The sequence below is a fragment of the Cnephaeus nilssonii genome (genome assembly GCF_951640355.1).
Source record: "Cnephaeus nilssonii genome assembly, chromosome: 14".
Taxonomy (NCBI): domain Eukaryota; kingdom Metazoa; phylum Chordata; class Mammalia; order Chiroptera; family Vespertilionidae; genus Cnephaeus; species Cnephaeus nilssonii.
In genome coordinates, this window is record NC_137085.1 from 9,666,248 (window position 1) to 9,913,181 (window position 246,934).

General features: G+C 49.8%; 3 protein-coding genes across 18 annotated transcripts; 1 reads left to right on the top strand and 2 right to left on the bottom strand.

Annotated features, from left to right (window-relative positions):
* Nucleotides 1–32,020: 32,020 nt before the first annotated feature.
* On the top strand, nucleotides 32,021–183,142 carry ZNF618 (zinc finger protein 618). 15 transcript variants are annotated; one of them, XM_079790142.1, is made up of 16 exons: nucleotides 32,022–32,226; nucleotides 120,048–120,091; nucleotides 136,165–136,424; nucleotides 144,642–144,719; nucleotides 145,327–145,365; nucleotides 148,140–148,229; nucleotides 149,241–149,276; nucleotides 149,369–149,446; nucleotides 156,522–156,581; nucleotides 157,115–157,204; nucleotides 163,582–163,821; nucleotides 167,839–167,922; nucleotides 169,977–170,021; nucleotides 170,993–171,070; nucleotides 174,759–174,860; nucleotides 175,493–183,142. In XM_079790142.1, exons 1-16 carry the CDS (start codon nucleotides 32,194–32,196, stop codon nucleotides 177,007–177,009), a joined length of 2,874 nt encoding a protein of 957 aa, XP_079646268.1. In that variant the 5' UTR covers nucleotides 32,022–32,193; the 3' UTR covers nucleotides 177,010–183,142. The 15 variants fall into 15 exon arrangements, with proteins under 15 accessions (XP_079646276.1, XP_079646280.1, XP_079646268.1 ...); XM_079790149.1 differs by having other exon boundaries at nucleotides 167,842–167,922; XM_079790150.1 differs by lacking the exon at nucleotides 149,241–149,276 and having other exon boundaries at nucleotides 32,021–32,226.
* A 2,843-nt stretch (nucleotides 183,143–185,985) lies between these two features.
* Nucleotides 185,986–197,800, bottom strand: AMBP (alpha-1-microglobulin/bikunin precursor). The gene is made up of 11 exons (XM_079791479.1): nucleotides 197,592–197,800; nucleotides 196,347–196,489; nucleotides 194,720–194,796; nucleotides 193,760–193,876; nucleotides 193,183–193,284; nucleotides 192,341–192,387; nucleotides 190,513–190,572; nucleotides 188,663–188,744; nucleotides 187,507–187,674; nucleotides 187,005–187,178; nucleotides 185,986–186,181 (listed from the first exon to the last, which is right to left on the bottom strand). The coding sequence occupies exons 1-11, from the start codon at nucleotides 197,700–197,702 to the stop codon at nucleotides 186,150–186,152; spliced, it is 1,113 nt and encodes a 370-aa protein (XP_079647605.1). The 5' UTR covers nucleotides 197,703–197,800; the 3' UTR covers nucleotides 185,986–186,149.
* Nucleotides 197,801–207,708: 9,908 nt separating this feature from the next.
* KIF12 (kinesin family member 12) lies at nucleotides 207,709–215,101 on the bottom strand. 2 transcript variants are annotated; one of them, XM_079789567.1, is made up of 19 exons: nucleotides 215,003–215,101; nucleotides 214,867–214,932; nucleotides 214,699–214,777; nucleotides 214,407–214,534; nucleotides 214,217–214,292; nucleotides 213,521–213,655; nucleotides 213,217–213,352; nucleotides 212,119–212,210; nucleotides 211,852–212,008; nucleotides 211,201–211,319; nucleotides 211,014–211,118; nucleotides 210,362–210,464; nucleotides 210,191–210,281; nucleotides 209,911–209,997; nucleotides 209,448–209,538; nucleotides 209,273–209,377; nucleotides 208,655–208,755; nucleotides 208,441–208,559; nucleotides 207,709–208,115 (listed from the first exon to the last, which is right to left on the bottom strand). In XM_079789567.1, exons 1-19 carry the CDS (start codon nucleotides 215,026–215,028, stop codon nucleotides 207,976–207,978), a joined length of 1,956 nt encoding a protein of 651 aa, XP_079645693.1. In that variant the 5' UTR covers nucleotides 215,029–215,101; the 3' UTR covers nucleotides 207,709–207,975. The 2 variants fall into 2 exon arrangements, with proteins under 2 accessions (XP_079645693.1, XP_079645692.1); XM_079789566.1 differs by having other exon boundaries at nucleotides 207,713–208,115; nucleotides 214,407–214,932; nucleotides 215,003–215,084.
* Between the last annotated feature and the right edge of the window lie 31,833 nt (nucleotides 215,102–246,934).

Sequence of the window (246,934 nt, forward strand, 5' to 3'; positions counted from 1 at the left end):
ATTCAATGGGTTATAGACTCAATCTAAGACCTAAAACCACAAAACTCTTAGAAGAAAACATCGGTGTCTATCATATGACCTTGGAATAAGCAATAATTCTTAGATAAGGTGCCCAAAATGTGGGACAACAGGAAAATAAATTAGCCTTAAAAATTAAAAACTCTGTGCTTCAAAGGACCATATCCAGAAAGTTACAGAGAGAACAGAGACAATATTTGTGCAAGTCATATATCTGATAAGGGAATTGTATACAGACTACACAAAGAAATCTTACAATTCAATAATAAAAAAGATAAATAACCCAAAAGATATGAATATACGTTTCTCAAATGTGTATCTTCAATAAGCACATAAGAAGATACTCAACAGTCCTGGCTGGTTTGGCTCAGTGGATAGAGCGTCAGCCTGCAGACTAAAGGGTCTCAGGTTCAATTCTGGTCCAGGGAACATGCTCAAGTTGTGGGCTCAATCCCCAGTAGGGGGCATGCAGGAGGCAGCCAATCAATAATTCTCTCTCATCATTTCAATCCCTCTCTCCATTCCTCTCTGAAATCGATAAAAACATTTTTTTTAAAAAAAAGATGCTCAATAGCATTAGTCATTAGGGAAGTGCAAGTCAAAACCACTGAAAGATACCATTTTACATCCACTAGGATGGCCATAAACAAAAAGATGGGCAATAAGAAACACTGTCAAAGACGTGAAGAAATGGGAACTTTATTGTTTTTTTAAAATATATATATTTTTATTGATTGCAGAGAGGAAGGGAGGGAGAAAGAGATAGAAACATCAATGATGAGAGAAAATCATTGATCGGCTGCCTCCTGCACACCCCCTCCTGGGGATTGAGCCTGCAACCTAGGCATGTGCTCTTGACCGGAATGGGACCTGGGACCCTTTAGTCTGCAGGCCAACGCTCTATCCACTGAGCCAAACCAGCTAGGGTGGGAACCTTCCTGTGTTACTGGTAGGAAAAATGGTGCAACTGCCTCAGGAAACAGCGTGGCAGTTCTTCAGAACATTAAACGTAGAGTTGCCATATGACACAGCAATTCCACTCTCAGCAATTCTACTCCCAATTTCAAGAGAACCAAAAACATATGTCTACACAAAAATGTGTGTGCGAATGTTCACAATGTTCATTATTCATAACAAGCAAAAAATGGAAACTGCCCAATGTACATCGACTGAACATTGGGTAAACAAGATGTGCTATATCCATACAATGGAGTATTATTCAGCCATAAAAAGGCATGAACTACTGATACGTGCTACAACATGGAGGAACTTGGAAAACATACAAAGTCAAAGAAATCAGTCACTCAAGGCCACACATTCTATGACTCCATTTATGTGAAATGCCTAGATTTGACCAATCCATACAGATAGCAAGTAGATTAGTAGCGTTCAGGGGCTGGGGGGAGGGGGTAAAGGGGAGTGAGTGTTAATGGGTGTGGGGTTTCTTTGTGGAGAGATGAAATGTTCTGAGATTAGATAATGGTATGGTGGCACGACTTGGTAAATATTCTAAAGCCACTGACCTGTATACTTTTAAAAAGTGACTTGATGGCGTAATGGTTAATTTTATGTGCCAACTTGACCGGGACATGAGATATTTGGTTTCACACTATGTGGGTGTATCTGTGAGGGTGTCCCAGGGGAGATGAGCATTTGTGTTGGTGGCAGATTGCCCTCCACAATGGGGATGGGCCTTGTGCAACCCACTGAGGACCCGAATTCTCTCTCTCTGCCTGACTGCGTGAGCTGACCCATCCATCTCCTCCTGCCCTGGAACCGGGGCTCACACCATGGGTAAGGTTCTCGGCCTCTGGGCTCAGACAGGGACTCCCCCACTGGCTTTCCTGGGCCTCCAGCTTACAAATGGCAGATTGTGGGGCTTCTTAGCCTCCATGGTCATGGGAACCAATTCCTGATAATAACTCTCTTTTTAAAAATATTTTTCTTAGAAATATACATATATTTACATATATGTTATATCATATCTATATCTATATCTATATCTATATCTATATCTATATCTATATCATCTATATCTATATCTATATCTATATCTATATCTATATCTATATCTATATCTATATCCTATTGGTTCTATTTATCTGGAGAATTCTGACTAATACAGATGGCATGTGATTTATCCTATCTAATAAAAGAGTAATATGCAAATTGACTGTACCGCCACTGCACCCACAAGCCATGCCCACCAGCCAATCAGGAGTGAGTATGCAAAGTAACCCAACCAAGATGGCTGCGGCCACGGAGAGAGCAGGAGGCTTGGGTTTCCCTGGCAATGGAGGAAGCCAAGCTTCCTGCACACACTGGCCGGCCCAGGCCTTCACTCAAAGCTACACAGTTTCACTTATAGAAGATAAATAAATCCCAACAGAAATGGCTGTGGCCACGGAGTGAGCAGGAGGCTTGGGTTTCCCCGGTGATGGAGGAAGCCAAGTTCCTGGCTTGTCCTGGCCTCTGCTCAAGGCTACAAAGTTTCAGTTATAGAAGATAAATAAATCCCAGATACCAGGGCCTCCACTTGGTCGCCAGGGGGCGTGGCCGGCCTGCAAACCACCACAGGACCCTCGCCCAGGCTGCCCCACACCCCAAGGGAACCCACACCCTGATCCAGGACACCCTTCAGGGCAAACCAGCTGGCCCCCACCCATGCACCAGGCCTCTATCCTATCTAATAAAAGAGTAATATGCAAATTGACCATCACTCCAACACACAAGATGGCTGCCCCCATGTGGTCAAAGATGGCTGCCCTCATGTGGACACAAGATGGCCAGCAGGGGAGGGCAGTTCGGGGTGACCAGGCTGGCAGAGGAGGGAAGTTAGGGGTGACCAGGCCTGTAGAGGAGGGCAGTTAGGGGTGACCAGGCCTGCAGGGGAGGGCAGTTAGGGGCAATCAGGCTGGCAGGGGAGTGGTTAGTGGGTGATCAGGCTGGCAGGCAGAAGCGGTTAGGGGCAATCAGGCAGGCAGGCGAGCAGTTGGGAACCAGTAGTCCTGGATTGTGAGAGGGATGTCCGACTGCCCATTTAGGCCTGATCCTACTGGGATCCCTCGAGGGGTCCCAGATTGGAGAGGGTGCAGGCTGGGCTGAGGTATACCTCCCCCCCCCGTGCACGAATTTCATGCACCAGGCCTCTAGTATCTCAATAAAGCTGTTATTTTAGAAGCTGTTATCAAACATTCACCATACAGGGTAATAGTGGAGCAGAAACGAATTGTTGAACCTAAAGCTCCTAGCAGAGTGCTAGGCACACAGTAAGTGCTAAGCGTCAGTTTTCTTTCCTTTCCAAATAAATACTTCCCCACCCCCACCCCTCTTTAAGCCATTCCTCCTAGTTTATAAGGTAGAACCTTGAGGCATTCCACAAAGAAGGCTATGTTACGCTCGGCTACTCACAGAGCGGCCTGGGTCATGATTAAGATGGCTGGGCTGGTCTCCCTGATGTTACTGAATAAGATATTCATTTCGCTAAGAATGCATCCACCTCTCTAGCAATCCTGCGAACATAGGGGGAGACAGATGCAGCTCTATTAATCCGAACAGGCTTCACATCCACTTTGATTCAAAGGTCTCATTCCGGTCTCTTTCCATGAGGAGGATGGTTTATTAGTTGGCGATGACAGGCTAAGTGAACTCAGGTACTGGGTGTTTGGCTAAGGATGACGACGAGGCTATTTTTAAGTCACTGGAGTTCAAGGGTATCTGCCTCAGCGCTTTTGTTTAAATTGATTTGTAGTCCTGCTCACTTGACCTTGCTGCATAAAATAGTTCCAAGGGGGAAAAATAAAACAGCTCGATTCTAGCCAAGGGAGCAGATGTGTCCCAGCCCGCCTGCCCCTCCCTCACACCAGCAGTTGACCTTGAGTGTGGGCTTCAACTGTGACGCGGTCACCACTCAGCGGTCATGGGAGTTTGGGGAAAGGTCCAGCGAGGTGATCCCTAGAAAGGAAGAGAATTGCCCAAGGTCACAAAATGAGTCGGTGACAAAGTTAGAATTTTAATCCAGGTCGGTGAAGCTCAAATTCCTTTCAACTCTTATAAAACTACTAGAGGCCCGACGCACGAAAATTCGTGTAAGAGTAGGCCTTCCTTCCCTCCGCTGCCCTTGGGCTGCCCGCAGGCACCCAGGACCTGGGCTGGCTTCCCTCCGGCCCTGGGCTTCGTCAGGAAGGACATCTGGAATGACGTCCGGAAGATGTCTGGTCTAATTAGCATATTACCCTTTATTATTATAGATGCAATAAGTGTCTACCACATTCCAGGCGCTCTCTGATGCTTTAAATACACAAGCCCCCTTAAATCATATAACAGCCAATGAGAACATGTGCTATTGGTAACCCCATGTTATAGGTGAAAAAACTGAGAATGCTTATTTTATATGGAATTTGAGTAATTTACCCAAAGGAGGCAGAGATGGAATTTGAACTCAGGGAGTATGACACTAGAACCAGCCTCTCAGCCATTACACCAAGCACGTCAAACTCGCATCCCACAGGCCATGTTCATCTACAACAAGCATGTCAAACTCAGAGGCTAACACGGGCCAAACAAACGAGGCATGTGGCCTGCGGGCCTCGAGTTTGACATGCTTGCATTACACTATGCCACCTCTACTTGCTTATTGCATTGTGAATGAAAACGAAATAAGATTCTGGCAGGGTCTAAGGTGGACAGTTCGGCTGCTGCACGAACCAAATTACCCTGGTAATTGTTGCATCTCCAAACCACCTCCTGCAGAATGGAGCCGGTGGCGTCTCTCTTTGGATTGACCCCTCTCTCTAGGTTTCTGGAGTGCCCAAAGCAGGACTGGCTAATCGTATGAAATGTGCTGCTCCTGACAGTGTCTTCTGGAGCTGCCCCGATAAGCTGCTCCTTCCCCTCCTCCCTCTGAGCAGTCAGAGACCTGCACCCTGCACCTCTCTTTCTGCCTTTCGATAACCAGCCTGCAGGGGGTTGTTATGTGGTATAGGCAGGAGGCGCACTGGATTGGGAGTCAGGGCATTCCTGTGAAAATCCTGAGTCACTTACCCTCTCTGGCCCACAAATTCCTCATGTGTGAGATGGGCATAAGGATATCTGCCTTCCTCACAGGACTGTTCTGAGGATTCAGAGAACTTGCATGACATGGGTGCGTTTCGAACCGTGGAAAGGACCCAGCACTGAAGGAGTTGTTATCACCAAGAGAGAGCCACCTGCAAGTGATGGAGTGTAATGAGAGGGAGTGACCAGTAGGTGGCAGTGCTCCAAAGCAGCCAGTGGGATACCTGAAGGAACTTGCTATTAATCCTGCCTCTTCAGGTATATTGCCTGCAACCTCCCATTGCCTGTACTTGCTGGGATCAGTACTTCCCTAGCCTAAGCTGGACCCCAGACGGGAAGAGGTGCTGGATTAGAGGCCAGGAGATCTGTTCTAGCCCCAGTGTCACCTCCAGCTTGCTGTATAACCTTGGCCAAAGCCTTCATTAATAGGTCATGAAATCAGTTTAGTGGGTGTTTAATTGTAGAAGAATTTTTAAAATACTCGTGCATATCTGCTATAGTACAGCTAAACATTTTAAAAAATTGTTCCACTTTTATATAGGCATGCATGAAAATTCCGTGTGTCCATGGTGTGTGTGTGTATGTGTGTGTGTGTGTGTGGGTGTGTGTAATGGGTCCTGGTATAAAAGGCAGTTCATCTTGTGCATCAGTCTCCCAGTTCTGAGAATCCCACCTGAGGGCCGTTCTAACTTTGTTCTTCAATCCAATGTCTTCTGCCTTTCACTGTCTTCACATCTCCAAGATGACCCTCGGCCTGCCTCGTACCTGGTACATTTCTACTTTCATCCTCAGCAGAGGAAAGGTCTAGTAAGCTCATATCATCCATATTTAATACACTGATAGTGGGCACAATACCATTCTATCCTCATTGCAATCAGTCCCATGTGGGAGATAGTCCCATCTACAGATGAAAGAGCTGATGCTTAGAGAGGTAATGTGACTTGCCCAAGGCCTCACAGCTAGCAAGTGCTGGAGGCAGGACTTGAACCAGGGTCAGCCTCACCCCCAGAGATTTCGACTCCACTGCCTTACACACAGAGGGGCCTAGGGGCGCCTTCTCCTAGGGAAAGCAGCAACCTCTCTTACCAGCACTCCCATTTCTCTTATTCCATGTCACTTTTATTTTCTCTCTCTCTCTCAAGTTTGATTGGATTTACACTTAATGAATCCAACTTTGTCATTTAGGGGATGTTGGAGCAATAACACTTGACAAGGCCTGAGTGATGATGCAATCAGCTGCGCTGGGAGCGCTGGCAGGCAGCAGCCCAGAGCCTGGAGCCATCCCTGCTCCCTCCCTGGAGTCCTGGGGCACAGCTCAGGCTCTGGGGGAGCAGCCTGACTCCCTGCACGGAGCACAGCTGGGTGTGGGGCCCACGCACTTTATTTGGGCCAGGTCAGAACAGGCCGTTTAGGTTAGAATGGGTAAACAGGGATGCGGGAGGGGGTGGTCGGCGAGATGGGAGAGTGAGTGCCAGTACTGCCACTGACCTGCTTGCTCCATGCTCTTGGGAAAGTCACAGCAATTCTCTGGTCCTCACTTCCTCCATCTGTAAAATGGGGCAATGGTCTAAATTTGCTGCTGCTTTGTAAGTGGCAGGAGGGAGGCTCAGGGTCCTGCTGGCATTTTAAAGGTGGTTGTTTGACGGCACATTAAACTGCCATTTGCTGATAATAAAGGGCAGCTCCACTGTTCAAGCCCCGCCCTCCCCCCTCTCCCCAAAGCCCCGCTTGTGCAAGGCTGGTGGGAGGGCCCATACTAGATCACTGGGTATTTTTGGAAAAGATTTCTCCTTTTACAAATACATGAACACACGCAAAGATTCAGACACCTGTGGAGCCCAAGGTGGTGGACCGGGGGGGGGGGGGGGGGGTAGGCAGGGTAGGACAGGGACAGGAAAAGTCTTGTGGCATAAAAGACCCCCTGCAATTAAATGTTTGGGTCAGATACCTCCCCCCACCCCCCATGGCCTCTCTGACACAACAGCCCACAAGTTCATACCACATTATGCACTGGACCACGGAACTATGGATCTAAAACAGGGCATTTTAAGACCACAAGAAGCAACTCAGTACACAGAGGTAAATTCTGTTTTAGGTGCTTTATAAATTAAGACACACACACACACACACACACACACACACGCACACGCACACGCACACTGAAAACCAATGACCTTGCTGCTTTAGTCTCAGATAACAAATTTCCCTTCCCCACCCCCACCACACACACACACACCCTAAGAAAAATAGTAGGCAGGAAAGAAAGAAAGATAATAACAGGAATAAACAAATTAGGAAGCACAAAAACATTGAAATCGATAAATAAAACCAAGAGCTGATTCTTTGAGAGAGCTAATAAAAAAGACCAACCTCTAACAAATATAATCAAGAAAAAAGGCCCAAATGAAATCAGAAATGAGGAAGTGATTACAATGATGCATCAAAAAGATTAAAAATATTGAGGGGGACATTGCACATAATTCTTTAGCAAATTTGTTTGAAATTATCAATTAAACAGACTATAGTCTACAAAACTATAAAATAATCTAATTCATATAATAAGCAGTGTAGGTTAGATCAGCAAATGAGAAAGACTCTGAGGGAATGAGAAATTTATTAAAGAACGGTCCTCCCCACCCCCCCTGGAAAGGCGGTCTGTGCCCACTTGAGTCTCTGGAGAAATCTATCCAAATGTTACAGAACAATGCATTTCCATGTTACATAAATTATGCTTTAACATAGGAAAAATGTTTTTTTAAAAAAACAACAACTGCTCATTCATTTTGCAAGGCAAATGCAGTCCTGAGTTTAAGCCTTGATAACAGAATTGTTTAAAGGAAACAGGATGCAATAGCATTTGAGAGTCCAGTCCCAGCAAACAGTGCCTGGCAGCACGTTAAGAGACGATAACACCATGGCCACAAAGGCCTCTCCAGCGATGCCAGGAGAGTTCAGCGCATGCAACACACCAGATCAACAGATTAAATAATGGGAACCATACGATCATCCTCATGGATGCCAAAGCGTGCCTTTCAATAGATGTCAAACCATTTAAAGAAAATAAGAATTGAACAGTATTTTCTTAACATAAAAAAGATCTATTCAAAACCAAGCGAGCATCCTTTTTAATGGGGAAACCTTAGGGATTTTCCTATTGGAAAAGGGAACATAATATGTAAGCTCTCTGTCACCATTATTAGTTAATATTATATTGATATATCTTGCTGATGGAATAAGACATGAAAAGGAAACCATAGGAATATTTATTAGAAAGATAGGAAACTTCATTAGCAGATGACATGATTATATCCTTTAAAAATCTTATGCTCTCAGTTAAGCCACCATTAGCAGCAATACAAAAAGTTCAATAACTGGCTAGATATGGATACATAATAAATATTTTTTAAAAAATCAATCACTTCCTGGCCCCGGGTCCGGGTGAGGCCGTGGGCCCCTGGATCCGGGTGAGCCTGGGTCCTGGGTCCGGGTGAGGCCGTGGGCCCCTGGATCCGGGTGAGCCTGGCCCCGGGTCCGGGTGAGGCCGTGGGCCCCTGGATCCGGGTGAGCCTGGGTCCCGGGTCCGGGTGAGGCCGTGGGCCCCTGGATCCGGGTGAGCCTGGGTCCCGGGTCCGGGTGAGGCCGTGGGCCCCTGGATCCGGGTGAGCCTGGGTCCCGGGTCCGGGTGAGGCCGTGGGCCCCTGGATCCGGGTGAGCCTGGGTCCCGGATCCGGGTGAGGCCGTGGGCCCCTGGATCCGGGTGAGGCCACGCGACCCTGGGTCTGGGAGAGGCCGCGCGCCCCTGGGTCCGGGTGAGGCCACGTGCCCCTGGGTCCGGGGGAAGCTGGAGCCCAGGTCCGGGCGAGGCCGTGTGCCCCTGGATCCGGGTGAGGCTGGATCTCGGGCCTGGGAGAGGCCACGCGCCCCTGGGTCCGGGTGAGGCCATGCGCCCCTGGGTCCGGGTGAAGCTGAATCCTGGGTCTGGGCGAGGCCGTGTGCCCCTGGATCCGGGTGAGGCTGGGTCCCGGGTCCGGGTGAGGCCGTGGGCCCCTGGATCCGGGTGAAGCCGTGCCCCTGGGTCCGGCCGAGACCAAACCAGAGGGAGTCGGACCTGCATTACCACCATTTGTCCACCATCTAGAGCTGAGGGGTCAGTGCCGACATGTACTCATAAGGAACTGGTGGACATTGATATTGGGTCTCAAAAGAACTGTTGGTCCAGAAAGAAACTCACTACAGACTGATTCATTTGCCTGTCAGCATAACTATTATTGCTCGTCGCACATTCAATTCTTATAAGTATATCTCTAGTGACACATGATTTCGCTCATCTAGGGGAAATGATGAACAACATAGACTGATGAACAAGAACAGAACCAGAAACAAGGAGGCACCGATCGGACTATCGGGCCTCAGAGGGAGGATAGGAGAGGGTGGGGGGAGGGGGGAGAGATCAACCAAAGGTCTTGTGTGCATGCATATGAGCCTAACCAATGCTTAAGTTCAACAGAGGGTTGGGGCATCCATGGGGAGGGGTGTGGGATGGGAATGGGGGGATGAGGACAAATATGTGACACCTTAATCAATAAAGAAATTAAAAAAAAAATCAATCACTTCCTTAAGTCAATGCAATAACAAGACAGGAAACAAATATTAAAATGGAATCAAGTTCATTATCAAATATAATTAATTATATGTTAAGACATTACCATGGGATACCAAAAAATTTCAAATTTTATTAGAAGATGTAAAAGAAAATTTGAGTACTAGAAAAACATAAGTCTAAATACTTTAATTTTCTGATTTCATGATTCAATGTAATCTCAAAATAATACAAAAGAATTTCTTATGGAATTTGACAACATGCATCTTTGAAAAGACAGACAAAACAGCAAAGAACATCCTAAAAAAAAGAGCAGTGATAATAGACAATATTTAAATATGTCATTAAAGAACAATAACTGAAATGGTGTGGTGGATTTGAAGTGGAGCAAATTAGGTCAATAGTTCGATGAAATCAAAGGTCCCCAAACAGGCATGATGATATAAGAGAATTTAACACCTATAAAAAGGGTGTCACTAAATGATAGGGAAAAGAAACACCATGTTGGTAGGTAGGCAGAGAAATGAGTTTAGGACTACACATAAAAATAAATTTCTGATTTAAAAAGGATGATTTTTTTAATTATAGGAAAATAAAATGTTGTATTTATCCCACCTAAGAAATAATTATAATAGGCCAAGGGTAGAAGAAATTACAAAGAGGAAAAAGACACAGAGTAAGCTATATTAAACTGCTAAATGTATGCATACACTAACTAAAAGAAAAATAATACACTAGGGAAAAGATTTGTATCACATGGGTTCTTAACTATTTTTTAAAATTGGACATTTTTGAGAATCTAAAGCAAGTTAGGACTCTTTCATCTATACACACAGACATTCATACATACACAGACACAGGAACACACGTACATTCACATTGACATATGCATACATATATACACACATAAATGGTAGGTACACTTGTATAGGGCTGGTGGACTCCCTAAGCCTCTGCCTGGTCCCAAGGTTAAGAGCACCACAGCTCAACAGAACAGAATATATTAAAATACGTAAGAACACCCCAAAGCCAAACAGATAAATGAGCAAAAGGTATGACCAAACAATTTACTGAAAAGGAAATAGAAATAGTAAACGCAAAGACAAATGATCAATAGGCATGAAATATGCTGCAAATTTTGTCTACTGAATTATCAAGTCGGTATGAAACTGATTTTAAAAAGCAAACTAATGCTGATGAGGTTTCAGGAAAAATGCCACATTGCTGGTCCCTTTTGAAAAGCAACTTAAAATACTTAGCAAGAGCCCCAGAACATCAATACTTTTTGACCTAATTGTCCTTTTTCTGGGAATTCATTCTCATGAAATAAATCCGAGGAACAAACCTCCTCAAAGGCCTTCATCACACCATTTATGAATTGTGTTAGTGCAAAGTAGAACCCTCTAAATATCAAAAGAAAGGTCAGGGGGACAGCCAAACAGTTTTGGGAATCAGCATAATGGAATGATGTGCTGCCATTAAAATGAAAGTGGTGAAAATAAAATGATACGATGTGCTAAATAAAAAGTAAAATAGAATTGTATAGTTTATATTATAAAATGGTGGTGAGTGATACATTTATTGTATAATTGCCCTTAATGTGAATGAGCAAAAAACTTAAAAAGTTATATTCTAAGTTAAGCATGGAGAGGACACCATATGATCATACCTGAGAACCTGAGAAAAGGGAGGATCTTTGAGAGCTTGTGGGGCTGTGACTCAAATCCAAGACTCTGACTTAACCTAATTGTGCACAGGAGCTATTTGAGATAAGGAGAGCCCTGGGAACTTCTGCGATGCCCTTGGAGTTCCCTTTCCTTCCTTTCTGTCTCGTTTTCTTTTTATTTCTTTGGAGGGGTAGGTGATTCTTACACTTCCTGATCATTATTCAAGATTACTGCCTCCCCCAACCCCATCAAACTCATCAAGCATTCAAAATAGCCGTGTCAGTGTTGGGCTACAGGGATCTTTTAAAGAGATGTGGGATAGCCCTGGCTGGTTTGGCTCAGTGGATAGAGTGTCGGCTTGGGGACTGAAGGGTCCCGGGTTTGATTCTGGTGAAGGGCACATGCCTGGGTTACGGGCTCAGTCCCAGTGGTCTCATCATTGATGTTTCAATCTTTCTCTTCCTCTTCCTTCCTCTATTAAATCAATAAAAATGCATTTAAAAAAATAAAGTGATGTGATATAAACAAGCTCAGAATAAGGGAGATAACAGTCCTCACACCTTGTAATGCAACCCTCCTCTAGAATACAAGCTCTACTTCTGTCTTCTTCCATCATTGAATCTCTGGCATCCAGAACAATACTTGGCACATAGTAACTGCTTAATAAATATCAGATGGATGGATGGATGGATGGATGGATGGATGGATGGATGGGACAAAGGACCCACCTAAGAAGCAAAGAGAAGCAAACCTTAAAACCCTAAAACTCTGGGCAGATCATGGCTATAAAGGTCGATATGGTGGGCAAATCAAAAGATATTAGAACGCGCGACACTCAGACATTGGGGACGGCCCCACACTCAGAGCACGTGGCAGCAGCATGTGCCCCATCTTTGTCTGAGGTGCACTGTAAGATGGTGCACCACGTTGAGATGGATAGCCAGACTAGTTAGAGAAGAGGCATGTGTCCCCTGCTCACTCAAATAACAAAAGCAAAATATGCCTGATTGAACCCTGAATGTCGCTGATCTGGCAGGCTTTTTGCAATTCCCACTGGCATCTGGACTGTAAACCTCATCCAGATGCCTAGAGTCAGGGGCTAGCATTAAAAGTGAGCCAAGAGGCAATAAGAAGTGAGCTAATCTCAAGCCCACAAACGACTCGGAGAACTGCCTGTCATGCTTACACTGGGCGGGGGTGAAAGGCCATATTCTATAAAGAAGTGAGCTTCTATGCTAAATGATTGCCTTACCAGTAGTTATAAACTACACCACAAGAATAAACTGAGCGCCCTTCCTAGACAACCATAGCTGGTTTGGCTCAGTGGATAGAGCGTGGGCCAGCGGATCAAAGGGTCCCAGGTTCAATTCCAGTCAAGGACATGTACCTTGGTTGCAGGCTCCACCCTGGCCTGGGCCATGGTTGGGGCTCGTGCAGGAGGCAACCAGTTGATGTGTTTCTCTCACATTGATGTTTCTCTCTCTTTCCCTCTCTTTTCCACTCTCCCTAAAAATCAGTGGAAAAATATCCTCGGGTGAGGATTAACAAAACAAAAAACAAAACAAAAATTTCTTCTTTTCCACATCTGAGATTAAAAGAACTGAACTTGTTTCTCCTCTGACAGACTTCATTTCCAAATCCAGACCTGCCTCTAAAGAGTAGGTAAAACAAGAACAATCATCGAATTGTTATGTTAGCCAATACAAAAGAAGGAATTAATTCAGATATATAATCTGAACAAATGTTCCCTAATGACATAGCCTTACTTCCAGAAACAGAAAGAAAAATTTTAATATCAAATTTATATTTTCCATGAGATTAGAGAATATATTGCATTTATGAAAAGATAATTATCTGAGGTAAGATGATATTACTTTAAGATGAAAACCATGATTACAGAATTTTTAAATGTAGTAGGGGCAGTGAAGGGCATATTAAACATTGAAGAAAACTGCATTAATAATTTAAATTGTCTGTTGAAAAAAAAATCTCCTAGAATTCAGAGAGAAGCATAGTGAGATGAAAGAAGATGAGCAAAAACATCAGAGTAAATCTAAAAGCAGCAATAACAGTTTGAGAGAAAAGCGCGCACCAAAAGCAGGTAAAATTAATTAAAAGAATCCACATCTAGACACATCCTGATGAAATTTCCAAATGTCAAACATATAGGAAAGGAGTCAAGAATTAATAGGGTTTGAATAATTTTAAAAATAGGATCAACCAAAATAAAAATAAGAGAGTACACATAACTTCTGAAAAAATGGGAGGGGAGGGGGGAAGAAAGTAAAAAATGTGAAAAATAGAACCAATGACGGGAAAGAAAACAAGAAACAGCATAAAATACAGTGACAGAATTTAGAAAAAAAGATATCAGTCATCACAATAAATATAAACAGATCAAAGACAAAGATGATCATATTGACTCTAAAAGCAACCTCCACTTAAGCCAAAATAATAACGTTTAAACTAAAGGAATGGGTCACACAAAAAAATCCATAAGGCAATTGTTAGTCTGCAAGAGGAATACAGGAACAATATTAACATAAAAAAGTTGAATTCAAACCAAAATTTTAAATGGGATCGGGCTAAATTATTTGATCAAAGTAAAATCCTTATTTATGATGTCATGAACTTTAGGCACTAAATAACATGGCATTACAACACACAAAGCAAACAATCATGCTGAGAGGTTTTACAAACACTACTCTATCCACACTTTCAGTTCTGATGGAGTAACTGGAATCAAACTGGCCCTCCTGTCGCCAACATCTAGAAAATTGAACAGAATGTATGAAACAACCAACAGTGAGAAAAATCAATAGGCAATAAACAGTGTTAACAAAAATATAGAGACATCGAAACTTTCACATACTGCTGAAAGTAATGTGTAATTGTACAGCTATTATGAAAAATAGTCTGGCAGTTCCTCGAAAGGTTAAACATAGAGTTACCATATGGCCCATCAACTCCACATCTACTTGTACATGAATGTCCAGCATTATTCACAAAAACCAGAAAGTGAAACAGCCAAATGCCCATCGAGGGTGACTGGATAGGAAAGAGGGTTATAGCCACATACTGGAATATTATTTGGTCATGAAAAGGAATGAAATACCGATATATTCTAAAATGCAGGTGAATCTTGAAAATATTATGCTAAACGAAAAAAGATAGTCACAAAGGCCACATATTATATGATCCCATTTGTATGAAATGCCCCGGATAGGCAAATCCATAGAGACAGAAAGTTTATTAGTGGCTGCCAGGGATTGCTGGGGATGAAGGGAGCAATGGGAAGTTACAGCTTAATTGATGCCAGACTTCTTTTTGGAGTGATAAAAATGTTCTGGAATTAGATAGTAGTTATGGTTGTAAAACTTCTGAATATATTAAAAACAAGTGAATGATGCACTTTAAAAGGGTGAGTTTGATGGTATTTGAATTATCTCTCAATAAGAACATCTATACTATTGGGAATAATTAAGCACTTTTAACCAAAGCTAGAGAAAAAAAATGTTATTTTTAAGTGCATATTACACAGAAATTACAAAATACAATGTTCCAAATATTGAAAATTTGAATGAACTAGATTATTTTGTAAGAATATACCTCCCCAAAATAAACTCAAGAAGAAATCTAAAACCTGCATAGACAAAAACCCTTGCTGAATTTGAGATGGTTGTCAAAGAGTTGTACCAAGAAGGTACTAAATCAATATTGTTTCATCAGTAGACATTTCAAACTCAAGTTTGATAATACACACTTACACAAAAAAGAAAACTAATAACCAGTCATGGTTTGGGTTATGGATATAAAATCTCTTTTAAAAAATAAAAGAATGATTGAATCCAGATGTACATCAAAAAAATAATACACTACCACCAAAAAGGGCTCATTATGAGAATAGAAGGTCAATTCAATATTTAAAATCCATGATTATAACTAATCATATGAATATGTCAAAGATGGGAAACCATATTAAACTCTTTATGTACTTACTAGAGGTCCAGTGCACAAAATATGTGCACGGGGTGGGGGTGTCCCTCAGCCTAGCCTGCACCCTCTCCAATCTGGGACCCCTCGAGGGATGTCTGGGGGATGTCCTTAGGGATCGGGCCTAAACCGGCAGTCGGACATCCCTCTCACAATCTGGGACTGCTGGCTCCTAACCACTCGCCTGCCTGCCTGCCTGATTGCCCCTAACCACTCTGCCTGCCAGCCTGATAGCCCCCTAACTGCTCCCCTGCTGGCCCGATCACCTCCAACTGCCTTCCCCTGAGGGGCTGAGGGGACTGGGGGACTCTGGCTGAATGATGCACGCAGCGCCTGCCACCCCCGGGCGGGCTGAGCAGACTGGGGGACTGAGGCTGGATGAGGCAAGGCTGAGGGGACTGGGCACCACCATCTTGTGGCTGTGGGTGCTGCCATCTTTATGAGGGTGTGACAGTCAATTAGCATATTCCCACTTTATTGGCTGTGGGTGCCACCATCTTGTGAGGGCATGATAGTCAATTAGCATATTCCCTCTTTATTAGATAGGATGGGATAATACTTATGCAATTTGTTTTTTTAACTTATATCAAATCAAATGTCAGCTTTATGTTTAATGACAAAGCTCTAGAAACACTGTAATTAAAATCAGAAAGACAACAAGGCCCTCAATTATCATTATTACTTAACTTCATTATGTAAGTGCCCACTGAGGCAATTAGATGATAAAGTGTAACAAAAGCATGGGTAATATTAAAATATTTAACAATAAGTTTGTTAATATAAACTAATGTGTTCATAAAAATGTTAAAATTTAGTCCCTTTTACTCTCTAAAGAAACTGAACTCTAAATATCATAAAATTTCCTGCCAATTAATAGCAAGTATAGTTTTTTCATCAAATCATTCTAATAATTTCCAAACCATTTGTTGATTTTTAGAAATTGTTGGTGCAATTTTTTAAACTACATCCAACACTAATTAAATGATGCATTCTCTGAGCTATAATCTGACACACAAGCCACACCAAATTCTTTCAAGAACTTAGCCATTAATTGGTAGTCAGTGAGTGACCGGGTAAATGAATATCTGTTAAGGTGCAAACTATTGCTCATAATTTGAATTCGTCTCTCAGTTTCTGCTGAACTTACAGCAATTGATCTAGAATTTTTCTAGCCTTTAAAATATGTGGCTTTCTATATATTTCATTTCTATTATCAAATAAATCACAAAATTGGCCCTAGCCGGTTTGGCTTAGTGGGTAGAAAGTCGACCTGTGGACTGAAGGGTCCCGGGTTTGATTCAGGTCAAGGGCACATGCCCTGGTTGCGGGCTCGATCCCCCTGTAGGGGGGGTGCAGGAGGCAGCCGATCAATGATTCTTTCTTATCATTGATGTTTCTGTCTCTCTCTCTCTTTCCCTTCCTCTCTGAAATCGATAAAAATATATTAATTTTAAAAAGTCACAAAATTGTTTACTCTAATACTGTATGTAATTAAAAAATCATTTATCAATCTTCATTTACTTTTAACTCATAGATAGAGCTTCATAAACATTATTTGGCAAAAAAAAAAAAATAGCCAAAGCAACATTAGTAATTAATAAATTAAGGAATACAATTTATTGAAGAAAAATAAGTTGAAAGAAAATGAAAAATTATTATTTTAACTTTTGTCATTAAATGACAATGCACTTTTGATAATTTATCAATTTAATATATTTTCTTTTTGAATTAGAACTTTATCTTATTTAAAAGGGTATATTTCTTTACTTCTATAAAATCTCCATTTTCCCTTAGTTTTATGCATTCAAACATTTTTTTTTTAATTTGGGGGCATTAACCTGTCCACTATAATCAAGAAAATTTTCTATAAAAATAAAGATATTTTTGATATTTTATTTAATAAATTAGCTTAAAGTGAAATCTCTTTTTTAAAAGGGGCACTTTTCCAATTGTTTTTTTCCTATTAAACAGTTTTTGTTCAATTGATAAACTTGATATAATTCTCACCCTGCTTTTGTAATTCCAGCATCATGGCCCAAGCATTATAATTTTCATTATCTCAATTCCCAAATCTTCAGATATAAATTTTTCCTGACATTATATGATGATAAGTTAAGAAAACATTTATAATTACTTATTCGCTTTATGCATTTAATTGCATCATCCAGGATAATTAAATTCAGTGACTTGGACAGTGCCAAATTAAAACACCCAAAAAATTTCCTAAATTTTGGCTGAAAATGTAGGCTCTCTTCCTAGCTATTCACAGGCACTGTTAATATAAAACCCAATAAGGTTTTCCTGGGAATATTTCTCAGAGACCATTTTTCTCATGTGTCAACAATAAATTTTGATAAATTATATCAGATGTTGCTCTTTCCTGCTTCATGAGATTAACAAAAACCATTAAATTATCTTCAAAGTCTTGAATTTCACATTTTAAATAAATTATTAAAACTATTTTATATGAAACAGTTGAGACTTCATCAATAATGACTGAAATTTTACTGCCTTGATTTATACATTTTCCCAAAAGTTATTTTCTCATATCAGTAGATAAATATTTTGCAATAAGCAAGTCCATAAATTTAGATTGCTATAAGTCTATATTGATATCGCTCTTTTTTGAAGGTCTATTAAATATTTTATGTTTGACAATGTTCAATTATTTTTAACCATACAGATGGTATTTTCTAGAAGTTTTTCATTTGCTTTACCAATACTTTGATAATGTTTTCAGAAATTTTTATTATTACCTATTTTTTATATGTGAAACTTATTTTAATATTTTTAGAACTTTCCTTATCTATGAGAGAATTTTTAAAATTTAAACCATGAGTTTTATCAGAACATGTTACCTTTCTGGGGAAAAGTGGAATGATAGCACTTTCAACTTTCAATTCTACAACTTTTAAGCACTCTTTGATCAGCTGAGCCACAGGTATACACTAACAATATAAAGTCACCCATACTGTTTGTATTAAAATAACCAAGTTGTCTTTATTCCACTTATACAAATTATTTTGCATTCTTTTGTACACAACATTAAAATATATCCCGGGTTCTGTTTTCCACATAAAATCAGAAGCTATTCTTGGTGTGGTTCATTGTTAATATCATTTCTTCTTTGTTCTTCCACAGTCAGAAGATTCATATTTATAACATTTAAAAAGAACATTAGGAAACTTATCCAAACTCCTCAGTATCTTCACTCTGGGTTTTATTTTTACTATTTAATTATAAAGCCTTAAATTTAGAAACATCAGAACACTGCACAATTACTACTTACGCAATGAAATGAGAGCACACTGAAAAGAACACGCAAGTCAAAACTCAACTGTTTAGAAGCAGGGGCAATGGCAACATTTGGGCATGATAATAGCTTGGGAGTTCTTCTGAAGCAGTGGTTCTCAAACTTTTTGGTCTCAGAACCCTTTTACAGTGTTAAAAGTTATTTAGGACAGCCTTCGATCTTTGTTTATGTGAGTTACAGGCATTGATGTGATATTAGAAATTCAGACTGGGAACTTTCCATTTTTTTTTGTATTTATTCCGTTAAATATCTATAATAATAAAAGCATAATATGCTCATTAGACCAGATGTCCTTCTGGATGTCCTTCTAGACGACCTTCCGGACAAAGCCAGGACTGCTGGGGCCCCGGGTGCCAGAGGGAAGCCGGTGCCGGCAGCTGGGGGAAGGAAGGCCTATTCTTGCATGAATTTCGTGCATCGGGCCTCTAGTAACAATAATAAACCTATAAGCTAATAGAAATAACATTTTTATGAAAATGACTATATTTTCCAAAATTAAAAAAAAAGTGGAAAAGGTATCATTGTTTTACATTTTTGCAGACCTCTTTAATGTGGGGCCTACTAGAATTCAGCTGGATTCTGAGATCTGCTTCTGCATTCAGTCCGCATACATCACGTAGCCTCTGAAGAAGGCTTAACTCATATGCGAATGAGAGTGAAAAAGGCAGATGATGCCTTAGTAGTAGTATTATTAAACGTTTTGTCCTCATAGACTCCTGACAGGGGCTCGGAGACCCCCAGAGACCACCTACCCACAGGTTGAGAGCCACTGTCCTAAAGCGTAGAGTACTTCCTAAACTGTGTGCCACGAAGCCATTCTGCATCCTATAAAGTGGGCCAAACTGGCAGGGAATGCTTCGTAAATTGCTCAGATGTCACTTTGATGAGAGTCCCATGTATTGGCAGTTGTCACATGTTACAGCCACTATCTTGAACTAATGGATTTACATTAGAATCTATATCATGAACTGCTTTTGCCATACCTTGCTGTTACTGCTACTCTATTTGCCAAAATTTAAAGACTAGTAAGCCATACTGGTAAGTACCACAGAATATCGGAGTTATAAATTGTTAAATAGAAAGTCATTCTTTGTCGGTGATGTATTGACATATGAAAAGCCAAGATTTTAAAAAATTCAAAGGGCATCTAATAAGAAAATCTATTGCAAAGTGAAAATGCTTATGTATGTTTGTGTGTGTATCAACAACTATATCTATTATATCCATATCTAGCTTTCTTATATAGCAAGGACAATTCAAACTTAATAAAAATATGGAGAATATTGATGAAGAATAGAACCTGATTGGACACATAAAAGAAGATATATTATTATCCTAAATGAGATGGTTCAATATTATAACTCTCCCCAAGTTAATCTATATATTCAACACTATCAAAATAATGCTATTATTTTTAACTTGGTAAAATTATTTTTAAAGTTTTTATTTAGGATTAATTTGATAAAAATAAAGATGTGAGAATAGCAAAACAAAGTCTGGACAAAAAGAATGAGGTGGGAAGTATTGGGCCTATTATATTAAATGTTAATATTTATTAAAAATTTGCAGTATGAAAGTAATGTAGCTTTGAGACCAGAATAAATAGGCACTTTAATGAAACAGAACAGGAAGTCTCTAAAAGACCCAAGGTATATGCCAATTTAGACATAAGAAGGGGAGCATCTCAAATTCAAAGGAAAAAGAATTATTCAATAAATGGTGGCACAACTGATTAGTCATTTTGAAAGGAAAAAAAAAAAGTTAGATGCCTGGCTCACATCATACACCAAAATAAATCTTAGTGGCCATTAAAGATTTAAATATCAGTGAGATATTTAGAGCAATTAGACAAAAATCTAGAGAAATATTTATGTAATCTTGAAATAGAATAGGCTCCTCTAAGCATACAAAAAATGTTGGCCACATAATTTTAAAATTACATAAAAATAATGAATAAAGTAAAAGTGAAGGACAAAAATCGTAAGAAAAAGTTGATCATTCCAGCAGAAAAGTGGATAGCCGCATATTTGTGTATATACATGTGATCAGTAAGCATAAGAAAAGATGCTTAACTCAGTTGTAGGTTAAGAATAAACACAAAATGCCAGCTTTCACCTATCACGCTATGAAATAATGTATGGGAAGTTCATGGGCTCGGGCTCAGTAAGTGCAGCTGTAGTTGTTGCTATTATTTTCCTGGTGGTTATATTTATCCGATGAGTCAGCTCTGAGACTGAAGCTGCCGGAGACCCACCACTTACTGCCATTCCCATGGGCGTGGCTCATGGAGAGACCTGAGAGCTCCCATGAGCTAGGCAAGGCCACTGAGACCCAGATTTTGACTTGCCCAAATCACCCAGGGAGCTTGCTGTGGCCATCCAGACAGATCTTCTGCCTCTTAGGCTAGTACCTTCCACCAAGCCACGTGTTCTCTCTGAGGAAGAGTTGAGCCTCCCCACCCCCGCCTTTTTAAAAAATTTAAGTCCCAGAGGAGTGGGATTCCCCATTCTCTTGCATCCAGTTGCGTTTTCCTGGCACAGCTGCCTTTGGGCGGTGGTGAAGCCGGGCTGGTGCTCAAAGCATACACTTGTTGTGGTCCCTCGCACATGTGATATGCATCTGCCACTCAAAATTTGGTTTGGGTGTTGACTCTGATGATGCCACACATGCACCCATGAGGGCAGGAAAAGGTTTATTGCTCACATAACGAAGCATTCTGGAGAGACAGGGAAGCTTCCCACCTGGTCTGTAAAATTACTTGAGAGAACAAGGAAAGGAGACTAATTTGGGGTTTATGATCGTCTGGAGGTGGGCTCGGGTAAGCATTCCCAAATGCACAGGTTGGGTTTTGTGTGGTATTGAATTCTCCAACTATTCTTGAATTGCCTGTTTTCCTTTCAATTCTATCATTTTTTTCATATATTTTCAGGTTGTGTTACAGATATGTGTATACAAGTGCTGTATTTTCCTGATGTATTTATCCTTATATTATTATGAAAAGTCTCTCTTGGTCTCCACTAATTATCTTATCTTAAAGTTACCTTTAAATCTAAGGTGTGTCTTTTATAGAGAGAGCATGTAGTTGGATTATGCTTTTTTTAATCCAGTCGGACAATCTCTTCCTTTTAATTGAGTGATTAGATCATTTACATTTTGATAGGTTGGATTTACATTTGCCATTTTTAAAAACAATATATATTTTTATTGATTTCAGAGAGGAAGGGAGAGATAGAAACATCAATGATGAGAGAGAATCATGGACCTGCTGCCTCCTGCACACCCTCTACTGGGAATTGAGCCCGCAACCGGAACATGTGCCCTTGAATGGAATAGAACCCAGGACCTTCCAGTCCACAGTCCAATGCTCTACCCACTGAGCCAAACCAGGTAAGGCTACATTTGCCATTTTTAAATTTGCTTTCTATAGATCTCTTATCACTTTCTGTTTCTCTGATCTTCTGTACTTATTTTACATTAAATAACGGTTTTTGGCCCTGGCTGGTGTTGCTCAGTGTTAGAGCATCGACCCCAGCAGCAAAGCATCATGGGTTCGATTCCTGGTCAAGGGCATGTACCTGGGTTACAATACTGTACCATGTGGCCTCCTTTATTTTGGGGTAGCACCTGACAATTTTTGTTTCACAAGTATTAACTTTATTTGGTGCCCAGGACAATCCTGTAAAAAGTTTTTATTATTCTAGTTTTTTTGTGTGTTTTTTTAAATTGATTTCAGAGAGGAAGGAGAGGGAGAGAGATATTAAAACATAAATGATAAGAGAGAATCATTGATCAGTTGCCTCTTGCACATTCCCTACTGGGGATCGAGCCCGCAACCCGGGCATGTGCCCCTGACCGGAATCGAACCTGAGACCCTTCAGTCCATAGGCTGACGCTCAATCCACTGAGCCAAACCAGCTTGGGTATTATTCTAGTTTTAAAACTAAGGCAAGTGAGGTGTAAGAGATACTAAAGATGAATATTTACAAGTGAGAAAATTTGGATTTAGAGAGAAGGATGTTCATTGGCCAAGGATATACAATGAGTCAATGACCGCCAGCACTAGAACCAGGCTCTCCCATTTCCCAGCTGGGTGAGGATGGGGGTTAAGAGTACCTGTCTTCATCCCCCTACCCTTCTTCCCCATCCAACCTCTCCCCTATCCTGGACTTACTTGTGTGAAGAAAAGTCACAGGTCAAAGGGCATTAGGTGATTGGAACTTCCTGCCCCTAGAGGGCGCTGCTCATTCTGGATCAAGAGTACAGGTTGCCTAGAAAGATGGCTTGAACGTTAAAGCATTTTGGATTATGGCAATTGCATGCATTCTTTAGATCTAATTATAGCAGGATTAATATGCCTTTAATAGGTGGCTATTAATAATTTACATTGTTATCTTTACTAATATAATTCTGCATAAAGCGTCCACTTTTATCACTTTTCTCAGGGACTTTCCCTCAACTCGTGGGTTTTATAGTTGGAGTTGGTAGCAGTTTATGAAAGCATTCATGAGTGGGAATTTAACAAGGCAATTTTTAGAGAAATAAAGATCTATTTCCAATGAAAGGAGATGCAAAAAAACCCCCCAAAAAACCCTATAGTGTTAAAACAAATAGATATCATCCTGGCCGGTGTTGCTCAGTAGTTGGAGTGTCGGCCTGCACACCAAAGGGCTGTGGGTTCGATTTCTGGTGAAGAGCACATACCTGGGTTTTAGGTTTGATCCCTGACCCCAGTCAGGACGCATGTAGGAGGCAGCCAGTTGATCGATGCGTCTCTCTCACATTGGTGTTTCTCTCTCTCTCTCTCTCTCTCTCTCTCTCTCTCTCTCTCTCTCTCTCTCTCTCTCTCTCTCTCTCTCTCTCTCTTTCTCCCTTCCACTCTTTCTAAAAATCAATGGAAAAAGTATCCTCAGGTGAGGATTAACAAAACAAAACAAAACAAAACAAAAGCCAAGCAGATATCTGTGTATCATGATTAAAAATGAAAAATAAAAAGCCTCTAACTGTCTCTGAAATTCCTCCTACCTCATAAACGTAGGCTTTGAGGTTCTTCTGGGGATAGATCTCTTCATTGTGCTGTGGCTTACCTTGACTAAGAAGCCTACTCTTTTGTTTAAATAACAATTTCAAGTTCAAAATGGAAAGCATGCGGAACATTTTCTGGTTGGCTGTCAAGATCTACTCTCTCCCCTTTTCTACTTTGCCCGGTGCCCAGGAGGCTGACCCCTAAGGACTAGATTAACTAGCTCCCTCGCCCTCTGCCCTCTGGCTTCTAGTGGATTCCACCAATGGGAAGAACCAGCAGGAAGAGTGAGAGGTGGTATTTATTGCCCCAGCTCGCTCCCTGCTACTGAGGTTTGGCGGTGATCATGTTCCTCTCCTTAAGACCTGGTCTTCCTGTTGGTGGCCTTCTCTATAGCTGCAGGGCTCACGGGCCCAGGTGAGGGCTCTTTCTCTTGCCCTTGGCCCAGGGGAGGAAATGGCTTTGCTAGTCTCTGGTACTTTGCCAGCCCCTGCTGCTTTGCCTTAACCCTGCCCTCACCTCTGTAAATAGACACGTAATTGACTTCCCTGCCTTTCATTCCTTTTGAGTGCTGAGTCCTGCTGGGACTCTGACTGATACAGAAACCCAGCGTGGATAAGGAAAAGAAGGTCAGTTGTTCTTGGTCCTACCTCAGGGACGATGACAGGTGATGGTGGGTAAACTCTTTTTACTTTGTGATTTGCAAATGCTTCATCTGTAAAAAGACCAGTTGGACAAAACCAGAGGACTTTCCAATTATTTATTTATTTATGTATTTACTTTTTGCTCATGTGCCTGCAAAAGAATTCTCAAAAAACACATAGTCACATACTTTAAAAATTTGCCATCATGGTTTTAAGTAGTTGTAAAGGTTGTGATGTCCTGCATACTGTAAATATTAGTGTTTAAAAATAAAACTGTTACATCACCTTTTAAAATACATCCAATGGAATTTTTAAAAAATATATTTTTATTGATTTCAGATAGGAAGGGAGAGGGAGAGAGAGATAGAAACATCAATGATGAGAATCATTGATCAGCTGCCTCCTGCACGCCCCCTGCTGGGGTTCGAGACCACAACCAGGCATGTGCCCTTAACTGGAATCGAACCTGGGACCCTTCAGTCCGCAGGCCAGCGCTCTATCCACTGAGCCAAACCGGCTAGGGCTCCAATGGAATTTAAATATCATACTGATTTTATACCTACTGGCATCCATTTTGAAAAAAGATACACGAACCAACTCTTAACAGCTAGAAATTTTATAATGTTCCTCTTTCTCCTTTAAATCATTTTTTCCATTTCACTTCCCCCACAGAATTTTATAGGAATGTAATATATTTTTCTGCTTGTAAGTTTCATATGGATCATTTTGGCATAGTCTCTAAATCAAAAATGCTCCTAGACGGAAATTTTAAAATGTTTATATTTCCTGTGATCATAACGCTCTAAGGGTTAAGCATTTTTCTGAATTGAGTCATCAACACAATTAATTTAAGGCAAATTGACCAAAATGTTGATAATTGTTAAGCATAAAAAGTAAAATTAAAGGAAAAGTTGTCTTTCCATGGGATGGACAGAAGAGGCATTGTGGTGTCTTGGTCAAAGGAGTCTGCTCACCAGTATTTGGAATGAGGCCTAGGTTTGGTGCCCGAACCCCCTCCCCCTACTCCTGACCCAGGCTTTTCCACTTTGGGCAATGCCCCCCAAAGACTCGGATGGGTAAGGGATACACCTTTATTTTGTCAAGTGGGAGAAGGGCCGCTGAGAGAGGGAAGGGGGAGAGGAGAACCAGGTCCATGTGTTCACGTCGAAGTTCCCAGGCCGGTCAGTTGCAGGAAATCATCCATATGGCAGCTGAGAATCTAGAAACGGATTCCTTAAAACTCTCTGTGTCCACTCCTCCTTGGAAATTGTATCTCCAGAAGATGTGCCTCTGAATCCGAAGGCCGCTGGGCATGGTGGTGTCTGCAGGGCGCCCCTGATGGGAGCTTTCCTAGAGTCCTCCCTAAGGGGGCCCGAGCTGCAGTCAGATTGCCTCACCACGAATGCGCTGTGCACCCGGACAGCTCCCTTCGCTGCAGCTTCCTGTGTCCATTTCAGTCTGCAAACTGGGGATGCCTACACTCTATCCCATGGGGAATCTTTTAGCCTTACTCAGCATGATGTGTGTCCAGCACCCAGTATTGGCAAACAGTATGGCCAGAAAGTATCATAGGATTGTGGAGGTGTCTCCCAGTTCTGACATACCTGCTGAGCTTCTTTTGGGGGGTAAGTTTTACTGTTTATAGAGCCTTTTCAATATTTAAAAAAAAATGTCAGTCACTATCCACAGATGGTGACCTTTGCCCCCTCTCATGGTAGAAGCAGGGGGCCATGGAGCTATAGGTTGGAGACCCTTATGGCTGTCTTCGTTGAGCTCCCCGCTTTGTCAGAGTAAAAGAATTATACTCAGGCTATGTGCAGGGTGCATGCGACTGACAATTCCTGCTTTCCAGGAACGGGAATAAAGTGTTTATTCACTGATACCCTCCTGGAAAAACTGGGGTTGCCTCGGGGTCACTTTTGAATCAGGCAAGCCAATATTTGCGCTTTCTGCCTGAGAAGCAAAATGAAGCATTGATATGCTAAGAAGTTGCCAACAGTCAGTTTTGCTGCTGGCCGGCTCTGATGTGACTTTTGTGCTGACGTTACTGCTCAGACACCAGGCCGAACAATGCCTGCCCCGCTGACCGCCACTTGGCCATCAGAAGGAGGGCCTCCCCGGCACGTCAGCAGGCTGAGTTCTGCATTCTGAATTTTCAGTTTCATTTCCGATTGATGCAGAGGAGTGCCCCTCCTTTCCTTTATAAAGAAACCCGTTGTGCATCTTGCCCCAGGTTTGGTTTCAACCTCTTTCCCATCCCTCAGCGCGCAACGTTAATTGATGAAATCCTGGGCAGCTTTATCTAAATGATGTTTCACTTTGAAATTTAATTTTCCTTCTGACATTTTTTTTTTTTTTTTGAGAAGGAAGAAGTTGGTGATACATGTGGTAGATGGATTATATCATGGCCCCAGTTCTTTATCCCTCCCGGTACCAGGCCCTGAGCCGTGTAACTGTGCAGGATTCTGACTCTGGGCCCAGCTGTAGGACTTCTTTGGGTCAATGGGATGCTCATAAATATGACTTAAACAGGGGCTTGAAAAGTGCACACACAGTTGGGCTTGTCTGTCTGCTTTTCTCTTCTGCCATTGCCAAGTGAAAGTGCTCGGGCTAGCCCGCTGGGGAAGGAGAAATGTGTGGACTAGACCCACATGGCCCTAGTTGATCCAGCCACAACCACCATAGATCAGCTAAGAGCCAGCCAACTCCAGGGCATGTGAACTAACCCAGCCAAGACCAGAGGATCCTTGCAACACCAGCAGACTTGTGAACTAAATGCATGCTTATTATTTGAAGCCACCGAGTCTTCTGTGTATTTGTTAGGTAGCACTGGAGTGGTCATACAGACCAAGCAGAGTGGCAGACTTGCCCTCCAGGAGCAGGATCCCAGGGAACACTGAGCCCATGTGCAACTCCTCCCAAGGACTCTGCAAACGGTGATAGAGGAAGGAAGGCCGAAGTGCTTCCACCGTGCAGGTGAGAGATCCATGTCTGAGATTCAGGAGAGCAAAGTAAACATGAGTTCAGACCCTGTAGTCAGACTCCCGGGTCCAAAACCCGGATGTGCTTAGGAATTCTGTGTTCTTGGGCAAGTTTATTTGACCTCTTTGTGCCTCGGTTTCCTTACTTGTAAAACAGGGGGGATATTAAATAGTACCTACCTCATCAAGTGTTTACAAAAGGTAATGTTTCCCCCGCCTTCCCAATATATTTTTTAATGATTTCAGAGAGGAAAGGAAAGGGAGAGAGATATAGAAACATCAATGATGAGAGAGAATCATTGATTGGCTGCCACCTGCATGCCCCTTACTGGGGATTGAGCCCACAACCTGGGCATGTGCCCTTGACCAGAATCGAACCCGGGACCCTTCAGTCCATAGGCTGATGCTCTATCCACTGAGCCAAACCAGTGAGGGCAAAAGTAATGGTTTTAATGCACTTAGAATAGCTCATTGTAGCCCTAGGAAGATATTTGCTAAAGAAATAAACAAAATATGACTCATTTATACCCACAGGCTAGTAAGGCCTGGGGAACTTCTGGATTACCTTTGTCTATTGCTAGGAGAGATAAGGCCTGGGTCCTGGAAAGACTGTTTCTCATTTCATAGAGTCAAATATTGACTTCTGAAGAATCGAATACATACTCAAGACCTCTCAAACATCTGGAAAAAAGTTTTCCTTTGGAAAATTCACTCTATTGTGCGGAAGTCCTGGGCTCAGTTCATTCACCTGACCAGGTTCGTGGCAGAGCTCCACAGGAGAATTCAAGAAGAGCACCCGGAATGATGTTATCCATTGTTTAGGAGGCTGGGAAGGATTTCCACTTCAGATTATTGTGATAAAAATTTTGGTGCACCGAGAGGTAATCCTCAACTACTTGAAAGACTCAACTGAGAATGTTTCTTTCCCTGAAGACTCTTCAAAGTCATAACTTTATTGCGTTATTATTATTATTACTAGAGGCCTGGCCTGCAGCGATCAGGCCAAAACCAGCTCCTGACATCCCCCAAGGGGTCCCAGATTGTGAGAGGGTGGTTCTTGGGTGATGCACCCCGGAATCAGGCTCCCTCCTCTCTGGTTCCAGGTGTGTCACCCAAGAACCGTAGCTGCCAAGTCACCGCAGCTCGGCAGCTCCTGCATGGAGCATCTGCCCCCTGGTGGTCATTGTGTGTAATAGCTACCAGTTAGATAGATGGTTAAACGGTTGCTTAGGCTTTTATATATATAGATTTTGCAAAGAGTCATCAACTTTTAATGTTGCCATATTGGTAACATTGGTGTCATCAACTCTCATTTTGTGAAAGGACTTATTAACAGCAAAAAAAAAAAAGTAACATATCTCAGGTAGTCTCAGAGGAAAGGAAACAGCTGGCAACTGTATAGCCACACACAGGTTAGAGAATGAAACTGTCTTGGTTACTTATTGCTTGCTTTGATGAAAGTCCTTTAAGGTTGGCTGACCCCGGCCTCAGGGCCTTTGCACTGACCAATTCCTATTCATGGAACCCTTTCTCCTCAGATCTTTGCAGAGCTGGCTCCTTCTTGTTCAAGGCTCAGCTACAATGTCATCTGCTCAAAAACACCTTCCCTGGTCCCCAATTTAGGTTCCCAGTGGGTGGTAGAGAAGCAGCAAGGGCTTGCTGTGATTCCAGAAAGAGGCGGCCGAGAAGGACCCATAGGACTTTCCAGGCCAGAGGACCCTGGAAGCAGGCTGCAGGCCATTCCAGGTTGGTGTAACTGACCTTTTGGAGAAAATGGTGAAAGCCAGAGATTTTTCACCCCCCAAAATGTCCACACACACATAAGTTTGCTTACCACATAATATTGCTTAGTTCATGGGTCCCCACACCTATCCGAGGTCTCTATGGGAGAATCCGGACCCAGAGAGCCCCTGCCATCTGATGAGGATTAAGATCCCGAGAGGACGGGTGCTTCTCGCCAGCCTTCTGGCAGGATGTTGGGATCTTCGCTGACCCCAGAGGCTGAGTGGGGCTCTTCCTCTTTCTCCCGCACCCGTCCATTGCACTGTATTGCCATAGTCTCTAAAAAATGTGGCGCTTAGACCAGCAGCTTTAGCATCACCCGGGAACTTGTTAGACGTGCAAATTCTGGGTGGGGCCCAACAAACAGTCTTTGCACAGGCCCTCCCCGTGATTCTGAGGATTGCTCAAGTGTGAGAGGGGCCGCTGCAAGCAATCCTCTGCTCTGTGCCATGCCTGCCCGACTACACATAAAGCGCTGGGCACATAGTAAGTGCTCAATGAATATTAGTTGCATCATGTTCCCCTGATTCCCAGAGCAGGCTTCCCTGCCTTGGTACCCTATAGCCCCGAGTCTGGTGACCGCGGTGCAATGTTATTTGGGCCCAGTTTCTTTCTATTCCAGGACTTACGGTCGGGCTTAGTTAGCTCCGCTAGGCAGAGGAGAGGGCTTGGCCTTGAGGAAGGTGCCCCGAAACCACCACACAGGGATGGAACCAGAGTCATCGAAGCTGGCAACATCTGTCCAGGCTACAAGGCCTCAGCCACCCAGTGGATGAGGGGAAGGCAGGCAGGCAGGCAGGGGGCTGACCGGCCAGCAAGTGTGCCCAGGGCTCATGGGAGCCCAACTCTGCCAAACTCTGCAGGCTGCCCTGATCCCGTTGGTGCCTGCCTTACACCAGCTTTGGCAAAGTCCGCTGAACCTGTGCCAGGGTGGCAGGCTGGCAGGGAGGGGAAATGGACACTTTATTTTTAATGACTCTTCAACTTTTGGGGGAATGGTTAGAAGATCCCTCTTCTTAACTCTGTGTGTGTGTGTGTGCGTGTGTATGTGTGCGCGTGCGTGTGTGTGTGTGTGTGTGTGTGTGTGTGTGGTCCCTGGTAAGAGTGTGTCTCTTAATTCTATGCCTCCTATGGAGAGCTACATTCCCACATTTCATTCTTCAGGGGGAGGATGTGTCTTCTATACTGTCCCTCAGTTTCCTGACATTTATTTTTTAAACTATATTTTTATTGATTTCAGAGAGAAAGGGAGAGGGAGAGAGAGAGAGAGAAACATCAATGATGAGAGAGAATCATTGATCGGCCGCCTCCTGCACGCCCCCTACTGGGGATCGAGCCCGCAACGGCAGCCCTGACCGGGAATCAAACCCGACATCCGTCTGGGTTCATAGGTTGATGCTCAACCACTTAGCCACGCCAGCAGGCAGTTTCCTGGCATTTAAAAAATATTAACTTTTTGAGGAGTGCACAGAAAAAAAAATCTGTAATTCTTTTTGTTTCATATCGATCCAGCTCTTAACATTTTTTTGTGATATTTTTTAAAGGTGGGGGCAGTGCAAAGATTCCTGTTTATCCTTAATTCCTAATGGTTTTATTTTTTAAAAGTAACCTCCTAGTTTTCTCTTGGGGAAGGGCAAAGCAAGATTTCCCTCATCTCATATATAAGCAGTTCTTTACGTTTTTATTCTAAAAATCAATCAATTGTGGGAGATGTAGGATGGACACAGTAATTCCTCTGTCTCTTTAGGGAGCAGGTCCTTCACACTTCATTTTTTTAAAGAATTGATTCTTGGGACAGGTGAGGAGGAGAACAGGAAAAAAAAATCCCCTTTAAAATTTCCCAAATTACAAGAAGGCAGTTCCTCAAAAAAAAAAAAAAAAAAAAAGGTGATTATTTAGGATGTTGGATAGAAATATTCTTGTTCACCATTTATTTCACATAGAAACAGTTTCTCAAGTTTTTCTTTTGAAAATGAACCCGATTGGGGGATAAGGGAGGGGGCTAACCCCCTTTAACCTTTATTAACCCTCTTGTCTTACATAGGGCCATTTCTTCAAACTTATTAAAATAAACGTTCTTTAAACATTTCTTTTTGACTAGGGTAAATAGACATACTCTGTTCACCCCACATTTCATATAATTATAAAGCAGCTCCTCAAATATTTATTTTAAAAATCAATCTGATTGGGGGGCTAGAAAACCCCCCCTAACTGCTCTTGTCAGACACAGGGCCAGCTCTGCAAACTTACCTGACGTGGGAATTTTTGGAGGGTGGCAGGGGCCAGAGGGACATCTTCACTGAGCCTTCCATAAGGCCAGCTCTTCAAACTTTATTTTAAAAAATCAATCTGATTGGGGGGCTAGAAAAACCCCCCTAACTGCTCTTGTCAGACACAGGGCCAGCTCTGCAAACTTTTACCTGACGTGGGAATTTTTGGAGGGTGGCAGGGCCAGAGGGACATCTTCACTGAGCCTGCCATAGGCCAGCTCTTCAAACTTTATTTTAAAAAAATCAATCTGATTTTTTTTGGGGGTGGAGGGGGAGCAGAAGAGTTCCCATTAACCCCTTGTGTCCCGCGGAGAGGCAGCTCCCCAAACTTTTTTTCCAACGTGAACATGACCTTTCGGAGGGGCTGGGGAGCGGGGGGCGGGCAGGAGGGCGCCGGGGGCGGGCGCGGGGGCGCGGGGAGGGCTGGGCCCGGCGCGGGAAAGTTTGGGGGGCGGGTGCGCCGCGGCCCCGGGGCTGGCGGGCGGGCGGGAGCGGCGCGCCCGGGGCCCGGCCGGCTTTGTGTGCGGCGCGGAGGCCGGCGGCGCGGAGGCCGAGGCCGAGGCCCGGAGCTCGCGGGCCGCGCGGCGAGGCCGGGGGGGCGGGCAGGGCGGCGGGGGGCGGCGGCGGCCCCGCGAGGGGCGGCTCGGCGGCGGCGGCGGCCGGTGCGGGCTGGAGGTGGGGGCGAGGGCCGGGAGCCCCCCCCGCGCGCCCCCAGCGCCCCCGCCCCCCCGGCCTGAGCGGGGCGGGCGGAGGAGGGAGCGGCAGCGGCGGCGGCGGCATTGTGCGCGCACCAGCAGCCCGGCCCGGGAGGAGCAGGACGCGCCGGGGCCGCCTCCTCCCGCACGGACCCATGAACCAGCCGGGCGGCGCGGCGGCTCCGCAGGTACGAGGGGGCCGGGGGCCAGCACTGCGCGGGGGACCCGGGGGGCCGCGGCCCGGGGCGCTGCGCCACTTCAGTGCGAGATTTTGCAAAATGCAAAGTGCCTGGGCACGTTTGCGGGCTTTTTGTGGGCGCAAACGGGAGGGTCGGGGTCTGGATCGCCCCCCCACCGGGCGCCGCGGGGTGCGAGGAGGGTGGGAGACGCGGTGGGGTCTTCCCGGACCCCCACTCGGCGCCCTCTCCGGCCCCGGGCTCGGACCGGAGCCCAGAAAACAAAGCGGTGAGAGAACAGAGCAGCCATTTCAGTTTGGACAATTCACATTTTGCAAAAATGCAACCCCTTCCAGCTCTCCCCCCTCCCCTCCAAATTTGCAATTTCCCCCTGACCCTCTCCGCGCTCCCGGCTCCTGATGACCCCCGGGAGGTCTTTCCTCCCTGGCCCCCCATCTTTGCAACAATCTTTTTTTTTTTTTTTAGGCCATATTTCCCTTTCTCATTTTTTTTTTTCTAATTTTTCTTCAAACGGTAGTTTTTTCCCATTAAAACGACGCCACCTAGAGGATACTATTCTGTAAATAAAAAAAGAAATTAAAATTGAAAAGAAATAATTTTTATTTCTTATTTTTTCAAAAGTTTGCACTATAAATCAGTGGAGGGGAAAGGGATTTTTCTTTTTTCTTTTTGGGGTGAAAATTTTCTCTTTGATCTTTCCAGCAGCGTGAAGACAGTTTTTATTTCTGAAGCCAAATCCAGATAATATGTAAATGAAAATTAAGCTGGAATTTGAATGAATTCAGTTTTTGAAGGGATGAAAGCAAAAAGCCTCCTAAAACCAGTCACTTTGGCTGCCCAACTCATTTTAGTTTGAGAAAAAAACTAATTGGAATGAGGAAAAAAGGGAAATTGTTGAGTTTGGAGAAAACTGGGAGAAATTGGCTTTATGAAGCAATTAGAAATTGTACTTCATTGTAATTTGGAACTTGTTTAGCTCCGCGGGCAAAAAGGACTAATTTCACAATTTGGCAATCTTTAAGTTCTATTTCCAAGAAGGAAGGATTTAAAAGAGAAAACAGACCCTAAAATGTTGGCTTTGGACACACCCAGAAATTGTAGGTTTTTTTTTTTTTTTCAATTTTGCATTTACATTTTACTGCATTTAAATCCCAAGGTTCTAAAGAAAAACAGAAACTGGAAAAGTTAGAGTGAAATCCTCTCCATTTTCCCCTGCGTTTGCTGGGTTTTGTGTTATTCTGTTTTGTTTTGATGGAATAATTAAGATTGTTTTCTGATTTTGTTTTCTGAAAGGTCTAGGCATTTCTTTTTTGTTGTTGTTTTAATCAGAAAATGTCAGAAACCTTTTTTCAGCAATATTCAGTGGAAGAAATGTAAATTCATTACATTATACAAATTGAGTAGCCCACAGATTTGTAGGAGAGACCGCCATTAAAATAAGATATGCATAATTAACATTATTATGAAAAAACTAACAGTGGATTCATAGAAGCTCATTTTCTATGACATGCAATTGAATCAGTTGATAAAGACAAGGGTTGAAGAATTCTTGGAAGAAGAACATTTTCCCTTCTCTATGCTTGCTCACTCTTCCAATTTGAAAAAATTTATTATTTAAAAAAAATCCAGATCTCCAGATCTGAGGCCTCTTTGATTGTGATGTGGGCTTGGTAGTTTATTAACATTCGGTATTTTTTTTTTTTCTCACAAATTTGATTATTTTCAAAGGGGAAGAAAAATCCATTAGCCTTCATCATTTTGGGATGTTTGTGATTTTTTTTTTTTAAGCACAAATTTTACTGACATAACAAGAAGGAAAGATAAAAAGGGAAGGACAGAGAAGATGAAAATTCCGATTCTCACCCACTTCTATAGTGGAATACTTACTTTGCTGAAAAAATGGGGTAAAACACCAATTCAGCTGATTCTAGTATCAAATTTTAATTTAATTTTTGAAGGAAAAAAATCAAAATACAAACAAAAGCCAAACCCAAAGCTACTTGATGAAAGCATATGTGCTAACAGCATTTGATATTTTTTTTACTTTGAAATGAATCAAATGAAGGTGAAACAAAAAAAAAAAAAATTTTTTTTTAGAAGACAAATATTGACCGAATTAAAATTTAACAGATGAAAATAAGGTACCCACCCAAAGTTGAAGGGTTATTTGTAATGAATTACCATCTGATTGAAGTTGCTGGGGATTTTGAACCAAAAACAAAAACCAGAATGTTCTAATTTTTCTGTCCCAAAGGGGGGAATATTGTCAGCATTTGCAGGGTGGGATCTTGTGGGAGGGGGCTGGGGGGGGGGGACTGATGGTGGGTCACACAGGCCTAGGACAGGAATCCCTGTGCCCTTTTCACCAGCCACCAGCTGATCTTGGTAGAAATGGTAGCCCCGGTCCATGGATTCCCAACCCTGTTTTGTAGAAATTCAGATTTCTAAGGGGATTTGAATTCTGTGAAATATATTTGACAGTGGTCGAGGTTTGACATTTCCCATCATGGCCATTGCATTTGGGAGATTTTATTTTTTTAGTAACAAAATCCTTCAGGGCTGACTGGCCACATTCTGACATATTTAGAATGAGCTTTTTTTTTTTTTTTTTTTAAGTAGCATAATTAAAATTTTTTTTTTTCTGTTGAATTATTTAGGCCGATGTCTAGGACGGTCAAAGAATTTACAATTTCTAAGGGCTCTGGTGGCCTCATGAGACAGTAGACCTGGGTTTAGCAAGAGATAGAGGAGACCTGTGCCCTGGGCAGGGAAGGGGCAGGTGGGCGTCCCTACCAGGCATCGGAGAAAACGTCAGGGTTGTAGATAACAGGTTATTTCTGGTGCAAGGAATAAAAATAATTGCAGCATGCCCCTTGGTGTGTCCTGGCCCTCCTGACACACCACTCGGATTCCTTCATTCCATTCTGCTGAAATTTGGTTGTGTTGTCTACATTTTAAAGGGAACTCCTGGCTAGAAATGGAAAATCATGTCTGTTTTGTAGACCTGTTTTTCTCTTAAAAAAAAAAAAAATTGTTGATTCTGATCATGTTTGTTGTAGAGGAAATCGAGGTGCATGATGGTACTGTTGGAGGCGGGGCCAGTTTTCTTTTGTTTCTATTGGCGTCTCTCAGGATTGAGATCTGACCTGGGCCTTGCCTTTCTCACCTCCTATTTTAGGTGGAAGTGTGACCCGAAATGGACATGCGAGCTGATTTTTATTAGCCCATGTCCGCTTACCACACTCCCTTATAACATGGGGCAAAAAATCTGGCAAATTGGACTTGAGGGGTGGTAATTTGCTGATGGGCTGCGTTATTTTGGTGAAAGATCATTTATACTCTCTTTCACAGTGGAGACTCTTATTACTTCATGTTTTGCTTTTCAGCCTAAGGAGTTTTTTTTTTTTTTTTTTCTAATAAGGTTTGAAATTTCAAGGGCCTGCTTTATAGCTTGACTTTGGACCAAGCAAGGAAACAGGGTTTGCTTATACTTGAGCCCTGCACAGTGGTGAACGTGAACAAGGCCTCTTGCTTTTGCTGAAGGAAAGCCACAAAGATGGCTGGTCAGTGGAAGGCTGACCTCTTCCCTGGTCCTAGAAAATAAACAGCCCGTGGTTTGTTTCATTTGAGAAACAGAGTTTAAAAACTCCTCCATTGTCAGATACAACCCCCCCCCCCCCCCCGCCCCCACTGCTTCCCCTGACTTCAGAACCCTCAAGTCTTCTTGGTGGGGAGATAAGAACTTCCTTGCTGTGTTCTGCTGGCTGTAGAACTGACTTCCCATGGTCACGATGAAATTTGAATTTCTCCACGTCCTCATAATGTGTTGTGCCCGCTGTGTCTCCTACCTGCTGATGCAAAGTGGAGTAGATTTGTGGGTTCTCAGGAGTTCCAGCTTTCCCACAGTCTTGCCGTATGACCTCGGACAGGTCCCTTTTTCCTTCTGAACCCCAGTGTTTGCATTTGTCAAATGAGAGCTTGGGATCCGAACAACAATAACAAATAAGTTTCATCTCTAATTCTGACTCCAAGTGATTGGCTGTAGTTGCCCTAGGCCAGTGGTCGGCAAACTCATTCGTCAACAGCGCCAGATATCAACAGGACAACGATTGAAATTTCTTTTGAGAGCCAAGTTTTTTAAATTTAAACTTCTTCTAACGCCACTTCTTCAAAGCAGACTCGCCCAGGCCGTGGTAGTTTGTGGAAGAGCCACACTCCAGGGGCCAAAGAGCCGCAGGTGGCTCGCGAGCCGCGGTTTGCCGACCCCTGGCCTAGACCACTGTGTTGAGAAGGATTCCGAGCTCACGTCCATATTCTGGAGGGAGGGGTGCAGTGTCTCTCACCGAGTGGGGCGTGCACCTCTGAGTTGCCATGCCCAGCCCCGGCTGTGCCACACGACCCATGGGTGGATTGTCAAGTCAGTTTAGCGGATCACAGTCCGCATTAAAAAATAGAATATAATACAGGGGAACAACAACAACAACAAAAATAGCAGAGGCATAGCACAGGACTGAAGGCAAGTGTGGTCTCATGAGGCGTTCGTTTCATTTATGTTTGCCGATGCCTGCTGCACGATAAGAAATGGAATTGCTCCTGTGAGTCACGGTCAAACAGAGTTTGAAAGGTGCTGGACTATGATCCCCCACGATGCGCTGCCGGGACACGTGACTGCTCAGACTTCACTTTCTCACCCGTTATCCTGGCTGAGTTGTACGTGCACCCTGAGGGGTAGGTGTCCCGGGCCACAGGTGTGTCCCCTGGTGGAGCCTGCTGTACGGGCCACCTGGGAAGCAGGCCCAGCTGCCTGGAGCTCAGGCTCGCACCCCAGGTTGTTGGCCTTGGATGAGACCTGGAGGACAGGTGCTGGAGCGAAGGCCGCGCCTTGGCCGGGTTTTCTTGCTGGAAAGGAGGTTTTGAGTCATTTGGAATCCCTCTCTCGGTGGGAGGGGGAGCTGTCACCATGACTTTTATCCCTCACTTTTACTCCAGATTGCCAGAGGAATTTTTCTGGAGCGAGAGAGCTCATGGTTGTGTCGTATTTAAATTTTAATCAGACTCTGTGTGTGTGTGTGTGTGTGTGTGTGTGTGTGTGTGTGTGGGCATGAACTTCATAAACACTCCAGAATGCCTGTGGTGGTCCCCTCATCTTTTAAATGTGTCAGACCAGTGCTGTCCAATAGAAATGTGATTCGAGCCACAAATGTGAGCCAGTGTGTAATTTAAAATTTTCTAGTGATCCTTTGGAAAGGGAAAAAAGGAACGTGAAGTTAATTTTAATTATATAGTTTATTTAGCCCAGTATATCCACAACACTATTTCAATAGGCCAGTAACATAAAATGATCAATGCAATGTTTTACATTCTTTTCTTTGGGGTGTGCTAAATCTTTTCTTATTAGCCCCATTTCATGTGTGGCTAGTAACTTCTGTATTGGACAGCACATGGTCAGACCAGTGTTCCACTTACTTGCTCTTGGTGGCCTCAGAAAGTTAGTGACCCATCTTTCAAAACTCTTGGTTTTATTGATGGGACTTCCTTGCTGAGCCCTGCCTGCTCAGGGGCATTTCAGCTGGTAGTGGTGATGATTCCGTCTGTTTAGCCTCTTTTGGCTTAGGTGGTTCACATCTCCCTTTTATTCGTCCCAAAGCAGTCTTCTGCCAGGGGTACGCCAGAATGCTGTACTTAGAAATGACAAATGATGGCTAGAAACTCCGGCATGTGTGCCATCGAAGTTGAAAAGTGCAGGAGACAGTTGTGGGAGGTGGGTTTTATTTTATTTTATTTTATTTTATTTATTTTTTTAAAAAAAAATATATTTTATTGATTTTCTACAGAGAGGAAGAGAGAGGGATAGAGAGTTAGGAACATCGATGAGAGAGAAACATCGATCAGCTGCCCCCTGCACACCCCCCACTGGGGATGTGCCCGCAACCAAGGCACATGCCCTTGACCGGAATCGAACCCGGGACCCTTGAGTCCCCAGGCCGACGCTCTATCCACTGAGCCAAACCGGTTTTGGCGGGAGGTGGGTTTTAAATAAAGTGTGGCCCGAAAGGATGAAGGTGGAAGAAGACAGCAGGTGAGTCCGGCCAGAGTTGGGGTTTGAGGGGAGGAGGGAGATGGAGCAAAGATGACCTGTCGGTGAAATTCATTTCTGAACTGAGTGTGGAACCACCAGGAAATTCCCCCAGGACAGCCCTTAGGTCAGAAGCTCAGAAATTTTTCTGACCTTCATCCAGTGGGTGAAATGGAAAGCTGCATTCGAGGCCACCCAGGCTAGAGTTTGAAATCCAGCCTTATCGCACAGTGAGCTTTGTGTTGCTTTGGGAAAGTCACTTCTGGTTTTGGAACCACAGCTTCTGCATCTGGAAGAAGGCGGGGGGTGGGGTGGGGGTAATAATCTTGACCTTGAATGGTTGTTTTACAGTTCAATGAAGCAGCACTTACCGGAAACACCCAGCTAATCCTTAGAAACTGGTCTTCGGAAGGCGGTCAACACTTGTTATCTCTTGATCCAGTGGCCAGTGGATCTCCATTTGGGGAGCTCGAGTCCCAATAACAAGTCCCCAAAATAAAACACGGTGGCTTATCTTCAAGGGGCGAAGTTAGGTAATAGTTGAAAAGGTCCACGTTTTTGGTGGTCGTTTTTAGACAGACCAAGAGGAGACATCTCCTGGGCCTTCTCCATCTCTCTTGTCCAAGGTGTTCTCAATACTGTAATTCTAGGGAGGCTCCAGCTCCTCCGAATAGATCCGGATTTGCTTCCAAGCCTGTGGCACGGTGTTTAAAAGCCATACATCTCAGTCTTGGTGAACTGTGTACTTTGAGCTTCTGCTCACACCGAGCCTCCTGTCTCTCGTGCCCTTCCCCTCATTCATCTCGGCTCCGTGAGGAACCAGACCCCCTCGAGACCACCTGCGTGTGCTCTTCTGTGGAGCGCTCCCCGGCCTCCCCAGACAGGGTTCCTCTCGCCCCACTCCGAGGCCCTTCCCACGTGCTCTGGACCCACCGATGAGGACTGGTTGGTTACATTTCTGTTTCTCCCGCCAGCTTGTGAGTTCCGTGAGGGCAGAGATCATGGGTGATTCATTTTAGGGCCTGGCACAGAGCAGCAGCTCAATACATATTTGATGGCTTCATCGGATTTTTGGAAACAGCTCAGATCAGTAGGATTTGAGTCCGTGAAGAGTAGGGGACCACTTTGGGTTTGGCCGGTTGGTCAACGCCAGTGTTTGATTAAAGGAGCCGTAGCTCCTTTCCTTAGAGCTGGCTCTCAAGCCATAGGCCCCTTGGAATGAGGAAGCAGAGGAGGCTTGTTGGGTGGGAATAATGCTGCCTTGACTTTACATGTCCTGGGGAATTTTTTTAAAAGTTCTCACCCCCTTCCCTCGGTTGTGTTAAACCGTTTCTTTAAAATGGCTTGGGGGCCTTCTAGGCTCATCCTCCGGATGGCGGGTTTGCAGGTGTGATGAATGGGACTCGGCAGTGTCTAAGGATGTGGAAAAGGGGAAGCCTTGAGGTGGAAGGGGCTCAGCAGTACCAGGGTTTGCTCTAGGAGCCGGTCTTCTTGGCCACGGGCCCAGGAACTGGACATTAGGGGGTGCTTGCAGACCCCCCCCCCCCGACACACAGCCCCTTAAATGTAAAGTAGTTGTGTCATTTGATGTTCAACCAGACCCCATCTTTGGTTGGTTTCTGGTTTGCAGATGCCAAAGATTCAGGAAAATTTATGGGAGAAAACTTGAGAACATTCTGTTTATTTGCTTACTCATTGTTCAGTAAGTTTCGTAAACCACTGCTGTTTTTTAACACTGTTTGTATGGGTCAGCTGAGCCTGTGAGCACAGGATGCAGGTTTGAGGTAGGCCATGTTTCCTCAAGGGCCATCTTCCCATAGTTTCCCATTTCTGAAATTGGGATGGGTGTCACGATTCAAGTCTTCTGTGAGCACACCGTTTCTCCCTCTTATTATTATTACTAGAGGCCCAGTGCATGAAAATTCATGCACTGGGGGTGGGGGCTGGGAGGGGGGAAGAGTCCCTCAGCCTGGCCTGCCCCCCTCACAGTCTGGGAGCCCTCAGGGGTGGGAGGCGACCCGGTGATCAGGGGAAGGCGATGCCCCCATCATACCTCTGCTGCTGCCACTGCTGGCAGCGCAAGCCTCGGCCGGTCCTGGTTACCTGAGCCTTGGGCAGCCCTGGGCAGCTGGGCAGCCGCCATCCAAGGCTTGCCTGCGCCTTGGGCCCAATCTGGGCGGCTGGGGGCTGAGGGCAGGTCTGGCCGCACTGTGTGCCTGCCTCCCCCCCAGCTGAGCTGAAAGGACTGTGGGACTCTGGTGGGGCTGAGGGGACTGGGGGCCACCATCTTTGTGAAGGTGTGACAATTTGCATATTCCCTCTTTATTAGATAGGATTTTTTAAATTCTCAAAACATGCTTACAAAGTCAATGGTGTATCTAACCATCCCCAGCACCTTTGGAACTCAGGGACTAGAGTGCCTTGTTCCTGGTGGGGTGCACTGTGACATTAGGGGTTCCCCGTCAGGCACTTTGACTTTACTTGAACCTCACTTATCTCTGGGCTTGGCTTTTCCACTGGTACAGGGAGGCAGGACTTCACCCCGGGAAGAAGCTTCTGGAACTCTGAGCGGGCACCCCTTTCCTTTCATAACTTTGCTTCTCTTAAAGGTGTTAAGTAGCCACGGGCGGGGAGTGGTGATGCCTTGAAAGCAGTGGCCCTTCTGAACCGCCACAGTTGTGAGGGATGTGAGCTGGCCTGCCCGTGGCGGGACGCCAGGCTGACACTTCCAGGGGTGGAGTGCACAGATCGAAGTTCCAGGGACAGGGCTTGGCTCCCCTCTCTGCTCCACCACCTATACTGTTGTCATCTTTGCCAGCGTCCTTCCTTTCCCGGCACTTCGTTCTCCTTGTGTGTAAAGTGGGGACAATGACGACGATGATGGGGACGGGGATGGCGCAGGATTCTTGTAACAAGTTGTGAGGGATGTGAGAAAGAAGCTTTGCAAAGGGGAAGGTGCTGTTCCCTTACAGTACGCTACTTGTACATCATCTCATCCAGGAATGGTCAATAAGTAAGTAACATTCATACCACCGCTCCCCAGTTCCAAGCCTGCGGCAGGCATTGCTAATCGAGCGTAGGTCTGTTCCATTGAGTCTGGCCTGTGGCCTCAGAGTCCTCCTTAGTCTGATGCAACCAGTCATGATGGTTTAGCGTGGGGCATAAAGCCAATTTGTCTTTTTTTATCTACGCACACACACACACACACACACACACACACACACACACACACAGGAAAGTGAGGTGGAGTTACTAAATCTCAGTGAATAGGCAGAGGTGGAACTTCAAGCCTCAGGTTTCTTCGCTCCTCAACCAGTGCTTTTCCTACTGTTGGCACATACATCCGTCAGAAGGAATTAAAGTTAATTTGGTCTTGAGAAATAGAGGCTCTGGACTGTTATAATTAGATACCCTCGGGGTTGTCACCGAAGCAGGGCTGGGTGACCTGCTTCTGCCTGCTCCTGGAGTGATCAGGTTTCGAGGGGAGATTCTGGTGGCTAGGCCACTGGATGGGAGGCATCCCTTGCTCCCTCCTGTAGTTCAGATGCCATGGCAGAGGGGCAAGGCAGGCCCTGGGGTTCCCGGATGGTGACCTGGATTTGCCACAAGTTTGCAGGTTACACACTGGAAGACCACAGATGAGTTCCTCAGTCTCAGAATCTTAATTTCTACATCTGGGAAATGGGGTGGAATAATCCTTCACAAGAATGAAATAACATATTTGAAAATGCTTTTTAAACCAAAGCCCTCCATAGGTACGCTTTTTTAAAATTGCTTTTAAAAAATCCTTAACCGAGGGTTTGTTTTTATTGATTTTAGAAAGAGAGGAAGGGGGAAGAGAAAAGGGGAGCGAGGGAGAGAGAGAGAGAGAGAACACATCCATCTATTGGTTGCCTCCTGTAGGCACTCCGACAGGGGATTGAACCCGTGACCTGGGTATGTGCCCTGACTGGGAGTGGAACCTGAGATCTCTCAGTGTACAGGATGACACTCCAACCAACGGAGCCACACCAGCCAGGGCCCTGTGTGTTACTTTTTAACACGTGTTCATTTTCGTAACTAGCACTAATTATTAGTGCCCTGCTAGGTACATTGATTAAACCCAGAGTCCCAGACGGGTGCTCACCAGGTGAAATGGTCCCTTATCTTGTTGTACTTTATTTTATTTGCCAGTCTCAGGTTTAAAAAGTTGGGAATTTTTAAACCTTTGACAGGGTACGTGTTCTCCTGTTCGATCAATTTCTGCCCCCATTTCATTCATGTATGTGACCTGCCTGGTCCCGGGAGGCCCTGGGCCTGGGCCCCCTCACACAGCCTCTGTGAGTTCGTCTGTTCGGTGGGCGAACAGGCCGCTCACACCCCTCACAGGCCTCCTGCAGGCAGCACGCAGCGGACTCCCAAGTGCTTGCTCCACAGCGGAGGGCTGGAGAAGCATGCTGGCGACAACTCCTTTCTTTTCTTTACCGGGAAAGGAGGGAGGCTGAGGTGAGGATGGTATTGAGTTGACAGGAAAATGATATAAATATTTTGGCTGACAAAGCAGAAGGAGGCTTCCTATATAGGCTAAGGAGAATGAATGGAGTCAGGTGGTGCGCGGCGCCCCTGTCTGCCACGGAACATGGAAAGCCTGCTTTCTAGTGAAGTGAGCTTTGTGTCAGGGGTGGGATCTCTGATTCCCAGGGGCCAGCCCTGGTCCTGGGGGTGGGGTGCGGTGGGGGGTCGGGGGTGGCGCCCAGGGAGAGAGACATTGGATATCTTTTCCACGGGTGGAAATGATGCCTGCAAAGCGAAGGAGACCTTCGTATCCCCGAGGCCCCAGTGTCCCTCCGGCAAGCCCCTGGCTTGCTGGCAACATTCAAAGTCAGTAGCTGTTTGGCCAGCTTACTGGCTGTGTTATTGTCCAAGACAGCATGCCTGAGGGCTGAGCCATTTCTACCCCTCAGCTTTGAGCCTCCCCCAGACAAGTCCCATCGGTCCCAACACTCCTGGAGGGAATGACGGATGGGAATTTTCATAGGCTGAGATTTTGCAGAGAATTGGTGTTTTGTTTTATGTTGGGCTCAGTGTTTTGCTAGCCAAGTGGACATAGCCAGGGCACTTGAAATACCCACGGAGAATAGGTGGAGACATGTTTGGATGCTGGAGAAAAAAAATTTTCCCCCCCCGTAATTTTATCAACTGGGAAAAATAACTATAAAAATGGAAGGGTGTTTCTTATACTTTATGCTGGAAAAGTAGAAAGTGAAACTGATGTGAAATAAAACCGAAACTGGCCTGAAATGAAACCTCAGGGAAGAGAAACTTCCCTGGGGTGCTACTGGCTTGAGGTGGAATTTGGGGTGTGTGTGTGTGTGTGTATGTGTATGTGAGTGTGTCTAGTCTTCTTTTTGGATCAGAGAAGTCTCGGGCTAAAAAGATAAGTAAGGGATGATCTAAACTTGTGCCAGCCAGTATGCATTGGTAACCACCAGCCACATGTGGCTATTGGGCAGTCGAACTGTGGCTAGCCTGAATTGGGGTGTGCTCTAAGGGTCAGATCCACACCATTTTTTATAGACTTAGTGGGATACAAAGACTGTAAAAGATCAGATCTCAGTAATGCTTTTAAAAATATCGATTACAGGTTGAAATAACATTTTATATATTGGGTTTAAATAAGATACATTATTAAAATTAATTTCACTATTTAGCCTTATTTTTCCTTAAACAATGCGGCTGCTAGAATATTTGAAATTTCCTATGTGATTGTATTCTATTTCTCCTAGAGGCCCGGTGCACGGATTCATGCACTGGTGGGGTCCCTCGGCCTGGACTGCGCACTCGTGCAATCTGGGACCCCTCAGGGGTGTCGGAGAGCTGGTTTGGGTCTGATTCCCACAGGCCAGGCCAAGGGACCCCACTGGTGCACGAATCCATGCACTGAGCTGGTTTCAGCCCAATCCCTGCACACCAGGCCGAGGGACCCCACTGGCACCAGGCCTCTAGTATGCGTATAAGATCTTTGGTTAATCTCTTCCATCCCCCCCCCCCCCGTCCCCCTCCCCTCTGAGATTCAGCAGTCTGTTCCATGTTTCCAGGCCTGTGGTTTTCCGCTCCTGCGTTGAGCGTCTGCCCCCTGGTGGTCAGTGCGAGTCATAGCTACCGGCTGGTTGGCTAGTCAGCTGGTTGCTTAGGCTTTTATATATATAGATAGGACAATGCTGATCTAAGCTAACCTGTTCCCCTCAGAGAGGGGTAGTGACTTGCTCAGAAACACACAGCGGCTCCATCAGGAACTGGACAGACTGTAAGACTCAGTTTGGGACTGAGAAGGAAGGATGATGTAGTGGTTTAGGCATCAGCATAAGTAGGTGGTTAAAATGAAGGGGTGATGGGAATTTATGAGAGTGAGACACACAGATAGAGACAGAGGGGGAGAGAGAAAGGAAAGAGAGGTGGAGGGTGGGAGAGAGAGAGATATATTGATTTTGAGAGATTGAGATTAGTAATTTAGGGGGAAAATGAAGCTGTTTTCCACTTGGCTTATCCATTCCCCTAAACGTTAATTAAACACTTAGGAAGAAAGTAAATGTAACAACGCAGGCAAAAATAAATCTACAAGATTACCCCCAACAACTTCTCTGCTTGCCAAAAAATTCCAGTCTTTTTTTTTTTTTTTTAGTCTTTTGGTTTTAAATGGGGTTTTTCTGAAAACGAGTACAGTGCAGGGCATAGAAACCCAGGTCACATTAGGGGCTGTGCATTTTGGGTCCTGGAAGCTATTCTTTTGCGAAGTCGCGTGTGTTCTCTGTATAGATTTGGGAAGCTTCTAGAAGACCCAGAGGGCATACTGCCATAGTGGACAGAGCCGGTAGGGTGGGCATGCCATGTAGCAGCCCTGACCTCCAGCCTGGCTCAGAGACTGGAGCAGGGCCACCAGCCCCGGGGGGAGCAGTAAAGCTGACTTGAACCCACGTCTCTAACTTTACAGCCCATTTCTCCTGTTCTTAGTGTTTTGAAAGGAGTTTGAACTGTGTGTTGGAAATTCCACCTTATACATTTTCTTTTCTTCTTTTCTTTAATATTTTTTATTGATTTCAGAGAGGAAGGGAACGGTAGAGAGAGAGAGAGAGAGAAATATCAGTGATGAGAGAGAATCACTGATCGGCTGCTTCCTGCACACTCCACCCTGGGGATTGGGTGGGCAACCCCGGCATGTGCCCCGACTGGGAATCGAACCATGACCTTCTGGTTCATAGGTCGATGCTCAACCACTGAGCCACAACGGCCGGACAGATTTTTTGTTTTTTGTTTTTTATCAGAAATGCTTTCTGTCAAAAGATTGAAGTTTAGAATTCTTATTTATTTCACTTGATTTTTTTTTGCAAAATAGAATTTTTCTGCCTTGCACTCTAGTTATTAGCCATTTGCGAGTGCTTATTATACGCCGGGCCCTGGGCTAAGCATTTAACATCTATTGTCTCATTTAATACACTCAACCTGGAGAGTAGGCTTTTGTTGTTTGTTTGTTTTCAATAGGAGGGCATTGAGATCCAGAGGTGAAAGGAATTGCCCAGGCTTACACAGCTGATATCAGTGGCCTTTGGATTCAAGTTCAGATGGTCACCGGAAGCCAGGCTCACAATATCCCTTGGGGTCTTCGAGCCCCGGCACTAAGCCTGAGAGTAGAGAAGTCTTTAAGATGACCATCCCCGTTTTATAGTTGAGGAAGGTGAAGGAACTTGCCCCTGGTGTGGAGTTGGTGATTGTGCTGGGACTTGAGCCCAGGGCCTTTAGGTGCTCTGCTCGCGCCCTCGTGGGGGTTGTCCTGAACCATGGTGTCTTGGGAAGTTCCCCCCCCCCCCCCCTCTGTGGGGCCTGGGTCTGGGCTCCCCGGCTCCTCTTCCCCAGCTCCCAGCGGCGTCTCTGCAGACCAGCGGGTTGTGTGTTTCCTGCACACAGAGCCTTTAACACCGAGTTTGAAAACAGTTGCAGAAGGTTTGCTGTAATTAATTACATTTGACATACTTGGAATCGGGGCCCCCTGGATTCAGAATGCAAATTTATGCCCAGACACATGTAAGGTATGCTTGGAGCCAAGAGCTCTGGCACGTCCCTGCCAGGGCCTGTGGCATCGCGCTCTGCCCTGATGGGACTACCGTCAGAGGCAGTGAGCGGTGGAGGCAAGACTCAAACTCGGGATTCGCGGAGCCCACAGGCTGCTGGAGGAGAATAACCCAGGTAACTCAGGTCTCTAGTCTGAGACCTGCTCCAAACTCAACCATGGTCTGGGGTAGTTTCTTTTCCCTTTGTGGGCCTCACTTTCCCCTACTATACAGTAAGGGCTTGGATCTCAGAAATCATGTGTTCAGGGGCAGGAGGGCAACTAATCAGAATTGGAACTTGGAGGGTGGGTTTTAGAAGTACTGTGGACAGCCCGCTGAGGTGACAAAGGCTTGGAATAGGAAGGTGAGCAGGCAGCTATGGGAACAGACAAGACAGGTATACAAGGCCTCAGGTTAGCACAAGATGTTGCTGATTTCCAGGGCTCCTCATAGAGAATTCATCCATTCAGCACAGGCCAGGATTAGATGGTATTAGATAGTTACTGCCGTGTACCAAAGCACCCCCAAACTTAGTGGCTTACAACAACAGTAATGGTTTATTGTCTCTCATGGGTTCTGTGGGTCAGGAATTTGGGAGGAGCTCAGGTGCTTGGTCTGGTTTAGGGTCTCTCTGTGGTCATATGATGGCTCTGGTGGGTCATCTCAAAGTCTTCTCTATTCTCATATTTGGTGCTAGGGCTTGGAAGTCTTGAATAGCTGAAGCTCCTTGGGCTCCCTCCCTCCCTTTCCACCCATCCATATCCATGCGGTCTCTCCAGCATGGATGCTTCATACATGGCCTGACTTCTATATGGCGCATTGAGTTTCCAAAGACTCAATGAGTCCTGCATGTCCTAAGAGAGATAGCAACAAGCAGGACTTAGCCTTAGAAATCATGCAGCAACACTTCCACCTCAATCTTATCGGTTGAGGCCATTACAAAGATGTGCTTCAAGTTCAAGGGAGAGATAGGAACCCCAGCTCTCAAAGAGGTTGTGTCGATATCACATTGAACATGTGAGATGGGATATATATCCATATGGTCATCTTTGGAAAATACAGGCTGCAGTACCATTTGTCCGCCCATCATATAGTCCCCCAATTCATTGCCCTGTCGGATTGTGGTTATTTCTAATCTTCTTACCCATGATGTTTGTCACTTGTATGGCAGTTTCCTTAGCATCATTCGCTAGAAGGTTGAGTGCTGAATCATACGATAGTCCCCTTCCACAGGTGGTATAGATTGCCTTTCTGCTCAGAGATGGCCAGTGCTCATTGGACACATTGTGGCTCCCACCTTGTATTGCCAGCATTTTTAATCTTTGATGTCTCAATGGGCAAACTAATGAGGCCAAACATCTGCTGGTATGTTTTCATTTAGCCACTTGCATTTCTTCTCTTGTGTATTGCCCATTTCAGCATTTTCCCCTTTGTTTCCTCTTAGGGGGTTTATCTTTTCCTTTATGTTTTTTTAAAGCTCTTTGACTTTTATAGTTATTGACTCTTTGTTATTTAGGTTCCAAGTATTTTTCACAAGAGTTAATTTTTTTTTTAAACTTTGTTAATGTTACTTACTGGTGGTGGTGGTTAAGTAAAATGTTTACATTTTTGTGTTTTGGAATCTGTCCATATTTTTTTGGTGTTTGGCTTAAAACGACTTTCTCACATTAAGAATTTATAGTGAAAAGGCTGCCTACAGATTGGGAGAAAATATATGCAAGTCATATACCTGATAGTTTTCAGAATATATAAAGAACTACAACCCAACAACAACAAAGTAACCCTGTTTTTTTAAAAAAATGGGCAAAGAACTTGAATAGATACTTACCTAAAGGAGGTATACGGATGGCCAACAGCATGTGAAAATATGCTCAACATTACTAATTAGAGAGATACAATTTAAAACCACAATGAGATATTATCTCAGTCATTAGGATGCCACTATTAAAAAAAAAAGTAAGTATTGGTGAGGATGTGGATAAATTAGAGCCGTTGTGTACTGTTTGGTGTAGCTGCTATGGAAAACGTTCCTCAAAAAATAAAAAAAATAGAATTACCATATGATCTGGCACTCCTGCTTCTGAGTATATATCCAAAAGAATTCTAAGCATTATTTCAAAGAGATATTTGTATACTCGTATTCATTGCAGCATTATTCACAATAGCCAAGAAGTAGAAGTAACTCATGTGCCCATTAATGAGTGCATGGAACGAGTAAACAAAATGTGACATGTACATATAGTGGAATATTATTCAGCCTTCAAAAAGAAGGAAAGCCTCACCTTGAGGACATTGTGCTAAGTGAAATAAGCCAGTCACAAAAAGGCAAATAATGTCTGATTCCATTCATCTGAGGTATCTAAAGCAGTTTAACTGATAGAAACAGACAGTAGAATGATGGTTGACAGGGGAACAGGGAAATGGTGAGGTGTTGTTCAATGGGTATAAAGTTTCAGTATTATAAGATAAAGAAGTTCCAGAGATCAGTTGCACAATACTGTGACCGTACTTAGCACTACCGAGCTGTACACTTAAAATGGGTAAGATGATTTAAAAAAATGTTAAACCTTTATGCAACCTAACAAATCAACAATTTGTCTTCTAGGATCACATAGTAGTTGTCCTTTATCTGCAGCGGTTACATTCTAAGACCCCAGAGGATGCCTGAGACCATGGATAGTCCTGAGCCCTACGTACACTTTTTTTTTCCTATACATACCTACCTTTTCACATAAAGGAAGCACTTTATGGCTTCTCTTTGGCATATCCGAATTGCCAGCATTGCTACTCTTGCACTTTGGGACTAATATTAAGTAAAATAATGGTAACTTGAACACAAGCACTGTGATGCCGCGACAATTGACCTGTTAACCAAGACGGCTACTAAGTGACTAACGAGCGGGTAGTATAGACAGCCTACAGCAGCGATGGGCAACCTTTTGAGCTTGGTGTGTCAAACTTCGCCAAAAAACTGAGCATAACTCGGGTAGTGTGTCACTTTGAGGAAAAAACATTATTTTACGATATTTATAGTTTAAATAACATAAATGTATAATTGTTATATATAATTGTATTTAATAAACCTCAGTGGCTGCGTGTCATCAGAAATGGCTACGCGTGTCAGTGCTGACACGCGTGTCATAGGTTCGCCATCACTGGCCTACAGTATGGAGGTACTCGCGTCCTGGGCAAGATGGAGCAGGTCCTCAAGATTCCATCACACTATTCTGATGGTGCACAATTTAAAACTTATGAGTTGTGCATGTCTAGAATTTTACATTTAATGTCTTCGGCTGTGGTTGACTGCGGGTAACGGAATCTGTGGAAAGTGAAACCGCAGGTTAGGGGGACTACTGTACGGTGTACCAGGTGAGGAGCGTATTATGAGTGCTCATAATAGAATTGTTTATAACGTTCAGTGCCCGGGAACAAAATAAAGAATTTATAGAAATATTCAGCCTTATTTCTTCTGTGATTTTTGTATAGGTTTTGTTTTCTTACATTTAAATCGTTTGTCTGTCAGGAATGTATTTGCTTTAGAGGAGGGACATAGGGATCAGGCACTGTTTTTTTTCCAGATGGTGAGCTACTTGCTGTGGTTGAATGATCAACCATCTTTAACTCCTTGAAATGCCATCTTCATCTTATTTCCATATTCTTAGGTCTATTTCTGGATTCTGTTACATTCTCTGGGTGTACAGGTGTAACACTTTTTAATTTGATCACTGTAGAAGAAACTTGAACACTAAAATCCTGTATTAACAGCATGCTTATCACATCCTATATAATAAAGAGCTAATATGCTAATTAGACTGAACAGCAGGACAACCGTCTGGACGACCTTCCGGACGAAGCTGGGGCTGCGAGGGCTGGCCGAGGCAGTGAGGGGCTGCGAGGTCGAGCCCCTTGCACGAATTTCGTGCATCGGGCCTCTAGTAGCATATAAATGGCCAGTGTGGTGCTTACCAGGTTGGGGCAGTTTTCTGGTGGGCTCCTCCCCTGGACAGACTCCTTGTTACCCAGAGTGGCCTCAGGGCCATTATACAGATGGAAACTGAGGTTCAGTGAGGTTAGGGCCGTGGTTGGCAAACTGCGGCTCTTTGGCCCCTTGAGTGTGGCTCTTCCACAGAATACCACGGCCTGGGTGAGTCTATTTTGAAGAAGTGGCGTTAGAAGGAGTTTAAGTTTAAAAAATTTGGCTCTCAAAAGAAATTTCAATCGTCGTACTGTTGATATTTGGCTCTGTTGACTAATGAGTTTGCCGACCACTGGGGGAGGGTAACTCGCCCTCGGTAGCCAATTGCTGCTCTCATTGACCACATCTGGGAAGTGGCAGATTGGAGTTTGTCAAACCTCAAAGCCTACGGACTTCCTTCAGCAATATCCTCTGTCTCCTAGACGCATGGATGTCTTTCCTTAGGGACCATACCCACCTCTGCCTCCACTGTGCTTGGCACAAAGTGGCGCTCGTATGTGCTTGTTGAGTTGGATGGGAAGCAAGAGTCAAGCCTTATTCAAAACAGAATTTATTAAATGGATTATTCCCTGGCTGTAGTTGGATGTATGCTAACATTTGTTTTAATAAATTAATTTTTAAATAATTAAAGTAACCGAATGGTATTACAGAGAAATCAGAAAATAAGGAAGTAAAAAGATCATGATAAATCAATTCTGGCCCCCTAACTTCACTATTAAAATTTGGTGCATTTCCTTCTAGTTAGTTTATAAGCCTATTTTTATTATTTGAATTGTAATGTACTAGAGTTTTGCCTCCTGCCTTTTCCTTTGCACTGTCTTGTCCTTGCTTTCCAGTCATCTTTTTTCAAAACTGCATAATATTTACAGAAGGAAATGGACATAATTTATTTAACATTTAGGTTGGCTCTGATTTTTCTGTTATAAAATTACACTGTAAAGAAGATCTTCATATATAAAATATGATTTGGAAAATAAATATGGTAAATTCTTTAAAAAATGTTTCATTGACTTTATGATTGCGAATGACATTCATGTTCAGTGAGAAAACCTAGACTATATACAGAAAAAACAAACTCCATAATCTTACACTTCTCCAAGATGATCTCTGTTAATTTCATATTTGCCCTTGTATTAGTTATTTATACAAATATTAAATTTTCAGTAAATTATTTTAAATCTGACATTAGAATTCTCTAACTCATTTTTCTGCATTTACGCAGATAATCCATTTTTGGATGATAATCCTTCCTTTTTTGAGGTTCTAAACACCTTCTGAATTTATCCATCCATTAAATATTGTCCCAACTGTGGGGCGCAGGTGCTGCATCAGTATGAATCCCGTTTACAGCCGTCTACAAAGTGCCGGAGAAGGTGTTCAGTGCTCTAAGACAGGTTGCCAGGGGTGCTGGGTGGAGGGAAAGATGAAGGTGAAGGGAACCCAGGGAGGAAACTTCTGGAAGGAAATGGCATTTGAGCTTGGCTTTGAAGGACAGATAAGACTTGAGGGTCTAGAGATGGGTCTGTGGGAGGAAAGGGGTGGAGCAGAGCATTCTGGGCCAATGAAATACATAGCGTGAATCATCAAAGAAAGATGAACTTGTCTTTAGTGAATTTTTAGTGTTGAGTACTCTATTGTATTGTAAATCTAGGTCTTGGAAAACTGATGGATCACAAAATTCTGCCCAAATGTGATTATCCTTTATGTGGGCCCACAGGAATGTTTAATTAATCTGAACTCTGGTCTCTGAGGGAGTGGGGATAGGTGAGAGGGTCAGTGTGTGTGTGTGTGTGTGTGTGTGTGTGTGTGTGTGTGTGTGTGTTGTGTGTGTGTTGTGTGTGTGTGGTGTGTGTTTGTGTGTGTGGTGTGTGTGTGTGTGTGTGATGTGGGTGTGTGGTGTGTGTGTGGTGTGTGTGTGTGATGTGTGTGTGTGGTTGTGTGTGTGTGTGTGAGTGTGTGTGTGTGTGTGTGTGTGTGTGTGTGTGTTGGGGGACGATAGGAGGTGGGGGAAGTCAGAGGAAGAATTAGTCTTTGGTAACCTGGCCTCAGTTCAGAACAGTGTTTTAACTTTGTGGAGCGATTTTGCAAATGTGGTCTCTGCTCCCTCCTGGTGCCCTGACGTAACTGACCTGTGCAAGGCCTGTGCCTTGTTGGAAGCCTCAGAGCAAGGCAGTGACCACCAGACGTTTGTGACTGACCCGCAGGAAGAAGTACATTCTGTGTCGCCGTCTGATGCACACATGTGTACTCTTACAAGTGAAAGCAAAAGCAGCCTAAGTGTTTATATTTAACCACTGGTGAAGCATTCTGATAGTTTTTTGTGCTCTTCTATTTTATTTATTTTTCATACTGGCTGAGATTCGTTTAAATTGATTTTAAGATCCAACAACGGGTCATGACCTGCTATTTGAAAACCGGTAGCTGGAGGCCCCTGGAGGAAGCCGGGCCTCGGATTCTCCTGCTGGGACCTCCCAGCTGTGAGCAGGTGGGATCCAGAGCGCCTTTCCCGCTCCTGTCCAACCGATAAGGAATAGATCAGGTGTGCGCTGCTTGCCTGGCTCCCCCATCCTCATGATGAATAGTGATTTTTGTGACTTCCCCTTTAAGATGTGAGTACATGCAGCAGGAAGCTGTGGAGCTTCCGAGTTGGTGAACTGAACTGGACCAGTTTCCTAGAAATTACTAGAAAGCTCAGGTTCCAATGAGCCCCGGGCAACAAAATCATTAATGGAGGAGATTATCTTGGAGAGGTATAGGATTATGGGTCTTTCCCCCCACCCCTGTTTTGCATATAGAGTCTAAATTTTCTTTATTGAACATGAACCTCTTTCAGAATAATAAAATAAGTCAACAAAACATTTTTTTGGAGGGATTTGCTATATTTCTTTTCAAATAAAGAGAATCCCAAAGCTGAGTACCAATAAATGCCTATGTAGGGAATGTCAAAAACTGTGTGTGTCTGTGTGTATTGTGCGATAAACTAGTATCTACCCTTGACCCAGTAATTCTTCTTTGGGCATATTTCCAAAGGAATTAAAAGTATCAAAACATTTTATATACGAAGATGTTCATTGCAGTGTAATTTTACAAAGGCTCCATGTGAAGTCTGGCAGGAGTGTGCAGAGTGGGACTAAGTGCCGTGGCACATGGTGCTGCCCTGGCCCCAGGAAACATTCCTAGGTTACTGCTCAGGTAAGGGGTACAGCAAAGTGGCTAAGGATGTGCACTGGAGAGCCAGATGACTGGGTGCAAAACCCGGATCTGCCCCTTCAGACCACGTGACTTTGGGCAAACCTCCCTTGGTGTCAGTCTCTTCATCTGTAAAATGGGTAGGTTGAGAATTAGATGGGTAAAGATGAAGAGCACCAGAACAGTGCTTGACACATGATAAATCCTACATAAGGAGTAGCTGGCTAATTCCATCTGAATTTTTTTTTTTTTCTTACACAGAAGATGGAAACTGTGTAGGCCCAATAGTCATGTATCTGAGTCCATTCGGGATATAGGACATAGAGCGTGGAAGGACTGTTAGACCTGATGCAAGAGACCTACTAGTGTTGAGGGCCCTGTCCCTTATTAGGCCTCTGCTGAATTTGAGGTGTTACTTTCCCACTTGGAAACATTGTGGTCTAGAATAGGAGGTATGCGCGTTTTCTGCTCTGCCTTGCAAGATTGTCAAGAGAAAACCACATTCATCCACAAAATGAAGAAGGAATTGGACTTTAGAGATGTCCCAGGCCTTTCATTATGAATTCCTGCTGTGGTTGGTTGGCATCGGCTCTGTGGGTAGGCCATAGCTGGAGAGAGAAGCTGAGATTGATTAGTGATGTCTGCCACTGGGAAGGCGGTATGGCAGGGGCAGAGCTCACGTTTTTCTCCTGGGTTGGATGGTTTCATAGGCCCCACTTCATCCATGGTTGGATGGTTCTGAGGGTTACAAAAGGACTGAGGAATTGGCTTTGTACTACTGTGACCAAAGATGGGTGGATTTGAGGCCATCTTTTCCAAATGTATATATTAAAATATCTCAAAGCTACAATAACTAACAGGGTGGAACTGGCATAGGCAGGGATACATGATGCATGAAATAGATTACAGTCCAGAAACAGACCCAACAGACCCGGTGGTAGCCTTAGTTCTGTACCCTGTTTTTGTTAATATTGGTTTTAAATATTTTAGTGTTTGCTAAAAATCTCTCCCAGTTATTTTTTTCTTCTAATTTTTCATTAGTCTCACTGAACTTTAGAATCATTTTTTTCCAAGGTAAAAATTGCCTGTGATTGTAATTGTATTAAGTTTATGCATTGAATTGAGCAGGAAGGATATTCTCACAGTATTATGTTTTTCTGCCCAGTAACATGGTCTGTCTCTTTACTCATTCATGTTCCCTTATATGACCCGTAGTAAAGTTTTTTAGTTTTGTCACATTAATTTTGCACATTTATTTGGTATTTTTGACTGCATTTGCAATGGGATACTTTTCCTCAATGTATATTTTGCCTAATTAATGCAAGAACATAGAAAAGCTACCAGTTTTAATGTTGTTGCTTTGTTAGTGTAACTTACAATACTGTCTTTTAAGTTCTAATGGTGTCTTGTGGTTTCTAGGTAAATGATAATTTCATATGCAAACAATGCTCATTTCCCTTCTTGTTTTACATTATTGCCTTTTTTTCTTATATGAGTTGACTAGACCTTCTAGAACAATTTGAATAACACCAGGGATAACAAGTATTCATTTATTGTCTTATTTCTTTTTGTGAGAAGGATTGTAACATTTTGTAATCAAGTATGAAGGTTTATTTTGGTTTCCGATAAGTATTTTATCACTAAGTAAACATCCTTCTGGCTTGCTAAGAGCTTTTTCTTTTCAATTTTAATCAAGATGGAGGTGAGTGGTATGGTTTAGGAGCGATTTTCACTTTTCCATATTTGAATTTTTCTTTTGCAATGGGGTGTGAATTGTCCCTGCCCCCACTATAAAGCTACTTAGTAATGAGAGGGGAGAAAAGGATGATGAATTTTTAACAAATGCCTTTTCATTATGTACCCAGATGGCCATATGGTTTTCCTACTTTGATCTGCTGATGTGATGAATTATATTAATAGATTTCCTAATAGTAAACCGTCCTAGAAGAGACCCATTTTGTTCATGGTGTTTCATTATTTTAACATGTCCCGGGTCTGTTTTGCAGTGTTATTTATTAGTGAGATTGTCCTGCAGTTTTATTTTTAGTGTGCTGTGTTAGTCATTTTTTAATAGGGGTTATGCTAGTACAGTGGGTTATAAGTTGGAAAGCTTTCCATCATCTTCAATGATCTGGAACAAGGAGGATAAGTATATTTCAGATTGTGTACCTGTTGGTGATAGCTACTGAGGTTGCTGTGTTGAGGAGGATTCTGAGGGCCTGTCATGTGTAAACAATTTAGTGTTTTGTCGGAGTGTAGGAAGTGAGCGTTTAAGCGTGCATGCCAGATGTTTATTTGTAGTTCCTGCCAGGAATTATTTATATTGCATGGGAATTAGCTATCTTCTGAACGTTTGAAAGGACTTGCCTTTGTAACTGGCCATCTTGTTAGGCTTTTGGAGATAATTATTTTCCACTGTAATCCATTCTTCAATACTTCTTTTTGGATTTTGCTTTTGTTGAAATAGTTTTAGTCATTTATTTAGTCTTAGAATTTTTTTTTTCATTTCATCAAGAATTTTGAACTGTGTTTTCATAGAACAGAATTTTTGTTTTTTTAAGAATTGGCCTATGTTTGGTTGTACTTCCTTATCTGATTTCCTTGTAGTTACATTTTTTCTTATTTATTTTTTGGTCGAATACTAATATCCAGGCCTCGTTATTATTTTTGCACTTCACCTTTTAAAATTTTAAGGTAATTTGTCAATTCTAACTACTTAAAACATTTCCAAATTATTATGTTTGTGTTCAATGAATCCACCCTTCTGCTTTCTCTCTAGATTTTTATCTTTAAATTGAATTCTTAGCTCTTTATTTTTTTTGCTGTTTAATAATGGAAGGACTTAGTCAATGAATTTTCCTCTGAGTGCATTTTTGGTCACATCCCATAAGCTTTACTGTAAAGTATTGTTACTACTTTCTCCCCTAAATATTATATAATCTTAGTTTTACTGTTCTGTTTAGCCTAAAGATTATTTAAAAGTGTAATTTAAAATTTTGTGTGATCCTTTTCTTTGCGTTAGTTTTTATTATTATTCCTTTTTAATTTATTGTGAGAGAATGATGGTTTTGCTTAGGTAGTATGTAGAAATTTTTGGATTCCTTTTAGAATATTAGTTTGTGTAAATGTTTAATTTGCTTGCAAAAGAAGTAATTTCTGCACTTAGGGTTTACTGTTTGTTATATACATATATTTCTCAATTTCATATATCATTGACATTATTAATTCCAATTTTCATATTCCCTAAACAATATGCCTTAATCATATTGTTTTTTTTTTTCATTTATTATTTCAAGAGTTTGAGACTGTTAATGTTCTTCAGTACTATATTTCTTTTTGTTTTACCTTTTCTTTATGTTACTTTATATATTTTATTGCTACTTTATTTAACAGAAATATACCTGCCTGCTACATTTTATTTGTTATAGATTTATTACCACTAATCTGTCGCAATAGGCCTTCCTTGACCTGTTTTATGCTTTCTACTTTCACTTCTAGTTTTTCTAATTTTATAATGCATTTTCTGCTTTCACCTTTAATTCTAGTGTGTGTTTTTTATAGAGCACTTACTGCTTTCTTTTGTTGGCATTTACCTGATATGATTTTACCTATATTTTTACTTCTATCTTTTTCATGCCCTTTTAAAAATAGCTATATTTCTTTCAGATAACATGTAGTTTTTTTATACTTAAAAACTCAAGAGTTTGAGTGTCTGTTTTTAATATATATGGAACTTATCCCTATTTATATTTATTATAATACCTAATGTGTTTTTTTACTTCTTTCATCTTAATTATAACTCTTTCCCCCTAAATATTAATGTAACTGAAAAGATACTGATTCCTTCTCATATGAATGGCAACTGGGATGAATAGAGTATATTTGGGTTACGTATTTTGTCTCTCAGTACTTACTCTATACTAGTAGATGTTCTGTAGTCTTACGCTGTTCATGTTGCAGAAGGTAATTCAGAGGCCACATGATATTTTACTTTTGTGACTGATTCCCCCACCCCCCTGAATGCCTGTATCATTATTTTTCACCCTTGAAGTTCAAGGGTTATTCCAGCCAATATCTATGTTTTGGTGTCTTTTAATTAGTTTGCTAGATACATAATATGTACTTTCAGTCTATAGATTTAGCTCTTAGTAATAGGAAACTTTTTGTCCCATATGTTCCACTGGTTTCATCTCTTTTTGGAATGGCAATTATCTATCTATCCCTATTGTTTGTTTTCCATAATTTTCTTTTCTTTTGATTATTTTAGCCTCCTTATTTCCTCTGAGTTTTATAAGTGCTTTTCAAGTTTATCCTTTGCCTCACTCGGTTTTCTGCATTGACAGTTCTGCTATTTATTGCTTCTGCACTGGCATTATTTGATTCTTTGTAGTCTTTTAATTCCTTGAGCTTTCTTTTCATTTTACTCTGTTTTAAAAAAATGTATTTTATTGATTTTTAGAGAGAGAGGAAAGGAGAGGGAGAGGGAGAGAGAAACATTGATGTGAGAGGGAAACATCCATCTGCTGCCTCCTGCAGATGTAGTTCGCAACCAAGGCATGTGCCCTGACCGAGAATTGAACCAGCAACCTTCTGGTGCATGGGGCAGTGCCCAACCAATTGAGCCACACTGTCCAGGGCGAGTTCACTCTGTTCTTGTTGTCTTGAATTTTGTTGAGCATGCAAAAGAGAGTGTGTCTAAAATTTATTTCAGCTTCCTAGAGTAAAAACTAGGGTTTCTTTTGTTCCTTTGAATCTTGAGTGGAATGCTTATCTCCTTTTTTTTTGTTACACATTTTTATTTCATTTGCCCTCCCCCTTTTCCTTCATTTATTACATTTATTTATTTTTCAATATATATGTTTATTGATTTCGAGAGGAAGGGAGAAAGGGAGAGAGATAGAAACATCAGTGATGAGAGAGAATCATTGATCGGTTGCCTCCTGCACACCCCACACTGGGGACTGAGCCTGCAACCGGGCATGTGCCCTGACCGGGAATCGAACCGTGACTCCTGATTCATAGGTCGACGCTCAACCACTGAGCTACACCGGCTGGGCTTTTTATTCATTCTAAATGAGGAAAGGTATGTGTTGATATGGTATATACTCTAAAATGATATTGGTAGCTGCTTCCTCAGATCTTGAGTTGAAAGGGGAGGGCGAGAGGTTAGAAGCTTGTATGACAGGTGAGCGATGCCGCAGCCCAGGGTTGAGGGGTGGGGCTGGGGCTGTAGGTTATCTCAGTCCCGGTTCCATCGTCTGGTTTAGGGAAGCTGCCCTGGGAAGTGCCAGGCGCCTCTGCCCAGACTCTTTCCCGAGGCGGTCAGGGATGAGTGGGAAAGGCCTACCTGGGAGAATGTTTAGCTGCCACTGGGATTTCTCTGTAGACATTCCACAGGTGGGGCTCCCTGCCACCCTCCCCTCCCCCGCCACGTTTGGTTGGCCTCTTACTGATTCTGTGTCAGACTCTCAAGGAGGGTGACTTCGAGATGGTCCATCGTGACGTCCTGGGATTTGTCCCCACCCCCCAACATCTAGCAGAAGTTCCTCGGCGGGTGGTGACTTGGATATGAAATCCTCTTCTCGATTCCAGGATCTCAGAGGTTTTTAATGGCGCTCACTCCTGCCCCTCTTGAAACATAGAACATTTCCAGCTCCCAGAATGTTCCCTCGCGTCCTCGGTCCGTTGCCGCCTCCTCCCTCAGGAGCAGCGTCTTTTCTGATTGCCTGCGTGTCAGACTAGTTTCCGTGGTCCAGAACTTTATATCCATAGTGCCTCCTGTTTTTATGTTCCTGTCGTCCGTCTCTGGAGGAGGGCGTGGGGAGGAGACGAGGAGGTGTTGGTGGTCCCAGTGCCCTCTGCCTCACAGGACTCCCCTCTTTTCTCCCTTCCGCAGGTCGGGGGTTCAGTTAGCACTGCCTTTGTTTTTTCATTCTCTCCTGATAGTGTGATAAGGGAGCCCCATGAAAAAGCCCCAATGTTTAAAACTCATTGTTATGCGTGTATTAAAAAATTTGAAATATAGAGAATGAGAGGAAGAGAGATCCATCATTGTTATTTCACTGCATAATCACGATTAGCATTGCTCTGTGGTAACTGTGTCTTTTTTCTGTGTCCTTTTCCCTTTGTGTAATTTAACTGTCATCGTAGGGCATACAGCTGTATATCCTGCGTTTTCACTAACATTGAAATGTCATTATTTTTCTAGCTCGCTCTGTGAATGTCACGATGGTTATTTTTTATTGGTTCCGTAGTAGCTGTGGTAGGGGTTGTCATTTGTGCCTCACGCTGGACTAAGTCTCACGAACGCATTGGACCCTCACCACGTACGTGTGAGGTATACTAGTAAACTGAGGCACAGAGAGGAACAGTGACTGGAGAGGTGAGGCAGCAGGGAAGTGGCAGAGCTGAGGCTAGAACCCGGGCCCCTGTCTCCTAGTATCCTCCTCTCCCCCTGTTTCTGGAGGTTCTTTGTTCTGCCTGGGCGGGGGGGGGGGGGGGGGGGGGAGGGGGTGCGGTCCTGCCTTATCTCTAGTTCTTCCTCAGGGTAGCATCACCCCCCTTTTTTCAAGCTTCTGGCTTTCCTTGCATTCTGATTCTGTCATCTTTCCAACATCCCTCAGGTCTCCTCACCTCTCTGGGCCTCAGTTTCTTCATCTTTAAAATGGGCAGCTCCTTTCCTCTCCCTCCTGTCTGGGCTGCTGTGGCTTCAGCCCCTCTCTCGTGGACTTGGCCAGCCCCGCGCTTTACCAGAGACCAGCAGGGAACTTGTGGCGGAGCCAGCATCTGCTTCCCCATCTGGTCCCAACTTTGTCCTTAATTACCCACTGAATTGGCTCTAACAAAACGCTGACAACTTGAATGAGACATTAGCTGATCCATCAGCGCTTGTGCCAGAGCCTCGTGGGCTTTTCCGGGACGTGCCGCACCCAGGCCCGTGTGCCCTGGCTGGAGTCCCCATCCGCGCTGAGTGGCAGGCCCAGCCAAGGGACAGGGTCCTCATGCGCCTCACAAATGCCGCCTCCTCGTAGCGGAACCCCAGGCTTTCTTGTGGTGTTTGGGGCGGGGTCACAAACCTGGAAGCAGGTTTTGTCCCCTCACCCATCCCGCCCGTGGTCCCTAACCCTTTGGGTCATTTGTTCAAGTTATTCTTTAGGCTGTTTTTGTTTGTGTTTCTTCTCCGCGTTTCTGACTCGCCTGGAAGCAGCAGGAGTGAGTGTGCTGCGGGACGAGGAGGCGGGGAGCGGGAACTGGCCTGGGATTCCTTGGCCTCCGGTGCCTCCTGCATGCTGTTTGGGGCCTGTATTTGCATCCACATGAAGGGGTCCAATGAGGTGTAACACAGGCTTTAAGTCTGACGTCCGCGCTTCGAGAAGGACAGGCAGAGCGTCCGTTTTCTCCTCGTAAGAAGGTAGGTCGAGTTAGAGGCTACCTCGTGGGTGTGAAGAGCGCCGACTCCAGGGCCAGCCAGTGTGGATTCAAGCCTTGCCTCTGTTACTTCCTCCCTCTGTGACCTTGGCCAGGTTTCCCAACCAGTCTGTGTCTCAGTTTCCTCTTCATAAATTAGGGGTCAGAGAACCCCAGGAGCTAATGGTAAAAATTAAAGGAGGAAATACATGTAAAGCACCCAGCACATAATCACTCAAATGTTACCTGTTTTTACCCCCCCCTCCCCTCCTTTTTAAAGCTCATGTGCAGCAGCAGGTTAAGTTAATTATACTCAGTTTAGGGCGCATGATCATTTTTGGCTCATTACAGTCCTCCTTTCATTCAGTCATTTCTTTTTATTCTCAGCGTCCCTCTGGCTCAGCTCCTCCGCATCCCCGAGTCATTCATTCTGTGTATTTACCATGCATCTTTTTGTTCATATGTGTTCTTGCAAAATGTGTGCTGTTGTTTTGTGTGTATGTTTAAAAAAATTCACATCGAGGCTACAGTGTCTGGATTCTGTTTCGCACTCTTGCCCTCAGCTCCAAGTTCTTGAGATCCATCACGTTATTTCTAGCTGCAGGGTACAACTACCACGTTTTCCACAGCCGCCTCTCAGGGATAGACAACCAGGTTGCCTTCATTTCTCCCCACCCCACGTAAGGCTGCAGTGAGCATCCTCGTACATGCGCCCCTGTGAACTTCTGTGAGATTTTTTTAGGAAGTGGACCCACGGGTGGAATTTTAGGGTCAAAGGAAATCGAGAGGAAGGAAGCAGAAGGAGTGGATGTTTTCATCCGAATTGGGTACTAGTAAATCGTAAATAGTCGTTGGCCAATTAAGAAGTTGACTGACTATTGGGCTTGTCTTGAATCCTAGCCAAGGACCTCTTTTGTTTTTTCAAATGTTTGACTTGAAATCACATGAATGTATGTTCTTGGAAAACAGATGGCACAGAAGTAAGTAGGATAAAGATTAAAAATAGAAAGGGCCCCTTCCCATTGCTCCCCATCTTCCTAAGCCCCGTTTCCAGTGGGTAAGCACTAGTGACAGTGGGATGTTCATGCTAAGTCATTTCTTGCACATTTACAGGCACAAATGCCATCCATTCCTGTTGTTCTATTGCTTAGCTTTTCTCACTTTATAAGGTCATTCCACGTTAGCCCCAATAGACCTGCGTCAGTTTTTATCCATGCTCAGTATTTCGTTTTAAGGATCTACCATACTTGATATAACTAACTAGTCTCCTTCTAATGGGTATTTTCGGTGTTCCCAATTTTCTGGATATTATCACCAGAGAACCAGCACTTCTCATGGTGGTGTTCTACTGGTGACGAATTCCTTCACCTTTTGTACTTCTTTATTTTGGAAAGAGGTTTTTACCAGCTATCAAGTTCCAGGTTGACAGTTTTTTTTTTTTCCTTCACTCAAATGCCCATCTTTGAGTTTCTCCTTGCCTCGGTTTTTCTGTGAAGGACTTTCCTTTCTCCTGGTGGGACTCTTTAACTAGTTTATCCCGTTTTGAGGATTTCCCTCCTTCACGTTTGAACTGCTCCTTCCAGAATAAGGAGGGGTCGCTGTTTGAGCTTGGGAGCCAGTCTGAAGTGTGGGATCCCTTAGTGAAGGGGTCAGCATGGTTACATTCCATCTAGCACTTTCTGTGTCTCGAGACATACACTGGAAATGACATGAAGAGAAAGGATAACACAGAGTATGTCTACACTTCTTACGAAGGAACGCTGACCCCTAAAGCCAGCAACACATCAGGCCTGGTCATGAGAACTGGGGGGTACAGCTGTGTCGCAGAGGTGGAGCCTTTGGCTTGGAAAAGCTCAGTGACTCACACGGCGTCATATTTCAATTTGTTCATGAGTCGAGACCCTAAAACTTTGTAAAGTTTTTTTTTTTAATTCACTACGAGATTTCAAAAATTGTTTTAAGCTGAAGAACCCTTTCATAAATGGAATCTTAACATGGAAGCTCAGTATATTAGATAAAAATGGTTGTGAAAATTGGAGAGGGAGGTCCGCATTCTGACTTCCGTGGGCTCCTTCCTCCATAAAAATGTTAAAAATTATATCTTACGACTGTATTCGTATACAGACTAGTATAATAATGTTATAGGCCAGACATGTTCTCTGAGTTAGAAGTTCAGCTTCTATACTCTGATTTTAAAAGGAAAGAAAGCATTTTTGTGGGCTCAGGTGACGGGGAAGTCGACTGGGGAGACAGGTTCTTACCTGCCTGGCCGCCCCTTGGGTGACTCCCGAAGCAGGTGGGAGGAATGGAACCCAGTTTGAAGACCACGGTGCAGACGCGTCACTGGTACCTTATCGGACCCTGCTTATCAGTCTGCTCCACTGAGGAAGAATCGTAAAATAGCACAACCAGGACGGGATGCCAAGTCATTCTTCTCCTCCCCCCCAAACCCAGGCCTTGTTCTTCAGCCTCTTCAGTATCGTATCTGCCAATGATTACCTGTCCAGTTTCTGCTGGATCCCCTCTCAGGACCTTGCTGCTGTGTTTGAGTTTTCTCTGGTCCAGCTCTGTAGGACTTGGCGGTACCCAGCGAGCCCCTGTGTCACTTACCATTTGTCCTCTAAGCCAGGTGACTCCTGGAGTGCCCAAAGCCAGGTGCCTGGGTTTGAGGCACAGCAAGGATCCCAGCAAGGACCTCTGCCTCTCTGAGCGTGCCCTCTGGGAAAGGAGCAGGTTGGGTATGATGGTCCTCTCTCACACATCGCTGTTGTGTGACGCTTAAAGGGAGACCAGGGTTATTCTGGGATGTAGAGAGCTTGTTGGCTCTTGCTTGGAGGTCTGTGTCCCTGTCCCCCTGGGTCCGGGTGGGGCGCCATCACAGGACTTGACAACAAAGCTTGGGGACGAGAAAGGAGAATGGTCAGGTGGCTCGGAATGACCGCTGCACTCCTTGTCCCCCACTCTGCCGCTGATTGACTTTTCCTGAGATTTAGGGCAATGTGGCCATTCCAGAACCGAGTGGGCAGCCATCCTGTGCCCTCCTGGTGCTGTGTCCTGCCCACGCGGGTTGGGGAGCGGGGAGCCAGGTGTTGGTGTGCTCTCCTCCCTGGGGCTTGCTGGAATGAGCCGTAGCAGAGTGGGAGTGGTCCTTCCCTCCCCTCTCCTATCCAGCCTCTCCCAGGCCCCTGGATGCTCCCATCCCATACCCTGCCTCTCCCCCCACCCCCGGACTCATGGCCCAGCCTACCTTTGTTTCCCCGCTTCCCCATGCCGCCCTGGACTCTGTGGTACTGGATGGCTCTCCTAGACGCAATCAGGGTTTCCCACCTGCACACTTGGCGCATGTTGTCCCTGCTGCTGGGGCAGTGGGTGCGATGGCTTCCCAGCCCACCCAAAGAGTGGGGTGCAGGGTGAGCCCCCATCCTGGCCTCTTACCCAGCTTCTAACCCATGCCTGGTGTTTGCTCACCTGGCTCCTGATCTCCACGTTGTAATGACTGATTCCTGGGCGTCCATTTACCATGCGGCTGGGGTGAACTTGCCGCCGAGTGCCAGCGTCAAGGGCTTAGAAGTTCCTGGAAACAGTGATTCATGCCTGGCTTAATGAGTGCGTCTGCCAGCCAGGTGTGCGCAGGAAAAGCGTGAGCATGCGAGGTGCCGTACCGGACACCTTCATGGCACTGGGGGAATTTTCCTGGCTCCGGGGTCTGTCTCTTCGGGGTTGTTTTGTTTCTCACCGTTATGTTTTTTACTTAAATAATTCATCCAAAGAAATGCCAAGGAAGAAGTCAGTTTCATAGCGTGGTTTGTCTGAAACCACTTCCCTCCCTCCACCCATCTCTCCCTCCCTTCACACCTACTGTGCGCAGGGCCAGCGAGGGAGAGAGAAGCTCAAATGCTGAGTGAATTCCAAGTTAGTGTAGAACTTTCTACTTTCTCAGGGGTATCTCCTCACAGAATCTTTATACAAAACAAAGTTTGTTTTACTTCATTGTGAAAAGTAGCACGTGCTCTTTATAGAAAAAGTTGGAAAACACAGAAAAGTCTGAGGAAGAAAGAAAATCACCTATACCTTTGACATTTTGATTGTTTTGCTTCTAATTATTACATTTTTAAGCAATAGGTGCAATATACAATTTTTCTCCTTTTTTTTTTTTTTTTTTTTTTTTTAAAGCGCTCACTGTTCTACAATGAGTGTTTCCCAGTTTTATTGTAAACCCTGTGGTTTGGGCTGTCTGGTGTTCCATGAAGTGGCTGTAGCCTAGTTTACCCCATACTGCCCTGCTTGGGGGATGTTTGGCTACTTCTGGTTCCCCCTATGACACATCACGCTGTGAAGACTATCTTGTAAGCACCCTGGCCGGTGTGGCTCAGTTGGTTGAACATTGTCTCCTGCATTGAAAGGTGGTGGGTTTGATTCCTGGTCAGGGCTCATACCCATGACTTGGGTTCCATCTCTGGCCCAGGTTCGTGCGGGCGGCGATTGATGTTTCTCTCTCACATCGATGTTTCTCTCTCTCTCTCTCCTCCCCCTCTCTCTAAAGTCAAATAAAACAAATAAAAAAGAATATCTTGTAAGTGAATCGGTTTTCATATTTTGGATTATTTCCCGGACTTCTCATCTAGAAGGAATGTCAATAATCACCCAGACCAGACCCGCTCTTCTCTCACTTCAGTGCGTGTGCCACCTGGAGGGCTTGTGCACACAGCTCCCTGGGCCTCTTCCCGGAGGTTCTGATTCCGTGGGTGCGGGGAGTGCTTCAGAGTCTGCGCCCTCCCAGACTCCCAGGTGCCGATGCTGCAGGTCCGGGCACCACCCTTTTAGTGGCATCAGCCAGCCGCTCCTTGGAGGCGGTGCGGATGGGACAGTCGGGGGGAGATAGGTGGCCATGTCCCAGTCCCGGCCAATAGATGGCTCCCACGCTGGGGCACTGACCCCTCGCCTTGCTGCCCTGCCCGCTGGGGAACCTGCAGGAGAAGGCAGCATTCATTCCACGAGGGGAGCCCCTCCATCCAAGTGTCATTGGGTGGGATTTCGGCCGCTCCGGGCGGGCAGATGTCTCCGCGCTGGGGTTCAGGTGGGGCCAGAGGAAGAGCCAGCTCAGGAGAGACACTGGTGACCACCTGATGAATTGTCTTACGTGGGAGCGAGTGGCAGCCTTTCTGGGACGCAGGGGGTTAGACAGGCGGCTGGCACAGCCTCCCCGGAGCCAAAGGGAACTCAAGAGTAAGTCGTGGCTGCTAATTAATTCAATTAAACTCCTTTATCAGCTCCGCTGGTGTCAGTAAATTGGTAAAGTCTATTAAAAAATCAGTGGAACGTGATGAGGGTTGGGGACATCGCACCACCTTCCTAGAGCTCTTCCCCCCCCCCTCCGTGGTGGGTGCACGAAGGGAGGGGTGTCGGAGGCCCCGTCTGCTGCCCCCACCGACCCGCTGCGTGTGCTGAGGCAGAGCCCACCTCCTTTGGGCCTCGGTTTCCCCATCTGGGCAGGCTCTTGAGCACCCACCCCTTCGGCTCCAGAGTTGTTAGGATTTCCCAGTCCCTTCTGGTCAGAGGCAGCTGTCACTGCAGATGCGCTGCCCAGGCCCTGCTCTCCCTTCGCGTCAGGTTCATGTGGTCAGTTTCCAGGGGTGGGTGCAAGGGTAATTACCCAAAGGGGAGGTGCAGGCCCCGGGAGAGGGGAGAGAGCAGGGTGGGCTGCACCCACCGCCCATGCTGTTCACCGAGTAGCTGTGCCGAGTTAAGGGGGCTGCGCAGCTTCTCATTCAGCACCTCCTCCAAGCTGGGAGTGAGGATGCGAGGGGTGAGGATGCGAGGGGTGAGGACGCGAGGGGTGAGGATGCGAGGGGTGAGGATATGAGGGGTGAGGACGCGAGGGGTGAGGACGCGAGGGGTGAGGATATGAGGGGTGAGGACGCGAGGGGTGAGGACGCGAGGGGTGAGGATATGAGGGGTGAGGACGCGAGGGGTGAGGATGCGAGGGGTGAGAATACCAGGCTCCCAGGGCCAACACAGCGTACCCACGAGTAAGGGGTAGAGTTGAAATTTAAATCAAGGTCGCCATACCTCAAAGACCCCGTGGCTCAATGCTTTCTTCCACAGATGTATTTTTTTAAAAAAAATTCTTTTTCTTTTTTAAATGGTTGACACTATTACAGATGTCCCTCATCCCCCTGCCTGCCCCTGCCTTTACCTTCCTCCCCACAGCCCCTTCCCCCCATGCCCCCTGCCCTGGCTGTTATCACATTGTTGTCTGTGTCCGTACATCATGCATGTACGTTCTTTGGCTAATACACCTGCAGATGTACCTAAAGCTGCACCTCCCAGGCGGACCCTACAACGGGTAGCATTGCCGTCACGGCAAAGGAAACCCCGTAAGTGTTCATTTCCTCAAGCCCGCATCCAGGCCGGGGGAACCTGAAAGAGGGCTGGCATCCCTGTCCTTGGAGGAATGTAAGCAATATTGGCTGATGGCTTAGAGAGGCCTCTTAGAACCAGGCTCCTGCACGGGGGGCCTGGCTGCTGGTTTCTCCTTTCTGAGCAGTTTGTGCTAAGAACAGGCGGGGGGTTTGGGAATCGCTCCCTGGTGCTTGGACCCTGGGATTATTGGCTTGTCTTCTGTCAGATCCTATCTTGCTCAGCCAAACAGTAGGCCAGGCAGTGCCGGTGTTGAGGGAGGGTGGCTCCCCCTGGGTTCAGGGGTAGCTCGGTCACTCACTGATCAGCTGTGGACCTTAAGCAAGCCCATGCCTCTCCCAATTCTAGAAGTGTCCGCTTGTTCCCCTCATCTCCGAAAGTTGGCGACAGGCAGTATGCGCCATGGGTGGTCCTTAGGGAGAGAAGGAGAAGGGAAGGATGAGTTTAGAGCCAGATTAACCTGTGAATAAAGCATACTCTGACATTGGACCTCTAAAGGCTCTGAAAAAGGCCTGCAGTAAAGAAAGGGGATTAACTTTGTCTACTCAGCTTCTCCCAACCCAGCCACTCATTCCCCCTCCAAGCACACTTTTTGTTTAATGACCTGCTGTCTGAGGTGAGTAGACTTAAATACTTAACTATGGCCCTAGGACAGTGGTCGGCAAACTCATTAGTCAACAGAGCCAAATATCAATAGTACAACGATTGAAATTTCTTTTGAGAGCCAAATTTTTTAAACTTAAACTTCTTCTAACGCCACTTCTTCAAAATAGACTCGCCCAGGCCGTGGTATTTTGTGGAAGAGCCACACTCAAGGGGCCAAAGAGCCGCATGTGGCTCGCGAGCCGCCGTTTGCCGACCACGGCCCTAGGAGAGAGCTGCTTTTTTAGGTGGTTCTCTGGTTCTTTTTGTCCTGAGAACACCCATTCAGCAAATTGGGTAAACCAAGCGCTTAAGGTGATGTCTAAATCCCCTAAGCTGAGTTTTCTTAAACGAGAGTCCATGTTTGTTGTGGGACCCAGAGCCCTCCAGTTACCGGGCCCTCCAGGTCTGGAACATCCTCTCCTCGGGGTTCCCTCTGTGAGCATGTACCCTTGGAACATGCTGTTGGTGGGGGTTTGGAAGTTGCCTAAACGTGCACGACAAAATCCCAATAATTCGGAGCTGCCGGTGTAAGCGTTTGTGAACTGCAGCTGACCTTTTCAAAAGAAGGGTTGCCAAGGAAAATGCTAGTGTAAACAAGATTTCTTCAGGGGAAGAGCTGGAAGGTGTGTAAGGACTCAGTCTATTTTTAAGCCTTCGGAAAGCTCTCCTCGGAATATAAACACTGTGCTAATTATAATAAAAACACCTTTTCTCTTCAAACGTGGTATAAACAAGACGGGGGGGCCGGGCGGAGGAGGGGAGAGTGTTTGCACAGAGGTTAGGCCAGAGATGAAACTCTGGCCGCAAGCGCTGCCTTAGTTGCCTTATCGGTAAAAATTCAGATTTCCCACTCGTTTTGACAACCTGGACGCCTGGGCCGTGGCGGACACGTGCTCCCGCTGGCAACAGTCCGCAGGAACGGGTGAGATCGCTCCCCTTGTCTTCCCAGCTCTGGACCCCAGCCTGGTTTCCTTGTGGGAGTGACCTGCCCAGCCCCTGACCTGGGCATTCACACCCCTGCCTTTCTAAGAATAATGTCCCCGGTGTTGAAGAGCACAACATACAATTGCCCATTTCTTCTCCATGAACCACGGAGGACTGTCTGCCTTCTTCAGCAAACCTTTCAAAGATGAACAGTCTCAACAACCGCGAACCATTATTTATTGAGCACCTACTGTGCACAGGCTCTGTGTCAGAAGCTGGAATTGGTGTTGAGAAAAACCGCCTCCCTGCCTTCCCGGAGCTTGCTACCCACCCCCGTGGCCGTCGTGGAGTGCGCTGGAGGGTGCTTTTCAGCCACCGGCCACCTGGTGCCCAGAGCTGCTGTCCTGCCTGTCCCATGCTGGACGGGGACTCTGAAACTTCGGACATGGCCCTTGACCTGTTGTTGTCAGAGAGGCAAGGCGAAGGGTGAGGTGGACTCCTGAGAAGTCAGGCCGTTGGCTCCTTTATAGCTTTGGGGATGCTGAGGTGTGGTGGGGGGAGAGAGGGGGCTTTGGGGGGTCAGGGACACCTACCTGCTGGAGGAGTTGTGTGACCTGTGGGGTGAGATAGGCAGAGGGAAAAGGCTCTAATGAGAGGTAGGAAGATGATCATTGGGGGAGGCTTTATAGGCAAATGGTATTTCAAAATGCTTAAACGTATCTTCTGAGGGAGGGTGGAAATAGCAGCTGGTCTACTTGAACAGCGGATTTGGGGAGTGGTGGGATGGGAGGGGTGTGGGGGTGAGGAGGAGGACGAGAAAGAGAGAGGTAGGTGGATAGATGGACAGAGGAGCAGACATAGACTAGGTGCCCTTGTGGAGGACCCTAAAACAAGGTGGGGACTTTTGCTAACCAAGGACATGAGTACGAACAGGCCGTGCGCCACGTGAGGGCACAGTCTGTGTCTGTCTTTCCATCACTGTCCTCGGTTCCCAGCCGAGGTCTGACACAGTAGCTACATATTAACTCCTTGTTGAGTGAGTGAATGGAGGTACTTAGTTGGTATTTATCACATTTATCTTGAGGGCAATAATATGAGGAGTATTATTATTCCCCTTTACCGATGAAGATGGGCTGTTTGTGTGTGTGTGTGTGTGTGTGTGTGTGTGTGTGTGTGTGTGTGTGTGGTGGCGGCTTTGGGAGGGAAGCATGGGGATACCAGAAAGCCTTTTTTTTGTAACAGCACCGTGAAATATTGATCAATTTGGTTGCGTTGTATGACCCAGGGACAATTTTACTAGCAGAAAATATGACCATGTTATATGGCTGTAATAAAAAATCCCAGGTGGAGCCAGGCCCGGGAAACCGAGCCGCTGACCACGTGGGCAGGACTGGTCCATTCCACATCTTTCTGCTGGAGTTAGTTTGATGTGTATTCCTTCATGGTTCTAATGAGGAGCTCAGTTGCAGATAGGATGTAACAGGTCCCAGCCAAAATTTGTAGGAGAAAAGCTTAGTAGTGAATTCAGTTTGTTGTACTCTTGCAGTTAGGAAATGTGGATAGGAAGTGTATAGTACAGTCTGAAAACAATCCCCTGGGAAAGTTTTTTAAAACTTAATTTATTGATGAGAGAGAGAGAGAGAGAGAGAGAGAGAGAGAGAGAGAGAGAGAGAGAGAAAGACATGGATTTGTTGTCCTACTTATTTATGCATTCATTGGTTGATTCTTGTATGTGTCCTGACCGGGGATCAAACCCATAACCTTGGGGTATTGGGACGGTGCTCTAACTAACTGAGCTATCTGGTGATGTGAACTTTGAACTTGGTTAAGGTGATATCTGTCAAGTTCTCTGTAAAGCTACTCTCTTACCCTTCATATTAGTAAGTATTTTGTGGGAGATACTTTGTGACTATGCCGGTACCTTACCGCCTCATACTTTTTGTCCACTAATTTTGCCTGCAACAGTTATTACTGTGGAATTTTCAAATAGGGATCTCCTATTGCCATCATTCCTTCTACATGTATTAATTTGAATTCTACTGCAGGACGAGTTCTACTTCCCCTTCCATTTATTTATTTATTCACCTGTTTGTATCGGTGTAGACTCCTGGGTTTAGGTGTAAACTTGTATCAGTTTAGACTTCTTTTATGGATTACAGTGCATTCCTATCATTATTTTGTTGCTTTAATTACTCCAGATTTGGCTGGTGGCCGCCCCTTCGTACAGGCTCCTCTGTCCTTTGGACAGGTCTGGCCATCTTGGGTCAATTTCTTACGCTCTCCACGTTATCCCAGGCTCACCTGGTGCTGGCCCTGCCCCAGCTCAGGAATCGCCACCCCTCACTCCACGAAGGTGGACAAGTGTTCTTGTCTGTGTCCCTCATTGTGTTGTATCCCTAGTGCTCACAGTGTCTGGCCCATGGTAAGGTCACAGGAAGTAATTTCTGGATGAATGGGTGGGTGAATGAATCCTAGAGAGGGAGCTTGAGCAGGCCAGGTTAGCCCGCTCCTGGTGAGCCTGAATTCGCGAGTTGGAAGGGGAGGGTCTGTTCTCTCTCTCTTTCCCTTGTGCCTTAGGGTAGGGGCTCACCAGTCTCATTTTGTCCCTCTCGGCCTATTCCCAGTGCTGCGGGGTCTGAAAGGCAGCCCATGGCATCCGCGAGCTTGTGGAGCAGAAAGAGCCAAGAGCATGGGGAGCAGCCCAGAGGAGCAGGCTGGCTGGAGAGCTAGCTGTGGCCGGCAGCGCCCACACCTCCTCCCTGATGATGACTCGGTTGAACACCAGCCACAGCGGGCAAGATGCTCCAGGGGTTGATGGCACGGGTCCTGGGGCCCCCCTTTCTGTGTCCGTAGCTGGGGGCTGCCGGGAGCCACCTCCAGCCTCCTGAGATGCGCAGGCCTCCCTTGAATATTTTATGAGTTTTTCTTTATAAAAGATTAAAACTCAGTCACATTAGCTCTGGGAAAGCCTGTGATAATCAGGTTTTTATTTATGAGTTGAACTGTGTGTGTGTGTGCGCGTGCCCCCGAAGAGGAAAACTGGCTGCCGGGCTTTCTTGTCATCCGTCCGGGCAGACTTCTGTGCCAGGAGCGAACTTGGCACGTGGTAGCCTTTTCGTCGTCAGGAGAGGCCGGGCTGGCTCCTGGCCACTGTTGCCCGAATCCTCTGAGAATGGCGCTGGCCCCTTCGCCAGGTAGACCGTTCTCCAGGGAGGCGTAAGGATTGATGCAGAATTCAGGTTTGCAGAGCCCCTGACGAGGCTGCATTTTGGTCCTGTGAAGCGGGCCAGGCAAGGATGGTTGTCCCGGTGTGCAGACGGGGAAACTGAGACCCACAGAAAGGGACGTGACTGCCTCTCCATAGTGCTGAGGAGTCTGGAAGTCATGAACATTTTTAAAAAATCACAGTGCCTGGGTGGAGCTGCAGGGGACACCTGAACACCAGCTGCCAACCCCTTGCTCTGGGGGCGGGGGGCAAGGGGGCAGCAGCTAGGTTTAATGCATTTGAGGGAGATGTGGGAGGAGCAGAAGGAATAATTGTGTTTGTTTGCAGCAGGCCACCTGGGAGGGAAAGGGCACTGTGAGCTGGCCTGGAACCTGCATTTATTGAGCACTTCCTGTGTGATACTTCCTGGGACAAGGGCAGAGGTTGGACAGCCAGCCTTCTGTGGTCTTTGGTTGGGGATGCTGGGGGCCTGTTTGCTCAGCCTGGGGGTATATGCCCCAGCTTAGCACTCAGCGTGTCTGCTTCCCTCCAGGGTAAGGTGGTCCAGAGCGGGAAGGGGGGTCGTTCTAGCATTCTGTTCGATCATGTACTCATCCATCCGAGAAGTATTCATTGAGTGCCTTGAGTATGCCAGGCACTGTTCTAGGCACTGCGGGGAGCTAGACAGCAGGACCCCTGCCCTGTGGCGTTCAAGAAAATGAAACGGGCGATAAGATACAGGGTGGGGCAAAAGGAGGTTTACAGTTGTTCCTGTGGAAAGTAATACAACAATTAATAAATAATAATACAAGAATACACTCTGTTCCCATACTCAGAATTGTAAACGTACTTTTGCCCCGCCCTGTGTGTAGGTAAGTGCTCTAATGGTGGCAATCCAGGAGGCTCCCTTGTCCGTGCAGTATGTGTATTTCATCCTCAGGACAACTCGGGGAAGGAGGTGCTGTCACCAGCTCCATTTAACTGGTGAGGAAATTGAGGCTCAGAAGTTACTCTGCTCATAGGTGGCAGAGCCAGGGTGGAGCCCGTGAGCCTGACTCCGCAGCAAGGGTGGGCACTGCCCGGTGTTTAAGTCGGTCCATGGAGAGCTGGGCCGAAGCCCCCCTGCACCCCAGCCTCCCCCGTCTTCCTGTGATCTGTCTGAGTGAGTAAGGATGCTGAGGACCTGCGGCCACGGTCCCTTCCCATCTGGACCGGGCAGGTGCCTGGCACCTGGTTGGAGTTGGGGAGCAGGTGGAGCCCTGGCTGGGCATCACTGCCTCTGCAGCTCTGGGTCCAGAATGAAGATTTTCTGCTGGAAGAGCTCCTAGGTACCCCTCGGTCCTCCTCCCTCAGGCCGTTGTACCCCGCGTTTCTGACAGGCCTGGCTCAACTAGTTGCCATGGAGATGCAGAAGTTACCTCCATGGTCTCATTGAGAATTTTGCCTCAAGAGAGGCCAAGAGGCTGTGTGTGTGTGTGGTGTGTTTGGGGCAGGGCAGGGGTCTCTGCAGGGTGCAGCTCATTCCAGGGGCAGTTCTCATAGTGCTGGGAGAGCTACTATAAGAAGGTAGTATAGTATATTTTGGTTTTTCACTTATTTTCAGAGTCTCAATCTACTAGCCCAGTGGTCGGCAAACTCATTAGTCAACAGAGCCAAATATCAACAGTACAACGATTGAAATTTCTTTTGAGAGCCAAATTTTTTAAACTTAAAACTTCTTCTAATGCCACTTCTTCAAAATAGACTCGCCCAGGCCGTGGTATTTTGTGGAAGAGCCACACTCAAGGGGCCAAAGAGCCGCATGTGGCTCGCGAGCCGCAGTTTGCTGACCACAGTACTAGCCTGTAAAATGGGGATAAGTGAGCTCACATCATAGGATGGTCATTGGCCGTTCATATGCAATAATGGGTATGACGTGCCAAGCACGGTGCCTTGCACACGGGAAGAGCCACGCAATGACAGTTTGAAGTGGTCTTATGGGATTTACAGCGGAGGTGTCTGCAGGTGCCACGTGGCCAGCTGTAGCTTTGCCCCGTGTGTGCATTCCACCTGGCTGAGGGCGTGGACTTGAGCTGGGCAGGCTGCTTCTCAGGCGGAAGGCAGTGAGCCGCCCGGCGGAGTTGTGGTTATTGTTAGGAGCTGTGTGGTGGGTTTCCCGTGCTAGCGTGCACACTCCACGGGGCAGAGACGGTGGCTCTCCCTTGGTGGTCCTGGCTCAGAATCTGGCCATTTTTTAAAGTGGGCCATTTTTAAAAGTTACGTGAACACAAAGCTTCATTTATCATGAAGCGTTAGCATCTGTCAGACCAAGGTTGGAGTCCTGAGTCCTGTTTCTTCCACTTAATAGCTGGGTGAGTGTAGGTAAATTACTTCCCTTCCCTTCTATCTCCTCATCTGTCAAGTGTTAATGCTCGTAGATCCTGCGCTGAGGCCAGAGGTCCAGAGAATGAATGGCTCTTGCCTTCATATACCTTGTGAGGCTGAGGGTATTCCTGTGTCCATCCAGGCCATTAAAGGCTCCTTCCTGGTTATAGCAACTGAGAATCCCATCTCTCTCTCTCTCTCTCTCTCTCTCTCTCTCTCTCTCTAAATAAATAAATAAATAAATAAATAAAAAAAAATTAAAGCAACAAAAAGCCACCTGCTTCTGAAGGAGAAATCCCAGAGGCGCAGGGGTCAGGGGCCACAGGGCTCAGAACTGACAGAGGTGGGAATGTGCTGTGACCTCCCCGGAGGAGAAGAGAAGGAAGTGGCGCATGGCTGGAAGGCAGGGTGAGGACAGGACTCTCTGAATTTCACACCATCCTGAAAAGTTTCCCACAAATCAAATCCCTTTCTTGGGCTGCTCCCTGCATAAAAGATTTTTTATGACAAAGCCTTTTACAAAGCAAAAGGTGCCTTCAATAAAGTGAATCATCTCGTCTGATGTTTCCTTTGTATAAAGCTGGCCTTTCTTATGTTGTGATTTCTTGCCATTTTTTTTTTTGGCTTCTATTATTATTTTTATTATCCAATGTAATCCATGTTCCCTATTGAACAGTTAGGAAGTTCAGATGAGCAAAAAAGAAGTACAAAATCCAAACAGCCCCTAACTTTCCCGCCCAGAGGTAATCCCTCTGGGTGTTGATATTTGATGTACACACTCAGTAGACATGTGTCATGTACATAACTTAAAGGCTTACTCATTTGGGAAGTGTTCACTGAGCATCTGCCACGCGCACAGTGCTAGGGAGAAGTCAGGGCCCAACAAATAGGAGGCCGTTTATGCAAACCAGAGGAGGGAGATAAAGGGGAGTGGACCTGGGACTGAGGGAAGGCCTAACTATGAGGTGACCAGTTGCCACGGGCTCTGAAAGTTTTGACCTGACTCGGGAGTGGTTGGGCATGAAGCAGGCTGAATGGGGCAGAGGGAAGGGAAGTTGGCAGCTGCCAGGAGAGCTGACGTACACTTCTCAAAGAAAGTGGTGGTGGTTGGTCTGTGTGTGCTGGGGAACAAGGGCATGTCTGAGAAGGTGGGCTTTTTTGTTGTTTTTGCATGTCAATGTCCAGTTCTAGCACCATTTGTTGAAAAGACTATCCTTTATTGAATTTTTTCAAAGATCATTTGAAATTATCTGTGTGGGTCTTTTGTGAGCTCTCTGTTTCAGTCCCATTGATTTATTTGTCTCCTCTTTCCCCAACACCACAGTCTTTTAAAAAATATACTAGAGGCCTTGTGCATGAAATACATGCATTGGGGAGGGGGTTGTCCCTCAGCTCAGCCTGCACCCTCTGCAATCTGGGACTCCTCAGGGGAAGTCCGACTGCCGGTTTAGTCCCAATTCTGCAACCAGCAGCCAGACATCCCTCTCACAATGTGGGACTGCTGGCTCCTAACTGCTCACCTGCCTGCCTGCCAGCCTGATAGCCCCCTAATTGCTCCCCTGCGGGCATGAATGGCACCTAACTTCTCCTCAGCTGGCCTTATTGCCCCCAACTGCCCTCCCCTGCAGGCCTGTCCCCTCCCCCCCCCCCCCCAGCTACCCTCCCCTACCGGCTATTTTGTGACAATGTGGTGGCGGCCATCTTGTGGTGGCCATCTTGTGACAATGTGGGGGCGGCCACCTTGTGACGCAAGGGCATGAGGGCCAATTTGCATATTACCTCTTTATTATATAGGATTTTTACTGATTTCAGAGAGGAACAAAGAGGGAGAGAAAGAGAAAGTCATCAATCGGCTGGCTGCCTCCTGCACACCCCACGCTGGGGTTGGAGTCTACAACCCAGGCATATGCCCTGACCAGGAATTGGCCCGTGACCTCCTGGTTCACAGGTCACCACTCAATCACTGAGCCACACCAGCTGGGCCCCAACACCACAGTCTTGATTATGGTAGCTTTGTAGTAAATCTCAAAGTTGGCAGGTAGTGTAAGTTCTCTGATTTTGTTCTCCAGTATTGTGCTGGCTACTCTAATCCTTTTGTTTTTTTCATATATACTTTAGCATTAGTTCATTAATATCCAAAAGAACGTGCTGGGATTTTTATTAGGGTTGTGTTGATTCTATAGATCAGGTTGGCAAGAATTGACATCTTAACAATATTTTGTTTTCCTTCCATGAATATGAGATATCTCTTCGTTTATTTAGATCTTTAATTTCTTTCATCAGAGTTTTATAGTTTTCTTCATAGATCCTTCTAAATATGTTGGATTTATCCTCAGTAATTCTTGGTCTTGTTGATATTAATGTAACTGGTATTGTGTTTTAAATTTCAAATTTCAGTTATTCATTGTTGCTCTATGAAAGCAGTTGACTTTTTTACATTATGTTTTTTAGAGAGAGAGGAAGAGGGAGGGAGAGGGAAAGAGAAACATCGATTTGAGAGCAAAACATGGATTAGCTTCCACTGTGGGAGCCTGCAACCTGGGCACGTGCCCTGACCAGAATGGAACTGGCACCTTTCAATACAAGGGATGGCGCCCAGTCAACTGAGCCACACTGGCCAGGGCGACTTTTTTTTTTTTTTCTTAATTAATCTTGTATCTTGCCATCTTCCTATAATTATTATTAGGTCCAGTTTTTAAAAAATTGATTCTTTGGGATTTTGTACATAGACAAACGTTATCTGTGAATAATGGCAATTTTATTTCTTCCTTCCCAATCTACATACCTTTTATTTCCTTGTCTTGTCTTACTGTGTTAGCTAGGATTTCTAGTATGATTGAATAGGAGTGGTGAGGAGGGCACATCCTTGCCTTGTTCCTGATCTTAGGAGACACATTCCTGGTTTCTCACCATTAAGTGTGATGGTAGCTGTAGGTTTTTTTTGGTACTATTGCACGTGCTCGTTATCAAAGTTGAGAACGTTCCCCTCTATTCTAAGATTTTTAAAAATCATGAATGGGTGTTGGATCTTGTCAAATGCATATCTATTGATATGATAATGTGATTTTTTTCTTCTTACCAATTGATTTTTAAATGTTGAGCCAGCCTTGCATACCTGGAGTAAGTCACATTCAGTCATGGTGTACACTTCTTTTTATACATTGTTGGATTCAGTTTGCTAATATATTGTTGATGACGTATGCGTCAGTGTTCAGGAGCGATGCTGGTTTGTGGTTTCCTTTTCTTTTAATGTGCTTATCTGGTTTTGGTATTAGAGTAATGCTGGGCTCATCTAACAAGTTAGGAGGGGTCCCCTCTGCTTCTTTTTCCTGGAAGAAATTATAGCGAATTGGAGTCATTTAAGTGCTTGTTAGAATTAAGTGCTGAAGCCATCTGAGCCTGGTGCTTTCTTTTGAAAGGTTATTAATTATTAATTTGGTATATATATATATATTTTTGAATATTGGGAAATACTTTTTCAACCAATTCTTCTTTTGACGTCACTAAATATATGCATATTTAGATGATTTCTTTCTCCTTGTGTGAATTTTGGTAGATTGTATCTATCAAGGAATTGGCCTGTTTCATCTAAGTTACCAAATTTGTGGACAAAGAGTTGTTCATAATACTCCTTTATTATCCTTTTAATGTCTATGGGATCAGTAGTACGGGCCGTTTTTTCACTTCTGATATTAGTAATTATTTGTGTTTTCTGTCTTTTTTTGTCTTGGTTAGCCTGACTAGAGGTTTATTAAATTGTATTGATCTTTTCAAATAATCAGTCTTTGGTTTCATTAATCTTCTCTACCGATTTCCAGTTTGTAATTTCATTGATTTCTACTTTAATTTCTATTCTTTCTTTTCTGCTGATTGCTTTAAGTTTATATTGCTCTTCTTTCTCTAGTTTCCTAAGGTGGATGAATAAATTATTGATTTTAGGTCTTTTCTTCTGTGTACTCAATGCTATAAATTCCTTCTAAGCACTGTATTTGCTATTTTTTATAATTGTATTTTTGTTTTCATTTAGTTCATAATATTTTTAAATTTCTCAGGAGACTTAAGCTTTATTATGTGTTATTTAGAAATGTGTTGTTTAATCTCCAAATATTTTGGAATTTTCTAGCAAATATTTTGAAGTTTAACCAGTTTTCTGTTACTTATTTCTAGTTGAATCCATGTGATCTAAGAGCATATTTTATGTAGATCTCCCTCTCTCTCTCTCTCTCTCTCTCTCTCTCTCTCTCTTTTTCTTTCTTCCTTCCTTCCTTCCTTCCTTCCTTCCTTCCTTCCTTCCTTCCTTCCTTCCTTCCTTCCTTCCTTCCTTCCTTCCTTTCTTTCTTTCTTTCTTTCTTTCTTTCTTTCTTTCTTTCTTTCTTTCTAAAGCTTGTTAAGGTGTGTTATGGCTGAGAATGTGATCTCTCTTGGTGAATATTCCACGTTGAGCTTGAGAAGAATGTGTGTTCTGCTGTTTGATGAAGTAGTTTATGAAGGTCAATTAGATCCAGTTGATTGATGGTGCTGTTCTGTTTAACTATATCCTCACTGATTTTCTGCTTGCTGGATCTGTCAGTTATTGGTAAAGGATATTGATAGTGGGTTTGTCCATTTTTTTCTTGCAGTCCTATCACTTTTTGCCTCACATATTTTGATGCTTTGTTAGGTGCATACACAATAAAGATTATTAGTTTTGGAGAATTGATCCCTTTGCCATTCTGTAATGCCCGTCTCTATCCCTGACAATTTATCTTGCTCTGATTTCTGCTTTGTCTGAAATTAATGTAGCTTCTCTAGATTTCTCTTTTTAAAAAAATTTATTACACTTATTGGGATGTCATTGTTTAATTAGATTCAATCTAATTAGTATTAGCATGGTATATCTTTCTCCATATGTTTACTTTAAATCCAAGTATATATGCCTTTATATTTTAAGTGGAGTTTCAATACAATATATAGTTGGATCTTTTTTTTTTTAATCCACTCTGAAGGTCTCTCTTTTAATTGGTGTATTTAGAACATTCACAATTAACATGATTATTGACATAGTTGTATTAATATCTACCATATTTAGAACTTTTTAACTTGTTGTCATTGTTCCTGGTTTTTTTAATCTTCCATTTTTCCCCTTCTTTGGTTTTAATTGATAATTTTATATGATTCTCTTTCCCCCCTTTATAGCATGTCAATTCTTTAAAAGAAATTTTTTGATGCTTGCCCTAGACATAATATTAACTTTTACAATTAACATTCCCAGTGGCTCCCTCCCATTCTTCTAGCATTACTGTCATTCATTTCACTTTTTTATAAGCAATAATCATCTAGTATATTGTTATTATTTTGATCGAACTGTTATGTATTAGGTGAATTAATAGTAAGAAAAGGAAGACATTTCATTTTACTTTTATTTATTGCTTCTCTAACACCATTCCTTTCTTTGTGTATATCGAATTTCTGACCTATCTTATTTTTCTTCTCTCTGAAGAAATTAACTTTCTTGCAAGGCAGGTCTACTGGTGACAGATTCCCTCAATTTTGTCTTAATTTTTTCACTTTTTAAGGATAATTTTACTGGATACAGATTTTTCTAGGTTGGTGGGTTTTTTGTTTCAACACTAAGTATTTCACTCCACTGTCTTGCTTGAATGGTGTTTGGAGAGAAATCTGATACAGTTCTTACCCTTGTTTCTCTATAGGTAAACTGTGGTGTTTTGTTTTTTGTTTTTTCTTCTTCTTCAGGATTTCCTCTTTATCTTTTATTTTTCTGCAGTTCAAATATGATTTGCCTCAGTGTAGATTTTTTTTTTTAACATTTATTCAGCTCTAAGCTTCCTGGATCTGTGGTTTGATGCTGTCATTAATTTTGGAAAATTTTCAGTCATTATTACTTCAAGTGTTTCTTCTCTTCCCCTTTTCTACTCCTTTTGATAATCCCATTGCATATATGTTACATTTTTTGTAATTGTCCTTCAGTTCTTGGATGTTCAATTATATTTTTTTTACATTTTTTCTCTTTGTCGGTTTTGGAAATTTCTCTTTGTAGCATTTCCTTTTGATTCTTTGTTAGAGTTTTCACCTCTGCATTCTCTTCTGTTCTTGCATGTTGCCCACCTTTTCCATTAGAACCCTTAGCAAATTAATTATAGTTATTTTAAATCCCTGGATTGATAATTTCTATTTCTGTGTCATATCTGAGTCTGGCTCTGATGCCTGTTGTATCTTTTCAGGTTGTGGTGTTTGTTTTTGTTGTTGTTTGTGTGTGTGTGTGTGTGTGTGTATGTGTGTGTGTGTGTGTGTGTGTTTTAACCTTTGCACCTGCCTTGTGATTTTTTTTGTTGAAAGCCAGACATGATATATCTAGTAATAGGAACTGATGTAATCAGCATTTTAGTGTGACGTTGAAAGCTGAGTAAAAGATAAACAGGCCTCTCCTGCGAGGTTTATGTTTATCTGGCTAGGAGTTAGGCTATGTTAACAGTTTGCTGTAGTTGTAGGTGAGACTGAAGTTTTCTCTGGTCTTTTTGTTTTTGTCTTCCCTATTATCTTTGGGTTTCCCTAGAGACTCCTTAAGTAGGAGTATGAGCCTCGCAGGCCTTTCAGCTTTAATCCACTGTTATTATTCAGGAGCCCTAATGATGTGTAAGTAAGGTGTGGGAGGAAAAGCATTTTAGAATCTTACCATTAGTTTTCAGTCTTTAGTGGGCCTCTACCCTGAGCTGTGACCTTAACAAATGCTTCTCAGATTTTTCTTACCCACCTTAGGTGAGACAGAAAGGCCAGAGGGGACTAGAGTTGGGTATTTCCTCCCCCCCCCCCGCCCCCCCATCAGTTAGGCCCTGGTAAAACTCACTCTGGTTAGACTCTGGTAAATCGTTTATTTTGAGGGTAGGCCTTTGTTGGATAGAACAGAACACTCTGGGTATATTTCAGCGTTGCTCCCTTTCCCCTCCCCCTGTTGGAACCACAAGGAGATTTCTCTTCCACCTTAACCCTGAGGAACTGGTGGAGGAAAAACTCATGAAAGGGTTGGACCCTTTCCATATGCAAGGCAAATGCAGAGGAACATAGCCTACTGGGAACTAGCAGTTTTTCTCTCTTAAGCTAGTCCATGCTCAGTTTCCTAATGTTCCTACCAGTTACTGGCTACAGTGGCTGCTTCAGCCATGGTGATTGTTGACTCTTTTTATTTGCTTGTCTCCAGTGGTTTGCCCTGTGACCTCATTTCTCTGGTAGATCTGAGAAAAGTTGTTGATTTTCAGTTTGTTCAGCTTTTTTCTTTATTGTGAAGTATGGGAGTGATGATTTCTAAGCCCTTTCCATGTCAAAGTGGGAATCAGAAGTTCAGATCATCGCATTTTTCTGTCCCTTTGGTTATTGCAATCTGGGTAGTTTCTGTTGACCTGTCTTCCAACTCAGTGATTCTTTCTTCAGCTGTGTCTAGTCTGTTGAAGAGCCCATCAAAGGCATTCTTTATTTTTGTTGCTAAGTGTTTGCTATATAGCATTTCCTTTATTTTCTTAGAGTTTTCATCTCTCTGCTTATGATACCCATCTGTTCTTGCGTGTTATGTAATTTTTCCATTAGAGCCCTTCCATTAATATGTGTATGATTAACGTATTAATCCTCTAAGACTGGGTCTCCAGGATGTATTAATCATAGGCATATTAAATTGTATTCCAAAATCTGTGTCACAGCTGAGTCTGGTTCCTATGCTTGCTTTGTCCTTCTAGACTGTTTCCCACCCCTGCTTTTTAGCATGCCTTGGAATTTTTTGTTAAAAGCCAGACCTGATGTGTTTAGTCATAGGAACTGAGATCATGAGGATTTTAGTGTGAAGCTTTATGTTTATGTGGCTGTGTTATTGTTATTGGGCTGTTTTTAATGTTTGCTGCAGCTGTTTGTTTCAGAGACTTCAGTTTCCTCTCTGTTTCCCCCCTTTTCCTGTTGTCTTTGGGTTTCCCTAAGAACTCCTTCTTAAATAGAATCTGTGTTTTGCAGCTCTCAGTTGTAATTCACTGTGGTTGTTCTCTATGTATTTATTTATTATTTATTTTTAAAATTTAAATTCTTTATTGTTTAAAGTATTACATAAGTCTCCTTTTCCCCCCATTGACCTCTCCCCGGCCGCCCCCACCCCCAGCACATGCCCTCACCCCCTCACACCTGTTTGTGTCCATTGGTTATGCTCATATGCATGCATACAAGTCCTTTGGTTGATCTCTTACCCCTCACACCCCCCTCCCCCTGCTTCCCTCATAGGTTGGACAGTTTGTTCAATGCTTCTATTACTCTGGTTCTATTTTTGTTCATTGGTTTATGTTGTTCATTATATTCCACAAATGAGTGAGATCTTGTGATATTTATCTTTCTCTGACTGGCTTATTTCGCTTAGCATAATGCTCTCCAGTTCCATCCATGCTGTTGCAAATGGTAAGAATTCCCTCTTTTTTACAGCAGCATAGTATTCCATTGTGTAGATGTACCACAGTTTTCTAATCCACTCATCTGCTGATGGGCACTTAGGCTGTTTCCAAATCTTAGCCATTGTAAATTGTGCTGCTGTGAACATAGGGGTGCATATATCCTTTCTGATTGGTGTTTCTAGTTTCTTGGGATATATTCCTAGAAATGGGATTACTGGGTCAAATGGGAGTTCCATTTTTAATTTTTTGAGGAAACGCCATACTGTTTTCCACCGTGGCTGCACCAGTCTGCATTCCCACCAGCAGTGCACGAGGGTTCCTTTTTCTCCGCATCCTTGCCAGAACTTGTCGTTCGTTGATTTGTTGATGATAGCCATTCTGACAGGTGTGAGGTGGTACCTCATTGTCGTTTTGATTTGCATCTCTCGGGTGATTAGTGACTTTGAGCATGTTTTCATATGTCTCTAGTCTTTTGTTCTTTTTTTTTTAAAGTAGTGGTAAGATATTAGGGAGAGGAAGTGCTCCGTATCTTATGATTAAACCTCAGGCTTTTTTAGTGGGCCTGAGCACCTGGACTGTTACCTTTATACGTGTTTCTGAGCCTCTTCTTTTTGTCCCTTTATGTGAGACCGGAAGGCTAGAGGGGCCGGCATGGTCCAATTGCCCTTCTCCCAGGGCAGACAAGTCTGTGGTAAAGGAGTTTCTCCTGAGGACAGGCTGTGTTCTGATCTCAAAATTTCAAATGGTTACTCTCCTTCTCCGCCCCATCTTTCCCACTGAAGCACGAATCTGTTGAGGCTCCTGGGGTGAAAACCTTCAAGGTGTGGTGGCTCCTGTAAGACTGGGTCTCCAGGATGTTTAACTCTCAAGCTAGTCCACACGCAGCTTCTAGCAATTAAGCAATTGCAACTTGAGTGTTCCTACTAGTCACTAGCTCCACCTTCTGCTCTAGTTCCCAGTAAGCTATGTTCCTCCGCATTTGCCTCTCTCTCCAATTTGTCAGAGTGGTGGTTTGCTCTGTGACCCCAATTCTCAAATCAAAGGAAAGCTGTTGATTTTCAGTTTGTTCAGCTTTGTTCTTGTTATGAGGACAGACGTGGTGACTTCCATGGTTTTTCCATATGAGAGCTGAAACTGTACGTCTTCACCTGGTGGGTTTGGATGTTCTCTTATTTCATGATCGTGCTGGAGGGCTTGGTGCTCTTAAATTTGCCCGGAGACAGGAACACAGCCAGGGCCTGCGCATGTCATAATTTCTGCTGTCTTTCCCTTTCTCTCTTAGCTGTGCTTGGCCTGGCCAGACAGATTACAGTAAAGTAGCAGTTTTTCACATGTGGCTATTGAGTTCCTGAAATGTGGCTAGTCCAAATGAAGACATATTATAAGTAAAATACACACCCCGGGCTGCTGGGAGGGGAAAGAATGGTGGAAATGAGAAGACTTGTTGGGAGACTTAGAGGTAGTCCAGGTGAGAGGTGATGCTGGTAGGGTGCTGGAGGGATGGTGTGGAGGGGTCAAATGTGGGATGGGTCCCGATGGTGTAGCCAATGGGACTTACCAGTGGGCTGGATGTAGAGTGTGAGGGAAAGTGGATGGCTCGAGGCTAACTCCAGCTTACATGTATGACATGTTTTTGGAGCGTGGGTGATTGGTTAGCGCCCTTGTCAGATGGGGTGAGACTCAGGAGGAGCAGGGACTTAGGGGTGGGGGTGGGAAATGGGAGCCTTTAGACATGTGAAGTTGACGATGCCTCTGAGATGAGCGGTGGTCAGAGCTGAATATTAAATTGGTAAATCATCAGCATCAGATGGCATTTAACTCTATGGGGCTTGGCTTAGGTCACCCCTGAAATGTAGGTACAGAGGAGTCCCAAAGCTGAGCTCCTGGAACTGGAGGAGAAACCAGCCTGGGCCCTGAGGGAGTGGTCCGGGAGGTGGGAGGGGAACCAGGAGGTGAGGGTTTCTCACCACCAAGAAAAGAGAGTTTCAGGAAGGAGGGAGAGATCCACCATGTCAGCCAAAATGAGCACTGAGGAATGTCCTTGGGTTTGGCAGTGGGAGGGTCAGTTCACTGGTGACGATGTGGAGAGTGATTTCATTGGTGTGCTGGGGGCGGGGTTGGCCTTGAATGGAGTAGAATTAAAAGAATGGGAGGGAGGAGGTGGAGCCAGGGAGGAGAGATGTGTGTGGATGAGTTTTGCTCTAAATGGGGGAGAGTTATGGGGAGGGGCACATGGGTCCTGGTGCTGGTAGTCTGGCCTGTTCTGTGCTGTGGGAAGGATCTAGTGGAGAAGGGAAACCGATGCTGCAGGAGACAGGAGGGGAAGTTGCCGGAGCAGCGATCTTACTTTGAGGAGAGGGATGGGACCCAGTGCCCAAGTGAGGGATTGGCCTGCGTGGGAGGAGTACATTGGGGACAGTGCATCAGGCAGAAGAGAGACTCCTCAGTACAGAGGGAGTCGCCCGGGGTGGAAAGATGAGTCCTTTTCTTCCGATTGCTTTTGTTTTCTCAGGAAAGTGGCTGTCCGCGTAGAGCGGGCTGTGTGAGGTTTGAAGAGGAAGGGGAAAGTCTCAGATACTCGTGCAGGGACGTGAATCCAGGATGCAAGTGGCTGGGCTGTTCTAAGGGCCCGCTCGAGGTTTGTGGTCGTGAACTCAAAGCAGACAGTCCGTGCGGTTGTGTGTGTTTCTCCAGCACAGGGTGGACTAGGGGTTGACTTGGGGTTTTGCCAGGGAGTAAAATATTATGTCGAGGGGGTTTATCCTGATGGGCCTGGTCTTCGCTGGGGAAGGGTAACAGTGAGGGAGGTGGAGGGGAGATGGGTTGGAGGTCCCCCTGGGGTGCAGTCGGTGGAAGGGTCTAGGAGTCTGAGACGGGTGCTGAGACAGATCGCCGGTGTGGTGGTTTCATGGGCGAGGACAAGGTGTGACTGCGGGAGTGGGTAGGTGAGCTGGTGGAGCGGAGGTGAATGGAAGGCCACTGGGAGAAAGAGGAAAGAACCGAGGGGCCAGAGTCCCAGGAGCGGTGCGTGTTGTTGAAACGGCAGAGCGAGGAGAGTGGAGGGAAAGAGCGGGCTGGGGGCCACGCTCTGCAGCACACGTTGCCTGTGGGTGACACCACTCTGAGGCCTGGTGGCCTGGGCCGTGTGCTTCCGCATTGCTGCCATTTCAAAGGAGGCTGGAGGCGAGATGCTCTGGAGGGGCCGAGCAGTGAGGAGGACGCCCGCAGACCGAGCCAGCCCACCGAGCCCGGTCTCGGCCCTGCTCCCAGCGTTGGTCTGTTGGTCAGGTGATGCTTACTCACCTGGAAAGTGAGGATAAAAACTACACCAGCCTCATCCACCAACGGCAAGGACTGAAATACGTGGAGCGAGCATAAGCCTGATGCTTGGTGCGTGGTAAGCACCCAGAGGCCGGTAGGTCTTGTCACCAAAGCAGAACCGTCCTCAACGAGGAGGATTTGTTTCCAGAGAGGGATTTGCAAATGTGCTCCCCAAAGTGGGATGGCTGGAACGAGAACGCAGCCTCCCAAGGGCGCTTGGAAGAGGACATACCCTTTTGGACACGTGGATTCTGGCCTGTTGGTTAAGCTTCGGTCTTGGGGTGCAAAATGAGGAAACAGGCAATGTTAATAAGCTGGATTCAGCTAATTCCCGAGCTGTGTGTGGCTCCGGCAGGCGTGAGGCGCCAGGGAGACCCTGGGTGTGAGGTGTGCTTGGCCTTGGTCTGAATGTGGGGAGGCTGGGGCCGCTAGGCTGGCCCATTTGTACAGCCCTTAACGCTTGGTGAGCTCTTTTGCTACAGCAACTCCATGAAGGAGCCGTGCTGGGGTAAAGAGGAGAACGGGGCTCCGGAAGGTGGTCACGCTCAGGAGCCCCGCCGGGCCCTCCCCGGGTGCAGGCCTGAGCCGCCCGGCACTCGGCGCCTGGTGTTATGAATGGCCACCCTGGGAGGCTTCAGGGGTCAGGAGAGGAGCGGGCGGCCTGGCCGGAGCCCCCGCTTGGTGGGAAGTGCTGCTCCGTGGCCCAGGCCCGGGGTGGGGAGACTCGCCTTGGCCCCTCTGATGTTTCCAGCTGGCGCCCCTGTGGGAGCAGGTGGACCTTTCCTCCCAGGTGACACCGTGGCCAATCGCAGCAGGTTCACTGAGGGGAGCACCTCACCAAGGTGAAGTGTGGCCTTTTAGGAGCCACAGCGGGAGCCGCCCGGCCAGGGGCAGGTGCAGGAGAGGACGGGCCGGTGCCCTCCGGCCAGCTCCCCACAGGGTGCATTGGGATGAGAGTTACTCACAGGGACATGCTCTCTCTGGCCCTGGAAACACCCAGCGCTGTGCCCTGAGCGGGCCTTTGTCACTTCACCCCAGGGGAGGAGTTCTGTCCCAGCACTGGAGTTGGAAACCTTGAATGTCAGTCTCCCACTTGTTGGCTGCCAGACCTTTGTATACACAAGTTCTTTTTGGGCTTTGGTGTTGTTTCTGAAATAGAGGGAGGCGTGGGCGCCTCTGTGAAGCTCCCTTAACCCCCTTCCTTGTCCCCTGTCCCCAGTCTGCCCTCATTAGTTTCATCCCTAATTGTGGCTGGATATTCCGTTGTCTGGACTGCAAGCTCTTTGAGGATGGGGTGAAGTCCCTCTGGTTCCCCGCTGTGTCCCCAGGACCTGGCACATAGTAGCTGCTCAGGTGTTAGCTGCATGGATCATAGCAGCTCTCAGCACTGTCACTGGAGGCTCAGCAGAAGCAGATTGGGGCTGGCCGGTGTGGCTCAGTGGTTGAGCATTGACCCTATGAACCAGGAGGTCACAGTTTGATTCCCAGTCAGGGCACGTTTCCAGGTTTCGGGCTCGATCCCCAGTGGGGGGCGTGCAGGAGGCAGCCGATCAATGATTCTCATCATTGATATTTCCATCTCTCTCTCCCTCTCTGAAAGCAGTATACGTGTGTGTGTGAGTGTGTGTGTGTGTGTGTGTGTGTGTGTGTGTGTGTGTGTGAATGAAGCAGATTGGGCCTGTTCTTCCTCACATCCCAGGGGCGGGGCTGGTTGGCCTGAAACCGCAGGCTGGAATTCTTTCTCCTCCTCCAGCAGAAGCCTCTCACACGGAACCTGGCACATTGAACGCTCAGTAGAAAAGCTGCTGCTGCTTAGTGGTCAGGGCTGACCAGGCTCCTGAATCTGAGCCTCTGGTAGCTCTGCTCAAAAATAGTAGGAGTAGAAAAAGTTACCTCGTGATGGTGGTGTGAGTATTCAATAAAATAAGTGAAGTGCCTACTACAGTGGCAGTAAAATTCGGTAATTAAAAACATGTGTAATATTGGTTGGAAGAGTGAATGGGAATCTTCTAGAACCTTCTAGAATCTGGTTGCTCCTGGATTTATTTTCTTCAGTTTGGTATAAGCAGGAATTGCAAAGAACTGGGGCTCTTTGGCCAGGAGCAGCATGCAAGGATGAGAATTGGTGCAGAATTTGGAGTCTGGGTGGGAGGTGAAAGGTTCTCTCTGAACCTCACCTATGTTCTGGGAATAATAGAACATACATCTTTGGGTTGTTTATAAGGATCAATTGAAATCAGATGTGTATAAAATGGGTAGAGCAGAACCTGGCATATTGGTATTATTTTTTGTTTTCTGAAGAGGCTCAGAAATACCTCTTCCAATATTAAAAAAAAAAAATCTATTTATTCAGTGATTTTTTTTTTTTTAGTGTTTTTCTCTCCTGTTTAGTTATCGAATCCATCTGGCATTTATTTTTATGTATTTTTCCAGGTGTCTCACTCTTATCTATTTATACATTTTATTTATTTGTTTTCGCCACATCTGATTGAATTTAATAAAACTTTACAGAGAGAGTTGAAATCCCCTTCCCCAATCTCAATTCCCTTCCTCTCCAGAGGTAACAACAATCTAGAATTTGGTGTTTCTAATTCCCAGACACGTTTCATAATAATTCTTCATATGGAGGAAACCACAACTTTCCCAAAGGGATCTCGCAACTTACATTTTTCCTTTTAAAAACTTACTTTGTCATAATTTTAGGCTTAAAGAAAAGTTGTAAGACTAGTATAGATAATTCCTATATCGTTTTCACCCAAATTTCCCAAATGTTAACATTTCTCACATTTGCTCTCCCTCACTGTCTTCCTCTCCTCTCCTCCCCTCCCCTTCTCCTTCTCCCCCCAGCTCTCTCTATAAAATTCTTTTTCTCAAGTATTGAGACAAAATTGTAGGCAAGATACCCCTTCACCCTTAAACACTTCAGGATGTATTTATGAAAAACAAGGGCATTTACTTATATAACCACAGTTCAGTGATCGAAATTAGGAAAGTAACACGGATGGAGTACTGTTTGCACATCTGCAGACCTTATTCCAATTTCGCCATCTGTTCTAATAATTCCTTTATAGGGAAAGAAAAGAACCTGGATCACAAGCTGTATTCAGTTGTCCCTTTCGTCTCTCTACATCAGTTCTTCAGTCTTTCTTTTGTCTTTTATGACCTTGCCTTTTTTTTCTCTCTTCAGTATGGGCTGGTTATTTTGTAGAATGTCCTTCAATTTGGGTCTGTCTAATGTTTTCCTATTATTAGATTCTGGCTAAGCAGTGATGCTGCTTACCCAGATGTGATGCTGTGGCCTTCTCCGTGCGTCCTATCAGGAGGCATTATTGTTGCATGAATGCTCTATCCTTTCCCCATAGATTTGAAATGACACATTTGCAATTTTCTAAATTCTCAAAATACATGGTCTGCCTCTTTTAAATTGATCAGTTTACCTAATTCTGTGCCCCCCCTTCTTTTTTCCCCCCAATTGGTTTAATTGCCATACCTTCAGTCTACAGTACTTTTGGTTCTTGGTGTTGTTATAACTTGTGTTACTCCATGGGAATGGTATTTTTCCTTCCATCCTATTTTTTAATTGATGATTGTTGATGTATAGGAAAGCCACTGACTTGTGGATATTTTTCTGTATCTGGTTACTGAACTCCAATCTAACAGTTTTTCAGTTGGTTCTCTTGGATTTTTTACATCTGCAAATACATCTGCAAATAAAGGCAGGTTTGTCTTATCCTTTCCAATATTTATATTCTTTTTTTTTTCCTAGTCCTTTTACATTGGCTAGGATCTCCAGAATAATTTTGAATACTATGGTAGTGATATTGGATTCTTGGTTATTCCTGACTTTTATTGGAGTAGCTCTGGGATTATATTAAGTGTTTGAGGGGGTTCTAGAGAGATACTCTTTTTTTTTTTTTTTGGAAAGATACTCTTTATGTGGAGGCTTTAAAAAATTCCTAGTGAATTATATTGATCTTCTTTTTAAGTCTCAGTCTATCCTAGGTGACCTAGGTTGAAGTTTAGTTTTTTGAGGTGTATTACTTTTGCAATTCAGTGGCATGTCTTATTTGCTAACATTTATGTAGGACTTTGGGATCTGTATTTATATAAGATTTATCTATAATTCTCTCCCTTTTATTATTCTTGCCCAGGTTTAATAGGAGTATGCTGGCTTTTTGTAGCAGGAATTGGGCTGCTCCCTTCCCCTCAACAATTTAGAAACATAGATTTTATCTATGAGGTTTTGGTAGAAATTGCCAATAAAGTTATTTGAACATTGCCAATAATTTTGTAATTCAAATTTCTTCCTCTGATTATTGGTGTATTCAAGCTTTTTATTTCTTCCTGAGTTAGTTTTGGGTAACTTTTATTATCTAGAAACTATTCTATTTTGTATACATTAAAAATATATATATATAAAATTTGAAACATATAGTCTTCTTTTCTTCCCCCGTCCTTCCTTCTGATTCTTTAGTTATAGTCACCTTCTCATTTCTCAATATTTTAATTTTATTTTTGGGGGTGGGGGTGAGTAGCTATTTTATTGGTAATTTCAAAGAACTTGATGCCCTTGCTTTTATTATTCAAATTTTTGTTTTCTATTTCTTTAATGTCTGATTAATTTTACTTGTTTTCTACTTTCTTTTGGTTTATTTTTTCTTCACTTCTTTACATGACTGCTTTGGAAGTATCTCATGATTTTTGCTGTATATTACTCTCATTGTTTGTGTGCTCTCATTGTCCATTTTAAAAGTCTGCAGTTTATCTTAATTTCTTTTAAAAAACTTCTCTAACCTTTGGGTTACATTTCTACATGCTTAAATTTTTTATGGTTCTCTTTTTTTGTTTAATTTTTAGTGTTATTGCTTTGTTGTCACAGAATATGGCCTGTGTCATTTCTAATTTAAAAAAAATATTGAAATTTTCTTGTTGGCTTATCACATGATCAGTTTGTAATTGTTCTTGGGGTTTTTGAAAAAAAAAGTTCATTATTTTATAAGTACATTTAAAATAAAGACTTCACTAGGAGTAGCAGATATAACGTACCCTTTGTCCATCTTTCCTCATTGATAAGATCTAACATCATTATAATACCTTCTGTTGTAGCCTTTCTGGGTCTTTTGGTTTAGCTGCTGACCTACCTACACCCTTCCCTTCCTCCTTCCTCATTTGTGATATCATGTGTTTGTTTGTTTGTTTACATTTTTTAAAATTAAACTTTTTTTCCAATTACAGTTTACATTTAATATTATTTTATATTAGGTTCAGGTGTACAGCATAGTGGTTAGACAATCATATACTTTACAGTGTTCCTCCTGATATTTCTAGTACCAAACTGCCTCCATACATAGTTATTAGAATATTATTATTGACTATATTTCCTATGGATACCATGTTTTTAAATGGGGGGATTTATATGCCATTCATCTTTATTGTGATTACTTGTCTAAGTTTCAATTTCCTTGTGTCATCTTACTTTGTTTTTGGTTTTCCATGATGTTTTCTCCTGCTTATTGTTGGACTGCTCAAGTTTTCTTTAGTTTCCCCTTTTTCTTTTTTCTTCTTCTTACCCCTGCTGCTTTACTCCCCTCTCCCCCCACCCCCCCATTGGTTTGGAATTTATAATCCTATTTCTCATTTCTCATTCATGGTTAGATTTTTAACAAACATTTAAACTTGGACAAGAATAAGTTACCCTCTAATTACCCTTACCCACCCACACAAATATTTAACTTTTGAATTCACTTAAAATGTTCTTATCCTTCATAATCAGTTCTTGGTTAATATGATATGGAATTTTATTCCCGGCGTTCAAAAAAATCTGCATTATATTTTTGGGAATTATGTAGCAGCTGCTTTGAGGCTATATTTTCAGTCACTGTTTAGAGTTAACTTTGCTGTTGTGTGGGTTTTCTTTCTCTTCCTTTTAAGATTGTGTCAGCTGTCTTCTTTCTCAGATTCATTTTCCTTAATGTTTTTCAGAAAAGGTGCTGGGGTGGCTCCAGAATCTTCATATCTGAAGAGGTCATTATTTTTCCTCATACTTGAGTGCTGGGTTGGTTTGTGATTGAATTCTAGGTTCAAAGTCCTTTTTCTCAGATCCTTGTAGCTACTAGTATTATGCTCTTGCCTTCTGGCCCTTGATCTTGCAGATAAGTCTGATGCTAGACTAAGTCTTATTTCAGTATTGGTGTGTGGGTTTTTGTTTTGTTTTTACCTCTAAGAATCACTTAGGATTCTTCTTTGTTCTTGGAGTTGGAAAATTTTATCAGGATGTGTCTGGGTGTCTGGTTTCATTTCTCTTCCTCAGTTAGCAATGGGGGTTTTTGCTCTGAAAACTCCAGCCTTTATTTCTGTTCTGTGCTCTGGAGAGATGGGTTAATATTGGGTCAATATCGGGACTTCCGGGTAGAGAGACATTGAGGTCCCAGCAACCAGGTTGCTTGCGGTGCAAGTGCCGCTGGACAGCTGGTCAACCCTCTCTAAGCCTCACATTTCCCTTCTGGAAAAGGCAGATGAGAACAGCTCCTACCACATAGGGTTGTTGGGAAATGAAATAGGACCCACTAGAAAAGTATTTAAACAGTGTTAGACATGGGGTAAGTCGTCAATAGTGGGAGCTTTCTGTAATTCCTTAGAGATTCAGAAATGGAGGAAGGAATGGGTGTTTGAGCTGGACGTTAGGATGGACAAGGTAGGACCTGCTCTGAGCCTTAATCTCCTTTCTCAAAATGATGGAACTTGATAACATTCATTAGTATAGTTTTCCTTTTTTTTTTTTTTTTTTTTTAATTTCACACAGAGGAGTGGCTTGATGGGAGATAATTTCTCACTTCTGAATCTTAAGTCTGGACTCTTCTCCCCTTTTCTCCTTTCTCTCCCCCATCCCTCCAGTCTCTTTCTCTCTCTCTCCCTCTGTCTCTTCTCTTTTCCCCCATTGTATTTGGTCCTTCTGGTTAATGTGATTTTGTCAAAGGCAGGATCCAGGGTTCAAACAGAACTTTATTTTGCCGAAGAGAAAGGACTGCAGACTTGTCTACCTGAGCCTGGTTGGACGGAATACATGGAAAGCTAGACATCCTTGTGCATGATCTGCGTCTGCCATGCCCTTTGGTGTCTCCTCTGTATCTGTGGCCACTTCCCTGGGCCGCACACTCACCTCTGCGTCCCCAGGCCTGGCCTCCAGCAGGTGCTCAGGAAATGCTTATGGAGCAGGTGATGAATCAGGGCTCCATGTTTCCTGCATGGAGAGGTGATTGCTTCTCACTCGGCTGGGCAGGTCCCCTTGCATTTGTTGTTTTATAAAAGATTTTATTTGTGTTGAATGACAGTCAGTTCTTTCAGGAAAACTAGAAGAACTGGTTTAGGACCATTATGAAACTTTATTTTAATAGCAACAAGACAGGGCTCTGGCAACTTCAAAAAGGGCAATCAAGATTTTCTTGTTTGCTCAACAGAAAAAGCGATTTAGGATGGTTACATGGGTTCAAAGTCACTCCAAACTCCATATAATTTTCAACTTCTAATGATTTTTTTTTTAGGCTCTCGGGTAATTGGTGAAAGTGTAATTTATGTAGAGGGGTGTTCTAGGTTGGTTTCGCTAAGTTGATGACTACCCCAAGAGCATCTTGAAACATCACCAGAAGAAATCCCGCTGGGGAGGAGACAAGGGTGGGGCGTGATTTCCAGCATGTTCTCTCTCCTCTTGGCATGGCTCACCAAGCAAACGTTCTTGAGCCTCTCTTCTGCCTGGCAATGATGAGACGGGAGAGGAAAGCAGGATATGATCCTTGCCCTCAAATGGCTCCGCGTCTGGTGGAGGAAGCAGGAGGGGAATGAATGATCACGGTAGAGTGTGGTAAGTGCAGACTGCAAACAACCCCGGAGAGCTGGGGAGAGAGGGTGGGAGGACAGTGAAATTGTCAGTGAGGCTGAGGAAGAGCTAGCTAGTCGGGAGGAGAGAGGGAAGGGGGTTCTGGGCAAAGGTTACCACAGATCACAGAGGTTCCAAAACGTGGGATATGCTTAGCAGCTTGAGGATAGTGAGAGGGCAGGGCACAGACCCACACGGGATAGGGATGGGGAGCACCCCTCTTCCGGCTCAGGGAAGCCATTCTTACTCAGCTGCAGCTGATCGTGGCCATGCCAGCACATAGGCACAGTGTGGCCAGATTTGATTTTTTTAAAAAGAGAAGCTTTAAATCTGGAGTATTGTGTAAATATTTCTAAATTTCAAGGTAGGGCAACTAATTATAAAATAATGTGACTCTTACTCCTTCCCTCCCCCAACCATTCCAGGCTACTAGTTTGTGAAATCTATTTAGGGGATGGGGATGAAATGAGGATGAAGAGGGCCTGGCTTGACTGTGTCCCTCCCATTGCCAATGTCAGGAGAGAGAGTTAGTTTGGCCTTGAATTTTCAAATGGAGTTCAGGTAACTCTGGAGAAGATCTTTACTGTGACTTAGGGAGTGGGAGTCCCGAGGGTCTTAGGTTTTTAGATTTTTCTCCTTATAACTTTTTTTTTTCTTTTTTTACTAAATCTGGATGGGGAATGTGATGGTGGTGGTTGGGGCTGGTTTGCCTCGTAGAACCTCCAGCCTTCTCCGCTCCTGCCCTGCACAGTTCTGATTCCCTGTGGGATTTCTACTCTTTCCACTGGCCTGGAAAACAGGGTGAGGGCCAGATTCATACACTTTGGGGCCTAAGCTAGCACCATGGCCATGAATGCTCATAAATAAATACTCTATTTAAAAACTTTGTTTTTAAAAACATAATGCAGAGATGGCTGATATACGTGAAATGCACGCCATATATATATACATATGTATGTATATATATATATATATAGTATACGCCATATATATAGTATATATATATGTATATGTGTGTGTGTGTATATATATGTGTGTATATATATATACATATATATATATTTACATATATATATAACTTTAAATTTTCTAGTAGCCACAATGAAAAATGGACAAAGAAATGAGTGAAATGAATGTTAGTAATATATTTAACCTAATTTGACATGTAATCTATATAAAAATTCTTAAGCAGTTAGACGTCTTTTACTTCATATGAAATCTTTGAAATTGGTGTGTGTTTCCCACCGATAGCACATCTCACTCTGGACTATCATTTCAAATGCTCAGTCCCCATGTGGCCACTGGCAGATGTGTTGGGCAGTAATGGCTGTAACAGGTGCACAGGGTGATATCCCACAGATAAAAAAGAGTACGTACAGTATAGGCCCCCTTATCTGCAGGTTTGCTTTCTGTGGTTCCAGTTAATAATGGTCAAACATGGTTCAGAAATATTGAATCGAAACTTCCAGAAATAACCAATTCATAAGTTTTTAATTGTGCACTGTTCTGAGTGCTGTGATGAAATTGCAGGCCATCCCGCTCCGTCCCTCCTGGGATATGAATCATCCCTTTGTCCCGTGTATCCATGCTCTCTGTACAATACAGTAAGATATTTTGAGAGAGAGAGAGAGACCACAGTCATATAATCCTAATTACAGCATATTGTTATAACTGTTCTATTTTACTATGACTTATTGTTAATCTCTTACTGTGTCTAATAGAGAAGTTAAACTTTATTATAGGTAGGTCTGTATAGGAAAAACATAGTATATCTCCGGTTCGGTATTACCTGTGGTTTTCCGGCATCCACTGGGGGTCTTAGAATGTATCCCCCGTGGGTAAGTGGGGACTGTGGTATTCAGGCCGGCCGAAAGGATCATGCTTCTTGACTGCTTGAGCCTTGGTCAGCTCTCCCTTCTCAGGACGGAATTCCCTGTCACCTGTCCAGCCCCATCTCACACCCTCCCTCCCCCTGGCCCACCAGGCTGACCTTCCCTTCCTTCCTCAGACATGCCGCGCACCTGGATTCCAGCCTCTGAGCGCCCGTGCGTGCTGTTCCCATGGCCCCCTCCTCCACCGCTTCCCTTTGCCTGGCTTATGCCACGCCATTTCTCAGGTGAAATATTAATTTTTCAGGGAGGTCTTTCCTGATCCCCCTGCTGCCAACTGCAGACTAGGTTATTTTTCTGTTTGATGCTGGTGGGGAGGAGTCTCTCTCTCCTCAGCACCTACCACAATTGCAGTGGTGTCGCTATCAGTGAGATAAGCGGCTAGTGGCTAGCGTTTCTCTGCCCCACGAGAGGGTGTGCTTCAGGAATCCAAGGGCCGTGAATGCTTTGTTTGCTTGTTTTAGCCACAGTGGCTTGTATAGCGGCTGCAGAAAATAGATGATCAATAAAGAGGAGATGAATGAGGCAGGGCGGAGAGTCCATCTTGTAGAGTAACTGGGACCCCGACCCCCGAGGACTCGGACCCCTGACAGTGAGGCCAGAGGGCCAGCCCCCAGTCCGTGCTGGATCTCCTGCTTTCTCTTCACCAGAGCCGGCCTCTCCCTGTTTCTCTCCTGACTGGCTTTCGGTTGCCTGTAAATTATATTTTTGGTGGCTGTTAATAAAAATATAGGGCTGAGGGAAAGAAAAAAAAAAAAAGACTTCTCCTAATAGAATTTTATTAAATGGCACTAGTTTAAAAATGTCTCGTAAAAAGTTAATTAATTTGGGATTTGGGGATGAAAGGCGTGATATAAATGTCAGTTATTATTATTACAATTTCAGCCTCACGCTCACGCTCTTGATCCAGCCCCTGATCTGGAGTTCCTGCGACACCCGGGGCCTGGCAGCTCTGCTGAAATGCCAGAGGCAAATTTGAGCTTTGGGGCTCCATCGGGGACAGAGGGGGGACTTGGCCAGGGTACGCTGTCCTGCCTTTTCATCCAGGATAATGCAAGACCTTGAGAGCTAGTGCCACCGACTTGGGGCGAAGCTGCTCCGAGCAGGATGGGCTCGGGCACTCAGGGGAGCTCCCGGCCGAAGCAGCGGGAACAGGAAGGTCACGTGCCTGCTCCGAGCCCGGTCACGGAATCCGGGGATGGACGAGCTGTCAGGGCGCTGAGAGATTTAACAGAGGCAGAAACCGAATTTGAAGAGGGGCTGTGGCTTGCCTAACCCAAGGTCACATAGCAGGTTAATTAAATTTATGGAGAAAAAGGCAGTGAAAGCCATTAGTGAAGTAGGGGAAACCGTCCAAAAAAAAAAAAAGATTCAGGCAATTTGTAGGTGACAAGTCTAGAAACTGGTTTCCAGGGAAAGAGAGTCCTGGGACTTCCTGTGAGTTCACAGAGACAGACAGCCCTTCCCCACCTTCAAGACATCCCACCTTCATTTCCCTGACTGCAGACCTGACCCGGAGTGTGTTAGTAATTACTTCCGAGAGGCGGGGGGCAAGCTGGGATGTTAACCATCCCCACAGCCCTTGACGTTTCTCTACCGACGATGGGCCAAGGAGTAAGGACCTGTGCATGTCTGTGTCCTCCTTTCATAAGTGGGGTATGAAAATACCCCCTGCAGGGGTGTGATGGGGTCCAGGTGGTGGAAGAACACGTGCTTATGTGCCGTGGAAGTGGCAGTGTGCAGGCTGGGGGTCTCATGCTCTTGGACCGATCCGTACTCACTGAGCTGAGAGAGAGACCAGCATCTGGTTGTCAGGGCAACCTCACTGGACACCTGCTCCCACTCAGGACTCCTGACCAGGCTGCGTATGTCCAACGATAGGACCCACCTGCTTCTTCCCTGCAGCCCCTTCCTCCTTGGATGGCTCTGGGCAGGCCTGCCTCCTCCTGACGGCCCGTGGCTCTAGAATCCTGGTTCTGTTTTGAGGATTCATCGATGGTGTCTCTCTCTCCCCTCCCAAGTGGAGGACACCTGCTGTTTCCCACACCGCGTTTCACTCGTGTAGTGTAGGTAGAGTGCCTGGTTCAGGGGGAGGCGGGGGTGGGGGGGCTTGGGAGGGATTGTACAATGAAGGGAGGAAGCAAGCCTATACCCATTTGTCCTGAAAAGGGATCTTTCCGGGGGCCTGTTGGTTGGGAGTGTCCAGGGAACTTGTGAATCAGATGGAGCTGGATTTGAACCTGGGCTCCTCCCCTTGCACAGACATTTCATCTCAGTAATTGTTTCCTCATCTGGACAGTTGAGATGTGGAATGCCCGCCCCACAGCAGTATGGTAAGGATTAAAACAGGTGATGCGTGTGAAATCCTTCATACGCCGCTGCACACATAGTGGATGCTCAGATGGTGCATCTGACATTGAAGGGATTTCCGTGGGACACCGTCTCGACGGTCCCAGGTAGCAAGTTCTTTGCATTGTCCCTTTAAATCCCCAAAGTCTAGCACCGGGCTTGGCACATAGACTCTGTCGAGAAACTTCCAACTCCCACAGCCACATGCCGCCTTCTGAGTACTAAGCGACTGCTGAACTGAGCCGAACTGAATTGGGAGCTCTGGCCTGCGTTTCCAAGCTCAGGGTCAGGCCCTCAGGAGACCCTGTTTGGAGCGAGGCCTGCCTTGTCTCCCTGGCTGCTGTCTGCAGCTGGAACAGCCCTGATGTGGATGGAGGCTTTTGAGCAAGTCCGAGGTCTCCCAGACATTCAGAATGCGCAAGCAGCCGATAATTCTCTTGACTGGAAAACAAGCGCCGTAGCTCTATTTTTATGTTTCATTATACATAAAACTTGTCCTGGCCGGATGGCTCAGTTGGTTGGAGCATCGTCCCGTGCACCCAAAGGTTGTGGGTTCGATTCCCGGTCAGGGCACATACCTAGGTTGTGGGTTTGATCCTAGTCAGGCCACGTATGGAAGGCAACTGATCAATGTTTCTCACATTGATGTCTGCTTCTCTCTCTCTCGCCCTCTCTCCCTTCCTCTAAAACCAGTAACGTATCCTCGGGTGAGGATTTAAATAAATAAGTAAATAAAACTGTTACTCTCTTAGCCCCATGTCCACTCTCCCTAAAGGAACCCACAGCTGCCTCAGACTTTGGAAGGCCTTTTAATGGAGTTCCTATAAGAAATGCCCGAGAGAAGGGTGAGTCCGGGACGTTTTTTGGGGGGGGGGGGGGTCACCGTCTCGTTGCTCTTGACAGAGAGCGTCAGAATGGCAGCCTGTCTCCCCTCGGCCGGGGGCAGAGCTGGCAGATGGCAGGGAAGGCGATGGTATTGGCCGCGCCAGGAACAGAGCAGCCGCCCCCGCCCCGCATCTTTATTGGATTTCAATGAGTCTTCCTGCCCTGGGTCACCCGTGCGGCGCAGCCTCATAAATGGCCCGCTGGAATGTCGCTCCCTTTGTACTGAGGGCCTCGAGCACACTCCATCGCCGCTGTCGACCTTGAGTAGAGAAAATGCAGAAAGCCCGGCAGAACTCCTTTCTCCCAGGCAGCCCTGAGATCGGGAACATGGCAGATCTGGGGAGAGGCACGAGCTCGTCAGAAGGCAGGTGGGGGAGGGAAGTGGAGAGGCCGCCTTCGCAAGCTCCATGGCCCCTGTGTGGCTGTCTTTGCCTGGAAACGCCAATCCTCACACTTTGCTGTGGAATGTTTCAGGGCCTTAAAGCGTATTGCAGGAAGCTTTGCGGTTGTCAGATCCGAAGAGGGATCCCAGGAGACATGTGGCCCTGGGAACTGGAAGGTTCTAGAAGGAACTTGGAGACCCTCTCTTCTGACCCTGAAGCTAAGGTGTTTCAGAACAAAAGTTGCTGGGTTAAAAGGACACGCGCCATTTTATCAGGCCCTCGTGGTAGATGCCAGTTAAGTGCTCGCTCTGTGCCCTGCATCCGTCCGCATAATGCTGAGTGCCCGCTGTGTGCCAGCATGTGCCTCGGAGCCAGCTGTGCTGGGCTGAGCCGGTGGGAGGCCCTGACACCGTGGCAGTTCCAGGTGCAGAGACTTCAGAGGGCAGTGTCCTCCTACAGGTGAGGTGTGTACACAGGGCCAGATCTTTCTGGTGAAGTTATCTCTGCACTTTCCCCCCTGCCCCCCAAGAAGGGACATAAGGGGCGTGGGGCAGGTGATCTCTGCCTATTTCTCAGCCGCAGAGAGGCAGAGATTAGGCTTGAGTGCAGGTTCTCCAGTCCCCGGTGCAGATGTGCTTCTGTCACCGAGGACGATGGCGAAGAGGGCCCTGGAGCAGAGCAGGGCCACCGTGGGGACCACGATCGCCTGTGCGATTGCCTGGCTTTGGACTTCTGCATGGGAGCTTCGCATTCCCCACATGGAGGTAGCTTTTGGTGACTGCAAATTGCTACCTGTAATTGGGGGGAAAAGGTAATTAGAGAAGGAGCATTTCCCAGATACGAGGGCTGGGTCTGCAGGATGGAAGTCCCATAGCTCAAGGGGTCAGTGGCTGGGAGGCGAAAGGGTCCTCTGATTTCTCTCCCTCGCTGTCCCTGCAGCCCCCTTAAACCCCTTTCCTCTCTGAGGTCTGGAGACAGGCGTTGTTTGTACAGTCGCTCAAAGGCATTGACTTCCTCATCCCGATTCCTCTGTGTCCCCACCACGAGATCATCCAGCTTGTTGCTCTGTTGTCAAGGTGCTCACTCTCTCTCCATTGCCCTCCTGCCCTGGAGGAGAAGGTTCCTCTTCGTCCTGAGCTCAGAGCTGCCTCTCTCTAATGCCTGTCGCCAGGGCTCCCCCTGCACAGGACCAGAGCGAAGGGGCAAGTCTAGCCATGCTCGTAGTCCCCGACTAGGAAAATACTGCCTGCTGAAGTGTAAGTGTGTCACTGCCAATAATAGTGCAAGGGCTCCAATCCGAGGGCCTCTCTAGGATCTTCTCCTGATTAATTAGGTCAGCGTCTCCGAAATCAATTTCCAGTGACATCCCGACGCCTGGTAGGCCGTCCCCGCCAGCCGGGCGAGGGAGTTGGCGGGGATGCGATTCCCTGGCCTCTGGTGCAGGTCAGGCCTCGTCTCCACCTGGGAAGAAAGTCCCATTACACATCTCTTCTGTGATTATCCTGACTTTTTATTTTATATGCCCTCCCCCTCAAATCTCCCATTAAACCCCTGTAGATCCCACTTCAAACAGGCAATTAGACTAACAACGTAATTATATCCCTCAATGCTAATTGTAACTGGTTTAGGGGAAAAACAAAGAGAAAGAGGCATCAAAAACTCTGGAAACTAAAAGCAGCTATTATAATTTCCAGGTATTTCTTGTCCTCGTGCCTCTCCTGAGAGCCCTGGTTGCCGGTGTCTGGTGTCTGGCCCAGCTCACCCTTAGGACAACCTTGGGCCTGTGTCCACTGTCCTGAGCATGTGCTGTGGCACCCCCGTTCCTGCCCGTCTGTGGTTTTCTGTCCCTCGCTCTCATTTCTCTGACTCTTTCTCAACCCCTTTTATCCTCTGAGAAAAGAATGAGCAGGTGAGGAGGTTGAAGGAAACTACATTTCTTCCATCTCTTGTCAATGCTCCATCACGCCCCCATGGCCATGGGCTGCTGGCTCATGTGATTCTCCCTCGCGGAGGCTGAGGAAGTCTGGGCAGAGCTGGACCTGGTCCCAGGGTTTGAGCCTGTTGTGTGACAAGGATGCCACAGGAAGACATCTCCTGGTACCCCACCCACCCTGAGCAGCTCTGGTCCCTGCCTTGGGGCTGCCCATGGCCAGGGAGGGTGGCAGGCAGGTAGGTAGTTGAGCAGTGGACCATTGGGAAGAGTCTATATCAGAGGAGACCCAGCTCTGCCCTGGTTGGCAAGGGAGAGATGAGAGGTGGAGTAGGGCAGAGTGGGGATACTGAGAAGTTTCCTGGTGGAAGTGACGTCTAGGATGGGAAGGAGGGGGAGGAGAGTTAGCCAGGAGCAGGTGCAGGAAGCCTGGTGTGGCCGGAGCATTAGGCGTGAGGATTGTGCTGTGGCCGCTGGGAAGGAATGTGGATGTTACCTTGGCAGGGGAAGGGGACTCTGTGAAGGTTTTAAACGGGGGAATGACAGGGTCAGACTTTGATCTTAGAAAGACCAGAGAGGCTGCAGGTAGGGGCTGTTGGATTGGAGGACTTTGAATGGAGGCTGGAAGGCCTGATAGGGGGCTTTTGAAGGAAGCAGGGGTGGTTTTTCATGAGTGCTGACGGCCAGCCTCTGGACCTGCGTGGTGGGGCTGGACTAGCTGTGTGACCCCGAGGGGGTCACTTCTCTGAGCCTCCCTTTCCTTGCCAACTAAAGCGAGGGTAGGCATGTTACCTTTCCATGCTGGGGGGGGCATATCAGAAAGATTCAAGTCTATAAGGTCTGCTCCAGGCCCAACATAGAGTAGACATCAGAGCGGTACTCTTGAATAGGGAGTGTGTACCAGAATGCACTTCCCAAATACACCTGCCTCTCCTCTGTGGACGCCAGCATTTCCAGAGGAGGGGGGCTCAGGGACTCACGCTGTGTTGGTGGGCTCTTCTTGGGAACCCTAGCAGGGTCAGTGGCTTTTCAGTGGTGTCTTCTCCCTTCTTTGGTGTCAAGCCCCAAACCTTGGCCTCATGCCTCAGTGCAAGTGTGGCGTTTTCTTTTTCTCAGAAATGGGGTTTCCCAGCTTGATCATGGAATGTGCTGGCGATGGTGCCCTCGGGTAAGTGCCACTCGGACGTCCGCACCGTCTTTGGGTAAAGGTTCTCAAGTTCCCATGGCACCTGGCATGGGCCGTGCAGGGCCAGGTATTCTGTCCCTGGATTTGCCATCAGTTATGCAGATGGGACGATTTCATTAAAATTTCCATTAACTGTTTTTTTTTTTCTTTTTCATTTTTTTAAAAGCCAGTGAGCAATTTATAGATTCATTAACTTTTTACTACACTTGTGAAGCCAGGAAGAGGGGAATAAAGGAAATGAAATATTTGGTCCGCAACATTTCACTAAAAGATGGTGGCCTTTAAATACGGAGGATGACGAGCTGGGCCATTAGGGCTGATCTGAAGAAGTGTTAGGAAAGTCTGGGATCTTCCAGAAGGATCCAGAACCGGAATATCCTGGCAAGGAACACCACCCTTTCCATCCCCTGCTCTCCCATCCCTGCCCCAGTCATAGCCGATCCATCCTTTTGCTTGGAGCCACTGATTATTCTTTCACCAGATGGCTGCCATCCTTTGGTGACACAACTCCCCTGGGAGCTCACCGCCTCTGGGCAAACTCTGTACCTCTGAGCCCACTTCCTTATCGAGTGGTGCAATCTGACTCCTTATAGCGCTCATTTCCTTTCCTTTTGGGGAGGGGGGGATGAGGGGATGGGGCGGTTAGGTATGGCATGATAGTTGGTATGGCACATGGGCTTGGGGCCAAACAAGCTTGGGTGCTAATACTAGCCCTGTTCCTTACTAGCTGTGTGATTTTGGGCAAGTAAAGTGGACCTCACTGAGCCTCAGTTACTTTACCTGTAAAATTACAATGTATTAGGAACTCTGGGAAGGCCCAGAGAATTGGCAGCCATGTTCTTCACTGCACAGTTAGTTGGGAGGATAAAATGAGATGGTTTACTAACGATGCCCAACCGACGTCCACATTCCAGACCGTGCCCTGCGGTTGGACCGCTCCTCTCCGAGCATTCTCACTCGGATCTGGTTCCCCACAACAGCAAGTCACTTTGCCTGTCAGGACCTCAGTTTTCCCAGTCATAAAGTAGATGAGTAATTCTTATTTAATGAGGATGTTGGATGAGTTCAGGCACATTGGGTGAGCCTTGTAGAGTCCCTGGCCCATAATAGTATCTCAGTACACTCAAGCAGTCTATAATTATTGTGGTCTGTTGTACTAAAAAGGCAACAGGCTTAACCTTTTGCACTCGGATGTCGAGTGTGACTCGACACGGTTAGCATTAGAATAAAGGAATCGAGAAACAAGCAAGCGAGTGCAAAGGGTTAAAGATTACCTCCCTCAAGAGCCTCTTAGAAAATCTAAGTGCTTGAAGGTGGTCTCAAATTCATCTTGCTCAGCTCCCAGGTGGAGCTTGAATGCCCTGGGTGCTGAACTTCCCAGTGGATGGTGTACCTGGGTCCAGCCACCATGGTCTACTCAAGTGGCTGCTTTCTCGGGGACAGACTGTAATCTGGAGAAGGATGTCGTCCAGGAAGTCATCTTATCCCGAAACCTGCCATTACAGATGTGCAGTATGTGTCAACTAGAGTGAGTTTTCCCTCAAAAGTAGTCATGATAGAAAGCTAAGCAGGAAGGAGGAAAAAAGGTCATGTACTTTTGAGCCACCCACGGCAAGTGCTTTTGGGGATACGATATATGTGCATGTATTGTTTGTTTATATGAAGTTATATGTATATCTAGTTTTGGTTCTGATCTTGTCATTTCACTTTAGCACTTAGGCATTTTTTATTTAGCTCCCCACCATTCATGAGCATCCATTCTAATGGCTTTCCAAGTCTATATTTGTTTCCACTGTTTTTATGATAAATAATGCAGTGGACATCTTTGTGCATGAGTCCTTTTTCTTCTTTGAGGCGATATTCATAGACTTTGTTCCTCAAAGTGGATTACTAGGTCAGAGGATATGCGGGTTGGTAAGTCAGTTGTGATAGTGCCAACTTAACATTAGAGAAAGGTGGCAGTGGATGTGACAGCTGAGGGGACACAGTGCTTTGGAGATTCTTGTGGAAGAACTCCGTTTGGGAGAGTTGACAGGGTAGAATGCTGCCCTCTCATCCTCTGTCTTAGCTGGGTTGGTAGTTGCTGACTTGTTTTGTTTGCACTAAATACTTTGGGTCAAGCAATGAGCTGGTGCCTGGGGTATTGACTCTTTTTTAAAAATATATTTTATTGATTTTTTTACAGAGAGGAAGGGAGAGGAATAGAGAGTTAGAAACATCGATGAGAGAGAAACATCGATCAGCTGCCTCCTGCACACCCCCCACTGGGGATGTGCCCGCAACCAAGGTACATGCCCTTGACTGGAATCGAACCTGGGACCCTTGAGTCTGCAGGCCGACGCTCTATCAACTGAGCCAAACCGGTTAGGGCTGGGGTATTGACTTTTATGTGCCTAAAACACATAGTGCCCATGATCGCAGAGCCTCACATTGGGCCTGACAAGGCAGCAAGAAGGCTAACACTTGTGAAAGGAACTTGAAGGTTGTGTTTGAACACATGTGACCTTGAACGTGTTACCTCTACTTTCAGCCTTTCTTTTACCTCTGCTCAACAGGCTTTCTGGCTCAAAAGACAATGAGAAAGTACTGTATTTTGTGCATGAAGTCAATCAGGAAGGGAGATTCTAGCGTAGTTTTGAATAGAGTGTTGATGGTTGCCTGGTACAGGGGAGGTCAGTGCTTTGGATAGACTTCTGAGAATGATATAATATCTTCAAATGTCTCTTCTTAACCGTTAAGTCATTTGACTTTCTTTAGTTTTAATTAAATGTGGGCATTTTCCGTATTCTGCTGCTTTGGCCATGAGGTATGCTAACTGTTGAGGTTGTGGTGAGTTGACGTTTTGAAATGAGTTTTACAGCAATGAAGAAATTACGATGGTAGCAATGTGGACGGTGGTAGCCATTACTTACGTAGCACTTAGTCTGTGCCAGGCACTCTTCTAAGAGCCTTACAGTTATTAACTCTCTTTATCACTTAATCATTTCATTAAATCAATTCATTTCATGAAAGAGAGGCAAGACATGGGAGACTGGAGCCAGAAGAGGGAAGGAACTCGGTGTTTGTCTTGGAAGAAGAACTGGCTTTGATTCTCACCCCTGCCAGTACCTAGTGGTTTTGGGCAAAGTCACCGAACCTCCACTCCCTTCTCTCTGAAATGGAAATCACGACTCCCACCTTGTAAAGAATTAAATGCAGTAATGGATGTAAAAATCTCATCAGTTACCCTGGCCCGTGTTTCTAAGTGGTTAGTGCATCGGCCTGCACACTGTGAAGAGTTATGGGTTCGATTCCTGGTCAAGGGCACGTACCTGGGTTGTGGCTTCACTCCCCATCCCTCGTTGGGACACTTGCAGGAGGCAACCAATTGATGTCTCTCTCACATTGATATGTCTCTCTCTCCTTTCCACTCTCTGAAAAGCAATGGAAAAATATCCTCAGGTGAGGATTAACAACAATAAAAAAAGAAAACTCGTCAATCACTAAACAAATCTGGGGCATGGATAGAATGTGTTATTGCTGCCTCGCCCCACACTCAGCTCTGGGAACCTGGGTCATCTTCCCCTTTAAGGATGCTGGGTAGATGCTTTCTATGTGCTGGACCATGTGGTGGGCACTGGGGAATCCAGAGGCATGGCCCCTCCCAGGGAAGATGTATGGTCCAGCTGGGAAGACAGGTCATAAACAGATGACTGAGTGTACCAGCTGGTTGATCAATACCATTTGAATGGCCCACGCAATAAGTGCTTTAAGAAACCAGGGGAGGGAGGTCGGCAGTGTGGCTCGGGGGGAGGGGGACTGGTGCTTTCAGGGACGGGCAAGGGCAGAATGTAGTGTGAAACCGAGGCTTCCATCACCGCCAGGACAAAGACGTTTACAGGATGGGACCTGAATGCTCTTGTCCTTTATGATGTGGTTCATGAAACAGCGCCATAAAGTTCCCGCGTGAATCTGGAGTAGTAGCCCTGAAGGTGGGAAGCCCTGAGGTGCTAGGGGTGTTCCCCCCCTCAGCCAGCCCAGCTGGCATCAGACTTTGGTACCACAGAGCCTCCACTCCTGGTCCTGATGCACACAGCGTTCTAGATCTGCTTAGGAGATGGTTCTAGAGTGGCCATTGATTGCTTGGGTCTTCTGAGGAACAGCTTAGGGACCACCAGCCTTCCACATTGTGAATTTCCCGTCAATAGCAGATCTCAGCCAAGATCGGAAGTAAAAATATGCGGGCAGGCCACCCAAACATCCCATGTGCTGGGAGACTGGGACTGGTTGGCTTCTGTTTCTCAGACTTTCAGGGCCCGTTTAGTGGAGCTGTGATTCTACTTGGGAGTGCGGGAGAAGATACAGTTCCCTGTGAGGAGGTTACAGTCCATACGGGGAAACTGGACTCAGGTGGACCCTTTTGGTGACCTGTGCGGGACACAGCCATCAAGTGGTTGCAAATCTCCAGGAGTTTCCTGATCGGAGCTGATCACCTGTGGGTTTGACCTCACTCAGCTCCATCCCTGCTTTCCTTTTCTGTGCTCTGTATGACAGGGAACTGCATTTCCCAGGTACCCTTGCTCTCTGGACTTTGAATAGTTTAGCAAGGATGCCAGCAGGTGGGAAGAAGGGGCAAGTCCAGGGTATTTCTCCCTCCTCATTGTCTGCCTCTCATCGTTTCCTGTGTAGCTCCAGCCCCTCTGTGATCCATTCCCATCGGGAAGCCTTTGCTGAACAGCCCCAACTTCTGGTAACACCATCTCCTCCCTTTCTCTCCGCAGGCCTAGAGGTGGTAGCAGCAGCTTCCTCATATGGGAATCCTTGGTTGCCTTCCTGTCCCCTGTGTGACTTCTCAGCCCATTCATCACCCGTGTGCTCAAATCCCTATATTAAATCCCCTCCCGCCCCCCGGTTTGAAAGACCTAGAGTGGCTTCTATTTTTCTGGTCCAGATCGTGTAGGACATACCACCCAGATCAGGCCCCTTAGGACATTTGGCTGTTCCCACTCTGAGTAATCCCATGGAAGCCATTGTAAGATCATGGCTGCCCTAATAAATTCAGGCTACCAGATTCCCCCCACCCCCCTGCAAAGAAAACAGAATTGTGAAAGAATTTCAGAATTGTCTGGCTGTCTGGATTTCTCAGCAGGTGCCCATTGGGATGTGTGGAATTACAATCTTTCTTTTCTTCATGGTTCTCTCATTTTGTAGGAAAATGGGTGACTCCTTCCTTTCCAACTGCGAGAAGAACTATTTTGATGTTTAAAAAACTCATGCAGTCATCCTCCGCCCCCCCCCCCCCCATTTGCCTGGGCTGTTGATCTTGTGATATATTTATAGAGATTGTGGTTGGCTGACCAGGAGTTATTTTGCAATAGGAATTTGTAAGATTTCTACTTTGAGCAAGTGTGGCAGACTTTTCTTTAAAAAAAAAAAGAAAGAAAGAAAGAAAAATTCTTTCTTAGAACATTGCTGTGTCCTCCTGTAATAATTTGTCTTTCAAACCAAAGTGAGCCTTGCGTTTTACATGTAGTTTTCTTCTGTGTGTATTTTGTTGTCTCTGGTCTTCTCTCTTCTTTGAGATCTCTTTACGCTGAATTTTAAAAGGCCACAGCTCCTCCTTCATGTAGGGATGTTTTTACAAATGAGAATGTAATCATCAGAAAAACAGTGCTGTGGGGGTCAGGAGCCCTCAGTTTCTCTCTCTATAAAAGGATGGTGTTGGACTAGATTTGAGGGGGCAAGCATGCTACCATCCCCAGCTTTACCATGCTCACTGCAGACATCAATAATCAATCATCGCACTCTTCCCTAGCTGAGCTCTGATGTGGCCTCAGAATCCTTGTCCACACTTTGTCCCAGGCAGCCACGACTGCTTGATCAGAATTAGCACTGAAAATGAAACCCGTTTGCCATGCTTGGACTGGATGATTTCCTAGACCCCATTCGCCACCATGGTTCTCTAAGTATTGGCAGGACAATTCCTTTATGTTTCAAACCAGTTGACCTTTATTAGGCCCCTGTTGTATGCTGTGGAGTCACAGAGGAGCTGTCTATGAAAAGCTGGCCATGCCCATAGAATTTGCAGTTTGGTTAGGAGCAAGGCAGCAGAGAGTGGTGGTGTCCCCAGGTGTGCTAGGCACGCCCTGGGGCCTCTAGGAGGTTGTCCCTATGCTCCAGGAAGGCACTTGGGATCCAGCTGGTCAGAGAGGACGGCAGTCTAGGCAGGGGGACGGCATAAGCAAAGACAGACACAACAGCATCAACAAGTTTCTGAACTTGGGGAGTCCTCAGAGCCCATCCATCTGGTCAACATTCACCAGTTAATGGCTAGGTAAACCAGCTGAGGTTAAAATAGGGACTTGCCTGAATTTTAATAAATGATATAGCTAAAGTTTAATAAATTTTATATAGCATTTACTGTGTGCCAGGCGTTATTTTGAGAGCTTTACATCTGTTAACTAATGTAGTCCCAAGTAACTGTGTGAGATGAGTACCATTATTATCCCCACTTGACAGATGAGAAAACTGTCAGAGGGTTAAGTGACTTTACCGAGTGTCACATGTCTCCTGAGTTGTGCAGTCAGGACTTGAGCCCAGGCCACTCTAGGTTCTGTGCTGGGAACTGTGCCAAGTAAGTCCTCCGGGAAGGACCCGAATATCTTGGGGGCTTTCTATAGTGTATTCATTTTGGTCCCCGCCATCAATGTAATCATGACATCCTTCAGATCTGTGGCTCATGTCGTGCCGTTGGCACTAGCTGAGAATCTTAGAGACTCCCAACATTTTTATCCACCCAGCTGCTGTGTTCGGAGGGGCTTTTCCCCTCTATTTTACATCAGAGGAAACTGAGGCTGAGAGAGGTGATGTGACTGGAGCCAGGTCACCCAGCTCCTCGTGGCCCAAACCACTAGGCCCAGGTCTGCCTGACTCCACGTGTTCCAGTTGAGAGTCCAGCAGCCTCATTGGAGGGAAGGGCGGCGGGAAGGTCAAAGGGAGCCTCTGACAGGAGTCAGAGGAGGGGGTCGCAGGGCTGCCCGGACATCCCTGAGGCATCACCGTGGCCATGTCACAGGAGCCCTTGACTTTGTCCCTTGAAGAGGTTTGAGGACCCACGTTTTCTTCTTACTGCCTTACTTAACAGTACCTAAGGGGTGATTTTTAAAAACCCTGTCCCCCAATTCTGAGTTCACTAATTTGGATCTTATAACCCCCCTGTAAACCTATTTATAATAGATTTTTTTCCCTCGTGAAGCAAAAAAGTTTTCCTTTTTTTTTTTTTCGTTTACATCTCCTCCCCCCCCCCCCCCCCCACTTCCTGCTGATCTGAGGCGAATATTTATCACGTATTTAATGAGTAATCTGAGTCCTGGCCTAGTGAGGCTGCACCAGGACATGGTTTATGGCTGATCTGGTTTTAACTCGCTCCAGGCGGTTTTCCCTGGAGTTTTCTGTAAAATCATAAACCTGGAGAGAGAATTTTTGTGGAATTCAGTCACATGACTTTCTCTTTTGTAAATTGAGAGATTAACTGTGTGACTGAAGAACTGAGAAATTTTTCGTGTTTTTTTTTTTTAAAGAAAACAAACAGCGGCATTTATGCAGAGGAGCGTGTCCACTCTTAAAGACGGGGAATGTCAGTCGCCAAGGTCACCTGCCGGGCCTTTCAGGCAGCGTGGCATAGGGTTTGAGAACATGGACTTGGAATCGAGCATCTGAGCCTCTCCCCAGCTGGTCCCTGCGAGCCTCTAGCTCCTGTCTCCACAGCGGGGCTAGGGACAGTCCCTCCCACTCAGTGTGGCTGATGGGGTGTGTGCAGTGCCCGAGCCCAGGCCTGGCAGACAGGGGGTGCTCAGGTGATGCTGGACGCCCCGGGATTGCTGGTATTACCCCCGTCGGACGCCTTTTATGCTGGATGGATAGCCCAAGCTGACACTGGGTGTAAAAGCCCTGAAATAAGCATGCAACTGACTAACTCAGTCCTCGTGTCAGGCTCTGAGATGGGCACTAGCATCATTCCCATTTCACAGAGGAGAGGGCTGAGGCAGTGAGAGGTCACGTTACTCGCTGAAGTCCCACCAGCAAGTGTCCAGGCCTGTGCCCCACCGGACTCCCAGGACCACCACCCCTGCGCTCGGTGTCCTCCTGCATGGTTTGGTCTTGCAGCCTGAAGGCTTTTTGACTGCTGGTCCTGGGGAGGGAGAGCCTCAGCTGACCCTGGACTCTGACCCCTAACTAGTCTTACTGCCTCTTCGTCTTGCCCCCTCCAGCAACCCATTTGCGGACATTATTCTGATTCCGTTTCTCCCCTGCCCGAAGCCCTTCATGGTGGGTGAAGGGGAGAAGAAAACTCCTTGTAGTTTCTCTGCAACTCTTCTATCAATGTAAAATTATCTCAGGATAAGAAGTTCAAAAAAACACACAACACAAAACAAAAATACCCCAAACCTTTGCTGAGCCCGGCCACAGGAATAACGTCACAGTTTTTGATGCAAGTGTAGAACTCTGTGATCCAACCCGGCTGGGCGTTTAGAACTTACACACATTAAACAACCTGGAACTATCTCAGAACCTTGGGATCCAGATGTGGACGGTGGGCTCCAGCTGCAGTGGCATCCGGCATCCGGCAGGCCCCAGGGAATGAGAACAAGGCCCGTGGTCTGGGTGGTGAGTTCCTCACAGCAGCCCAGCGGAGGCTGCTGCCCCTCCTCTCCGAGGCCAGGACTCCCTCTTCTTCTAAGGTTTGTGAGTCAGGCCCCAGGCGGGGAGGTGGGTCCATCTTTTACTTCCATCCCTCCCAGGTGCCCAGGTCTGTGCTCGGAGGAGACCAGGCCCTCCACCCACCACAGCTGCAGCAGTTTATTGTTTAAGCCTGCCATTTATTGAGCAACTACTGTGTGCCAGCTCCATCCTGGGTGCTCTCCACACTCTGTCACGGGCGACCTTTGTCCCTCCCAGTAGCTCTCATTCCTGGAGTTTTCTCTTCTCCCCTGCCTTCCCCGACCATCATCATCTCTTTCCTGGAAGGTGACAGTGGCCTTCATGTTGGGCTCCCTGCCTCCATACTGCAGCCAGCGGTGGCCTTCAGAGGTACACGTGCCTTCTGGGGTGGCCGATGAGCCTGGGAATAAAGAGAGGCTCTCTAGCCTGGTTTACAGGCGCTCGTTAATTACTAGCGGTTGGTGGTGACGACAAAGACAAGGCTGGTGGTGATCGTGTCAGTATTAGGGTCCTGCTCCAGTCTGCATGGCTGCTCACCGAGAGAGGAGAAGGACCTGCCTAGACCCAGAAGCTTAAGTGAAATACACAAGGCCTGTGCGGGTTCCATTTCTAGGAAACCTGATTTATTTCTTGACACGTGACCTCAGACAGCAAGGGCTTGGGAAGAGGCAGAAGGGCAATGTAGCCAAGAGGAATGAAGACGTTGGTCATTTCCCGTGGTTTTTCCCTGTAGTTGGAACTCTGGCCAGTCGATGATGGCATCTCTGGGGCCTCTCTTAGCCTCTGGCCTCTGTCCTGGAGTCAAGCTGGCCTGGCATCTCCGTCCCTAGTGTCAGTGGGCTGGTCCCCTCCTCTGGACGTGAAGGCCCTCAGAGAAGTCTGCATCCCTGTGGGGTTCAGTGCCCGAGGCTACCCAGCTGGCAAGATGGCACCCTTCTCCTTGCTCCCTGGCACCCAGCTGGTGTTACCTCCATTTGTGTCTAGGTTTTACGTTTCCCTCATTGAGCAAGGCTCCGTGTGCCCTGTTCTAGCATCCATCCCTCGCGAAGCCCTTCCCGAATCTGCAGTTTCACGGGGTCCTGTTGTCAGAGATGCTCGTGGCATCCAGACTTTTCAGAGTGCACACTCAGTGGGGAACTATAAATCGATAGCATGCTGTAATGAAGTAATCACTGCCTGTCTCGCTCACGATTCTTGTTGCTGTTGTGTCCCCGGTAACTACCCTGGTGGCCAGCACATTGTAGGCACCTAGTGGTTAGTATCTAGGCGAATGACTAAGGAACCATGTCTGATTCATCTCACTGTCAATCTCCCAAGGCCTTGCTCAGAATCACACATTTTTATGGACTATATCAATATCTATTGAAAAATTGCATCACCCATCTGAGTTCCAGTTTTTTTTGTGTGTGTTTTTTTTTAACTGAGAGCCTTCTCTGGCAGCTTCTACCACCCCTCAAGCTTGGAACCCAGGGCTGGCAGTGTCTCCGAGTAACTGTGTTCTCTTGGGAAAGCAAATACACAAAATTAAAAGCCAACTACCACATGCTAGAAACATATTGCTGAATGTGATCTAAGAAGCAAGGTCTAATTTGGGATTTTATGCTATGTTTAGTTTCCTGGGAATAGAATCCTCTTTATAACTTGCAAAGCTATTGTTCAGGGTTGGCACAGTCACCCTGAAGAGGTGTTTCAGGAGCACCTGGTGAGTAAAGCGGGGGCTGCTGGTGCTCGATTTGGGGCCCTGCGGTAGATAGAAGAGCAGTTCACCTTCATTGTTTGGGGCCAGGTTTGATTTTTTGGTCCTAGAGAATGAAGGTGTATAGAACACACGTGAACCCTGGCCATGACATTGATCCACTATGTGACCTTGGACAAGTCACTTGGCCCCTCTCGGTACTTGATTGGTTCTTGGTCAGAGGGGGATCGTTAAACTGCAGTGTCTCCTTCTTGGGGTTGTTGGGAGGGTGCAATGCTGTGTAACCGTCTAGAAAGTGCTGGCCGTGCTGGTGATTAATATTTTTATGCACCAGAGAGATGCAATTCCATTTTTCTTGGTGCTAAGACGCAAGATTTTTGGAATCTTCCTCGACTCTCTCTCAACTGTCACATCCAGTTCATCAGCAAGTCCCGTTGGTTCTACTTTCTGGTATATCCAGAACCCAACCCTTCCTCACCCGCTCACTGCCACTACCCAGGCCCCAGCCACCCTCATCTTTTACCTGGGCTGCTCCAGTAACCTCCTCATCGGCCTCCACCCTTGCCCATAGTCTGTTCTCAACACAGCAGCCAGAATGATCTTTTAAAAACGAAAGTCAAATTATGTCACTTTGCCAAAACCTTCCAGTGGCTTTGCAGAGTAAACACCCAAGCCCTTCGGTGGCCTACAGGCCCTGGGCTGACCTCCCGTTCCTCTTCTCCTCCCGTCCTCACTCACTCCCGCCCTTGAGTCTCCGCACTGGCCATTCCCTTTCCCAGACACCACATGGCCACCTTCTCCCATTGTTTGTCTACTCTGACCACTTTACTTAAAGCTGCCACCCCCTACTCCTCCCTCGTTTCCAGCCTTCTGATTATTCCCTGTCTTTCTCTGTTTTGCTTTCCGATTACCCCCGTCTTTCTCTGTTTCCTCCTATACTACTGATTACCTTCTAGCATACATATTTTTTACCAACTTCTTGTACGTAATGTTACTGTCTCCCCCATTTGAATGTAAAGGCCATGGGAGCAGGGATGTATCCCAACGCCTAGAACGATGTCTGGCGCATAGAAGGAGCCCAGTAAGTGCTTGTCGGATGAGCACGGAGTCCTGTGCCTCAGTGGGAGGGAGAGAAAGTTCAAGTGAAATTTGAGGATCCACTGGATGTTGGAAAGGAAAGAGAGAGGTAGATGTGGCTTGCGTTGTTTGGGACACACTCGTCCTCCTCCTGTCCTCTGGCAGGTGCCTCTCACAGGTGTGCCGCCTCCTGCAGGCCTCCAGGTCAAGGGCACTTGGTTTCACTCCTGAGGCTGAGCACCTTCCTGCAGGGTCCGTTGGACCAGTTGGCCATGTAAAACAGAATGTATCGAACCAGCATGCATATATATAGATGAAACACACACACGCGCTATGGAGTAACATGCATTTGATATTTGTGAGTGTAACATCCACGCAAGTTAGTAAGAAAGGAGACAAGACTCCAGGGGCACATTCCCTCCCAAGGGTGGAGGCAGCCCCAGAAGCAGTGAGCCTGGGGGATTTGGACTGGTCCACCCAAAGCTGAGCACAGTGCTCGACACACAGTAGGCTTTCAAGGAAACACTTGTTGATCGAATAAAGGAGTGGTTGATTGCTTCAGATCAGTTGCTCTATTTCATCCACGTATAATTGCCAATGCAGTTCATCCCTCATCTAAGCAACCTCATTATCTGTATTTCCTGAGAAATGATAACTAACGGGTTTGACCCTGTTGGCTGTGTGCTAGGCCCTGAGCTGGGTGCTGGAGACATGGCCACGTGAGAGATGTTGGCTTTGGCCAGGAGGAGGGCACCGTCTGGGGGCGGCAGGCGCTGCAGGAACCGTGGTCCTAGTCCGGTTGAGTTGGTGAGAGGCACTGGTGGTGGTGTGTCAGCAGGGTTGGTGAACGGTGAACAGGATAGATCCAATCTGGTGCGGGAGCGGGGAGTCATCGCCCTCTCCAGAGAGGAAGCAGTTTGGGAGTTTCAGTGGGGGAGGGGAAAGGCAAGATCCTAATTAGACCCCATGGAAATGTGCTGTGCCAGGCCCTGGGCTTGGCCGGCCGAGGTGCCATGTTGGAGATGCCCCCTTCCAGCGTGGGGGCCCCCTCCATCCCCTCTGAGCTTGGGGAACCGCGAGCCCCCACATTGGCTGTGGCACCCCAGCCTCCCTGGACCTCTGGCTCAGCTCTCTTTTCCAAGAAAGGCATTTCATTCTTTGAGATCAGGCAGCCAGGGCCCAAGGAGCTGTTTTCCTCCATTGTGCAAGCATGACAAATCATTAATTTTTGATTGATTTGCTTAGAATTATGGGCGCCCCAGCATTCTTTCCGCCGCTGAACAGCTGTATAACAAATGAATATATCAGTGTGCACAAAAGATTGGAGATCTAAGAGAAGCCATTATATTGGCCACCCTCCCCCACTCTCACCCCTTCCGGGGCAGTGAAGGGAGGAAATTTTTACCAGAAATTCCTCAAGTGGCTTACAGGGGGAAAAAAAAAGCCTTTTTATAATTGAATTAAATCTTTATCTCTTCATCTTGTGCAGCAGATTTCCAAATACACACCAGGTCCCCACGTGCTTGGGTTTCATCCATCCAGGAGGAATCTTTAATAATGAAATTTCAACTCGTGAATTAAAACCAAAAAGGAAAAAAAAAAAAAAAAAAGAGCAAATTCTGCCCCTCCTATTTGCCTTTTTTTTTTTTTTTGGTCGCTGCTATTCCTTTAAGATTTTGGAACCGTACCAGTGCACTAAATGTGACCTCCATAACTTTTAAATTAAGAATTTATGCTGGCTTGAAATTTATGAAATATTTCAGCATGAAAGAAAGCCTTTTTCCCTCAGGAAAATTGAGCAATAAATCACAGCACTGTGGATTTACTGCCCCAGAGCCAGCGAGAGATAGGATTTTTTTTTTTTTTTTGCTTCATTCTGAAAAAAAAAAAAATATGTAATCATATAAGACAGCTTAGCTGCTATCCTCCCACTCTCTAGAATTTTTAATTTCAGCTGTTTCTGCTTGGATTTATTTCCAATATTCCTGCTCGGCTTTTCAATTTCCTCAGTTATTAAATTTTAATTCAGTGCATTAGCATTTAAATTAAAAAAGGGTTTATTTTATCGAAATCGTTGGCCATCCCCCATCCCGTAGCACACGAATTGCCTGTTTCTGCCATTTGCACAAAATGTGAAATGCAGCTAATGTATTACAACTTACATTTGCACAAATTTAGAAATAAAATTTCTGGGTTTGGAATAATATTTTCTTTCCAAGAAAATCCTTAATAAGAGAATGGAAAAGAACAACTTAACATTCATTTGGGGAGGGAAGAGGAGGGTTGAATGAAACCAAAAATAGCCTTGCTCAGGTTCTAGGGAAAAGCCGGTGTATAAGGAATGGATGGGGCTAGAAAATGGGGATAGGTACCCTGCTGGGGAGCTGGGGGTTCTGGGTACCTCTACCCCCACCTCTGTGAGAGTGAGCAGGAGGGTCTCTATGGCCCACTGTCCCCAGCACATTTCATTGGCCATCGAGGGGTTTGGTTAAGGTTGGGTCAGCTCCACATAGAATGACTGAGATGGAAGTCGAGGGCGGAGATGATCTGATTTAGCTCTCCTGCTCCTGCTCCCATTCTTGCCTCTGGGCAAGCTCAGGTCCAGGGACAGGAAAGCTTGCCCAGGGTTCAAAGCGAGACCCAGACAGAGCCTGGGCCGGAAGCTGCATATCCTCTAGGAGCACATGGCCCAGGAGCAGTGGCGACAGCAGTAGAGTTTCCATTACGTAAGCGGTGGGAACACATGCCTGGCCTGCGCGTTGTACTCTATCTGCACCGCCGTGTTCAGTGGTGGGGGGTTAGGTGGAAGCTCATGAGATGCTGACTTGCAGCATGGGATTCAGATGAGGCCTGAGACAGGCCGGGGAGACCCCTGATGCTGTCCAGGCCGGCTCTGCAGCTGAGCCCTGCTACGTACTTTTACCTGCGCTACTCTGTGTAAGTTACCTGGGTTTAAGTCTCATGCCAGCCCCAGGATGGAGGTCCTGGGGTTACTCCTCACTTTGCAGATAACGAGACTTTCCTAGGAGCATTCAGCTAGAAAACGGCAGACCCAGGACTCGAACGCAGATGCCTGAGTCTAAACCCTGCCCTCTTCAACTTCAATTCACATTGAGACCAAGTCAGATTGCACTGAGTTTGTGGTTCAGGTTGGGTCCCCTGAATTTGCTGGTATTAGGATCTTTGGGCCTAGGAAAATGGCAGTGTCCGCGGTGCAACTGATTGGAACAGTAGGGGTCGCTGTGATGTATTGATTGGTGAGGACACACAGCAAGCTGGCCTGGCATCTTAGGGAGCGCGACAACTGAGAGTTGGCGCCTTTAGCACTGCGGGCTTCGACCGGGGCTGGGAGGGCCCGAGAGGCCGTCCTTGTCATTATGGTGGGTCTAGACGCGGGCCGCATGCTGTGATTGACAGCTGCTGTGATATGGACAGGTGCTATTTTCGACAGCTCTGGCTTGTGCCCATTGCCCATCAGCTCTACTCCTGCCAAGGTAGCCTTCCTTCTCCATCAGTCTGTTTTCCCTTGTGCCACCACCTTAGTCTCTGCAAAGGGATTTGTTTAGACAACGACGTGAACATCTTTATCCGCACTTTGTCTTTATTTTGTAAAAATGGGTGGAAAACGAAAATGAGTGTTGGCTAGCAGTGATACAAAGCTCCAGTATCGTAAGCATCATAAAAGGGCAAGGTAGCTGGGGATAATCAGGTGTGCAAAAAAAAACCACACCAGAATCTTCTCTCGTACCCCAGCCACGTGTTCCCTGTATTTGAACTCGTCAACTCTGTGTGGAATGATGAAAGAAAGGGACAACAAACGACAGCATTAAAAATATGTATGAAATGCTAGAAATCGATGGCCAGAGTTGAGGCTGGAAGGCGAGAGGCCATTTGGGGCTGGACGGTTTGTTTAGGCTCTCTGGGGCAGAATTCCCACCCCCTGCCACTTCTGCCTCTTACGATATGGACGTGAAAACAGTGTCTTCCCGCTCGCTTTCCAGGCAAGTTCTGAGGAATGCAGTGTTGGAGAAGGGCTGTAATTGATCCTGTTCTTCTGCTCCCAGTGAAACGATATGCAAACCATTTTCTGCTTTGTTTCTTCTGCTGAAATAATACACCGGCATCCCATTAATTTCTCCTCCCAGGCCTCGTGCTTCCGCCTCCCCTTGTGTCCTTCACCTCTCTACTTCCCTCCGGTGGACAGTCGGGGTGGTGTAGGCTCACCCCATTTCTCCATTAGCTCTCCTGGCTGTTGGGGGACAATAAAATATTACAGAGCTGAGAAGGTAGGCGCTGGAGTCACCCAGACCTGGGCGTGCAGCCCTGGGGTATTGGATACATGGCTTGAGGACCCTCTGTGCCTAACCTGTAAAGTGGGAATATTGTGTATGTGTGTTGGGGGACCCATTCAGAGGATTCAATAAGCGGCATTTAATGTCATACACTAGCACCTGCTGGGAAGTTCTCCAGGGGGAGCCAGTCTGGATGCCCACAGGGGCCAGGCTGGGGGGGCTGTGTGTGAGGCAAGAGGGAGAGGTGGAGACTGGAGAACATAGATGTAGCTGACTATGGCCGTGTGGGGACTGTGTTGCTGGATTAACTGGTTTTTAAAGAGAAGCTGAAATGTGGCCTTTGTGTGTGTGTGTGTGTGGGGGGGGGGATGAAATGCCTTTATTTTTATATATTTACACTTTGGATTGAAGTCCGCCATCTGGTTTTGCCAGTTTGCAACTTCCCATGAGCACTCATCAATAGGTAGCTGCTGCTGTGTTTATTTTAGGTCATCAATCCTTCATCCACAACGTTGAAATTCGAAAAGTTTGAAAACAAGAAAGATGTTCCGTAACCTATGAAGTGGCAGAACTTGACCTAGGGGAGAAGCGGCTAGTTGCCCTCTTCATTTATCCCAGGGGGGCTCCCTGTGTCAGTTTCACGGTAGAAACATCCATGCGCTTGAGTACTGGGGCCTCCCCAGACCCCGCCAGGGTTGTTTCCAAATACAGAGCACACGTGGCAACATTACCTTTCTAAAATCGGAAGGATTCCGAATCTGGGAACAAATGTGTGCCAGCATTTTGAACCTACACCATTTTAAATGTTTGCACAAAGCTAGGGGCTGCTTCTTCAACCAGGGGTGGTGGAGAGTCTGGGCCTTCCCCCATGTCTGTGGCCTCCGCATTGAGGTCCCCCCAGCACTGGCCTGGGAGTCAGGATCCCCAGGTCTGTGTCCCTCAGTCCTCATGAGACTTCAGGCAGCTTCCTCCTCCCCCAGGGCCTCAGTCTCTCCCTCTGAACCAGGATTTTATGATTTCTGAAAACTTAATTTGGTCAGCCTTACTTCCCCACCCCACCCCCGCCCCCCAATAAAGAGATTAGGAACCAGCACTCTCTTGCCTCCCCCTGCTCAGAGGGTTGGAGGACAGAATATTTTAACATAAATGAGTTCCCCCCTCCGGTTGGTAGGAATAAATCTGCGGCTACTGTTTTATTGGAAATCCCAGCTGAAAATAAAAATGGTGCAATTCAATCTCAGATTTAGCTGGTTACTTACTTTTCACCGAGTCCCCAGGGTTCCGTGGTTGCTGGGTTTGTGTTGGCAATGGGTGCTCTGCTGGATTTAAAGGGCCAAGCCAATTTGGGTTGGGGGTGTGCTGACTCCCTCTCACCACTGGGGGCAGAGTTTTCCAGCCTGAAGGAATGGAGCAGGGGACAGGGCCAGCTCACCCTGTGCTGAGCTGCAGCCTGGTGGGGTGGCAGAGGGTAGAATTCTGTGTCTCCCCCCTTGGCTAATGCCGGTGTTTGGGTTTCTTTTGCAGGCTGACGGAGCCAGTGCGGCTGGACGGAAAAGCACGGCGAGCAGGTAGGTCCACCCGCACCGCACCACGCCTCCCTCACAACGAGCAGCCACCTGACAGGTGTGCCTCTTCCACCTGAAAGGATGGTGGTCCAGGCCCGTCCCCTTGGCTGAGAAGTATCCGCACTTTCCTGGAGGATGCACTGCTGTGGGCAGCACTTTTCCAGACCTCCTGGCGTCCTCTGTGGGCACCTGTGACTGGAACCAAGGATGACTCAATCCTAAGGTCCTGCTCAGGGTCACGTGATGAGTGAGTGGCTGTGTCGAGGCCTTGAACCTGCCAAAGCTGGGTGCACTCTCTACCAGAAATAAGTGAGCTCAAGTGAGGGTCGAGCAAGCCTCTCCCACCGTCCTCCCTCATTCATTGAGCACCTGCTAGGTTAGGCCCAATGCTGTGTGCTACGGGCTCAGATGTATTTGATGCTAATTTATTCATCCAACGGGTATTTGAGTGTCTGCTGCGTGGCAGGTGCTGTTCAAAGTGCTGGGTCCACAGCAGTGAACAGACAGGCAAGGCTCCGTCCGTCTCTCATGATTCTCACGCAGAAGTGGTCTTTGCCTTCATGCATGAATCTCCCACACCAGCATATCTGCCTGTTGTCAGGGGACAGCAGGCGGGTTTCCCCATAGTCCTAGCGGCTGCCTGGAGCTCTGGATTGAGCCTGAGCAGCCCGTGGCTGCAGGGGGAGGGAGAAGAGTGCTGAGATAGATTAGTGATGCCTGCCCAGTCAGGGGAGTGGTTAGGTGGCATGCGTGCCATCTCTTTGCTCTCTGTGACTAGCCTAGGCTTGAATATACTCAGTCATCGAGCCCCGTATTATTACCACGATGCCAGAATATACCCCAGGACCAATCCCAACTTCAGGGTCATGTGTAATTTGAAGAAATTTCTAATGATAATGACTACCATTGAGTCAGCACTTACATGTCAGCTCCCAACTACGTGACTCACATATATTAACTTACTATTAATTCATGTAATCTTTATAACCACCCTAAGTGGGAGGTGCGCTTATTCCCACTTTACAGATGAGGAAACTGAGGCACAGAGACGTGTTTGGGGTTCAGGCTGCCCAGTTGGACGTGAGTAGTTCTGCCAGGATGCTCACCCAGGTCTGACTTCTCCAATGCATATGCTTAACCATTGTGCCCTCTCACTTCTTGGTATGAAGTGATCGGTTAGTAGGTGTTAGCGCAGACTGTTAGGGGCCAGCGGCTCTGCCATAGGCCGGGGGCTTGTCAAGAAGGCAGGGACTCCAAAGGAGCTAACAAGTGAGTTTGTATTGATTCTGTCAGTAAAGCTAGTAGTGCATCTTTGAAAGACCACAGCAGTCATGTTATACAGTGACCCAGCGTTCAATCTGAGAAGTGACTTCTGCCTTAAACATCAAGAGAAGGCCTTAGCTGATGCTGGTGAACTTGACCCTGGCCTGGGTTAGATTGGCCAAGTGGGGTTTAGACTTGTAGGCACTTTGTGGAGCATTAGACACCGCCTCCCCCCCCCCCACCCCCCACCCCCAACACACACACCTTAGTCCCTGTTTCAGATGGGGAAACAAAGCCCCAAGGTTCCCTGGGGTCAGAGGTAGGCTAGATGGAATGACCTTGAAGGACCTGCGACCCTCTGACATGGGCTTCCACTGAGCTCCCAGCCATGCCACAGCACGCTCTCTTACACACCAGGGTCTGCTTTCGTCCCAGCACCTTCCTTTTGGCCCAGAACACCCAATTTCGTTACTTCTCGAGAGGGCCTCTGGCTAAACCCCAAAACCAACAGCATGGGCCGCTCAGGAATCAGTGTGAAATTGAGGGGGACAAGGAGAGATGGTGTTTCTGATCCTAAGAGACAACCGAATGTGGTTTGGTTTATTTCCCTGTAACCCAACCTGGGTCGATTTTACAAGACCAGTGATCCCAGCACTTGAGGTTAATGCTGACCTGGGGTGCAGGTTACAAGTCACAGAGCACAGCTCAGCCAAACCTCACTTATTCTCAGGGCATGGGGGCTGTGGGGCCTTGGCTGTGGAAAATACTAAAGGAAATGTGGTTTTTATAATCGAGTAAATGAAGCTATGGGCTTGCTGTAGTGAAGAATTATTGCCTTTTGTTGTCAGTTGAAGGTTTTCAGGCGTGGAAGGACTCTGTAGATAACCTACTCCAGCGCTCTCATTTGGAGATAAGGAAACCAGGGATGGAAGAGGTTAAGGGACTCATTTGTTCGTTGCCTAACCAAGTGATCAGGATTGAGTCGACAGGGAGATTGTTGGGGTGGGGGGGGGGGGAGATGGAAAACCACTCTCAGTCATTCATTCCACAAATACTTACTGAGCACCTGCTAAGTGCCAGAGTCTGACCTATGACCTAGTGCTGGATGTATAGTAGTGAACACAGCAGACAGCAACCCTGGCCTTATGGAGTTGATGTTCTAGTGGAAGCGGGGGAGACATAATAAATGCATAAAGCATGTGGTATGTCAGGTGGTACAAAGTGCTATGGGGGAAAGCAGGGAGGGGGATTAGTGAACCAGAGGGAGTATTGCATCCCCAGGAAGGTGGCATTTGAACAAGGATCTGAAGGAGATGAGGGACTGAGCCAAGCAATCCTGAGAGAAGCACATTCCGGGTAGAGAGAATAGTAGGTGCAGGAATAGCAGGTGCAAGGCCCTGGGGCAGGAATTTATATCATATTGGAGCAACAGCAAGGAGGCTGATGTGGCTCTTTAGGGCCTTGGAGGTGGGGAACCACTGGGGATTTTGGACAGAAGAGTGGCATGAATTTGGTTTTAAAAGCATCGTTCTGGCTGCCAGGAGGAGAGTAAATGGCAGGAGACAAGATGTAGTAAGAAGTGTTGCTAACGTTCAGGACCTTGGAAGGTAGGCTTGGAAGTGAGTTTCTAAAAGGTTGTTTCAGTCAGGCCTAAGGAATGCAGTTTTGCAAAGCTGGGTTGTGTGAGTCCTGCATCCAAAGTGCACAGCCTCCCGCTGGGGCTTGGGAGGGTGTGGAACAGCCGTAAGCCCCTGTGGCTCCCACCTCCATGCCTGGTCTGCCAGGCATCCAACTTCCTTGTCCTCTCTCCAGTCCCGCTAAGGGCCAGGCAGCTTAGCTCAGTGTTGAAGAGCCCAGACCGCCTGGGTTCAGATCCTGGCACTGCCCACCTCCTGGGTATGTGACCTTGGGCTAGTTACCTGTCTTCAGTTTCCCTGTCGCTAAAATGGGGATTCTATTAGTACCTCCCTGATAGTGCTGTCATTGATAATAATGTTAATAATAACTTAATGTTATTATTATTAAGTGTAATAATGAGATATATATACCTTAGCACAATGTCTGGCCCATGGTAGATGTTCAGTAAATGCTAGTTTTATCACCACATCTCCACCATGCTAGATTCCATTCCTAGGAAAAGGTAACAGTGGGTTGGCCATTGATTTCTTGTACAGCCTAGCCATTGGAGAGAGGGCAGGAGGGGGTGTGTGTGGGTGGGGATGGAGCTTGTATTTGCTGAGGGCCTACCATGATCCAGCTACTGTGTTATGCAGTTTATACATAGCTCATTCGATCCTCCCCGAGGCCCTCTGAGGCAGTGATTGGCATCCCTCTTCCTTGGAGGGAATTGAGAAATTGACTTGTCCAACGTTACCCAAATAGTCAAATGGCTTTGGGCGAGGCTGAGTCTTGTCCTTTTGAGCCAAGATTTTCCACTGGTGGACCATTTAATTTGATAACCGCATGTGTGTGTGGCTGCATCATTATTTTTTGAATAACATATTCTTGTTGTTTAGCATTTTGGATTTCAGCAGTAAAATAAAAGTAGCCCTAAACTAACGTCATCTGCACAGAATTTCACAGTAACAGTGGGCCTGATGCTCATCAGTGACCAGTGTGGTGTTAACAGAATGAATCACTTGAGGACTCGGGATGTATTTTAGGCTGCGTCTTTCCAACTTGACGTTAGGTGTATACGCCTGTTAATGGAGCTTATTTAATTTCCAGAAATGTGTATTCTGGAAATCTTTGGGCAAACTTTGGGCAAAGTTGGACCACAAAAATCGTAAAAATTGCAGGCTGACTTGGAAAGTTAAATTCCAAAGTGTGACAAGGAGAGGGAGCCGTTGCTTCTCTGGTGGGGAGAGTTCACTATGCTTTATCGGGGACTGTTAAACCAAGACTCTGTAAATAGGGCAGATTCTGAAAATTCAGAGACATCCTTAGGTTTGCTCTGTGGAGACAGCCACAAAATGCAACTCACTTATGCACGTCAAAATCCGGGACTCATTTCTGCCAAATGGCACTGTGGCTCTCGAACTTGGGGTGGTCCTGCAGAGTGAAGTGACGGGCCTTAAGGGAACCTCGGCTTGGTCCTCCCACCCAGCTCGGATCTCCCACGTGGGCTCTTTGAGCGAGTTAAGAAACTTCCTGTGAAGCTGTGACTATCGGTTCAGAGCGTCTGGACGTCCTGCCTTGTCCTGAAGAAGCGCAGGCTTGGGAATGGTAACTAGGATGATCCGACCTGTTCACTTCTTGAGGTCCTTAACGACAAAGGCCCTTGATCTGAGAAAGCAACTCAGAAAATTTCCAGAATCTCATCGTCTGTCTGGCTCCGCCAACGGAGGAGAAACATCCTCACCCTTGGCTTCAGCTTCCTCCAGGTCCCACCCAGCACATGATGGTTAAGAATGCCAGTGAGTGACAAGTCCACCTTGATCTCCCCCGCCTTCCCCTCCTGTAGGGAGGGGAGGGTCTTGGCTCTCCTCTTCATCGCTGCTCCTTTTGTTTCGATCGGGCCTAAAAACCCCTCCTTCACTCATTTATGAATACTCCGTCCATGGCCTAAGAGCTCATCTTTTTCATAGTGTCACCAAACTTTTCATATTTTGTCTGGCAAGTGCTTGGTAAGGAAGGGAGGGGAAAAAAACCACCATTTATTGACCCCTACTGTGTGTGTGGTGCCATGCTAGGCATCTCTGTGCTTTAATCTTTTACACAACCCTTAGTGGTTAGTGTTCACATCCCCGGCTTACACATGAGGAGAGGGCGGGTGGGGAGGTTAGGGAGCTTCTAGTTATCATCCCGGTACCTTGGGAGGACCTGGTCTATGTAGTTAGGAGTCTCATTGGTGTGTCAGGGGGGTGGGGTGCCTCTGGGCAGTGAGGAGCCAGGCTGGGTCCTCCCCCTAGAGTGTGTGGACAGAGCTGCTGTGCATTGCAAACCTCAGTATGTCATCAGCTGGCCTCCAGGACTGGCAGGTGGAGTGTGGAGGGGAGAGGCCAGATATCATGCCAGGGCGGGGGGTGTGGGCACTGCCATTGGAGAGATGGCAGCTGGACAGCTCTGGGCATCACTTGCTAGTGTGGGCAGCATGCTGGAGAGGAAGTGGTCCTGTTGGATAGGACCTTTCATTCCAAGGAGAAAGTGGCCAGAGGAGTTGTACGAGGAAGGGGTGGGAGCTAAGTCACAGCCTCGGCAGGAAAGATCGTTGGTGGAGAGGGAGTGTATGTACATCATCCGGCGTGAGGACCAGCTTAGGGACTGCCTCACTCTTCACTGACTGAGTTACCTGCCCTCTGGGGTCTGCTTCGGACCCATGGGAGCCCCCAGAAGATGCAGAACCGTGGGCATGGGCCCCCCTATGACCTGTGAGTGAGTGGGTCCCACCTGGGCGAGAATTCTTGAGTCTGCAGGGTCCTTGCTAACATTTCAGTGACCCAGGCCAGCCTCCCATGTACCAGGGCACCCGTGAAAGAAACCTCCAGCTTTACCCAGTGTTGCTCAAGACTCCTGCTTTTCTCTGTGTTAGGCTTAAATTAACCAGGGAGTTAACGCTTCATATTTAAATCCTCAGCTGTCTTTCCGAGCTGCGGTGTCGCCCAGCGTTGTGGCTGACTGACACCAACATGGAGACAATTAAGTGCCTAAGACCGATCTCAAGCTAATGGTATATTTATGCGTTGTAGGTTGTTTTGAATTTCTAGACTGTTAAGAGTTGTTAAATAGGTTAATAGTTTTAATCTATTAATCTCAGCTCTTCTACTTGACTATTTATTAAAGTATATCAGTGATACGTGACAGAAATGGAGGTGCAGATAATTCTGAGGGTTATTAAGGCCTGTGTGGTGGTGTGAAGATTTGAAACACGGGAAGAATAGTAAGTACAGATCAGGCCTCATTACCGGGGTCCGTGAAAACGGGGGTTTTGCTGTAGGTTCCCTCCTTCTGTCCTTCCAGGATAGCGGACGGACGTTGCGCCCTTTCTCCCCATTCTGATTTCCGTCCTTGCGGCTAAAGACAGGAGCCTCTTTTTAGCCAAAGGACATGTGTGGGCACAGCGGCCATTTTCAGACACGTCAAGGAGAGTTGGAGGTCAGCAGTGAACACAGCGCCAAGTACTTCCTTCTGTGGCAGAGATGGATCCCCTGAATTTCAGCTCCTAGCACGTGCCCATTCTGTCAGGATACTAACGGTGCCGTAGAGGCCTCGGGAATAGGTTCCCCATCTCTGGGAGCGTCTGGTCATTTGTTAATTTATTAGTTCATTCATTCCACAAGTTGTTGAGAAGAGAAAACAGAAATCCTCCAAATGATCAAAAGCTGGAGTTGGGCAGACCTGGTTGAATAGCGCGTTTGTCACTAGAAGGCTGTGCGATCAGGAAAAGTCACTCTGCTTCTCTGAGCCTAGGTTTTCTTACCTGAAAACAAAACTGCCTACCCTTGAGGCGTTGTGGAGTGAGGCGCCCTGCCTGGGCACCGTAGCCACGCAGTACGCCTCAGCTGCCCTGTTCTTGTTTGCGTCCTTTGCATCATCATCGCCACCATCACCAGCAGCACCTCTCACCCTGCGTGCTGGCGTATTTACGTGGGGCTTTTTCTGTTTGTTTGTACCATTCAGCGGACGTTAACGGACATCAGCCAGGGGCCAGGCACCGGGATACAAGAAGCAGGGGGGTGGGGCCCTTGCCTCTGGCAGTCTCTCAGAACCAGGCGGAAGTAGTGGGCACATTGGGGGCACGAGCCTGTTAGAAGCAGAGGGGCATTCCCAGAACCCCTGGTGTGAGACGGCAGCTCCCCCCTCACCCCCGCCGAGACCTCAGCACCCCACCCCGTGCCCTGAGGACCCAGGTCTGCCAATGGATGATAGAACAACGACCCTGCACCCTCAGGAGTTGCTGTCACTGTGCAGTATCAGATCCCCACCGTGGTACAGTTCATACGTACCTGTGTCATGTGTCAGTAATATCTCCATGAAGCCGGAGGGGGAAAAGCTGGTGTCAGCGTGTTTCCAGGCTACTGGCATTCCAGGAAGGAGGAAGAGTGTGCTGCATTTGCAGGAATTTCCCTTGGGAAGGAAATAAATAAGACTTTGACACTTCACGAATAAGCATCACTCTTTCCGTTGGCTCCTGGGGAACATCTCCGACCCATGTCCCACGAGGGAAGGTGGATGGACATGGCTGCCTTCAGTTCTGAGCAGCTAAACCATTGGCATTTGGCGGGCGATGTTGGAGGGAGACACCCCGGAGGCCGCAGTGGCGTTGACCTTTCCAGGGCACGTGCCTTGGGTCCTTAAATGAACAAGGGTGCTTACTGATCACTTCCCACAGGCCAGGCACTGCTGTGGGTGCTGAAATGTGACCATGAATGACAAGACAGAGTCCCGCCCTCTTCTAGCTCATGTTCTCGTTGGGGTGACAGACAGCGAAGAGGATGAGCGGTAACAAGTGTGTTAGGTAAACCCAGGGCAAATACTGAGCAGAACAAATCAGGCGAGGAAGGGGATTGGAGCGTGGGAGGCCTTGCATCGGGCAGCCTGCACATCTCCACTGGCGCTGGGATGTTTGAGTCAAAGACCTGAAGGAATGGAGAGCTCTAGCCATGGAGGCACCTGGGGGGGGGGGGGGGGCGCGAGGGCGGAGAACATTCCAGACAGAGGAAAGAGCAGGTGCAGAGCGAGGCAGGAGCGTGCCTGTGTGCTCAGGGGACAGTGGACAGCACAGCATGGAGCAGCATGGAGACTGCGTGGCCAGTGAGGAGGAACGAGGGGGCGGGGGGATGTTAGCAGACGAGGTCAGCGGGCATGTGGAGCACGTCACAGAGCCCTGAGGGTCAGGTGAGGACGGTGGCTGTTGCTCTGGGTGAGATGCAGAACCGTAAATGGATTTTGAGCCGAAGGGAGACACGACCTGGCTTATTTTCACAGGCTCGCTCTGGCTGCTGTGTTGAACATCGATTTGGAAGCGTCAGGCCAGGGCAGGAGCAGGGAGATTGGCTCTGAGGTTATTACAACAAGACAGGAGGAAGGAAGGCGGCTTGGACGAGAGTGGTGGCCGTGGGGGGTAAGGGGTGCTCAGGTTCTGGACATATTTTGAAGGTGGAGTTGATAGGATTTGCTGGTAAATTCAAGGCAAGGATAATTCCAAGGTCTGGGCCTGAGGAGCTGGAGGGAGGGAGTTGTTAGTAAAGGGAATGGGGAAGGTTACAGCTGTTTGCTGGGGGTGTCTTAGACTCGGGTCAGTGGGGAGGGCACGGGGGTAGGAGTCAGAAGAACTGTTTGTCGCCTGGGGGGAGGGCCGTGGCAGCGGCTCGGTTTGGACCTGTTCCGTGTGGGTGCCGGTTAGGCAGTTGGTGATGCAGGTGTGGAGGTCAGGGGGCAGGTGCAAGCTGGAGAGACAGTTTGTGATTCATCTTCACATAGTTAATATTTAAAAGTATGAATCTGGATGAAGTGCCTTAGGGAGTGAGTGTGGATAAAAATAGAAGAGGCTCTCGAATGGATCCTGGGGGCATGTTGAGGTGTAACAGTGGGCTGGTGAAGAGGAATCAGCAGAAGGCACAGGAGGAGCCAGAAGGTCAGAGGCCCACCAGCAAGCACAGAGCCAAGTGAGGAAAGAGTTGGACGGAGGAGAGTGGGGGGCTCTCGTTAAAGGACAGGTTCAGTGAGGAGTGAGAAGGGACCATTGGATTGAGGAGCATGGCGGTCCCAGGAGGTCTTGGGAAGAACAGACTGGGGGAGGCAACAACCTCATTGGCCTGGAAGCATTGCCAAGGAGGGGGTCCACCGACATCTATAAGTAGATAATCATTTGCACTCAGATCCTTGGGAGGTGGGCCGATGGGTAGAGTTGGAGCACTTGGCCAGTGGTCAGCCCCCGCAGCAGGGTAAACACAGCCCCCGACATCGTGGTTGGACGTGCGTTCATTCATTGAACACCCCACGCAGCCGTGCGTTCATGGAGAGTGTGCTTAAGCACAGCTTGAGACCAGTTAACCCTCATTCCTAATGACTGGAGTCTTTAATGAAGTTGTATTCTAGAGGGAGTTAACCGAGTCATTATTTACATGCTGTGATTAGAGATTTCCCCCCTCTACATTGTTTCAGGTGGTTAAAGTAGCAGTAGCCTTTGGAGGGAGTGGGGCGTCCTCAGGCTGAGTCTTGGGGTTCGATGGATGCACTGCTCCCCATCCTGTGCAAGGAGACAGGCGCACCTGCTGCATAGAGGTCCAACCCACTCCGTGTGCACATGAGAAAACCGAGTCCAGCAGGCATTGGCATTTTTTGGTGGAATGATGTGGACATCGTACCCAGTAACAAAGTTGTCTGACTCCTGGGCACCTGGCATCACCTGGGACTCTTCCTCCAAAGTGGCCAGAAATGACAATTGTCCTCGGGCCTCAAATCTATTGATTTGTTATTTGGTTGCACTGTCTCTGGCTGCAGAGTTTCGTGGGACCGGTTCCCATCTTGGAGCTGGAAGAATGGTTTCCAGAACAAACGCATCGCTGGAAGTTGTGTGACCTCAGGCATGCCATTCGCTCCCTGTGTGGATGGAGTCCCTGCTGTGCACCAGGCCTGTGCACACGGAGCATGTGGATGTGAAGGGGGCTGTTCTTGTGCTGCGGCTTCTTCCTCTGGACCACAGGGCTCTTGTGAGCGCCAGATGGGATGGGGTGGGTCTAACTAAGCACTTGGAGGACCATCTGGGAACACCCAGAGGAAGAGAGTTGCTCTGAAACCGCCCCAGGCAGGCTCTCTGGGTACATTGGACTGGCCAGATGCAGTCACAGGGACGAGGAAGAACGAAGCAAAAGGAAACTGAGGGAAGTGGAGGGCAGTGGTTTACAGACTTAACCACTTGGCGCTGTTCCTTCAGATTTAGTCGGATGTAGTGTATCGGTTTCCCGCTGTAACAAATTACCACCAACTGGGTGGCTTAAAACAGCAAAAGTTTGTTCTCTCACAGTTCTGGAGGCCCGAGGTCCAAAATCAAGGTGTTGGCAGGGTCACGGGTCTCCGGGCTCTGGGGAGAATCTTCTCTTCGCCCCTTCCAGCCTCTGGTGGCTGCAGCTTTCCTTGACTTCCAGCTGCATCCCTCCCATCCCTCCCCGTGGCCATGCTGCCGCCCCCCCCTTCTCTGTGCCTTATCATCTCTGTGTCTGTCCACTCTCCTGTGTGTCCCTTTAAGGCAGGGTGGGGAACCTTTCTTCCGCCAAGGGCCATTTGGATGTGTATAACATCATCCGAGGGCCATACAAAATTATCAACTTAAAAATTAGCCTGCGCCCGGCCGGCGTGGCTCAGTGGTTGAACATCGACCTAGGAACCAGTAGGTCACGGTTCGACTCCCGATCAGAGCACATGCCCGGGTTGTAGGTTCGATCCCCAGTGTGGGGGTGTGCAGGAGGCAGCCGATCAATGGTTCTCTCCCATCGTTGATGTTTCTATCTCTCTCTCCCTCTCCCTTCCTCTCTGAAATCAATAAAAATATATTTTAAAAAAATAACCTGCTATAGTTGGTCAAACATTTTAATTAACTCACCCCTAATGGGTTGGCAGGACCAGACCAAATGATTTCACGGGCCTTATGTGGCCAGCGGGCGGGATGCTCCCCACCCCTGCTTTAAGGATTTCTCATTGCCTTAGGGCCCACCCAGATAACCCAGAATGATCTCATCTCAAAATCTTTAATTATTTACATCGACAAAGAACCTTTTTTCTAAATAAAGCCTCATTCATAGGTTCTAGGGATTAGGATGTGGGCATATATTTGGGGAGGGGGGCAGGGGCACCATTTACCCCTCTACAGGGAGAAAGAAGCCCAAATACGTATACATTAGACCAAGCTATGCATATCAGAGAGAGAGGGGGGGGGGGTCTTGGAACCCTGTTTAATACCACCCTCCTCATTCAGACCTCAGGAGTGCTTTGGGGGCCACTGCTAAGGAACCCCTAGGCCTTTAAGGAACACACTTTGAGAACCATCACCTTAGTGAAAGGCGAGGGCTCTTAGGGAATTCCTTGGGCAAGAACCCGCTCGGTCTGGCTTCTCTCCCAGCATTCTGGCCTGCGGCGTAGCCAGTGACCACAGACGCTATGTACTTGCTGAGAAATGGCCTCTCAGTGCCCGGCTTTAGATTTTATGTTGAAGTGTGACTCGGGCTAAATATAAAATTCATAGCATATCTTGAGCAACTATTTTGTAGTTATCTATATATAAATCTGTTTTACAGAGACACAAATAGAATGGATTGTGGAGTGTCAGCGTGCAGATAGATTCCGAGTGCTTTTCACTAATATACCTAATGATTCGTGCTGAGAATATCCAAGGGCTCCACTGTACATTTAAATGGATATAATTAAAATAATGAGCTCTATTTTAAAAAATGATAGATGAAAAAAAATTTTTTTTTGCAGAAGTTAGAAGGAGCTGCACCACTAATTCAAAGTGATGTAAGTACTCCTGCGATCCCATTGTTATTAGGACGCCTAATTAAATGCAAAGCAGCCGAGAAAAGCAACATTTGTGCTTGTAAATCTAAAGCACGAAGCCGTGTCCTCCGCGCAGCAAGGCCTCGGGGGTGTCACATGTAAGGGAGCGTATGTTGTGTGCCATCGTGCCTGTGGGTGAGAGGATGGCTCACGTGGCTCCCAGTGTCAAGTGCAAGAATCGCCTGTGCAGGGATCGCCTGTGCGAGGTGGATGGGACACTCAGAGAGAGGCTCTAACTGCATCCCCAGTGAGCAGGGCAGGCTCCCGGAGGTGGGGATGTCATCCTCATGACAGCTGCCACCCATGGAAACCTGCTCTCTGCCAGCTCCCTGGCTCATCTGCCCCCGTCCTGGCAAGGATTATGGTCCCCCTTTAGTAGAGAAGGAAACTGAGGCTCAGAGAAGGGAATCTTTTGCCCGAGGTCACAGGGTGTATGGATGCCCAGCCTTTCTGACTCCCAACAGCTCCTCCCTCTCAGCAGGACGTCATGATGCTAGTGAGGTCCTGGAGAGCAGAAAGGGACACTGAGTCCGTTCAGATGGCACGATCAAGTGCTCACAGGACTCGGGCTGAGCCTCCAAACACGGCCAGTGAAGGAAGGGCTGAGGTAAGGGGGCCCTGCCCTGCCCTGCCCTGCCCTGCCCATGACCTCCGCTGTGTGGGGAACACGGGCAGGTTGGACACCCGCTCCAGCGGGCCTCTTTGCTGGTCTTGGGAAGTGGAGCTCGGGGAGGCCAGGGTTGGGACCAGCGAGGGCCAAGCCAAGGAGAGTCCTCAGCTGCCTGCCCAGCATCCCCACCCACCCCTGGACCTGTGGGCTGTGTTCTTGCTGGACTGGCATTGAGGGTCAGACAGACCCTGGCTTCCAGCCTCGGAGAGGGCAGGATCGGCTGTCCATGAGCGCCCACGTGGTCTCAGCTAGGGAATGGGGATTTCAGCCACTTCTTTCACCAGTTTCCACCAGCATGATCATCTCTAGGAATTGATTTAGACAAGGTCCTGGGTTTACATTTTTGCAGCTGATCCTCACAAGGCCTTTTGAGTAGGTGTGGAGTCCCCACTTCATGGATATGCAAACAGGCTCAGAGAGGATCGGGGGCTCGCTCAGCGTCACCAGCCAGGAAGCGATAGAGTTGGGATTTGAACTCCTGTCTGTCTACCTCCCCAGCCCTGCACTATAGTCTATGCCAGTGGTCGGCAAACTCATTAGTCAACAGAGCGGCAAACCGCGGCTCGCGAGCCGCATGTGGCTCGCGAGCCGCAGTTTGCCGACCACTGGTCTATGCCATGTAAGACCCTTCCCCCGCATCCTGTGCACACTCCCCTCCCCCAAGATAGTGGCTACCCGTAAAACATCTCCCCTGGGGCCACTGTCCCAGGCACATGCAGATATTGCCTTGTCCTCTCTGCATCACAGTGCTGAGGGGTGGGTGCTGTGTTTACCCATTGTATGGATGTGAAGACTGAGGCTTGGGGCGGGGATGAGTGTGTGTGAAGTGACTCATGCAGAAACCCACTGCTTGGGAGGGGCAGTGCTGAAATTTGGCCCCCGGATGATCCGACTTCAAACCCTGGTGCTCTTTCCATCCCAGGTCATCCCATCCCATCCTGCCAGGCCTTGAGCCAGCCTCTGCTCCAGTGCCTCAGGGCCAGGGAGCCCCCCCACCCCAGCATGCCCCTCGTTTGGCTGGCAGGACATTCTCCCTCCCTAAAGCCGTAGCTGTCCCTTGTAACTTCTCAGACCTGTTGGTCCTGGTTATGCTCCTGGGACTCCCTGAACTCAAAGGCTTTTTTTTTGGGGGGGGGGAGGGGTTGGAATAGGTATGATGCCCTCCCATGGGGGGCTCTGGACCTTAGCAGAGGGCTAAGATATCTGGGGAGGCAGCAGCAGCCAGAAAGCCAGGAGCCTCCGTCTCCCTGCACACTCGCTAGCGCCTTGGTCCTGACTCTGTTCGGATGCTGAAGGGCAAGAATGGTGACATGGGGGCTGCCACGGAGCAGGTGGGCAGGCTTCCCTCTGACAGTTTCTCTCCCAGTCTAAGGATGTTGCAGCTAAGAGCCAGGATGCCTGCATCAATTCTTGGTTCCACTTCTTTGTACCCATGTGACTTTGGACAAGTTATTTCACCTTGTGCCTCAGTTTCCTCATCTGTAAAATGGAGATAATGCCAGGACTTAACCTCACAGGCTGTTACTGCGGGTAAGAGGAGTCCATGTGTTAGAACAGTGCCTGGTACATAGGACACTTTATTGAAGTGTTTCTTAAATAAATAAAGGAAATGAACACTGAGAGGATTGAATCATCCAGTTTTACGTTTCCCACCGAGGAGAAGGGCATGAGGTCAGACAGTGTCTGGCCGTGATGTATCAAGCACACTAGGAGGCGTCACTGGGCCCACCGGGTGCCGAAGATGTTCTAACACTTTGCCATTATTAATAATAGTAATGGCGGCCGTGTCTTGAGAACGGTCGAAGGCAGGCACTGTGCTCGTGTTTTCCTAGCCTTAGTTGATTGAAACCCATGTGAGAACTGTGTTAGCTCCATTTTGCAGATGGGAGAACTGAAGCTCAGAGGTTCGGTAGCTGGCTCAAGTCACACCAGAAATGACTGACTCCATAGCCCTTGCCAGTGGCTGGTGTCCCCTTTGCCTGCCTTTTCATTCCTAGCCGGTTCGTCTGAGTCCTGGCCTCCTGTATTAGTCAACTCAGGCCGCCATAACCAAGTACCATAGATGGGACACTTTCTCCCAGTTCTGGAGGCTGGAAGTCTGAGATCGGGGGCCAGCAAGGTTGGGTGCTGGTGAGGACCCTCTTCCTAGCTGGCACACAGCCACCTTCTCTCTGTGTCCTCACACAGTGGGGACAGAGTCAGAGAAAGGGATCCCTCTGTCTCTCTCCTTCTGAGGCCACAGTCCTGTCAGATTAGGGCCCCACCCTTATGACCTTATTTAACCTTAATTACCTTGTCAAGACCCTCTCTCCAGATACAGTCACGTTGGGGATTAGGACTTCACCATATGACTTGGGGGTTGAGGAACACAATTTAGTCTATAGCACCTCCAGTGGTCTTTCTTTGCCCCCTTGTTAGTTTGGGGGTCTCCCGGTTGGTGTCTCTCTCTCTCGGCTCACTTTCTTCACCCTGGACAGAGCTGGGAGCTGGGAGGGACAGCGGATGTGATAAAGCCCATGCTGTTGTGATCGGTGAAGCTGGAGCCCAGGGAGGAGAAGGGTCTTGTCCAAAGTCACACAGCAAGTCCACTGAGGGTCCTGGGTCAGAACCTGGGTCCCTGCTTCCCAGTTCGTGTGCCAGTGGGTCTTGCCCGAGCGGGCCTGGCATCTGGGCCTGGAAGATCGCCCTGCAGACGCTTCCCTAGAGCAGTGGAGAAGGCTGGGCGCGGCCAGGGCAGCAGCCCCGGGCCTGGACTATGACTTGATTTCCCCGTTTGTGCACATCTTAGCTTCCCCACCTCAGAAACAGGAGCAGTGGTGACAGGCTCCTGCCAGAAGCATGAGCGAGTCCTTACGGTAACGCCGTGCAGGAGCGAATAGCAGGGGCCGGGCTTCATGCCTTGACCTGCCACCCATCTCGTGTGTGGCCCTGGGCCAGTCCCAGCTCTGCTCTAGGCCTCCGCACTGAGCTCTTACCTGGAGGATGTGTTCTGATACTTGCAGAGCCACTTAGAGGCCAGCGTGTTGGGCGCCAAGTGTTGGCTCCAGGACATCTCCCCCAAGGGAGCCTCTCTGGCTTCTCGTTCCCCATCTGTGACACTGGAGAGGGGAGAGCTTGGATGAGGTCTCCAGGCCTCCTGCCAAGGAGCGAAGAGAACAGCACCAGACACTTCGCACATCGAACCGCGTACACGCTTGCTGCTGCCTGTGCGGAAGGAGGATTGGCAGCGCCAGCGTGGGGGGGGGGGGGGGGGAGCGTGTTAGAAACGTAGAATCTCGGGCCAAACCCCGACCTGCTGACCCAGAATCTGCGTTTTGCCAAGATTCTCAGCTGATTTGTGTGCAGCTTGAGAAGTTTATTTCCATCAGCCAGAGCCAGTTCCAGGGGTTCCCGGGCACAGGTAGACCTCGTTAGGCCCCAGCTTCCCCATCTGTAAAATGGGTGGTGGGGGAGCCAGGCGAGCCCAGTATTTTCAAACTGTGTTCCTGGGAGCCCCAGGGTTCCCCGGAGGACCCTCAGGGGCAGCCATGGCCACGTGCTTCAAGGAGAGGTTCATGGGACAGGTGGGCCTGTAGCTAAAGATGGTGCCACCCCCTGGGCCTGGGGGTGGGCCTGGGGTCCACACTGAGCAGACTCTCCTCTTTCCCAGGGAGCGCTTGAAGCGCAGCCAGAAGAGCGCCAAGGTGGAGGGGCCGGAGCCCGTGCCGGCCGAGGCCTCGCTGAGTGCCGAGCAGGGGACGATGACGGAGGTGAAGGTGAAGACAGAGGTGCCCGACGACTACATCCAGGAGGTGATCTGGCAGGGCGAGGCCAAGGAGGAGAGCAAGGCGGCCAGCAAGGATGGCACCGGCGACGTGCCCGCCGAGATCTGCGTGGTGATCGGCGGCGTCCGCAACCAGCAGACCCTCGGTGAGTGCTTTGCCCTGAGGGGGTTGGGGCCGGGCCCAGAGTCCTGGGCAGAGAAGGCCCCAGATCTCTGCCCCTCCTGGCTGAGAGCCTGTGGTGGCTGCCCTCTGCCCTCAGCGAAAGAACTGGTCTCCTTAGACTTATCTTTGCCAGCTCAGCTCTAGTCTAGAGCTCTCCTCTTTCCACCTGATGTAGTTGGCATCCTTTGAGACTTTGAGTCAAATGCCTGGAACATTCTGCAGACGGGTGAGTCCCTCATGCGTGGGGCTCCCATACCCCAGGGGCGTCTAGCGCAGCCTGCATTGTCCTGTGTCCCAAATGCCTGTCGGTATCTCCACCTCCTCTGCTGGACTGGAGACTCCCCGGGGCAGCTACTAGTGCAGGTCCTGCTCAGAGCAGATGCTCAGTCAGGATCGGAGGGGGGACGGACTGGTACCTTCTTCCCCTGCCTCTTCTGGTCTGGGCCAGGCTCGGAGGAGCTCTGTGGAAACAAGCTTCTTCGACATCATCCCTCCCGTCACGTCCCAGCAGGAGCCAGGGGATACCCCTCGGGCTGCCTGCATTCCTGCCAGGTTCTGCGAGGCCCGGCAGATATGTTTATTTAGCACAAGGAGGGATGAGCCAGGCAGACAGGTGGCGGGGACCGAGTCCAGCTGGAGCGCCCACACCCCACGTGCAGAGGGGGCTCGCTCCTCCGCTGCTGCCGACTGTAATTGGTGGGGAGACACGCTCCGTGTGGCCAGCTCTCTGGGCATACCGCATGCCAGAAATGAGAATTTCCATGTGGATTCCTTTGGCTTTAAATGTTGGCAACTAAATGTTCCAAACAAAACATGTCTGTGGGTCAGAGTCATTCCATGGGCCAGAAGTTCGCAAACCTACGTCTGTGAGATAAAGTCCACATGTCCCGGCCGGGCAGCGCGGCCTCCTCGCCTGGTCTGTTTCGGAGTGCCTTCCTACTCGCTTCCCCCGTTCAGTGTGTTCTTAGAAGTTCTTAAGAAGTGTTGCCATCTCCCTCTCCTCTGCCGGTCCTCCCTGGTCCAGCTCTAACTCATTCCTCACTTCTAGGCTCCGTTCAAGGTGGGGAACTTCCTCTGTGTCTGTTTCCCTAGGTTTGGCTCAAGTCCAGTTGCCTTGTCTTTCCAACCTTGGGAATGAGCCTCGAGCTCCCTATTCGACCTGTCGCTTTGTTGGCTGCGGCCACCGTCAGCCCCACCTGGGTCACTGTGGCATCCCGCTAGCAACCCTGCCTCTGTGTCTCCCTGCCTTCACCTGCTCTCCTTTCTGGCCGCCAGGGGCCTTGGCCAAAGCAGGACACTGAGCATGTCACGCCGTGATTCTAAACTCGGGCTTCCCCGCTGTGTCTAGGGGATAGCACCAAGAATCTCCGTAACCTGAGCCTTTGAGCCTCATTTCTTATTTCTGATCTTCCCGGGCCTTTCACTCCAGGGCAGTCTGTTCTGCAGCAGTTCCTGCCCTTTCCCCTTGCTGTTCCCTCTCCTCGGAATGCCTTTGCCCATTTCCTCATGCCCCAGTCCAGCCCATCCTTCAAGGCCGACTACATTGCCGCCTCCTCCCAGAAGCCTTCCTTGATCTCTTCTGGTCAGAAGTGGTGTGTTTCTACCCTGTCTCTCACTGGGGCACTTCTCATTAGAGGTGCCCGGTCCATGCTCGTCTGCCCCGAGGTGAGGAGCTCTTGGGAGTGGAGCTCCAGGACCTGTCCCTATGCTCGCCGAGCCAAGCCCTAGCTTCTGGGAAACAGGGTTGACGTTGGTGCTGAAACTGTCAGGATGGGGCTAGGTTATGCCTCAGAAATGAAGACCCCAAAAGTTAAAAAAAAAAAAGCAGTCTTGGTAGCTAAAACCCACAAAACTTTATTTCTCAGTCACACAACGTGTCCATTGTGGGTCAGCTATAGGGGCTCCACTCTGCTCTGGACCCCGGCTAAAAGCCATGGTAGGGAATGCTGCCACCCTGCGTCAAAGGGAAAGAAAACGCGCAAGGGACTCACACTGGCAGGTAACCTGCTGCGGCCCGCAGTGAGAAGTGCTAGTTCCATGCAGTCATGGGCCAGAACTAGTGACGTGGCCTGCCCGACCTCGGGGAGGCCGGGAAATGCCATTGTCGCATGTGACAGAAGGAGGATGAGCCCGAGATACTCGGTGAAGAGCATGAGGGACTTCGCCCAGTGCCACGTGAGAGAAGACTCTTTTCAGGGCCTGTGTCTGGCCTCCATCCATCAGTATTCATTCCCCAAGGCTGAGGACTGTTAGCCACCAGATGTGTTAGTTCACCAAGGAGAGGACATGTCCTTGTTCACATGGGGTGGGGGTGGGGGTCGGGGGGTGTTTTAAGTCTCATTGGACCCAGTAGCTCTTTATGCCCTTCACCAGGAGCTGCCCAGAAGGGTAGTTGAATTTGAACCTTGGGGTGGAGCTGGCAGTCTGGATTCAGCAGGGAAAGCCTGGAGCAGCCATGCTGGGGACATGTGGGGAGCCCTCCCTGGGCCAGCTGCCTGCACCGTGAGCGGCCTCAGGGCCTTGGCCTCATGCCAGTCACCAAGCTGGTTTCCCTTGGCCTCGCTGTGCCTTAGTGTCCTCTTCTGTTAAATGAGGCATGCTCCCTGTCCTGGCTGCTGGAGGGGTGTGGGAATCACAGGAGGAAGTGGAAGGGAACACTGTTGTGCTGCGAGAACAAACTCGTCTCCTCGGATTGGGAGTGAATCCAGGCTCTGTGGCTCAATAGCTGTTCTACCTTGGGCAAGTTACTTGCCCTCTCTGTGCCTCAGGTTTCACTATTGCAGATTCATTGGGCTATTTGAGGATTCAGTAAAAATGATCTATGTAAAGCGCTCAGCGTTGTGCTTAGTAAATGGTTAGCTATTGTTAGTACTGGTATTCATAGTAGAAAGTACCTCTTCAAGGGGAAAGAGTAGTAATATCTCTGCGTTTGTCCAAGTGTAAGAGAGAAGCCAGTGTGACAGAGAGAAAAGAAATGGAGAAGAAACTTGGGGATGAAGTATCAGAAGACAGGGGTTTCTAATGGGGCCTCAAGTTTTCTCATCTGAAAACTAACTGATCCAGTCCCTCCCACTCCTTCCAGTACCGCCTCCCTCGAATTCAGGAACTTTGAAGTTGCCTGCTTTTGGCACACCCTTGTGAAAAGGTGTAAAAGCCAATGACAAGTTAGAAAGGGAACCACCTTTTTAATGGAGCCCCTACCAAACAGGCCCAGGGCGCCCCCTGCTGGTCGTGGCCGCTCCTCTCGCATCCATCCAGCCCGACCTTCCTTGAGGGTGTAGTTTCTGCCAAGGGTCAGGCTCAGAGGAATGTGGCTTGGCCTCAGCACCAGGAAAGAAAAGCATCGGCAGAACACAGACACACACAAACGTCAATGTTAGAATTGAACTTTTTGAACTCACCTAATCACAGGATGGCAAGTAAATTTTACCTTGTGGGCCAAGTCCGAGTCATTGCAGCTGGCTCGTTGGAGTCTGTGTGGAAGCTTCTAAAGGGTGGCAGGATTGATTGTTGATGTCTGCCATGGCTGTGGACGTGGGCGGTGGGGCTGCCCCTGCCATAGATGTGATCCCCTTGTCCCCTTCATTTGATAGAAGGGCAAACGAAGGCCTGCGGAAAGAGAGAGGGCCGCCCTGAGGCCCACAGCAGGTCCGTGACTTTCCTTCCACTTTGTGGAGGCCCTGCCCCACCTCACAGCACCCCCGCCCGCTCACTTCTGGAAGGGAAGGACTCCCCGGGGTCCCGCCTGGGGTGGAGTGCTGGGTAGAGCCATCCCTTTAAATGAGCCTGTGCCACGAGGCCAGGCGTCGAGGAGCTGACATGTTCCCAAGGCAGTCGGCAGGGGAGAGCCGGCCTCTGGGGGGCCAAGGGCCTCCTGAGGGCCATGCTCAGGGCTCGGAGCCGGGCTCTGTTGCTGAATAGAATAGCAGGCCTGTTTGGTCACCCGTGCTGTGTGCCATGAGGGAACCTCCCATTTGCCTTCTCTCGGAGCTCCATCCCCCTTGTCCCTCCCTCCTCCCGCCCCCCATGTCCTCACTGGCCCTTCAACCACCATCACACAGACAGTGCTCCCAATGACACAGATACTATCCGAGGCACTTCCCATGGATGAGCCCCGGTCACGGACACGTGAGTGGCATTTGGCAGCTTCTCGGACTGGGAGAGTCAGAAAGGGCGTCAGTGCCCGGGAGGCTGGCTGGCTGCCAAGCCTGTAGCGGTTGCTGCTACCTCCCTGCTGCCACCCTTGTGCTGAGAAGGGCGTCCCTCACTCTTAGAAAGCACGTCACTGCCACTGGTATGGGGCTTAGGGGCAAGACCTGGAGCTTCCTTGTTGAGCGAGAAGAGCAGGGATAATACTGACGGTGACAACTTTGTTGGATAAAACCGGAAGTGAGCTGACAGCTGCCTGTTCCCTCCTGACGAGCCACAGGCAGAAGTCTGCACAGCAGCCCCGAGGAATGGCAGGACCACACGGGAGGTTTCGGGAGCTCCTCTGTGAGGAGTGCTAATAGACAAGGGGCGACCACGCGACTCCCCAGTTCCACATCCATGGCGTCGCTAGTTGATCACTGCATACTGTCCCAGCGAGGCACCTCAGAATCCTTGCTGACACAGTGTACCAAGAAGTCACGGCCGGTCCGCCAGAATTGAAAAATCTGAAGTAAAAAACCCCTTGCCATCCTTGTCTTCGATGGTGAGGACACAGCAAGCTGGGTTTGCAGCAATCAGGACCTCCAGCCCGTGGAACATTTTCTGGCTCAGAGAGAGAAGCGTGCCCAGGTCCCATCGTGGTGGTCAGAATGTCTACCAAGCAGTGGGTGCTCTTCTCTGTGCTGTGAGGCTCTTGGTCCTTCACCCAGAGAGGTCACATGGGAAGGAGCCCAGGGAGAGCCCCAGGTGCCTGGAGACCTGGTGGGTGTCCAGGGCTTCCCTCGTGCAGGTGACCCAGCTGGGCTCTTCCTCAGCGGCGGGGTGTGGGCCAACAGATTATTCCCAGAGAGTTAACTAACTCAGTGTAGGGAGGAGCCTCATGGCAGAGCTAAGGGCTGTTTGTATGGGGAGGGGGGCTGTGGGCCGGGGAGATGATAGAATCTATAAGTATTTTGGTGGAAGGGGATGGAGCGGACACATTCCAAGCAGCCCCAGCCAATATGAGGTAGTTACCAGGAGGTGATTTCAACTCAGTAAAAGGAAGGACTTAGTGATTATGGGAACCATAACCGGATATAGACCTGTGAGGGAGGGAGTTCCCTGGAGGTGGGTCAGCAGACAGGGTCACTGTAGGGGTGCAAGAGGGGGAGTCAGGGATCACCTGGGAAAATGGCTCCTGCAAGGATGTTTCTAGGCAGCGAGCAGCGAGCTGTGAGCACCAAGGAGTGGAGGGCTGCCTGGGGAAGAGGGGCAGGAGGAGGAGGAGGCGGATGAGGAGGGAGAGGAGGAGGAGGAAGGGGCCTCAGCTCTGGAAGGAGCAGCCGAAGAGCAGACAGCCATTCAGACAAAGCCACGTGGGTTCGGTCTGTGACAAACCCAGCAGCCACGGTGCCAGGGCCTGCTTCAAAGTGCCAGCTGATAGTTTCCTGTTTCAATAGGCTGTTGGCAGGGCTTGGCGCCTGAGCTTGCCAGAACCAACACTCAGCTCTTTGCTGAGCCACCCAGAAAGGAGGGGTTTGGCCACCCTCCCAGGTGCATCTCGTCTCTGCTGAAGACTCTTCGTTGGGATGTCCAAGGTGGGGAGGGGATCCCAGTTGGAGGGTCCCCATTGGAAAAGGCCCTAAGGCTCTAAGCCAAGAGACTCAGTGTCTGCCCGGCTATGGGGCCTTGGACAGACCCCTCAACCTCTCTGAGCCATCCTGTCTTGGTTGATCAGTGACTATAACAGAATCTGCCGGTAGGTTCACTGGCACAGAGTGAAGTAATAGGCATGAAAGTGTTTTTTAAGGGGCCAGGGGAGCATTTGAGATCTTGCTTCTCGGCATGTCATCAGGTAGCTCAAATAAACTCAAATAATCTCTTATTAAAAAAAGTGGGGGGGGGGGCAAAAATGCAAAACAGATACCAGTGGGATTAGCCGAAGCCTCGGACACATCTGGGGTTACCTCTGGAATGATAAGACTCTGAAGGACCTATGGCTTCACACTTTTTTTGTTCATATCTCCTACAAGAATTTTGAGAAACGATATTCTCTTTCACATTTTTGTGTTGACATCTGACATTTTAATCCAACGTTTACGTAATCACAAAGGGTATAATTTCTGGCATATCGTGTAAAAATGTGGCATTTGAAGTAGAATTGTGAACCACTCTTTTAAATGTAGCCAAGATAACCCAAACCCCACTGCTGCCCGTAGTGCCGTCATCCATTTACGAAACCTATGAACAGGCCCATCTTTAACAGTCAGAAATTTTACATCTTTCTTTTTTTCTCCTTGAACTCATATTTCCAGTCCACTTCCCCCACAGGATTTTACCCTAATGTAATATATTTTTTATGCTTGAGAGCCTTTTATTGATCACTGTTTCACACTCATCTCCCACAACAAGATGTATGTAAATTGAAATTGAAATTTCTAAAAAATATGTTGGGATCATAAAGCTCTATATTTTAAAACATTTTTTCCCCCCTCAGATCGAGTTGTTATCAGCATACAATTTGCCAAAAACAAATTTAGAGCGATCGTAAATGTGCAAGTAAAATGTTATCGAAAACACACCTTTTCATAAAACGGATGGGCTTTCTGTTTCAATTGGTTCATGTTTCTGTGAATTAATATTTCTTGTATGTTGAATGAGACAGGATTCAGCATTAACTTAATTCCCCTGTTTCGGTTTTCATAAGTGCGAGTGCTTAGAAAAGCTTGGTCACATAAATCAGGAGGCAGGGAGGGGTGGCGGTTTGTATTAGCAGCGTCACTTAGTTCTTTAACTCCAAGGTGTCTGTCCAAAATGACATTTGGGCGTCTCGTCAGACATTATTTTTAATGGTCTCTCCACTGACAGCTCCATTAGATCTTCAGTTTTGTTGCGAGCTAAGACTTGGAAAGCACTGGAATGACAAGAGGAATTGTTCCCCGTCACTAGACCCGCTTCCTAAGTCCGACACCCGATGTTTCAGATCTCGCCTTTGCTGGGAGCCCTGGGATGACAGCCGCCCATGGAGGGCACACATGGTGGGGTTGGGTGGGTGGCAGGGTTGTCATGTCACCCAGCTGGTGTGGCTCAGTGCTTGAGCATCGACCTATGAACCAGGAGGGCATGGTTCAATTCCCGGTCAGGTCAGGGTACATGCCCGGGTTGCAGGCTCCATCCCAAGTGAGGGGTGTGCATCAGTCCGCCGATGGATGATTCTCTCTCATCATTGATGTTTCTATCTGTCCCTTCTTCTCTGAAATTAATAAAAACATATTTTTTAAAAAAGAATTGTCTTGCCCGTAATGTGGGAGAAGGTGAAGGTGAGGAGAGGAGGAAGGAGAAGCAGCGGAGGGGGCCCCCTGCCTGCTGCCACTGCTCTGTCGTGTTGCTTTTAGGAAAAGGACACTTGGAAGTGTTTTAAACGGCCTGGGCTCCCATATCCCCAGGGGATTTGCACTCTACTCGGAAGACCCTGGTTCAGAGGACATTTGGTCTGAGGCCAAGCCCCAGGGACCCTCCGGAAACCCACACGCCCACGACTTACCTCTCCAGGTCCCCTGTCCCCCGGCCCGCCCTGGGCCAGCTCCTGTTGCATCCTAGAACCCAGCGGCTGGCTCCTCCTCAGCATTTGATCTGCAAACAGCGGCCGCCGTGATGCTCTGAGCTAAATACAGGCCTGCCCGTTGTGAGGGGCCATGCTCTCTGCCCCCACTCGTGTTTTCCTTTTCTCCTTCCCCTCTCTGGAGTTCTGCCTGCTGCATTTTGTGTGCCCCGAGACGTGTCTGAGCTTCTCTAGAGCTGGCTCGGTGCAAATGATGGCGCTGAGGGTTGCTCCCCACGTTCTCGTCCTCAGGTGACCTCTGCCTGGTGATCACCACTTCTTCCATGGCCTCGGGATGTCCCTGCTGGGCCCTGCTGCCTCTTCGCTTACTGGGGACCAGACGGCCAGTGGACGAGCCCTGCCCCTTGAGCAGAGCCAGCAGTGCCCGGAGGCATCCCCGCAGGCTCTGGGGCCTCCTGGCTGCCTGTATTGGGTGCTGGCTGAGCGGGCCCTTTCTTGCCTGTTTTCCAGGGTCCTATGAGTGTGGAATCTGTGGCAAGAAGTACAAGTATTACAACTGTTTCCAGACCCACGTACGCGCACACCGAGGTGAGTGGTGTGCCCCTAGGCAGAGTCAGGGGACTCCCCGTTCTCTGCCTGGTTTTCCACCTGGGCCCCTCCTGGATGACTACAGAGGCCCTGCGAGCCCTAGGCTTCTCGCTCTTTCTGCAGTAGGAGGGAGACCCCCAGGAGGAGAGGGGGAGCTTCCTTTACTTGGGGGTGGGGTGGGGGGGGCAGCAGGACATGCCACCAGACTTCTGACACCAGTGCCTCCTGCCTGCTCCTCACAGGCCTGATTTCTCCCAGAATGCTTCAGTGCTGCTCGGTGTCATCGCGCATGCTCCCCACTATGGCCCTGGAGTGGGGGCGGGGTGGCCCTCTCCATTCTGAAGATGAGGACAATGAAGCTGAGGGGACAGGGGGCTGATGCCTGACACTCCCTGAGCCTGGCAGACAGGGAGAGAAGGCTGGGTCAGGGCCTTGACCAATGGGCGGGGAAGAACTGAGAGGCTCAGTTCCTTGCATTCTGCATTGGAGAGGGTGCCCCTGGGCATGTTGTACTGTGTTCACCAGCCCTGCCGTTGGTCAGGTGTACTCACCTCCTTCTCATTCATTCCCTCCCCCTCCCCCTCCCCCTCTGCCTTTTCTCTTACAGACACTGAAGCCACCTCAGGGGAGGGAGCCTCCCAAGGCAGTGAGTATATTTCCTCTCCTTGTGGGCTTCTGGGACGGGGGTGAGAGACCCAGGGGTGGAAGGAGATGCTCTTATCCCCCCAAACCCCCATCACCAGGAGGTCCCAAGTGGCTTCTGGGAAACACATTTTTCATGGTCCAGGCTTTGGGGCCAGTGGGTCCTTAGGAAATTGGATGTACCTCAGAACAGCCTTTTACCAAAGTGAGTTCCCAGACATAGTCGGGGTTCTGTCAGGAAAGGGTTCTCTGGCCACACAGCCCGGGGAAACCCTGAGCCTTGCGAAGAGGAACGTGTTCTTGCTGTAGACTTCCCAGGGCCCTTCGCTGGCAGGTGCGCCCAGGCACTTCCAGGAGGGCCCAGCGGGTGCAGTTGCCTCTGTTCTGTGGCTCCCACTCATGGGTCTGGGGCTCCATAGCCGATGTTTGGGAGCCCCTGCTTCAGAGAGTTATCTCATGAGCACCCGTGGGCACCAGTCACTGGGATGTGGTTCTGCTTTGCTGCTCACAGGCCCTGCTAGCCCTCCCTCCACATCTAAACCCACGGGCCTGGTGACCGCAGCCAGAAGGCTGTGGGCTGGGATGCAACCGTCCCTACCCAACAGCCCTGAGCCTCGGAGCCCATCGGCTTCACCCCAGGTGTATCCCCAGCAGAAATGTGTGCGCATGTCCACCCTGAGATGGGAACTGGGGTGCTCTTCGCAGCACTGTGTGTAACAGCTCCAAACCGGAGACCTCCCGAGTGAGCGCCCAGTAGGTCGAAGGGATAAATGAGTCACGGTGTTCCCGCGAAGGACTGCAGCACAGCATTGCGAAGCGGAGATACAGACTTACACACAGCAGCGTGTCTTACCCGCGGACAGTATTCGCAAAGGAAGCCGGGACAAGAGTCCCTCCTTAGGTCTGTGTACAGGAAGTGCTAAGACTGGGGACGTGAGTTCATGCTGGAAGAGTCAGCGTCCTGGTCACCGTTAGGACGGGCTTCTGGGGTGACATTTGAGCTGGGCGCTGGTCACACAGGTGTTTTGGGTTTATGGAAACTGAACAAGCTGCGCACTTAGGATTTGTACCCCACTTTTTGTAGGGGACCATGTAGTAAACATTTTAGACTTCGCAGGCCACCAGACGCCCCTGTCACTACTGCTCATCCCTGCGTGCAGCTCAGATAGGATCTCCCGTTCTTTCTATGTATTTGTTAGACCACCATCAAAAGCTTCTTAAAATATAAACACCCCCCCAAGAAAAATCCAAAACGGGTGCCTGGGGCTAAAGCACTGGGTCCTAAGAACACGCCCCCTGAGGCACTTCTCCATCGCTCTCTCTTTGATTCTCTTTGATTCTTACCCGTGATAGGCAGGCAGGCCTGAGGCTACTCTTCCTGTTATTGGAGAAGAATCAGAGGCTCAGGTTGGCCAGCACCTGCCAGCGGGCCCAGGGCTGGGAGGAGGTGAAGGCCTGGCCCTCCTCCCCAGCCCCGCCTCGCCCCAGCCTGGCCCCCCGGCTCCTTCTCCCGCAATAGCTCCCTTCCCCTCCGGCTCCCATGGTCTGCCTGTGGTCAGCCACCCATTTAAAGAACTTCCCCGGTTATCTGTCCTCCCTCGGCTATTCCGGGCCCCTGGCCTCGCCGGCAGCCCCTCAATGATATGTTGTGTTCCGTCTGGCTTCTGCTGTTGCCGCAGGTTGTTAAGGACTCTGTAGCCGGAGCTGTTTTTAGTCCTCCCCTCGCTTTTCCCTTCCTCCCCATGGGCAGTGTGCTTTATTTTATTTCCAGTGCTGCACCCCTACCCTGACCCAGGCCAGCCGTGTCTGCTCAGAAAGTCTGGCTTCCTCACACGCCAGCCTCGTCACGGGAGCCCGGCCATGGAGTCGGGCAGAATAGCAAGCCCAGCCTTCCTGTCCTGCAGATGAGGCTCCTGAGTCCCAGAGAGAAGTCATACCGCTTGTTGGGGGTGGAGGTGGGCGTAGAGACGAGGTTCCACGCCTTTAGTCCGGGCATCTTTCATTTGTTGGTTAGAAAAATTGTACGGTCACACAGAGAGGCATCTACCCACTTACCCATCCCTCAACGAAGAAAATAAAAGGTTAACTCCACACCCAGTTCCCTGCACACGCACTCTGTGGCTGTTAGCAGGACGGGTCCTTCCCAGGCTCTTGGACTGAGGGCCTCAGTTAGCCCACCGGCTGCTCACCCGAGGCCGCCCCCTGGTCTCTGCGGGGCAGCTCACAGCACATCTGCTAACGAGAGCGAGATGGTGTGCGCCGGACGGGTCATGTCCTCTGGCTGCTCTCAGAGTGGTTCCGTCACTTCACCGCGTTCTCTTCATTAGGAGCAAGTCGCTGGGTCCTGCCCAGGCTCCGGGGGAAGGAAACACACAGGACATGAACACCAGGAGGCCAGGGTCATTGGGAGCCATCTCTGAAGCTGCCTACCACGGGCCCGCTTAGCTGTGGGGCTTGGGGTGGGTCCCTCTGAGCCTCAGTTTCCCTGTGAGGACGTAGTAACCCTCAGATGCAAGGACTCGTGAATACGGAGGGAGGTGGAGCCAGTTGTGACCCGGCCCTTAGGAGCTCAGCTCACAGGAGGTGGGATTGGGGGTTGGTCTGAAAGTCACCTCAGGGCTTCCCGGTCTCCCAACTGGTTCTCTGTGGAGTCACCAGTTGGGGCCAGTCTGAGCTTGTCCTTTCTTTGGTTCCTGAGGCGGATGAGCTGGCCCCCAAAACTCCACCCCACGTGACTGAAGCCCTGGTGACCACGTGTTGTCTTTCCATCCTTCACAGACAATTTCAGGTACACGTGCGACATCTGCGGCAAGAAGTACAAGTACTACAGCTGCTTCCAAGAGCACCGAGACCTGCACGCGGTGGATGGTGAGCCAGGCCCCTCCCTCCTGGGGAGTGAGTCCCATAGAGAGACCCCGACTCAGGGCCCTGTCTCTGGCCCCTCCCCTCCCTGCAGCCCTCCCCTCCCTCCGCCTACCCAGAGGAAGGTCATGCAGCAGCTAGACCATGAGGGACGTGCCCAACCCCTGAGGATCCTGGGGAGAAAAGGTCCCCATCACACTCCATATATACTTATTCTTCTTTTTTTTTTTTTCTATTGTTTTGTGTATTCACATATCAGTATATGTGAGTATATTTGTCTACTCCATTCTTTTTTTTTTCTATTTTTTTATTAAGGTATTATATGTGTACATATCTTACCATTGCCCCCCCCCCCACACCCCACTCCCATATATACTTCTGAGGAGGGGAACCCAAATGAAATTGCCAGCTTTGTAGATCAAAAGCAGTCGAATACCCACAATTTTATATCAATTTATTACGTGATTTCATATTGAGTATTCTCATGCTCTGGTGAAATTAAACCAGTTTTTAAAAATGAATGATGGTATTTGAGTGTCTTAGATTAGAGAGTTAGGAATTAGATCAATAAATTTAGGTAATTTGTTTTTGGAAACGGAAGAATCCTAGAAATAGGGTCTTGGGTCTGGGAGGATCTTGGGGGCTCCCTCTGGAGCCGCACACCCCCAGCCCATCTCCAGCTGCGACAGCCCGGCTTCCCACCGACTGGCTCATCCTTCTTCTCGCCTCCTTTTTCCTCTCCTCCCGGTCTCTCTCTCTTTTTCTCCTGTCCGGGCCCTCAAATGGGTGCTAGGCCCTGCCGTGGGAGGGAGAGGCATGGAGACACAGCTGTGTCCTGGTTGGGATGCACCCTCCTGTGGCCGCTGGTTTTCTGGGCCTGCACACTGGCCAGGGCCGCGCCCCCAGGCCAAAAGGGCAAGTGCACCTGGACAGGGGCTGGGAGCGGCGGGGTGGGGACTAACAGGGCTCCTGTTTGCTTTTCTCCTCCTGCGGCTGCTGCCTCCTGCCCCGGCGCAGTGTTTAGTGTGGAAGGGGCCCCCGAGAATCGGGCAGGTAAGTACCTGGTGGCTGGCCACCTCCCTGGTCCCTGCTAGGCTCCCGCGGCCTGGTGACCAGGGCACTAAGGGCCGTGTGTTCTCCCGCAGACCCCTTCGACCAAGGCGTCGTGGCCGCTGAAGAGGTGAAGGAAGAACCCCCGGAACCATTCCAGAAAATCGGGCCAAGTATGCGGGCTGCTCCTTGGGGTGGGGGCGGGGGCTGGGTGGGGAGACAGGCGGAGGCTGGCTGAGGGTGGCAAGGTTGGTTCCGCTGCTGGGAGAAGGTGGCATTGCTCATCCGGCAGTAACGCCTGGCTAGCGAGCCACTGGCCTCCTTTCACTTTGCCCACCTGTCAAATGGGCCAGTCAGTGTTGAGATTTGGCTTTTGAGAAGCAGGACAGCACAGGGTCAAGGTCAGAGCAGGGAAGGCAGCACCTGGTTGGTGCCCTGGCAGTCTGTTAGCCGTCCTGAGCCTCGGCTCCTCACCTGTGGCATGAGGGTGACATTTCCCCACAGGTTTGTTGGGGGATTAAATGAGATCCTGGCTATCAATCACCTGTTAATTAGCACAGTGCCTGGTACATAATAGGTGCTCGGAAAACAACTTGTTATTGTCACCTGAAGGGGTTTATCAGCCAGTGGAGCTGTCCAGGGGAGCCATTTGCAGACAATCTGTCCTTGTCCTAGAAACCCCCCCCCCGCGGGCGGGCAGGAGCCACTCACGTGAGCTGCCTTTTCGGCACAGCTGTATTGAGTGTTGTGGGGACGCAGCCGTGAGCAAGACAGATGGGGCCCTCCCTGTGGGGAATACGGGAGGGAGCCGGCAGGTCAGTAAGGAATGGTTACAGCATACCTAGAAGCACGGGCGGCTGGGGGTGCCAGGGGTGCCTGACCAGCCTTGGGGATCCATGAGGCTTCTGAGTGGGGACCAGGGTGGGGACGACCCCCTGCATCCCCCTCGAAGGCAGGAGAGCAGCACTTTTCTGGGAATTGAAAGGCCAGTCGATTGTGAATTCAGGTCTTGGAGAGGCTCGCATACCGGACAAAGTTATTTAGACCTAAAGACCTAATCCTGAGGGGAGTGAGCTGAGCCGGGAACGTGTACTAAATGGGGAAGGGACTTAATTCAATCTGCATTTTAGGAAGACCGTTTTGGCTGCGTGGAGAATGGACTGGTGGTGGTGGGAGGGTCTCACAAGTGAGACTGGTCCAGCCCTTCAAAAATGTACATTTACTTCCTGTGCCTGTCTTACTACCGGCAAGGAAGACCTTCATGGACTCTGCCTCATCGCGCTAAGGACGAAGGCAGCCTGCGAAAATATACACACAGACATAGAATGAAAGGATGTGGAGATCTGAGGGAAGGGGATCGAGGGAACTTCCACGGTGAAGCCGCTTGGCCCCAGGCCCTTGGGAGGCATTGCTGGGCCCCTGGATGCCTTTTCTTCCTCCTTCCTCATAGGGGATAATTGCCTGCTTGAGTTTTGCTCTTCAACTCTCAGGAAACTGCAGATGTGATAATATCTGTAAAGTGGTTAGCACTGTGCTTGTCATATGCATAGGAAACGTTCAGTAAACAGTGACATTAAAATAATCTTGAAGATAAAATGATGAAAATCTCAACACAAACACTGCCAGGAGGTAGATTGTGGGAGATCCAGATGTGACGCAGACCTGGTCCAGGACAGATACAGGACAGGGAGTCACAGCATAGCACTACCCTTCCATGTCTGTCTAGCATTAGAATTATGAAAATGGGCTTTGGAGTCCAGCAGGCCCCGGTTTGAATGCTGGCATCACCAGTTTACTGGCTGCGTACCCACTCTGAGTCTCCTTTGACTCCTCTGTAAATTGGGACAAGAACGGCGATCTGTTCTGCAGGGTGCATGGGTCAGGTGTCCAGCCAGCACCTGGCTCATATTCAGGGCGTCACACGTGAGCAGTGCTGCCAAGGGGTAGTTGAGAGTGAGAGCTTAAGAGCCATCCCAAGTATGAATCCCAGCTCTACACCTAATCACCCTGGGACATCCTGCAAATACTGTAATCTCTCTAATCCACCATTTCCTTAATTCTGAAATGCAGTGAGGACAATGAAACTCCCCTCAGGATTGTCATGGAGATTAGCTCAGATTATACTTATAAAGGGATTAGTCCTTGACACTTACATGGAAGCATTAAATAAGTGGTCCCTATTACCCAGATGGTGCAGAACAAGATGAAACTTGTTCTATCCATCGGTGACTAAGCCTTACAGCAACCCGTGCTAGGACCTGGGAGGAATTATCACAGATGATGCAGAGGGAGTACCGAATTGCATTGAGAAAATTGAACTGGGTTTGTCGTGTCTATCCCTCTCCCCGCCCCCACACCCCCTGCCCCGCTGCTCCCAGCTTGGCACTATGGAAGGTTGCTAGAATAGTGTGATGCTGTCCCTTGTTACCACTCAGGAGCTGCCTTGTGAATTAAGACTGCTGCTGCTTGGGCTCCTGACACTTCTTACAAGCAGGCCAATGCCACAGAACCCTAAAACCGATGAGGCGTAGATTAAGAGGAGCCAGTAGCAGCATGGCACGCTGTGAAGAGGCTAGTTGCCACAAGTAGCAGTTGTAGGTCGGGGGAGAGGAAGAAACCTGGCAGCACTGCATGCTGGGAAGTATACCTTCCCCATCCACATCAGCTGAGCAAATTAGAGAGTTAGGTACTTGAGGAGGAAGCCAAAGCCATGGCAGAGCAGAGGCGTCCTGCTAGGTGAGGGAGCTGGTCTAAGGGGTCCTGTGTGTCAGCTTGCTCTCCAGCTCCAGATCTGAGAATTTTTACCAGGGTAATGGTCTACCATGATAATGAGAAGATTCAAAGCAGTTCATTAGTGCCAGCGGAAACAGAGTAAGTCTGGATTTGACTTCAGGTTATTTGATTTTTATATGTGGATAAGGGAGACTAACTTGGAAAATAAACAAACAAACAAACAAATAAAACCATGGGGAGCTATGAAATTCCACATCACAAGAAAAAGATAATTTAGGAGACTCAGGGGAAGAGCATACCTCCGAAAGTGATCTACTGCAAAATCTAGATGAAAAATCCGTCTGGCAGCCACAGTTGATTATAAGAAAAATATGCCCTGTCTTGGGCTACTTGGGCTGCTTGAACAATGTGTAGCTTAAACAACAGAAATTTATTTTCTCACAGTTCTACAGGCTGGTAGACCGAGAGCAGAGTGCCAGCATGGTTGGGTTCTGTTGAGATTACTTTTGGCCAAATACCATCACATTGGGAGGTAGGGTGTGAACATCTGAATTTGTGGAAGACACAATGCAGTTCATAGCATGAACCCTGTGAAAAAGGAGCCCGGAGTTGTATGGTGAAAAAGCAGCAGGATAAGACAAAAGGGCAGAGAGAGAAGTGTGAGGTGAGGAAGGATTGCAGAGAAGCTGAAAATATAAGAACAGAACTAAGACTTCCATTGCAGGTAGTAAAGAGCAGAGTCAGTCTATGGAAATGGAATTAATGATGTGAAGGACAGATTTGAACAGATGAGATAATAAGAGGGAAACATGATAAATATGGAGAATGGGGAACCAGTTCCAGATCATTGATGATATTGTACCAGTGGGACAGAAGCAATACTGTAAAGATATAATAGAAGAAAAATTTGCTCAGCTGAAGGAAGGCCTGTGTATGTAGGTTTAAGGGCTTGTCTTATGTCAGGTAGAGTCAGTATAAAGAGATCCCTAACTAAATATATCTTAGTGAATTGTCAAAACTATACATATAAAAAGAAAAATTATATGGCCATCTAAATATTTTTTTAAAAAGCAAGTTATATACAAATGGATCCAAAATGGACATGTCTCAGAGGTCTTTTCTGCAATACTAAATGCCAAAAATAATGAAATCGTTTTGAAGGGAAAAAGTTGTAATCTAAGAATTTTATATCTAGACAAATTGTGATTTATGTGTAAAGGAAAAAGCCAGATCTCAAAAACATACTATAACTTCTATGTCCCCATCTTCAAGAAGTTACTTGAAGTTATTCTCTAAGGAGTAGAACACACTTAAGGGCTTCAATATGAGGAAATAATTCTCAGTATTGAATACTACCAATAAAGCCAGATAAACTAGAAGTAAGCTTAAAATGTTGCGCCTGGCTGCATGGCTCAGTGGTTGAATGTCAACCTATGAACCAGGAGGTTATGGTTCAATTCCCGGTCAGGGCACATGCCCGGGTTGCGGGCTCTATCCCCAGTGTGGGGTGTGCAGGAGGCAACCAATCAATGATTCTCTCTCATCATTGATGTTTCTCTATCTCTCTCCCTCTCCCTTCCTCTCTGAAATGAATTTAAAATATATATATTATACACACACACACACACACACACACACACATAGTTGCAATTCTGATTGTAAAAATTAATGCAAAAGACAAGGATTATCCTAAAATATTAAAAATTAGTTTAAAAACACAAGAAGGCAGGAATAGTGAGGGATACAGTAAAGGTCGGTTAAACCAGTCCTACTCCTAGTGTGGTCCCCCCGAGCAGCAGCATCTCCTACAAACAGAAATTCGTAAGTCCCACGCCAGGCCTGTGGAATCCGAACCTCTGGGTGGGGCCCGGCGATCTGTGTTGTAACAATCTCTAGGTGATTCTTATACATGTTCAAGTTTGAGGAGCACTGAGTTAAACTCCCTTCTCAATGGCAATAGAATGAAAATATCATTTCCTGCTTGATTATAACATTTAGAGAAATATATCTTATACACTGTCTGAAACAATGGAGAATGTTGGGAAATAATTGAATATTGGAGGATAATGGAAATGCAAAGAAAAGAGTCCATGTATCAAACAACTGAAATTTTGTTGGATGAAGTTGAACAAACCAGAAGGGTGGAGCAAAGGAAAAAAAGATAATCATAAAACAAGTGAAACCAAGTCAGATATAGCCATCAAAGCAAATGGCATGATCTCCTTTATTAAAAGACAAAGGTTCTCAGGTTGATTTAAAATAATCCAATTATTAATGCCTTATTAGAGACATGCCTAGTTAATTCATTATCTTTTCTCTTTCTCAGGAAACTCTTTGCTGCTTCCTTAACTACATTGGTTTCCTGATTAGAATTTTCATAGCGCTGTGAATGTTTCCTTTAAGAGCACCCACCGCCATGGTTGCAGTTATAAATTTGCATGATCATTTGATTTTTCTTTCTCCTTTTCCAGACTGTAAGCTCCTTGAAGGCGGGAACCATGATTTTTTGCTCAACATTTTTTGTGCCGGCATTTGGCACAGTATCTGTTTAATGAATGAAAGCACAGGGAAATTCAGGGAGATGTCTCTAGGCACATGCAAACATGTAGAAAGGAGAACCTGATGAAGTAATTACCAAGAATTAATAACATTAATGCCAGGCAAACTAATAAAATGTGGTTCTTAAACGTTCCCGAGCATTAGAATTTTCTAAGGGGTCTATTAAAACATGGGTTGCTGGATCCCATCTCTAGAATTCTTCTTTCAGTCTATCTTGGTTAAGTCCTGAGAATTTGCAACAGATTCTCAGGTGCTGCTGCTGCTGCTGCTGCTGGCCCAGGGACCTCACTTTGAGAAGGACTGCGCTACAAAACAGGGCAATCGTAACAAAGGGCACCGTTCGCAGTGAAGGTTTGGATCCCTGAGCCTTTGGGCATCAAACAACATTATTCTAAACGAGAGGCTCAGTGCACGAAATTCGTGCACGGGGGGTGGGTCCCTCAGCCTGACCTGCACCCTCTCCAATCTGGGAGCCCTCTCCAGTCCGGGAGCCCTGACGGCTTAGGCCCCCTCCCCGTGCTTCTCTGCTCTCTGCAGGGCCTACCCGCTCCGCGCCCGCTGCCCAGAGGCCCTCCATGGCCGGGGTAGAATGCTTGCCTCATCGCCGTGGCGACGAAGCAAGCATTCCGCCAGGCCGCTCATGCTGCCCACTCTCAGCAGCCGCCCCCCCAGGACTGGGGGACTCCGGCGGGGCTGAGAGGACTGTGCACTGCCATCTTGTGGCTATGGGCGCCTCCATCTTTGTGACAGAGTGATAGTTAATTTGCATATTACCCTTTTATTAGATAGGCTACACAAAATAAATGTAGAAATACCATGAAAAGGGAGGATTTCTTACAGTGAGTCTTTGGCAGAGCAGGTAGACAAATAAGATTACATAGGGATACAGGTGACCTAACAACTTTGAATCCTGCAAATAGCAAATAGATCTTTTCCAGTGTTCATGACTCAGTTACAAAAAATCATTTAACTACAAGCAAATTTTAAAGTTTCTATATTGAGACAGAAATCCCACAAACAGAGTAAGAAGCCAATTTGAGCAAAAATACTTGTAACTAATATAAAGAATAAAATGTTGGTATTCTAATCTACGGAGTCTTAGCAATTTAAAAAAGGTAAGTATCCCTATAGAAACATTGGCGGTAAACACAGAAAAGTCATGAAAGAAAAACTGCAAGTAAACATGAAAAACAGTAAATTTCCTTGCGACTCAGAGAGGTGGGGAATAAAATCAGCAGTGCATTATGGTTTCCCCTGTCAGCCACAGCTTAAGAAGATGATAGTATCTAATGCTTGCTACCATGTATGGAAACAGTCATCTTCCCATCTTTCTGATTGAGATACCGATTGGCCCAACCTTTTGATAGGTAGTTGGTGCTTTGGTTATCAAAAGCCTTAAAAAATGCATACCCTTCATTTATCCCGTGGAAATAATGTGCAGAGATTATGCACACTAATCTTTTATTTTGCAATGATGTGCAAAAATAATGAGCACATGTGCAAAAATTTCTACAAGGATGTGGATCATAGCATTACATATATATATATATATATATATATATATATGGGAAAATTTTGGGAGACATTCTGAATGTCCCCTGATGTAGGAGACCAGCGCAGCAAATTCTAAAGTCCAGTGGGAACCATGCAGCCAATAAGTGCAGGAGAGATCGAAGTTTATTGATTAGGCAAGATGTCCACAAAGTATTGTCGATCGAATGCACCAGGTTACAAAGAGGATATAGATCGGGGCCGCCCATTCAAGGCCCGCAGCAGCCAGACAGATGATGTCGGTGTAAGGGGAGTGAGGGGCGGGGTCCGGGGCAAGGTGCAAGGTGCACGTTCTACCCGAGGGGTAGCTGCTACTCTTTGTTTTGGGGATTACAGATGATTGAAATTACTCTTATTTTTTTAAAAAAATTTTGTATTTATCAATATTTTATAATTTTCCCCCAGTGAACAATATTACATCAGAAATTTTTAAGAAGAAAGAAGTTAGGCAGACCCAAAAGAGAGGTAAAAATAAAGTCTGGTGGGACCTGAGAGGAAGAAGTGACCTCTTCTGCTGGGGGGCATGGGGTGCTTGGGGGCAGGGAAAGGTCCTGGAGATGAGGGGACCCCAGTGTGGCCATTGCAAAGGGGCTGGTAGAGAGATTGGCACTGGACGTCAGCTTGGGTCAGCACCCATTTCCAGAGCACCGGGGCCTGAGGGTGGAGCGATGAGGGAGAACAGAGTGTGCCAGGTACTGTTCTAAGCACTTGACATAGAAATTTAATCCTCACAGCAATCCTATAAGGTGGTCCTATTATTACCCCCGTTTTACAGATAGGAAAACTGAGGCACAGCGAGGTTAAGAGATTTGCCCAAGGTCACACAGCTCCAAATGGCAGAGCTGGGATTTGAACGTAGATAGTAGTTGACTCAAGCAGGCTCCCAATTCTAGTCTGTTGTCCCCGAATGAGGAGGAGTTTGGGGGGAGGGAGCACGCTGCTGCTTCTGGATGGGAACCAGGCGCCTGTTCCCACACTTTTATCTCCTTCTTGGACAGAAACCGGCAATTACACCTGTGAATTCTGCGGAAAGCAGTACAAGTACTACACACCCTACCAGGAGCACGTGGCCTTACACGCCCCCATCAGTGAGTACCTTCTGTTGTTGGGGGAGGGGTGGGCCAAGCTGTAGTGCCAGGCTCTGGGGTGTTACTAGGGGAGGGTGAAACTAAAGGTGAACTTGATCTGGGCCAGTCTCTAGGTGTCCAGGTGTGACCTGGGGCCACCTTACTTGAATAGCTGGGAAAGCCCCACCGTTAAGCCAGGAAAGCCCGCGTCTTCCAACCGTGGATTCAGAGGGTGGGCACCATTCATCCAAGTCCTTCAGTGGCTCTGTCCCCACCTCCTCTAAGCACCTCCAAATCATGTTCCTGAATCCCCAGCCCCAAAGCCAGCACCTCGTGGTGCAGCCGCAGTCTGAACCCATGCAGAGCCTAACCCGGGCAAGAGATGGCCACCTGGACAGGACAGCTCCTCTTGGTCCTTGGTGGTGGGAAGGGTGCGAAGCTGGAATGCGAAGCCAGGACTCAGAGCCCTGGGTGTTGATCCCCGGGGATTCGTAGGCTTGCATGTGACCTGGGGCAGGCCCCTCCTGTGTCTGGCTTCCAATCTTTCCGTCCAGAAGGGAAATGGTTCTCAGGGCTCTTCCCACAGGGACATAGCAGCCTTCCATTCTCCTGATGCTGCCGATTCCTCAGTGCCACTTCTGGATGTTGGAGCGGGCTCCATCACCCTTCCATTCCTAGTATATGAGCTGGAGGCCTTCAGTCCTCAGCCAAAATCCAGATGGAGGCGGGGCTTAACCAACTTCCCAGGGCAGGATGTTTAGGAGCGGAGGTACCCCCGATTTTGTTTCTTAGGACAGAGCTGTGCGGATCCCACTCCACAATCTCTAAACGGGGAGTCATAGGTCCAGAGACAGGGAGAGGTTATGCAAGGTCAGCAGGGGTTTAAGCTGCGTAAGGTCTGGGAGGCCCATGACCCTTTTAAAGACCCAAAAATAGCAGCACAGGCACGTGGCCCCCCAAAGGCATTCAGGTGGGCAGGAAGGTGTCCAGAACTTAGAGGACGGTGGAGGCAGCTTCCCCCGGAAGTCCTCCCTGCTGGGCAGAGCAGCAGAGGTGGGGGGTCTCCCATGGGCGAGAGCTCCCATCCTGAGACCCACAACTGGGTGAGGATTCTTGTTCTACTCAGCCTCTGACCTGTGCCTGTCACTTCCCTTCTCGGGCTCACGTTTCCCTTCTGTGGAAGCTCTTGAGGTCTTTCCAGCCCAGAGGTCTGAATTCTAGGCATCTCCAAACCGTCAGGCAGGTAGACCAGGTGGCCCAACTAGAGGAACCCGTCCTGCCAGTGAGGCTAGGGATGTATCGGCCATCCATTTCCCACCACATGTTCTGGTCCTGGTTGGAGGGGGAGGATACAGTTTCCGCTTGGTGGGCATGACGCATCCATTTGACTAGTGGTGCTGGTGCTGAGTCATCAGCCCTGTGGCTGGGCTTGAACTCCATGGCCTGGGCCCTCTGAGGATCCCTCTTTCCATGGGCCGTACTGGCAGCTGTGTGTGGACATCTGTCCTGCTGCCTGGTTCCTGGAGAGGATGCTACCCAGAATGCACTTAGACGTTAGTTGCAAGGCCAGCCTGCAACCACGGTTTCAGCCTTTGGAGAGCACCTTCACTGCTGCTTCTGTTCTCCCAAATTTCCGGAATAAGTTGAATGCAGTTGTGGGGTTAACAAGAGGTGGAGCTTGGCTTTGAACCTTGGAAAGCGGTTATGAACATATCTGTCACTCCCAAAAGTTTCCTTGTGCCCTTTTAGAATTCCTTGATCACCACTTCCCCATTCACAGGCAAGCACTGATCTGCTTCCTATCACTATAGATTACTCTGCATTTTCCAGAATATTGCATATATGGAATCTTACTCTTTTATTGTCTGTATAGGGCTGTCTGGCTTGTTTCACTCACCATATTGTTTTAAGATTCTTCGTGTTTGCATGTATCCGTACTTCATTTCTTTTCGTTGATGGGTAGTCATTTTCTGTTGTCTAGATACAATAAGTTCTCACTTTAAGTTGTCAATAGGTTCTGTAATTTTAAGTGAAATGATGTATAACAAAACCAGTTTTACCATGAGCTAATTGACAAAAGAGTTAAGTTCCTATAGTATATCATCAATGTTATAATGAAATGGCATTGAACAAAATTACATTATTTGAGGACCTACTGTATAAATACCACAATTTTTTTATTCACTTATGGATGGACACATGGGTTGTTCCAGTTTAGAGCTAATATAAATAAAGCTGCTGTGAACATTTCTGTACACGTCTTTGTATGGACAAATGCCCTCATTTCTCTTGGGTAAATATCTGGGAGTGGAATGGCTGGATCATATAGTAGGTGTAGGTTTAACTTTTAAGAAACAGCCAAATTATTTTTCAAAGCGATTATGCCATTTTACATTCCAACCAGCAGTGTACTTTTATTTTCATGTAACATTCTTGTCTAATTTGGTTATCAGAGTAATACTGGCCTTACTGAATGAGTTGGAAAGAGTATTTCCTGCATGGCGTGTCAGTTAGGTTACAGTGATTGATAATATTGTTTAAATCTCTACACCTTTCCAGGCTTTTAAAAAACATATGCTTGTTCTACCAAATACCGAGAGAGGAGAATTAAAATCTACAACTTTCATTCTAGATATGTTGTTTCTCCCTTTAGTTCTGTCAGGTTTTGATGCATACATTTTGAAACTTGTTTTTAGGTGCACACACTTGGGATCCTTATGTCATGATGAATTGACCCTTTTAAAATTGTTCAATGCCCTTCTTTATATCTGGTAATACCCATTGTCTGAAATCTACTTTATCTGATATTAATATAGCCACTCCAGCTTTCTTAGGATTAGTGTTTGCATGGTATATCTCTTTTCATCCTTTGCTTTTTACTTCTGTGTGTTTTTATACTTTAAGTGCATACATATACTAGTAGTTGGTTCTCACTGCTTTATCCAGCCTGACAATCCCTGCCTTTTAAAGGAAGTGTTTAACCCACTTATATTTAATATATTATTTTGATATGGTTAGATGTAAGTTTTTTATCTTGTATTTCTATTTGTTTCATTTCTTCTTATTCATTTTTTTGTCTTGCCTTCTTTAATATTAATCAAGAATTTAAAAAATTTCCTCTGTTAGCTTTCCACCTATACTACTTTTCCTTTAGTGGTTACTTTGTGGTTTAGAATATATATCGTTAACGTATTATAATCTACTATGACTTTATGTCATAACACATTATATGTTATGTGAGAACCTTATCACAGTATACTTCCATTTACTCCCCTCCTGTCCTTTGTGCTATTCTTACATCATATAAGTGTTAACATATATATCATACATAGTCTAAATAAGTTACAAACCCAACAATTACTTTTTGCGTGAAACAGTCAACCCTTTGTTAAAGTAATTAAGAAACGAGAGACAATGCCTTTTATATTTATTACATATTTACCATTTTCTGTACTTTTTCTTTATATAAATCTGAATTTCCTCTATTTTCCTTTTCCTTTATTCCCTGAAGAACTTCCTTGAACATTTCTTACATTGTAGGTCTGTTGGTGAAAGATTTTCTTAACTGAAGATGTTTTTATTTCACCCTTTGAAGGTCATCTCTGGCTCTGAAATTCTGGGTTGAGAAATTTTTTTAGCACTTTAAAAAATGTCATTATTTTATCTTCTTATGTTGTGTCTTATGAAAAGTCAAAGGTCATTCTGGTTGTTATTCTATACTTAATGCATCTTTTTTCCTGTGGATTATTTTAAATATTTCTCTATAATACTGGCTTTACTAATTTGATTATGGATGTATAGTATTCTTTGGCTTTATCTTCTTTGGGGTTTATTGAGCTTTGTGGATCAGTGGGTTTATATTTTTCATCAAGGAAAATTTTCAGTCAGTATTTTCATAAGTTCTTTTCTTCCGGAATTTCTCTTTTGCCTCCTATTGAGACTTTATTTACATGTATGTTACTTTTTTTTTTTTATGATGTTTACAGATCAGTTGAAGCTGTGGTCAGTGTTTCAGCCTTGTTTTCCCTCTGTGTTTCTATTTGGATTGTATCAAGTGCCCTGTTCTCACGTTTGCTGATCTTTTCTTCTACAGTGTCTTACATTTTTTCCATTGGAAATACCCATTAAGTGAATTTTCCATTTTAGCTATCATATTTTTTTATCTCTGTAATTTCTGCTTGGTGCTGTTTGACATCATTTCTTTCTTCATTATGTTCATGTTATCCTTTAAATCTTGGGAGCATATTTATAATAGCTGCTTTAAGGTCCTTGTCTGCAGATTCTGTGGTTGCTGTCATTTTTGTATGTTTCTGTTGACTGTTTTATTTTTTCCTGTTGAGTATTATTCACCTTTTCCTGCTCCACCTGATGGCATCCTTTTTTATTCTGTGCTGCCTGTTGTGGATGCAGTATTGTTGTGTGTCTGGATTATGCTATCTTCCTTTGAAAAATGTCGATTTCTGTTCTGGTAGGCAGTTAATACAGATTAGCTTGATGCTTCCGAGGCTCGATGGTAAGCTGTGTTGGGGTGGGTCTGGAGCACAGTAGCCTCTCCCTATCCGCGGTTTCCCTTTCCATGGTTTTAGTCAACTGTGGTGTAAAAATGTTAAATGGAAAGTTCCAGAAATGAACAATGTGTACATTTTAAGTTGCACACTGTTCTGAGTAACAGGATGAAATCTCACGCCATCCTGCTCCGTCCCTCTTGGAACAGGAGAGATCCCTTTGTCTGCCTTATCCAGGCTGTGTAACTACCCTCCCCGTGGTAGCTGTCTCAGTTATCAGATCGGTTGTCACAGTGCACAGGGCTTGTGTTCCAAATAAGCCTGATTTTAATAAAGGCCCCAACGCCATGTACATAACCTCTATTACAGTCTGTTGTTATAACTGTTCTGTTTTCTTACCAGTCCTTGTTGTTAATCTCTTAGTATGCCTAATTTAAAAATTAAAATTTGTCACAAATATTTATGCCTAAGCAAAAACAAACAGTACCTCTAGGATTCAGTACTATCTGCGGTTTCGGGCATTCATTGGAGGTCTTGGAATGTATTGCTCCTGGATAAGAGTTAGCATAATCCCTCTAAGGCCTGGCTCTTCCGCGTCTCAGCTGAATGCCCAAGGTATTCAGCAAGGTCTCCTCTCTGGCAAATGGGAGCTCAAACATCCTCTAACCTCGCACACCCCTGACCCCTCACTCACTCGCAGCCGTGGTAGCTGTCGGCTGCCAGGCTTTGCAGGGGGTCTCTCTGCGCATTTCAGGGGCTCTTTCTTTCTCCCTTCTTTGTCATTCTGCCCTTCCAACTCCAGCCATCTTGGAACCCCTGAACTCTGACCACCGACTCCTCAGTTCAGGGTGACTGGGGTGCTTGCTTTGGGCGTCTCCTCTGCCTTATGGTCCAGAAGGTCTCCCCAGGCAGAGAGCGGGAGTGGTCACGGGGCTCATGGGCGGTCTTCTTCCATGATTGACAGGAGCCCGGCACCTGCTTCTGTTCAAGGTCTGAACACTGTTGTGTTTAGTCCAGCTTTCCATTGAACCTGGAGGAGGGCTAGTCCCACACCAGCGGCTCCATCGTGGCCAGAGTGTCAGGTCTCCAGTTCTCTTCCTCAGACTAACATCCACAGGAGGGTTTCCCAGAGTAGACCCTGTTGATCCCGGCTCCCACTCATTTCAACCTCCAGCCTTTGATCCCACGATGCCCATTTGCTGCAAATTCATTTCCACTCCCCTCTCCTTCAGGGAGTCCCCGCGCCCCCACCCCTGTGCCCCGGTCTCTTCTCCTTCTCAGTTGCATGGTTACTTTTTTAAAATCCACATATTCTCTGAGTATTTTGCTCCAGTTAAACTTTCAACTTCACAGGAAGGAGAGATCACTGTGTTCTCTTATTTTTAAATATCTTTTATGTGTAAATATCTCCTATGTTTCTTTAGAAGAGCAATCAGCCAGCCTGTCTAAAACTCTTCCTTTCTCTGCGAAAGCCCAGGTAGGAATTCCAGCTTGACCGCATTTCATGTGAGAAGGTCAACAGATGGTGTAAACTATGGGATGAAATGAGTTAGGAGCCTGGGAAATGTATCGCAGCTCGATCCCAAGCTGCTCTGTGACCCTGGAGTGGTGCCGGTCCCTCTCTGAGCCTCTGCATCCCTGTCTGCCTGCACCCTTGGGGCCAGTGGAGGGGAACATGTGAGATAGGCTTGCCTCGAGGAGAAGCTGGGGAAGGTTCTAGACTCCCAGATTTTTCTCAGGCTCCAGGTAGGAGCGAGCGTCTTTGCTTTCTGTGGACTGAGAAGAGGTGTCCACCCTCGAGCATGGGGGGCGGGGGTGGGGGCTGTGGCTCGAGAGGCCACTCACTCGGCCAGCTCCGAGGGCTCTTGGGGACTGAGAGCGTGACCCTCTCAGGTACCGCCCCCGGGTGGGAGCCACCGGACGATCCAGACACGGGCTCTGAGTGTTCACATCCAGAGGTCTCCCCGTCTCCACGCTTCGTGGCCGCGAAGACCCAGACGAACCAGTCGGGGAAAAAAGCTTCGGCCTCCGTGGTCCGATGCGCCACCCTCTTACACCGCACTCCTCCAGCCACCCAAACCCAGACGTTCCGCACTCCAAATTCAGGATCTCCAGCAAACAAGGCAACCTCAGGTACCAACAGCCTGTGTCACCCCACACTTCCTCCATTCCCCCTCCCCCACCTGCCACAGCTGTGCCCGGGTCATTGTTCCCTTGCAAGAGCAAGAGTGGGGGGTCCCCTAGTTCTGTGGGACGCATCTGGGTCCTATCTGCCTCTGACTGGCCCTGAGACCTTGGCGAGCCTCCTAACTCACCCCTCTGAGTCTAACTTTTCTGATCCTAAAATCAGAGGGCTGTACAAGATAGTTTGCAAACTTTCCTCTTTTTGAGCAAGAGAGTATTTCCCCCCAAGACATGGCCTAAAGGTGTTTTTAAAAACTGTTTTAAATTCATTGCCGACATTTGAACGTGAGGAGGTTTTATGTGAAACCTGATTTCCAGCTGACATTGACAAGTCCGCTCCAGCAGGTCCGGGCCCACTTTCCTGCAGTGCAACAATGGGCTTGGGCTGAGCCACAGCTGCCTCCTTTCACAGAGCATGCGCTGTCCGGTCTCCCACAGTCCCCACCACTCCCTCCTGCCCACCCAACACAATCGCCATGTGGCAGGTGCCATTGCTCATTGTGGTCACACTGTTTGTCTGTCTGACATCCAGCCCAGGTCATCCATTTATGTCACCTGCCTGGGGACCCCTTGGCATGAGTGTGCATCCCCCCATCTTTCAGAACACCCAGTCTAAGAGCTCATTTCTTGAAGCGGAGTGGCTGACCTGCCTGAAGCTCTGCTCTCTTGGCCTCCCTCTACTCGTGAAACTGCTCCGGGGGCCATGGCCCAGCAGGAAGCCAATGGATGCCAGAGCCAGTGTTTTCTCAGTCCATGCAGAGAGGGGCTCAGACCCCAGAAGGGTGAACAGCAGTATTTCTCCCAGGAAAACTGAGACCGACGCATTGTGTGCTGAGCGCCAGTTACCAGGAACCCTGATTCATACCCAGCTGGAACGAGCCTTGGGCCGCCTGCCTGTGGGCGTGGGGTAGAGTGATGTAGGGTAGAGTGATGTAGGGTAGAGTGATGTAGGGTAGGGTGATGTAGGGTAGGGTGATGTAGGGTGGAGTGATGTAGGGTAGAATGATGTAGGGTGGAGTGATGTAGGGTAGAGTGATGTAGGGTAGGGTGATGTAGGGTGGAGCGATGTAGGGTAGAGTGATGTAGGGTAGAGTGATGTAGGGTAGAGTGATGTAGGGTAGAGTGATGATGTGGTCCTGCTGCGATCATGGACCTTTCAGTTGCTTTCAAGAGGCCCCCGGCCATCCATTAAATACACAAGCGATCAGACGGAGTTCAGTGACCCAGTAGGCTGGACTGGCGGTTGACTAGTTGTGTTTGCCATTATTCTTTGGTTCGTGGGCTACTGTGGGGCAAGGATGTGTTCGTAGGAAATGTTTGAAGATAGGCTGATTATGTTTAGATGTCCCAAAAGGAGAGTGAGTACTTAATCAATCTTGAACATCGTGGATTTTAAGGTACTGTGTTGAGAAAGGCCGACAGCCGTTGTATTTTTCTAGAAACAGGCTGGTCCTCGTGGGCTCATTGGTGGTAGATGCTGGCTCAACTAAATCATGGGATCACGAGTTTCAAATGTTGGCTTTTTATTCTTGACCTGTGGCTGGGAGTTTCTACGTCTGTAGTTCCTGCAGGGAGCTGCCTGGAAGGGGCTGTTTGGTCTGTGGCAGCGATGGGACTTGCTTCTAGCTGCCTCTCTGTGACCTGGAAGACGTGGGGGTGGGGGCAGAGCAGGTGGGCAGAGCGGAGGACACCATGTTGCGGGCAGGAACCTGCACGGCAGAGCTGGAAGTGGTCGCCGCCTTCACCGTGTTGGGACAGGCAGCTCTTCCTGGGTGGAGGTGCGGGCCTGTGCCTGGGACCTCACCCACCGTACAGCCCACTGGTTTGTGGCCAGAGGTGCCCGTGGCAGGGAGAGCTGATCCGAATTTGCATTATGAACTGAGTACTGGGGAACGAACTATGACCTCAGTTGTTCTAAGCTCTGCCAGTGAATTGGTGAGGCTGCATGAAAATCCTCCGCAGAGGGGTCGCCATCCCCCTGCCCGCACGAGGATTAAGATGCAGAAAGGAATCGCTTGTAAAAAAGGAAGCGTCTGCCTGTGCGAGAATGAAGTCTCATTCTGCCGTCTTAGAGGATTAGCAGCGTGTTCGGCCCGGGAACTTGACAGCCTCACTTTCCTCTGTGTGTGTGTGTGTGTGTGTGTGTGTGTGTGTGTGTGTGTGTTTCTCCTGTAAAATGGAAGTGACGGTGTGGACCTCATAGAGCTATTGGGAGAATTAAGAGAGACCCTGGGTGTAAGGCATCTAAATCAGTGCCTGGCACATGGTAGGTGCTCAGTAAATGAGTGCCCCCCCTTTCCCCTAGGCAAAGAATTGAGGGCCTTTCTTTGCCCATTAATGATGACTTCTTGAAGGGGGCAGATAGGTAGCCCTGAGCCCAGGCATTCTATAGATGCGTTTTGAAGAGGGGGTTATCCTTGTGATGTTGTGGACAGCCTCTCCGGAAAGGTGACGTTGTTGGGGTCAGGGAGCGGGGCATTGAGCAGGACCTGCAGGAGCCGCCTCTGGCTTCCTTTCCCATCGCCCGGTGATCGTCCGGAACCCCGGCCCCCACAGCCTGAGCAAGAGCCCCTCTGGCACGGGGTGGACTGGGTGACAGTGGCATTTCCCAAAGTGAGTTCCTGAAACCACCATTTTTTGAGGAATAGTAAGGAATCTATCTGATCATTAAAAAATAGGCGCCCTAGCTGGTTTGGCTCAGTGGATAGATCGTCGGCCTGTGGACTGAAGGGTCCTGGGTTCGATTCCGATCAAGGACACGTGCCCGGGTTGCTTTCTCGATCCCCAGTGGGGGGCATGCAGGAGGCAACTAATCAATGATTCTCTCTCATCATTGATGTTTCTATCTCTCTCTCCCTCTCCCTGCCTCTCTGAAATCAATAAGAATATTTTTTAAAGAAAAAAATAGGCTTCAGTGGCCAAATCCATTTGGAAAGGCTGGATTAAGTGAAGCCAGATGGGCCTCTTCTTGGTGACCTTCTCGGAGCCTTTGACACCCTGGTGCAAGTTGCTTCTCCTTAAGAAAGGGCCTGGCTCGGCTGTTCCACCCAGTGACTGGTTCCCGGAAATCTTTGTCTCCTGGAGCATCCAGCACCCATTGTGCCCAGAGCTGCTTGGAAAAGCCGAGTCCCCTCCCAGCCTGGATGTCCCGTTTCAGTACCTTCTGCAGGGGGAGAGGTGGGCTCTGAATTGGTATTTTCCACCTTGGATGCTATCTCCTGCCCCTGGGGTTACAGGCAGTGCCTGGGAGAAGGGGAGACACTACGAAAAATGCCGCCCGTAAGCGGAGACGCCCAAGACATCATCAGGAGCTGGTTCTTCCCCCGAGTGAACTCTGACCTGACCTCACCAGGTCTTTGGCCTCCTGGGGTGTGGGCTGCCCCCGCTCTGCCTGGCACACCTTCTCTCCAAGGCGCCTCCTTGCCACGCAGGGACCACTGGGCACGTGGCGCTGCCTGGCCCGCCTGCTCTGCCAGAACTGCCTTCAGGAGACAGCCTGCCCTCCTCCCTGCTCCGTTGTGGGGCCTGAAACGGGGGAATCTGGCATAGGGACTAGTGGGGGCAGGTCCACATTACTCAGTGTCACACATGTGGCTCCCCAGGGGCCAAGATGGGAGACCCAGGCCCATTTGCCATCTGCTCCCTCGGCTGGATTTCATCTGCGTGCTCCTGGACAGGTCACCCACACATGCCCCTAGGCCTGGACCCCCACCCCCTCTGGGCACTGTCCGGAGGGTCTCCTGGGGCCCTGACAAGGTATCAGGCAACTCAGGTGAGCTCGAGGAGCTGGGGGTTCTGGTTTGGGATCCTGGAGCTCCTCATTGTGCTGATCCCCCCAGCATAAAGCCCTGGGCCCTTCCTCAGCCCAGGTACCCCAGCCTCTGAGCCGCCTCTGGCATGCCCCCCTTTGCACCTAGTGCTGGTCAGTCACCGGCGTTTTCTCTCGCTCTCTCCTGTCCTCACCAGCAGAAAGCGCTTTCAGTCGGAGAGTAGAGAGCAAAGCACAAAACCACTTTGAAGAGACGAACAGCAGTTCCCAAAACTCCAGCGGTGAGTGCGCCCTGTGGCAGGAGCCCTGTGCCGAGGTTGCCGACTCCGTCTGCTCCCCGCTGTGGGCTGGGGTCTCCATGATGCATGCTGGTGGTGTTGGGAGGGGGCTGAGAACTAGGAGGCCAGGGCTGGGCAGAAACCCAGGGGCCTCCCTCTGGGCCTCGGGGGCTTCTCGGGGGGGGGGGGGGAGACTGTGGCCCTTCCTGTCTCTTCCCCACGGAGAGAGGAACTCCTCCCTCCCCATAGCCTGCAGCATCTACTCGCATGGCCCCAGAGAGTTGGGTCTAAAAGAGCCATTTCTATGTTTTTAGGGAAAACATCGTAGCCATTTTCTTTCCAGCAGAGGCAACGGGGTTACGGCAGGGAGAGCTGTGGCCTGGTAAGCCAGAGAGGCCCAGAGTTCTGGCTCCACTTTGGACCAGGAACCCATCCAACGGTTCCCTTCCAGCCCCTGCCAGCCCAAGGTTTGCCTGAGGTTCCTGGTAGTGCTTTGGCGCCCCCTGGTGGCTGCCTCCGCCAAGGCCCTGGCAGAACAGAGAGGGCCTTAGAACAGAGCTGCCCAAGGCCCCTCTCCCCAGATAGACCTGGGTCAGCCTGGCGGGGCCGTGGGGCGGAGGGCGGCGGGGGGACAGGGTGTCACCAGCGGCCTCTGTCCGAGAAAGGCATAGCCAGGCGGTCTGCACAGCGACAGCCAGGCCAGGAAGGAGAAAGAGTTCTGACACTGGTTATCTTAAAGCAAGGCACCCGCTCTCTCGCACAGTTCAAGTTCCACTCACCATACTCGGTTTCCACTTGTGCCCAGCGTATCCCGGGCACTGCTTTGTGTATAGACAGATGCTGGACACAGCCTGGCCGTCCATCAGGGGCTTTATGGAACAGTTGGGGACACAGATTTGAATGTGGAGGCTTCTGCGAAGGAGTCTGAGCTCCAGCTCTGTCTCCAGCCAAGGTTCGAACCTCAGCTCCGCCCCCTGTGAGCTGGTGGCTGGGCCTGGACTCTCAGTTCTCCTCCGCTCCAAAGTGGGAATAGCACAGACGTCCCTGTGTGGTGAGCACTCAGCAGGTGTCCTGCAGAGATTACGTACCCACTCATGTAATCTCTCTAAGTAAACCAAGTTATTCCCCGCGTGCCCTGAGCAAGGGAGTGAGGTGCGCTGGGGTGGCCCTGAGGATGCTGACAGGACTCCTTAACTGAGAGAACGTGTCAGCTTTTCCAAGCTGCTTCAACCCTTTTGAAAAAACGTAATCCGGCAGCATCTCCAAGAGGTGGGCTTAAAAGTGGTGGAGTTTTGCCCAAGGCCACACAGGACTAAGCATCAGGACCGGAGCCCTGACCTCCCGGAGTCTCTGCTCGGAGCCAGCCAGGCTGCACCCCCTGCCTCTCCTTCCACCAGAGCCGATACTCAGAACTGGGAACTGGCTGTGTGAAGGGCAGACACCGTTTACTGAGCGCTTACTCTGTGCCTGGCATGTGTTCAGAGCTGTGTGTGTCTTTCCTGTCTTCATGTGTGCCCCAGCCCCAGGAGGAGAGCTATCTTTCGTTTTGGGGTGAGAAAATGGAGGCCCAGGAGAAGGGGGTGGTTGCCCCAGGTCCCCAGCTTGTACGTGGTGGAGCCAGGACCCCAGCCTAGTCCCCCACCCGCACCACTCTGCCACCTCCTGTGTCTGAGGCTCACCTGGCAGCACCAGGCAGCGGGGGGGGGGGGGGGGGGGGCGGGGGGCAGGCTCCAGCAGGCAGAGCACCTCCCAAGCACAGCCCTCCCGCTCGGGGCCAGGACCTAGAGCAGCCTCCTGTCCTGAAGCCGAGAGTGGACATGGCTCATTTTGCTCTGGGGGCTCACCTCTGGAGAGTTGAGTGTGTCCTAGAGGGGTGGCCCTGACTGCTACTGCCCTGCCCAGTGTCCCAGCCCCACCCCGGAATCTGAGCCTGGCTCTGTGCTCCCCTCGTCTGAGGGCCCCATCCGGCTCACCACTTGTTAACACTGGAAGTAATGACAGTCATCTGAGAGCACCAGGCCTGGAGGAGACCTAGCTAAACTGTTTCTCTTTTGCAGAAACTGCAAGTCCCCTGATTTCCAATACTTTCCCTCTCCTACAGAGTAAGTGGTGGTCCCATGGGGGGGCTGGAGAGGGCGAGGCAGGGCAGGGAACGAACTGAGTGGCCACAGCTCTCGGGGCCTCCCCAGAGCATCTGACCTTGGGCCGCCCTCCCAGGCAGGCAGGGCAGCTAGCAGAGCAGGAGGAGTGCCCAGCCCAGGCGGGTGGAGGAGTTGGGGATGGGGGACGAGGCAGACCACCACCCCACCGCCCCCCGACAGTGGCAGCCGCCTATGTCCCCCAGCCCTGCGGGAACACAGACCTCCCCATTCCTGCCCCGTGTCAGCCATCCTCCTCCTCTCTTTTTCCTTTTCTCCTTTGTACCCCTTCTTCCTCCCTCGTCTCTTGGGCATTGACTGGAGTATTGGGAACAGAGATGAAAGATACAGGCCCACTTGTCCCGTTCCAGTGTGCTGTCATTCTCCCTTCTGCCCCGCCCTCCGCCTCTTCTCTGCCCTTGGCGCGTCTTACCCCACGTCTTGCTTTTCGGTGGCTTTCTCCACTTCTCACCCTGTTTTGTTTCTTCCTCTCCCTTTCCTCTGTGTCCATCGCCTTGTTTGGGGGTTCATTCATACATTAACTCATTCGTTTGCTCAGCAAACCGTGATGCCTGTGTGCTTCTACAGGCCGGCAGATGGGCTGTGGACCAGTAAGACACGGCCTCTGCCTGAGAGCTCCTGGTCCCTCCTCCTGCCCGTCCCCAGTGCCCAGAACAGTGCCTGGCACACAGTAAGCACTCAGTGAATGGCTGCCTGACCCATCCGAGGCTCTCTGAGGCCGCACGTCTTCCTCTCCCCATCGATCCTTCCTGCCCCCAGCCTCCCCCTCACCCGTTAGTGCCAGGGGCAGATCAGGCTGGGCCCAGAGCCCCCATGTGTGTTGGGGGTCCCCAGTTCCAAATCTGCCCACAGCCCAGCAGGAAGGCGCCCAGGGTCCTTCTGCCCCTAAAACGCTGCTTCGTTTCTCCCCGCAGAACCCTACACGTGTGGCGCCTGTGGGATCCAGTTCCAGTTCTACAACAACCTGCTGGAGCACATGCAGTCCCACGCGGGTAAGTGAGCCACAGCCCATTGGGGCGCTGCAGCACCCCCCGCCCCCCTGACCTAGGGAAGCCCCTCTTTCCCAGGAAATGGTCACAGGACATGGGACCTGCCTTGAAGATCCCCGGTCCATCATTTATAACACGGGGAGGAGTTGGGGGGTCAGCGGGCTCGGGAGAGCACAGAGAGTGGGCACGGGGCTGGAGAAGGCTTCTGGAAGGTTGTGGCTCCCGTGTTAAGCCTAAAGGCCAAATAGGAACTGACCAGGGAGAGATGTGAAGGTGGACGTTGAGTGTGGCTTGAGGTCAGGGTGAGCAGAGGCCAGAGATGGGCCCAGGGAAGGCCTTGAATGCCAGCTCAGGGCATTTAGACTTGACCTTGATGGGGAATAGTGACAGCAGTTGGAAGGCTGCTCAGGGACCACTGCCTGAAACTCCCACAACCCACTTCCTCCCTCCTCTGAAGACCCAACCCTCCCCCTGCTCTGCCAGCCTCTGGAAGCTGAGGCTGATTAGGGAAGAGTCTGGAGCCCGGCTAGGCCTTCCCTCCGGCAGTTGGGCAGAGGCCATTAAAATGCAAATGAAGGCTGCACCTCCTGGTGGCCCCACCTCCTCCAAGCACCTCCACTTTTTTCCACGAAGAGCTTTGGGCTGCTTTGTTCTGGTCCAGTGCTGGCAGAGAATGCGGGAGGCAATCCAGTGCAAAGCCAGGCTGAATCCCAGCCAGGCTGCGTCGGGATTAAAGGATTGACTCCATAGAGAGAAATTAAACGTCACGATCTGCGCAGTTCACAGCGCTGCTGATAAGGGGGATCAGCCTCGAGTAACACCAATCTCATTAAGAGGCTGCCGAATGGCACAGGGTAATTCCCGCTAATAAACTTCCCTTCTGTGCCGGAGGGAACCCTGTCTTGCTTTGTAATAGGTCAGGAGCCAGTTTTGGCAGTGATAATACTAAAGACGGCTAACACGTAGTGAGCCGATTAGTGTGTGTCAGGTGGTTATTTCGTTCGATCTGAACAAGCCTGTTAGCTAGCTGACATTATCCCATTGTACAGATGAGGAAACCGAGGCTCAGAGAACAGAATCACTGGTCCAAACAGCTACTAACATGATTTGAGCTCTTCCTTGGTGCAGGACTTATTCTAAGAGTTTCACACATATTAGCTCCCTTAACCTCAGAACATCCCTCTGAGTTAAGTGTCTAAGGAAATGGAGGCACGAAGTGGCTTAGTAACTTACTAATAGATATACTGAAAAGCCCAAGGCTATGCAGTCACCACGTTAGCCCCATGCTCTTCCTCCTTCCTGCATTGGTCCCTCCCTGGGAGACAGCCTTTATTCCAGCTTTGCACCCAGCTCTTTGTAGACCAGATGTGAGTGTGAGTGTGTGTGTGTGTGTGTGTGTGTGTGTGTGTGTGTGTGTACCTGTGTACATAGGGTTAGCCACACAGAGTAAATGTTAAGTCCAGCTCAAGCTACAAATCAAGCCTTTTTACAGAGCATTTACAGTACCTCACCCATGCAATAGCAGCATCTGAGACATGGAGGGGATCTTTATTTATTTATTTATTCAACCAATACCAGACAGTGTTATCTAATGCTAGGCTGAGTAATTTTGATTCCAAGTCCTGCAGACGGTCAGAATGAGGGAATGACCCTGCAGCTTGTCCAGCCCCAGCGTTTTGGAGGGAGGAGGGGAAACTGAGGCCCAGAAACAACAAACTCGTGGTCACGCCCACAGCCCTGGCAGAGCTGGGTTCAGACCCAGGGCTTTCAGATCCCTGTGCTCCAGTGGAGAAAGTCCACCAGGAAGGCTGCTGGTTCCCATGTTAAAATCTGCGCTCCCCCTTTTTAAATGTAAGATCTATTCATTAAAAGAAATTGGGGAAATGCAGAGGAATTGGGAAATGAAGAACAGGCCACCATCTCAGAGTTCACCCCTGTTACTCTTTTAATGGGTTTCTCTTCAGTCCTTTTAAACTCGGATTCATTGAGATGTAATTTGCAGAAATGAAGGTCACCAGTTTTCAGAGTACAGTTTGATGGGTTAACTAACCATCAACCCAGAATGCCCCCTCCTGCCTTCGTGCAGCCAGCCAGGCCCTCCCTGCACCCCAGCCCTGGAAACCACTATTCAGATTTTCTGTTTTTTGAGTCATTTTGGGTAGTTTATGTCTTTCTAAGAATATGTCTCTTTCATTCAGGTTATCTCATTTGTTGGGCTACTACCGTTTGTAGTATCCTATCTAATAATAGAGTAACATGTAAATTACCATCACTCTGCTACGCCCACGATTGGGGGGCGGGACTCTGGGTGGCCTATCTGGCCATTGAGAGGCACGGATCCGCTGCCACTGAGGGGGGCTACCCTGCTGTTGAGAGGCGCAGGAGTCCCGCCCCCTGCGCCTCTCAATAGCAGGGTAGCCCCCCTCAGTGGCCGCGGACCATCAAAAGTGGGGGAGCTGGGTGCCTGTCTGCTCCGGCACCAGTGGACAGGCACCCAGCTCCACCGCGAAAAGCGAAAGCGTGTAGGGGATCCTACACGTGCATGATTCAGTCATGCACTGGGCCTCTAGTTTCTTTATAATCCTTTTTATTTCCATCAAATTTCTCTGATGCCCTTTACCAAATAGATGTTTCCTTCTCTTCCTAGTTTGCTCAGAGTCTGTGTCGTGGGTGGCTGTTGAGTTTTGTCACATTTTAATGTGCCTTTATATCTGTGGGGATGATTTTTCTTTTTTTTTTTTTCCACTTAGTATAGGGCATTACACTGATTGGTTTTCGATTATTAACCTCAACTTGGATTACTGGGATAAACTCCTTAGTCATGATATGCTGTTCTTTCTATATATTACTGTATCTAGCTTGCTAGTATTTTGTTAAGGACTTTTTGCGTATATGTTTGCGAGGGAAATTGGTTGTCGTTTCTTTTCTTGGAATGTTTTTGTCTAGTTTTGGATCAGGATAATGCCAGCCGCATAAACTAAATTTCTAATAAATATACTGAAAAGTAAAAAAAAACAAAAAAAACCCACCACACTTTGAAGACATGAGAGTATGAGATGCTTTAGGTCACTTGGGGTGTAACTGGAACCCCTCCCCCATTTCAGAGCTAGAATTCTGGGGTTGTGTGGGGGGGGCAGGGGGGGCTCCCAGCCAGACCCGGGCGCTGCGATCCCCATCTGCTCAGCACTTACTCCGCGCTGGGCACCGTGCTCCGCCCTGTCCCTGCGTCACCTCTTGTTAGTCCTCCCAGCAGTTGTGTCACATCTGTGTGATTATCTTCGTTTTTCCAAATGATGCAAATGAGGCTTCGCCATCATATGCTAGCTGTGTCGGGAGGAGCCAGGATTCGGCTCCGGGCCGCAGTCCCAGAGGGCGTGCTTGCCCTCACCCGCCACGCTCTAGTTCTCGTCTGTTAGCCCATAGGCCTCTGATACTTTAGGGCCGTGGTCGGCAAACGGCGGCTCACGAGCCACATGCGGCTCTTTGGCCCCTTGAGTGTGGCTCTTCCACAAAATACCACGGCCTGGGCGAGTCTATTTTGAAGAAGTGGCGTTAGAAGAAGTTGAAGTTTAAAAAAATGTGGCTCTCAAAAGAAATTTCAGTCGTTGTCCTGTTGATCTTTGGCTCTGTTGACTCATGAGTTTGCCGACCACTGCTGTAGGGTAACGCACTGTCCCCTTGGTGCCCACAGCGGACAACGAGAACAACATCACCTCTAACCAGTCCCGGTCGCCACCTGCTGTTGTGGAAGAGAAGTGGAAACCCCAGGCCCCGAGGAACAGTGCCAACAACAGTAGGTCTCTTCCAGGCGGAGCCGGGGGGGCTCATGGAGGCCTGCCCCACGCACCTCCAGCCCCCGCTCTGGTTGCTCCCTTCTGCCCGCATCCCCACCACCGGCGCCTCCCAGGGCGACGGAAGGCCATGCATACGTTTCCAAAGCACTTTCACTCTTAAGACCTCATAGGATCGGCAAAAGGGGGCCCGGGGAGAGGAGGTGATCTGTTTGTGATCAGAGAGTCCAAATTAGTGACAGGATCGGAACTGGAATCCACTCTCACAATTTCTGTTGGTTTCTCTTTCCTGACATTTTGGCTTCCTGTATTTTATTCGCTGGAGATGCCTTTGTTAGCAGCCATTGCTATACTGGGGAAGAGGGTTGACTCGCTGGCTTCAAAAGTCTGGGCGACCGGCCCATGCAGCAAGAATGTTGCCCACATACCACTGTGTTCTATTCCCACGCCCATGGCAGGCATTGCTAATCAACCAGTCACAGCATGTTATTCTCATGAAACCCATGTAATTTGTGTGCAAGACGAAATCCGTGCATCATTCCTCATACTAGATGCGGGGAGTATTGGTCTGCTGCTGGATCAAGGAGCCTCCGATGCCCGGGTTAATCAGATCTCTCCTTGTGTCCCCTGCCAGCCGCGGCCAGTGGTTTAACATCCAACAGCCTCATCCCTGAGAAGGAGCGGCAGAACATCGCAGAGCGGCTGCTGCGGGTCATGTGCGCCGACCTGGGAGCGCTGAGCGTGGTGAGTGGGAAGGAGTTCCTGAAACTGGCCCAGACGCTGGTGGACAGCGGCGCCCGCTACGGGGCTTTCTCCGTCACCGAGATCCTGGGCAACTTCAACACGCTGGCGCTGAAGCACCTGCCGCGCATGTATAACCAGGTGAAGGTGAAGGTGACGTGTGCCTTGGGCAGCAACGCCTGCCTGGGCATCGGTGTCACCTGTCACTCGCAGAGCGTGGGCCCCGACTCCTGCTACATCCTCACTGCCTACCAGGCCGAGGGCAACCATATCAAGAGCTACGTGCTGGGCGTGAAGGGAGCGGACATCCGCGACAGCGGCGACCTGGTGCACCACTGGGTGCAGAACGTGCTGTCAGAGTTCGTGATGTCGGAGATCAGGACAGTGTACGTGACGGACTGCCGGGTGAGCGCGTCCGCCTTCTCCAAGGCCGGCATGTGCCTCCGCTGCTCAGCCTGTGCCTTGAACTCGGTGGTGCAGAGCGTGCTGAGCAAGCGGACGCTGCAGGCCCGCAGCATGCACGAGGTCATCGAGCTGCTCAACGTGTGCGAGGACCTGGCGGGCTCCACCGGCCTCGCCAAGGAGACCTTCGGGTCGCTGGAGGAGACCTCGCCGCCGCCCTGCTGGAACTCGGTCACGGACTCGCTGCTGCTGGTGCACGAGCGCTACGAGCAGATCTGCGAGTTCTACAGCCGGGCCAAGAAGATGAACCTCATCCAGAGCCTCAACAAGCACCTGCTCAGCAACCTGGCGGCCATCCTGACGCCGGTGAAGCAGGCGGTCATCGAGCTGAGCAACGAGAGCCAGCCCACCCTGCAGCTGGTGCTGCCCACCTACGTCCGGCTGGAGAAGCTGTTCACGGCCAAGGCCAACGACGCGGGCACCGTCAGCAAGCTGTGCCACCTCTTCCTGGAAGCCCTCAAGGAGAACTTCAAGGTGCACCCGGCGCATAAGGTGGCCATGATCCTGGACCCGCAGCAGAAGCTGCGGCCCGTCCCGCCGTATCAGCACGAGGAGATCATCGGCAAGGTGTGTGAGCTCATCAACGAGGTCAAGGAGTCCTGGGCGGAGGAGGCCGACTTCGAGCCGGCCGCCAAGAAGCCGCGCTCCGCCGCCGGCGAGAACCCCACCGCCCAGGAGGACGATCGGCTGGGCAAGAGCGAGGTGTACGATTACCTGCAGGAGCCCCTCTTCCAGGCCACCCCCGATCTCTTCCAGTACTGGTCGTGCGTTACCCAGAAGCACACGAAACTCGCCAAGCTGGCCTTCTGGCTCCTCGCGGTGCCAGCCGTGGGGGCCAGGAGCGGGTGTGTAAATATGTGTGAACAGGCGCTTCTCATCAAAAGGAGGCGGCTGCTCAGCCCCGAAGATATGAACAAACTCATGTTTCTGAAATCCAACATGCTTTAAGACTTCCGCTTCCGAACAGAAGGGAAGCAAAAGAGAACGGTAGGAAAAGAAGACACAACACTGTCGCAAACAAAGGAAAGGAATTTTAAGTTCTAAACACTGTGGACCTCATTATCAACGCCCCCCCGGAAACTTAAGTGCTTTTTTCAGTGTGTGTGTGCATGTGTGTGTGCCCGAGCATGCGTGCCGTGGGTGCGGGCGCGAGGCCCTTTGGCTCATCTGCGTGGCCACCGTAGCTTCGCGCACACGTGCACACACATACTACCCTGGTGCATGCCCACGCCTGCTCGTGGGCGCGTGTGCATGAAACTGGGCGTGTCAGGAAAGCCGAGCGTGGGGGAAAGGGAAGACGCTCACCTCGTTTCCTCGGCAAGGGGCTTTGAAGACTTCGTTTTCAGGTGTGCAGGTTGGTAGGACGCTGATGTTGCAAAGTGTTCAGGCAGCTGAGATCTGAAGTGACTTGACGGTCTCTGTCCTCAGCCCATGGTCCCCCTTTTCCCTTCATGCCCCTCCCCGCAGCCCTCCTCACCCTAATGCGCCCCGCCCCGCCCTCCCTGGCTGCCCTGCGATGGATTCTCCAAACGGCATCAGATGGACAGTTTCTGCACTGGACTTTGTTCTTGTTCACCTTCAGGGCATTGAGCAGCTGCCTTCGAGGCCCTCCCGGGTGTCCCGGGGCAGCCGCCTTAGAAACACACCTATCTATCTCCCCAAATCAGGAAAGGAGACTTTAAGAATAGAAAGCTGACTTTTGGCTTTTTAATATAAGAAGAAGAAAAAAAGACATATTTCAGAGAAGTATAGATACTATCTCCACTCCTTAATTCTCTTCCTAACATTTTAGCCGTTTTTACCTTTTTGTTTTGTTTTTTCAAGTTTGATTTAGGCTCTGCTAGGAGGCACTGAATGTCTATAACTTATGTTTTGAACGTTGCGTTTTTTTTTTAATTGCCTATTTTGTTCCTCAAGTCACACTGTAAACTAGCTCATCTCAGTGGTATATTCGCTCTCCTAAGGTTCTCATTAGCCTTCCCTGTACAGTCCCATGTCTGTGCATTTGAGCAGCCAAGACCACGACTTGTCTGTGCTGTGTGGAGACCAGGAGTGGGGTTGGAGTCGCAGGTGCCCCGGGGGTGGGGTTCGGTGGAAGCCATAGGGACGCCTGTGGTTAAGGACTGCTCCTGAATGTAAGCGAAGGCCCGCCCTCCTGGCTTGCCGTGTCCGGTACTGCGAATGTCCGACGTATATACCCAGAGTGCATTACACTACTCGCCACATCACTGACCCTCTCAGCTCAGCAGGGACTCCTGAGCTGATCCACGTTCGTTCACGTCCGTCACACCTCAGACCCACCGCCTCCCCACCCCTCCCCAGGACCCCAGGGGTTCCGGTGGGTCCGTTGCCCACAGCCCTGGGGTCCCCGCACTCGAGCCTCAGCCCTCCTTCCAGTACAGTAGTTGAGCACGGTGCCTTGTGGGCCAAACGGTTGATGTACGGAGGGTGGAATGGCATTAGGCCACACTGAACTTGATGCTGTGAAAGATGTCTGTAGGCTTTTCTCTCCACGAGCAGTTCCGTTTCTACACACTCAGTCCAAAACGCCGAGGGTGGCCCCTCCCCTTCCCCCCATAAGAGGTGGTTCCGTCAGGATCAGCGATCAGCCCCGGCCCACCTCTCTGTGAATAAAGTGCCGGTGGTCTCCCGTCCTCCGGGGCCCCTGGCTGTGGCATAGAGATGGCGACACCCGGGGCTTCAGGCTGAGGACGGCCACGTGGCTTCCGCAAAGGCACATTCTACCGTCTCAGGGGCTAGGGCTACGCCACCCCTTCTTCCTAAGAAAGCATTACTCAACTGCCAGATACCTCGACTACAGAAAGCACTGTACCCTGCCCTCGCCCAGCCCGGGGGGGGTGTGGGGGGGTGGGCAGGTGACGCTGGTATAGAAACACTGTCCCCGGGGGCCTCGCCTGCTCACTTTGCCTCATGAGACCCACCCCTCCGCGTCTTGGATGTACTGAAATGTATGGGAGTGGGCCGGGGGCACGTTCTCTCCAGCAAGCCATGGCCTCAGCCACCGCCTGCCCCGTCCTCGCCCGGAGAAGGGCTAGGTGTTTCCGCACAACGTCTCCAGCTGGGCTCACGCCATCAGAAGAGCCTCCATTCGCACTGGCCGGTCACCTGAGGTCACTTCCCAGAATGTCTCGGCAGACGTCGGACCTCCGGGGCCTTCCAGAAGGTGGCTGCAGGGGTGCTGAGGAGTGACCGGTACCTCCAGCTCCAGGTTCCTCCAGCTCTGCTCTGCTCTGCTCTGCTTTGCGGCCCATCCTCCCTCTACGTGGAGCGGAGCTGTGTGCTGCTGTTGCCCCGTTTGGGGGCCAGTTCGTTAGGAAATAGGCATTTCGTGTTCTTATAAAGCCATCAGAGACCAAGTCCAGATGTGCATTTAGAGTCTTTGGACCACGGGATGTCAGCCCTCCAGAGTGAAATCCGAGTCTCACCAAATTCTAGGTACCGAGTCACATGTCGTCACCTGTTCTTCAGTTCCTCCGTAGTTTAGTCCTTAGGACAGGCGCTGAAAGCTCTCCTGGGGCTGCCTCGACCACCTGTGGGGACGAGGTGGCAGGTAGCCGTCTCTCTCTCGCAACCTCTGGTTCCCCAGAAGCTGGTGTTGCCAACAGCAAAGACGGTACCCGGGTGCCCCTCCGTCTGCTTCCTCACGCAGGCAGCTCCCATAGTGCAGATCCTGCTGCCACCAACCGCTTAACAACCCAAAGATCTCCCAGGTCCAGCCACTGGCCCCCGATTTATAGCAATATCCACCTTGTTCAGATTCTAGCTCAGCCAAAGGATGGAGGTAGGCTCTTCCGCTGGATCTCCAGGCACTGGCCCTGGCATTGACCTACGGAAGGGTCTTGTCTCCTGCTTCCTCCTCCTCCGACAGCTGTGGGACCTCCCAGCACAGGCCCGCGGCGGCTGGCAGACCCGGGACCGTTCCTGTCACGTTCGGGGCAGCTCCAGGTGTTCGCCTGCTGACTTGGACACGACTCATCTCAAGCCATGTGATTCCCGGGACGGAACGGGTCTTTGCTTTGGCGTACACGGACCCAAGAGGAGACTACGGGGGATTGGCCCTCTCCTCCGAGGCCAGCTGGCTTCCCCACCCAAGCCCAAGCCAAGGACCGTGCCTCGTGGGTGGTCCTCGGATTTGGAGTAGCCGGGGGGTCTCGACTCCACCAAGAGCAGCGGTGCCATCCCAGTCATCGTGAGTGGATGCTCCTGTCCCAGCAACGCCCTCCGTCCCCTGCGCGCCCCGGTCAGCCAGCCAGGCCTCCCCCGGGTGGTCGTGAGAAACCAGGAAACAAGGGAGGGGTTACCTGCTGCGTCTGCCTCCAGCCCACCTGGCAGCCTCGTGCTCGGCCTTCAGAGCGGCTCTTGGCTGGGAACGGCCGGATGGCACACGGAGGAGTGTGGGTCTCCGTCTGGGATTCTAGGAAGGACTATTGACACCAGGTCCATGGGCTGCCAGGAGTTCTCGCCTTCCGTCTGCTCCTGTCCTTTGCTCTCAAGAAACACCGGAGGGAAGCTGCAGGGCACGTGTTCCACTGTGAAGCCGGGCTTCTGTCTTTGGGAGTCCCCGTGCTTGCGGGAGGCTGCCTGCCTCCTCCTGGACCTGGCCTGGGCTCCTTGGAGAGTGAGTGCGCCCCTGGAGGGATGTCAAGGATACAGCGCCTGCTCTCCGGGCTCCACAGGGTCACAAGGAAGGTTAGAAATGGAGCTGGGATGGGGATGGAGAAGGAGGTCCCGTGAGACATGGCCCAGAGGGGACAGTACCTGGATATTGTCATCGTGATGGACATGCTCGCAGAGACGGGAGGAGGAAGTGCACAGGGCACGTGGGTGGGCTCCTGCCCCCTTGAGCTGGACGGAGTTCATGGCTATGCCCTGGCCTTGGGGACAGGCCAACGCCTGCGTCCCTGGGATGTACCTGAAGGAGGGCTCCCAGACGGGCTGCTGCTTTAGACAGAACCAAGAGTTTGCTAAGGAAGGCTCAGGCTGTCCCCTGGAGACAGGAGATGAGGGCTCCGGCCTCGGCCCTGCCTGCCTGGCCCAGCCCCCTGTATCCACCTGGGCCAGTGGGAGAATTGGGATGGGGCTGCCCCTCTCTTCACTGTGGCTCATGTTTGCTAGGCCAGTTATGGTGAACCAATGATACAGTGTTTTCCCTCTCCCGTTTCCCTCCTGGCTCCCCCCTCAGGGTTTTCTGGAGGCTTTGATTGGCTCTCTTTGGCTCTCATTTGGGTTTGAGGATCGGTCAGTAGAGGCCTGCCTTGCCCTGAAGGGCCCTGTGCTTTCCTTGCGAAAAGGCACCTGCTCCCGCGTGGATGAGGGTGAAGATCCTGTTGGTCTATTCATGCCCCCACCGCCGCCACCACCACGGTGTTGCTTTAAAGATTCAACTACTCTTCCGAGGAGGATCTGCTGGGTTTGCAGTTGGGCGTCAGCATTGGACCCATGAGGGTCCTACCCATCCACTGGGCACCTTGACTCTTCAAACCAAAGTTCCTTACAGGGGCACAGCCCAGCCTGGACGGCAACCTCAGGGGCCTGGGGTCCCTGTGGCGCTTCCTGACGTCCAGGTTGGCAGCGACCTTGGGGTCTGAGACCAGCTGGAAGGAGGGGCTCCTCCCACAACCCAGGTGCCAGCCGGTCCCTGCCGGGGACCCCCTCCCGCCCAGCCAGGGCGGCTGGGTTCCCGAGCAGTGAGCAAGCCCGTGGACTGGCCTGGGGCGGGGACTCACCATCCGAGAGACAGAGGGGCCTGCGGGACTGAAGGCTCAGACCCACCGGGCAACGTGTCCAGGGCCGCCCAGATCCCAAGCATCAGGAAATCATTTTGTACAACCGCCCGACGCAGAGATATTTTTTAAAAAGTATAAATTATTTTCCGTTCTCTTCTGATCCTGCCTTTTTGTCTTTCCCCCCACAACTTCCCGTCGGTGATTCTTTCACATCAGGTAAATCTTGAGAAAGCCTTGGTGCCCTCCCTCCCAGGCCCCACTCCGTAACCACGTGCGTGCACCCCCATCCTTTCTCAGTAGTGAAGACGTTCTAGGCAATACCATAGGCACATCTGACTGTGTCTCTCTCTCTCTCCGAGTGCAAGAAACTCAAGTCATCCTAAAAAAAAGAAAAAATACAAAAAAAAAACTTACAAAAAAAAACAAACACAAAAAAATATCTTTTTTAGGCCAGAGTTTTCTACAGGTATTAATGAATATTTTTCTTAATCCTTATAAGTTTTATGTGTTTAATATTTCTTAATACCGGTAGCATTAATTTATACTTTTGTAGCAACACAATATTTTTATAAACAGCCAGTGCTTGGCTCAAGTCTCCACGAGGGGTTTACGCAGGGCCATCTTGGGACCCTGTGTACCATGTACTGTATTTAAAAAAAAAAAAAAAAAGTTACCTAGTGTCACCCTTGCTGTGTTAATTAACAAAAGACGTTGTTTGCGGTCTCCTGTGTCGGTGTGGATCCCACAGCCTGTGGGTCCGACCGCTCTGCAGGGGGTCACATTGCATGGGGGTTGAGTTGACGGTTCTTGGTGTGATGTGTGAGCCCCCCGAGACCAAACTTGTGGGTTTATTTAAGGGTTTTCTGTTTGTCCTTCGGGTTTTTCGTTTGACTTTGTTTGGGTCCCTGGTACCGTTTCTCCATTGACAGCCAAATCAATTTCGTGATGTTTCACACTTTTACTGACGTCCAATGGAGGAAAGGAACAGAAAAAGGAAGGATTTTTACAAAGTAATAAAATTTAAAACTGAGCTGTTTAAATGTTGCTGTTTTTGACGGTCTGTTCTTGTCCGAAAGTGGGACATTCCCAGGGAGAAGAGGAAGGTTCCACTTGGTTCCTTAAATCGCCAAAAGCCCCCCCCCCTCCCCCGCCCGGAATTCAGAACCCCTCGACCCCATGAATTCTTGCAACATTATTTCCCAGTTGGTCGATGCCAAGGCAAAAGACATCCTTTTAATGGTTAGAGAGGATCAGTTGCTTAAATGATTCCATGTCGGTGTTGTATTTATGGTTTTGCAATAAAACGACCTTTAGGAAGATGGCGTTGTGTGGTGGCATTTCTTGGGTTTGGGGTTGGGCTTGTCATCCAGTTAGGAGCATCTACTGGTGAGTTGAGATGGGTCAGAGGCAGGGCACCTGGGGGTCACACCTGGAGACCATCCCAAGGCCAGCGCTGCTAACTCATCTGAGCTCATTGCTTACCTCCTGCACCAGACCGGGCTCAGCCAATGTTTGATAAATGATGGAGGGGCATGGCCAAGGGGAGACGTGGTCCCTACAGGCCTGGCTCATGGACATGGTCCTGTGGAAGGAAGGATGGCTTTCATCCGAGTCCTACAGACACAGTGCCTGAGGGGCAGGTCCAAGTTCGCCTGGCCCAGCGGTCGTTCCTGGGCCTCTTGGGAGCCTGTGGCCTTGGCCTCCCCGGTGATGTGTGTGGCGTTAGGTGTCGTGTGTGGCGTTTTGTTTTCTGGGCAAGAGTGTCCGGGACTTTGCCAAACTCCTGATGGCACCTGTGATGCCACGTTCCTGATGGCATCTGCGAGCGCCCGCCACGGTGAACTGCTGGGTGGACTTGGCCCACCGCAGGCCTCGCCCAGAGCCTCACACGACAGGCACGGGCACGGCAGTGCTCCCATTGAATGGAGCCCAGCCGAAGGCAGGAGGGACAAAGATGCCGTTGGAAGATGCGCTGTGGCCCGAGTGGGCGGAAGGGTGATGGCCCTTCAAGCAGGAACACCTGTGCAAAGGTGACATCGCCGTCTCGCTGTCAAGGTAGGCGGATGCCGGACACCCAGCGCCTCTATCCCTGCCTTCAGCCAGAGGCGGGTGCTCTTGAAGAGAGCGTGCTACTTGGGTCAGCTGAACACGTGCCATCGAAGCGCACATACAACAGCTCCTGTGGGCTCCGGCTGGGCCGGCCTCCGGGGTGGGGGCATCAGCCCACCCTGCGAACCATCCTGTGGGGGTTTCCTGCTGTTGCTGGTGTGGACAGCCCTGGGCCGGCGGCCGCCATGTAACCGAGGAGTTTCTAGAACAAGGCAGGAATCCTGCTGCCGCTGACAATCCTCCCCACGCCTGGAGCATCGCCATCGAGACCAGGGCCTGGCCCAGAGCCTTCCTGCAGCTGAAGGGCAGCCTCTGGAGGTGCAAGTTTAAAGAAGAGTACGTTTAAAAACAGCCTCGTCTATTTTGTATCAGAAAGGAGGGGCTGCTCGAGAATCCAGTGAGTCCCCAGGGCAGCCACTTTGTCAACAAGGATTCTGGGGCCTCCGGAGATGAGCCGCATGGACTCCGCGCTCGGGGGTCACAGGTGTGCTTCAGCCCCGCCGCACCCCTGAGGGATGGAGTCAGGATCCAGGGGAATTTTTTGCTGGGAAGGCTTTGGCACATGTCATGGAGACAGGTGCCTCGGGCCTGGGCAGGGCTGGTGAACCTCAGGAGGCCCTGTCTCTAGGGGCTGCTCAAGTCAGCCCCTTTCCCCACCCCCCCCACCCCCCGCCGCCCCCGTCCAGCCAGCAGCCAGCAGGGTGCAGGTCCTGGGCTGCCGGGACTTCCTTTTCTAAAGACTTGAGAAACCCGGATGTGTGTATGGAAGCTCAGGGTTTTAAATGGCACCTTCTGAGCCACACACCCATCCACCAGTGGGCCTGCCTGTGCACCTGTGGCTGGCGCCCTCTGGTCTAAACATTTGTTCTTCAGGTCACTCTTCAGAGTGGCACCTTCAGCTGCCACAGGTGGCTCTGCTGTGCACGGCATGTGTCGGGGGAGCAAGGTACGGACACGGTGTGATGACATTTGGTGGTCGCTTCCCCTTGAACCCACTGCCCAGACCCCGCCTACTTGTGCCCAGCGAGCCCTGGCCGTGACCACAGATGTGTCCCTCAGGACAGCCCTCTCCCAAGCGCTAGACTTGGGAGGAGACAGCGGGAGGGGGACTCTGGGTGGTCTGACCAAGAGGGTGGCAAAGATTGCTACACCTAAATCCTTGCTCTGGGTTCATCCCCTGGACAAGAGATGTGGAATTCCCTTCTTCTTGATGCGTCTCCTAAGCACGTGGGCTAATGGCCTGAGAAGCAGCCGTGGCCGAAGTAGCCCCGGCCCTTAGCAGGCTCACCCCAGGGAGAAGCGGCCCTGCCTAGGCTTCTGCTGCCCCGGCAGCTTCCACCTCAGGACACGAAGCCGGGCTCCCCTCAGCAGCAGCCGCATCCCGCCGGGCTCTGGGTGGAGGGAGCTAGCAAGAGAGCGTCATACCCCGGATGTTTGTATATTCAGTGCGTCTCATCTGGAGGCTCCTGGAGTCCTGCTCTTGGGCCAGGTTGGGGCCTGAGTCACTTGGGTGGCCTACGCAGGGAGGAGAAGCCGGCCGGACCGAGGGCTGCTGGTCGTCATGGACAGAAAGTGAAGGTCAGTGAACAATCTCCTGGGGCAAAGGGCTGGGGAAGGGGTCCCAGGAGATGGGAACTCGAGGGCCTGGTGGGGAAACCGCCCAAGGCTTTCAGCTCCCGGCAGCTGGTGCTGGGGACGTGGCTGTGGCCAAAGTAAAAGAGGGGGTTCCATGCGGCGAAGAACGGGAATTATTTCAGGCACTGACCCCCCCTGGGCTCATAGGGCACATTATTCTGACCCTGCGTCACTGGTGACCCATCAAACCTCCCCAGAAACAAGTACCCAGAACCACCCCCTCTAGCGTTATGAAAACAAAACAATCCTCTTTTATACTGTTGTCAAGCAAAGGGAACTGGTTCTCTGTGTCCCAATGTGCATAGCCCATTTCACGCAGGGAAGATGGTTCAGTTACCTTTCCTCCACACACGTTTCCCACTTCTGGGGCGGGCTGGGCCACTCCCGCCCGCCAGCTTTGTCTCCCCCTCCTGCCCCCATCCCGTTACACTAGGATGACAATGAACAGTCAGGACACGGAACTTCAGGAGTCCATGCTTTGGCTTTTATTTGAACCCAGGTCCCTCGGCCAGGCCTGCCTGGTGTGGGGCCCTGGGCCAGGCTCTGGCCCGCAGCCTCCCCGCATCCTCTGGCCTTGGACCGCTGGCCTTGGACCCGTCAGTTGGAGAAGCGCAGCAGCTCCTCGTCTCCTGCGGACACAGAGGATCAGGGAGTAGGTGTGGGGCTCAGGGCTGGGAAGGTTGGGAGGGGTGGGGGTGGGAGGCTCATGGAGGGGGTAAGGCAGCTTGGGCCGAGCTGGGGCCTGAGGCCAGAAACCCGCTTGCTGAGTGGCTAGATGTCCCCACGGTGCATTCCACAGGATGATCTGACTTCCTGCCTCTTCTGGCTTACTTTAGGTGCCATGTCCCAGCGGGGAGATGAGGCACTGTAATCTTAAATGGCTGCTGTTCCCGCAATGCTGTTACAGGCATACCTCGGAGATATTGCGGGTTGGGTTCCAGACCCGCGCAGCAAAGCCACCACCACAATGAAGTGAGTGGTAATATCTGTGAAGCGCAATGAAGCGAGGTGGACCTGCCCTGTCCTCCCCATAGCATCACCATCATTATCAGTAACAGGTGCCGTTAGCTGAGCACTACCCGTGCCAGGCACTGGGAAGTCTGGGAAATAAGTGCTTTGTCCCATTTCACAAGAGAAAACTGAGGCCCAAACTGGCCAGCCCGAATGTGGCAGCACCAGAATCAGCCCAGTTCTGCCAGGCTCCTCAGACTGCGCTGCACACCCTCTGCCTACCCTAGTATACCCGGTACCCCGGGTACCCCATCCAAGCTGGGCTGAGGCCTAGGGCTTGGCCCCACATGAAAGATGGGAAGCTGAGGCCCCGGGAGTGGGCGGGCTGGTCACCTGGTACAGAGTCCAGAACTCAGCTCTCCAGGCCCCCACCTACAGGGCTCTCCCACCTGGACCCCAAGAGCCGCTTGGCCCAGCCTGGCCCCCCACAGGGCCTCCTACCGTCGCCAGGGACGCCGCAGTACTCCTTGCACTCCTTCTCGGAGTAGAACTTGTTGCCGTTGCCCTGGCAGCCCCCGTATTGAAAGAGGACGCACTTCCCCTGGACGGCATCGAATGCCCAGAGCCGGACGAAGGCTCGGCAGGGGCCGGGGACTATGGGGAGATTGCAGGCCGCTGTGGAGGGGGGGGAGGGGGGGAGGCACAGCATTAGTAATCCTTCCGATTGGCTAAGGTGAGGCACAGGACCTGAACCAGGGGACCTTGCTCATCTAGAACACCTAGTCCCATCCTTCTAGGCTGGGAAGCTGGCGCCTATGAGAAGAAATAACTTGCCTACCGTCACCCATCTGCAAATGGCACTTCCTACGACTTCAGGAAACTCGCCCTGGATTTCCACCCCGGGAACGCCCTCTCTTAGCCACCGGTTCAATTGGCAGGTGGCCCACCGGGAGGACGGCGCTGCGAGCTGCAGCGTGCACAGCGGCCAAGGGCCCGGACTCACCCACGGTTCTGCAGGTCTGCAGACACTCCTTCTCCGAGACAAAGTTGTTGCTGTTGCCTAGGCAGCCGCCATATTGGAAAGGCTCACAGGCCATGGACGAGCCGTTATAGAAATACCTCCTGACCATCCCTAGGCAAGGACCCTCTGCGTAGCCCAGTTGGCAGGCATCTGGGGAGGGGCGGAACGGCAGCGCTTACTGAGTGCTAGTGTGCAGGCTGGACACTTCCCATGCATCTTGTCAATTAGTCTTCACCTCTGCACCCCGAGGAAGGATTACCAGCTAATTTTATAGATGACATTGATGCTGAGAGGTAAAGCAAGGTTCAAAATCATGTCTGTTGGACTCCAAAATCAATGCTCATTTCACTCCAGAACACGGGGAGTTTCCAGCGACCCACAGACCCACCGTCCCATGTTGGTCCTGTCTGCCCAAACCCTCTGTCATAGTAGTAGTTGATAACACACTCACCAGCACGCATGCCACACAGCCTGGCCTCTTCACCGAGCCCCGCCCCCATGCCTTGATGGAGCAAAACCCTACCTGGATACCTGGACACGGCATGCATTCCCCTTCAGCCATGAAGTCCTTGATCTCCTCACCCCTGCATCCTCGGAGCTACTCCAGCCTCTTTGCTGACCCTCCCTTTTGGGCCCATCACTTTTTTCCCTGACTGCCTCCCCCACTTGACCAGAGGTTCCCAAAAGACCTGGGTGCTTTGTCTCTGTGACTCCAGTGCCCAGCACACAGTCTGGGGTGGAGCAGGTTCCATGTTTGCAGAGGGAGTTGTTGGTAAGTACTGTCAACTACACGAAGCCTCCCTCCATCCTTCCCCACCTTGCCCCCAGCCTGGTGGCCAGCTCAGCAGGTGGCTATGCTGTGGTACAGATGAGGAAAACACGGCTGGGAGGCCACACCGGGAGACAGGGCGAGCACTGGCTTCTTACCATGGAGCGGAGCCCATGCTTTGTCTCCTCTCTCCCCTCACCCCCCCTGCACAGGGCAGAGGACTTGATTTGCCTTTCCTAGGCCTAACCTGGACTCTATTAGGAATAAAAGGATTTTATGGTCATGAGGGCAGCCCCCAGGGTGAGTCATCCATGGGTCCTTCCTTTCTGGAGTGTGACAGAAGAGGGTGGCAAGGTGCGTGATCATTACCTTCTTTCTTCATTAAACCAGTTACCAGTTGCCCAGCCCCCGAGCCTTCCTGTTCCTGGGGCAGCACAGCCCGCCGGGCTCTCTGGGGAGACAAAGAGAAGCAGCTGTTGCAGGGACCTTGCCACTATTGCTCACCTGTACCCCTAGAGTACATCCACCATTTGTGTTGGGAATCAGGCTGTAGACAGAAGCACAGATACTGGACTGGCTGATGACCTGTTTCCCAGAACACTTCAACCTGAATTCCAGAATGGGCATCACGGGACAGATTTCCGGATTGAAATGAAAAATTAGAACCTCGTGGTATAACAATACCTCACATCCAACCTCCAGTTGAAGTGCCAGAAGACTATAATTATGGAAAAGGAATCTACCCCACCGTTGGTAGTGCTCCCATGTGAGAAGCTTGAAGGCACTGGGTAAAGAAGATGTGCTACATATACACAATGGAATACTACCCAGCCGTAAGAAAGGATGAAGTAGCGCCATTTGCAACAACCTGGATGGACCCTGAGAACATTATGCTGGGTGAAATAAGTCAGAAAAGGTTAAGACCCATATGATTTCACTCATATGTGGGACATAAAACTGAAACTTGTGAACACAGACAGCAGTGTGGTGATGACCAGAGGGAAGGGATTCGGGGGAGCAGGGAGTCCTAATATATGGTGACAGGAGAAGATTTGACTTTGGGTAGTGGGCACACAGTGCAATATACAGATCTTGTAACATAGAAACCCACACCTGAAACCTGTATGTTCATGTTGACCAGTCACCCCAATAAATTGAATAAAAACAAAACAAAACACAATGCATGTATAAGTTGTATGTTGGTTGTAATACATAGCATTTTTCTAATCGTCATCATGTATTGGTTAAGAAATAAGGATAGAGCGTTGGCCTGCGGACGCAAGGGTCCCAGGTTCGATTCCGGTCAAGGGCATGTACCTTGGTTGTGGGCACATCCCCAGGAGGGGGTGTGCAGGAGGCAGCTGATGTTTCTCTCTCATGGATGTTTCTAACACTCTCTCCCTCTCCCTTCCTCTCTGTAAAAAAATCAATAAAATATATTTTTTTAAAAAGGAAAGAATAAGTACTAGGAATAGAGGCTCAACAAGAGACAATGAACCAGCCCCCATACAATTTAGACACTTAGGGGAGAGAGAGAGCATGAAAAAATGTGATACACATTAAAGGAAACTCATCTTAATGTGAAATTAAAATTACATTTTTAATGCTATAATTTTATGCATCAAAACTTTCCTATGAAGAGTTTCTTCTTATTTTAAAGCAGCTTTGTATTTATTGATATAGAGTTTGACTCACCTTTGAGTAACATTAAAGTCTCTAAACCCTCACAAAGATCAGAGAGACTAAATACTAGTACATATATATATATATCCCCCAAGTGCTGCTAATTAGGAAGAAGCTCTCTATGAAAGAACAATTTACAAAGTCCATCTGCATCATTTTCCTAAAAATTAGACATTCAATAATATTGAATGTTAAAACAATAGAACTGAAATTTGTCATTTAAAAAAAATACAACTTTGCCAGAAGAGGATGGCATGTTCATGTCCGATGGCTGTAACCCAGATTTTTAGAAAGCTTGTCACAACGTTCTACATGTCATACTTTTGAAAACAATGGTCTGGTGCCATCGAAATCCCGAGGTGAAATGGTCTGAGTGGAAGTTGAAACACAATCACAACTTTTCTTGAAACCAGGGAATCTCAAGATTCCACAGTCTCAACACACCCCCAGGAGCTGAAGCCCTGCCCTCGCCCTTTTTGGGGTAGCATTTGCTAGAGGGGGGATGTGATGGAAGCAAAAGGAGTGAAAAGCCTTACTTGTCCTCCTGCAGGCTCGTTGAGGCCGTTGAAGGTGCCAGTGCCAACGGCCATGGGAAACTGTGAGTAGAAAGCACATATTAGAATTACTTGTTGCATTAGACCAGTTTGCATCAACCCACATTGCATAATACCAAGGATAGACTGTCAGTCCATGCTTGATGTTAATCCCTTACAGGAACAACAAAGAAATAACTAATTCCTGAATTGAATCGTGGGCATAGGCAAGTTTTATTCTTAAAAGCAATGAAGAATTAAGGGGTAAATGCCAGCCTGGAAATAAATAATCAGGATCCTCCAGTAGCAGGAAAAAGTCTGGAAGGCTTGGATTTGATGGGATCATTAACTAGGGAAATTTGGAAAATGTAGAAAGCAAAATGAAATCAATCCAAGTGGCCTTGTTCAGTATCTACAATTGTTCAGCACTGATCTTGGCACTGGGGGGGAGATTACAAAGATGTGCGAGAAGACACCATCTCCATCTCACTGGGTAGACAAGTCTGTACACATGGAATCATAAGCCGAGGAAAAGCAACAGCATAAGAACAACTAATTGCTAAAAAATAATAATAATAATAACACCGGCCCCTAAATGACTGGGAATTATGGCGACAGCAATGATCTGGACAACGTAAAGAAAAAGGGGACGGGGTGGAACATTTGTCCTTCAAATCATAGAGGCCACAGACATCCTCTAAAAGTGCTTTCTCCTAACCTTGACGTTGCTTGGAGCCTTCTTTAAGAAATGAGTCTCTTGTGGTAAAGAAATACCTACTTGGAGTTCAAGGAGTCCACTTCATTTTTTTTAAAAAATTCATATAAAACTACAGTGAAAGCTTTTAAAATTAGAAGTAGCATCTGCAATATAATCCCACTTCATAAGAGTATACCTAAACCCGTGCCTCTGTCGACCCAATCTTCCTGCCACGTGGCCTCCCCACACGCGTGCACGTCACGATTCCTGGAATGATGTGAATGCCGGCAGTTTCCGGGTGGTGGAATTTTAAAAGGACTCGAATTTTGTTAATACTTTTCTGCATTGTTTTAATTCTTTATATATGTTAGTTTTTATCAAATCAGTGGTAATTTTTCTTTAAGGTGTAGAGGCAAACAATATGTTAACTGTTAATTCTATGCAGGAGTAAGGACATTGTCCTTTTTTTGCTTTCTTGTAGTTTTTCAATTTTCAAGAATATGTTTCTAAGGAAACATTATATATATTTATACACACATATATAGATTTATACACACACCAGCAGAATAAAATAGGCTATATAGTTTTCAAATAATCAGAGAAAAAATTATGGATAAAGCTCAGTCAATATGGCAAAAAGCAGGCGAATAGAACAGAGGCGTAAGGAAGCCCCAAAGATCAAAAGGCAGCCGAGACGTTCTGCCCGATGGTTTGAGAAGCTGCTCGCTCTCAGGTTTGCTCTTTTTTTTTTTTTTTAAGATAAAGTAATTTTATTTTCATTTATTGAGTATTGTTACTTCATTAATTATTAAATACTTCACTGGTTTTAGGCAGCATGCTAAGACCTTCTGTAACCTGTCATTGAATTCTACCTCCTGGAAGGCAACTAACTACCCCATTTCGTACGTGAGAAAAGTGAGGTCCAGGTGGTGCCGCAAGAAGCCTAAATGGCAGAACCAAGATTGAGCCCAGGTGGGACTGACCTCAAAACCCCTGCCCCTCGCTGCCTTCCCCCAACCCCTCTCAATGCCCCCCCCCCCTCAACTACCACCACCACCACTACAGCAGGGCCTAAGCAAGGGCAGCAAAAATCAAGCGGGGGGTTGGGGGTGGAGTAGGGCAAAGAGTACTCACTGGGGGTGAAGTGGGATCTGGTTCCTGCTCCCCAGGGACGCACTCTCCTAGGTCAGAGGACAGGAGACGGAGGTGAGTAAGAGGACCACACTTGGGGGCACCCTAAACCAGAGAGGGCTTTGCTGCTTTCAGGGTGCTGGCTGCGTGCCAGGTGGGCATCGCACTGGGAACTGTCTCGTGCAGTAGCCCACTTCATGAATGGCTCCCCCCAATGGCTTACTGAAGGTCATTCATGAGAAAAGCTACAGGCTGGTGGCTGCACCACCTTCACCATCGGCGTCCTCTCCACCTCGCCACCAGCCTGTCCTCTGCTCCATCACAGGGCGGCAATGGCTAACATTGGTTGAGCGCTTACTAGACCCCAGGCACAGTGCTCTTGTATTTAATGGCTTTATCTCATTGACTCCTCACAGCAACTTGTATGAGAGACACTGTTATCCCCATTTTACAGATGAGGAAAATGAGGCTCTGGAAGACTGACCAGCCAGAAGCCAGCCGCACAGCTCAGTTGGAACCTAGGTGCTCTAACTCTGGAGGCCATGCCTCCACCCTAACACTCTATCACCTCTAAGAGGTACCGGTGCAGTCTGGCTATCACCTCACTTGGACACGTCGCAGTAGAGTGAACATTGAACTGGCTCTAGTCCAGGCTCTGCCAAGTATATGCTGTGTGACTTGCAGCAAACCCAGGGGCCCCAGCTGCCTTCTCTGTATCGAAGACTGCCGCTCCGCTTATCTCAGAGGGTTACAAGGCAGACCCAGGGGCTCGGAAGATGTTCTCTGGGGGCCATGAAGGATGAGGAGGAGACAGAAGTGTGAGGTGGGGTGGGGGTGCCACTTACCTCTGTCGGCCAGGGTGAAGATAGAGTCCTCGGGGATGCCCACACCCAGGGCGACCTCCCTGAACTCCTGCAGCAGGCTCTCCCGGAGCTGTGGCTGCCGCCCTGCAAGTGGGAAGCAGAGAAGACGCCTAGAACCGCAGGGCCTGGGCTGGCAGGACCTGCGATTATTTTGCCCAGGCATTTTCATTTAGGGGAAGGTTGAAAACTATTGGTCCAGTTTGACCTCTTCAATACATGATGGAAAGGTCAGCTTCAGAAAAGGAAGAGGGTCCCACCCAACCCCCCACTCAGGTCTCCCCACTCCCACACAGGGCTCTTCCACGGGTTCCTTAAGGGCCCGGAGGCTCTGGAGTTCTCCGGTCTGGAATGTTAGAGACCAAAAGAAGAGGATTCTGCCTTAAACGGGAGACTGAGTTCTCCCTCCTCCAGGCAAAGCAAATGCTCCCACATGTCCTGGAACTGAAATTTATCAGAAGGAAAAAGCAAAACCCTCCGTCCCTCCCCACGCCACTGTCCCTAAACCACGGGTCCCCTCCCACCCCCACTCCACTGAGCTTAGCTGGTTGCAGGCCTTTACCGTAGAGCTTGGCGGTAATTGTGGTTCCATGGTGGCGGCTGAATTTCTTGCTCAGAATAATGGCATACTCATCATAGTTGGTGTGGACCACATAGGACTCGATGGTGATGTGCCATTCTGCATGGGAGATGCAGGAAGACGAAGGGCTCAGTGGTCAGAAGACTCCTCTGGCCCGAGGTCCTTTACCTGGTCACCCACACATCACCTATTCGGCCATCCTGTCTACCCATCCCTTCCATATTCTTGTTTATCTATTCGTCCATCTCCTCCGTAGAGTTATCATTAATTCATCTACCATCACTTCATCCATCCATCCTCTCATGGATCCATTTTCCTTCATCCCTTCCTCCTTCCTTCCTTCTTTCCTTTCTTTCTTTCTTCTTCCCTCCATTCCTGAAATCATCAATTTATCTATTCGATGAATAATTAATTCGTTTATTCTCTCACTCCAACCATCCATCTACCCAAACATTCATATATTCAACCTTGAGCACAATTAGTTAACACACAGAGCATATTCAATAAACATTTGCTGGATAAATGAATAAACTCATGTCCAAGGCCCTCTATCACGTGGCACCATGCACTCTGTACATGGTAGATGCTTGGCAAACCTTTATCAGCTGATTGCAGATGCCTAACATGAGGACTGATGAAATCTTGATATTATCCTCATTTTCACACCATCACTCTAATTCTGGGTGTGCATGTGTGAGAGAGTGATAGAGAAACAGAAGGAGGGAGGGAAAGAGAGAGGAGGAGAAGGAGGAGGAGGAGGGGGAGGAGGGGGAGGAGGGGGAGGGGGAAGGGGAGGAGGAGGAAGCATTTGGAAGAAGGCTAGATACATCTCGGAAAAATAGGAGGAAAGGTCAGAGGGGAAGACAAGGAAAGAGAGCTGAAGGCGTCAAGGTATTGTTCGGCGAAGGAGAGAGCTGTGGTGTGTCCTCTGACTCAACCTACTGGCTTTGTGATAGAGGAACTTTCCGTCAGTGTCTGTTTTCTCGTAGGTCCCGGAGAGCTCCTCACAGACGCCTCTCCTGGAAGTGAACAAACCGAAGGCGAGGTAAATGCTGGTCGAGGCCATGCTCCCACACCCCCTTCTCCTTCCTGTTCTTGCCAAATCTCTCTCTCTCTCTCTCTTTTTAATCGGAAAGTAACATTTTCAATTACCTTGTTTAACCCTTACATCAGCTCTGGGGGACACCTCATCCATTTCACATGTGAGGGGATAGAGGGACAGAGAAAAAAGGGACTAATCCATGCCATCTCTTAGCAAAGCGAGTACTCAAAATCAGCTTCCTTAACCAAATCTGCATATTGTGTCGATTCACTGGGAAGTCCGAGTGGTGAAGTAATTAATGCCTTCGTTTATTACTCTGTGTCTCTCTTGCCCCAGTTCCCTTACTTGTGAAATGGGGGTAATGATAGTGTCACCTCATATCATGGCTGAGAAGATCAAATGAGGTTTTATATGTAAAGAGCTTAGCGTAAGCACTATGCACATCTTAGCTGTTATTGTTACGAGTATTACTTATCGAGCAGCATCAGTGTGCCAGGCACTGTGCTACATGCTGGGGATACAGAGGAGGGCAAGACAGGCCCTGTCCCCATGTGAAGCTTACAATTGAGTGTGACAGGGGGCAGGCCAGAGGCCACATTCAGGAAGCATGAGGTGCTCCAAGAACACAGAGGGAGGCATGTAACCTGAACCTGCAGTGGTCAGGGAGGGCTTCCTGGAGGAAGTGACATAGAACCTGAGTCCTGAAGGATCCACAGGAATTAGCCCAGGGAGGTGGGGAGAGGTTTTCCCAGTAGAAGGAATATATGGTGCAAAGGCCGAGAGGTAGGAGAGGATGAAGGATTCCAGGAACTGAAAGCAGTCCACTTGGGTGGGTCCCAGAGATCATGGGAGAGAGTGAGGCAGGGGATGGTGAGTGCTGGGGGCCGGGGGTGGGGGGGGCGCTGGCAAGCCATGTCAAAGGGGTTGAATTTTATTCCTAAGGGCAGTAGGGAGCGATGGAAAAGTTTCAGCAGATTTGAGTTTTTTTAAAGGTCTTTTCTGGTTGCTGGGTGAAGAATTCATTGAATGGAAGGTTCGAGATTAGAGGTGGGGAGGAAAGCAGAGAGGCTGTTGTAGACAAGCAGGAGAGAAAAGGGGTGGCTTGAACCAAGGTTAGTGACAGGGAAGAGGGGAGAGGTGAACAGATTGGAGAGATTTCAGAAGAGGATGGAAGGGGCTTGATGATGGGCTGACTGACAGCAGGGAGAAGGGTCCAGGCCAGCCCTCTCCCACCCAGCTCCAGGCTGGGACCCTGGTGGGTGGAAGTGCCCTTACTGAGCTAAGGGATACCCAAGCGCGAGAGCAGACTGAAGAACTGGCATAGCGTTGGAGACACTGCCCGCGAGGTGCAGAGGGGACGGTTAGAAAGGACGCCCTGTTGGTGCAGCAAGCAGAGCGATCCGCAGCTCCGAGGCCAGGGCCTGGCTGGAAGGAGAGGCCTGCCGCTTTCCAGGGCGTGGTGGTGAGCGAAGCCAGGGTGGGGTGGGCCCTGGTCCCCCTCCCCTCCCACGCCATCCCCAAGCTCACCGCCAACGCGTGCTGGTCGTGCTGATCTGCCTCTCCGTCGCTCCCTCTCTCAGCATCAGCGTGCTCATGGTCATCCTGTCCTTGAACCTCACCAGCCAGGGGCAGGTGGAGCCCATGGCCACGTGGAACCATTTCCCGTAGAACTAGGAGGCAGCCACAGTGCTCGGGGTTTGGATTTGCCTCTGACCTTGAGGAAGACTTGGCAGCTGTCTGCTCCCCTCCCTCCTCTGAATGACTCGATTTTTTTGTGACAACATCTTATCGCTAATTGGAGGCCACACAGCTTCAAGGGTGGATGGAGCCCTGATGGTGGAACTCAGGCACCGTGGCAAGCTTGAGGGTCCCCCTGCCCGCAGAAGGCCTTACTCTGCTGAGAGCTGCGGGCTGTGCTCTTCATTTGGATGGAGTCCACATCCTCGTGCCCTGAGGTCATCATCAACCACTGCTCGCCAAGGGCAGGTCAGGGGTCAGGGCCCTCCTCATTATCACTCTCCAAGGGCCCAGCACTCACCACCTCTGAGCGCTGCATGTTGGAAGTATCACCTGTCCTTGAGCTGATGTAGGACAGGCCTAAGGTCCCCTTTTCCTGACTGTGCGTCAGGGAGTTAGAGAACCCTCCATCCCTGCAGAGGGCGCGAGCCTGCGACCCTTCGCCATCCCAGACCCCTCCACCCACGGCCCTGCCTTCTCCCTGAGAGTAAGTAAAATCCACAGGACGCACAGGTAGGACAGTATGAGAGCCCCTTATGCCCGTGTGGAGACCTGGGTAGACGAGGTCCTGTTCCGGGTCACCCAGTGACTGGGACACAGCTGGGCCAGGAAAAAGTCCCAGGGCTCCCCACACACAGCACCCTGTCCAGGTTATGGGGTTTTCCCATAACCCCACATGCCCGCCTTGTGCCACCCCAGGCATGTGAGGGCAGGGGATCCGGGACAGGCTAACAGGTGCTGTGGGATGCAGTGAGTGGTTAAAGGGTGAGGGCTGGGCATTGTGGGGGGCTGCAGGGGTAGCGGTCAGCATAAAACCTTCTCCGGACGGGTTCGAAGGTGAGGGCATTGGACTTGGGATGTCAGACGAGTCCCATAGAATGGCAGGTGCATGGAGTTGTCGCTTCAACAAACCCCAGACAGTCTGAGCAGGAAAAGCCTTTAGGGACCCACCCCTGAGTTCCAGATGCGAGACCCCGAGGCAGGCAAGACGTAACCCCAGCTGCTCACCGCCGTCACCCCAGAGGCCAGCCTTACCCGAGACACGTCGAAGTTCTCTTGCACTTGGATGTTGTCCGGCAGGGTGGGCACAGGGTCGGCACTCACCGCCAGGCAGGCGGTCAGCAGCAGGGCCCCGAGACTCCACATGGCGCGGGCTCCTCTCCCGAGGGGGTCACTCACAGGCTCAGCGGGGACAGAGGAGCTCCCTGAGCGAGGCGGCTGCAAACTGAGGCTGGGGAAGGGACCTTTGGTTTGTAGGTGACTTTGGTGTTTGCCCTGCTCAGCCGGGACCAATCAGGATCCCGGTCAGGCCCTGGCTGCGGCCAGGAGGTCTGTTTCAGAGGAGGCGTTGACCAAACACAACAGGCCCGCTGCAGCCCAGCTGGGTTCAGTCCCAGAAAGCCTCCCCCAGGGACACCCCGCCTGTCATGGGGCATGTGAGGGTGAAGGACCCAGGTAGCCCTGAACTTCCTGCTGGTCATTCCACCTGGACCACCTGGGAGTCAGGAGGATGAGCCTGATGGAGCCCATTTCTCACATGAGAAAACTGAGGCCCAGCGAGGGGAAGTGACTTACCAGAGACCATAGGGAAATCTATGACCTCCTGTCCCCAGGGTTCCTTCTCTCACCACTGCTTTCCCACAGCCCCAGCAAGTTATAGTAGAAACGATGATGATGATGATGATGATGATGATGATGATGATGATAGCTTCCATTCCCTGAGCACCTGCTAGGTTCCCGCACTTAACACTGACCAGGAACTGAACTCAATCCCCACAACCACCCCATAAACTAGGTGCAAGTCCCCCTCTTACAGACAGGAAATGTGAGTCTCCCAGAGGTAAATGACTCGCCCAGGGTCTCACATCTGGTTAGTGGCGTTGCTGGAGGAGGCAGCATTTGGTGTGGTTGAGAGCATGGGCTCAGGAGCCAGGCTGCCTTCTGTGCAGGCTGGGGTGCGGAGAAGTGGGAGTGGGAAGCCCTGGCTTCCGGTTCTGAGTGACTTTGGAGTGACTTTCCCTCTCTGCAGCCCACTTTCCTCAACTGGAAGATGACAGTCCCCGTTCTGTCTGCCAAGAGCTTGAGGCCATGTGTGTGACAGTCCACTGTCCTACCTGTGTGACGGACTCAGGGTGTGTCTGTCTTTGGAGAAACCAGGCCTAGTATAAAAATGGCAAATGACAAGGAGTCATTAATAATTGAAATAGAGCCCGGCTGTGGTGGCTCAGTGGATTGAGCGCCATCCCATGGACCAAGAGGTCCCGGGTTCGATTCCCAATCAGGGCACATGCCCAGGTTGCGGGCTCGATCTCCAGGAGGGGGCATGCAGGAGGCAGCTAATCAAGGATTCTCTCTCATCATTGATGTTTCTCTCCCTCTCCCTTCCTCTCTGAAATCAATGAAAATCCACTTATAAGAAAAGAATCAATATTGGAAAAAACACACACAATGGAAATAGAACGCCCTGTTAAGGCTGCCTTCGGCATGCCACGATGGCTCCTCGGACCTTCACAGCAGGTCTGCATGAGACTGTCCGCCCCACTGGCTCACGGGAAGCCCGAGGCGCACGGCGGGAGAAGAACCTGGGCCCCTTTGGACAGGGCTGCTCAGCCAGCCGCACAGCCTCCCTGGGGGCGGGGAGAGGCCAGAGGCCCGGGCAGGATGGCGACTTCTCCTGTCTCCAGGGCTGTTTGCTCTCTCGAGATGATTAACCAGCACAGAGGGAGCAAACTCTGCCAAGGCCCACTGGACTTTGAGCTGCTTTTAAAAAATTAACCCCGGGACTCAAAGATGCACGGCTGGTAGCGCTCAGGAGGTGCTGACCCCTCTTCCCTCTCTGGCCCTCAGGGTGGGCGATGGAGGCTCTGGGTCCCTGTCCTCCTAGGGGATGCAGGGACCCAAGATACCTGGCCAGATCTGGAGCCATGTAACCGGGAAGGGCCTGTGTAGGAGGCCTCGGAGCCTCAGAGGTGTCCTGAGCCGTGGGGAAGAGAGGCCTCATTATCAGATGAAAACACGGGTTCCGGGAGGGAATGGAACTTGTTCAAGGTCATCCAGCTTGTGGCTGAGCCAGAGGACAGATCAGACTAATGTTCAACACCCTGGGTCTCCCCCCTCCCCTTACTCATTTGTCCACTCATTCATTCACCAAATGCACCCTGCGTGTGTGGTAGCGAGGACAGGACGGAGAACAGGACTGGACTCAGAGCTCACTCCTGGTCAGGCTGGGATGGGAAGGGGGGAGGAGAAGATGATAAGACTGGATGGTGACTGCAGTGATGGGGGAAGCCGTGGCCAGGGGAGAGGAGTCAGCCAGACAGAAATGCATGGGGTGCGTGGTGAGGAGGGTATTCCAGGCAGAAGGAACAGCAACTACAAAGGCTTAGAGGAGGGAGATGGAGAGAAAGGCACTTGGAATACAAAAACCAAACAAAAAACCATAAGCCAGGAGCTTGGGGGACAGAGGCGAGTGGCAAGATGGGGCTGTGGGTGTGGCCGAGGCCCAGTAGCTAGGACTGGGCTGCCAGGCCAAGGGGCTTGCTGGTTACCTGGACTGTATGGGGAGCACCTGTAGGTTTTCAGAAGTGAGGGGCCATCTAGATTCGTAATCAAGGAGAGGTCAATGAGAAGGCAGTGGAAGTGGGAGACCCAAGAAAGCAACTCTCTGGGGTGTTTTCCAGAAAGAAGGGAGGAGCTGGACACTGGGACCTGATTTCTTTTGTGTGTGTGTGGGGGGGGGGGGGGTTTGGGGGGGGGGCGTTGGGGGGGATACCTGGTGACTAGACCAGCGGGGACATCAAGAACATGGGGCAGAACTAAGATTGAAGGTTGTGGTCAAGGTTCAGGCCTCCCTCTGCTCATGGTGGAAGGGGATAGCACAGAAGCTGAGCTTCTTTCCCCAGGAGGAGGTAACCAGCTGCCGGCCTTGTCCCAAATGCCTGACCCTTGGACCTGGAGCCAAAGTCTGCCCATTCGTGGCAAAGCTGGAGGTGAACAGCACCCCGGACTCCAGGACCGGTGCCGGGAGAGGAGATGTCCTCACCGCCCAAGATTTCGAGCCTTTGTTATCACCCCCCACCCTTGTCCCCAAAGAGCTAGGCCACTCGGAGATCCGGGTCCCAGGTCTAGTAACTTGCCGTGTGACCGTGGGGCGGTGCTTCCCTCCCGGCCTCCCCTTCCTCATCTAGACCTCCAAACGCGGGCAATAATAACTCACTTGACCAGGCTTAAATAAGAACCGGTGAGGGGCATTTGTGAAAGTGCTCCCCACGTGTACACACTGGCGGGACCAACGTCATCACAGGCCCTTAGCACAGCTTGTACAAGGCAAGCTCCACACAGGCCGCAGGAAGGCGAGAGCATCCCATGCCCACTAGAGGGCAGCAGAGGACTTGTAGAAAGACGCCGGATTGCTCACAGACAGGCCTGGAGCCAGAGGCTAAGGCAAAGGCCCGTGGAACTGTCCGGACCAGAGAGCTCCTCCCCGAACCTGCTTAAAAGGGTGAGTGCAAAACATTCAGCGTCCACCTTGTCTATCTCCACCCCAACTACAGAACCTGGGGCCCCTTGACAAAGAGTTCCCTGGGAGATCCTCCTGGCGAGCCAGAATTGGGAACAGCCGCTACGGACCGCGAGGTGGCTGTTCCCCGAAAAAATCACTCCAGGAAGGTCCCCTACATTGTGCGATGTGCTGAGCGCTCCAGGATCACGCGCTGTGGAGCTCTCCCCTTAAGGTTCTATCATTTTACTACAATAGTAGTCATATTGTGCAGACGGGGAAACCGAGGCTGGGGGATCAGGTATTCCAGGGTCCAAGGGCAGGCAGCCAGTGGGTAAGCAATTCAAACCCAGGTGTGTCTCCCTGACACCTGAGTCACTCTGCTCCCCTCGCACACCTGACAGATAGCAGGACCTCGGGCCATGTTCTCTCAGAGACCTGGAGCAGGGGCGGCTGTTTCCTTCTGCTGAGCTCCTCACCGCGGGCTCTCCCGTCCCCAGCGAGAGCATGCTCCATGTCTGCCCCCCTGCAACCTGGCCCTTCTCTCCCTCTTCGGGGGCCTAGCAGGGTGCTGGGCACTTAGTCGGTGCTCAGTGAATACATGCTCATTGACTTACTTAGAACTGTGAGGTCAGACCCCAACGAGGACCACCCAAATAGAAGACAGCTGAGGGAGGCTGGGAGGTGGAAACCCTCGCCAAGTCCTTGAATAATTACCCGCGAGGGAGGGCGTGATAGGATGAGTGATACCATTTAAAAAGCAACGAGCCCTTGCTCTGCGGTGGCTTTTCCTTGTGCCTCCGATTTTGAATTAGTCTGTGTATCTGGGAGGATTCCCCAAGGCTGCGTCCAGCAGTGACGGCTAAGCAGCTGAGCTTTGCACCCAGACAGACCTGGCTTCTGGTCATGGCCGTGACCCCTTCCGGCCTGTTTGATCTTCACGAAATGACTCCACCTTTCTGAATGTGGGACGTTTCCTCTGTTAAATGGGGTTAAAAAGAGCTCATAGTGGTGTAGAAGAATTAAATGATGAGAAACCTGTCATGTTCTTGCTCTTTGGAGAGAGCCTAGCAAATAGTAAATGCTAGGTGCCCTGGGGGAGGGCCTGGGGGAGGGGCCTTTAGGTGCTGTCAATTTAGCTTCCTGATTGTGAGAGCCGGTGGCTGAGCCTGGAGAAGCCAAGAGTGAGGCTCCTTGGAGCTGAGTGTCCTTGAGGCCTGGCTGCCCCGGGGACAGAGCTTGTGGCCCAGGGTCTGGTTCCCTGGGCACCCCTGGAGAAAGGGCTCCCAGAGAAATAAACTCCCAGCGGCCTGCCTGCATCTCCTGCCCTCTCAGGCTGCTCTTATCTGTCCGTGAACGCAGGGCGTCCAGGGCCGGCCTGACTCCCGGCTGACCGAGATGACGTCACCCTGTGTCCTCGGAGGGACTAATAGAGCTCTTTTCTGAGACCACGCGGCACACTAGCCTCTTGGGAAAGTCCCACTGGCCTTTCTTCAGTGAAGACCAGTGACTGCCTCCCAATCAGCTGCCGGGGAAGGGCAGCAGGAACCCTTCGCTGGCTCGTTCATTGGGCGAGCGTCCTGAATGGACACTCCTCTCCCCGGAGGAATCCTTGCAGGAAGGAGCCGGCAGAGCTGACGTCAGCGAGTTCATGAGCCTGTAACCGGAGTCCAGATCTGAAGGCGACTCCTCTCCCGTGAGTATGGGGATGGCAGAATGTTTGTGCCGAGAGCATCCATTAGTAATAAAAACAGTAGTAACAACTAGCATGTATTTAGCCCTGACCGCATGCCAGGCTCTGTCCTAAACAATGTATATGAATCCACTCTTCCAATCCTCACATCATCCCCTATGAGCGCTTAGTAACTTCATGCTCCAGGGTAAACCAACCTTAGCCCCACTTTACAGAGGAGGAGACTGAGGTTCAGAGACCTTAACCACCTTGCTCAGGCTTGCACAGCTCTATGTGGGGTAGTCGGAGGTTGAGAGAGGGAGTGGGTGATTCCAGCTCAGGCTTCCCAGAATCCTGCTTCATTGGGGTAGTTTGTAAAGAATTCCTTTATCTTTGGGGTTGGTGAGGGTTCCTCCGTGGAGGGAAAAGACCTTGGGAAGTCCCATCTTCTGCCTCATCAAAGACCTCGGCATGGTCTGGCCTTGCTGGGTTGTGCTGGGCTTTGATGGAGACCAACTTCTCCAGGGAGGCTGCCCCATGTGCTCAGAGGTTCCTGAGTTGGATAGAAGCTGCTCCTCTATTTGCCATTCCTCTGTGGTCCTACTGGGTGGCACTTGGCATGGTGGCTGAGGACACATAATCAAGACCACCCCGGTACAAATAGACAGACCACCCCAGTACAAATCCCACTTCTGCCACCTACTAGCTGTATGGAAACGTTCCTGAACCTCTTCTTGCCTTGGTTTCCCAACTGTAACACGAGGATAATAATGGGACCTACTTCACAGAGTAGTTATGAGCAATCAGCGAGTTCATACATGGCAGAGTACTGGGAGCAATGCTTGGCACCACATAAATTTGCTAATTGTTATTTATTCCATGGCTACCAATTGTTGCTTTTATTGTCCTTTTCCCCCAATTGTCTGGAAGCTCCTTGGGAACAGATCAGGCAGGTCCAGCAGGCCTGGCCTTCCAGTAGGGACTTAGTAAGTGTGTGATGGATGAGAGAATGTGTGATCAGAGCCCTGAGCTGAATGAAGGAAGACGCCTCGGGCCAACTTCCAAAGGTCTTCTGTGATGGCCAGCCCGTGTAGATGTCAGTGATGGCCAGGGGGCTTGTCTGGCTCACATAGTAGGTCTGTTGCAACATGCTTCGAACCCAGGTCTCCTGACTCCAGTCCTGGTCTCCAACGACAGCCAGCCGCAATCCGTCTACAAGTTCCAGTAGCTGCTGCTCGTTGTTTCATAGCAAGACTACCCCTACCCGCCCCACCTGGCCCCACCTGTGTGTTTGCTTAAAATAAAGGAAGACGAGTCCTTTGGAAGCTCAACCAGAAGATGGAGGCAGGGGGACCAGAAGATGAAAATGGAAAATGTCACCTAAGAGGACACAAAATAGCCTTGGAAGTGGTTGAAATGTATATAACATTGAATAAATATGAATTGGGGGGCGAATGTGTCATTAAAGAGAAGGAAGACCCTGAGTGAGAGAAAGCTGGGCACTTCGGAGGGAAGGCTGATGTGGCCAAAGCAGACAGAGACGGGCAGGATGTTCTCGGCAGCAGGGTCTTCACAGACTCTCACACTGACTTCACCTCATGAGGCCTCAGGACCTTTTAAACACAAGCATCCACAGGAGTGATCTTCCTGCTGCTTGTGCTGCCCTACAACCCATCCTGCACTGGCTGGGAGTCGGGTCCCCAAGGATCTGGAGAACTCACACAGGGCCCCTAGACATCTAGGTTGCTCTCTAGATTGGCCAGCATTCTAGAAACTTCTGGATGACCCTCGAGCTCTTGGTGAACATCCCCACCCCCAGCCAAAGATTCCAGAGACTCCTTCCTAACGTCTACACAATGTTTTAACATTTCAGAGAGATCCTTCAGGGATTCGGAATGCTGGGCAATCCCTACAGTGTTCCAGGATTTCTGGGAGCTGCCCCCAGTTCTAATGTTCTGAGGCACCAGAGACCATCGTCTAAGTCTAACTCTTCTGGAGAACCACGATCTTATTTCATGGGGCCGAAGCACCCCAAATCCCAGCATCCTGGGGAAGGCCTATGGCTTTCAGGGTTCCAGACACGTCCTCCGCAATTCACAAATCCTCAGTAAGGACGACCGGATTCGAAGATCCTGATACGTGACTGGGTCCCATGGACTTCCTAGTGCTTAGGGGTTCTGGACAAGTGGCAGTTCCAGAGTGAGCCTGGTGACTGGGAGGTGGGGGACGTGGCGACTTATCCCCTTGCGTCTTGTGTCTATCTCTGGGAAAGGACGGGGGAGCTGTGCTGAGCTGGAACTAGGAAACTGGAAAATCGCGGCTGGTTCCAATGGGAAAAGGAATCGTCCAAACACAAATGAAGCGCAACAGCCAGGGTCCCCCTGGGTGGTCCCTGTCCGTCCTCCCACGGCAGCTAAGGAAAGTCTCACGCTCGGTGCCAGGGGCTTTCCCTGCCTGAGGCCGGAGACCTCCCAGCAAGCAGGGCCACGATGCAGTGAGTGAGATAAGGGCTCTGGGCAGGGGCGGGGCCCAGGCTCAAACCTACCAAGCCACCCAAGCTGATGGGGCATCAAAATCACCTAGAGCAGGAAAAGTGACTTTATGGCATGTCGGGCTCGCCCTCCTCCCCTCCCTCGGGCCTCTGCACACATGTCACCTGCAGGAGACCTTTCCTGCCCCCGAGTTAGAGCTGCACCTGCCCTGGCCGAGGGCCTCCCCACTGATTTGCTTCACAGCATGTGTCACTGACCTCCCACGTGTGTTGCCCATTTTCTTTTTGTCCATGAGGATAAGGATGCTTACGCTTTGTTCCATGCTGGCCCAACGTGGGTTCTCAGTAAATATTGGTTGGATTATTCATTTTTAAAATCCAGATCGTCAATTCCATCAAAATTGCCTTGTTGACTACAAGTTGCTTTTGGTTAACTCGTCTGCCATAGGCAAAGCTTCGTGCTGCCCTCCTTCCACATAGCTGTGGATTTATCCCCGTGACCATCCCCAGAGGGGCTACTATTGCGTCCATTCTGCAGATGAGGCCACTCAGGCTCAGCGCAGCGAAGTCACCTGCCCGGGATCACTCATGGAGAAGTGATGACGCCGGGACTTGAACTTGTGTGGCTCAGTCTGTGGGCTTACCCACAGCCACCTCTATCGGGCCCAGCTGCCTGTGGTGTCTGCCGTTACCTCACCGCCCTGGGCTCTGCCTCCATGGTCACCGTCCATCCACAGTTTCCACTGTTCAACACAAGTCTTGCCTTTCGATTCCTGGCTGCTGGGGGCTCCAACCTGGGCTGACCCTGCTGGCCCATTTCAGGGACCAGCCCTGCAGAGAGACTCAGTCAGAGGCCCTACAGTGTGGACGGCTCAGAGAGGCCAAGTAGCCTGCCCCAAGTCACACAGCATGCTCAAGTGTAGCTGCGAGGCACCTTGCTTTTGTCTGTGGGTCCTCACTTCTCTTGGGACAGGAGAGCATAATTAGGGCTCTTTCCCAGCATGGTGGGTAGGATAGCACTGGGTCTTTTCTTGCTTGGTCTTGCACTGGGCAGTGGGGTGGGAGCAACGGGACTTGTTTTCTCGGGCCATGCCTGTGGGGGAGTCTGAGCATTCTCCAGTGATGACTGCCACCCCCTCCTTAGGGGATCCCCGGCTCCCTGCTCCTTCCCAGTGCTCCCCAAGCCCATGGCTGAAGCTGGCCTGCTTGAGGCCTCGCCGGAGCCCAGGGTCCAGGTCTCAGGGGACTCCGACCTGAGGCCTGGCTCAGGTACTTCTGGTTGAGGAGTTTCATCGCCTCCCTGCACTGGTCATGTTCCTGGCCCCCCTGCCTCCAGCTCACCATCACCAATCAGTCCACCTGCCACAGTGGCTCATGTGACCCAAATGCAAATCCAAGCTGGTGACTCCTCAATGGTCCTGGCTCTCCTCTGTCCCTGAGACAAGCTCCGGATGTGACCCACAAGGCCGTGCTCTGCCTGCTGCTGGCCACCTTTGGAACATCAGGGTCTCTGGGCCTTTGCCTCCACAGCCCCTCCCTCCAGAAGGTGAACCTGCTGTTCACCTTCGGGGCCTTTATCATAGCTCTTTGGCAAACCTTCTTTGACCCCCTCAACAATTTCTGATCGGGGGACCTTCCTCCATCGGGGGACCTTCCCCTTCAAAGCACATGTGTGAGGTTGTAAATCTGTCTGTCCCCCACCAGACTGTGAGCTCCCTGCTCAAAGCCAGCTTGTCCCTTGTCAATCTTTTCACCGCCTTGATTTGGAGTGGATGCCGGTGGTGTTCCTGAAAGAGTGAGGGTCTGAACCAACCAAGGAATTAGCCACCTGGGTCTCAGTTTGCCTAACTATAAAATGGGACAGTTAGGTTATGTGGCCCTTTTTATAATGTGGTCCTCCAATTTCTCATGTCATGTCTGGGCTTCCCCTTAATTGTAGACCCACTGCACCCTACTGGGCATGTACCAGGAAACCTGAGGTTCCTCACCCCCCTGACCCTCACTAGAGCTCAACAGGACAGGGAACCGTGCCCCCCATCCGATGGACTGAAAACCAGAAAGTGGTCTGGGGAGGGTGCAGGGCTTGCTCAGGATCTCAGAGCCGGCCTGTGGCACCAGAACGCAGGGCTCATGGTCCCTCCAGCACCAGGCCACATGCAGGGGCACAGAGAAGCAAGCCCCTCAGCCCGCCACCTGCCCCAGCTCAAGGCCAACTCCGTTTCCTTCGGGTCTCCTGCCTGGAGGTGCTCATCATTTGATCCCCCGTGCTGTCCCAATGGCGCATAATAGTTGCTCAGTTAAAATGCATGTACTACATGAAAGGAGATGGAACCTGGGATATTCCTGAACAGAAGGGGACACACACTTCTGCCAAGAGTCCTTGCCTTCTCTTCCTCAGACTCCCCCGAGAAACCTTCGTCCGGGATGTCCCCATGGGAAGTGAGTGACTACCCAAAGGACAGGACCAGCCAGACTTGGAGCTGAGGCCTCTTTATTGTCATGTACATGCCATCACCTGCTGCCCGGTTTCTCCTGAATCCAGTCTCATTACTCATAGTCCGGGGTGGCACCCTCCCTTTACTCCCCAAAACGGCCCTCCAGCCGTCACCCCTGACCCTCAGGAATGGTCCTTGCCCAGCCAGGCTGCAGAATGGATGGGCAGCTGCTATCCCCATTTAATAGATGGGGAGACTGAAGCCCCAGAGCAAAGAGCCCAGTCCAAGGTCACACGGTGGCCTCCTGTGTTCCCAGGTTGCGCTCAGCAGGGAGGGAGGACTCGGCTGGGGCTCCGTTTGCTCTCATGCGTGGCTGGCTGGCTCCGGCCACGGCGCAGGGAGCTGCCGATCTGGTCTCTGAGGGCCTCCAGTCTCCGGGCCAGGTTTGGAACCGTGGCCCCACCTGAGGGGAACGGTGACACTCGAGGCCTGCACTACCCTGGGGTCATCAGGTCCCAACATCCTCTGGGGAAGCTTCAGATGGTACCTACTCTCCCCCGCCTGCCCCCCGCCACCCCCCCATACACCCTGGGCTTTGGTATATATCTGGGCATGAAGGTGGCCCTAGGAAGAAGAGAATTCCAAGTTTGGAAACTAGAAAGATCTTAGGAATTACCTCCTAACCTGTGTCCTATTTCAGAAATGGAAAGACTATGTTCCGGAGAGGGTGCGTTCTGGCCTGCGATCACAGAAAACCCTAGGGGCTCCTCCCTCTTTCCCGTCTTCACCTCTCAACACTGGCGACGTGTTCGGGGGCCCCGGGGGCAGGGGGGGTGCAGAAGGTACCACCTCCTCCTCAGTGAGAATCTCCGCCAGGACTCGGGTCTCAGTCCAGTCGCTGTGACTCCTGGGCCGGGGGGAGTTGGGTGGTGGGAGGTGAGCCTTCAAGTGCCCAGGCCTCCCCCAACCGCCCCCCCCCCAGTGCCCCAGGGCTGGGCCCACCTCTCTCGGGGGCACTGGGCAGAGCCAGGGCTGCACGGGGGCACCCAGGGTGGGGGCCGGGCAGACAGGGGAACGCCGTCGGGGGCCTTAGGGCCAAACACCTGCAAGAAAGACCACAGCCGACACGGGTGACCTCAGCCCTGCCTCCCTGTGCCCCACTTCCGGGTGCTGATCACAATGCCACCGGCCCTACCACACCTGCCCCAGGGGGCACCAAGACTGCCGGATGGGCATAAAGGGGCGGGGTCTTGGTTACTTCTTCCGTGGGCAGAATCCTCAGTGCCCAGAACAGGGGCTGGTACAAAGCAAAGAGCTTAGAGCAGAGTCAGTGCGCGAGTGAGTGAAGGAGTGAATAAGCAAATGCATAAATGAGTAGCATGTAAGTGAAGGAAGGAATAAGCCAATGGCAGAGCGAGTTACTAAAAGAAGGCAGGATGGGAAGAGGAAGGCGAGGTAAACAGTGATTCCGAACCCCGGGCAGGAGCCCAATCAGCCACTTTCCCCAGGACCCAGCCTGGGGCCCTGAGGCCCTGGAGCTCTGGAGCCTCCTGGGCTGACCCCTGGATCAAGGCCCCAGCTCTCCTCGCCTCCCCTCACCCCCGCTGTGGCCTTTCCTACCTGGGGCAGGTGGAGCTCCCTCCGTGGGCAGGCCCAGTGGGCCAGTGGGGCTCGGCACAGGGGGCAGAGGTGGCAGCAGGGGCAGGAGCAGAGGGGTGGCAGGGCCTGCAAGAGGGCATGTCAGAGGCTCCCTGTCACCCCTGCTCCTCCCCCTTCAGGCTGGGCAGAGACTCACATGGCAGGAGGGAGCCGGCGCCATCGTACAGGGACACGGTGGGGCTGGGCCAAGGGGGGGCTGGTGGAGGTAGCAGGCCGAGAGGAGGCGCCTGGAAAGAACGGGGTCTGTGCCTGCAGCCCTCAACCCCACTACCGGGCTGGTCCCCACAAACCCCGTTTTAACAAATACCCCTGGGCACTACGATGTGCCAGGCACCGTTTGTAGTGCTCAACATAGGAGCTCATTCGACCCATCTTTAAAACAGCCCTATTCGGTGGGCACCGTATCACCCCCATTTTACAGCTGAGGAAACCCAGGCAGCGAGAGGTGGCCTGGCTCACCAAGGTCACCCAGCTAGTAGGTGACAGAGCTGGAATTTGAACCCAGGTGGCCTGAATCCAGAGGTCAGACTCTTAACCGTCCCATTTTCCCACCTGCCCTCTGTCCCAAGGCCTGTCTCGGGGCTGGTGGCCGTGCTCACCGCTCCAGCTCGTGGACCTGCTGGGCCAGGACGCGCTGCTCATCCCGGGCCAGGTCCCGGCTGCTCTGCAGCTGGCTCTTTTCTTTCCTGGGAAGAAGAGGCCCAGGGAGGTGACAGGAAGCAGGGCTGGTGGGGTATCAGCCAGCCCAGCACTGCAGGGCAGCATGAGCCCCGGCAGGTAGGTGGGGCCAGAAAGGAGTCAGGGAGCGGGGAGGGGGCCGCCTGGCAGAAGCAGCCGGGCAGTGAGGGGCGGGTACGGAGTGCCCTGGCGAGGCCCTACCGGAGCCTCTCATTCTCCAGCATGAACTCCTGGAGCATCCCATAGAGGTTCTGCTGGGCCCAGGCCACGCGGGTCCCGCTGAATCCAGAGGCTGCAGGGAAGGGGGAGATGGCGGACCCACAGGAGCCCAGAAGCTCTCCACGTCCCACCTGCAGCCCCGGGAGCTCATACCCTTCAGGTCCATCTGGCTCAGCTGGGACCGTAGAAGCCGGTTCTCCGCCTGGAGCTGCAAGATCTCCGTCTCCAGGCGCGGGGGCTGCTTTGCCGTCGGGGACTGCGGGGAGAGGCCGGAGCTGCCACCCGCAGTGGCACAAGTCGTGCAAGGGCCCCGGGGGTGGGGCGGGAGGGGGCCTCGAACCGGCCCATGCTGCCCTCGCAGGCTTTGCACCCTGGCACGAGGCTACGTCCACCTGGAGGGGGCACCGGGTCCCAGGGCATCGAAGTGCCTATGGCCTCGGCTGCGTGCCCCCTCTAAGCTGCGTCCAACCCAAAGTCAGTTCTGTTCAAATCTTGGTTCAGACCCCAAACAAGACTCCACATCAGACCCCAACTCAACTCAGACTTCATCATGACACCAGTTGGGATCCAGGCTAGACCCCGAATCGTATCCCAAATCAGACTCCCACCTGAGACCTGCCACAACGCTGACCGCGACCCTGACCCTGACCCCATCCTACCCAGTCGTGGCCCCACCATCAAGATTTCAACTCTGGTCCTCACTCTGACTCAATCCCAGATTTCAACGGTTACACCAACTCAGGTTCCAACTACCGCCTGACCCGGCCCTCGCCCCTGCCCCCCCTCTGTGTCTTCCTTCCTTCACCTTGGGCGCCTGGGGCCGAGTGGTGACCCGCTGAGCTCGGCTGGCGTATCGCAGGGTGCTGAGGGTCTCAGGAAGGCACTGGGCTGAGGGCGACACGCAGGCCACCTGGGGAGGAGGCCCCTGAGTGTTCCTCTCTGGGAGCCCCCCCCTCAAGCCCCACTCTTCCCTGCCAGCCCCACTCAGGTACCATGAGGGTGACCCCGCGCCCCCCCAGGGAGTCCGCCAGCAGCTTCGTGAGCTTGCTGTCTCGAAAGGGGATGTGGCTTTGCTTCCGCCGAGGGTCCAGCAGCAGGGAGATGCAGTGGCCTGGGTGGGAAGAGCAAGGCCCAGCGAGGTTAGACCCCTGGCCCAAGGCCAGGCAGCTGGTCTGTGCAGAGCAGGAAGCTCCACCCACGCCCCAATGCCCAGCACAGGGCCTGGCACTCGGCGGGGGCTCCGGAAATGGCTGGCAAACGGATTGAAGGAAGAGGCACTCCCTGCACGTCTCCTCAGCACGCCCTCTGGGGTGGAGGTGGGGAGACAGGCCTGTCCCTTCTTCCCTTGCTGGGCCTCCGCTTTCCCAACTGCGCGGGGACAGGCTGAGCGTCTGAGGACTCATACTGTGCACTTGAGTGTGCCTCCCTCCCAGGTTAGAATGCAGCTTTTTTCTAGTAGAATCAAGTTTATGGGGTTTCTAGACTCATCAACCATGTTCTAAGAGGGGAGACACCAGTCAGGTAGGAGGCCTGTAGCCCTGGCTCACAGCTCTTCATGCACTACAACCCTGTCTTCTCCTCTCGCTCCTCCCCTGCTCCCCTCTTCCTGTACAGCTACAGGCCGGGCAAGAGGAGGGACTCACCCAGGGCCAGCAGGCTGCGGTTGATGCTGTTGGCCTCAAGCATCAGCTCCCCGCGGGATCCGGTGGCTGCCACCTTCTCGCTGCCAGCCAGGTCTACAAAGCACAGCTTCCCGCCAGCTGAGTGTTCCCCGGGATCCACGGGAGGCATCTGCTGGGCCTGGGGGGTCAGGGCTTGGTGGGGACTTGGTTTCCACTCCGTCCTCCTGTGCACACCCGAGCTGCTTTATACACCCTGAGGCGGCTCCTTCCCCAAGCTGGGCCACTCACGGTTTGGCGGCGGATATGGAGTGTGAGCAGGGCATGGCTTCGGCTGGAGGCCTGGTTCAGGGTGTGCGCTGAGCTCCTTCGACGGCTGAGGCCTGGAGGGGGAAAGCAGCAGGAGCTGGGCCTGAGAGGAACCTGATCAATAACAGAAAAGGAGCAGAGGCACCCTGGGGAGGGAGGGGCCAGCCTGTGCAAAGGCTCCACAGGAAAGAGGATGATGGGATGTGGGGTCTGGCTCTAGCACGAGCAGGTGAGAGGGGTATAGACAGAACTGAGCGGAAGAATGTCAGTCAGAGTCACATTTGATAAACATCCCTCAAACTGCTGTGTGAAGGGAGGAGAGCGAGCAGAGAGATCAGCGGGCACAGCGCTGGCAGGAGCCTGGAGTCTCACGCAGGACCAGCAAGCAGACTGCGGGTGAGTAATGAGACATCTCAGAAACATTGGATGAATGAATGGGACTGGAACAGAGGGGTCCTATAGGCTAGGTCAGGCGTCCTCCAACTACGGCCCGCGGGCCACATGCGGGTGTTTTTGCCGTTTTGGTTTTTTACTTCAAAATAAGATATGTGCAGTGTGCATAGGAATTTGTTCATAGTTTTTTTTAAACTATAGTCCGGCCCTCCCACGGTCTGAGGGACAGTGAACTGGCCCCCCGTTTAAAAAGTTTGAGGACCCCTTTGGGCTAGGTTATAGGCGTGACCTTTGCCCTCAGGACATTGGAAGGGTCTGGAGGGGAAGAGGGATGTGGGTTGCCGCCTGGAAGAGCACAGATTGGAACGGGGGAGCCTTGAGTTGGGAAGATTTCTCTAGGAAGCAAAAAAAAAAAAAAAAAAAAAAAAAAGCTGACTGAGGCAGAGGTCCTGGACTGGAAAGAGGGTGGGCCCAGAACGAGTCTGAAAGGCAGAATAGCAGGAGGTCTAGGGTGGGATGGGGGGCATCCTTGGGCGGTGTCTGAATTGTTGTTTTGCTGGCCCTTAGCTCCCACCAGGGTCATCTCTGGTCCTCCACAGCTCCAGCCAGGGGCCCCGAGTGCATTCAGCGAGCAGTAGAGGGACAGGCTTCCCTTGTACCCCAAAGCTCCCCTGAGACAGCACGCACCCATCTGCAGAAGTTCCATCAGGGCCCCCAGACTCCCAAACTCCACCACCCGCAGCTGCTCCACATAGAAGCCCCGGGTCTTGTTCCAACGAACAGGGAGGGGCCGGGGAGACCCCAGGCTCAGCAAGTCTAGAACCTGGGAGATGAAGGTGGCATGTGAAGGAAGGGGCCCGAGTCCAACCACGCCCCTCCCAGACCTTACCAACATCAGTGCCCCCCCTCCCCCACTCTGCCCCCTGACCCAAGCTCCTTGGGAAGCAAGGCCCCCATTCAACTGTGCGCTTCCATTCATCTCCGTCCCCACCTGCTCATTGTAGATCTCCAGGTAGGAGGCGTGGAGGGTGACGGGGGCGCCCAGGTGCTGCACCCGGTCTAATAGCCAGGCGAAGGTCCTCTGCATGATGCCAGCCAGGCTGGGGGGTACAGGCACCCCTTCTCCCTGAGGGCATAAACACTACCACAGTAATAACTACCCTTCCTAGCGCCCTTGCGTACCAGGCCTCAGGAACTAGGCCAAGTTCCCGTATCACATCTCCTTTACTTCTCGCAGTCAGTACTATCGCTTCCATTTCAGAGATGAAGGCTGAGCTTGTCAGTCAAAGGGACAAAATTGGCCCTAGCTGGTTTGGCTCAGTGGGGGGCTGAAGGGTCCCAGTTGGATTCCGGTCAAGGATAACCCCCCACCCCCAACCCCACCTTTGTGGATTCTATCCCAGTAGGGGGCATGCAGGAGGCAGCCAATCAACGACTCCCTTTCATCATTGATGTTTCTATCTCTCTCCCTCTCTCTTCCTCTCTGAAACCAATAAAAATATATATTTTTTTAAAGGGACAAAACTTGAAGTCCATATTGGGCAAATCCTTTCACCTCCCTGGACCTCAGTTGCCTTGTCTGCAAATACGTGGGGCTGAGTCGCACTGTGCAAGGCCCTGCCCTGTGGGCGCCTGCGCTGTCAGAGGCTCCCCACCCACCCTGACCCTGGAGGGGAGCTCAGCCCACCTGGGGAGGAGGCCCCGTGAGGGTGTAGGTCTTCCCGGAGCCGGTCTGGCCGAAGGTGAAGACGGTGCAGGAGAAGCTGCGGGCGGCAGGGGTGTGTGGCTGGATCTGGGCAGCGGGCGTGGTGGGGTGGTGGCGGGGGGACGGGTCAGGGCAGTGCTGGGGTGCGGAGCATCCCCAGGGCCTCACTCACCCGCGCAGCGCCAGCTCCCCGAGCCGCCGCACACCGCTCGCCCGGAACACGTCCTCCTGGGTGCGCGCCCCGTCCAGCACGGCGCCGAAGCGGAACGCCACGTCCGGGCCGCCGCCCGGGGGGCTCACCTGAGGGAGGGGGCGGTGGAGAAGGGGGCGGGGCCGGGCCGGGAGGGAGGGCGGGGTCTGGGGCGGGGCCCGGGAGGGCGAGGCCCGGACCCAGTTGCCTGGGGGAAGGGAGGAGGCGTCCTCCGGTAGGATTTTTGGGTTCTGGGGGTGGGAGGGTTCTTCACCTGCAGAGTCCGGGTCCCCGAGCAGTGCACCGCGCTCTGTTCCCCCCGGCGCAGCTCGGCAGCGCTCATGGGACGCACCCTGGGGTCCGACGGGAGGGTGGATGGTCCATCCCGATGTCTCCATCGGTCCCTGCCTCTCTCAGGCACCACCTAGCCAACCTCACCCACCTGAGCACCACCTGGATGGGCGTTTCCGGCCCCTCGGGGCCCTGCTCCAGGCTCCGCGCGGGGTCCCTGTGGCAGCAAGGCGAGTTAAACCATCCTGTGCCCAGCGGGCCTCGAACCCCCCAGGATCGCTGCTTACCCATCGGGGGATCCCCGTTCCTCCATGTCCTGCTTTGCTCCCGGAGTTAGCTCTGCTCCGTCTCGTTCCTTTCCCTCCCCACTACCCTCCCTTCTCCACCACCCTGCGACTGGCTGTGCACACCCACACCCCCCACCCCATCCCCCGTTCCCAGGCAGTCATCCATCCGGAAAGGCTCGGCCTGCCCGGGGCCGCTAGTTAAAGATTTACCCAGCCTCACCTCCGTGGTGGAGAAAGTCTCTCCAAGCTAGGGACCCCCAGCTAGGGGGTTCTGGAGTCTGAGGATCCCTTGCTCTTGCCCACACCCATCAGGAGGGACCACCCAGACCAGCCTCCTCTGTGTACAGATGGGGACACTGAGGCAGGGATGGGAAGGCCACATGGCAAGCCTGGGCAGAGCATGGACCAGGCTCTCCCTACTCTAGCCACATACTGCTCCAGTTTTGTAATCTTCCTCCCTCCATCCCCCTCCCTAGCAGCTCCGGCTTCTTCACTTCCCAGGGCCCAGGGAGGGGAGAGGCGGAGGTGGGTGGGAGGGGCCAGGACTCAGCTCAAGGAAGACCAGCCTGGATTGAGTTCTTGACTGAGTTGACAGAAGGGCCCAAAGCATCTGGTTCAACATTGGGCCACCCGCTTCTCCAATGCCAAGGCTGACTCAAGGCCAGGCCTGCTGTTTAACCCCGTCCTGGTCTGACGAGATGCCTGTGAATGAGCTGGGGTGGGGCACTTACCCATTCAGTGCCAGCCTCCATGCAGGGCACTGGGCAGAGGAGTCCCCTCGTCTTGCTAGGGAGTCAGGTAGGTACTATCTAGGGTGCAGGGGCTTTGCAAGAATGCAGAGGCCTCTGGGGCAGGAGGTGAGGGTGGCAGAGGAGGGTGATAGGGCCTTTTTTAGCAGGAAGGATCCAGAGAGAGGGTTAGGGAAGAGCCAGGAGCTACCTGTCCCCGCTAAAATAGCAGAGTCTTGGGCAAGTCCTTTTCCCTTTCTCACCTGCTTCCTTCCCGTTAAAAGAGATGAATGCTTTTACTTAGTTGTTCTGAGATTTGGATGAGATGGCGTACAGACAGACGGTCCCTGACTTACAATGGCTCAACCAAGGGTTTTTTTTTTTTTACTTTACCATAGTGCAAAAGCAACAGGCATTTCGTAGAAACTGTACTTTGAATTTTTCATCTTGGTCTTTTCCCAGGCTAGCGATGAGCACGCAGGGAGATGCTTCCTCATGGTGTTGGCGGCAGCAGTGGGCGGAGCTCCCGGTCAGCCACACAGCCACGCGGGCAAAGAATCATCGGCACTCTCCAGTATGGTATTAGATGAATTTTAGACTTAATAGATTTCTAATGAACTATGGGTTTATTGGGCCATAACCCTATCGTAATTCGAAGAGTGTCTGTATTGGAAAGTGATTCATAAATTGTGAAGATTTACCTAAAAGCCAAAATAAAAATCCCTAGATCAGTGATGGCGAACCTATGACACGCCTGTCAGCACTGACACGTGTAGCCATTTCTGATGACACGCGGCCGCTCAGGCGGCTGCATGCCGAGGATGAAACATTTGCTGCTCCTGAGGATGAAACATTTGCGAAATAATGTTTTTTCCTCAAAGTGACACACTACCCGAGTTATGCTCAGTTTTTTGGCGAAGTTTGACACACCAAGCTCAAAAGGTTGCCCATCACTGCCCTAGATGATCTTCAAGATTCCTTTCAACTCTGAAGTTCCTTAACCTATTATATATTTTTTAATCTTAGGGCAAGCATTACTATTCCTGCTTTTCAGATGAACACACACACACACACACTCAAGAAAACAGAGGTGAGGCAGGGGAGGCTAAGGAGAGAGCAGCTGTAAATGGGAGGTGAGGTCTCAGCCGAGAACTTGGATGGAGCTCTAAGTCCTGGTGCTATCTATCTGCCCTGCCAGGCTGCCTTTCTAGGTGTGAATGAACAGTTGCTCCCTTAAATGCCCTTAAAGGGGTTAAGAACTATCAGTCATTCACATCTTAGTGTGCGTTGGTTTTATCAGCTTCTGTCTGCCTCACACTGGGCTGAGATGAGCCACACCAAAGCGATTTTGAGACAGTGCAGAGACAGGGAAGATGTGCATATTGGGGCGTGATGAGCTGTTTGGGGGACTTTTGCACCAGGCTCCCCACCTGAGTCAGTATGCATACATCACTGGATGCTCTGAGCCTGCCCTCTATTCCCAAACTGCACTTTTCATTCAGAACAGCTGGTCGCTGGTTGAGGGAGGGACAGAGGAAAGGCATTTAGGGAAACAGAAATTGAGAAGCTGGCTGGACCCCACAGGGGTGTGTCTCCAGGCCTCGCTAGAGGGCAGCAGAGTACCGCGCCTCCATGGCCCCAGGGCTGGTCACAAAGGAGGCTTTGTGAAGCGCAGCCATGCTCTTTCCATACATTTATTGCTGAGCTTGAGCACCGTGCAGGGGCTAACCAGCCTGATGCTGCGGAGAGGGATGAGCAGGCCCACGAGAAATGCTCCTTGAGGGAGTGAATAAAAGCCACATTGAGCAGCCAGGGACCCTCCCATGCACACCCCTGCTCCCGGTTCCAGCCCCTTCAATCCCAGTTTCCTCCCTGGGAAAACCCTGCCCTGACTCTCTGGGACCTCGGAGTAAGGACTGAGTCCCCCCGCTGAGCCTCAAGCTCGTTCGGACGGACTCTGTGTTCTGCTGACCCCTTTGTTGTCCCTCTCCGCTACCCACCGCCCTCTATCCCTGCACCCTGAGCTCCAGCCCAAAGCTTTCCTGGGCTTCCCTTTAATTCTCCTGGGCACTTGCTCCTGCTGTCCCCTCTGCCGGGAATGCTGTCCTCTGCCTGGTGGGCTTGTCCTGCAAGCCTCCCCAGAGTAAGCCTTGCCCATCACCCCCTTCCCACCAGGTCAGGTTGGGGTTGTGTTTGTCCCTGCAGCCTCCTGGGACTGTTCAGTGCTGAATGCACTAGGTTGGTCTTCCTGTCTATTGGGACGAGGGACTGTGCTGGCTTCAGCACCGGGCCCTGCACACAGTAGGAGCTCAGCAAATAGTTGGTTGGACGAGAGAAGGAGCCAGGAAGGAGGAAGGGAGACTGGTCATCTCTCTCCAACTGCCATCTCTCCTCCCTCCTGCCTCTCAAGGCTAACCACAAACACTTAACTTTGTGATGTAAGGATTCCTTCGGGGACTCGTTTATCGTGGAGATCATTAGCCCCTGCCACAAAGCTGCTCTCCAGTGTGCCCAGAATCCGGGTGACACTCTCCCAGCCCCAGCCAAGCTCCCAGGTGAGTCTGGGGCTCACCTGCCAGACAGCCTTGCACTGGACTGAGGTGGGGCAGAGATGAATATAAAGATCAGGGAGGGAGGAAGTTCTTTCCTCCTGTGGCCCTCATCTTTCATTGTTCCACTTGTATCCCCCGGTGCAGGCAAAGCCAGATGGATCCAAGGCCAGTTGTGAAATTTTCCAAACAGCTTGCTGTAATCTTTAATTAAAACGTGAATTGAGGCCATAGGATTCATTACATAAAATTCTCCAAAGCAGGGACCATAGAGAATCATTGGGTGTACTTCTCTCTGGTCCCCTGCCCCCATTTTACAGATGGGAAAACTGAAAGAAGGGGCAGGACAGGCATTCGTGGTGAAGAGCAGTGATTTGGGGAAGAAATGGAGAGAGTCACAGTAACCAATGGGCACTCCTGGGCCACTCTTGCCCCTAAATGCCTGGCTCCTCCGCTGCATCCTCACAAGGCTTCTCTGGTGCCTGGTGGGGGCTGGCAGTCACGCCAGGCTTCCTGCTCAGCAAGCAGCCGTGCGAAGGTAGAGAGCCTCTCCCCAGGCCCATCTGTCTGATGGAGGACGGTCCATGCAAGAGGAAATGATGCCTTGAAGTCAAGTTCATCTTTTGGTGAAGATGAGCATCTATGGGGGGTTGTGAAATCGAAGGACTCGGGGTTGTTGAAACTCCCAGTTGTCTCCAGGATCTCAGCTCTTCTCCCTAGAAACATAGGCAACTTTCCCCTGAGTCAGTCTACCCACTGACCACCAGGAGGAATGACTTACCGATGAGCTGGATAATTTCCTCTAAAAACAATCATGTTAATGTGCAAGAATGTTCAGGGGTATTAAGGACCCTCTCTTGCACAATGACGCCTCGTGTATCTGGAACCTTCTGAGTCAGAGGAATGGGAGTTAATATTTCTCGAACACTTGAGCACTTTTTCTACTTCCTTTTAATTACTTTGTTAAGCAGCCCTCTGGGACTGGCCCTACAACCATCCCCATTTCACAGCTGAGAAAACTGAGGTTCGGAGATGTTCAGTCATTTGCCCAAGGTCACGCACCCACTACATGATGTGGGAACCTGGCCGGCGCCAAAACTTGTGTCCCGCCCTCCACTCTCTGCAGCCCTTTTCGGCGAGCGGTCCTGCACAGCCGAACTTGGGTGGCTGGAGTTGGCCTGTTAGGTACACACTTGCCTAGTTCAGCCATCTCTGTTGAAACGTGCTCCGGCATCGGCTTTCGCCCTGCCCTGCCTTCTTCCCTGGGGAAGGCGGAGTGACACTTTAAGGCAGTGGAGCGCCGCCCCCGGCATCACAATCACCTCGGACTCCAGCGCCTGCCTCCAGGGGTTCTGGTTCATTGGTTTGGGGAGCGGGGCCAGAGCGATCTCATGCACAGCAGGGCCGGCAACTTCAGCTCTTCCATTTTTCTTGATGCCCAAAGTCATCCCATCCAGTGTGTGTATCGGGCTACCTTCTGAGAGGGATGTCTTAGATCTCGATGGGCATTGTGAGACCTTCTGTCTGCTCTTTCTAGTACACCCCACTTTCTGATGAGCCATCTCACTGTGGTCCCTGAAGTCCCTCTGTTCATTTCTAGCTTGGGATCTACTGAGAAATCATAGGCTGAACAGGGCAGAATGGCACACAGGTCCTGCCTGTCCTGACCAGGGGATCCATTAGGAGTTTTCCAGATTTTTCTTCCCTTCCAGTTTTCTTCTACACGAGTGACAGTAAGCTGTCCCATGTGGAAGATGCCACTGCACATTCGGTTGGAATGTTAATTAAGCACACCCAAAGCACCCACTATATGCTGGGTCGCAAACGAGGTGCTAACAATCCACGGCCTTGTTTCATTGTGAGCACAGAGTGGCTACCTCCTCTTCCAGGAAGCCCTCCTGGATTGGTACGGGACCCTCCTCTGTGGACCCACACCCTCCAACACCCACCGACCCATGACCTTAATCCATTTGCTGGTGGCGGGGAGGAGGGCATGCACATCTGTCTGCCTCAGAGAACTCTAAGCCCTCTGAAGGCAGGAGCTAGTCGGTGAATAAGGCCATGCCTGTTCAAATGGACTACTTGTAGCAGCTGGACCTAAATGCCATGGGAGCACAGGCAAAGAAAGGGAATCCTGGCCAGAGAGCAAGAGCTGGGTAATCTGGGAAGGCTTCCTGGAGGAGGTGGCATTGAGACAGGCTTAAAAAGATTATTAGAAACTGAGGCAGACAGAAGAGAGAAGAAGAGCATTTCAGGCAAAGGGAACAGCATAAATAAAGGCCCAGAGGTGGGACAAGTTGAGGAGCGAACTGTTGCGTAGTGGGACGGAAGACCAGGAAGGCTGGTGGGACCATATGCCAAAGCCGAAGCTTTCATAGAAGCCGGGGCATGGTCCAGGCTAGGAACTTGTCTTCACTCACTGTTCTGGAGGAGCAGAGCCGGGGAGCCCCCTCCTGTGATTATTCTGGCTCTTCCCAGGAAAACCCACCCACCTTATCAGCAAGGAGGACACTGAGTTCTGGAGGCCTGGGTGGGTGCCAGGCCCCACTGCTGACGCGCTCCTCTGGCCGCAAAGGACCTGGGACGCAGGCAGGGCTGGGGCTTCCACATCAGCCCAAGCCCTTAGTGCTGGTCGCCAGGGAGCAGCGGGAAGCATGTCTCCCAGCTCGAGTCTTCATCCCCTGCTCTGTCACTCAACGGAGACACCCCCTCCACCCACACCTTTAATACAACGTGAAGTGTTCACCCCAACCACAGCCTCTTCCGTGTGCATTGCACCTTACAGTTTACAAAGCTCACACATCTATCGTGTCATTTCTTTCTCACAATAATCTTAGAAGGAATGATGAACTCCATTGCACAGATAAAGAAACTGAGGCTCACATTATGAAGGCAGCTTTTGAAAGGCTCTTGAGGAGCCAGTGGCAAATGCAGGATTTGAACCAACCCCTCCTCCCTCCCGAAGCCTGAAAGTAGGGGCCTCCCAGCTGGAAGAAGCCAACAGGCCTCTCGTGGGACAGCCCTCCTGCCTTGCTCTGCCCAGCCACCCAGCCCCTGTGGTGGGCAAGCCCGCAGCCCCAAGGGGCGGGGACAGCTGGTTATTTCCAGCCTGGTACTTAAGGGCTGGCCAGGCAGTGGGGTGTGGGCTGGTCAGAGGGCTCCGTGCTCCCAAGAGGGTCTGGCCTTTGGCTGCTGAGACCTAGGCAGGGGGTCAGGGATTTCTGTCCAAGCCGCCTAGGCTAGCCAAAGCTGGGCAGGTTTCCCAGGAGAGGGGAGGCCTCCCCCGCCCCCCAAAGGTAAGATATAGGTAGCCAAGACGCACACAGGCAGCTCATTCAACCCCCTCCAGCTCAGCTGACCCTGCTCTGGGCGGTGGCCCAGGCTGCAGCACTGCTCCTGCTGCTCCGGAGAGATGGAAAGAGCAGACGGCGGTCCCGATAGGGGCCTAACGCAGCCACGGGGCCTGGAGATCAGTTAAGAGCAAGCATTATGCTCTGAGCACTTCCCCTGTGCCATCCTCCCTCCCAGCAGGTCTGCAAGGTGGAGGTTACCACCCCTCTCCCACCTGAATGAGAACTGCTATTGCCGCACACACTGACCCCCTTTCAAAGCGCCAAGCATTTCCTTTGCACATGCTGTTCCCACCGCCCGGGGTGCCCTTCCTGTAGGTTGGCTCACATGATTGGCTCCTCTGTCTTCAGGCTTGAATTTAAAGAGCCATCTTTCATTGATATCTTTCCTAAGGGCCTTGACTAACAGGTTTCCCCCAGTCCCTTACCCATTACCTTGTCTCTGTCACCCTCCTCTGCTTCCTCACCAGCATTTCTATTTGTAGTTTTATTTTCTTGTTGATTGTCTCTCTCCCCTGAGAGGGCGAGGACAAAGCCTATTTTATTGACCATCGTGTCCCCAAGGTCCAGCAGAAGGCCTGGCACATAGACTACACATTTATCACAGGTACAAGGAAGGGAAGCGAAGGCGTTTGCCCTCGTCCTCACTGTTAGAGGGGGTTGTCCACATTCTAACTGGGCTCTGCCTCTTTCCAAAGGCGCCCCGTGCTCCTGTGAGCATGCTCAGCGGTGACGTGGTGACTGCCCACTCGCTGCACTGTTTCTTCCTCGGCCCAGAGGCTCCCATGGGGCTCAGCCCTTCTGTGACTTCTCTCCCAGGTCCCCTGCCTTCTGCTGGCCCATCTCCAGAGCACAGGCTGCTCACCTCACGGTCCACTGCAATATTGGAAGGTTCTGCCCCGCCCCGGCCCTGTGGCTCAGTGGTTGAGTGTTGATCCATGAACCAGGAGGTCCCTGGCTGATTACCAGTCAGGGCACATGCCTGGGTAGCAGTCCCAATCCCCAGTAGGGGGCGTGCAGGAGACAGCCAGTCGATGGTATTTCTCTCTCATTGATGTTTCTATCTCTCCCTCTCCCTCTCTCTCAAAATCAATAAAAACATAATTAAAAAAAAAACACAGCTCCCCCGCCCCTCTCTCTCCATATACATATATATATTTGAATGTTCCTCCTGATGCCATGCGACCTTCCGAACGACAGAACAGGCTGTCCTTCACCATTCTTATATGCTGAAGAGGAAGAGTTTAAACTGTGACAATGTATTTTTCTGTTTATTTCCTGAGCCCCAGCCCTGGGCCAGGCCTCTGGTCACAACGTGGAGAGCAAAATAGCCTTGGAGGAGGCCTTCGCGATGACATTGAAGGTCTGTGATGGCCTTGGAGCCGCAGGGCAGCCCGGTGCTGGCCGAGGGGCACGTGCTGCAGACCCGAGGCCTCTGAAATCGCATCGGGCATGCGCATCACCTGGGCGCCTAAGACCCAGACTCAAGTACAAAAACCTGGACCGAGAGCCGCGTCTTACAAACTCCCAGGTGAAGCTGCTGCTGCTGCAGCGCGGACCACGCTGGGAGGAGCAGGGTGAAGACCCACGGACCGCGGAGGACGGTGCGGCCCAGGGTGAGTAAGGGGCTTGCCCAGGGTCCCCTGGCCAGGCGGCAGGGCCGGGGCGGGACCGCCGACTCCCGGGGCCAGGCCTCCCGGGGCCGGGCCTCAGGAATTCGCCGTGCAGGCCGCTCAGTGTGCCTTTGTGCGCGGCATACCTGAGCTCACCGGCCGCCCGCCCGCCCCGGCCATGAATAGCGGCCTCTTTCCTTCCTGCACCGGGCGGCGGCGTGCGCCCAGGGCCGCCCCTCCCCTGCACACACACTCACACAGCCCGGCCGGCCCGGCTGCCCTCCCTGTTTGGGGAAAGTCAACAAGAGCATTTGAAAAGTCTTTCTGTGTGGAGAATCTGTTTGTATAGGGGGAGGAAACGGCGAGCTGGCCAATAGGTAGAAATATTAATGAAGCTTGTTATAAAGGGCCCATTCACGGCTCTCCGGGTAAATAGGGCTCTTGTCGGGCTGCCACGTTATCTGCCAAGTTCAAGAATGTGGTTTGAAAAAATAGAATTTAAAGGGGGTGAGGTGGAGCCTTAAATGGCCGGCCTGCTGGCGCTGGAGCCAAATACAGAGGAACCTCGGCTGGGGCTGGGGGCGCTGGGTGCTGGGCGCTGGGTCCTGGTAAGGGGCTGCCAGGGCAGGGCCGGGGCGCGGGCCACCAAGAGGTGGGCGCAGAGAGTCCTGCGCGCTGGCGTGGACACTGTGCAGAAGGCCTGGGCAGTCCCTTCCTCCCCGTGGTGTCTGGCCCAGGGCTTGCAGCTCTCTTCAGCCCCCGGCCCCGGTGGTGGTGGTGGTGTGGGTCAGCAGTGGGACAAGGCTGCAGGGCCATTTCAACCTGAGCGCCTCCAGGCATCTTGCCCCGTGGGGGGTGGGTAATGGAGGCTCCAGGTGGCCGGATGAGGGCTTTTTAGTAACTCTCAGTCATCAGGTGCTGCTCCTCCACAAACCTCTCACCCACCATGTTCTGCTTTGCGAATTGTTACCCAAACAAGACGTGAGAAAGAGCATAGAAGACTGAGACAGTCAACCCACTCACTTCCCATAGGGCAAATTCTGGGCTCAGAGAAGGAGAGGAACCAGCTCAAGGTCACCCAGCAAGGCTTTAGCGGAATGGGGCCTTGCTTCCACCAGTTTCCTGTTGGGCCAGGTCCCCAGGACCGAGGATGGTGCCTGGCCCAGGGGCGTGGCTTGGTCACTTCACATGCACGATGTCTTATTTTTAGCCCTGGGCTTAAAGCAACTCATAAGCAAGGGTCCTGTCTGATCCCCAGCTTGCCCCTGGCCAGCCGTGGGGGCCTTGGGCAGGTGATTTTGCCTCTCTGAGCCCCAGCTTTTCTTTCCATTGTAAAATGGGGTCACCGAGACCTGCCCCTCCCATGTAGAAGAGGCCGTCAGAGGATGTTGGTGAGGTGCCCAGCGCTGTGCCAGGCTCTCGGTGGGTGGCCCAGGAACAGTGGCTGCGGGCGTTTCTTTTTCTGTCCCAGCCTGTGGCACAAGGTAGTGTCTCCAGGAGGCCTGGGCTCTAAGCTTCAGGGGGTGGTTCCACTTGGGTCATGGGAGGCTGCCTTGTGCTGAGGGTCACAGAAGCTGGTGATCGGGAGTCAGGGGCTCGCCCGCCCGGAGGACAGTAGGCAGCACAGCTGTTGTGTGAACTATCGCGAGGGTCTGTGAAGAGGCCCTGCAGGAGCTGTGGCCAGCAGCTGACCTTCCGTCTCCTCCCCAAATAGCTGCTCACATCCACCTCCGACAGACAAGGGTTAACCTGTGTGTGGGGAGAACATTTACGTTGGCTTTTCTTTGCAAATAAAAGGGGGGAAATTCCTATAAAGCAAAAAGGAAATAATCAATGCAAAAACTAGATGGAAACACTTTCTAAAAGGCTTTGCCAGGAGCGTGCTGTGTAACCTTGAACAGTGGGGACTTGGAGATTTGGAAAGCAGGAAGCCGGCAGCATCCCTTTAAGGGGAGGTGGTAGGGGGTATTGTCACAACCATAGGCTTTGGGACTCACAGACCAGGGCCCCCCTGGACTCTGCTCCTCCCTGGCTGTGTGACCTTGGGCAATAGATGGACCTCTCTGGGCTTCCAATCTTCGATCTGTACAAGAGAAGAGAGAAGAGAGGGTTAAAGCGTGTGAAGGTCCTGGCACATCGTGGATGCTCATTAAATGTCAATTTCCTTTCCTTTCTGGGCCTCTTGGCAGGCCGAGGGGAAGTGTCTGACAGGTCTCACCAGCCAGACCTGAGAGAGACACAGCTCTGCAGGCCTCGGCGCCTACACAGCATCTGGGCAGCCCAGGGCTGACTCTGTCTTCACAGCCCTTTACAGTTTGCAAAGCACTTGCCTCCTCACCATCAGAACCTCCCAAGAAACCTGTGAGGTGAGCAGGGCAGTGTTTGCCACCCAATGCATGGAGACCGGGAGAGGGTAAGGGACTCAGACCCAGAGGTCTTGGACAGGGCCCACATCTATCCCCATCTCTTCATTTCTTCAGCAAATATTGGCTCACAGCTTGTTATGTGCCAGGCACTAGGTTGAGCATGGAGGATACAAAAGCAAATAAAACCAGACACAGATGGATGATGGATTGGGTGGATAGATGGATGGATGGGTAGATGGATGGATGAGTGAATGAAGAAAGAATGACACGTTTCTTGAGGGCAACCTCCTTGTCTATTCTTTCCACCACGGGGCCCCCAATAATGAGGATGGCGCCTTGCACAGAGGAGGTACTTACACTTGCCATACAAAGTTATGGGCTCAAACACCAGGCTGCCCTTCTACACAATGTCCTAGCTACTTGATTGGGGGGAAGTTAATTAACCTCTGACTACCTCAGTTTCCTCCTCTGTAAAACAGGGATGACCGTATTTTATAGGTTGTCATGATAACTACATGAGTTAATATGTGAAAAGCCCGTAGAACAGAACCATGACTGGTGCATAAGTAGCAACTAAGCATCAATTATTACTATTTTTCTGGTTTTCCTTCTAAACTCCTTCCTGTCTCCTAAAGAGGGTGGTAAACCCTCCGAAGGCGGGGCTCTGGGGACTCTGCGGGGGGTACCTCCTAGTAAATGTCTCAGAGATGTGACAGTCCTGAATCCAAACCAAGGTCAGAGAATCAGGGTGCTTGTTCCAATCGGGCCAAAGGCAGAGCCGGCCCTGGCTGAGGGAGGCAGTATGGCCAAATGGTCAGAGCTGTGGGCTGGGCAGTGAAAGGTCACATTGCTATTCTGGCCCTGCCAGGGCCCTCCTCTCGGAGCCTGGGTCTCCCCAGTGAGACCTCAAGGGAGATGGTCTTCTGTGAACCCTTCACGTCACAGACTAAGACCACATTAATGAGGCGATCTTCGGCTCCTCATCCTCAATTTTCCCTTCTTTGAACGGATTTTTCCGCATCGGAAAAACTGAGTCTTTGCTAGCCTTGGAACACACACGCGCGCTCTCTCCTCTCTGAAATGCTGTGTCAGCGTCAGCTCGTGGTTGAGGATGGCACCAGATGGAGCGCTCATTAACGCCCGCCCCCGAGGAGCGGCCCAGGGTCCCCCCGGGTCACCTCCCCAGAGCACACAGGCTGAGCTTTCTCTCCAGGGCCGCTGGCGGTCCCACCTTGTCCTAGCCCTGCGATTTATAGGAGCCGGTGGTTGACACAAGTCCCCGCCCGGCGTGGGCTCGTGGGCCCGTGGGCTCCATCAGACGCCAAGAGCCACAGAGACAGCTCCCGCCCGCTTGCCCCTCACTCCGTAAGTGAGTCACTGGGGTTTGGAGTGGGCCACTCTGGGGGTGGTTCCCTGTTGGAATAAGACAGTCACCCTCAAACAGAGCAGGCAAAGATGGCATGCCAAACCCTTAGCTTGGCAATGCTTCTGCCCAGAGGGCACAAGACATCTCCCTTCAGCCAAGGAATGGCAGGCACTCGGGCTGGCATAGCCCTCTGGGAGTCAGGAGCCCAACTCCTGCAGGTTGAGAGGGGAAGACAGAGGCACAACCAGAGGGGGCAGTTGACGAGGCCACGGTCACACAGCAAGTCAATGGCAGAGCTAGAGCCCTGGAGACCAGGTTCATGGACCTCTACTGCTAAAGGGAAGGCAGCAGCTGCGGCCCCCCTGGCTGCTAAAGCTGACCCCGACCTGGTCTCAGGGGAGCCAGGTGGGTGCCTGAACATCTCGTTTTGGGGACAGATTCCTGGGTCTCCAGTTTGATGCCCCTTTTGTGGGACAGAAAGAGAAAGGGACGTGGTATAGGAGAAAGGTCCAGACGTGGCAGTTGGATATACCTGGGTACTAATCTTGGCTCTGTCAGTTACTAACACGGTGATCGCAGGAAAGTTACTTGACCCCTCTGAGCCTCAACTTACTCATCTACACAGTAGGCTAACATTACCACCTACATGGTGGGCCATTGGGAGGAGTGCATGATATATCAAGTGACTGGCATACGATAGGCGCTTAATAAATGGTAACTACCACATAGCAATGAGTTCTGCCCCAACTGGCTAGGGCAGCCCGAGTAGAGGGTGTGACTGGGGCAGGACCCAGGCATTTTAGGGGATAGGGTCACGTGCAGGACCACCCTTGATGCACAGGCAGAAGAGCCCGGAGCTGAGAGCCTGGTGGCCTGAGTCACCAACTTGTTGGAGAATTACTGGGAAGGTCTCCCCGCTCTCCAGGACTCCCATTGCCCATCTGTACAATGGGCATTGAACCAGAGGACCGAGGTTACTGCAGCCGACTCCAGGCGGGCCCTGCTGTCGGAGCGAGGGCAGCCCCCACATTGGAGCTGTTTCCTGCCTACAGGACATTGTCTGAGGAGGGAGAGACTCAGTGCAGGGCATGTGGGACAGAAGTGGGTGAGTGAGTGGGTGGGAAGGAGGAACCAGGCTGGGCTGGACCTGGCAGGGCACGGCTACTGTCTCAGGCACCCAGGCTGGTCACCCAAAAGGCTGGGAATGGCCAGTCCTCTTGGGCCAGGTATCCCGAGACCACGTATCCTCCCAGCCCCTCCCTCTGTGCCTGGGTGTCCTAGGCTGCAGCCATCCCTCTGCGTTCCTAGAGCCTTGCAGGGTCTCCAGGAAGCAGGTGCACTCGGAAAGGCCCTGGGCCTGGTGGGCCAGGCAGCTAGAGGTCTCTCTGCCCAACCACCAAGGCCACACCTCTTCGGATTCACCTTCCTGACCTGCAGCTCCAAGACTGCCGTCTCCTCAGCTCAAAAACCCTCAATGGCTCCCCAGGGCCTGGAGCCAGCTTCATCTCCTGGGGTATCTGAGGCTCATGGAAGAACTTCAGAGGGTGCCAAACGTTGGGCATACGCACCGGTCAGGGGAGAATTCTGGAGTTTCATCAGATTCACATAAAAAGCCACCGCTCCATGGACTAACGTCCAGGCTCTTGGTCGGCATTCAAGCCTTTCCCCAAGCTGTCCCGGCCTAGGCTCGGTCTCAGCATCCGCCCTCCTGTCCCCGTCAGTCCGCCCACCCATCCCCGTCAGACCTGCGGTTCGGCCTAAGGATCCCCTCGACATGCTCGTGCTAGGTCCCTTCCTCCTCTTCCTCCTGGATGTCTTCCCAGCTGCTGGCCCTCCTCCCCATCGAGGAGCCTGGAGTCTGCTCCCTCGAGCCTCCCTCCTCTGCAGTCTTTCTCACCGCCGCCCTCCTCTCCACCTCGTAGCTTTCACACCTTGGGTTGTGTTGAGGGTAAGAAACACTGATTTTTAGAGCGGTCTCAGAACTGTGCCTGGCGTGTGCTGCGGGCGTAGGCATGTTACCCACCATCATCTTCCTTGGCATCCTCAGATCTTGCCTTCTCCTCCCTGGACCTTTGAGGTGGCCTCTTGTCGTCTGCCCTGCTCTCCCCTCCTCCAGGCCTCTTGGCCAACCTCCCCAGATCCTTTATCTCCTCCCAGGTGAGTGGGATACTGGGGCAGAGGGGAGACAGAGAGGAGGCAGAGCAGGGGGAGGAGGAGAGGCAGAAAGGAGGGAGAAATGGAGGGAAAGAGAGACGTAGACAGAGCAAAAGACAGGCAGAAACAGAAAGAGATACGTGGAGAGAGACTGGCAAGAAAAGAAAGGGGAGGGCACAGGGAGGCAGGATATAGAGACAAAAGGACCTAGAGAGAGACGGAAACAGAAAAGACTGGGAGAGGCAGAGACATAGAGCCCACAAGACAGAGCGGGCCAGAGAAGCAAGGCGGAGAGAAAACGAGATGAGGCCGGTGCTAGAGAAGTGGCTTTCCAGTGCCTTCCATCCCGGGCATCCTGGCCTTCCTCCCCTCCTCCAAGCAACTGATCCTCCCCGGGGAGCCAAGGAGCAGGGCCTGGCACCCGATCCTGCTGCCTGGTGCTCACCCCCCTCCTCGCACTGGGGGCTCTGGCCTGGCTCCCCGTCCAAGACCCATGTGAAAAGCGCCAAGAAGCCTCACCATCGCCCCCCATTCCCCCCGAAGTGACCGTGGGCTGAGCCGAGGCGGGAGTGTCACGGAGTTTTAGAACCAGGGGCTTCCAGGATCAGAAAGTCCAACTGGCTTTCAGATAAGCTGTGTGGTACTGGCCCAGAACCTTAACCTCTCTGGGCCTCTGGGGAAGTCAAAGGGCAGATTCAGTGTTGTCTGGGAGGGACATCGAGAGGGCTTGTGTTACACCCCCTCAACCTGCCCGCTCCCAACACCCTCCCAGCCCCAGTCTCACTTGAGGCGGATCTTGTTTCGCCATATCTATGACCACTGCTCTGGAAGGCGGGAGAAGAAAGGCTTGGGGTGAAAGCTCTGGCCATTTCGCTGGGGAGCACGCGGCCCAGGGCCAATCTCGAATTCCGGCCTCACCTCTGCGTTGGCCTCCGCCTCTGCATCTGAGATGGGAGTTGAGTTACCCGTCACTAGAAAGAGTCTGGTTAACTGTTCTTTGCCCGGGAGGGTGGCCCGGTCCCCATGCAGCCGGGGCGCTATGGGGGAGCTTGGCTGAAGCGTGGAAGAGCAACACAGATAAGGATGGGGATGACGGCGAACCTTCCTTCAGCTCTCGCCTACGACTCTGCCCAGCATTGTGCAATCTGATCTCGGTCCCACGACCACGTGACGTGGGCACTCTCATTCTTCCCCTGACAGTTAGGGAAACTGAGGCTCGGGGCCAATAAATGGTGGTGCCAGGATTCAACTCCAGGCAGCCTGACTTCAGAACACCCTGATCCCATTCAAGGACACAACGAGAGCGACACCTTTGTTGGACCACACCCATCCCGGCAACAGTCCCAGGGGCTCAGCCCAGTGCTGGGAACCCAGAGGCAGGGGCCAGCAGCCCCTGCCCTGGGTGCGTGCTCACCGCCCAGTGCAGAGAGGACAGTTGCCCTGTGGGCAGAGGACGTGCCCCTTAATGAGCTCCTACTATGTGTCAGGCTCTGCAGGATGCAGCTTTAGTGCCAGCTGGGCACCACACTGCCTGGGCTTGACTTCACCCACTAAGGCTTATCCACTGTGTGACCTTGGGCAAGTTCCCCAGCCTCTCTGGGCCTCGGTTTCGTCATCTGTAAAACGCTTCCTTGGGTTGTGTTGAGGGTAAGAAACACTGATTTTTAGAGCGGTCTCAGAGCTGTGCCTGGCGTGTGCTGCGGGCTTAGGCATGTTACCCACCATCATCTTCCTTGGCATTATCTTCATCAGCACCATCTTCTTCAGCCTGTGTGTGTGTGTGTGTGTGTGTGTGTGTGTGTGTGTGTAAGGGGGGGTGTCCCAGTACCCAGTGGGGACAGAGTGAGCAGTGCATGGGCCAGTCCTCATTCCTGCGGGGGCTGGGGGGTATAGGAGAGGGGTTGCCAAGTTCTCCAACATGGGCCATCTGGGCTCCAATCATCGCTGCTCGCTCATCCCGTCCTTCTGGAACCTTCTCAGGCTGGGTTCAGGATTCTCGGCTGGGTTCTCAGATGTGGGTCACTTGTCACAGGGACAGGAGTTTCCTAGTCACCTGCTCTGCCTCCTCCCTCACCTCCTCCGGGTTCTTTTTAAATGTGACCTGCTCAGAGGGCCTTCCCTGACGGCCCCCTCTAAACGAGCCTCGTGGTGATTTAATAACACGGCTGCAAATGTAATGACACGGCTGACCCCCCAGCCGAGGTGGGGGTCTCCGTCCTTCCCCTTGAATCTGGCCGGTCTTGTGACTGCTTTGAGCAGTAGCGTGCCATGGGACTCCTGGAGCTGGGTAGCAAAAGGCCGTGGCGCTCCTGCCATGTTTGCTAGAATGCTGGTTTGGGAGCCCTGGTCCGCTACGGGAAGTCCCCATGCTGTGAGCAGCTCCATCCACATGGAGGGGTCACAGTGGGGGCTCTGGTTTTGTTATCTCAGCCAAGGCACCAGGCATGTCGCATGAGCTTCCTAATGCTGCATAACGAAGGACCACAAACTCAGTGGCTGAAACAACACGAGTTTATTCCCTTACGTTTCTGGGGCTCAAGTCCAAAATGTGTCTGATGGGCTAACGTCAAGGTGCAGGCTGGGGTGCTTTCCTTCTGGGGGAGAGGCTCTGGCCTTTCCCAGCTTCTGAAGCTGCATTTGTTGGCTCCTGCCCCCTTTCTCCATCTTCACAGTCAGCAGAGCCGCATCTTCTAAACTCTCCATGATCATGATCCCTGCTTCCATCGGCACATCTCTTTCTCCGACTTTCCTGCCCTCCTCTGTCCCTTACAAAGACGCTCATGATTGCATTGGCCCCATCCAGATGGTCCAGGATGCCATCCCCACTTCAAAATCTTCCATTTAACCACTCCAGCAATGCCTTTCACCGTGTAAGATAGGATCGTCACAGGCCCCGGGGGATTATGATAGGGGTATCTGGGGGCGTTAGTCTACCTACCACCTGGTAACGAAGGTACTTCCAGATGATTTTAGGCCCCAGCTGTTCGAGTCACCCACAGCCAGGTAAGTCTTCCCAGCTGAGGCCCCAGACTCGCCATGATCTGCCCAGACCCCTGGCCCACGGAATCCAGGAGCACAGCATGGTGGCTGTGCTGTGCCTCCAAGCTTGCTGTTGTCCTTTAGACAGCGCCTGATCACTTCAGCATCTCATCGTGTTCGGACCACTTTGCGGCTTCTTGTTCCTTCCCGGTACTTATCGTACGTTTATGGGCTTCCTTGTTTGTTTTCTGTCCCCCCCAACTGGAATGCAGGGCCAGAGGAATCAGCGTTTGCCTACCAATATTTTCTCACCAAATAAATGCATGTCTCCCCCATAGAGTATAAGCTCCCGGAGGTTAAAAACAGGTCTTGATAATCACTGGGTCCCCAGAACCCCAGCTGGGCCCCAGCACTGAGCAGGGGCTCAGGGCATGTCGAACAAGTGACCTCTTCTCATTGTCTAGGTCTCGAGAGTCACAACGTCAGAGGGGGCTGGAAGGCACCTCGGAGTTTATCTTTCCGGGGCTCACAAACTCCAATGGCCACAGAGCCAGCTGGGAACTATGAACACACGGGGCCAGTTGAACTCTAAGGCAGTTGGGGTGCTGAGCCTGCGGCCAAGTGGAACTGGCATGCCTTACCTCCCCAGGCATTTTTTAAAAAGATGGGCATATTTGGACCAGCAGTCACAATACACCTTCTCTTCTTCTCCTCCCCTCGGGTCCCCCCCATGTACTCTCTGCCTTTCCTTGTCTGTGCCCCAGGAGGCGACCTCTAGAGGCTGAGGGCCTCACCTCACTTCTGAGTGGCTTTAGTCTGTGGGCGGCACCAGCTGATTGGAAGGCAGGAGGGGAGACAGGCCGGCGTCCAGGGTCCGCTCCCTCCCTGCCCTGCCCTAGCTCTGGCAATGTCGGCTTTCCTAAGGCCGCAGCTCCTGCCTGGCTCCACCAGCTCATCCCCTCGCCCTGGCCCCTTCAAGCTGGGATGACAAGGCTCCTCATGGCGGCCAGCCCCAGGGTGCTTCACCTGCCACGGCTGGTTCCCGTCACCCCGCCCACTCGAGCGTGGATGCCTTGCTTTGAATATTTCCATGGAGAACTCCCATTCCCATCTTTTATGTTTTATCGTTATCAGTAGCAGCGGTATCGTTATTTAGAAGCCACTTGGCCCGTTTGCCCGGAGCATGCGATGCTCTCTCAGTTGACCCCTTTGGCGTGGTGCTGCCTCATGCCGGGATTCTGAGTGTGACAACATCTGTAGACCTCATTTGGCCCTGGATTCTGACCCAGTCCCCTGACCGGGCCAGAAGTTTCCCTCAGGCCTCTGCCAAGGAGTCACTGATTTCTGCGTGCACTGCCCCCTCCCCTCCCCTGTCCCCTCGGTCCCCGGACTGGTTGTTAATCCCATCCCATTCTCACCCCGCCGGTGGTGTGAACATCAAGATTCTTTTCAGCCTGAGCTGAACTCTCCCCTGGCCCTTCCCCCCGAGGCCCCCCGGACCCCATGGACGGTCTTACACAGGACACCCTGCCATGTCCTGGGCCTCAGAGGCCCTCCTGTCTCTCGCTGCCTCAGCACCCCGCCTAGACGCACACCGATTTGTCACCCCTGTTGATTTTGTTCCTGGGCATGGAGACCAGGACGGGGATGGGACATTTCCCTCTTGCAGCTGGATTGGATTTTTTTGTAATGGTAACCGAGTCATGTTTCCATTAACAGACAGACTTACTGAGCTTTGGGGATAACTTTCCCATACACTTGGCTTTGATCAATGGTGATCAGTGAGCTCCCTACACCCCGGTCTTATCTACCTATCCCCCCAAGATCAAGGGTAAGGCTGCCAGAATCCCAGGATTGTCCATACCGTTCTGCCACGGCCCAGCCCACATGGGTGGGTATAGCTCTGGCTTTGGTACCCTTTCTGGGCACCTAGGCGTCTCTCTCTCTCTCTGGGACTATTCTTCTTCTTTTGAAATAAGGCCTTTAGATTGGGTAGTTAAAAAAAAAAAAAAAAGCCAGAGTCTACTATTGTAGTCTACGTCTGGGCCTCCTTTTCCATAGCACGTTGTCATAGTGGCAAGTGTCCTTGTCTCACAGCCACCTCCCTGCTAGACCGTGACCTGCACGGGGGTAGAAACCTTTGTTTCCTCTGGGTGTGGTGCATCATCTGACAGTTGGAGGTGCTCTGTAAATGTTGGTTAAATGAGTGACTGCCTGGTTGAATTTTAAAATACCGTCTTCAGCTCAGCGTGAGTAGAGCCCAGCTCAGCTCTGCAGATCACCAGGGGACTCCGTGCTGGCCCCCAGACTAAAACGAGACACTCGAGAGCTTCCTTGAAAATTGTTAAAGAAAATAAAGACTATTCTTTCTTCCTCGTGGCCCGCTTGGCTGCCAGGCCCCTTTAAATGCCCCAGGAATATTCCTCAGAGGCGGCCCCGGTGGAACAGCCCAGGACTCGGTGAGGAGCTGCATTGGGCTGCCTTCTTTTCCTGCTGCCTCCTAATATTAACCTGGCGCTGGGCCCCTGGCCCCCACGCAGTGATGGGAGGCCCTGGATGGAGCCAGAAAACAGATCCATCTGGAAATAGGAAAATAATCCCAACACTGGCAGTTTTGTCTGGCCTCCCCAGTGGGGTGTGGAGCAGGCCCATGAAAGGGGCTTTGAGGGCCGGTGGGTGAGGGCCGTGGGAGGGAACGCCTGTACCCAGCACCCGCTGGGTGCCTGTGCCAGGGTCCCCAGGGCAAGAGGCAAATCCGCAGGGACCGAAGGGTGTGTCACAGCTGACCCTGTGAGCAGCCAGGACTCCACAGTGTGTCCGTCTGAACTTGAATCTATGTGACCTTGAGTGAGTGGTTCAGCCTTTTTTAGGCCTCATTGCCCCAGTAATTCAAAGGGGGTGATAAGCCCTACATCTAGGAATTGATCCCCTGGCCAGAGCACCCAGCACAGTGCCTGGGGTAGAGCAAGGGCCGGATGAATAGCAGCTATCACAGTGGCTGTTATTTCTGACTTCAGAAGATATGTTGAGCAAAACACTGTGCTAATCCGTGGGGTGACTGTGGACAAGCCCACCGTGCCCCCCTCTTCCCATCTGGGCAATGGGAAGTGGCCCCGTGCCCTCCAGTCCTGGATCCCAGTGAGGTGAATTTCAGCAGGACAGAAGTGATGCCTGCGCCCTCCCCCCCCCCCCCCCCAGCTCCCCTCAGAGCACCTCCCAGCATGTCCAGGGCCTGGACAGATTACTCAGAAGGAGTCAGAATCTCCCCACGGCTGTCCCCAGCATCCTAGGGGAGCCTCGGATTGTTCTTGGGCCTCGGCTGGTGCTGATCACTGTTTCTATAATTCGGGGGCTGGATGCTGGCAGAAAGGTGCTGGTCCCAGAGACCCGAAGGCAAGGTGGAGGTGAGAGTTGGTACTGGCAGGTCCTCAGGTTGGTGGGAAACAGATAAAGCCCCCAAAGGGAGGTTCCACGGTATCCACAGGGAGGCTGGACCCAACACATTGGTGTCCCAGCTTCCTATGTCCCAAGCATGCTCCCAGGTCCAGAGCCATCTGGCACAGATAGCGATGGCCACGTGGCCAAAGATGGAAGCAGAAGGACAGAAAGACCTCCCGGAATGTGTTATTCTACAGAAGACCCAGGGCCTTGGCATGACCAGAAGCAGGAGAGGGAGAAGTGAAGTGGAGGGGGTGGTGCGGGGGGGGGGGGGGGGCTGGGGGAGGGGCTTGGTAATGACCAACGCTGAGCTTCCTGCCAGCACGGAGATACACGCGCTGGAAGCCGGACTTTAGTTTAGTCAAAGAAAATACAGGAAGGTCACCTTTCTTGTGCCCTGAGCTGTAGGCCGAAATCCCGCCTCTGTGGGTGTTGAATAAATGAGTGAGATGAGGAAGGGGCACGACGGGTCCCCCTTCCCCTCCAGCTGTCATTCCCAGACCGCTATGCAAAGGCCCACCCACAGATGGCATTCCCACAGGGTGGGCTGTGGAGGAACCTATTGGCAGGCTTATGGACCTTTTAATCGCCCAGAGGTGGCCGTTCTGGTGCCGGCCAGGTGAATCAGGATGGAACAAGTTAGGACCAGGTGCAGGGACAAGCCTGTCTTCTCTGGCTTCTCCGAGGCTGCGTCCCTGGAGGACACGCTGCCTGAGGAGACCGAGTTGCTGCCTCCCTTTCTCTCTGCCTCCGGGAATGGATGCTGTGTGCATGGCGGGGCGGGGGGGGGGGGGGGGGGCATTGGAGCCAGCGGCGGCTGTGGCTGCGGCAGCATCCTTGCCCACACCTGGTGACGTGGGTGGGGAGGGGCAGGGCGGGATTATGTGGGAGCCAAGTGAGGAGATGGCCGGGGAAAGGTCAGAAGGCAGGTTGGGCTCAGGGAGCTTCTGGGCCATGGAATGCTGCCCATCACAGACAGAGGAGAGCGCTCGCTCGTCAGCCGGCCCCACGGGGCCCCTCCGCACGTAATCCCTGCTGGGAATGAATGCCCCCTTGTGTGAGGTCCTTGTCTGCCCTGAAGTAGGTCACAGAGTTGAAGGATCACAGAAATCAGCCTCAGAAGCACAGAATCGTAGAAGCCGAAAGTCGTTGCCAGGTAGGATTCCAGGATTTTAGAGCCTCGGTGCTGGCATCAACGGGCATCAGAAGTCCAGCACTTCGGCCATAACATTTTATGGCTTCGGGGATCTAGGAACCACAGAACTAGAGGACCTGCACCTGGGACCCGCTGAGGTTCTCATGTCTCATATACATCGAGATGCAGTGTTTCCTTCTAGAAAGACTCAGAAAGGAACAGCCTTTTTAGTTAGGCAGGGAGGTTAGTTCCTGCAGGGAAGGACGGGCACAGGAGCTTTCTCTGAGGGGTGCTCTTAGGAGGCCTGGGTTGAAATCCCAGGCCCCAGGGCCTTTGTCCGTAGCTATCACAGAGCCTGAAATGTCACCGTTAGCCGTGTTCTCCTTGGATCTTGAAAGTCCTTTGACCTCCGAGCCCCTGCTTTGCCGTAAACCACTTCGCAGTCAGTGATGTTCTCAGGCCTCCTCCACCCGAGCCCTGATAAAGCAAGGCCACTCCAGATCCAGATGGCGACCTTGGGCCTCTCTCTGCCCCAGCCCCGGGCCCTCTCCCCACCCGGACACCATCTCTGGGTCCTCCCTTCCCTGCCTGACCACCCAGCTCCGGCAGGAAACCAGCTGGCTGGGAGACGCAATTCCAGCAGCCCCGAGGCCAGCCCCGGCGTACATGCGGTCCCGCCTCGCAGCCCACCGCCTCCCGGGGGCCGGCGGCGCGGGCAGCAGCCTGTAATTTGGGGGTGGGAGATGGGACGCCCGGGTCAGCTTTGACCACCCGGTCCCCAGAGGAAGGGAGTGGTCTGGGGGCTTGGAGAATCAAAGCCTTCCTCTCAGCTGCCTCGGTGACCATGAAGATAAAAATATTTACGGACAGTTTTCCTCCCTCTGGGGACAGCTGGGCACAGAGCAGGGCTGTTTCTCTCCCTTGGCTAGGACTGACCCTCAGGACGGAGGGAGCCGGGACAAACACAGGTTGTTTACGACATCCAGAGCGGCCCCAGAGAGACACGGCCACATACAGCTTCCCCCTTTCAACAGGGACGCGCGCTCCTGGAAGGTTGCCCAAAGGAACAAGGGTGGGTTTCTGTCCTCTGTTAGCTTAGTTCTTGGTGGGGTTCAAGGGATTTTTTTTTTTCTCCTCCCTGAGAGATGGTGTGAGTGTGTTATGGTGAATAACATGTTTCCCATAATTTGCCTTTTGAAAACACAAGGCAATTTGCATATGTGGCTGAAGCAGGCCGGGCAGAGAGCCTTCTGGAGAAGCCGGGCCCTCGTTTCCCCGCCGGGTCGGGCTGCTGCTCGAACTCAATAAACACTTGTTGACGGAATGAATGGGTCATAGAAATGGCAGGCCGAGGCTGGAGGGGAGGCCCCATGGAGACCCTCTGGGCCAGACTGCTCAGGTTTCAGGCAGGGAAACTGAGGCCCAGAGAGGGGGGAGGGGTGGAGGCCGCCTTCAATGATAGATTTCATAGCTGACGATGATGGTGGTGGTGAGAATAATAACAATAAATCGTCTTTTCTGAGCATTGGGTGTTTTTCGGTTTACCAAAAGCCTTCCCCCTGGCCAGATTCCCAGCAAGTCCATGGAGGAGGCAGAACAAGATTAGAGTTCCCTGTAACGCGTTTGCGCAACTTGCCCATTTACCCAGAAAGGGGTGAGGTGGGGTCAGCAAGAAATGTGGCTGTGTTCTGTCATTCAGCTGAGTCCCCTGCTCAGGAAGGAGGGACCCGTCTCAGCCTGGGTTTAAATCCCAGCTCTACCCTTTACAAGCTGTTGAAACAGCTCACTGCACTCAGCCGAGCCTCAGTTTCCCTATCTGTTCTTTGGGGTTTACACTCTCCATTGACTATGCTGGCCTCCCAAACTGGTAAGAGAATGGCATCAGAGAATGGACATGAAGCCGCCTTGGAAGCTGTCAGCCGGAGGGAGGTCCTGATGCTGGAATTGGATGTATCAATGCATCCTCCCATCCATCCATGGGAGACCGAGTTTTGATTCCAGCTCCTGAGATAAAAATAGCTGTAAGGGGAGGGGGGCAGCTCCCCGGGATATCTGGGCAGGATAAAAATAGCCCTCAAGAATAGCTGGCTCCTTTTCTCCACTTTGGTATTCACCCACAGTCTTCTGATCTCTTATTTGATTTCCCAAGTCAACCTACCATTCCAGGCAAACAATCCTCCTTGTTCTGGGGCCAGGTGGTGGCAAATTTATTCCAGGCTCTGGGAGTAGAGGCTTTGGAAGCGAGAAATATGGGTCCCATCCCAGTTCTGTTTACAACTCGCTGTGTGGCTCCACAGCAAGTCATCCTCAGAGTCCTCATTCTTCCTCCACGCAGCGCTGTCCAATAGAACTTTCTTGGAGAATGGAAATGTTCTATTTGCGCATGCATTGTCCAACACAGTAGCCACTAGCTGCATGTGACTATGGAACACTTGAAATGTGGCTAATGTGACTGGGGAGCTTAATTTTTTAAAATAAATTTAAGAAATTTAAATAGCCACATGTGGCTAAGTGGCTACCATATAGGAGGTTGCAGGCCTTGAACATGGAGATGGGGAAAGCACCTGCTCCTAGTCCTGGGGTGAGAAGGACGGGAAATGTGTGTGCAGAGCCTGGCACGTGAGAGATGCCCATGGCTTGTTCTCTTCCTCCCCCTCCAAATGGGGATTTACATGTATCTTTGAGCTGAAGAGTCCTCTTTAGAGAACATGAGCTCCTCTTTGGAGACTGGTGGGAAGGGGCTGTGGTGGTGGGTGGGAAAGAGCCATCGGGGCTTCGGTGGTGAGTGGGCTGGGAGAGCAGGGAGCATGTCTGAAGCAGATGACAAGACGAGGTCAGAAGGACCAAAATAGCTATAGCTGCTCCTTCCCACCCCCGTTTTTTAATTTTCACAGTCCATAGTGCTCCAAGGGGGGGTCTATCTTAGAAATTCCCTTTGTTGCATCGATGTGGGTAAGCTCATAGACTCTTCGAATCAGATGGTTGGGTCTAGGTTACAGTTTCAGTCCCATCGATTACCAGCTATGTGACTTTGGGTAAGTTGCTCTCTGATTCCTATCTGTAAAATGGGTGGATTAAGTGAGGGTCCCGTGGGTATTAATGAGCTAATATGTGCGTGAAGCTCTTTGCCATGGGCACAGCACTATCACGCGCTTAAAAATGGAAGCCATGGACAATCTCCTAGACACAGACCCCTTCGGCTCCCACCGCACCCTGACTGGAGCCCAGTGAGATGCCCATGAGGGGCATCTCCGGAGAAGCTCCGTTGTGGAGGTCCTCAGGGTGAGAAGCGACCGGCATGGGAACAAGTCCTGGGGCCCTCAGCGGGCGGGGGACCCATCACATTGTTGGGCTGGAAGTCATCCTGAAGTTTTTACTGCTTGCATCTCCTTTCCATTGACCCTGCCAAACGACAGTCTCCTGGGACCCATCCAGAGACAGGAACTCTGTTACCTCTTGAGGGAGCGAATGCAGACTGTTAGAGAGTCTTTCCTGGGATCTAAGGAGCGGCTGCCTCTCTGTGACTTCCCACCCTGGTCCGAGTACAGGCTTCACTTTCCAGCTTCACCTTCCTTCTATCGCTCCCCCAGGCTGGAGGCGTCCGCAGATTGGCCCCGGTAAAGATACCCAGTGCAGGGGCTGGCTCACCGGGTCAAGGGCAGGGTTAATCTTTGTTGAGTTGGAAGAGCTGAAACTCAAAACCTGCGCCTAATCAAGAGCGGAGGATGTATTTTATCAGCATGTCATTTTGTTGGCAAAGAAACGGAGCGACTGGTCCATCCGTCTATTCATTCATTCTCTCACCGGACCCCAGTTATTGAGCACCTACTGTGTGCCACGTCCTAGAAATGAATTCCTGGCCCCATGATTCACAACCTGGTAGGGGAGGCAGCTATATCAATGGTAATTATTACAGTGCAACATGGGCTATTAGGTCAGGGCCAGGACCAGAGTGAGGTGAGTGAGGCGTTTATCTCAGGAACAAAATTTACTGTGGTGCTAACATTCACTATCGAGATAAATAGCAATTGATTGCAATGTTTTTAAAACCAAAAGTAATGCAAAAAGTAATGGGTGAACAAAAGATAAAACTTGTAAATGAAGACAGGGTCCATGTGACAGATTTTCCTTTTGCCTCAGGCTCTAATACGGCCAGGCCCGGCACTGTATTATTGGGAGCTGCGGTGGGACAGAAACCATAGGCGGCTGACCCAGCCAGTGGTGGCTGGAATCGACTCCCATGGGCTCGCACATGTCTTCCCAACTTCACACGCAAGGGTAGCATGTCTGTACCTTGAAACTGGCCGTGATGAGGAGGATATCTATACATCATGGCCCCTGGCAGATGCTAAAAGCCAGGGCTTTCCCCTCCTTTCTTTGGAGAGCTGGATGTTACATGTTTACCAGCACACCACAGCTGGATGTTAAATATGGACAGCACTGGTGGGGGTGGTACAAGAAAGGTTTCCCAGTCAAGGAGATACCTTCTGAATTTTGCAGACTGAACCCAGAAAAGGAGAGCAAGAACATTCCTCCAAACAAGGAACTCAGTGTGCAAAGCACCAGAGGAGTGGATAAAAGTGTGCGCGACGTCTTTACATAATGTTTCATTCAACGTCGTTTCGATATAATGTTGATGAGATGCCGTAGGAGCTGAACTCTTGTTTTTATCAATTAGCATCTCAATAATGTCTTTACGGACCCAGCTTCTTTCTGCCTTTCCTCTCTGCCATCGTCATTCCGTTGGCCATGGACCTAGGGCTTGTTACCTCATTGTGGCAAAATGGCCGTAGCCTCTCCAAGCAGCACATCTTCACCCAACAATGTTCAAAGAGAAGAAAGGGTTATGTCACTGGTCTGTGTCCACTTATAAAGTGAGAAAAACTCCTCCTCCTCCCCCCCCCCTTCCTCCTCCTCCTATCTCTCCACCTCCTTCTCTCCCTCCTCCTCCTCTTCCTCCTCCTCTTTCTTCTCTCCCTTCTCCTCCTCCTTTTTGGATATATAACTCCTCTCACATCTCAGTGGCTCAACTGTATCTTATGTTCATACCCAAACTCCTCCCTAGCCAATGCCTCTCTGGACTGGCATTGCCTGGAGGGGCAGAGGGAGAGGACACATGGTGGGTTTAGTCCAAGTAGGATTCCATCATTGAGGCTTGGGAGGGACACAGTCTCTGCTAAAGGATGAGGCCCCTTGGAAGATGATGGGCAGAGCTGGAATTCTGTTAGCAAGGATGAAACAATGTCTGCCCCTAGGATGATGGCCAACCAGCCCCCAGCTCTGCCTCTTCTCCCTCCCTTCTTCCCTCTGTCCCTTGCCGCCCCCCCCCCCCCCCTTCTTCCTCATTCATCCACCACTTACCACATTGCGGACCAGTAGTTTTATTGCTAGCTTCACCCAGTGGCCAGATAAGTTTCTATTGAATGAGTACAAAAAATATTTTACATAAATGTTAAAGGCACGCTTTAAAATTAAATACCCATTGCATTTTGAAGTTATTTGTTACATGTTCTTACAAACTAATGTCTTTTTAATATCGTGATTGGCCACAAGCCTTAGAACAGAAAACACGAGAATTCTCATGATCCGTCCGCAATGTGTTCCTGAGGGCCTACTGTAGGCTACCACTGAGCAGGTGCCAGGACAGAGTCGTGGCTTTGCGGACCTCTAGTTGAGTATGTACATGAGATAAATATATACCCCGGTTGAAATGGTGCGCTGAGTACCAGGCAGGGGGCTGGGTGTGGTACCACTGTGGAAATCCAAGGGGAAATCCAGAGAAGAACAACATTCCAGTAAGAGGTGGTCATAGGTGTGATGGCTTGAAACTCTCTCAGGTCATCAACTGCTCTGTCTCCACTCTCTGCTGTGGGGGCGGCCAGAACTCCTCATGGATGGCCTGTCTAGTACGGCCAATGGTTCCAGACACATCATCAGTGAGAGTCCAGAGAGCTTAACGCGCCACAGCTCTCACATCTGGAAAATGGGTCTAACTCTTCCAAGGTCAGCTGAGTGACTTGAAGGATGAGGAGACAGGTTTGACTCTCTCCAGTTAGACATCAACCCGGGAGGCCCAGCTTCTCACTCTAGCCCCTGCACGGCCTGAGTGTGTTTCTGAGCCTCCGTTTTTCCCACCTGCAAAATAAAGAAATTGGGCCAGGTGGCTCTCAATAATGTCTTTATGGACCCGCCTTCTTTCTGCCTTTCCTCTCTGCCATCTTCATGGTGTGCCCAGCAGCACAGAGCAATGGGGACTGGTCTGAGACTAAACCTAAGGTTGTGAAGACTAAGTCTTCCAGGCCTGAATTTCTTGTAGGGCCCCCACATCTCGGTCAGTATCAGTGTGCACAAAGTGTGCTTTGGTTATCTCACAGCCCTGGGCTCCCGGGCCTAGCCCTGAAGAAATAACACTAGACTGGAGAGGAGGGGAGAAGGCCCTGGGCAGATGATCTGGGGTGCCCAGACAATGGGATCATGTGTCCAGAGGATGCTCCTTCCTGAGTAAGTGGCTCAGGAGCTTCACTGCCCTCACCCCCCTATTCCTCTTGGTAGGATGATTGTTCTGGGGGTCTTTGCAGCTGCCAGGCCAGAGTGAAGTGGCCCCACAGGCAAAGCCCAAGCCCTAGGAGACAGGTCAACCATGAAAACAGGCAGCACCGTCTCCAGCCGCCTGCCCTGGAGAAAGGGGCTGGACTGGCATTGCCTGGAGGGGCAGAGGGAGAGGACACTGTTGGAGGCTGCCTCTCTCTGCAGCCTGGACTTCCGTTCGGTTCACTCTACTGAAATGCTTTATCCCAGGCACTGAGGACCCAGCCGTGAGTGGGGTGGAGCGTGGTGAAGGCATCTGTAGCACCTAAAGTTGGGCCTGCCACACAGCAGGTGCCCAACTAATGTGTTCATGGGTGAGGGTCATGATATAGGAAAGGGAACAGGTGGCAGGGGAAGCCAGCCTGCTCTAATCTGGCAAACTTTACTCTCATTCATGTATTCGACCCTTCATTCCTTCCTTCCATCTTTCGCTCAGCATTTATGGAGTACTTCCATGTGCTAGGCACTGTGCTTCATGCTGGTGCCAGAGCATCAATACTGCAACTGCTCACAGCAGGGACCACAACTTACATTTGCCTGTGACCAGTGCCAAGCTCAGGGTCTGATGCATGGCAGCATCCCTCCAAGTGACCAGGGAATGAATGACTCCATTATTAGACATGTATCATGTGCACACATCCTATGCCCCATGCCATGCAGGGCCCACATATGAAAGGAAGACCCATCTTGGTGTGCCCAGCAGCACAGAGCAATGGGGACTGGTCTGAGACTAAACCTAAGGTTGTGAAGACTAAGGTTGGGGACCTGAGTTCTTGTCCCAGTTCTGCAGCACCAGTTAAACAAGCGTGATTTGAGGCGGGACTTCCTGACCTGCCGAATCTGTCTGTCTCCCTGCCAGCCTCTGGCAGGGGACCATCGCACCCGAGAGCAGGAAGCACCGCCTGGCGCACAGTGCATTCTCAGAAAAAGCTCGGTGGAGAAATCGATGGGCATTGATACCTGGGCTGTGTGCAACCCTCTGTTCTGCTGGCTAAGACTTCACGAGTGATTCATCATGAACATTTATTGAGCACTTACTATTTAGGTGTCCACCATTTAGGCTATTGAGATTAATAGTCTCTCTCAAAGCAGATGTGCCTCAGAGAGCAGTGGTCCATGGCTGATCTGTGATCTGTTTGGGCAGGGCATAAACTACACTGAGTGGCCAGATTATTATGATCTCTGAACGCATAATAATCTGGCCACTCAGTGTGTGTGTGTGTGTGTGTGTGTGTGTGTGTGTGTGTATTAGAGGCCTGGTGCATGAATTTGTGCATGGGTGGGGTCCGGCCAGCCTGGCCAGGGGGAGGGGACATGGGCGGTTGGCTGGCCTGCCTGCTGGTTGAACTCCTGGTCGAGGGGGTAATTTGCATATTAGCCTTTTATTATATAGGATATACACTGAGTGGCCAGATTATTATGCATTCGGAGATCATAATAATCTGGCCACTCAGTGTATGTGGCCCTTGAATCGCCACCAGGCCAGGAACTCCTATGCAGAACTGTCTGTGCCCAGTCCCTGGGGCTGTGCCAGGAACCTCCTTGGCAGGAAGGTTGGGTGTAAAGAGGCAGCAGAGGCAGGAAACAAAGTCTCTTCCCAAGATTTCTTATCAATGTCCATGTCTCCTCCTCCCAGCGAACCATGAGCTCCTTGAAGCACATAAGCCTCCTTTTTCCGCACAACCTAGCAAAATGCAACTAGCTCTCCATAAGCATCTACTGAGGTGGGTTTATTGTTAAACCAGAGTCTCATCTTCCTGAATTCAAAGGGCCCATAACGATGATCATGTTTGATGCACCTGTTTTACAGGTGCATAAAGCAAGGCTCTTGAAAGGGACACCATCCATGTTTATGGGCTCTGAGGGGTCTCGCATGAGCCTTTGGGCTGTCCATGGTGGAACAGGGCTCCCTGGGGCTCCCCATTGCATACTCAGGTTTGGAGTGAGATTTGGAAAGGTCTTGGTGCTCAGCCACTGACCTGCTGCCCGACTGTTGAGGAAATGCATCTCTTGCCTGGAAATGGCTTTGTGGCCAGTGAGTCACAGGACATCACCCACACTGTGCAGTGGGGAGAATTAGATTGCTTCTCCACCATGCCCTCCTCACTCCTCTTGCAAAACCTGCCTGAAATTTACTTCCACCCTCCTGACCTTTTTGTGACTCTTCCACCTGAGCTGTCTTCCTCCACAGCTGCATGTGTAACCAGCTCATCCTTCAGAAGCCAAAGGCCACCTCCTCCTGGGAGCCTTCCTTTGTTTCTCTTGATCCCTTGGTCTGCTTGACAGTTCCATTCATCTGTATCTCCCCGATAACATCTGTCAGATTCTCCCTGTTATCTTTATGTGATTGCAGGAGGTTCCTTGTGGCATGGCTGTGTCTAATGTCTCTCATATAGGCTCTGTTCCCTGCCCCACGTTGCTGTGCATGTCTTCTGTCCACATTACAAATATGTGTGTGCTCAGAAAGCAGGGCCATGTGTACATTTATCTGCCTTCACTCCCACAGGGGCGGACCCTCTTCTTCCTGTTTTGCACAGGGGCTTGCACACTGTAGGAGATGAAAGAGAATCATTGAAATCATCGATGGTTTGAACCTCTCTTGTGCCCCAGGCTCCCCACTAGGTGTGGGGATCGGACAATAACAATGATGTGCACAACAATAAGGTGTGAGGCAGAGCTTTGAGCTCCACCTGGAAGGACAGTGAGGCTGTGAACAGGCAGAACGGGGGGCTGGAGGGAGGGAGAGCCTGGGAGGTAACAGCAGTGACAAGGCCTTGAAGTATCCCAGCTTGTCCAGAGCCTGGGCCCAGGCATCAGAGGGAGTGGCGCCTGGGGCAGGGCATGCAGCTGGGGCGGCTGGCAGGGATTGTCTCAGACCCTCTCAAAGGCTGAGATTTGGATCTTCATGCTCAGCTGCAGGAGACAGGAATCAGAGGACCTCAGTTCACATCTCATCTCCTCGCTCAGCCAGTGCGTGGTCTCAGGAGAGGACCTTAATCTTTCGGAATCTCCCTTTCTCATCTGTAAATAGAGATAACAGTCTTCCCATAAACAGTGACACTTAGCACCTGTCTGCACCTGGCTAGGGTGAGGTTGATGATGCAAAATACTAGGCAATACAAAAAAACAAACATTTAACACCCAACCCCTCCGTATTAATGCAATACTCTAAAAATGTCAAAACTAATGCAAAGAAAAAATCCACGATTAACAGAATGTCAAAAAAATGTAAATAAGGACCGGATCCACCTAGCACAAAGCATTATGCAGCTCAAAAAATGTTAACTATGATCGGACTAGGAATTCTCAGCCTTCCAGAGCTGTGGGCTTCGGAAAACCTGAGGAAAACCCATGGCCCCTCTCCCCCAGAAGAATGCTTAATTGGGCCCACGTGGAGGCTCAGAGCTCTGGTTGAAGGTGGGGGTGGTTCCACGCGCCATCCTGCCGCCTGTGGGTTCTTCAGGCCTCCCTCCTGGCAGCCGCGGGCGCTCTGCCCCCTGCAGGAAGCAGAGCACAGCTCTGTGGCTGCTTTTTCTTTCTTGCTTGCTCCCCCCGCAACCCCCCCCCCCCCGCCCCCCTTCAGCTTGGGACTTTTCCTAAAGTTTGCTGAAACCAGACACCTTGCTCCACCGAGCCCGCGTGCAGCCACGGTTTAAAAGGCCGCCT

Excerpts from the sequence above, each read along its gene's own strand:
- ZNF618 (XM_079790142.1), top strand. The coding sequence starts at position 32,194 with ATGAACCAGCCGGGCGGCGCGGCGGCTCCGCAG. Across the intron at positions 149,277-149,368 it reads GGCCCCCGAGAATCGGGCAG|ACCCCTTCGACCAAGGCGTC; the intron begins GTAAGTACCTGG and ends GTTCTCCCGCAG. Across the intron at positions 174,861-175,492 it reads GAGGAACAGTGCCAACAACA|CCGCGGCCAGTGGTTTAACA; the intron begins GTAGGTCTCTTC and ends GTCCCCTGCCAG.
- AMBP (XM_079791479.1), bottom strand. The coding sequence starts at position 197,702 with ATGTGGAGTCTCGGGGCCCTGCTGCTGACCGCCTGCCTGGCGGTGAGT. Across the intron at positions 194,797-196,346 it reads ACGACCAGCACGCGTTGGCG|GAGAGGCGTCTGTGAGGAGC; the intron begins GTGAGCTTGGGG and ends GTTCACTTCCAG. Across the intron at positions 192,388-193,182 it reads CTTCACCCTGGCCGACAGAG|GAGAGTGCGTCCCTGGGGAG; the intron begins GTAAGTGGCACC and ends CCTCTGACCTAG.
- KIF12 (XM_079789566.1), bottom strand. The coding sequence starts at position 214,822 with ATGGAGACATCGGGATGGACCATCCACCCTCCCGTCGGACCCCAGGGT. Across the intron at positions 214,293-214,406 it reads GGGGAGCTGGCGCTGCGCGG|CTTCTCCTGCACCGTCTTCA; the intron begins GTGAGTGAGGCC and ends TGCCGCCCGCAG. Across the intron at positions 209,539-209,910 it reads CAGGTCCACGAGCTGGAGCG|GCGCCTCCTCTCGGCCTGCT; the intron begins GTGAGCACGGCC and ends CGTTCTTTCCAG.